Source organism: Oncorhynchus gorbuscha, linkage group LG13 (genome assembly GCF_021184085.1).
Source record: "Oncorhynchus gorbuscha isolate QuinsamMale2020 ecotype Even-year linkage group LG13, OgorEven_v1.0, whole genome shotgun sequence".
NCBI lineage: Eukaryota > Metazoa > Chordata > Actinopteri > Salmoniformes > Salmonidae > Oncorhynchus > Oncorhynchus gorbuscha.
The window spans coordinates 83,765,838-84,018,337 of record NC_060185.1 but is presented as its reverse complement, the minus strand read 5'-3'; the positions used below and the strand labels follow the sequence as shown (position 1 = coordinate 84,018,337).

General features: G+C 43.9%; 15 protein-coding genes and 3 long non-coding RNA genes across 23 annotated transcripts in view; 10 read left to right on the top strand and 8 right to left on the bottom strand.

The window, feature by feature from the left end:
* Positions 1 to 22,059, top strand: part of LOC123992378 (coagulation factor VIII-like) — a 25,280-nt gene extending 3,221 nt beyond the window's left edge. Inside the window, exons 5-27 of the mRNA XM_046293521.1 lie at positions 511 to 687; positions 813 to 916; positions 1,331 to 1,451; positions 1,674 to 1,935; positions 4,785 to 4,950; positions 5,058 to 5,145; positions 5,466 to 5,683; positions 5,942 to 6,092; positions 7,381 to 7,590; positions 7,814 to 8,355; positions 8,587 to 9,362; positions 9,960 to 10,125; positions 10,442 to 10,690; positions 10,869 to 11,097; positions 11,264 to 11,446; positions 11,656 to 11,772; positions 12,431 to 12,502; positions 12,890 to 12,975; positions 13,182 to 13,343; positions 17,600 to 17,744; positions 18,117 to 18,265; positions 20,991 to 21,173; positions 21,431 to 22,059. Of these exons, the coding sequence (XP_046149477.1) occupies positions 511 to 687; positions 813 to 916; positions 1,331 to 1,451; positions 1,674 to 1,935; positions 4,785 to 4,950; positions 5,058 to 5,145; positions 5,466 to 5,683; positions 5,942 to 6,092; positions 7,381 to 7,590; positions 7,814 to 8,355; positions 8,587 to 9,362; positions 9,960 to 10,125; positions 10,442 to 10,690; positions 10,869 to 11,097; positions 11,264 to 11,446; positions 11,656 to 11,772; positions 12,431 to 12,502; positions 12,890 to 12,975; positions 13,182 to 13,343; positions 17,600 to 17,744; positions 18,117 to 18,265; positions 20,991 to 21,173; positions 21,431 to 21,586 (4,712 nt within the window). The 3' untranslated portion in view covers positions 21,587 to 22,059. The remainder of the gene's footprint in view (positions 1 to 510; positions 688 to 812; positions 917 to 1,330; positions 1,452 to 1,673; positions 1,936 to 4,784; positions 4,951 to 5,057; positions 5,146 to 5,465; positions 5,684 to 5,941; positions 6,093 to 7,380; positions 7,591 to 7,813; positions 8,356 to 8,586; positions 9,363 to 9,959; positions 10,126 to 10,441; positions 10,691 to 10,868; positions 11,098 to 11,263; positions 11,447 to 11,655; positions 11,773 to 12,430; positions 12,503 to 12,889; positions 12,976 to 13,181; positions 13,344 to 17,599; positions 17,745 to 18,116; positions 18,266 to 20,990; positions 21,174 to 21,430) is intronic.
* Positions 22,060 to 34,536: 12,477 nt separating this feature from the next.
* LOC123993628 (monocarboxylate transporter 8-like) lies at positions 34,537 to 65,219 on the bottom strand. Its single transcript, XM_046295976.1, has 8 exons — positions 64,235 to 65,219; positions 47,119 to 47,263; positions 42,757 to 42,994; positions 42,360 to 42,614; positions 38,855 to 38,998; positions 38,150 to 38,378; positions 36,020 to 36,286; positions 34,537 to 35,753 (listed from the first exon to the last, which is right to left on the bottom strand). The coding sequence occupies exons 1-7, from the start codon at positions 64,728 to 64,730 to the stop codon at positions 36,036 to 36,038; spliced, it is 1,758 nt and encodes a 585-aa protein (XP_046151932.1). The 5' UTR covers positions 64,731 to 65,219; the 3' UTR covers positions 34,537 to 35,753; positions 36,020 to 36,035.
* A 12,613-nt stretch (positions 65,220 to 77,832) lies between these two features.
* On the top strand, positions 77,833 to 80,127 carry LOC123994161 (leucine-rich repeat neuronal protein 4-like). Its single transcript, XM_046296681.1, has 2 exons — positions 77,833 to 78,038; positions 78,892 to 80,127. The coding sequence occupies exon 2, from the start codon at positions 78,894 to 78,896 to the stop codon at positions 79,695 to 79,697; it is 804 nt and encodes a 267-aa protein (XP_046152637.1). The 5' UTR covers positions 77,833 to 78,038; positions 78,892 to 78,893; the 3' UTR covers positions 79,698 to 80,127.
* Positions 80,128 to 82,200: 2,073 nt separating this feature from the next.
* Positions 82,201 to 83,602, top strand: LOC123993627 (thiosulfate:glutathione sulfurtransferase-like). Its single transcript, XM_046295975.1, has 4 exons — positions 82,201 to 82,347; positions 82,736 to 82,864; positions 83,099 to 83,261; positions 83,358 to 83,602. Exons 1-4 carry the CDS (start codon positions 82,284 to 82,286, stop codon positions 83,407 to 83,409), a joined length of 408 nt encoding a protein of 135 aa, XP_046151931.1. The 5' UTR covers positions 82,201 to 82,283; the 3' UTR covers positions 83,410 to 83,602.
* Positions 83,603 to 89,456: 5,854 nt separating this feature from the next.
* zgc:195212 (DUF4554 domain-containing protein) lies at positions 89,457 to 94,562 on the top strand. Its single transcript, XM_046296680.1, has 13 exons — positions 89,457 to 89,585; positions 89,785 to 89,926; positions 90,025 to 90,078; positions 90,446 to 90,552; positions 90,761 to 90,900; positions 90,997 to 91,065; positions 91,194 to 91,389; positions 91,575 to 91,710; positions 92,232 to 92,384; positions 92,893 to 93,014; positions 93,338 to 93,448; positions 93,695 to 93,793; positions 94,262 to 94,562. Exons 1-13 carry the CDS (start codon positions 89,565 to 89,567, stop codon positions 94,316 to 94,318), a joined length of 1,407 nt encoding a protein of 468 aa, XP_046152636.1. The 5' UTR covers positions 89,457 to 89,564; the 3' UTR covers positions 94,319 to 94,562.
* Positions 94,563 to 94,575: 13 nt separating this feature from the next.
* On the top strand, positions 94,576 to 100,561 carry pola2 (polymerase (DNA directed), alpha 2). Its single transcript, XM_046296679.1, has 18 exons — positions 94,576 to 94,702; positions 94,939 to 95,060; positions 95,180 to 95,304; positions 95,387 to 95,478; positions 95,635 to 95,692; positions 95,833 to 95,942; positions 97,168 to 97,367; positions 97,558 to 97,646; positions 97,761 to 97,976; positions 98,135 to 98,198; positions 98,364 to 98,488; positions 98,601 to 98,639; positions 98,755 to 98,828; positions 98,967 to 99,075; positions 99,228 to 99,334; positions 99,463 to 99,519; positions 99,882 to 100,008; positions 100,128 to 100,561. Exons 2-18 carry the CDS (start codon positions 94,979 to 94,981, stop codon positions 100,278 to 100,280), a joined length of 1,827 nt encoding a protein of 608 aa, XP_046152635.1. The 5' UTR covers positions 94,576 to 94,702; positions 94,939 to 94,978; the 3' UTR covers positions 100,281 to 100,561.
* A 122-nt stretch (positions 100,562 to 100,683) lies between these two features.
* LOC123993626 (zinc finger protein ubi-d4-like) lies at positions 100,684 to 104,956 on the top strand. The gene is made up of 10 exons (XM_046295974.1): positions 100,684 to 100,775; positions 101,379 to 101,539; positions 101,627 to 101,734; positions 101,860 to 102,053; positions 102,221 to 102,398; positions 102,476 to 102,610; positions 102,956 to 103,087; positions 103,410 to 103,522; positions 103,599 to 103,680; positions 103,792 to 104,956. Exons 1-10 carry the CDS (start codon positions 100,744 to 100,746, stop codon positions 103,878 to 103,880), a joined length of 1,224 nt encoding a protein of 407 aa, XP_046151930.1. The 5' UTR covers positions 100,684 to 100,743; the 3' UTR covers positions 103,881 to 104,956.
* A 786-nt stretch (positions 104,957 to 105,742) lies between these two features.
* Positions 105,743 to 119,022, bottom strand: slc24a6a (solute carrier family 24 member 6a). Its single transcript, XM_046293520.1, has 17 exons — positions 118,498 to 119,022; positions 118,113 to 118,226; positions 112,831 to 112,907; positions 112,567 to 112,641; positions 112,083 to 112,167; positions 111,704 to 111,807; positions 111,508 to 111,608; positions 111,355 to 111,408; positions 110,739 to 110,878; positions 110,319 to 110,482; positions 108,437 to 108,499; positions 108,214 to 108,364; positions 107,708 to 107,874; positions 107,450 to 107,564; positions 107,045 to 107,157; positions 106,834 to 106,899; positions 105,743 to 106,699 (listed from the first exon to the last, which is right to left on the bottom strand). The coding sequence occupies exons 1-17, from the start codon at positions 118,604 to 118,606 to the stop codon at positions 106,589 to 106,591; spliced, it is 1,809 nt and encodes a 602-aa protein (XP_046149476.1). The 5' UTR covers positions 118,607 to 119,022; the 3' UTR covers positions 105,743 to 106,588.
* Positions 119,023 to 123,844: 4,822 nt separating this feature from the next.
* LOC123993172 lies at positions 123,845 to 125,602 on the bottom strand. The gene is made up of 4 exons (XR_006831388.1): positions 125,380 to 125,602; positions 124,554 to 125,222; positions 124,384 to 124,432; positions 123,845 to 124,167 (listed from the first exon to the last, which is right to left on the bottom strand). It is a non-coding gene; the product is annotated as an uncharacterized LOC123993172 (long non-coding RNA).
* A 4,337-nt stretch (positions 125,603 to 129,939) lies between these two features.
* Positions 129,940 to 133,554, bottom strand: zdhhc24 (zinc finger DHHC-type containing 24). Its single transcript, XM_046295971.1, has 3 exons — positions 132,283 to 133,554; positions 131,761 to 132,038; positions 129,940 to 131,561 (listed from the first exon to the last, which is right to left on the bottom strand). The coding sequence occupies exons 1-3, from the start codon at positions 132,591 to 132,593 to the stop codon at positions 131,257 to 131,259; spliced, it is 894 nt and encodes a 297-aa protein (XP_046151927.1). The 5' UTR covers positions 132,594 to 133,554; the 3' UTR covers positions 129,940 to 131,256.
* Positions 132,979 to 138,467, top strand: LOC123993619 (spore wall protein 2-like). Of its 3 annotated transcripts, none has more exons than XM_046295966.1 (10): positions 132,979 to 133,365; positions 133,912 to 133,971; positions 134,841 to 134,997; positions 135,185 to 135,268; positions 135,387 to 135,492; positions 135,568 to 136,200; positions 136,368 to 137,790; positions 137,897 to 138,091; positions 138,183 to 138,225; positions 138,328 to 138,467. In XM_046295966.1, exons 1-10 carry the CDS (start codon positions 133,283 to 133,285, stop codon positions 138,361 to 138,363), a joined length of 2,820 nt encoding a protein of 939 aa, XP_046151922.1. In that variant the 5' UTR covers positions 132,979 to 133,282; the 3' UTR covers positions 138,364 to 138,467. The 3 variants fall into 3 exon arrangements, with proteins under 3 accessions (XP_046151922.1, XP_046151921.1, XP_046151923.1); XM_046295965.1 differs by having other exon boundaries at positions 132,980 to 133,365; positions 138,179 to 138,225; XM_046295967.1 differs by having other exon boundaries at positions 132,980 to 133,365; positions 133,883 to 133,971; positions 138,179 to 138,225.
* Positions 135,834 to 139,100, bottom strand: LOC123993624. Its single transcript, XR_006831479.1, has 3 exons — positions 138,974 to 139,100; positions 138,658 to 138,871; positions 135,834 to 136,119 (listed from the first exon to the last, which is right to left on the bottom strand). It is a non-coding gene; the product is annotated as an uncharacterized LOC123993624 (long non-coding RNA).
* rnaseh2c (ribonuclease H2, subunit C) lies at positions 138,681 to 141,790 on the top strand. The gene is made up of 5 exons (XM_046295972.1): positions 138,681 to 138,821; positions 139,943 to 140,097; positions 140,243 to 140,355; positions 140,695 to 140,814; positions 141,497 to 141,790. Exons 2-5 carry the CDS (start codon positions 139,944 to 139,946, stop codon positions 141,518 to 141,520), a joined length of 411 nt encoding a protein of 136 aa, XP_046151928.1. The 5' UTR covers positions 138,681 to 138,821; position 139,943; the 3' UTR covers positions 141,521 to 141,790.
* A 372-nt stretch (positions 141,791 to 142,162) lies between these two features.
* LOC123993621 (zinc finger and BTB domain-containing protein 3-like) lies at positions 142,163 to 145,620 on the bottom strand. Of its 2 annotated transcripts, none has more exons than XM_046295969.1 (2): positions 145,559 to 145,620; positions 142,163 to 144,401 (listed from the first exon to the last, which is right to left on the bottom strand). In XM_046295969.1, exon 2 carries the CDS (start codon positions 144,397 to 144,399, stop codon positions 142,621 to 142,623), a length of 1,779 nt encoding a protein of 592 aa, XP_046151925.1. In that variant the 5' UTR covers positions 144,400 to 144,401; positions 145,559 to 145,620; the 3' UTR covers positions 142,163 to 142,620. The 2 variants fall into 2 exon arrangements, with proteins under 2 accessions (XP_046151925.1, XP_046151926.1); XM_046295970.1 differs by lacking the exon at positions 145,559 to 145,620 and adding an exon at positions 144,582 to 145,513.
* LOC123993625 lies at positions 145,606 to 148,685 on the top strand. The gene is made up of 3 exons (XR_006831480.1): positions 145,606 to 145,968; positions 148,087 to 148,184; positions 148,290 to 148,685. It is a non-coding gene; the product is annotated as an uncharacterized LOC123993625 (long non-coding RNA).
* A 233-nt stretch (positions 148,686 to 148,918) lies between these two features.
* On the bottom strand, positions 148,919 to 159,496 carry LOC123993620 (fermitin family homolog 3-like). Its single transcript, XM_046295968.1, has 15 exons — positions 159,336 to 159,496; positions 158,147 to 158,271; positions 157,595 to 157,828; positions 157,294 to 157,410; positions 154,488 to 154,656; positions 154,281 to 154,383; positions 153,272 to 153,379; positions 152,904 to 153,038; positions 152,375 to 152,421; positions 152,061 to 152,185; positions 151,725 to 151,831; positions 151,345 to 151,557; positions 150,599 to 150,723; positions 149,562 to 149,703; positions 148,919 to 149,387 (listed from the first exon to the last, which is right to left on the bottom strand). The coding sequence occupies exons 2-15, from the start codon at positions 158,268 to 158,270 to the stop codon at positions 149,208 to 149,210; spliced, it is 1,929 nt and encodes a 642-aa protein (XP_046151924.1). The 5' UTR covers position 158,271; positions 159,336 to 159,496; the 3' UTR covers positions 148,919 to 149,207.
* Positions 159,497 to 165,658: 6,162 nt separating this feature from the next.
* The window catches only part of macrod1 (mono-ADP ribosylhydrolase 1), a 119,445-nt gene continuing 32,603 nt past the window's right edge, over positions 165,659 to 252,500 (top strand). The window contains exons 1-5 of one of the 2 annotated variants that reach the window (XM_046295963.1): positions 165,659 to 166,547; positions 166,855 to 166,965; positions 167,349 to 167,459; positions 223,376 to 223,405; positions 247,439 to 247,555. In XM_046295963.1, coding sequence (XP_046151919.1) covers positions 166,073 to 166,547; positions 166,855 to 166,965; positions 167,349 to 167,459; positions 223,376 to 223,405; positions 247,439 to 247,555 — 844 coding nt within the window. In that variant the 5' untranslated portion in view covers positions 165,659 to 166,072. The remainder of the gene's footprint in view (positions 166,548 to 166,854; positions 166,966 to 167,348; positions 167,460 to 223,375; positions 223,406 to 247,438; positions 247,556 to 252,500) is intronic. The other variant, XM_046295962.1, reaches the window with a different exon arrangement.
* On the bottom strand, positions 188,973 to 217,975 carry LOC123993617 (leucine-rich repeat transmembrane protein FLRT1-like). Of its 2 annotated transcripts, none has more exons than XM_046295960.1 (4): positions 217,761 to 217,975; positions 196,635 to 197,317; positions 191,587 to 192,474; positions 188,973 to 190,716 (listed from the first exon to the last, which is right to left on the bottom strand). In XM_046295960.1, exons 3-4 carry the CDS (start codon positions 192,461 to 192,463, stop codon positions 189,494 to 189,496), a joined length of 2,100 nt encoding a protein of 699 aa, XP_046151916.1. In that variant the 5' UTR covers positions 192,464 to 192,474; positions 196,635 to 197,317; positions 217,761 to 217,975; the 3' UTR covers positions 188,973 to 189,493. The 2 variants fall into 2 exon arrangements, with proteins under 2 accessions (XP_046151916.1, XP_046151917.1); XM_046295961.1 differs by having other exon boundaries at positions 196,635 to 197,044.

Here is a 252,500-nt window from a genome sequence, read left to right as displayed (position 1 = left end):
CCTTACAGTCAGATACTCCACAACTTTGTTCCTGCTATGTTACTCCCACACACCCTCCACAATTTTCTCTCTACGTATCACACTTCCCTTACAGTACAGTCAGACCCACTGTGACATATATTTGCCTAGTAAAGGAGGAAATTAATGTGGCTGCTGGACTTATAGCTGACTGGGACTTATAATGTGCTCTGCTCTCAGTCATCCAGTGATCATGTCCTACCAAATGGAAGGTTTTGTGAATAGAAGGAGGTCTGAATCACATAATCACCTTACTAAGTAGGGATTGTCAATAGTTTACTGCACATGATGAAGCTTAACACCCAGACTGCCACATCGCCTGATTATTTAAAAAATGAGCAATTGGACCAAACTAGTAATTTCACCACATGAGTCATTTCACCAAATGCCTCAATTCACTAAATGCGTAAGTTCACCAAATGTACCCTGTGATATTCAGAGTTATCAACTAATGTGTTATCTGTATTCTCTGCTTCCCTTGGGTTCTCACAGCTGCATTTACAGATAATGGAGTTCGGAAAAGCAGAGAGTTTATTCTGCTCTTTGCTGTTTTCGATGAGAGTAAGAGCTGGTACGGAGAGGTGGGGAGTTTCCGGGAAAGATTTAAGAAGGCCAGTGCAAGAAAACTGTACCACACTATCAATGGATACGTCAACTCAACTTTACCAGGTCAGGAGATAGTTTAGCATGTTACTGTATAGAATCAACAGAACAGAGTCCTGTTGTCAACTATGCTGTAGTAGAAGACTCAAAAATATGTTTTTGTGTGGGTTGGTTGTTTGGTATGTTTGTAGGTCTGACGATGTGCCAGGGACGAGACCATGTGTTCTGGCATCTCATTGGAATGGAAACGTCTCCAGAGATCCACTCTATACAGTTTCAGGATCACACTCTGCAGGTACATCAGATAATTCAAGTTTAAATCAGGGTTCACTTAAAGTTGTCAACCAATCATAATTAACGGTCATATGTGACAATCACCCAAGATTTTCCTTTGATAATTTTGCCAGTTCAGTTGTTATAAGTCAGCAGGTAGGGGTGGCAGGTAGCCTAGTGCTTAGAGTGTTGGGCCAGTAACTGAAAGGTTGCTAGTTCGAATCCCCAAACCGACAAGGTAAAAACCGTTCTGCACCTGAACAAGGCATTTAACCCACTGACAATCAACCAAGATTAGGCCGTCATTGTCATTGTAAAATAAGAATTTGTTCTTAACTGACTTGCCTGGCTAAATAAAAAATAAGTTGTTTGTGAGAATGTGTAATCAGTTCAGCAGCATTTCAGTCTGAGCCTCACTCTACCCGTGTCATTCCAGGTGATGGCCCACCGTAAGGTTACTGTGGAGATGACCCCGATGACCTTTACCACGGCGGAGATGAAGCCCAGCACTCAGGGGAAGTTCCTCATCAGCTGTCAGATCCAAGAACACCGCCACGGTAAGAGTATGTTCTCTCAAAGTTGTGAAATAAAGTTTTGATCAATTTCAAAGTTCCCAATTTGATTTGACACTCCTGTGTAAGGTAACCGAGTACATTTGTACATTTGAGCCAGAGTAGCATGAATTATTATGTGGTTGAGAATGTGCTATAAGGTGTTCATATTGCATCTATAAGGTGTCTTGTGAGTTGCTATAAGGTCTCTGTATGTTTTTGTTCCAGCGGGTATGAGTGCATTCTTTAAGGTAGAGGACTGCCCAGAGCCTGTGACGGTGCCCGGTCCTGACGTGCGTCAGGTCCAGCAGTCTGAGGATAAGGAGGACTATGAATATGGAGATGACATGTTTGAGACTTTTGTGTTTAAGCCTGGGAAATATCAGGCTGTGGGGCGCTCCCGAGGGGGGAAGATCAAAATCTGGGTCCATTACATCGCTGCTGAGGAGATCATCTGGGATTATGCACCCCACCTCAGCCAGGGAGACAGGTAGGAAACCCCACCTCAGTGAGGGAGACAGGTAGGAAACCCCACCTCAGCCAGGGAGACAGGTACGAAACCCCACCTCAGCCAGGGAGACAGGTAGGAAACCCCACCTCAGTGAGGGAGACAGGTACGGAGACAGGTACGAAACCCCACCTCAGCCAGGGAGAAAGGTACGAAACCCCACCTCAGTGAGGGAGACAGGTACGAAACCCCACCTCAGTGAGGGAGACAGGTACAGAGACAGGTACGAAACCCCACCTCAGCCAGGGAGACAGGTCGGAAACCCCACCTCAGTGAGGGAGACAGGTACGGAGACAGGTACGAAACCCCACCTCAGCCAGGGAGAAAGGTACGAAACCCCACCTCAGCCAGGGAGACAGGTAGGAAACCCCACCTCAGCCAGGGAGACAGGTAGGAAACCCCACCTCAGTGAGGGAGACAGGTACGAAACCTCACCTCAGCCAGGGAGACAGGTAGGAAACCCCACCTCAGCCAGGGAGACAGGTAGGAAACCCCACCTCAGCCAGGGAGACAGGTAGGATACCCCACCTCAGCCAGGGAGACAGGTACGAAACCCCACCTCAGCCAGGGAGACAGGTAGGAAACCCCACCTCAGTGAGGGAGACAGGTACGGAGACAGGTACGAAACCCCACCTCAGCCAGGGAGAAAGGTACGAAACCCCACCTCAGTGAGGGAGACAGGTACGAAACCCCACCTCAGCCAGGGAGACAGGTAAGAAACCCCACCTCAGCCAGGGAGACAGGTAGGAAACCCCACCTCAGTGAGGGAGACAGGTACAAAACCTCACCTCAGCCAGGGAGACAGGTAGGAAACCCCACCTCAGTGAGGGAGACAGGTACGAAACCTCACCTCAGCCAGGGAGACAGGTAGGAAACCCCACCTCAGTGAGGGAGACAGGTACGAAACCTCACCTCAGCCAGGGAGACAGGTAGGAAACCCCACCTCAGTGAGGGAGACAGGTACGAAACCTCACCTCAGCCAGGGAGACAGGTACGAAACCCCACCTCAGTGAGGGAGACAGGTACGAAACCCCACCTCAGCCAGGGAGAAAGGTACGAAACCCCACCTCAGCCAGGGAGACAGGTAGGAAACCCCACCTCAGCCAGGGAGACAGGTAGGAAACCCCACCTCAGTGAGGGAGACAGGTACGAAACCTCACCTCAGCCAGGGAGACAGGTAGGAAACCCCACCTCAGTGAGGGAGACAGGTACGAAACCCCACCTCAGCCAGGGAGACAGGTAGGAAACCCCACCTCAGCCAGGGAGAAAGGTAGGAAACCCCACCTCAGCCAGGGAGACAGGTAGGAAACCCCACCTCAGTGAGGGAGACAGGTACGGAGACAGGTACGAAACCCCACCTCAGCCAGGGAGAAAGGTACGAAACCCCACCTCAGTGAGGGAGACAGGTACGAAACCCCACCTCAGCCAGGGAGACAGGTAGGAAACCCCACCTCAGCCAGGGAGACAGGTAGGAAACCCCACCTCAGCCAGGGAGACAGGTAGGAAACCCCACCTCAGCCAGGGAGACAGGTAGGAAACCCCACCTCAGCCAGGGAGACAGGTACAAAACCCCACCTCAGTGAGGGAGACAGGTAGGAAACCCCACCTCAGCCAGGGAGACAGGTAGGAAATCCCACCTCAGCCAGGGAGACAGGTAGGAAACCCCACCTCAGTGAGGGAGACAGGTATGAAACCCCACCTCAGCCAGGGAGACAGGTAAGAAACCCCACCTCAGTGAGGGAGACAGGTACGGAGACAGGTACGAAACCCCACCTCAGTGAGGGAGACAGGTAGGAAACCCCACCTCAGCCAGGGAGACAGGTAGGAAACCCCACCTCAGCCAGGGAGACAGGTAGGAAACCCCATCTCAGCCAGGGAGACAGGTAGGAAACCCCACCTCAGTGAGGGAGACAGGTACAAAACCCCACCTCTGTGAGGGAGACAGGTACGAAACCCGCCTCAGCGAGGAAGACAGGTACGAAACCCCACCTCTGTGAGGGAGACAGGTACGAAACCCCACCTCTGTGAGGGCGACAGGTACGAAACCCCACCTCTGTGATGGAGACAGGTACAAAACCCCACCTCTGTGATGGAGACAGGTACAAAACCCCACCTCAGTGAGGGAGACAGGTACGAGACCCCACCTCAGCCAGGGAGACAGGTATGAAACCCCACCTTAGTGAGGGAGACAGGTACAAAACCCCACCTCTGTGATGGAGACAGGTACAAAACCCAACTCAGTGAGGGAGACAGGTACAAAACCCCACCTCAGCCAGGGAGACAGGTACGAAACCCCACCTCAGCCAGGGAGTCAGGTACGAAACCCCACCTCTGTGATGGAGACAGGTACAAAACCCCACCTCAGTGAGGGAGACAGGTAGGAGAAAGGGTAAAGGGGCGACAGGGAGGGAGGGAGGGAGGGAGGGAGGGAGGGGAGGGAGGGAGGGAGGGAGGGAGGGAGGGAGGGAGGGAGGGAGGGAGGGAGGGAGGGAGGGAGGGAGGGAGGGAGGGAGGGAGGGAGGGAGGGGGGAGAGATAAAGAGGGAGAGCGATACAGGGAGGAAAGAAGAAATAGGTGAAGGAATGGGTGGCAAAGGTGGGAGAATGGGAGTGAAAAGGAAATGGAAAGGAAGAGAGAGGGAGGGAGGGAGGACCGAGAAAGGGAGAGTGTCTGAGAGACTGTGTATAGTAAGAGTTCAGATGGGACGGAGGACCGAGAAAAGGAGATAGCCAGAAAAAGACTAGGACAGGAAAGGGACAGATAGCATTGCTCAGAGTTCATGATACTAATGATGCTGATACTACCCTCCCTCCATTGTCTCTGTGTTCCAGTCAACTGTTATCGGAATACTTTCCCAGGGGGCCTCATCAGCTGGGTCATGAATATAAGAAGGTGGTGTATGTAGAATACACTGACCAGACCTTCACCACGAGGAAATCACCTGTTAAAAGACTGCTGGGACCACTGCTCAGAGGACAGGTGGACGAACACTTCCAAGTGTGTACCACAATCAACAAAACAAACAAACAAAAAGCATGTAAACAAAAAAAATGTATCTGAATAGATAGTAAAGAAAGTAAAGGTCATTCTCATTGCTTCTTCAGATAGTGTTCAAGAACCTAGCAAGTCGTCCTTTCAACATTTATCCAAACGGCCTCACCGCGATTTCTCCACTGCGTAAAACAGGGAATGGTAAGATAAACAAAAATGTGGCATTATGATAAGATAATATTACTGGCTATGCATTTAGGTTTAAAATCATAACTAAGTCCTTCGTGGAATATGGTCATCGTATGTGGTGTGTTTATATGTTGGGGTCTGGAGAATCTCATAAAAAGTGATTTTATAGTAATTGTATTAGTCTAATAGTCATTCTATTACACTAATGTAATCTCTTAGTCTCTTAGACATTCTTGTTCTCCCCATGGTGTCTATGTGTGATTGTGTAGAGGGTGAAAAGGACTTTCGCTCACTGGCTGTTCCCCCCATGGTGTCTATGTGTGATTGTGTAGAGGGTGAAAAGGACCTTCGCTCACTGGCTGTACCCCCCAATGGGACATATGGGTACATGTGGAAACTAACAGCAGAGGACGGGCCCCTGGAGAGAGACCCACAGTGTCTGACCCGTCTGTACCAGAGTACCATCAACCCTGAGAGAGACGTGGCCACTGGCCTCGTAGGACCCCTCCTCATCTGCAAGAAGGACTCCATGGACACCAGGGGGCGGCTGGTGAGAATCGCCACTTCATATGTCCATAATGACACATCGGTTGCTTTTTCGGACACAGATTAAGTCTTGTAATAAGAATAACGTCCAATGGAGAATAGAGATGTGTCCGGGAATCTGGCCCAATATGACATATCAATGCATTATCTCGCCTGCAGCTTGCCCAAGTCATACACTGATAACTTGGATCTTGCTGTTTGTAGCAGTGTGAGAGTATGTGAGATGCTGCGGTTATCCTAATCTAAGATGTCCAACTTGCAGGTGGGCCCAGATAAAGTGAAGCAGTTGATGTTCGCTGTGTTTGATGAAAACAAGAGTTGGTACATCAATGACAACATTCAGAAGTACAGCAGAGAACCCTCCATGGTCAACCCTACAGACCCTGACTTCTACAACTCCAATGTCATCTACAGTAAGTGGGGTTTTCCTGCCTGGTAGGCTAGCTTCCCTTATTTCTTGATGAAGGTGATGATACCTCCTTCATGTCTCCTTCATGTCTCCTTCATGTCTCCGTCATGTCTCCGTCATGTCTCCTTCATGTCTGCTTCATGTCTCCTTCATGTCTCCTTCATGTCTCCTTCATGTCTGCTTCTTGTCTCCTTCATGTCTCCTTCATGTCTCCTTCATGTCTCCATCATGTCTCCTTCATGTCTCCTTCATGTCTCCTTCATGTCTCCTTCATGTCTGCTTCATGTCTCCTTCATGTCTCCTTCATGTCTGCTTCTTGTCTCCTTCATGTCTCCTTCATGTCTCCTTCATGTCTCCATCATGTCTCCTTCATGTCTCCTTCATGTCTCCTTCATGTCTGCTTCATGTCTCCTTCATGTCTCCTTCATGTCTCCTTCATGTCTGCTTCTTGTCTCCTTCATGTCTCCTTCATGTCTCCTTCTTGTCTCCTTCATGTCTCCTTCATGTCTCCTTCATGTCTCCATCATGTCTCCTTCATGTCTCCTTCATGTCTCCTTCGTGTCTCCATCGTGTCTCCTTCATGTCTCCTTCATGTCTCCTTCATGTCTGCTTCATGTCTCCTTCATGTCTCCTTCATGTCTGCTTCTTGTCTCCTTCATGTCTCCTTCATGTCTCCTTCATGTCTCCATCATGTCTCCTTCATGTCTCCTTCATGTCTCCTTCATGTCTGCTTCATGTCTCCTTCATGTCTCCTTCATGTCTCCTTCATGTCTGCTTCTTGTCTCCTTCATGTCTCCTTCATGTCTCCTTCTTGTCTCCTTCATGTCTCCTTCATGTCTCCTTCATGTCTCCATCATGTCTCCTTCATGTCTCCTTCATGTCTCCGTCATGTCTCCGTCATGTCTCCTTCATGTCTCCTTCATGTCTCCTTCATGTCTCCGTCATGTCTCCTTCATGTCTCCTTCATGTCTCCTTCATGTCTCCTTCATGTCTCCTTCATGTCTCCTTCATGTCTCCTTCATGTCTCCTTCATGTCTCCGTCATGTCTCCTTCATGTCTCCGTCATGTCTCCTTCATGTCTCCTTCATGTCTCCTTCATGTCTCCGTCATGTCTCCGTCATGTCTCCTTCATGTCTCCGTCATGTCTCCTTCATGTCTCCTTCATGTCTCCGTCATGTCTCCTTCATGTCTCCGTCATGTCTCCTTCATGTCTCCTTCATGTCTCCTTCATGTCTGCTCTGTCACCCCTCCTATGTTTTAGATTTTGATCTGGATCTCATTTTTGTTTACAGATGTGAACGGGATAATGTTCAACGGGCAGATGATCCAGCTGTGTAAGGATGACGTGACCTTCTGGCACCTGGCCAACGTGGGGACACAGAGCGACTTCCTGTCCGTCTACTTCACAGGAAACCCCTTCATGAGGGACAACGTGTATGAGTCCGTTCTCACACTCTTCCCAATGTCTGGGGAGACTGTTACCATGGAGACCGAGCTAATTGGTAAGGTCAAATGACAATGTTTGTTTGTCAGCCATTGCTGTTTTTGATGCTGCTACATTTGTGTTCAGTAGGCATAAATTGGAAGAACATTTTTGAAACAGAGAGGTGCTACAGGTCCATTAAGAACACAGGTTTCCCTATGGTGCGCCCTACTAAAACCTGACCCTGACCTGAGTGATTTATTTTCTGAAGTGTTGTGAGCTGATGTTTATTTCATCCTCAGGTGAGTGGGAGATCAGTGCTTTCGACAGTAGCCTGAAGAGCCGTGGCATGAGCGCCCGCTACTCCGTCCTGTCTTGTAACATTGACCTGCTTGTGGACAACGAGGACCTAGAGTACGGCCTGGAGGACATCCTGCCTGATTACGTAGACCAGTTTTTCAAACCGAGATCCCTCCGCCCCCGGCTACAGAACAGGACCGTAGCCGTCAGAGTCTGCAAGAAGCAACCCAGTTTAAACCAGAACACAACAACACCGAAAACAAGAAATTACACAGATAACGAAATCTCCATCGGAGAATCTGGGGACCACGGGTCTGATAACAATGTCACATTTAAGGCAGGGGACCAGAGGTCAATCTGTGAGGTCAGGTATGTGACCGTGTTGTCTGCTGACGAGGAGGGCAACCTGCTCTCCCAGGGAGGGATCCCCACAGACGTTCTGAAGCAACTGGAGAAGGACGGAGAGTGGAAGGCTTCAGAGACCCAGGAGGGAGGGGGTCTGGGTGGGGAGCAGGGGGGGAAGAGACAAAGACGCCAGGCCAGGGTAGAAGGAGGAGAGGATGGGGATGGGGAGGAGGTAGAGGAGGGAGGTCTAGGCAGGGAGCAGGGGGGGAATGGAAGACAGAGACGCCAGGCCAGGGTAGAAGGAGGAGAGGATGGGGATGGGGATGGGGAGGAGGTAGAGGAGGGAGGTCTAGGCAGGGAGCAGGGGGGGAATGGAAGACAGAAACGCCAGGCCAGGGTAGAAGGAGGAGAGGATGGGGATGGGGAGGAGGTAGAGGAGAGAGGTCTAGGCAGGGAGCAGGGGGGGGATGGAAGACAGAGACGCCAGGCCAGGGTAGAAGGAGGAGAGGATGGGGATGGGGACGAGGTAGAGGAGGGAGGTCTGGGCAGGGAGCAGGGGGGGAATGGAAGACTGAGACGCCAGGCCAGTTTGGAGGGTGGAGAGAGCAACAAGCTAGCGGAGAACTGTGAGGAGGAGGTGCTGAAGGAGTGGAAGGGTCGGGTATATGGGGAGGCACTGGAGCAGGAGCAGAGAGAAGAGCAGAAAGTGGAGGTGTTGGATCAGCAGGAGGAGCAGGGACAAAAGGGGGAGTTGGATCGAGATTCACATCCTCTAAGCACATATCACACAGATAAGGACCCTCTACTCTTGGAGTTAAATGGATGGAGGGATCTAGACCCCCTGAAAAACACTTTGGAAGCGCTCCCGGATCAGCTGAAGGTGCAGCAACAGCGGGAGGAGCAGAAAGCTGGGGAGGTGCATCCCCTAAACAACAACCCTCACACAGATCCAGACACCCCTCTACTGGATTTGTTGGATCTAGACTTCTCCAATGTCTCCAATGACAATGAGACGGCTCCCAGGAACGCAGTGTCTCTGGAGTATGATGACTATAGTGAGAAGGACACTGGGACAACCTACATGGGGACAGAGGACAACCTGGACCTGAGGACCACAGATGGACATTACCGCAGCTACTACATCGCTGCACAGGAGATCACATGGGACTATGGGATCAGGAAACCACATCAGCTCATAAAAACAAGGTAGTGTTTGGTTTTTGTAAGTATCTGGTTTCTTGGACACGTATGTTTAGTCTTTGAGCAGCACTTTCAATTGAGAATCTCGATTGAATGTGCTTTTTAGTCTAGAACTAGACTTAATCTGTGTCTGGCCCCATCTGTTTGACTATACATTTTTGTAGGTTTCTATGGGGAATCTAAATGGAATATGCCTCTTAGTCTAGAACCAGGCATAGTCTGTGTCTGGCCCTATCTGTTAATGAAAGAAATCCTGTTTCTGATTGATCAGCTCAATCTAAAAGACAAGGAAAAGCTGCTCCAAAGCAATTAATTATTTACCAATGTTCCAATGACAAGCTGTCTAGGCAAGTCAGTTAAGAACAAATTCTTATTTTCAATGACAGCCTAGGAACAGTGGGTTAACTGCCTGTTCAGGGCCAGAACGACAGATTTGTACCTTGTCAGCGCGGGGGTTTGAACTTACAACCTTCCGGTTACTAGTCCAACGCTCTAACCACTAGGCTACCCTGCCACCCCTTTTATCAGGCTATTGATCAACGGCAAGCTGTCTTTTATCAGGCTATTGATCAGCTCATCAACTCACAACTGTTCCCTCCCCAGAGAGAGGCGTAGGGGAATGAGGAAGTTCCTGACGGAATATAAGAAGGTGGTGTTCAGGGCCTACAGTGATAGAGACTTCCAGATCCCCGTCACCAGAGGAGAGCTGCAGGAACATCTTGGACTCATGGGTCCTATCATTAAAGCTGAGATCAATGACCTCCTTACCGTGAGTGGAGATCAATGATCATCTTATTAATTCACTGATGTTCAAATCAATTCATATTTTGGTGGCCGTAGCTCAACTACTAGTAACCTCGTCAAGGTGTTTCGGAGTTCTTGGTGTTATGGCTACGGTGTTGGACAGTTTCAGAAACCATGGTTTGAATCCAGATTGCATTACCCCCTGAATTCACTGCAATATTATTTTCATGGCATATTCTCAGATATCAGATTGTGTATATAATGCTGTTAAACATTCACTTGATCTTAACCTTGACCCGTTTTTATTGTCTCGATGCTGATCTTGATCTTGACCTCGACAGGTGACCTTCAAGAACATGGCGTCCAGGCCGTACTCCCTGCACCTCCATGGAGTGTATGATAAGACCCAGGGTGATGGATGGACCCAGACCCAGTGGGGGTCCTCCAGGGCTGGGGTGGCGGGGGTCCCTGGGGAGGCGGTCCAGCCTGGGGAGGTCAGGGTCTACACCTGGAGGATCACCAGGAAGCAGGGGCCCACCGCTGCAGAGTTTGACTGTAAGGCCGGGGCCTACTACTCTACACAGAATAAGGCAGGTGGCACTGTCAACATTTCCTCTACCTGTATATTAAACATAGTTAGGCCTTATAAGTGCCTTTTATTTTCGTTAGACAGCTTATCAATGTTTTGACATGATTTTCCCTGCATGCACTGGTCTGGCGTGTGTATTTGACTGTGTGGCTTTGTGTTCTGTTCTCACCCCTCAACAGGTGAAGGACCTCCACTCCGGTCTGATTGGCCCCTTAGTAATCTGTAAACCAGGCACCCTCCACCCCCAACTGAACCTACAGCCCAACCTACAGGAGTACGCCCTCCTCTTCCACACCTTCGACGAGACCAAGAGCTGGTACCTGGACGAAAACATCCGTCAGTACTGCATCCCGCCCTGCCAGGCCCGGAGAGATGACCCCTGGTTTCAGCTCAGCAACAAGTTTGCAGGTAGAGTTACTCAGACTCCCTCCTAATATCAATACTAGTTTCATAATAAATACATTTAAATAGATTTCTAATGGATTTCTCTGTTTGTTTAGGTTCATACTTATATCTGATCGATTGTTTGGGTTTGAGATTAATTTCTCTGGAAAATCTTTCCTTGTTACCGTAGCGATAAACGGCTACGTGGCAGAGACACTTCCTGGTCTGATGGTTGGCCAGCACCAGCAAGTCAGGTGGCACCTGCTGAACGTAGGGGGCGATGGGGAGTATCACACCGCCCACTTCCACGGTCTGCCCTTCAGCATTCACAAGGAGCAGGAGCATCGCATGGGGGTGTACAACCTCTATCCTGGTAAGTACACACTAAAAAACACACACATATGCAAACACAACCACAGTTACAACACACACACACACACAACCACGCAAATGCACACACACACACACATACTGTACACACACACACATATATACATGCCCACACAATAAAATAATAGTCAATCATAATGAATCAATCAAGAATGTCATCTATCCCACCTTGGTCTCTGTCCCCCTCTCCAGGTGTGTTTGGCACAGTGGAGATGAGGCCGGCCACAGTGGGGACCTGGATGGTGGAGTGTACAGTAGGAGAGCACCAGCTAGCCGGCATGAGGGCTAAACTACTGGTCTACAACCCACGTAAGTAGCCTACCACATCTCCCAACCCATGTAGGTACCCCACCTCCCAACCCATGTAGGTACCACACCTCCCAACCCATGTAGGTACCACACCTCCCAACCCATGTAGGTACCACACCTCCCGACACATGTAGGTACCACACCTCACAACCCATGTAGGTACCACACCTCACAACCCATGTAGGTACCACACCCTACAACCCATGTAGGTACCACACCTCACAACCCATGTAGGTACCACACCTCACAACCCATGTAGGTACCACACCTCACAACCCATGTAAGTACCACACCTCCCAACCCATGTAGGTACCACACCCTACAACCCATGTAGGTACCACACCTCACAACCCATGTAGGTACCACACCTCCCAACCCATGTAGGTACCACACCTCACAACCCATGTAGGTACCACACCTCACAACCCATGTAGGTACCACACCTCCCAACCCATGTAGGTACCACACCTCACAACCCATGTAGGTACCACACCTCACAACCCATGTAGGTACCACACATAGTTACCTCACAACAGCTTAGACTGAGACAGAAGTGTGAAATATGTTATTTGGAATGTCTTAGAATGACATTGTTGGTTATTTTTTGTGAAATGTGGACAACACAAATAGAATGTAATTTCCTGTGATTACCTGGCAGGATGCATCCAGCCTCTGGGGTTGAGGTCAGGAAGAATAGACGATTCCCAGATCACGGCATCAGACCACATAGGTAAGCAAGTTTCAGCAATGCAAGAATGTAACCACAAGAATGTAACTACACACCTCTCCATCATGATAGCTGATGTGTGGCAAGCGTTTTGACAGAAAAAAGGCTGCTTCACATTGGTGGTGAAAGAGGTGAGTTGCTCCTTGCTATGTAAAAGCACTTTGAACACTTGATAAGTGTTATAAAAATCCAATAAATGATTATTATTAATTTATTTGATGTCAGGAAGTAGGCTCATACACAGTATATGCATAAGTTAGCCTCAAGAATGAAGAAATGTTACCATGATGAATCAGTGACATACTGTTTATAAAAACACAGTATACTCTACTCTGTGTTAGGCATGCATACAGTTAGCCAGTGGGATTGAATGCATATATGTGTTGCCAGGTAACTGGGAGGCCAGGCTGGCGAGGCTGGAGCTATCTGGTTCTGTCAACGCCTGGATGGGCACGAATCAGAAATCATGGATCCAGGTTCAACACTAAACTTCCTGTTCTTCTATGAAAGATCCTTGTAGATTGACAGGCCATCTGGTTTAGCTGCCCCTGTCTTTTGCATGGTTGTGGTCCATTCCATTTAAATTCAGTAGATCGATGTTTTCCTCAGTTCACTTCCTGAATTGACTGAATTGAAATGGACCTGGCCCCAACTCTGGTCTCCTGTTGTGTCTCCTATGTAGGTGGACCTCCAGAGACCCACTCTGCTCCATGGGATTCAGACCCAGGGTGCCAGAGCCTCTCTGGGCCTGAAGGACTACTTCATTGTGCACTTCACCCTCTCCTACAGCCTAGACCAGGAGACCTGGACTAACTACAGGGGGAACAGCACCACGCCATCTTATGTCAGTACCTTACATGTACCTTAACCATCTGTACCAGTACCTACTGGCTAGTACTGTACCCACAAAGCATGAGCTTAATTGTGTACCATACAAACCAGAAGTCAGTGAGAGCAGGTAGTGAGAGCAGGTAGTGAGAGCAGGTAGTGAGAGCAGGTAGTGAGAGCAGGTAGTGAGAGCAGGTAGTGAGAGCAGATAGTGAGAGCAGGTAGTGAGAGCAGGTAGTGAGAGCAGGTAGTGAGAGCAGGTAGTGAGAGCAGATATTGAGAGCAGGTAGTGAGAGCAAGTAGTGAGAGCAGGTAGTGAGAGCAGGTAGTGAGAGCAGATAGTGAGAGCAGGTTGTGAGAGCAGATAGTGAGAGCAGGTAGTGAGAGCAGATAGTGAGAGCAGGTAGTGAGAGCAGATAGTGAGAGCAGGTAGTGAGAGCAGGTAGTGAGAGCAGATAGTGAGAGCAGGTTGTGAGAGCAGATAGTGAGAGCAGGTTGTGAGAGCAGGTAGTGAGAGCAGGTAGTGAGAGCAGCAGATAGTGAGAGCAGAGTGAGAGCAGATAGTGAGAGCAGGTAGTGAGAGCAGGTAGTGAGAGCAGATAGTGAGAGCAGGTAGTGAGAGCAGGTAGTGAGAGCAGGTAGTGAGAGCAGGTAGTGAGAGCAGGTAGTGAGAGCAGGTGCATGTATCCTTTTGTTACTGTAAATGTCACCAATGCTTAAAATATTTCTGAGTAACTCTATGCATTACTGTGGTGCAGCTGTTCTTAGCCCCCTAAGGTTGATGTCTGCCCCCGCAAAAATATCAAATTAGCAAAAGACAAAAATCCCCATAAAAAGATATCTGTTTTTTTGCATTGGATGCGTGTCAATACATCACATCCGCCGAAGTCTCGAAACACAACTCTGCTGTCTTCAACCAGGATCTCAGCGATCACTGCCTCATTGCCTGCGTCCGTAATGGGTCTGCAGTCAAACGACCAACCCTCATCAATGTCAAACGCTCCCTAAAACACTTCAGCGAGCAGGTCTTTCTAATCGACTTGGCCCAGGTATCCTGGAAGGATATTGACCTCATCCCGTCAGTAGAGGATGCCTGATTGCTCTTTAAAAGTGCTTTCCTCACCATCTTAAATAAGCATGCCCCATTCAGAAAATGTAGAACCAGGAACAGATATAGCCCTTGGTTCACTCCAGACCTGACTGCCCTTGACCAGCACAAAAACATCCTGTGGCGTTCTGCATTAGCATCGAATAGCCCCCGCGATATGCAACATTTCAGGGAAGTTATACACAGGCAGTTAGGAAAGCAAAGGCTAGCTTTTTCAAACAGAAATTTGCATTCTGTAGCACAAACTCCAAAAAGTTAAAGTCCATGGAGAATAAGAGCACCTCCTCTCAGCTGACCACTGCACTGAGGCTAGGAAACACTGTCACCACCGATGAAGCTACGATAATCAAGAATTTCAATAAGCATTTCTCTATGGCTACCCCTACCCCGGTCAACAGCTCTGCACCCCCCCCCACAGCAACTTGCCCAAGCCTCCCCCATTTCTCCTTCACCCAAATCCAGATAGATGATGTTCTGAAAGAGCTGCAAAATCTGGACCCCTACAAATCAGCTGGGCAAGACAATCTGGACCCTCTATTTCTAAAATTATCCGCAACAATTGTTGCAACCCCTATTACCAGCCTGCTGAATCTCTCTTTCGTATCGTCTGAGATTCCCAAAGATTGGAAAGCTGCCGCAGACATCCCACTCTTCAAAGGGGGAGACACTCTAGACCCAAACTGTTACAGACCTATATCTATCCTACCCTGCCTTTCTAAGGCAGCCAAGTTAACAAACAGATCATCGACCATTTCCAATCCCACCATTCTCCGCTATGCAATCTGGTTTCCGAACTGGTCACGGGTGCACCTCAGCCACACTCAAGGTCCTAAACGACATTATAACCTCAATTGATAAAAGACAATACTGTGCAGCCGTATTCATCGACCTGGTCAAGGCTTTCGACTCTGTCAATCATCGCATTATTATTGGCAGACTCAACAGCCTTGGTTTCTCAAATGACTGCCTCGCCTGGTTCACCAACTACTTCTCAGACAGAGTTCAGTGTGTCAAACCAGAGGGCCTGTCCGGACCTCTGGCAGTCTCTATGGGGGTGCCATAGGGTTAAATTCTCAGGCCGACTCTTTTCTCTGTATACATCAATGATGTCGCTCTTGCTGCTGGTGATTCTCTGATCCACCTCTACGCAGACGACACCATTCTGTATACTTCTGGCCCTTCTTTGGACACTGTGTTAACTAACCTCCAGACGAGCTTCAATGCCATACAACACTTCTTCCGTGGCCCCCAACTGCTCTTAAATGCAAATAAAACTAAATGCATGCTCTTCAACCGATCGCTGCCCGCACCTGCCCGCCTGTCCAGCATCACTACTCTGGACGGTTCTGACTTAGGATATGTGGACAACTACAAATACCTAGGTGTCTGGTTAAACTGTAAACTCTCCTTCCAGACTCACATTAAGCATCTGCAATCCAAAATTAAATCTAGAATCAGCTTCCTATTTCTCAACAAAGCATCCTTCACTCATGCTGCCAAACATACCCTCGTAAAACTGACTATCCTATTGATCCTTGACTTCGGCGATGTAATCTACAAAATAGCCTCCAACACTCTACTCAGCAAATTGGATGCAGTCTATCACAGTGCCATCCGTTTTGTCACCAAAGCCCCATATACTACCCACCACTGCAACCTGTATGCTCTCGTTGGCTGGCCCTCGCTTCATACGCACAACAGTATCTCTACTTGCACATGAATCTTCTGTACATCTATCATTCCAGTGTTTAATTGCTAAATTGTAATTATTTTGCCACTATGGCCTATTTATTGCCTTACCTTCCTAATCTTACATCATTTGCACACACTGTATATAGACTTTTCTATTGTGTTATTGACTGTATGTTCATTTATTCCATGTGTTGTTGTTTGTGTCGCACTGCTTTGCTTTATCTTGGCCAGGTCGCAGTTGTAAATGAGGACTTGTTCTCAGCTGGCCATTAAAAAAAGATATGTAAATAAGATGCCGTCACACCCGCATCTACAGTGAAAGGTGACAGAGCTACAGCGGTGTTTGTCAGACCATGAGACATCCCGGAAATCGGTCTTCTCACACAATCATCTGTAGCATCCGAACGGTTTGGCCTGCAAACTATTATTACCCCTCTATGGAAAGATGAGAATCTCACGAACACGATGTTATTGCTCTACGAACTCCACTCGTCTGAAGTTGGTACAGTCGATCTACCAACGTCTGTCCGTAGCGTCCGAACCGTTTGGGCTACACACTAATATGTGTGCAAAGGTGATGCCTCTCTGTGGAAAGATGAAACTCTCACGAACATGTACATGTTGGTTGTTCTGCTCTAGGATGCCCACAGGCCTCATAAGACTCGTCTGAAGGTCCCCAGGTACCATTTAAAAAAATATATTGTTTAATGCCAAAAATATGTTAAATACCCCCCAAGAAAGTTTCCTGATATTTCCTATATCTCTCAGATGTAGGATAGACACTTCAGAACAAACTTAATTTCGTTTATTTTTTGGCGGGGGGGACTATCTGTTATTCAATGTAGTGAATCTGTTATTCTATGCATTTGTATGGGCTACTTCAAGGGGTCTTAAAATTCCAAATCAAATAGCTAAATGATCCTTGGTATGACCTTCTTAAAACAATTCCATATAGATTATTATAAACTGGGTGGTTCGAGCCCTGAATGCTGATTGGCTGACAGTCGTGGTATATCAGTCCATATACCACGTGTATGGCAAACATGTATTTTTACAGCTCTAATTACCAGTTTATAATTACAAAACACGGCACCTCGGGGGTTTGTGTTATATGGCCAATATACCACGGCTAAGGGCTGTGTCCAGGCATCCGCGATGCTTCATGCGTAAGAGCAGACCTTAGCCGTGGTATATTGGCCATATACTACACCCCTTCATGCCTTATTGCTTAAGTAGAACCCCTCCTCCGGCTCAGATGGGGCTTAGAATCTGATGGCTTAGTAATACTAGGGGAATCCAGTGTGAGGAATATGTGAACCCTTTATTTACATTTTGTCCTGTACTCTTAAATTGTATGTTCTGTTTCTCCCTCCTGTTAGCGCTCTTAAAGGGGCACACACTCATTTAACATGAACATCACAAATACTACAATGCTACCTCTTGTACTTACTATTGACTTCTGTTTATTTCAGATATTTAACGGTAACCTGGATGGCTCAAAGGTGAAGGAGAACCATCTGTTTCCCCCCATCCTGGGGCGCTACATCAGACTGCAGCCTGTCACCATCCAGAGGAACCCTGCTCTTCGCATGGAGCTACTGGGCTGTGACCTCAACAGTGAGTCCCTGTGTCAGTTAGGAACACCTTTGTAACAGCTTGTAACAGCTCAGATTACGTTTAGTGGTGGTGTAGGTGGTGTATGTTGAGAGGTACATCAGCAGGTAGTCCGTGGTTAGGGGCCAGGGACCGGGGGAAGGGAGGTGGTGCAGGGACGGTCAGATCTCAGGTGCTGGTGAATAGAATTCCTGAGAGAAGGAATAAGGAAAACATGAGAAGATGCCTGCAATTTCAATCTAGGATCTTTGTGTGTGTGTGTGTGTGTGTGTGTGTGTGTGTGTGTGTGTGTGTGTGTGTGTGTGTGTGTGTGTGTGTGTGTGTGTGTGTGTGTGTGTGTGTGTGTGTGTGTGTGTGTGTGTGCGTGTGCGTCAGGCTGCTCCTTCCCCCTGGGTCTCCAGAGGAGGTTGGTCCCAGACAGCAGCTTCCGAGCCTCCTCCTTCCTGCAGACCTGGAGACTCTCTTGGAGCCCCGCCCTCGCACGCCTCCGCCAGGACGGCAGCGCCAACGCATGGCGCCCCAAGGTGCACACATTCACAACACACACACACATTCACACACCACATACAATTTCCTGCCATCCCCTCCCTCTGTTACTGTATTACTGTATTATATTATCAGTTAAATACCAGATATAAGTTATATTAGCTATATTACTTTCTTCAAAAGACTAGTAGAAAGTCCACATCATATCAATCTTTTAGCAATGTGCAAATAGTTGTAGTACAAATAGTATGGGAAGATAAATAAACATATAAATATTGGTTGCATTTACAAGCTGCATCCCTGTCTCACCCCATAGCCCTTTGTAAATAAATCTGTGTGTTTATTGCCAATTTTAAATGCACGTGGATTTTATAATGTCATATGTTTTTGCCCGAACACCATTTTCCATCAATTTGTATAGCAGAATATTTTGCCAGTACTGCTGTGGAACATCCAGGTGCACTTTTGCAGACTTCAGACGTGCAGCAATGTTTTTTTTGGACAGCAGTAGCTTCTTCTGTGGTGTCCTCCCATGAACACCATTCTTGTTTAGTGTTTTACATAACAGAGATGTTAGCATGTTCCAGAGATTTCTGTAAATCTTTAGCAGACACTCTAGGATTCTTCTTAACCTCATTGAGCATTCTGCGCTGTGCTCTTGCAGTCATCTTTGCAGGACAGCCACACCTAGGGAGAGTCGCAAGAGCATGCGACAGCTTTTAGAGATACTTTTGTAACCCTTTCTAGCTTTATGCAAGTCGACAATTCTTAATCTTAGGTCTACTGAGATCTCTTTTATTCGAGGCATGGTTCACATCAGGCAATGCTTCTTGAGAATAGCAAACTCAAATTTTGTGAGTGTTTTTTATAGGGCAGGGCAGCTGTAACCAACATCTCCAATCTCGTCTCATTGATTGGACTCCAGGTTAGCTGACTCCTGACTCCAATTAGCTTTTGGAGAAGTCATTAACCTGGGGGTTCACATACTTTACTTTTCTAACCTACACTGTGAATGTTTAAATTATGTATTCAATATAGACCAAAAAAATACAATCATTTGTGTGTTATTAGTTCAAGCACACTGTTTGTCTATTGTTGTGATTTCGATGAAGATGAGATCAAATTGTATGACTAATATCTGCAGAAATCCAGGTCATTCCAAAGGGTTCACATACATTTTCTTGCCACTGTAAATGTTTTTCCTGTTTGCTCTTTGCTCTTTGTTATTGAGCCGAAAAGATGTGCTTTATCCATACATCTCCATTTCGGATAGATAGCTCTTTGTGTGTTCCAATTTTCCTAGAAGGGGTTCGATTCTATGGATTCTTGAATTACATTGAGCTGATTTCTTTGGGTATTTATGTAGGTGTAGGCTCAGGTTTTCTGGGTCTCTGTGTTTTTGGTTGGATAGGTTGCTTAATTCTTTTCTCAGGGTTTTGCATTCTTAATCAAACTATTTGCGATTGTTGTTCATTTTCTTAGCTTCTCTGCTTGACAGAGGCTGAAAGGTAAAATATACTGTTTAGGTTTTCTACTGTCAAGTTTACACCTTCACTATTACAGTGAAACATCATGTCCAGGAAGTTGCCTGAAAGGGATTGAATTTGTTGTTGCCTAATTGTTTTTTGGTAGATTTCTACACTACTTTCCTTCCATCTATAGTGTTTCTTTATAGTATGCAGTTTCCTCAGCTTTGATGTCTCATGATTGAGTATTTCCCTCTTCAAGTAAAGTGTGATTTTGCTGTGATCGGATAGGGATGTCAGTGGGCTGACTGAACGCTTTGAGAGACTCTGAGTTGAGGTCAGTGATAAACTAAGGTATGACCTGTAGGTGTACCTACCATAGAAGTCTCCTTGAAGCCTACCATTGACTATGTACAGACCCAGCGTGTGACGGAGCTGCAAGAGCTGTGACCCATTTTTGTAGGTTGTTTTGTCATAGTTGTGTCTAGGGAGGTGTATTGGGGAGGGAATGCGGTCACCTCCAAGTAGGTGTTCTCTCTCCCTCTTTTTCGTGGCCCTTCTCCATTGTTGGGGCGGCAGGTAGCCTAGTGGTTAGAGCGTTGGACTAGTAACCGAAAGGTTGCAAGGTCAGATCCCTGAGCTGACAAGGTAAAAATATGTCATTCTGCCCCTGAACAGGCAGTTAACCCACTGTTCCCAGGCCGTCATTGAAAATAAGAATTTGTTCTTAACTGACTAGCCTAGTTAAATAAAGGTTAAAAAAAATACAAATTGTCTCTCTCCTTCTTTAGCTCTCTCTGGCTTTAGCTAATCACATTTACTGCCTTCCTCTGAAAACACTGGACAATGGTGATTTTCCAACTTATCAGACTGGTGTTACTTTTAAGGGCTGGTATGTGAGCAACACTTGTAATTGGTAGATAGAGGTTTACTGTGCCAAGTGTTCTCCGAAACTGAATAGTCAAGGATAGTTGGAGAAATAATGTACAATCAGTGACCAATATCTATTGCAAGAGTGATCTTTTATGAGCTTGATGTTCTTTCCCTAGAAGACACTCTAGGAATCAATCAAGAGATACAATTGTTTGTAATGGCCACATGCTGTGGTAGAAGTGTTGTAAATGAGGGTTTTTTCTGTGTCAGTCTATTTTCTTCCGTCCTTTGTTTTAAATCTTGTTTTTAATACTTGTTGCTGCCAAAACCAGCATCTGGACCTAGACTCACTGCTGTGCACAGTGTATCTCTTAACGTTTCGCACCTGTTATAACCCACCCCCCTACCTCCCTCTCTCCTCCAGGTCAATAACCCCCATGAGTGGCTGCAGGTGGACTTCCTGGTTATGAAACGCATCACAGGGGTTGTGACTCAGGGGGCGTGGTCTATTCTGACTCAAATGATGGTGACAGAGTTCTCCGTAACCATTAGCGATGAAGGTCACTCCTGGTCCAACGTGGTTGATGAGGAATCGCAAAGAGAGAAGGTATCACACATCTCATTATCTTCAGATTTATCACAGGCTACATTTCAGTACACACACACCTTCCTTAGCATGCAGGGTCAAATGTGATTTGAAACCTCAGAGAAGTTAAGATTATTAAAGGCAAAATGCTACCAAACAGATTTACAAAACCTGATGTTGTAAAGAGTGACAAAGCTGTAACATGTTTAACTTTGAGTTTCCGAACTGTGATTTATGCAAGCCAGCTCTGTTTGACTCTGGCTCCTCCTTCCTCCCAGATGTTCTTGGGGAACAGTGAGCCAGATGAGGAGATGCTGAACCTCTTTGATCCTCCTCTGTTTGCCCGCTTCATACGGATCCACCCCAGAGGCTGGGTCAATGACATAGCCCTGCGCTTGGAGTTTGTGGGCTGTGACACCCAGCAGCGTCTCTGAGAAACAGAGACAGGGCAGGGGGCCCCACTGTGCAGCTCCACACTCAGGCCCACCTCATCGTCATCTCTTCCCTAGAGAATATTTAATGAGCATATCAGTGATGTAATGATCATGAAATAGTCATGTCATTGATGGATGAACAGAGTAAGTGAATCTAGGTAAAAGGTTTGTTTAGCTAGGTTCACGGTTATATATGATATTATTTATATGATATACTGTTGTAACTGTCTATTGATGAGCTTCAGCTGAGAACAGTTTGTTCGTCTCATTTACAATGTATACTGCTACTAACACTATGACTTCTGACATTCCAGCTGTGATCAACCACATGTAAATAGTACAATATAATTATTATTTTCTGTCTGGATGGATGTATGCACAGTATACTGTATAGTACTGTACATGCAATATATCATATGCACTGAGGGGAGAGGGATTGAGTTTATATTGTTAAATAAACAGAGGTCGCTGTTGCCTGGTTTCAGAGGTCAGTGTTGCGACACGCACACACACATCCATCCATTCTTTTTCTTCCTGTCCTGTTCACCATCTCCATGACAGCAAACAGTTCTCTCTTTGTTTTTGTTTAGTTCCTTTGCTCCAGCCCAGGGGGATACTGGCAGTGGCTCGGTGTTTCTCTATGATTAGGGAGGGTGGTTTCACCTTCCTTTACTTCGTTCCCGTCTCTCCAGACTGTTATTCAGTCTTATCCACTTGTCACAGTCTCTCAAGCCATTTGGCAAGTGTGATTGATATGACCATTGTTCCACTCGTAAAGAAAATGAAGAGTAACGATATAAAGATGACAATAAGGTTCTTCAGAAATCTCTAATCTATACTGAACAAAAATATAAACGCAACATGTAAAGTGTTGGTCCCATAATCCATGAGCTGAAATAAGATCCTAGAAATGTTCCATACGCACAAAAATATTATTTCTTTCAAATGTTGTACTCAAATTAGTTTACATCCCTGTTAGTGAGCATTTCTCCTTCGCCAAGATAATCCATCCACCTGACAGGTGTGGCATATCAAGAAGCTAATTAAACAGCATTATCATTAAAGGTACACCTTGTTCTGGGAACAATAAAAGGCCACTCTAAAATGTGCAGTTTTGTCACACAACACAATGCCACAGATATCTTAAGTTTTTAGGGAGTGCAGGAATGTCCACCAGAGCTGTTGTCAGAGAATTGAATGATAATTTATCTACCATAAACCGCCTCCAATATAATTTTAGAGAATTTGACAGTATGTCCAACCGGCCTCAAAACCACAGACTATGTGTAACCACACCAGCCCAGGACCTCCACAACCGCAGACCACGTGTAACCACGCCAGCCCAGGACCTCCACAACCGCAGACCACATGTAACCACACCAGCCCAGGACCTCCACATCCGGCTTCTTCACCTGCGGGATCGTCTGAGACCAGCCACCCGGACAGCTGATGGAACTGTGGGTTTGCACAACCGAAGGTTTTCTGCACAAACTATCAGAAACCGTCTCAGGGAAGCTCATCTGTGTGCTCATCGTCATCACCAGGGTCTTGACGTGACCGCAGTTCGGCATCATAACGGACTTCAGTGGACAAATGCTCACATTCGATGGCCACTGGCACACTGGAGTAGTGTGCTCTTCATGGATGAATCCCGGTTTCAACTGTACCGGGCAGATGGCAGACAGCGTGTATGGCGTCGTGTGGGCGAGCGGTTTGTGGATGTCAACGTTGTGAACAGAGTGCCCCATGGTGGTGGGTGGTAAGGGTATGGGCAGTCATAAGTTAGCGACAACAAACACTATTGCATTTTATCGATGGCAACTTGAATGCAGAGATACCGTGACGAGATCCATTGTCGTGCCATCACCACGTTTCAACATGTAGCAAGGATCTGTACACAATTCCTGGAAGCTGAAAATGTCCCAGTTCTTCCATGGCCTGTATACTCACCAGACATGTCACCCAAAGAGCATGTTTGGGATGCTCTGGATTGATGTTATTACAGCATGTTCCAGTTCCCGCCAATATCCAGCAACTTCGCACAGCAATTGAAGAGGAGTGGGACAACATTCCACAGGCCACAATCAACAGCCTGATCAACTCTACGAGAAGATGTGTCATGCTGCATGAGACAAATGGTCACCCCAGATACTGACTGGTTTTCTGATCCATGCCCCTACCTTCTTTTTAAGGTGTCTGTGACCATCAGCTTATCTGTATTCCCAGTCATGTGAAATCCATTGATCAGGGCCTAATTAATTAATTTCAATTAACTGATTTTCTTATATGAACTGTAACTCAGTAAAATCTTTGAAATTGTTGCGTTTATATATTTGTTCAGTAGAAAACAGGGAGAGAAATACAGCAGTGTGTGTGAGAAAGAGGACGATGTAGAGAAAGAGAGAGACCGCAGTGTGTGTGAGAAAGAGGACGATGTAGAGAAAGAGAGAGACCGCAGTGTGTGTGAGAAAGAGGACGATGTAGAGAAAGAGAGAGACCGCAGTGTGTGTGAGAAAGAGAACGATGTAGAGAAAGAGAGAGACCGCAGTGTGTGTGAGAAAGAGGACGATGTAGAGAAAGAGAGAGACCGCAGTGTGTGAGAAAGAGGACGATGTAGAGAAAGAGAGAGACCGCAGTGTGTGTGAGAAAGGGAGTACCGTGAGCAGTGTGTTTGTGGACACTGGGCACATAAATCCTCTCGTTATCAACGTCTCACTGAGGAAGTTGACCACAAAGCCGTGCTGTTTGGTTTGGATGGTGAGAACAGACAGACAACACTGCTGGACAAATGTTGGCAAAAACATACCACTGGCCACAAACTGGTTGAATTAACATGGTTTCCACATCCTTTCAACCCCAAAAATATAATGTTGACGTTGAATCAATGTGGAAAACTGATCGGATTTGAACATAACGGCATTTCCTATTTTTTTCACCTAATTTTTAACCTAAATCCAATGACATGGTGACATTTTTTGTTGATTTCACATAGAATTATTGTTCCTTGACAAGTCAACCAAATATAAATCAAAACTAGACGTTGAGCTGACGTCTGTGCCTGGTGGGATAACAGACAGACAGTAGCACAACATGTCACACTTTATCCCTGACCAAACAATAACAGAACACAATCCCTATCACAATAGGAACAATGGGTTTTTGCTCCAATAAAACCTTAATAGGTCTTAATCATACTGACGTCCTGTCCAAGGGGTGTACTTGTACATCAAGCTTCCTCATGCTACAGAAACAGGACATAGGCCCTAACTTGCCCCTATGGGCCGTTGTGGTTCAGACAAGGCTTAATTACTTTACTTAGTCATGTAAGTAATGATGACTGTTATTACTTGGCAAACCCTCCTTCCTATGGGTGTGTAAGTTAGTTTGTAACAACAATATAGATCATGTGACAAAATCAAAGGAGCTCCAGGTCCTCTAGTGTCAGATTGGTATGAGAGAGGTTTCAGAATAGGAAGGAAGTTAGTAGGTGTGACTCATACCACTGGGGACTACTATGGCCACACTCTTATCATTTCTCTTACATCTCTTCCTCCTGGAACCACAGACCCCAAGTCCACACAACAATAACTCTAAGGACCCTGAAGCGCACACACAAGTTTCTACTTTCGGTAATTTAAGTATTTACAGATGGTCTTTATGGTAAAGGAAGTAATAGGATTTCCATGTAACTGATTACTCTGCGTATTCTGGTAGTAGTTTCCACAGTACGTAAAATGAGCCAAATCCCTGAAGGTAGATTTCACAATGTGGCGAAAAATGTATGGTTATGCAATGAGATGGTTCAGTTGATCTGTGTGTGGTAATACTGTACTAAGGCATAGTGGGTTTTTATTTTATTTCTCCATGCTCCATTACATAGTGAACATGACATTTGTCAAGTTTATACGTTTTTGTGTTCAGTAGGACTACTGTGTTCTGAAGCGGAGACGGCTCCCTCATCTGGAGACGCTGTGCTGGTGCATCAGTTAGCTACTGCTGGGTCCCTACTGGCCAACCAACCTATTCTTCCAACAAGAGCCATCTACACTGAACAAAAATATAAACGCAACATGTAAAAAGTGTTGGTCCCATGTTTTATGAGCTGAAATAAAAGATCACAGAAATGTTCCTTACTCACAAAAAGCTCATTTCTTTCAAATAAATTTTGTGCACAAATTTGTTTTACATCCCTGTTAGTGAGCATGTCTCATTTGCCAAGATAATCCATCCATCTGACAGGTATGGCATATCAAGAAACTGATTAAACAGGATTATCATTACACAGGTGCACCTTGTGCTGTGGACAATAACAGGCCACTAAAATGTGCAGTTTTGTCAAACAACACAATGCCACAGATGTCAAGTTTTGAGCCAGAGTGCAATTGGCATGATGACTGCAGGAATGTCCACCAGTACTGTTGCCAGAGAATTTGATGTTCAATTATCTACCATAAACCACCTTACACGTGGTCTGCAGTTGAGGCCGGTTGTACTTTTTAAAACCACACCAGCGCAGGACCTCCACATCATGCTTCTTCACATGTGGGATCGTCAGAGACCAGCCACCCAGACAGCTGATAAACCTGAGGAGTATTTCTGAATGTAATAAAGCCCTTTTGTGGGGAAAAACTCATTCTGATTGGCTCCCCAGTGGGTGGGCCTATGCCCTCCCAGGCCCACCCATGGCTGCACCCCTGCCCAGGCATGTGAAATCCATAGATTAGGGCCTAATTAATTTATTTCAATTGACTGATTTCCTTATATGAAGTGTAACTCAGTACATTCATTGAAATTGTTGCATGTTGCGTTTATATTTTTGTTCTGTATATATATAACCCCATTCACACACACAGGAGAAAGCAACAGAAAGTCATAAAAAACATTTGTGCAGCATTTTGGCAACAACCCCGTTGTGTCTATTCACACAGTCCCCTGCTCCCCACCACTATTCTACTTAAACCCATTCACTCAAGCTATTCATCCATCTATCCATCCCAGTACAGGCCAGGCTCGGACCTGCTTTGCCTGATTGTAAGCCACCAGAGATGGGTGCAGCAGGGTAGTACAACATGCCTGGCTGCCGGTAGTTCTAAGAACTGAACAGAATTCTGGTGGTTCTTTTCTGGGGCATTCAATGAAACGTGCTTGCTAACTCATGTTTGATTGGCCGATTGGCTGTTGAGTGAGTAAAGTGGGTCAAATGGGAGAGCGGGGAGCAGAGGGAGAGAACATTGCAATCCAAATGTCACCCTACTCCCTATATAGGACACCCTATGGGTCCTGGTCAAAAGTAGTGCACTATAAAGGAATAGGGTGCAATTTGGGCCACAGACAACAGCTTGACGCCTGGCTGCATTGAGCCGTGTTCATATGGAAATATATGGCAGTCAGGGGTCGGATAACATAGGCATCATTTAATTTCCCGAGTCATATTGAGAACGAGCTAAAACAACATCACATAACACATTTTTTAAATGTATTTTTTACTAGGCAAGTCAGTTAAGAACAAATTCTTATTTTCAATGACGGCCTAGGAACAGTGGGTTAACTGCCTGTTCAGGGGCAGAACGACAGATTTGTACCTTGTCAGCTCGGGGGTTTGAACTTGCAACCTTCCGGTTACTAGCCCAACGCTCTAACCACCAGGCTACCCTGCCGCCCCATTTATGGTAATAGCTACTGTCGGACCTAACTAAACCATGTGAATATGAGAATATAGCAGTTAGTCATAAGGCTGGCATATACACTGTTTCCCAATTAGTCAGAGCGAACGTAATATCACATCCTTTATGCAAACACAGCAATTAGTCAGGGGGTGGCTAAAATACACCATGATGCTCAGCCTCAGTGAATTTCGCAATGAGTCCCACACACATACACACGTGTTACAGGCAGTATGTTCTATCCAGAGGCATACAGTATAATGCAGTGGATGGCTTTACTCAGCTGGCCAAAGAAAACTCATGCAGTTCTCATCATATTAAACATTTATTGTTGGTTTAATACAAAACAATAACAAATTGTGTTTTACTACAGATCCAAAATAACTTCACCAAATTTTTTTTACATTTATCGAGCAGCATAAGTCTTAATTTCAAACCTTGTGATTCCTATTGTTATAACATTTCTTGAAAAAATACAACTAAAAATATATATCTGAAAAGTTGAGGTTCAGGAACAGATTGCTGACAGTTGGTAGAGAATCTGAGGTGAGAGTTGTGATGGAAATTTAGGCAGAAACATGTGCAAAAGAAAACAGAGGGAGAGATTAGTTAAAAGATTAAACAAGAGCAGCAGTCAGGGGGATGTAGTCTACAGGTGATACAGTCAGGGTGATGTACAGTCTACAGGTGATACAGTCAGGGTGATGTAGTCTACAGGTGATACAGTCAGGGTGATGTACAGTCTACAGGTGATACAGTCAGCAGTCAGGGTGATGTACAGTCTACAGGTGATACAGTCAGGGTGATGTACAGTCTACAGGTGATACAGTCAGCAGTCAGGGGGATGTAGAGTCTACAGGTGATACAGTCAGGGGGATGTACAGTCTACAGGTGATACAGTCAGGGTGATGTACAGTCTACAGGTGATACAGTCAGGGTGATGTACAGTCTACAGGTGATACAGTCAGCAGTCAGGGTGATGTACAGTCTACAGGTGATACAGTCAGCAGTCAGGGTGATGTACAGTCTACAGGTGATACAGTCAGGGGGATGTAGAGTCTACAGGTGATACAGTCAGGGTGATGTACAGTCTACAGGTGATACAGTCAGGGGGATGTACAGTCTACAGGTGATACAGTCAGGGGGATGTACAGTCTACAGGTGATACAGCCAGGGTGATGTACAGTCTACAGGTGATACAGCCAGGGGGATGTACAGTCTACAGGTGATACAGTCAGGGTGATGTACAGTCTACAGGTGATACAGCCAGGGGGATGTACAGTCTACAGGTGATACAGCCAGGGTGATGTACAGTCTACAGGTGATACAGCCAGGGGGATGTACAGTCTACAGGTGATACAGTCAGGGTGATGTACAGTCTACAGGTGATACAGTCAGGGGGATGTACAGTCTACAGGTGATACAGCCAGGGGGATGTACAGTCTACAGGTGATACAGTCAGGGGGATGTAGAGTCTACAGGTGATACAGTCAGGGGGATGTACAGTCTACAGGTGATACAGTCAGCAGTCAGGGGGATGTACAGTCTACAGGTGATACAGTCAGGGGGATGTACAGTCTACAGGTGATACAGTCAGGGGGATGTACAGTCTACAGGTGATACAGTCAGGGTGATGTACAGTCTACAGGTGATACAGTCAGGGGGATGTACAGTCTACAGGTGATACAGCCAGGGGGATGTACAATCTACAGGTGATACAGTCAGGGGGATGTAGAGTCTACAGGTGATACAGTCAGGGGGATGTAGAGTCTACAGGTGATACAGTCAGGGTGATGTAGAGTCTACAGGTGATACAGTCAGGGTGATGTACAGTCTACAGGTGATACAGTCAGGGTGATGTACAGTCTACAGGTGATACAGTCAGGGTGATGTACAGTCTACAGGTGATACAGTCAGGGTGATTTACAGTCTACAGGTGATACAGTCAAGGTGATGTACAGTCTACAGGTGATACAGCCAGGGGGATGTACAGTCTACAGGTGATACAGCCAGGGGGATGTACAGTCTACAGGTGATACAGTCAGGGGGATGTACAGTCTACAGGTGATACAGTCAGGGGGATGTAGAGTCTACAGGTGATACAGTCAGGGGGATGTAGAGTCTACAGGTGATACAGTCAGGGGGATGTACAGTCTACAGGTGATACAGTCAGCAGTCAGGGTGATGTACAGTCTACAGGTGATACAGTCAGGGGGATGTACAGTCTACAGGTGATAAAGTCAGGGTGATGTACAGTCTACAGGTGATACAGTCAGGGGGATGTACAGTCTACAGGTGATACAGTCAGTGGGATGTACAGTCTACAGGTGATACAGTCAGGGGGATGCACAGTCTACAGGTGATACAGTCAGGGTGATGTACAGTCTACAGGTGATACAGTCAGGGGGATGTACAGTCTACAGGTGATACCGTCAGGGGGATGTACAGTCTACAGGTGATACAGTCAGGGGGATGTACAGTCTACAAGTGATACAGCCAGGGTGATGTACAGTCTACAGGTGATACAGCCAGGGTGATGTACAGTCTACAGGTGACACAGTCAGGGGGATGTACAGTCTACAAGTGATACAGTCAGGGTGATGTAGTCTACAGGTGATACAGTCAGGGTGATGTAGTCTACAGGTGATACAGCCAGGGTGATGTAGTCTACGGGTGATACAGTCAGGGTGATGTAGTCTACGGGTGATACAGCCAGGGTGATGTAGTCTACGGGTGATACAGTCAGGGTGATGTACAGTTGAAGTCGGAAGTTTACATACACTTAGGTTGGAGTCATTAAAACTCGTTTTTCAACCACTCCACAAATTTCTCGCTAACAAACTATTGTTTTGCCAAGTCGGTTAGAGATTAATGTACTTTGGTGTGAAAAGTGCAAATCAATCCCAGAAAAACCTTGTGAAGATGCTTGAGGAAACCGGTACAGAAGTATCTATATCCACAGTAAAACAAGTCCTATATTGACATAACCTGAAAGGCCGCTCAGCAAGGAAGAAGCCACTGCTCCAAAACCGCCATAAAAAAGCCAGACTACGGTTTGCAACTGCACATGGGGACAAAGATCATACTTTTTGGAGAAATGTCCTCTGGTCTGATTAAACAAAAATAGAACTGTTTGGCCATAATGACCATCGTCATGTTTGGAGAAAAAAGGGAGAGTCTTGCAAGCCGAAGAACATAATCCCAACTGTGAAGCACAGGGGTGGCAGCATCATGTTGTGGGGGTGCTTTTCTGCAGGGGGGACTGGTGCACTTCACAAAATAGATGGCTCATGAGGAAGGAAAACTATGTGGATATATTGAAGCAACATCTCAAGATGTTAGTCGGGAAGTTAAAGCTTGGTCGCAAATGGGTCTTCCAAATGGACAATGATTTAAGCATACTTCCCAAGTTGTGGCAAAATGTCTTAAGGACAACAAAGTCAAGGTATTTGAGTGGCCATCACAAAGGCCTGACCTCAATCCCATAGAAAATGTGTGGGCAGAACTGAAAAAGCATGTGCGAGCAAGGAGGCCTACAAACATGACTCAGTTACACCAGCTCTGTCAGGAGGAATGGGCCTTGTGGACCTTGTGGAAGGCTACCCAAAAAGTTTGACCCAAGTCAAACAATTTAAAAGCTCTAGTCGGCTGGCCCTCGCTACATATTCGTCGCCAGACCCACTGGCTCCAGGTCATCTACAAGGCCATGCTAGGTAAAGCTCCGCCTTATCTCAGTTCACTGGTCACGATGGCAACACCCATCCGTAGCACCCGCTCCAGCAGGTGTATCTCACTGATCTCACTGATCCCTAAAGCCAACACCTCATTCGGCCGCCTTTCGTTCCAGTACTCTGCTGCCTGTGACTGGAACGAATTGCAAAAATCGCTGAAGTTGGAGACTTATCTCCCTCACCATCTTCAAACATCAGCTATCTGAGCAGCTAACCGATCGCTGCAGCTGTACATAGTCTATTGGTAAATAGCCCACCCCATTTTCACCTACCTCATCCCCACAGTTTTTATTTATTTACTTTTCTGCTCTTTTGCACACCAATATCTCTACCTGTACATGATCATCTGATCATTTATCACTCCAGTGTTAATCTGCAATATTGTAATATTCGCCTACGTCCTCATGCCTTTTGCACACATTGTATATAGACTCCCCTTTTTTTCTACTGTGTTATTGACTTGTTAATTGTTTACTCCATGTGTAACTCTGTGTTGTCTGTTCACACTGCTATGCTTTATCTTGGCCAGGTCGCAGTTGCAAATGAGAACTTGTTCTCAACTAGCCTACCTGGTTAAATAAAGGTGAAATAAAAAATAAAAAAATGTAAAAAAAATGCTACCAAATACTAATTGGGTGTATGTAAACTTCTGTCCCACTGGGAATGTGATGAAAGAAATTAAAGCTGAAATAAAATCATTCTCTCTACTATTATTCTGACATTTCACATTCTCAAAATAAATGGTGATCCTAACTGACCTAAGACAGGGAATTTTTACTAGGATTAAATGTCAGGAATTGTGAAAAACTGAGTTTAAATGTATTTGGCTAAGGTGTATGTAAACTTCCGACTTCAACTGTACAGGCTACGGGTGATGCAGCTAGGGTGATGCTCATTCTAAGGTTGATACAGTCAGCGTGATGTACAGTCTACAGGTGATACAATCAGGGTGATGTACAGTCTATGGGTGATACAGTCAGGGTGATGTGCAGTCTACACGTGATACAGTCAGGGTGATGTACAGTCTATGGGTGATACAGTCAGGGTGATGTGCAGTCTACACGTGATACAGTCAGGGTGATGACCAGTCTACGAGCGACACAGTCAGGGTGGTGTACAGTCTATGGGTGATACAGCAAAAGCTATAGAAGAAGAGACTGTAGGTAGGGTAGATAAGTGGGGTCAGAAGTATAAAGACAAGGGATACGTCCAAAATGGCACCCTATTCCCTATATAGTGTATATAAAAAAAATACCAAGGTCTATAGGGCTCTGGTCAAATGTAGTCCGCTATTTAGGGAATAGGGTCCCATTTGGGACACAGACATGGTGTACACCAGCCCAATGATGTAATAAAAAGAGGACTGCATCTGACCTTATCTGACAGCCCTGTCTCACACACACTGGGCTGGATTGGACAAAAAAATTACATCTTGACAAAGGAAAATGGGAGAAAACTCCCAAAAGATCACTCGGGTTCAGAATGCTATGGCTGCTATAGGGTGAGATACAATTAAAAAATCAACAATATTAGGAAACATACAATTAAAAAATGTAGTTATTTAAGCTGTGTAAATATGTAGATTTATGATGAGATTCTACTCTCATAGTGTACATGTAAGCCTATGTGACCCTATCTGTGACCGTTCCTTGAACTGGTACTGGGGCTAGACATTTAGGGTGCAATCTGCACTAGTGCCCACTCAGAAAACACTGTCCCCGCTGGGCCACCAAGGCTGCAAAGACAACAGGACTTTGAATAGCCAAACATTGGTTAAGCAAACAACACCATGAAGGCTGCATGTTTCACTATCAGTCATTAACCACTCCTGTCCAAATATGTTTCTATCTCAGTAGTTAAAAATCAAATATCTCAATAGCCCATCTCATCAAAACACAAACAGAACAATGACACGTGCCAAACTAAACAAGAGAATGATCAAAAGCACATCTTGTAGTAGTGTTTGCTTACAATCAAACAGAACAGTTAACTCTGCATCTCTACAGTATTAGGATGCTTGGTGAGACAGGAGCATAGCTTGGTAGACCAGACTGAATGCTGCACTCACAATGGTTGAATCTGGTTTAACCAGGCTAGAGCCAGCAAGTTCTCTTAGGAGAACGATCAAAATGAATTATCAAAAAGTACATTTTGTATTACAGCTTGCTGATCAAACAAGGTTTCCTCTTTCCATCTATAGCCTAAGGATGATAAAGCATGGTGAGCTAGAGGGCTCTCAGAACAGCTGTAGGAGATATAGGAGCAGCATGGCGGTGAGATCAACAGAAGAGAGAAGAGACAGAGGAACTTAATGAGGTAACAGTCAGAGTTGTCCACTCAGACTGCAGCCTCAAAGGAGGCAAGGACCATAATGATCATATCTATATTATATGGCAGGGACTGAACTGTCAGAGGGAATGACATTTAGAGCAGCAGGAAGGAAAAATAAAGAGTTTAAAAAGTATGGATCACAGCCACATGTGGGAGAGAGAAGGCACATCTCAGAAATCTGAGTGCACAAACACACAGACACACACACACATAGACACACACACACACACATAGACACACACACACACACATAGACACACACACACATAGACACACACACACATAGACACACACACACATAGACACACACAGTGAACGCACAGACAGACACACACACAGGTGAAGTGAAGCATTGTAGTTTGAGAATAGGGTTTTTGGCAGTATGTTCAGCTCCGTGGCGCTGAAGCTAACAGCTGTAGTAAAATAAAATAGCAACCTGTTCATTTCACTTGGAAGTATGGTGTCATGATTTGAAGAATGCCAACATATTTAACTAGATTACTGAGGTATTGACGTCTTTGTCCTCTCTCTGTTTCCCTCTCTGTCCTCCATTAGGCCTAGTCTGTGACCCAAATGGCATTCTACTCCCTTAATAGTGCAGTACTTTTGACCAGTGACCATAGAGCACTATATAGGGAAAAGGGTGCCATTTGGGACATGCCTATTCAACCACTCTGTCATGCGGAAAATGTAATCTCAAGGAGGTAAGTGGTCCGCTTAACATTTAAAAAACATAACATCAACTGCAATTTAATGAATTTCTCTACTAGAGTGAGAATCTCCATGAGGCAGTATCTGGTTATTACCGTGACGACACATGAACCCAACAAACAGTATGCTGTCATCTGAAGATAAGAAGCAGCAAACTCATCAACAAAGATGTTTGATGTGGACCAGGCTGAAAAAAGGATATAGCCAATGAGTGCATGTATGTAATGGCAATCATTCTGTGGTCTGTGGCCCAATGCCCTAACTAACACACACACACAGCAAAAACGATGGCCTTTCAATTCAAAATTAAGCTCAATGCCCTTAATATAGATTTTGATTGTTCGCAAAAAATCTGGCAGACTAAAGGTTATTTCTCTTTCTAATAAACTGCCAGTGTCTTATTTCTCAACAACTGTATATCAGTGGATAATTCATTATCATTATTAGCACCACTAGATTTCAGACCACGGACCATCGAGATCTATGGCTCAATTCTTGACTGACAATGGGGAGAATCCTAACTTTCATTTATTAAGTAAAACTTTCACTTAAGTAGAGTTTTCACATAGTCATACATTGACGTCAACGGGATTCTCAAAGTGGAAGTCAGGATTCACCCCCATCTGAATAACAGGATCACAATGCCGTTGTAAGAAACAGACGGTAAAAACTAATGAAAAACAGTAGAAACTTAAAAACAATAAAAACAAATCTGCAAGAGTAAATAAAAATTTGGCAAAACATCTCAGAGAGGTGTATTTAGTTTCAATTCAAATTTGATTGACTTAAAGTCTTAGAAATATAACTGTTAAAAAACTAGATTTAAGACTACAAAGTGTGAAGCCGGTATATAATCTGTTGTGTCTGGCGCTCTCCATCTGTAGCTCCATCTGTAGCTCCATTTGTAGCTCCATCATGGCACGGGTTACATATGGAAAAACTGCATAAGGACGTATGTGGTTGAGGTGACTGTTTTAGTGGCTTTTCCAAGGGGGAATCACCATGGAGACCTATCGTATAATTCACAACTGAAACAGATATGTGTTCTTCCTTGGTCTATCATAAACAAAATAAACTGAGACTTGTAAAATGTAACTGCAATAAGTCGTCATAATAACTGAAATCTTTCCTATGTCCTATATTATGAAACACCTAGAGACAAAAGGAACATATGAAATAAAGTATGAGATGCTTGTGGTCTAGACAGAGTAGAACAAAGTACTCCATTCAATTACTCTACTACTATTTATCTTTCTGAATAATCTGTCATTTAAAAACCTACTGAAGCATATTAAATAATTGACATACTCTGACTCCAGATGCTATAGGATTTTTAAAATGATTTTTTCCTGGTGCCCAGCTCTGAATGGTACACACCTATTGTGTGCATTCCCATTTTAGATGAGCTTAAAGCCACAGGGAAAGATAACACTGTTTTGGATTGTGTGACGCCCAGATCCTATGATAATGCCAATTGTCTCTTCGTTCAAGGTTGGTCAGCGATGTGTTCCTCCTTTGCTTCAGAGGGCAAAAAACCTTCTCCCCCTCTCTCCTTAGACCACAGGGATCCCTATAAGGAACTAATGGCATTCAGAGAGGAGGGGGCTTCCTATAGACAGGAGGAGGGTTCCTATAGAAACTGTGTCAGAGGTTGAGAGGTACATCAGCAGGTAGTCCGTGGTTAGGGGCCAGGGGAAGGAAAGAGGTGCAGGGACGGTCAGATCTCAGGTGCTGGTGAATAGAATTCCGGAGAGAAGGAAGGACAACATTAGAAGATGACCATAATTTCAATCTAGGATCTTTGTGTGTATGTGTCTGTGTGTGTGTGTGCATGCATGCCTACACACACACACACACACACACACACACACACACACACACACACACACACACACACACACACACACACACACACACACACACACACACACACACACACACACACACACACACACACACACACACACACACACACACACACACCTCCCTTCTCATACCTTAGTGTAGTGCTACTCAAATGTGTGTCTCCACGTCGGTGTATCCAGGCAGCATTTCTCCATTAGAGCAGCCCTTGGGGCCTCCTGCCGGGGGCAGCATGTGATCTGTGCTGGGGTCCTCCGGCCCCCCACCCTGGCCCTCAAGGGCTCTCTGCTGCCGTCGGTGTATCAGGGGCACAAAGAACAGCACCATGCCCCCCACGATGGGAGGGCCCCCTGCCAGGTAGAAGGCCATATTGTAATCACCACAGTAGTCATGCAGGAGTCCTGGGGGACAAGGGAGGGAGAGGTTTCAGATGTAGTGTATGGAACCACTACTCGTTATTCAAGAGAGAATCACTGAGCGTATCAATTGTATTTCCTTGATTCCTTGTGTCCACTCTCAACACATCTTTCTCAAAATTCATTGGTGGAGAAGATCTGAGGGGAGGCGCTTTAGATCTTTAGCTCCAATGTGCCATGAGATTCACCCACTATCTTGGTGATTCAAGTTGTTTTACCGGTTTGTCTTTTCTTCTTCCAGGAACTAGCTCAGAACTAATAATTAGCGGTCATAAACATCTCTAAGAAGTTAAGTCATAGTTTATTAGTCTCAAGGGCTGTCAGGTGGTACAGCATCATTATCTCTAATAAGTGTGTGAGTTTGTTCAAGTCAGTTTAGTGGTTTGCCTGTTCTTCCAAGAAACAATACAGTGCAGTCCTAAATGCTGCTCTGTGTCTGTGAGGAGTGAATGTGGACTAAGAAGTTCCAGTCAGACGCTTTATTATTATAGGGTAACCATGAGTACCACTAGATTGGGGAACATTTTGTAAAAGAAAACCCTCAGTAAAGTGTATCTAATGTGTGTCCAGGGTGATGGGGAACACTGGCCAAAATACTCAGTAAGGAGCTAGCTAAGTGGCCCTGCCATAAACAAGAGCTGGAAACGAGGTAGATAACTCATCCAACATCTGGCACTAAGCAGAGAGAGAGATTCAGCCAGGCCTCACAGGACGTAATGTCAATACAGAACACTGAGGCTCTGAGAAGGAGGACGAGCCGGGAGACAGACCTGGGTTCAAATATTATTAAAAATCTTTCAAATACTTTATCCGTGCTTGATTGAGCTTGCTTGGCGTGATTTAACCAAAGGAATAGTTCACTAAAGTGCAGCATGCAAACTCCGCACATCTGTCACTCAGGGCAGACTCAAGCAAAGCTCAAAGTATTATTATTATTTTTAATGTTGCACATAGAAATATAATGTATGAAATGACTCCTATTCAACATTACTGATGATATTTGTTCCACGTAATACATTTCTATCAGAATCATTGCATCACTCTGAACAGCACCCTGGTGGTCTGAACAGGAATGTGGGGACTGGTGGTGGAGCCTGAAGGGTGGCAGTGGAGAGTGGCAGAGTCCCAGACAATGCAGCCATAGTGTCAACAACACATCGCTAAACTATGCTCTATCCGAGACTACTACTCCAACTATATCTTATTCCCTCTGTAACAAATCACCAGCCCTGTAACATCTCAAATTTCACCCTATTCCCTACATAGTGCACTACTTTTGACCAGAGCTCTATGGGCCCTTGTGAAAAAGAGTGCACTGAATAGGGACTAGGGTTCCATTTGGGATGCAGACTCATTCTATTTACTCTGTAGACCAGCTCCATTCAGAGCCAAGACCAATGATGTACATAAACACACTGAATATATGTATGTATATGGCTGAGACATGTCAGCTCAACGGCATGATAAACACAAAATACATTATCCTAATCCTACCCTGTTTAGAAATCCCTATGGAATGTGGGTATCCTCAAAGGACTTATATGGAAACACTATGCTAGCTACAGAATTGACTTTTCTCGATTGGAAGGAATAGGTTCCTGTCGAAGAGAAAGCAACCATCTCTTTATCACCTTGGCTTCCACTCCAAAGTTGAGGTGATGCTCAGCAGCGATTGCCTGTCAGATAGCAGTTAACCATCTCTTTATCACCTTGGCTTGCACTCCTAAGTTTTGAGGTGATACTCAGCAGCGATTGCCTGTCAGATAGCAGTTAACCATCTCTTTATCACCTGCCATTTAAAATCTTTGATGTCAGTGTTTAGTAAACTGAGGAACCGATAGTACTCACCAGCGATGGGGGGTCCTGCAGTCATGGGCAGGGCCATGAGTCCCAGTAGGTATCCTATAGCCTGGGAGGCCTGCATGGGGCCCACCAGCTCAAAGGCTATGGGAGCCATGATGGTGATGAAGCAGCCGTCACACAGCCCCAGGAACACACACACCACAATCAGCCCCTCGAACACAGTGCACTGGGGGATCATCATGGACATCAGCCCCAGCACCATGAACGACACCGACTAGGGGAGAGAAGAGCAGAGACAATATAATAAACACATAATAATGAATGCCATTTAGCAGACAATTTTATCCAAAGTAACTCACTCTCATTGTGTAACGTGTCAGAGAGTCTTAGGTTAATGTTGTCCAATACATCTCTCCTGACTAATACCTTGTCCCTTATAAACTCTTCCACTTTATACAGAAACTACAAAGTAACCAACCAAGATGGCAATATGGCAACCAACGGGTCAAATCCATATCATAAACTTTCAACCAATTCTATTGGTTCCATTTTACCGGGTAAACTAAATGAAGCTCAACAAGTATTTGACCAATGGATTTGACCAGAAATAGTAATAGATTTGAAGTTGTTAATTGCCATCACCATTCATGGAAAAAACTAAGGGGATGTGGCTGATGTGCTAACCCATATTTAAAATCTGAATTTGTTCAAATTAAGCTGACAATGAGATGCTGAAGAAGGTTACCTCACCTGCATCCAGATCTTCTTGGCTCCGGGAATGAGGTCTCCTACTTTCCCGAAGAGGAGGCGCCCCACGCCAGATGAGGCTCCTATACACACCAACAAGATCCACTCTTTCTGGGTCTCCTTGAACTGCTCTTTTACAAAGTTCATCTGGTGGAAAAGAACAAGCGGAATACTTTCATGTCCATTTTTTCAGATTTGTATTTATGATGGATCCCCATTATCTGATGCCAAGGCAGCAGCTACACTGCCTACAGTCCAGCAAAATGAAGGCAGTTATACATGTAAAAAACATTACAACACATTCATAACAGATTTCACAACATATTAAGTGTGTGCCCTCAGGCCTCTACTCTAGTACCACATATCTATAAGAGAACATACATGTGTACATGTGTGTAAAGTGCGTATGTTATCGTGTGTGTGTGTGTATGCATGTGTCTGTGTTGCTTCACAGTCTCCACTGTTCCATAAGGTGTATTTTTAGCTGTTTAAAAAAAAAATCTGATTCTACTTCTTGCATCAGTTATTTGATGTGGAATAGAGTTTCATGTAGTCATGGATCTATGTTGTACTGTGCCCCTCCCAAAGTCTGTTCTGGACTTGGGGACTGTGAAGAGATCTCCGGTGGCCTCTCTTGTATGGTATGCATGGGTGTCTGAGCTGTGTGCCAGTAGTTCAAAACGGACAGCTCAGTGCATCCAACATGTCAATATCTCCCATAAATACAAGTAGTGATGAAGTCAATCTCTCCTCCACTTTGAGTCAGGAGAGATTGACATGCATATTATTAATGTTAGATCTATGTGAACATTCAAGGGCCAGCCGTGCTGCCCTGTTCTGAGCCAATTGCAATTTTCCTAAGTTCCTCTTTGTGGAACCTGACCACAAGACTGAACAGTAGTCCAGGTGTGACAAAACTAGGGCCTGTAGGACCTGCCTTGTCGATAGTGCTGTTAAGTTAGAGCAGCGCTTTATTATCGACAGACCTCTCCCGATCTTAGCTACTGTTGTATCAATATATTCTGATCATGACAGTTGACAACTTGCTCAATTTCCACATTATTCATTATAAGATTAAGCTGAACTTTAAGGTTTAGTGAATGATTTGTCCCAAATACAATACTTTAAGATTTTTTAATATTTAGGACTAACTTATTCCTTGCCACCCATTCTGAAACTAACTGCAGCTCTTTGTTAAGTGTTGCTGTCATTTCAGTCACTGTGGTAGCTGAGTATATAGTGTTGAGTCATCCGCATACATAGACACATTGGTTTTACTCAAAGCCAGTGGCATGTTGTTAGTAAAGATTGAAAAAAGTAAAGGGGCCTAGACAGCTGCCTTGGGGAATTCCTGATTCTACCTGGATTTTGTTGGAGAGGCTTCCATTAAAGAAAACCATCTGTGTTCTGTTAAACAAGTAACTCTTTATCCACAATATAGAAGGGTGTGTAAAGCCATAACACATATGTTTTTATAGCAATAGACTATGATCGATGATGTCAAAAGCCACACTGAAGACTAACAAAACAGCACCCACAATATTTTTACCATCAATTTCTCTCAGCCAATCATCAGTCATTTGTGTAAGTGCTGTGCTTGTTGAATGTCCTTCCCAGTACGCGTGCTGAAAGTCTGTTGACAATTTGTTTACTGTTAAAAAGCATTGTTTCTGGTTAAACACATTTTTTTGAACAAATGTTTACTAAGGGTTGGTAACTGATTGGTTGGCTATTTGAGCCAGTTAAAGGGGCTTTACTATTCTTAGGTAGGTGAATTACTTTTGCTTCCCTCCAGGCCAAAGGGCACACACTTTCTAGTAGGCTTAAATTCAAGATGACGGAAAGGTGTCTTGTTGCTTTCAAACCAAAACCCCTGGAAACATACAAACACTGAGGGGTTGGAAGCAGCCAAACAAAACAGTAAAAAAAAAAGAATTACGCCTCAAAGGTGCATGTGATCATGGATTCTTTCATGTGTGTTATTCCCATGTTGAAATCATCATACATCAAGGACATTGATTGCAATCTTGGTGAAGGGATTTCAGTGGAGAAACTGTCACACCCTTAACTGTTTGATCCGTTGTGTGCTCATCTCCACCCCCCACCAGGTGTCTCCCATTTACCCCCATTATCCTGTGTACTTATACCTGCTTTTTCTGTTGGTCTGTTGCCAGTTCATCTTGTCTTGTCAAATCTTACCAGCGTGCTTTCCCGTATCTCTAGTGTCTGTTTTCTAGTCCTCCCGTTTCTGACCATTCTGCCTGGCCTGACCCTGAGCCTGCCTGCCGTTCTGTCCCCGATTGATGCTGCCTTGGATTACTGACCTCTGCCTGCCCTGGACCTTCTGTTTGTCTGCCCCCTGTTTTGTAATAAACATCTGAGATTCAAACGGTCTGCCTCCTGTGTCTGCATTTGGGTCTCATCCCGAGTCGTGTTAGAAACTGGAATTTGTTCTCCTTTATAACATTCCAAACTTCCATAACCATTCTTTGGAATAACAAATGTTTTCATCCACGTCCTCCTCTCAGAAGACCCTTAAACAGTGAAGCAGGAAGGGGCGGAGCTATAGGTGAATAATTTCCCTTCTCTCCTCTCCACCCAACACCTGAATCTGATCCAAAACACAAAACCCTCTGAAGTCCTTTCCTGACCAGAAGCTTCTCTCCCCTATCAAGTTCATGTGAAATGTTTCCTCTGCTTTGATACTGCACTACATGGCACCAGAATAACATCAAGGGCCATAGGATACCCATGTTTAGGGCTGACCTAAAGCAAAGAGCTTCCGGAGTCAGTTTAGCAGCATGGGCGCTCACACAACAAAAGCCGGTGGCTTTGTTTACATCTGGGACTGGCTCTGGGGCCTGAGAAAACAGGACAGGCAGTGGGGAGGCTGCCTAAACATCTAAGATGTAGCGGAACGTCACACTAGACATCTACCGCCCCCTTCTCTTCCCCCCCATCTCTCTCCCTTTTTCTACTTCTTCCCTCCCTCCTTTTTTCCTTCTGTCCTCCTTCCTCATCCCTCCAGGAGTTTTCATAAACATACTGCTGTGACAAGGTGTCTCCTTGATAGTCCTTACATCACCATGCAACAATGTCACTATTTTAGATAAGTGGGTTTGTCTGACACAATATGACAACCTAACCCAACACACAATGTAACCTAACATACACAACAATATTACAGATTTCCTCTGAAGTTGACTTGAACTTTTGGTTGGAAAGTTTAGTTTTCCAACATAGAGTAACATGGCAATCAAGGTGACACTAAAATCAGTAAGGGCGACATTATTTCCCCTCGCAAAAACAGCAACATTCTAAATGGAAATGGAAAGGATACACATCATAAATTGTGCTGCAGATTATTATAATTCTATCATTATAATTTCACTCACAGCACAGGTGTCTCTGAAAACGGTGCCCTAAATACAACACAACGAGATGGGAACATGGTAAAGAACATGGTAAAATCTTCAAGAAATTATATTGATGGTCCCTGAGCCCTTACCAAGTGGATGTAGGGCACAAAGTAACCCAGCACGGCCGTAGCAACCCCGAACGCCCACACCCGGTAGGTGACGATGTGGAACACCTTCAGGTTAAAGGCCTTCCTGACCTGGATCAGCGCCCTGCTCCAGCGGCTGCCTCGGGCAGTGGCTCCTTGCTGAGGCGTTGACCCGACAGGGCCCCCTGGTCCTAGTGGTCCCATTGGAACTCTCTGGGGCAGCAGGGGTCTGAAGGTCAGGGCCAGCAGGGCCTGGACCTGTTTTGTTGATGAGATTGAAAATGAACACTTGTTCAAAGTCGAATTTAACCTTTACTTCAACGAGTTACATCATTCAAAAAAAAATCTGTAAGATGTAAACAAAAAGGCAGTGTCATGGATGATCACATCACAACAGTACCAGCATGAAGAGGCTGAGGATCTGGAAGGTTCTTCTGAGGCCCAGCGGCTCTGCCACCTTGGTGAGCAGCACTGGGAGGCCCATGGAGAACAGGCTGCTGCCAGCCGTCACCACGCCGTTGGCCAGGCCAAGCCGCCGCCGGAAGTAGTGGCCCAGGATCACCAGGGAGGGCTGGAAGGCAAAGGACGAGCCACATCCAAACAGGATCCCATAGGTGAAATACCGCAGGCTGAGGGACCTGGGCGGGCAGGAGTAGAGGTACAGTTGAAGTCGGAAGTTTACATACACCTTAGCCAAATACATTTGAACACAGGTTTTCCCAATTCCTGACATTTATTCCTAGTAAAAATTCCCTGTCTTCGGTCAGTTAGGATCACCACTTTATTTTGAGAATGTGAAATGTCAGAAAAATAGTAGAGAGAATGATTTATTTCAGCTTTAATTTCTTTCATCACATTCCCAGTGGGTCAGAAGTTTACATGCACTCAATTAGTATTTGGTAGCATTGCCTTTAAATTGTTTAACTTGGGTCAAACATTTCAGGTAGCCTTCCAAAAGCTTCCCACAATAAGTTGGGTGAATTTTGTCCCATTCCTCCTGACAAAGCTGGTGTAACTGAGTCAGGTTTGTAGGCCTCCTTGCTCGCACACGCTTTTTCAGTTTTGCACACAAATGTTTTATATGATTGAGGTCAGGGCTTTGTGACGGCCACTCCAATACCTTGACTTTGTTGTTCTTAAGCCATTTTGCCACAACTTTGGAAGAATGTCCATCATTGCCCATTGTCCATCCACCCAACACCTGACCAAGCTTTAACTTCCTGACTCAAATCTTGAAATGTTGCTTCAATATATCCACATAGTTTTCCTGCCTCATGATGCCATCTATTTTGTGAAGTGCACCAGTCCCTCCTGCAGCAAAGCACCACCACAACATGATGCTGCCACCCCCGTGCTTCACAGTTGTGATGGTGTTCTTCGGCTTGCAAACATCCCCCTTTATCCTCCAAACATAACGATGGTCATTATGGCCAAACAGTTCTATTTTTGTTTCATCAGACCAGAGGACATTTCTCCAAAAAGTATGATCTTTGTCCCCATGTGCAGTTGCAAAGCGTAGTCTGGGTTTTTTACTGTGGATATAGATACTTTTGTACCTGTTTCCTCCAGCATCTTCACAAGGACCTTCGCTGTTGTTCTGGGAATTATTTGCACTTTTCACACCAAAGTACGATTATCTCGAGGAGTCAGAACTCGTCACCTTCCTGAGTGGTATGATGGCTGTGTGGTCCCATGGTGTTTATACTTGTGCACTATTGTTTATACAGATGGACGTGGTACCTTCAGGCATTTGGAAATTGCTCCCAAGGATGAACCAGACTTGTGGAGGTCTACAATTTGTTTTCTGAGGTCTTGGCTGATTTCTTTTGATTTTCCCATGATGTCAAGCAAAGAGGCACTGCGTTTGAAGGTAGGCCTTGAAATCCATCCACAGGTACACCTTCAATTGACTCAAATGATGTCAATTAGCCTATCAGAAGTTCTAAAGCCATGACATTTTCTGGAATTTTCCAAGCTATTTAAAGGCACAGGCAACTTGGTGTATGTAAACTTCTGACCCACTGGAATTGTGATACAGTGAATTATAAGTGAAATAATCTGTCTGTAAACAATTGTTGGAAAAATGACTTGTGTCATGCACAAAGTAGATGTCCTAACCGACTTGTCAAAACTATAGATTGTCAACAATACATTTGTGGAGTGGTTGAAAAACGAGTTTTAATGACTCCAACCTAAGTGTATGTAAACTTCCTACTTGAACTGTAAGTAAACAATGCAAAACTAGTTTTAATTATAATGGGTGAAGAGGTAGCATTCTCAGTACTGTGCGATGTTCCACACTACCCACACTAGCATAACATAGCACCTAGAATATATATAAAATAAATCACTTTCTTATAAGCAGTAAGTTAGTGTCAATATGGAACAGAGCCTGTGACACCTTAGCATGAATGTGTCATTCTCAGGTCACTGAGGGCAGGACGTGTAAATGATATGAGAGGCAAAAGGATTGGCAAAACATTCAAGGAGAGTTGAAGGGTTCTAGAAGGGCTCTAGAGGAGATGGGTTATACAGTGCCTTGCGAAAGTATTCGGCCCCCTTGAACTTTGCGACCGTTTGCCACATTTCAGGCTTCAAACAAAGATATAAAACTATATTTTTTTGTGAAGAATCAACAACAAGTGGGACACAATCATGAAGTGGAACGACATTTATTGGATGTTTCTAACTTTTTTAACAAATCAAAAACGGAAAAATTGGGCGTGCAAAATTTTTCAGCCCCCTTAAGTTAATACTTTGTAGCGCCACCTTTTGCTGCGATTACAGCTGTAAGTCGCTTGGGGTATTGTCTCTATCAGTTTTGCACATTGAGAGACTGAAATTTTTTTCCATTCCTCCTTGCAAAACAGCTCGAGCTCAGTGAGGTTGGATGGAGAGCATTTGTGAACAGCAGTTTTCAGTTTTTTCCACAGATTCTTGATTGGATTCAGGTCTGGACTTTGACTTGGCCATTCCAACACCTGGATATTTTTTATTTTTGAACCATTCCATTGTAGATTTTGCTTTATGTTTTGGATCATTGTCTTGTTGGAAGACAAATCTCCGTCCCAGTCTCAGGTCTTTTGCAGACTCCATCAGGTTTTACATTTACATTACATTTAAGTCATTTAGCAGACGCTCTTATCCAGAGCGACTTACAAATTGGTGCATTCACCTTATGACATCCAGTGGAACAGTCACTTTACAATAGTGCATCTAAATCTTAAAGGGGGGGGGAGAGGGAATACTTATCCTATCCTAGGTATTCCTTAAAGAGGTGGGGTTTCAGGTGTCTCCGGAAGGTGGTGATTGACTCCGCTGTCCTGGCGTCGTGAGGGAGTTTGTTCCACCATTGGGGGGCCAGAGCAGCGAACAGTTTTGACTGGGCTGAGCGGGAGCTGTACTTCCTCAGTGGTAGGGAGGCGAGCAGGCCAGAGGTGGATGAACGCAGTGCCCTTGTTTGGGTGTAGGGCCTGATCAGAGCCTGGAGGTACTGAGGTGCCGTTCCCCTCACAGCTCCGTAGGCAAGCACCATGGTCTTGTAGCGGATGCGAGCTTCAACTGGAAGCCAGTGGAGAGAACGGAGGAGCGGGGTGACGTGAGAGAACTTGGGAAGGTTGAACACCTTGTATTTGGCTCCATCCATCCATCTTCCCATCAATTTTAACCATCTTCCCTGTCCCTGCTGAAGAAAAGCAGGCCCAAACCATGATGCTGCCACCACCACGTTTGACAGTGGGGATGGTGTGTTCAGGGTGATGGTCTGTGTTGCTTTTATGCCAAACATAACGTTTTGCATTGTTGCCAAAAAGTTCAATTTTGGTTTCATCTGACCAGAGCACCTTCTTCCACATGTTTGGTGTGTCTCCCAGGTGGCTTTTGGCAAACTTTAAACAACACTTTTTATGGATATCTTTAAGAAATGGCTTTCTTCTTGCCACTCTTCCATAAAGGCCAGATTTGTGCAATACACGACTGATTGTTGTCCTATGGACAGAGTCTCCCACCTCAGCTGTAGATCTCTGCAGTTCATCCAGAGTGATCATGGGCCTCTTGGCTGCATCTCTGATCAGTCTTCTCCTTGTATGAGCTGAAAGTTTAGAGGGACGGCCAGGTCTTGGTAGATTTGCAGTGGTCTGATACTCCTTCCATTTAAATATTATCGCTTGCACAGTGCTCCTTGGGACATTTAAAGCTTGGGAAATATTTTGGTATCCAAATCCGGCTTTAAACTTCTTCACAACAGTATCTCGGACCTGCCTGGTGTGTTCCTTGTTCTTCATGATGCTCTCTGCGCTTTTAATGGACCTCTGAGACTATCACAGTGCAGGTGCATTTATACGGAGACTTGATTACACACAGGTGGATTGCATTTATTATCATTAGTCATTTAGGTCAACATTGGATCATTCAGAGATCCTCACTGAACTTCTGGAGAGAGTTTGCAGCACTGAAAGTAAAGGGGCTGAATAATTTTGCACGCCCAATTTTTCAGTTTTTGATTTGTTAAAAAAGTTTGAAATATCCAATAAATGTCATTCCACTTCATGATTGTGTCCCACTTGTTGTTGATTCTTCACAAAAAAATACAGTTTTATATCTTTATGTTTGAAGCCTGAAATGTGGCAAAAGGTCGCAAAGTTCAAGGGGGCCGAATACTTTCGCAAGGCACTGTAATAGTTATAGAAGGTGTGGAGTGTTCTAATGATTCTAGAAAGTTTGGAGGGTTCCAGAAGGGCTCTAGAACAGAAGGTTGTCTTACTTTGCGAAGGCAGTGCTGAGGAGTCCGATGAAGGCCACGGTGGCCCCGCCCACAGCTGTCTTCCTGCAGCCGAAGTGATCTGTGAACATGGAGACCACCGGGGAACAGAAGAAGATCATGCCCATCGCCAGGGCCCCCACCCAGGCTGGAGGGAGGTAGGAGAGGGAGGGGGGGAGGTAGAGACAGGTCAGGAAGAGGTAGGGGTGGAGGTAGGGTGGCAGGGAGGGAGGGAGATTGAAGGTTGTGTGAGATGGGACAGGTAAGAAAAAGAGGAGGGCAGGTGGAGAGGGGATGGGGACAGAGAAAATGGTTAATATAATCCACACATGAATACATGGTTATTTTCAACATTGACACGCTCAAAAGGTGCGTTTGGAAAATATTCAGACCTCTTGACTTTTTCCAATTATTTCTAAAGATTGGAAAGCTGCCGTGGTCATCCCCCTCTTCAAAGGGGTGACACTCTATACCCAAACTGTTACAGATCTAAATCCATTCTGCCCTGCCTTTCTAAAGTCTTTGAAAGCCAAGTTAATAAACAGATCACTGACCATTTTGAATCCCAAAGTACCTTCTCTGCTGTACAATCCGGCTTCCGAGCTGGTCATGGGTGGACCTCAGCCACGCTCATGGTACTAAAAGATATCATAACCACCATCGATAAAAGACAGTACCGTGCAGCCGTCTTCATCGACCTTTCGACTCTGTCAATCCCCGCATTATTATTGGCAGACTCAACAGCCTTGGTTTCTCAAATGACTGCCTCGCCTGGTTCACCAACTACTTCTCAGACAGAGTTCAGTTTGTCAAATCTGAGGGCCTCTTGTCCGGACCTCTGGCAGTCGTGATGGGGGTGCCACAGGATTCAAATCCTCGGGCCGACTCTTTTCTCTGTATACATCAATGATGTCGCTCTTGCTGAGGGTTATTCCTTGATCCACCTCTATGCAGACAACACCATTCTGTATACATCTGGCCCTTCTTTGGACACTGTGTTAACTAACCTCCAAACGAGATTCAATGCCATACAACACTTCTTCCGTGGCCTCCAACTGCTCTTAAATGTGAGTAAAACTAAATGCATGCACTTCAACCGATCGCTGCCCGCACCTGCCCGCTCGTCTAGCATCACTACTCTGGACGGTTCTGACTTAGGATATGTGGACAACTACAAATACCTAGGTGTCTGGTTAAACTGTAAACTCTCCTTCCAGACTCACATTAAGCATCTGCAATCCAAAATTAAATCTAGAATCAGCTTCCTATTTCTCAACAAAGCATCCTTCACTCATGCTGCCAAACATGCCCTCGTAAAACTGACTATCCTATTGATCCTAGACTTCGCCGATGTCATCTACAAAATAGCGTCCAACACTCTACTCAGCAAACTGGATGCAGTCTATCACAGTGCCATCCTTTGTCACCAAAGCCCCATATACTACCCACCACTGCGACCTGTATGTTCTCATCGGCTGGCCCTCGTCGGCTGGCCCTCACTGGCTCCAGGTCATCTATAAGTCTATGCTAGGTAAAGCTCCGCCTTATCTCAGCTCACTGGTCACCATAATAACATCCACCCGTGGCATGTGCTCCAGTAGGTATATCTCACTGGTCATCCCCAAAGTGAACACTTCCTTTGGCCGCCTTTCCTTCCAGTTCTTTGCTGCCAATGACTGGAACGAATTGCAAAAATCGCTGAAGTTGGAGACTTACATCTGCCTCGGTAACTTTAAGCATCAGCAATCTGAGAAGCTTACAGATCGCTGCAGCTGTACACAGCCCATCTGTAAATAGCCCATCCAACTACCCATCTCATCCCCATATTGTTTTTATTTACTCCTTACTCCATTTGCACACACTATATATAGATTTTTCTATTGTGTTATTGACTGTACTTTTGTTTATCCCATGTGTAACTCTGTGTTGTTGTTTTTTGTCGCACTGCTTTGCTTTATCTTGGCCAGGTCGCAGTTGTAAAGGAGAACTTGTTTTCAGCTGGCCTTCCTGGCTAAATAAAGGTGAAATAACATTTTTTATGGTGGTGGTAGCATCATGCTGTGGAGATGTTTTTCAGCAGCAGGGACTGGGAGACTAGTCAGGATCAAGCGAAAGATTAACAGAGCAAAGTACAGAGAGATCCTTAATGAAACCTGCTCCAGAGGGCTCAGGACCTCAGACTGGGGTGAAGGTTCAGCTTCCAACAGGACAACAACCCTAAGCACACAGCCAAGACAATGCAGGAGAAGGCTTCGGGACAAGTCTCTGAATGTCCTTGAGTGGCTGAGCCAGAATCTGATCGAACATCTCTGGAGAGACCTGAAAATAGCTGTGCAGCAATGCTCCCCATCCATCCTGACAGAGCTTGAGAGGATCTGCAGAGAAGAATGGGAGAAACTCCCCAGCTTGTAGCGTCATACCCAAGAAGGCTCAATGCTGTAATCCCTGCCAAGGTTCTTCAACAAAGTACTCTTTGGGTCTGAATACAGTTTTTATATGCATTTTCAAAAATTAATAAAACATGTTTTTTGCTTTGTGATTATGGGGTATTGTGTGTAGATTGATGAGGGGAAAACACATCTAATCTATTTTAGAATAAGGCTGTAACATAACAAAATGTGGGAAAGGTCAAGGGGTCTGAATACTTTCTGAAGGTCTGTGATTCCTGGACAGTCTATCTAAAGTACAACATGTCTGTTACCTGTCTATGCCCTGTCCGCAACATATTTACAACCTGTGTACAACCTCAAACTTTCACAAGGAACCCGTTGACAACCTCCAGAAGCCCACGTGTGTGTCCTGCAGAAGAACACGTCAGCACGATCTAACCTGTTCATTTCGAAATGGTGCTCATAACCACAGCAGTAAGGTTCACCTATTTATACACATGCTGTAACTGATATCCTGTAGAAAACAGTAAGGTTCACCTATTTATACACATGCTGTAACTGATATCCTGTAGAAAACCTGCAGTAGGCTTCTCAATAAGGCTCATCTGCATGTAGAAAAATGCTGTACCCTCATTATACAACCTATAGAATAACCATTGATCTATAATAATAGCAAGCTGTACCCTCATTATATAACCTATAGAATAACCATTGATCTATAATAATATCATGCTGTGCCCTCATTATATAACCTATAGAATAACCATTGATCTATAATAATAGCAAGCTGTACCCTCATTATATAACCTATAGAATAACCATTGATCTATAATAATAGCAAGCTGTACCCTCATTATATAACCTATAGAATAACCATTGATCTATAATAATATCATGCTGTACCCTCATTATATAACCTATAGAATAACCATTGATCTATAATAATAGCAAGCTGTACCCTCATTATATAACCTATAGAATAACCATTGATCTATAATAATATCATACTGTACCCTCATTATATAACCTATAGAATAACCATTGATCTATAATAATATCATGCTGTACCCTCATTATATAACCTATAGAATAACCATTGATCTATAATAATATCATGCTGTACATTTGTGCACAGTAGGGTTAACCTGCACTGCATAGAAACATGCAGAATCCTTAGTTGACCTGTATAAAACACGCAGTAGGCTTCTCAATATGACTTATCTGCATGTAGAAACATGCTGTACCCACCTTATGTAACCCGTTTAATAACCACTGATCTGGGATCATATAAAATAACATGCTGTACCCACCTTATGTAACCTGTTTAATAACCACTGATCTGGGATAATATAAAATAACATGCTGTACCCACCTTATGTAACCTGTTTAATAACCACTGATCTGGGATAATATAAAATAACATGCTGTACCCACCTTCTGTAACCTGTTTAATAACCACTGTTCTGGGATAATATAAAATAACATGCTGTACCCACCTTCTGTAACCTTTTTAATAACCACTGATCTGGGATAATAATAAAATAACATGCTGTACCCACCTTCTGTAACCTGTTTAATAACCACTGATCTGGGATAATAATAAAATAACATGCTGTACCCACCTTATGTAACCTGTTTAATAACCACTGATCTGGGATAATAATAAAATAGCATGCTGTACCCACCTTATGTAACCTGTTTAATACAATTATATTAAATTGTTGTGGCCATCAATTGTCCTATTAAAAATCACCAGTGGTGTAAAGTCATTTTGTCAAATTACTTTTAAAATATTACTTAAGTAGTTTTTTGTGTATCTGTAGTTTACTTTACTATTTATATTTTGTCCAACTTTTACTTCCACTACATTCCTTAAGAAAATAACATGCTTCATTTGTAAATCATATCTGAGTGTTGGTGTGTGCCCTTGGCTATCAGTAAATAAATAAACAAGAAAATGGTGCCGTCTGGTTTGCTTTATATTATAAGGATTTTTTAAATGATTTATACTTTCTTTTGATACCTAAGTATATTTGAGCAATTACATTTACTTTTGATACTTGAGTACATTTCAAATGAAATACCTTTTGACTTTTACTCAAGTAGTATTTTACTGGGTGACTCATTTTTTATTACCGTATCTTTACTTTTACTCAAGTATGACAATTGGTTACTGACAATCCCCCATATTAGCAAACTTATTTCAATTGAAACTAGATATTTCTCTTGTATAGGCTACTTATCTTAATGAACAATATCAGCAAAATGCCTGCAATAAGTGATCGGTGTCGATTATTTTCGGTTTATCATCCCAGCTCTAATAATAACCATGTTTTTTAAAGCAACTTTGAGATTCTGTTTGTAATGAAAAGCACTACATAAAATCAAATCCATTATTATTATTAGCTAAGACAGCAAACTCAGCCATGGATAGAGATCCAGGTCCATGCTGTACTACTGTACCCAGTAGGGTTAACCTGACCTGAATACAAACATGTTGTACACCACCCTCCTTATTTCACTTAGAAAAGAACAATTGGTCAATGATAATAACATACGGTGCTACTGTGCCCAGTGGGGTTAATGTGGTCAAACTACTGTGCAGAGACATGCTTTACCCTCCAGGGCAAACCATCCCTGGGTCTTAAGGGCCAAAGGTAGATTTAATATCTCCAGTCTGTTCAGGGTCCAACAGAAAGGGACTGCATCCCAAAAGGCACCCTATTCCCTATATAGTACACTACTTTTAACCAGGGCCCATTGGACTCTGGTCAGAAGTAGTCCACCATATAAGGCATAGGGTGCTATTTGGGACGTGTCCTGGGTCACTGAACATGCCCACTGGTTACACATTAGAACGGACAGTCAGAGATGATGTGAAATCTGAGCAGACTACATATTGCCCTTTGCAGCCATTCAATGTTTCTTCTTCCCCAGCCAAAGCAGTAAGCAAACATGACAGCTGGATATTTGTCAATATGACAGGTGACACTAGACCGCGACCCAGGTTAAAGTAAAATATAGATCAGTTAACTTTTTACAATGTAGGAGACTTGGAGAATGTACAGTTGATAAAAATATAAGGTTTAGACCTCTCTGGGGTTACTGATGATAGAACATGAGAAGAAAGAGACTGTTATTCATCCAACATGTTTTCCATACAACATGCTGTTTTACAATAAGACTTCCAGTTAGTTAGTGTTTGTTTTAAGACAAAGGGCTAACTGTAACTCACATCAGCCAAAAGGAAGCCAACCATGCAGAACGGACCAGTGGAGGAATAAAGACAGACTGCATCTGAAGATGCACCCTAATCACTATATAGTGTACTACTTTTGACCAAGGCCCTGGGAATAGGGTGCCAAGGGAATAGGGTGCCATTTCAGAGTCAGGCACAGAAAGCATATAGTAGAAACCCTTGTTGCTTGACCAACTCCACAGCCCTTCATTCCATCCAGCCCCTGAGCCCTATAATCTTCTCAACATCTTCACTCGCCCACCTTCCACCCCTCCATCTCATCACCCCCTCCCTCCACCTCTCTCCCCTCATCCCCCACTTCTCTCCCTCTCTCACAGCAGCTCAGGGTCTTAATAATAAAACAGCCAGAGTGCACTCATAAAGAATTAGGTATGAACGTTTCAAAACAAGAACGAAAGAGAGGGAGAGAGGGGGAGAGGAAACACACAGAGGGAGAGAGAAACACACAGAGGGAGAGAGAAACACACAGAGGGAGAGAGAAACACACAGAGGGAGAGAGAAACACACAGAGGGAGAGGGAAACACACAGAGAGAGAGGGAAACACACAGAGGGAGAGAGAAACACACAGAGGGAGAGAGAAACACACAGAGGGAGAGAGAAACACACAGAGGGAGAGGGAAACACACAGAGGGAGAGGGAAACACACAGAGGGAGAGAGAAACACACAGAGGGAGAGAGAAACACACAGAGGGAGAGAGAAACACACAGAGGGAGAGAGAAACACACAGAGGGAGAGAGAAACACACAGAGGGAGAGAGAAACACACAGAGGGAGAGAGAAACACACAGAGGGAGAGAGAAACACACAGAGGAGAGAGAAACACACAGAGGGAGAGAGAAACACACAGAGGAGAGAGAAACACTTTCTAGTTGCATGATCCAGTAGCAGTGACAGACGCATAGTGACAGGCTCTCTTTCTCTCCTTCTCTCTCTCTTCCCTCCTCTCAGGCCCCTGACTGCATGATTGTTCCTCAGATGCCAGGGGGGAGGCTGTTAGCTATTTAAAGAGACAGTGACCCCACGGAAGACACTAATTGTGTGAGATAAGTCAGTGATGACAACATTGTTTACGAGGCCTCATTAAGAGAATCACAGCGCATGTGCTCCAAATGACACTGTATTCCCCATTTAGTGCCCTACTCTTGGTATGCATCATGGGTATCTGAACAAACTCACAAAAGACAAGAGAAAACAATGATGAAAGGAAGTGGAGCAGCAAACAGCAAAACATTGTTATTGTATTAGAATCCTGTAACTAACGACTAAATAATGAACATCTCATGATATCATATTCATTATTACAACTGTGATGTAAATAATACCATTCGCAATTGTTGAATTTAAATGATCAGAGTGTTGCTGCTCGGCTAAACTGAAAAACAAAGAGTCCACTTTCTTCTTATCCTTCGTGCAACACTGTTCTCTCCCCCTCCCCTGAAAATGCAGTCCTACTAGGCTTAGCACAGTTGCAGTATAGTGTAAACAGGTTGTTCAATGTGTTGTTCAATTGGCCTTAATGCAATGTGAGGACGTAAGCTACCTTGCAGCTTCTGCTCAAGGCATTAACTGGTCCCAGCAAACCGGGAACATTCCCAGGACATTAGCTAACATTCCCAATAATTTATAGTTAGGGTTTTATCCAACATTAGGATGATAACATCAAGAGTTGGAACCAAAATTACACTACATCATCAAAAGCATGTGGACACCCCTTCAATTTAGTGGATTCGGCTTTCAGCCACACCCGTTGCTGACAGGTGTATAAAATCAAGCACACAGCCACGCAATCTCCATAGACAAACATTGTCAGTAGAATGGCCTTACTGAAGTGTTCCGTGGCTTTCAGCGTGGCACCATCATAGGATGCCACCTTTCCAACAAGTCAGTTCATCAAATTTCTGCCCCACTAGAGCTGACCAGGTCAACTGTATGTGCTTTTATTGTGAAGTAGAAACGGCTATGAGCAACAACAGCTCAGCCGCAAAGTGGTAGGCCACACAAGCTCACAGAACAGGACCGCCGAGTGCTGAAGCGCATAGCATGTAAAAATCTGTCCTCGGTTGCAACACTCACTACCGAGATCCAAACTGCCTCTGGAAGCAAAAACAGCACAAGAAATGTTTGTCGGGAGCTTTATGAAATGGGTTTCCATGGCCAAGCAGCCACACACAAGCCTAAGATCACCATGCGCAAGGCCAAGCATCGGCTGGAGTGGTGTAAAGCTTGCCACCATTGGACTCAGTGGTAAAGCGTTCTCTGGAGTGGTGAATCACACTTCACCATCTGCCAGTCCGACAGACTAAATCTGGATTTGGCAGATGCCAGGAGAATGCTACCTGCCCCAATGCATAGTGCCAACTGTAAGGTTTTGTGGAGGAGGAATAATGGTCTGTTGCTGTTTCTCATGGTTCGAGCTCGGTCCCTTAGTTCCAATGAAGGGAAATCTTAACTCTAAAGCAAAAACATTGTCATTCTAGACAATTCTGTGCTTCCAACTGTGGCAACAGTTTGGGGAAGGCCCATTCCTGTTCCAGCATGACAATGCCCACATGCACAAAGTGAGGTCCCAGCAGCAATGAACCAACATCTGGTGGAAAGCCATCCCAGAAGAGTGGAGGCTGTTATAGCAGCAAAAGCGGGACCAACTCCATATTAATGCCCATGATTTTGGAATGAGATGTTCAATGAGCAAATGTCCACATACTTTTGGTCATGTAGTGTATTTTCCAATAGTTTGTTCTTAACAGAACCCCTATTTTTTACATTCCATTCCACTGTTCTGACCAGCTAAAGAAAGGTTTGAGCCCGTTGGAAACAAAAAAACATGTTTATATTGTTGTTAACTTCTGTTCCTTTTTTAACCTTTGAAATCAAGTTATTTTTATTTTTATTTTTGACATTAAGCTCAATAAATGACTTCACCAATCAGTGTGGATAGAGCAGGCAGATAGTTAAAAATATGTCAAACCTTTTTGTAGTTAATAAATCCAACGTGAAACGTGATCACTAGGCCTATAGTACCCTTAACTAGCATTGAAAAGTTTATCCATTCTTCTCTAGCTAATTAAAAATCTCTCCCCCCATTTTCTGAATCAAGCTTGTAACGTCAGTACAGTAGCCTACTGTATCTTCGGAATGGGGAGGAGCCTAAACACACAGGCAAAGATTTTCAGCTTGCAGGCAGAAACTGGAATACGTTTCTGAATGACGGAGTGAGGGCTTTGCATAGGTGCTTTGTTGTGTTATTTTGTGGGACTAGAAAAATATGCCTGGAATATAAAATTGTGTTATTAACCTGTTGCCATGCTTTTAAAATAATGGTTCTGTTTTGGAACAGTATGGATCACTTTCGGTCCCGGTTCCAATTCTGTTCCTTGAAAATTGACGTTATTTTCCAGTTTTCAGTTCTGTTTCTGGAACCAGTTCTGTTCCCTGAACCGGTTCTAACCCCTGGATTACATCCCAAAAACATTTTTGTTTTTTTATTAAATATCATTGAAATGTTCTCCTAACATTTACTCAAATGTTGTGCACAACCACCACAGAATATTCTCCTAAGGTTCTTATTAGATTTCCAGGTAATGTAATAACAGAATGTTTTCTGGGAATATTCTTGCAACATCAGACACATTTATACAAAACATTTATACAAAATAATTATACAAAAATGGTATAATCTTCAGCACAACTGGACACTTTTGTGTTTTATAACTTTTTGGACAACCTAATGAATGTTCTGGGAATGCTCACAGAAACAATTTTGGTTTGCTGGGTATACACTATTTTCTGTGTGCATGAGTAGGCTATATGCACAGCTGCACACTGAAGTGTGCTTTTTAAACAAATTGCTCAATGGGTCTAATCTGTTATTTTAGCTTAGCTTCAACACAAAAAAAATCAGTCCTCGGCCTGGAGTATAAGGACAGTTACAGTATAGTGAACACAGAAACACGTTGTTCAATGGGCCTAAATACACTATGAGGAGTGAAACTACCTTGCAGCTTCTGTGCACAATTAAGAGGCCTAAAGCACAGACACAACAAGTATTTGATTGGGTCTAAAATGTGTAGGAAGTGGAGGGAGTGGACTGGACAAAGGGCCCTGATCCGATTGAGATCTATTCTATTCCACAGCCAAACACACTACATTATTCCTTAAGCTGCAAGTTGTTAGGATTTATAATGTAGCTGGTCGCTGCTCTAGTCTAGAGAGACTACAGAGAGGGTAATGTATTGGAACATGCTAATTACTCATGGGTAAATGATCAGGCATGGTAATGATAATGTATTGTCTTACAAAGTGAGTAGTCTTGACCGAGCCAGAATGGGCCTCAAGGCCTGTTATTTTTATTTTTATTTTGCTAGCATGAGGCAGCTTGATGTATAGCTATAAACCCCCTAGCGTCCTGCTAGTCTATCGAACAGTACTGTAATAACAGTATCTTGTTCAATAATGGAAACAAATGATAACTATACATGAAAAATGGAGATTAAATCTGAAATCGAATTTCCTTTAAGTGGAACATGTTTTTCAGATCCCAATGAACAAAAACTCATAAACAGAACCTTCAAACGGGTTCAAAAGGGGCCTCGAGTGGAATATTTCTACGGCCTAGAAGGATTAGAGAGAGACCGCATTCAGATGGCCGTTGAATAGATATAGTTTTGAAATGATGGACCAACTGCCAATTTTAGGGATAGTTCCACTACTGGATACAACTGTATTCTATTCCTATTTAACTGACCATAATATTGTACTGTAGTGCAGTGGTTCACAACCTTTTTTGGTTACTGAACCATCAACTGAATGTTGCTCCCTGAAGCTCCTTGAGTACCCCTGAAGTACCCCTGAAGCTCCCTGAGTACCCCTGAAGTACCCCTGAAGCTCCCTGAGTACCCCTGAAGTACCCCTGAGTACCCCTGAAGTACCCCTGAAGTACCCCTGAAGCTCCCTGAGTACCCCTGAAGCTCCCTGAGTACCCCTGAAGCTCCCTGAGTACCCCTGAAGCTCCCTGAGTACCCCTGAAGTACCCCTGAAGCTCCCTGAGTACCCCTGAAGTACCCTGAGTACCCCTGAAGCTCCCTGAGTACCCCTGAAGTACCCCTGAAGTACCCTGAGTACCCCTGAAGCTCCCCGAGTACCCCTGAAGTACCCCTGAAGCTCCCCGAGTACCCCTGAAGTACCCCCTCACGTGCATTTTACCACTAACCCTATGGACTCAGGAGTCTTTTCAAGTACCCCCTGTGGGTAGGCCAAGGTCCTAGTACCCCTGGTTGGGAACCACTGCTGTAGTGTACTGTACGCAGGAATATTATGTACAAACTAGTGTCGATATTTTAAGCATTAAGTTTTTAAATCTTGGTCAACATGCGCAAGATATCTGAGGCATTTTAAACGTTTCCCTCCGTCTGTAAATCAGGTGAGCTATTTCTTTTTCATGGCAAATAAAATGTAGTAAAATGCGCTGAGCCAGCAGGTCCGGACAGATGGAGTAAGAGGATTCTTGTTTGTTTTTCTGTAAATGAATGGCGCCAGACTGTCATGTTTGCTCTCTATTCATGTTTCAGGCCGTAGGACATCTCGAGGGCATCAACTCCCCAAATACAGCCAACATAAAATGCATTTCCGGTGGTTGAATAAAGACATGCTTGCTAACAGTAAACAACCCTTATGAGCATGGCCATAACAGTTCTTATAGAATCCAGAAAGCTACAATAACAGGACACACAACCCCTCAATAAATCCCTGACTCTCTACTGGAACCCATAGCCATTCTAAGCCTTGTGAGTCACAAGTCTGTATCTCTTTTAACAACTCCCTGACCTGGGATCACATACCCCATACTGTATGTCCATCACCCTCTCAATCTCTTTCCTCCCCTCACTCCCCTTTCCTTCCTTCTCTCCTAACCCTTCCTTCTCCCTTTCAGGTAATTAATCACTGGTCAGTTTACGATTTGATAAGTGAAAGCAAAGTTTACACCCTTCTGCATTCACCAAGACAACGCTCTCAGATTTACAGTGGGTACGTCCCAAATGAAACACTATTCCCTATTCAGTGCCCTACATTTGACTTGAGCCCTATTAGTCCTGGTCTAAAGTAGTGTATCACAAAGGTAATATGGTGCCATTTGGGATGCATATTGATATAAATTGGCATTAATCTTGCCCTGGAAACAGAAATGAGCCATTTCTGCTAGATGGTCCAGCTGCAAATTCAAAATGTGATATATGGTAAAAATTAAACAAAAAATGTGCTTTTTGGTCTTAATTTGAGGTTAGGATTAGCTATGTGGGTAGGGTTTGGTTTAAAATCAGATTTTATGACTTTGTGGCTGTGCCAACTAGTGAACACTCTTCAGAGCTGCCTCCAGGGCAAGATTCATGACAATAAATGCCAACCTGCATTTGGGACGCAACCGGTGTTAACTTCAAGGAACTGAATGTTCCCTCACTCCTTCCACCCCTCGTTCTCTTTTCTTACATGTCCCTCCCTCACTCCCTTCGCTTCACCGTGGTACCTCCATAACTCGCCGCCTCAGGCACTCCTTTGTTGATTCCCCTCTCACCCATCTGGTTCAGATCATGAAACTATTGTTTTGTTGAAAGGATTTCTTCCATCATGACATGTGGATCCTTCTACACACTTAACCTGTTGTTGATACCCCCAGATAATCTCAGGCCATTATTTGTACCTGTCTAATTACATAGTAATAATCTAAACATGACGCCTGTTTTGTAGAGATCCGGACTCATTGATCAAAACAAGCACCCCTGGGAAGTGATTGGTACCTCATTTCCCTCCTCATAGCTCTTATGAGCAGAACTAGTGTGTCTTAGTGTAGATATTTTTTTTAACTGGGCCTGGGATCTAACAGGGCAATGGGCACGGATTTCACAGAGTTCACATCAATGTAAATTCTCCTTCATGTCTCACTCTAGAGAAGTATTTGGAGTGGGTACTGGCCTGGGCACTGCACTCAGGGTGGGCTCAGCTGAGAGATGTGATTCTGTGCCAGGCAGTCAATAAGCCCCACAGGAGGTTGGTGGCACCTTAATTGGGGAGGACGGGCATGTGTTAATGGCTGGAGTAGAATAGGTGGAATGGTATCAACAACATCAAACACACGGTTTCTTTGTGTTTGATGCCATTCCATGTGCTCCGTTCCAGACATTATTATGAGCCGTCCTCCCCTCAGAAGCCCCTTTCTGCACCGTACTCTTTCCCAGGGCGAGCTAGTGGAGCTGGGGGATCTGACTACAGCTCACTAGTCTAATTCCTTTTGATATGAGAACAGTGGACGCCTTTTTCAAGATTAGAAATCAGGTTACTGACTGGACCCAAACATTTAAAAAGTCTTAACGAAGGGAAAATAAGAGAGGGAGATGTCTTGACACTCGTCATCCAATTAAACTGTGGTCGTTGTTTTGGGAGGGAGGAAAGACCTCTCCCCTGGATGATGGCCTAAAAGTTTCAGTTGAAAACCAGAGAACGTGTACACTTCCATAGCAAGAATGTATACAGAGGTAAACATATCTCGTCCTAAAAATGAACCTAGGCCATCGTCAGACCCTTTCTGAGAATTGAGAGAGCATTAGAGAAAAGACAATTGGATTTATTTTTAGCCACAAACATGCTCCACCCTAAAGCCACAAACATGTTCCACCCTAAAGCCACAAACATGTTCCACCCTAAAGCCACAAACATGTTCCACCCTAAAGCCATAAACATGTTCCACCCTAAAGCCACAAACATGTTCCACCCTAAAGCCACAAACATGTTCCACCCTAAAGCCACAAACATGTTCCACCCTAAAGCCACAAACATGTTCCACCCTAAAGCCACAAACATGTTCCACCCTAAAGCCATAAACATGTTCCACCCTAAAGCCACAAACATGTTCCACCCTAAAGCCATAAACATGTTCCACCCTAAAGCCACAAACATGTTCCACCCTAAAGCCACAAACATGTTCCACCCTAAAGCCATAAACATGGTTCACCCTAAAGCCATAAACATGTTTCACCCTAAAGCCACAAACATGTTCCACCCTAAAGCCATAAACATGTTCCACCCTAAAGCCACAAACATGTTCCACCCTAAAGCCACAAACATGTTCCACCCTAAAGCCACAAACATGTTCCACCCTAAAGCCACAAACATGTTCCACCCTAAAGCCATAAACATGGTTCACCCTAAAGCCACAAACATGTTCCACCCTAAAGCCACAAACATGTTCCACCCTAAAGCCACAAACATGTTCCACCCTAAAGCCATAAACATGTTCCACCCTAAAGCCACAAACATGTTCCACCCTAAAGCCATAAACATGGTTCACCCTAAAGCCATAAACATGTTTCACCCTAAAGCCACAAACATTAAATCATAACAATATAAGTGGTTGAGACAACTCAAGTAGAGGTCGACCGATTAATCAGAATTGCCTATTAATTAGGGCCAATTTCAAGTTTTCATAACAATCAGAAATCTGTATTTTTGGGCACCGATTTGGCCCAATTTTTTTTTTACTACACCTTTATTTAATCATTATTTAACTAGGCAAGTCAGTTAAGAACACATTCTTATTTTCAATGACGGCCTAGGAACGGTGGGTTAACTGCCTCGTTCAGGGCAGAACGACAGATTTTCACCTTGTCAGCTCGGGGGAACCAATCTTGCAAATTTACAGTTAACTGGTCCAACGTTAGAACGACCTGCCTCTCTCTCGTTGCACTCCACAAGGAGACTGCCTGTTACGCGAATGCAGTAAGCCAAGGTAAGTTGCTAGCTAGCATTAAACTTATTTACATTTACATTTAAGTCATTTAGCAGACGCTCTTATCCAGAGCGACTTACTTATCTTATAAAAACAATCAATCATAATCACTAGTTAACTACACATGGTTGATGATATTACTAGATATTATCTAGCGTGTCCTGTGTTGCATACACGTATCTAACTGAGCGGTGGTAGGCAGAAGCAGGCGCATAAACATTCATTCAAACAGCACTTTCGTGCGTTTTGCCAGCAGCTCTACGTTGTGCATCAAGCATTGCACTGTTTATGACTTCAAGCCTATCAACTCCCGAGATTAGGCTGGTGTAACCGAAGTGAAATGGCTAGCTAGTTAGCGCGCGCTAATAGCGTTTCAAACGTCACTCGCTCTGAGCCTTGGAGTGGTTGATTTTCTTGCTCTGCATGAGTAACGCTGCTTCGAGGGTGTCATTGTGTTCCTGGTTCGAGCCCATGGAGGAGCGAGGAGAGGGACGGAAGTTATACTGTTACACTGGCAATAGTAAAGTGCCTATAAGAACATCCAATAGTCAAAGGTTAATGAAATACAAATGGTATAGAGGGAAATAGTCCTATAATTCCTATAATAACTACAACCTAAAACTTCTTACCTGGGAATATTGAAGACTCACGTTAAAATGAACCACCAGCTTTCCTATGTTCTCATGTTCTGAGCAAGCAACTTAAACGTTAGCTTTCTTACATGGCACAAATTGCACTTTTACTTTCTTCTCCAACACTTTGTTTTAACATTATTTAAACCAAATTGAACATGTTTCACTATTTATTTGAGGCTAAATTTATTTTATTGATGTACTATATTAAGTTAAAATAAGTTTCATTCAGTATTGTTGTAATTGTCATTATTACAAATAAAATTACAATTATTTTTTATTTTATAAAATCGGCCGATTAATCGGTATCGGCTTTTTTGGTCCCCCAATAATCGGTATCGGCGTTGAAAAATCATAATCAGTTGACCTTCAAACTCAAGGTCTCACGATGCGTGTCTGTGGTGGCACCTAAGCTGTTAAACATTGAAACACTAACTGAGCTGCAGCTCAATGATAACTGAGCCGTGGACAGACTATAGCCTCACCTATACCACAATGCCTGTCCCTCATCCCTCACCCACTGTGAAACATTTATAGTAGTGCAAACTAACCGCACGTAAATGGCCTACATCAGGGCCTGTATACACTAACAGCCTCAGTTTTCCCTTAAATATCATAATGAATTAGATCACATGAACAGGATGGGACCTGATCCTAGATCAGCACTCCTACTCTGACACGCTTTGTGACGGCCTTGATGTAGTGAGGCTAAAGAGCGGTGTGTGTGTGTGTGTTATAAAAGAAAAGCCTGATAGTAATCCTAAACAGATTGGGGGTGAAGATTGAGGCCACAATATAGTGGCACACACTAGTGCCTTTGTCACATGGAAAATAAATTAACAACATGAGCGGAGAACATAAGGACGCATGTTATCCAGCAGTAGGAATGAATTAGAGCCGTGACCAGAAAGTTAATGTAAGGCAACTCTGGTGCTATATGGCCTGGGTATAGTCTATACATTAACTTGAAGTAGGCTGAAGTAGACTGAAGTAGGCTGAAGTAGACTGAAGTAGGCTGAAGTAGGCTGAAGTAGACTGAAGTAGGCTGAAGAGTCTTCAGACACGTGATGCTGAGACTGAAGTAGTAGCCTAAATTCTCTGACACATCTGAAGAGCAAAGACGGATTTGATCAATAATCAAAAATGTCATTCATGTTTAACTTTAATATCTTCTTGAGACAATGCTGGGCATTCTTCTATACTGAACAAAAATATAAACACAACATGTACAGTGTTGGCCCCATGTTCCATGAGCTGAAATAAAAGATCCAAGAAATGTTCCATATGCACAAAATGTATCTCAAATTGAGCACAAATTTGTTTACATCCCTGTTAGTGAGCATTTCTCCTTCGCTAAAATAATTCATCCAGCTGACAGGTGTGGCATATCAAGAAGCTGTGCTGTGCTGGGGACAATAAAACGGCACTCTAAAATGTGCAGTTGTCACACAATACAGTGCCACAGATGTCTCAAATTTTGAGGGAGCATGCAATGGGCATGCTGATGGCAGGAATGTCCACCAGAGCTGTTGCCAGATAATTTAATGTTCATTTCTCTACCATAAGCCACCTCCAAAGTAATTTCAGAGAATTTGGCAGTATGTCCAACCAGCCCCCGAAACCACACCAGCACAGGACCTCCACATTCGGCTTCTTCACCAGCGGGATCATCTGAGACCAGACAGCTGATGAAACTGAGGAGTATTTGTCTGTAATAAAGCCCTTTAGTGTGGAAAAACTCATTCTGATTAGCTGGGCCTGGCTCCCCAGTGGGTGGGCCTGGCTTCCAAGTGGGTGAGCCTATGCCCTCCCTGGCCCACCCTTGGCTGCGCCCCGGCCCAGTAATGCGAAATCCAAAGATTAGGGCCTAATAAATGTATTTCAACCGACTGATTTCCTTATTGGAACTGTAACTCAGTAAAATTGCTGAAATTGTTGCATTTATATTTTTGTTCAGTATAGTTCTGGGTCAATTTGACCCTTCTCGCTTACCTTCAACAGTAAGTCACCATCAGTAGGCTAACTTTATTAACAGGTGCAACAGTTACAGGACAGACTCACCTACTTTAAACTGCGACGTATTGTCATTGGGGTCTGCGTGGTCTTTCACCAGCATCATGTGGAGGATACCGAAGGAGTTCTGTATCCCGAAGATGGATCCATTACACCAGGTAGCAGCGAAAACAACTAACCAGCCGAACCCGCCCTCGGGTGGGACGAACCCGGGGCACTGCCCTGGCATCGGTGCCGGGGACTGAGAATCCGGGGACACACCGGGTTTACAATCGAGACATCCAGCCTCGATGAGCTGGATAGTACTGTCCTCATGTGGAATCTTGCATTCGCTATCTCCCAGGTTCTTCTGTGCTTGCTGGTTCTCTCGGTCTTGGGGAGAACCACCGTTCTGCTCAATTTCAGAGTCAGCAGTAGCCTCATCACAGTTTTCGGTCGGCGGCTCGCCGCTCGATACTTCCTCCTCGGTCCGATTTTCTCCTTTCCCGTTGACCCCCATTTTATCCTGTCCAGTAGAGGGGTTACTGTTGTGTTCTGGGTGCATCGCTCATGCATCAGACAGCGACAGTAGCCTATTGATTGACAAGGTCGGTCTATAGAAAATAAAAAGTAGGATTCTTTGTGCTCTGTTCTTCCAGTAATTGTAGGCAAAGTCAAGTCGCAGCACCAAGTTCAGTATCCGAAGTGCTGAAGTGCTGCTCTAAAATCGGTTGTATAGTGAAAGGACAGGCACGTTTTATTTATTTATCATGATTTAAAGCAGGTGTCCACGAAGCCTATTTACAGGGGAAATGATGACGCCGGAAAATATTTCACTTTTGCTTTCCTGCTCCGTGAAAAATTTAAATCAACCTGTGAAAACGTCTGCTGCTCGCCAACCTCAACTCAATCTCGTCCTCGCGCTGCAGAGTCACCGCTGTCCACATCGTGTAGCCTAATCTGTAAACAAACGAGTGTCGGCTCCTCCTCTTTCATGGATTTAATGTTACATTGGAATATGTGAATCTCTCGAACCGGGGTTTTCTGTGCAAACACAGAAAATAACCTTCATTCAACAATTGCCCCCGCCTCCACGATCTCCGTCACCAATGACCGAGCTCAGGGATGGATTAAAAATTCCTGCAGTACGAGATTACGGAAAAACTCGAATGTCGCCCCACCCCTTCTGCTGTCTCTGCCATACACTACACGAACTACATTGGAAGGCGCAGCCGCAACTGAATGAATGATGTTGATGGAATGGGCCAGCATTCTCCATCAAAATATAGCAACGTTGGTCTATTGATACAATGTTGCAATTGTCGAAGGATACAGTTTCCCGCGAAAAAAGTGTCAATGTAACAAATTTGTATCGGGTGTATCGCAACTGATTTAACTTCACTCAGCCATGATGCAGCCTATTTGATCAAATTTCAAGTTTTAATGTCACACGCACAAGTACAATGAAATGCCTTTCTTGCAAACTCAAAGCCCCAAAATGCAATAAACAATAGCATTGTATTACTAGAAAAAAACGAGAAATAACAATAAGAAATATGAAATACACAATAGTAAGTAAGTAAGCAAGCATTCTATATACAGGAAATATTGAATAAGTCAGTTCCAATACCATATTTACATGTGCAGGGATACTGGGGTGACGGAGGTAGATATGTATAGGGGTAAGGAGACTAGGCCACAGGATATAAGTGAGTGGGTGTGTAGAGTCAGTATAAATGTATGTGTATATTATGTGTGAGTGAGCAAATTATGGAGTGTGTGTGTGTGTGTGTGTGTGTGTGTGTGTGTGTGTGTGTGTGTGTGTGTGTGTGTGTGTGTGTGTGTGTGTGTGTGTGTGTGTGTGTGTGTGTGTGTGTGTGTGTGTGTGTGTGTGTGTGTGTGTGTGTGTGTGTGTGTGTGTGTGTTGGAGTGACAATGTGTGTGAGTGTGTAGGGCCCTATGAGTGTACATAAGGCCTACACATAGAGACAGTGCAAATACTGAAATAAAAGGTCAATAAGATTTTTACATTACATTTACATTTAAGTCATTTAGCAGACGCTCTTATCCAGAGCGACTTACAAATTGGTGCATTCACCTTATGACATCGAGTGGAACAGTCACTTTACAATAGTGCATCTAAATCTTAAAGGGGGGGTGAGAGGGATTACTTATCCTATCCTAGGTATTCCTTAAAGAGGTGGGGTTTCAGGTGTCTCCGGAAGGTGGTGATTGACTCACCCCACCCCCTAAGCTGTCCTGGACTGTCCCACGTGAGGGAGTTTGTTCCACCATTGGGGGCCAGAGCAGCGAACAGTTTTGACTGGGCTGAGCAGGAGCTGTACTTCCTCAGTGGTAGGGAGGCGAGCAGTAGGGAGGCGAGCAGGCCAGAGGTGGATGAACGCAGTGCCCTTGTTTGGGTGTAGGGCCTGATCAGAGCCTGGAGGTACTGAGGTGCCGTTCCCCTCACAGCTCCATAGGCAAGCACCATGGTCTTGTAGCGGATGCGAGCTTCAACTGGAAGCCAGTGGAGAGAACGGAGGAGCGGGGTGACGTGAGAGAACTTGGGAAGGTTGAACACCAGACGTTCTGGATGAGTTGAACGGGTTTAATGGCACAGGCAGGGAGCCCAGCCAACAGCGAGTTGCAGTAATCCAGATGGGAGATGACAAGTGCCTGGATTAGGACCTGCGCCGCTTCCTGTGTGAGGCAGGGTCGTACTCTGCGGATGTTGTAGAGCATGAACCTACAGGAACGGGCCACCGCCTTGATGTTGGTTGAGAACGACAGGGTGTTGTCCAGGATCACGCCAAGGTTCTTAGCGCTCTGGGAGGAGGACACAATGGAGTTGTCAACCGTGATGGCGAGATCATGGAACGGGCAGTCCTTCCCCGGGAGGAAGAGCAGCTCCATCTTGCCGAGGTTCAGCTTGAGGTGGTGATCCGTCATCCACACTGATATGTCTGCCAGACATGCAGAGATGCGATTCGCCACCTGGTCATCAGAAGGGGGAAAGGAGAAGATTAATTGTGTGTCGTCTGCATAGCAATGATAGGAGAGACCATGTGAGGTTATGACAGAGCCAAGTGACTTGGTGTATAGCGAGAATAGGAGAGGGCCTAGAACAGAGCCCTGGGAGACACCAGTGGTGAGAGCGCGTGGTGAGGAGACAGATTCTCGCCACGCCACCTGGTAGGAACGACCTGTCAGGTAGGACGCAATCCAAGCGTGGGCCGCGCCGGAGATGCCCAACTCGGAGAGGGTGGAGAGGAGGATCTGATGGTTCACAGTATCGAAGGCAGCCGATAGATCTAGAAGGATGAGAGCAGAGGAGAGAGAGTTAGCTTTAGCAGTGCGGAGCGCCTCCGTGATACAGAGGAGAGCAGTCTCAGTTGAATGACTAGTCTTGAAACCTGACTGATTTGGATCAAGAAGGTCATTCAGAGAGAGATAGCGGGAGAGCTGGCCAAGGACGGCACGTTCAAGAGTTTTGGAGAGAAAAGAAAGAAGGGATACTGGTCTGTAATTGTTGACATCGGAGGGATCGAGTGTAGGTTTTTTCAGAAGGGGTGCAACTCTCGCTCTCTTGAAGACGGAAGGGACGTAGCCAGCGGTCAGGGATGAGTTGATGAGCGAGGTGAGGTAAGGGAGAAGGTCTCCGGAAATGGTCTGGAGAAGAGAGGAGGGATAGGGTCAAGCGGGCAGGTTGTTGGGCGGCCGGCCGTCACAAGACGCGAGATTTCATCTGGAGAGAGAGGGGAGAAAGAGGTCAGAGCACAGGGTAGGGCAGTGTGAGCAGAACCAGCGGTGTCGTTTGACTTAGCAAACGAGGATCGGATGTCGTCGACCTTCTTTTCAAAATGGTTGACGAAGTCATCTGCAGAGAGGGAGGAAGGGGAGGAGGGGGAGGAGGATTCAGGAGGGAGGAGAAGGTGGCAAAGAGCTTCCTAGGGTTAGAGGCAGATGCTTGGAATTTAGAGTGGTAGAAAGTGGCTTTAGCAGCAGAGACAGAGGAGGAAAATGTAGAGAGGAGGGAGTGAAAGGATGCCAGGTCCGCAGGGAGGCGAGTTTTCCTCCATTTCCGCTCGGCTGCCTGGAGCCCTGTTCTGTGAGCTCACAATGAGTCATCGAGCCACGGAGCGGGAGGGGAGGACCGAGCCGGCCTGGAGGATAGGGGACATAGAGAGTCAAAGGATGCAGAGAGGGAGGAGAGGAGGGTTGAGGAGGCAGAATCAGGAGATAGGTTGGAGAAGGTTTGAGCAGAGGGAAGAGATGATAGGATGGAAGAGGAGAGAGTAGCGGTGGAGAGAGAGCAAAGGTTGGGACGGCGCGATACCATCCGAGTAGGGGCAGTGTGGGAGGTGTTGGATGAGAGCGAAAGGGAAAAGGATACAAGGTAGTGGTCGGAGACTTGGAGGGGAGTTGCAATGAGGTTAGTGGAAGAACAGCATCTAGTAAAGATGAGGTCGAGTGTATTGCCTGCCTTGTGAGTAGGGGGAAGGTGAGAGGGTGAGGTCAAAAGAGGAGAGGAGTGGAAAGAAGGAGGCAGAGAGGAATGAGTCAAAGGTAGACGTGGGGAGGTTAAAGTCGCCCAGAACTGTGAGAGGTGAGCCGTCCTCAGGAAAGGAGCTTATCAAGGCATCAAGCTCATTGATGAACTCTCCGAGGGAACCTGGAGGGCGATAAATGATAAGAATGTTAAGCTTGAAAGGGCTGGTAACTGTGACAGCATGGAATTCAAAGGAGGCGATAGACAGATGGGTAAGGGGAGAAAGAGAGAATGACCACTTGGGAGAGATGAGGATCCCGGTGCCACCACCCTGCTGACCAGAAGCTCTCGGGGTGTGCGAGAACACGTGGGCGGACGAAGAGAGAGCAGTAGGAGTAGCAGTGTTGTCTGTGGTGATCCATGTTTCCGTCAGTGCCAAGAAGTCGAGGGACTGGAGGGAGGCATAGGCTGAGATGAACTCTGCCTTGTTGGCCGCAGATCGGCAGTTCCAGAGGCTACCGGAGACCTGGAACTCCACGTGGGTCGTGCGCGCTGGGACCACCAGATTAGGGTGGTCGCGGCCACGAGGTGTGGAGCGTTTGTATGGTCTGTGCAGAGAGGAGAGAACAGGGATAGACAGACACATAGTTGACAGGCTACAGAAGAGGCTACAGAAGAGGCTACGCTAATGCAAAGGAGATTGGAATGACAAGTGGACTACAAGATACAAGGTAACTCGGTCCATGTCGCTATTTTGTTAGCTATTTATCAGTCGTATTGCTTGGGGATAGAAGCTGTACAAGAGCTTGTTGGTGTCAGACTTGATGCACCAGTACCTCTTGCCATGCCGCAGCAGAGAAAATAGTCTATGGCTTGGGTGATCGGGCCGAGTACAGGAGGGGACTGAGCACGCAACCCTGAGGGGCCCCTGTGTTGAGAATCAGCGTAGTGGATGTGTTGTTACCTACTCTTACCACCTGGGTGGCAGCCCATAAGGAAGTCCAGGATCAAGGTGCAGAGAGGTGTTTAGTCCTTGTGTCCTTAGCTTAGTGATGAGCTTTGAGGGTACTATTGGTGTTGAACGCTGAGCTGTAGTCAATGAATAGCATTCTCACATAGGTGTTCCTTTTGTCCAGGTGTGAAATGGCAGTGTGGAGTGCAATAGAGATTGCATCACCTGTGGATCTGTTGGTGTGGTATGCAAATTGGAGTGGGTCTAGGGTTTCTGGGATAATGATGTTAATGTGAGCCATGACCTGTCTTTCATTGCATTTCATGGCTACAGACATGAGTGCTGCGGGTCGGTAGTCATTTACACAGATTACCTTAGTGTTCTTGGGCACAGGGGCTATGGTGGTCTGCTTGAAACATGTTGGTATTTCAGACTCAGACAGGGAGAGGTTGAAAATGTCACTGAAGACACTTGCCAGTTGGTCAGCGCATGCTCGGAGTACACGTCCTGGTAATCCGTCTGGCTCTGCGGCCTTGTGAATGTTGGCCTGTTTAAAGGTCTTACATCGGCTGCGGAGAGCGTGATCACACAGTCGCCAGGAATAGCTGATGCTCTCATGCATGTTTCAGTGTTACTTGCCTCGCAGCGAGCATAGAAGTTCTTTAGCTCATCTGGTAGGCTCGTGTCACTGGGCAGCTCTCGGGTGTACTTCCCTTTGTAGTCTGTGATAGTTTGCAGGCCCAGCCATATCCGACAAGCATCGGAGCCGGGGTAGTATGATTCGATCTTAGTCCTGTATTGATGCTTTGCCTGTTTGATGGTCCGTTGGAGAGCATAGCGGGATTTCTTAGTTAGCCCTGCTCCTTGAAAGCGGCAGCTCTAACATTTAGCTCAGTGCGAATGTTGCCCGAATGTTGATAAAGCCAGTGACTGATGTGGTGTACTCCTCAATGACATCGGCAGAGGAATCCCGGAACATATTCCAGTCTGTGCTAACCAAACAGTCCTGTAGTTCAGCATCTGCTTCATCTGACCACGATTTTATAGACCGAGTCACTGGTGCTTCCTGCTTTAATTTTAGCTTGTAAGCAGGAATCAGGAGGATATAATTATGGTCAGATTTGTCAAATGGAGGGCGAAGGAAAGCTTTGTACGCATTTCTGCGTGTGGAGTAATGGTGGTCTAGAATTTTTTTCCCCTGACATGCTGATAGAAATTATGTAAGCTTCTCTGCATTAAAGTTCCCAGACACTAGGAGCGCCACCTCTGGATGAGCGTTTTCCTGTTTGCTTATGGCGGTATACAGCTCGGTTTTAGTGCCAGAATCGGTCTGTGGTAGTATGTAGACAGCTACGAAAAACACAGATGAAAACTCTCTAGGTAGATAGTGTGGTCTACAGTTTATCATGAGATACTCTACCTCAGGTGAGCAAAACCTTGAGACTTCCTTAGATATCGTGCACCAGCTGTTGTTTACATATATGCATAGGCCCCCGCCCAGTGACTTACCAGAGGCTGCTGTTCTGTCTTGCCGATAGAGTGTATAACCCACCAGCTGTATGTTCTTAATGTTGTCGTTCAGCCACGACTCGGTGAAACATAAGATATTACAATTTTTAATGTCCCGTTGGTAGGATAAACTTGCTTTCGGTTCATCCCATTTATTTTCCAGCGATTGAACGTTAGCTAGCAGGACAGAAGGCATGGACAGATTAGCCACTTGTCGTATAATCCTCACAAGGCACCCTGATCTCTTTCCGCAAAATCTGAGTTTCCTTCACCAGCGAATAACGGGGATCTGGGCCTGGTCGGGTGTCTGTATTATATCCCTCCCGTCTGACTCATTGAAGAAGAACTCTTCGTCCAGTTTGAGGAGAGAAATCGCAGACCTGATGTTCAGAAGCTCTTTTCAGTCAAAAGAGATGGTTGCAGCAACATTATGTACAAAGCAAGATACGAACAAAGCGTAAAAACTAACAAAATAGCATGGTTGGTTAAGAGCCGATAAGACGGCAGCCTTCCCCTCCGGCGCCATCACAACAAAATTTCCGGGCCCATGACTGACTTTTTCAATCTCCCGAGGGGGAAGAGGCACTGCCGTGCCTTCTTCATGACTGTGCGTGTGTGTTTTAATCATTTTAAGTCTTTAGTGATTTGGACACTGAGGAACATGAAGCTGTCTACCTGCTCCACTGCCACCCCGTCGATGTAGATGGAGGCGTGCTTGCCCCCCTGTTTCCTGTAGTCCATGATCAGCTCCTTGGTCTTACTGACGTTGAGGGAGAGGTTGATGCTCTGGCACCACACTGTCAGGTCACTGACCTCCTCCCTGTAGGCTGACTCATCGTTGGCGATGAGTGATGATCAGGTGATGATCAGGCCTATCACCATTGTGTCGTCAGAGAACTTGATAATGGTGTTGGAGTCGTGCGTGGGCACACAGTCGTGGTGAACAGGGTGTACAGGAGGGGATTAAACACACAACCCTGTGCGGTCTCTGTGTTAAGGGAAATATGCACAGTATCCATCACATCCCATACATTTGCATTTTAGACCAGAATAAAATGTTGTTAAAACGTGCGATTTACGTCTAGTGACAGAAATTGAGGCTTGTAAAGCAGGCTTCTTCTATGACTGCATTTAAAGAGGTAGCCCCTGTCTACTTCCATAGTTGGTTTCATTGACTCTTCCATTTAAGTGGGCAATTAGCAGTTGCTATATCCATTTTTGGACTAATAAATAAATGATAAGTACCCAAAATTCTTCAAGAATATAATTTAGAAATGTCTCATGAGCTTAGTTCAAAGGTCATACACCATCAGAATCCAAAATAAGCTTGTTTTTTCAAAGTAAATGTAAACAAACATTATACAGCCTCAAAACATGGTTAAAAGTAAACTATAATTTTGAAATCATGGATGGTCCGTCCTTGCGTCCATAGCTATCTATGAATTTGAGAGTGGTTACATTTCTCCAGCCCTATCCTCAGCTTTTTACTGAAACAGGTGAGGGGAGTACGCTTTGTTATTGTTTCTACTGCTCATTGCGGCTCTAAACTTCCCCTATTTGACACATTTTTAGCTACAATTTCCAAGTCCATTGGAGAGGATCAGCTTGAGCAAAGAGAGGTGTAGAATCAGTGATCTACAAATGGTATTCCCTACCAAATAATAGGCTTTGTGCAATTAAAATTATTAGAGCTACATCTCCCCACCAAATGCTCACACAACCAGACATTGATTGATTGATTGATTGAAGACAGCTTGTGTCAATTGCAAATAATTTCCTAGGATTTTCTACCTGCAGCAAACCTAGTGGACAATGCTGAAAATAACAGTTAAAAAAAACACAAAAAAACAACTGGCCATAATCATAGGCCACAGCTGTGACGCAATAGCTAACTTTCACCATTGGATGGGGCCAACATGCAACAGTTGACCTATCTCGGTGTATGGCTATAGATAAGTGTCCTTTGTCTCTCCTGATCTTACAGTCCCTCTGGCTCGATGCACTGATGGCTTTCTTTTATAATCATAGATGCCTATATTATAGAATTTGTCTCTGTGGGAGCATCATCCCACTCCTTAATGAGGCCTATAAATAGATGATTGAGGAGTTCTGTTTCTAGAACTTTCCGGCAGTTCACACATGTAATGGGTCAAAGGTCTTTAATTTCCCTGAGAGGTGGAGGCTGGGGTCGGGTGGTCTCCCAGCAAAGAAAAGACGGAGACGTCAGCAGTGCTGAATGATGCATGCTGTCTGGATCAGACTGGAACTGATTGAGAAAGGGTGGGAGAGGGTGAGTGGGTGACAGAGGGGGTAACTGGCAGAGAGAGGGGGTGAGTAGGAGATAGAGGGTGAGAGGGTGGGTGAGTGGGAAAGAGAGAGAGGGTGAGTGGGATAGAGGGTGAGTGGGATAGAGGGAGGGTAAGAAAGAGAGGTTGAGTGAGTGTGTGAGAGAGAGAGAGAGAGAGAGAGAGAGAGAGAGAGAGAGAGAGAGAGAGAGAGAGAGGTAATGTAAGTAGTGTTCAGCATGCCTGAACATGCAGCAGCCAGCGAGGGGTTAGGTGGTGCTGGCAGAACCATTATCACACTGCTGTGACTCACATCACATTCTTTTCCCTCAGGGTTCTGAAAGTTACAGTTTGTTCTATGTGATTCAATTCACTGGTTTATGCATGTCAGTGGAACAAAAACAAATCAAGAGTCCCTGTCTGTATTCCATAGCTGATGTCTGTGATCCTGGTGTAGTTTGCATTGGAAGCAAACTTCTTCTATTGAAAGGTGACACCCTCACCCTCATACCTGTAGTCATTGGCACACAGTGACAGTGGGGAAAATACTTTCAGACAAAACAATATTTTGTGTGACACACTGTGCTAGACAGTCTCCTGAAGGGACATGCATGGTTTCATCTCAGGGTACGTGACCAGACAGCATCTAGCAATGACTGTCCCTGACAGTCTAGACTCATGGAAATGTACATGATAAATTATCCACTTAAAAGTACTTGTTGGCTATTCATCAATGTGAAAACAAATGGACTGAATAGGTGTTTATATTTTTAAGGAAGTGTTCAAGGCCTGCTACATTAGCAGTACCAACATGCACATATCCAGTGATCCCTGCTGGTAGATATTGTCTGACATGTGCCACGTTTCTGACTGCGCTCCTGTTTACATCTGCCTCCTGTTTTCATCTGGGTCCCTGTTTCCATCTGGGCCCGTTTCCATCTGCTCTCCTGTTTCCATTTAGGCCCATGTTTCCATCTGCTCTGTTTCCATCTCACTCCCTGTTTCCATCTGGGACCCTGTTTCCATCTGACCCCCTGTTTCCATCTGGTTGGAACCAGACTCAGGTAGAAGTTAACAACAAAACAAACATGAGGAAATGCTGAAGGTAAAGTATGTTTGTGTATGTTGTCAGTGTTCTTATTGTCAGTGAGAGATGTCATGTTAGCATGATTTATGTGATGTCATGTTAGCATGATTTATGTGATGCCATGTTAGCATGATTTATGTGATGTCATGTTAGCATCATTTATGTGATGTCATGTTAGCATGATTTATGTGATGTCATGTTAGCATGATTTATGTGATGCCATGTTAGCATGATTTATGTGATGCCATGTTAGCATGATTTATGTGATGTCATGTTAGTATGATTTATGTCATGTCATGTTAGTACCTATAGTCTCACTTCATGATATTTACATTCCATTGGCGATCAGTGCTGTTTAAGATTTTTTTTCATAAGTATGACCTTATTTCTATTACAGCATGTTGGATGACTCATTCATATTCCATTCTCCCAGTTCAATGTAACATCAATAGGTTTAAGCTACTACATGATACTCAAATTTTCCCTATACCCATCATGAGATTGCTACAACCTAGGCTATGAATGAAAGTTTACAAAATAGGTGCATACAGATTGAGAGACAAATTTGAGGTGACAGACAATGACATTCAATACCGCCACTCTTGCCTGCTTCTAGCTGTAATCATCAGTCCAATAGTTGCAAACAAGAGTTTCTATTGGACAAATTCAGGTATGTTTATCCCCATTTTGTTCCATTTGCTTTAGTTTAAGAAACATTTTTCAACAGAATCAGGGAATGAATACAGCCCTGATCACGCGTCAAAACAGTTCACTCTCATAACAGCCACGTTGTATTCCTTCTCTTCCCTTCACTTGTGGACTTCAATGCACAACACATCAGCTGTATGTGACCAGGTGAAAAAAACTTTCCAAGCCAAACCACTACACACAGCCTACATCGTTGTCACCATATTAGCTTAACGTCATAGTCAGCATAGCTAATAGAACTAACGCGTTAGTTAAACTCGCTATAATCATGCAGTAACATTAGTGTACAGTCAGTAAGCTGTTACACCAGCGGGACCCGGTGGCAATAAGTGAGTAATACCAAAAGCTTACCTTGACTTGGAAGAGTTCCAGTGCTGTTTTGGAAAATCAAAGCCAGCTAGCTAACATAGCTTCCCTCTGTTTGAGCAGGGTGTTTCAGTAGGCTAAACTAGATCGCTGCATTTGCTAGCTAAGCAAGTGAAACTGAAAGTGGAAAAAAAAGACAAAATCTCTCTCTTTCTCTCTTTCTGTCTTGCTTCTCCTTCATTTTGGAAGAAATTAATTTGTTCAAAACTGTTCAACTATTGTCTTTCTCTCTCTTTGAGTCACCTACTCACCACATTTTATACACTGCAGTGCTAGCTTTGCTTTCAGTACTAAATTAATTCTCTGATCCTTTGATTGGGTGGACAACATGTCAGTTCATGCTGCAAGAGCTCTGATGGAGGACGTCCTCCGGAAGTTGTCATAATTACTTTGTATGTCTTTGGAAGGGGGTGAGAACCATGAGCCTCCTAGGTTTTGTATTGAATTCAATGTACCCAGAGGAGAACTGAAGCTAGCAGTCCTTCGGCTACACCATGGTGCTACCCTACAGAGTGCTGTACAGGCTACTGTAGACCTTCTTTGGTGACATGTGATTATATTTTTTATCGTTTTATGTAAAAAGTATAATTTTTTTAATGTTTTAAGATTTACATTTTTATGAAATGAACTGAGGAGGGTGGTCCTCTCTTTCCTTCTCTGAGGAGCCTCCACTGATACATAATTTCTTCATACATCAATTATTTACTTAAATTTCAGATAAGCCCCTGCATAACGCCCACTAATAAAGTTACAACTTGTAATATTTTGGGCTTAAGGTAACATGTTGGGGTAGTTTTAGGTAACTACAACGTATAGTCAAGATGAAGTGTCATGTTGTGGATTGTAGTAGTACTAGATAACAATAGCACTTCAGGGTATGGGAGGTGTTGTGTAGCAGTAGTATTTGGGGTGTAGTACAAGACAAAGGGGAAGTATTGTGTTTTGGGGTGTAGGACAAGACAAAGGGCAGGTATTGTGTTTTGGGGTGTAGGACAAGACAAAGGGGAAGTATTGTGTTTTGGGGTGTAGGACAAGACAAATGGGAAGTATTGTGTTTTGGGGTGTAGGACAAGACAAATGGGAAGTATTGTGTTTTGGGGTGTAGGACAAGACAAATGGGAAGTATTGTGTTTTGGGGTGTAGGACAAGACAAATGGGAAGTATTGTGTTTTGGGGTGTAGGACAAGACAAATGGGAAGTATTGTGTTTTGGGGTGTAGGACAAGACAAATGGGAAGTATTGTGTTTTGGGGTGTAGGACAAGACAAATGGGAAGTATTGTGTTTTGGGGTGTAGGACAAGACAAAGGCGAAGTATTGTGTTTTGGGGTGTAGGACAAGACAAAGGGCAGGTATTGTGTTTTGGGGTGTAGGACAAGACAAAGGGGAAGTATTGTGTTTTGGGGTGTAGGACAAGACAAATGGGAAGTATTGTGTTTTGGGGTGTAGGACAAGACAAAGGCGAAGTATTGTGTTTTGGGGTGTAGGACAAGACAAAGGGGAAGTATTGTGTTTTGGGGTGTAGGACAAGACAAAGTGGAAGTATTGTGTTTTGGCGTGTAGGACAAGACAAAGGGGAAGCTAGGTGATCCCAGCTCTGATTCTGGTTTCCTGTCTCGCTCTCTGTCTTTCTCAATCAGATGCTATTACTTCTATCATGTCCCAGCTTGTCAACCTTGCAAGCTCTCCTCCATATAAGGACTGGAGTCAAATCTCTGTCCTCCTCCTCCTCTCCTTCAGGTCCGCAACAATGCACACCATGGGGATTGTGACAATGAACATGCATGCTCAAACATTCAGTCCTCTCTCTCTCTCTCTCTCTCTCTCTCTCTCTCTCTCTCTCTCTCTCTCTCTCTCTCTCTCTCTCTCTCACACACTCACTCTCACCACACACGCACGCAAGCATTCACCCTCACACACGCTGACACACTCGTACACACCTGAATGTGAGTATGTGGGTCACATGCTTTAATATGATCTGATGCCAAACTCATGTTCTATTCAAATATATTACACATAGAAATACATGGGCACTTTGTCATACAATGATGTCATGAACAGTCAACACACAATATACCTACAAACACACACACACTAACAAGCCCACTCAAGCTTACCTACTGCTACTGAAGAGTAAATTGGTATGCAAGGAGGGACACAAACAAACAGTACACCCTCCCCCCTCCTGAAGGAGCCAAGGAGACCTAGAGAGAGAGAGCGAAAGAGAGAGAAGAGAGAGAGAGAGAGAGAGAGAGAGAGAGAGAGAGAGAGAGAGAGAGAGAGAGAGAGAGAGAGAGAGAGAGAAAGGGGAACAGAGGGGAGAAAATTAGGGTGTGTTAAAAAGGAGGGGAAAGTTTGGTGAGAATAAAAGAAGACGCTGATGTGGAGAGAAAGAGAGCGAGAATGTGAGTTAAGAAAAGCACAAAGAAGAGTGAAGAGCAGAAAGAGACATTAGATATCTTATTATTCTTCAATTCAGGTATAGTAAAAGATCACTACTCGCATTCGTTTGTTTTAGTTTCCTTTCAATTGGTTGCTATGGTGATACATTTGAGAGCATGACTGTTCTAATCTTTCTCACAACAATTGATTAACATAACAATTGATTAACATAGTCAACGTCAACTCAGATAAAGTCATCCAACAACTTTAATCATTTAGATTGATGATGTGTTATTCTGTGGATGAAAGTATGTGGAAGCTAAAAGGGGGACTACCATATGTTGAGAGTACAGTTTGGGTTCCCACAGATTTTTCTGGCACCCTGCCAACTGAGAAGAAAGCACTAGCTGGTGGATACTTTTTTTTTACTCCTTGAGAATCAGCCTTATTAGTTTATCTCTCTGTGATCCGGTTGTCCTACAGTACATTATCTCTCTGTGAACCGATTGTCCTACAGTACATTATCTCTCTGTGGACCGATTGTCCTATTGTACATTATCTCTCTGTGAACAGATTGCCGTACGGTACATTATCTCTCTGTGAACCAGTTGTCTTCACAGTACATTATCTCTCTGTAAACCGGTTGTCTTACAGTACATTATCTCTCTGTGGACCGATTGTCCTATTGTACATTATCTCTCTGTGAACAGATTGCTGTACGGTACATTATCTCTCTGTGAACCAGTTGTCTTTACAGTACATTATCTCTCTGTAAACCGGTTGTCTTAGAGTACATTATCTCTCTGTGAACCAATTGTCCTACAGTAAATTATTGTTCTGTATCTTTCTGTCTGTTGTATCCTGTGTCTGCTCCTGTATGGGTTCACACGGTAATAATGTGGTAGCTAATTCCTACTTGTGGTTATAATCTTTCCATTTCTGTCCCACAGAGATGATATCATTCTGCTGGAATTGGGCAGCTCTGCTCCTTCTACTAGTACTGACCCCTGACCTGCTTCCCACCCACCTCATCAACACCCAACCCCTCCTCACACACGCCATTCCCACCTCCCCAACGGTCACACACCCCAAGATCCAATATGTTACCGGTGTGGGCTTTGACTACGATGAAGATGACTACACTGAAGAGAATGCTTCCCATTCCCCTCCCAATTACAGCAAAACCTCATCAGCTTCTACTCTGGTTCCGATGCAGCCCAAGCCCTGTGACTACCACCCCTGCCAGGACAACCAGATGCCCTGCTCCCAGCTCTCTGCCCAGACCAGGTGCCTCTGCCCTGGGCTAAGCGGGGAAGACGAGCCCCCTCACGCGCCACACCTCCAGAAGCTAGTGCCAGGCACTGATGGAGGGGCAGAGGTACGGTGGTGCGCTCCAGCCTCTGTGGTATCTGGATACCGGGTCGTGATTGAAGATCGAAAGGGAGCGCCTCTCCAGTTCAGGGGTGATTCTCGGAGCGGGGTGCTGGGGGAACTAGAGGCAGGTGTCAAGGTGTGTGTGGAGGCGGTGAACATAGCGGGAACCAGCGCCCCCTCGGAGCTCTCCTGCCTGCGCTACGACCCCCCTGAGGCCACCAACCTGGCCCTAAGGGTGGGGGTCATCGGAGGGGGGCTGGGATTTCTCCTGCTCCTCTCCTTGGTCGCCCTGGTCCTCTGGAGGCGACAGACGTGTAAAACAGGGCAAAACTCTGCCGAGGGGCTGGGGAACCCCTCCTACAGCACGGAGGGAACGCTGTGATACAATTCTGTGTAGCAGAGAATGTAAGAGTAAAGTAACTGGGATGGGACAGAGACAACATGGCTTCCCTCACCACCACAGTGATTAGGTTGTTCAGAATTCTGCGCTTAGGAAAATGGAAATTAATGATAACTTTTGACTTTAGTGGACTAAATAACCCTAACAAAAGCTTAAGAAGCTTTGTGACTAAAGAGACTGCAGGTTGTTTGCTGGCAAATTAACTTGTGTACAGTGGTGATTTTAACATGTAAATCTTGGTGGGGCAAAAAAATGGGATGTGCATGCCTGCAAAGCCATTACACTACACGACACAACACAACACTAAACAATACATTAATTGCACTATAACGGTGACAAACGGTACCCATAAACTGTTAGGGCCTACATAAAGCTGTCCCAACAGCAGTCCCAACGTCTCACCACTGCTACACCTGGCTATCAGCGGAGCCTTGTCTGGCAGTGAAACAGTTCATTCAGCCTCATTTACTGACTTTAAAAAAACATAGCTGATATAGCTGACTTGCTTAAACAAATGCGGTTTCTAATGACAATTGAGATGTACAAACTATGGCACAAGGGGATGACAAGAGGATAAGAGGCTATCCGTAATTTCGATTAAGACATTAATGAGCAAGCTAGGATGGACATAGTTAATATAACTCTTTGTTTAGCACTTTTGAAATGTACAGCGACAGAATTCAGAACATAGGCTGTTCTTACAGTGTTCTCCCTGTACACCAAGTCAGAACCATAGGATAAATGAAGGGGGAATATAAGCAGACAGTGAAAGCTCTTACAATATTCAATGATTACATTTCTCTAAAATAGGTTATAAGCTACATGTGCATCACCAGAACAGTAGGCGTAATTAAGAGGTGTAAATAGACCAAATTATTAGGATGAGGCACATGGGCTACTAACATCTTACTACACAACATACACTTAGTATTACTTTCTTATCTACAGTATACATATCTCCCTGGCATATTACATAATTTATGCAGCAGCATACAATACATTTTTGTATGCTGTGCTCAACTGAACAGGAAGGTGGCGCAGCGGTCCTTCGTGGGCAAATTTGGCTATCAAAGTCTGGCATTCTCTGGATTTATGGTGCTTTCAAAACAACTGGGAACACTGAAAAAAAAGGTTGAATCATGATGACGTCATTGATCTTCAAGTCGTAGCTCATGAAAGATGACAGATTTACAATCCCGAGTTGGATGACCATTCAAAATGTATTTTCCCAGTCGGAGCTTGTTTATTCCCGACTTCCCAGTTGTCTTGATTTTACTGAAGTCACATTTTCGCAGTTCCAAGTTAACAGACGTTTTGAGCGCGGCACAAATTATTCTTCATTGACAGCATAGCCAATGTTGAATGTTTATCATTTTAAACTTGGAAAAGAGCCCCTTAATCCCAGATTTCATTGACAGCATGGCCAATGTTGAATGTTTATCATTTTATCATAGCCACTCTACTGAATAGCAGGCTAGTGATTGCTTTGTAATGCTTGCAGTTAGCCACTATCACTGATTCCTTCCAAACCATTCATTGTTGAATTTGTGATTTCCAACTTGTTGTGTAATGTTTATGTCCAATGGCCAATGGCCGATGAGTAGATTATCAACTTGATTCATGATGATGACTGCTAGCTAAGATTTTGAAAGTATGATGTTGACATGATCAGGCCAATCAAAGCTACTGTACATATAACGTGATTTGACTTCATTTTAAGGGGATGACTTTGGCCAATGACTGTGGCCAATGACCTTGAGCCTTCATGGATGAGCACTTCTAATGTAGCTCTATAGCAGCACCTAAGGAGCTAGAATTTTCTAACTCTACCCTTAGACATGGTGGTGACGTAGTGTCCCCATGAGTGACAGAACACTGAGCCAATCATGGCGCAACGCTCCGTATTTTACGCTGGCTTGCCCCAGCACCACAGAAAGCACTGAGCTAGGCTGAAACACCTGCATTTTGGAGCTGCCTTACTCAAGAAAACAAAAAAAAGACCATGTTTGTATGCAGGTTTATTAACTCAATCCTAGATCTTTTTTTTTACAGTGTTTGCAGACTGATATGTGACACGTATTAATTAATTAAAATAACATGCAAAACAGGAGTCCATTTTTTTCTAAAAATGTGGGGTTCAAAACAGGTGGAGCTCCTGCCCTGAATGACCGGTAGCCACTGCTTGTGTACCATTCGATCATGACAGGGAAGTGTTATGGCAGTCGGATTCATGTGTAGAATAAATAAAACTGACTTATGAATAACAAAAGCAATTGTTTTTAGAATAAAAGTGTTTACATAATTTTGCCTGAGTTTGTGTGACTGATTGTTTTTAATGGAAGGAACATAATATGTTGATGAAACTCAATGAATATTGCTGGAAGTAATAAAGTGATGTCCTATAACAATAATGCAACTTTTATTTTGAAACTTGAGTAAGATGAACCGTTGAAGATGAAGAATCGGTCTGATTGGCTATAGCTACAATACTGTCATAAGTCCCTCCTTTTTAAGAATTTCGTCCAATGGTTACCGCTCAAAAATCTTCTTGGAACGAATGAGGAAATAATGTGGTACTTGACAATCAATATTCCATTCAAATACGCACCAGTAAACAAGATGGCAAACTCAGGTAAGTGCAAATGCCACGATTGTATTCTGCATATACCTTCTTTGTGTAGTTCGCAGTGCTACTAGATCGTTACTGATCATCTGTCTTTGTGAGCCATAATACGACAATATACATTGGATCAAATGTCAATCGTTGATTTTTGTCAAGTGTAACGCCAGGTTGATTTGATAGGCTATGTGGGGTTTGAAAGTGGCTGGGCATGGTATCGTACCGTACAGAGTGACTCAGCACTTTTCTACTGTAATATTTTGGTGCAACTTCTGCATTCTCACTGTCTGACTCTGTAGTAGAATACATGTTATTTTCTTACAAGTTTGTTTCCTCAAAGAGAGGTTATGGTTAGTACCAGGAAGCAACATGAAGTTAGCTGTGAATCACCTCTCCACAGATAAGGATATCTCCTACTCTGACCTTAAGGCCCTGCTGACCAAGAGCAACAAGGGTCTTCTGGTGGTTGATGTAAGGACAAAAGAGGAGGTAGACAGAGGACACATTCCAGGATCAATCCATATTCCAGGTGAGCTTCAGTCGGAGTCCTGTAGTAAAATTACACTCTCTGGTTCAATTGCAATTTGCTGTCCAGAGTCCAAAACTTTGGAAGCATAATAAACCCCAATTTATATGGGTGTAATTCAGCCAAATATGAGCAATAAAGGTTTGATTTACTGTTGTCATTGAGCTACTTATTTAGGTATATTTATTGCGTTCTAAATGGAGTCGAATTGCAAACTTCCTGTGTCTCCTCTCCCAGTTGATACAGTGGAGAGTGCCCTAGCGCTGGACCCTGCTGAGTTCCAGGCCAAGTACGGGGTGCCCAAACCCCCCCTGGATACCCCCGAGCTGGTGTTTCACTGTCAGATGGGCCGGCGAGGAGGCGTGGCCACAGACAAGGCACGAGGCCTTGGATTCCAAAAGTATGAGTGTACATTTTGACAATACTGCTCTGTATACTGTGTTTGATGCCTTGGGATACTTTTGTAAATGATGACATCTTCCTACTCTCGTTTCAGGGCCGTCAACTATGCCGGAGGATACCAGGAGTGGTCTGAGAAAGAGGGGTGATAAGTTGCACGATTAGCCTGCATTATGAAAGCAGAGCATAAAAACGCACAAATGATGCTCACATTCTGCTGAAACATAAAATTACTAGTATATTTGTTATAACATTTTTCATCACTTGCCTTTTTGTAGCTTTTATTTGTTATTACAGATGTGTTCTGTTTTAAAATAAAGAATGTATTATTATTATTTTGAACCGTGTTTTCCCATAGAGCTCCACTTTTCCCATCTTCTACCTCTACCATGGCTGTAGGCTTGCACTTCTTATTACCTTCAGTAAGAGTTTCTTCAAACCCGTACTGCTGAAGCTGCACTGTGGCACATAGGGCTTATCCAGGTGATGCACATCTACATCCCATAGACATAGAGGGGAAACCCCCGGGTTTGCCTGATGGTTGAAATGAGTCCGTTATCGTACATGTTGTGTACCGTAGACTGGTGTGTGCCTTTCCAATTCGTGTGTGTGTGTGTGTGTGTGTGTGTGTGTGTGTGTGTGTGCATGATGGTGAAATGCCTTTGTTATCAAATCCCTGAGTGGGTATTCTCCATTATTAACTTCTCCACTAATTTAGCGTAAAGGGGCACCGTAAAAGATCCTCGTCTGAGACTGATTGGTTAACATAGTGGAATTTAGTGATCGTTGCATCTATTGGCTTGGCAATTGAAAAATATGAAATATCAGTATGATGTTGATTAACGTACAGTACATTTTGTAGGTAGAGGAATAGCCTCAGAAACACACAGCAAGTTCCTCATACTTGTCTTATATACAGTGATGGAGGTTTGGTTTTGATTTGCACACAGACGCTAGCATATGTGCTCAAGACAGGAAGTCAAGTATATCCCAACATAAAAGCCTGCTATCTATTCTCACTGTTTTTTTTTAATCAAAAGGCATTTTATATAATTGAAAGAATAGAGAAATTGAAAGAACACATTTTGGTTTTACAGTTTTATCTCCCAAGTTGTATACAGACTTCTGAACATAACTACTATGTCCCCAATGCTGACTTGCTCTATTGGTAAATATAAAACTTATCCAAAGTTAAAGTAATAATGCCTGTATGGTTAGTTGTGTTTGCATGTTGTATTTGAACATCATTTCAGTACGTTGAAACAGTAGTATGCTCTCTGAGGGACATATACTGCAGTCCTCTCTTTTACGGTGTGGCAGACATAATACTAAAAGGCATGGAGGACCCAACATGACATCAAGCTGTAAATGAATACATATTTCTCCAGTTCAGTGTTGTCCTCTAACATCGTTATCACTCACAGGATGGATCAAATCTCTCTGTTTGACCTGACAATTTATTAATCTTGTTAAAAATCATTCAAATTGGTTTCTTTAGTTGGATCAATGTGTATTATGTAAATATTTGCTTAAAATCCACAGTACTTCCTATTGTTCTCCCAGTTTATTTTGATTTTGTTGGAATCAAATACATCAAAAGCGAAAACACACATAGTACATGGATGTCTGAATATGAGGGATAAAATGCTTTAATAACAGTGCTTGTGGTAACAACTTTAAAGGCCCTTAACAAACAAACCAAGGCCTGTTGCTATGCAGCTATGTTGTCGCTATGCTGTCGCTATGCAGCTATGCTGTTACTATGTAAGTGCCCTCTTCAGTCAAGAGGACTCAATTCCCTGAAGGTCCTCTATAGTCACCTGCACCACCTACACACGTAAGTCATGAAGAAGAGTGTTTATACTCAGAAAACAATAGAGCACTTTTAGAAGCCAGAAGCAGAATTCTATAATGTATAATAACATTTAAATAGTAAAAGCAATCATTACTGATATAACCCATTATAAACTTTGTGTGAATATCAACCCAAGTCAAGAGCAGAACCAATAGCAAAGGTGTTTGCTTCAAATACATATTTGACCTTTAACCTCTGTGTCTGACCTGTGCATGGCATGGGTCAGGGTAGTCACAGACGTCCTCTGGGAACACAGCGCGCATCAACTGCTTCAGCTCTGATGGGTAGACATAAGTGGGATGGCCACCGTCACCCTTCTGGCAGCCCACCCCATGGTGATACTGTACGGGGTAAAGGGGAGAAGTATGGGAGAGATACAATTGGCCTACAGTCAAGTGCAGTGCTCACTGGTCAAACATCCCTGTCCTCAATGCATCATTCATTCACACTAACTCACACACACACATTTATATTTTAGTCAGTTAGCAGACGCTCTTATCTAGAGTGACTTACAGTTAGTGCATTCATCTTAAGATATGTGATTGTGCAACCGAACTCTCAGTCATAGTACGTACATTTTTCCTCAATAAAGTAGTTATCAGCAAAGTCAGTGATAGTGAGGAGAAAGAAGTCAAGTGTGAGTGTTAGTTCATGTGGAGGGGGGGCTGTGGGATGCTCTTTAAAGAGGAAAGGTTTCAGATGTTTTTGGAAGTTGGGCAGGGACTCTGCTGTCCTAACTTCAGGGGAAGCTGGTTCCACAATTGGGGTGCCGGGACAGAGAAGAGCTTTGACTGGGCTGAGTGGAAGCTTCCCTCCTGTAAGGGTGGGAGAGCCAAGAGACCAAAGATGGCAGAACAGAGTACTCAGGTTGGGGTGAAGGGTTTGAGCATTGCCTGAAGGTAGGGAGAGGCCATTCCTCTTGCTGCTCTGTAGGCAAGTACCATGGTTTTGTGGATGTGAGCTTCGACTGGAAGCCAGTGGAGTGTGCCTGGATTAGGACCTGTGCCGCTTCCTGTGTGAGGTAGGGTCGTACTCGCCACCTCTGGTCTCTACTGATGTTGTGGAGCATGAACCTGCAGGAGCGATATTTGCAGAGAATAACAGGGTGTTGTCCAGGGTCATGCCAAGGTTCTTTGCACTCTGGGAGGGGGACACTGTGGATTTGTCAACCGTGATGGAGAGGTCTTGGAGCGGGCAGGCCTTCCCCAGGAGGAAGAGCAGTTCCATCTTGCCGAGGTTGAGCTTGAGGTGGTGTGACGATATACACACTGAGATATCTGCCAGGCAAGCAGAGATGCGTTTCGCCACCCAGGTGTCAGAAGGGTAAAAGGAGAAAAGTAGTTGAGTGTCATCCACATACAGTGCATTCGGAAAGTATTCAGACCCCTTGTCTTTTTCCACATTTTGTTACGTTACAGACTTATACTGAAATTGATTAAATTAATTGTTTTCCTTATCAATCTACAAGTCTTCTTGGGTTTTAGAAATTTTTGCAAATGTATATATATATATAAAAAAAACGGAAATACCTTATTTACATAAGTTTTCAGATCCTTTTCTATGAGACCCATAATTGAGCTCAGGTGCAGCCTGTTTCCATTGATCATCCTTGAGATGTTTCTACGACTTGATTGGAGTCCACCTGTGGTAAATTCAATTGATTGGACATGATTTAGAAAGGTACACACCTGTCTATATAAGGTCCCACAGTTGACAGAGCAAAAACCAAGCCATGAGGTTGAAGGAATTGTCCATAGAGCTCCGAGACAGGATTGTTTTGGGGCACATATCTGGGGAAGGGTACCAAAACATTTCTGCAGCATTGAATGTCCCCAAGAACAGAGTAGCCTCCATCATTCTTAAATGGAAGAAGTCTGGCACCACCAAGACTTTTCCAAGAGCTATCCGCCCGGCCAAACTGAGCAATCGGGGGAGAAGGGCCTTGGTCAGGGGGGTCACCAAGAACCTGATGGTCACTCTGACAGACCTCCAGAGTTCCTCTGTGGAGATAGGAGAACATTCCAGGAGAACAACCATCTCTGCAGCACTCCACCAATCAGGTCTTTATGGTAGAGTGGCCAGACCGGAGCCACTCCTCAATAAAAGGCACAAGACAGCCCGCTTGGAGTTTGCCAAAAGGACTCTCAGACCATGAGAAACAAGATTCTATGGTCTGATGAAACCAAGATGGAATTTTGGCCTGAAAGCCAAGTGTCACGTCTGGAGGAAACCTGGCACAATCCCTACGGTGAAGCATGGTGGTGGCAGCATCATGCTGTGGGGATGTTTTTCAGCAACAGGGACTGGAAGACTAGCCAGGATTGAGGAAAATATCCTTGATGAAAACCTGCTCCAGAGCGCTTAGGACCTCAGAGTGGGGAGAAGGTTCACCTTCCAACAGGACAATGACCCTAAACACACAGCCAATACAACGCAGGTGTGGCTTCTGTTTGAGTATCTGAATAACTTTGAGTGGCCTAGCCAGAGCCTGAACTTGAACCCGATCGAACATCTCCGGAGACCTGAAAATAGCAATGCAGAGAAAGAATTGGAGAAACTCCCCAAATACAGCTGTGCCAAGCTTGTAGCGTCATACCCAAGAAGACTTGAGCCTGTAATCGCTGCCAAAGGTGCTTCAACAAAATACTGAGTAAAGGGTCTGAATACTTATGTAAATGTAATTTCTATGTTTTATTATTATACATTTGCACAAATTTCTACCAATGTGTTTTGCTTTGTCGTTATGGGGTATTGTGTGTAGATTGATGAGGAAAAATAATTATTTAATCAATTTTAGAATAAGGCTGTAACTTAACAAAATGTGGAAAAAGTCAAGGGGTCTGAATACATTCCAAATGCACTGTAGCAATGATAGGAGAACATTCAATGTATAATCAAGCCGAGTGACTTGGTGTATAGAAAGAAGAGGAGAGGGCCTAGAACCGAACCCTGGGGGAGACCAATAGTGTGAGTATGTGGTGCAGACAGAGATCCTCTCCATGTCACCTAGTAGGAGCAGCCTGCCAGGTATGATGCTATCCAAGAGTGTGCAGTGACTGAGACACCCAGTCCTGTAGAGCCTGACACCTCAATCACACCGACAATGTCATTGCATTTTGGCACACCAGAAACACCTTCATTTTCAATGGAATGCTGCATTTGCCTTGCAGCATTGCGTTGCAGACAGTGCGTTATGTGTGGTCCATAGATTTGATTAATCAAAGTATGCGTCAAACTATATGTGTAGACAGCTTGATAGAAATGGTAGCAGAAGGTGAATGTTGCATTTTTGTTGCACACATGTCAAGATGATGCTGCGTACCATTTTACGCAATGACGCTGTAGGCGTACAGCTATTGTATGCAGTAATCATGTGCCAGTGAACCCGAGTCATACTGTTAGCACTGAGGCGGTTTGCCCTAGTAGGAAGTCCATTTGTGTGCAGCTCAACCTGTGCTATCAGCTCAAACATAAATATCACTGGCATGTCTACCTCTGATAAACTTCCAAGTAAAACAATAAAAACAATCAAATCCCAGAAAACCTTTTAAAAATATGCCCAGATTAACATATGTAGCCTAAGAAACAAGGTTCATGAAATCGGTAACTTGCTAGTTACAGATAACATCCATATACTGAAACTCACTTAGATAATACCAACAGGGGTAGCAGTTAGCCGTGCGTTGTCACACATGTACACAGAGATTTAGGGTTATAGATGTGTGGTAGTAGAGTAGTGGCCTGAGGGCTTACTCCATCATAAATACAAATACACACAATTAACGCTGTGATACGATCAGCATCTCCCTCACCAGTTTCCGCTGAATACATTTGTAGGCCTTTTTTCGCCGTGCGTGGTCACTCCTAGGGCGCGAAGCAGCGCGGAGCAGTGGTGCCACCCACAGAGGTATTCTGCAGGGAGTAAAGGAGAGAAGCAGTTAAGGATGGAAATTAGAGGTGTAAATTAGACTACACAATACACATGGACAGACCAGAGTTGCAGGAGTTGGCCTATAATGAAAGCAAATCACCATTCGGTAGTATATCAAGTTTTACCCAAATGTCTGGCAGTGAGTCATGTAGGTGTCCATGGTTGTCACGGAGTAAGCGTGACTAATTTAATTTAAAAGCATGTTATTGTCCCTTGACCCTTTGATGACCCACACAAATGATAGGGCTGATTTAAAAAATGGATGAAATCACCCCTGAACACAAAGTGTCATATACTAAATTAAATTATTCTTGTTTTAAATAAACTCGGGATATGTCATTTGAAAATATTGCAGCACGAGATTTGAGGCACGTGCCTCAAACCGAAGCTCATCAATTTGTGGCGCGAGATTTTAATCCGAAAGGATCAAAGGCGCGGTGCAAATGTTTTGAAATCTGTCAATCCGCATTCACGCACACCTGTCTCATCTCTGCTAGGGACGGGAACTCTCCGCGAAGATGATGAAACATATACAACAGGTGCATTTAAAAAAATAAATAAACCGAAATTGACCGATTTCTCTTGTCTAGTTAGCTAACTAGCCACAGTTTTCACTTCCATGCGGCTAGCTAGCTAGCTACCGCCACACAACTAATCTCTAGCACGGGTTATTTTCTTCAGCTATCACAATGTGTCTTTGAGTTGATTTATCCCAAATGATAGTTTGTTTTGTGTTAGGTTTTACAATCACTGATGTTACTTGCCCGTTGGGGGAGAAAACGGCTAGAAAAGTCCTTAGTCGTAGATGGAGGTGGACTACTGGTCCTGTTGTGGGCCGCGCCGGGCCAGCCACCCAGCAGCCAGGTGGTCAACTGCACAGGTATGGACAGGTCTGAATTACCTAGTAGCTTTTATAAATCATTAAAAAAACATCAGGTTAGACTAGCCGTGGGTCTAGCTAATGTGTTATTTGTACAGTTGCAGTTGCAGGACCCTGGTGCTCAGGAGTCACAGTGGAAGAAGTCCAACAAGGTGGGTTCTGAACTAGGAAGGGTATGAATAATATAGACACATGGTAGTACTTGTAGTACACAGAAGGTTAAGGTAAGTTGTTCCTGTGTTGGGTTGACTTAGGGTCACACACACACACACACACACACACACACACACACACACACACACACACACACACACACACACACACACACACACACACACACACACACACACACACACACACACACACACACACACACAATCAACTCACAACTGCCCACAGCTTTGTGCATAGGCTCTTTAGCTATATGTGAGAAGTCATGCCCTTTAATGTGTCTTGGCTTTCTGTCTGTTTTCCAACTGAGTTCCTGTGTTTATCTTCCTCTCTAATGGATTGTGTTAGAGTTCTGGAGGAGACTGGGCCCCTCCCCCTGCCCTGCCCCTGACCCAGAGGAACTATGTGCCTTCACCGAAATCTATGGCCCTCTCCACTTCCTTCTGTCCTTTCAGGTGGGTGAACTACAGTACCCACCAGGCTTAGCCACACGTACACCTGTTAGTCAGCATGTCAGTTGACAATAGACAAGAGAGTATCTCCACAAAATAGTGTACTGCACAATTTTAATTTTAGCCACCACACAGAGCACAGTGGGCAAACTAAAGTAACTAAATGGAAAGGTGTGACACTTGAGTCGGGTATGTGTCCTTTATTCTCCAGATCAGTGAGGTGAAACTGGACAGGTGTAAGGTGTGGTCACACACAGAGGGCTTCTTGCACAAGCTGAGCCTGACTAACGCAGGGGTGAAAATTCACCTCAAATTGAAATTGGAAGGAGAAACATATCAGAGAATTTTTAGGTATATTCTATTATTACTGCCACTGAATATATTTCATGTGTGTGTATTGTGGAATAATATTATGTTATTCATGTGTTTTACTCTGGTTTTTCTTAGTGGGAAGGCAGAGAGACTCACCCTGAAGGACCAGACTGTGATCATGGATGTTGCTTCTTCTATCACGCAGTCAGCATTACTCCCATGTCTCTTGTCATCGTATAGGTTGGAGAAACAGTTGACATCTTTTACTCACTGTACATCATATTGTAATTATGTGCATGCGGTGTGTGTGTGTCTGTATGTTGGTCCTGCAGGCCTCCCATGTCAGTAGGAGCAGGCCCGTGGTGCCAGCGAGTCCACCCTGTATTAGGAGGTGGGTTACCTCTACTTATCCCGCCTGAGGCCATGGAGAGAGGCCTGTATGGGGAGCTGCACCTCCTACCAGTCACTGTTCTCACCCCCTGTGTGTTGCAGTACCCCAACCTGGCAACCAGAGTCACACGCATACAGATATCCTTTATCTATCTATCACACACACCTTCACTCTTATTCCTGTGTTATGTCCTGTGTGTTATGTATTCATATCCCCTTGCCTTTGGGGCTAGTTGTTTAGATAAGGCCGTTTGAAAGATGTCTGAGTAGTGACAGTAGACCCTTATTCCTACTGAACCATCAGTCTTTAACCCCAGTGGTACGTGCTGCTGTACAGCCCCAGTAACCTTCCCCTGCTGGGGCCCTCAGCCTTCCTACAGCAACTGCCTTCCTGTCTGGCCCTGGAGGGGCTGGGTCTCTCTGGGCTTACCTGTACCTCAACACACTCCACCACCACAGGTACTGCGATAAGCAAAATATTAAATAATATATCACATTTGATTTGTTTATCTAGTAATGATAAAGTGTTTTATATATATATATTTTTTAAATCTAAGTATATTGTTATAACATAGAACCAATGTAAAACATGTCCTGATACACAGGTTAAATACCTAGTCCTTGCAGTGTCAGGTTTGGACAATTGTTTTGCAAATACTGTTCATTTGCATTCACCAATGACTATATGGGGCATGAACTACATTTCCATAATTTAGCATTGAGTAGGCGTGACTATGCAAAGACGTGTTTGGTGCATGTTGCCTATTATTATCATCAGCATGACCTAAATATTTAGAAATGATGACATCCAGTCCACTGAACACAGCTTGTTATGTATGCAGTATTATGTTCCGACTAGGGCCTTGCTGACAAACTCATTTACTGTGTGATGACGCTAACAATCCATCTGCTAATTTCAAACAGCCATTCTTTCAACACTGTCTTACATTAACATTTACTTTGCTACCACCTCTCAACAGATCCACTCTGCAGTGACACTGTGTACAGTATAGACAGAGCACAGTGTCAGGAAACTGAGCCAGAATGGATCCCCGCTGTGGATCAGAACCTCTCTCTGTTCCTGTTCCTCCAGCACAGTGACCCCTTCCACTCCCAACTCTCTGACTTCATGGGTGAGGAAATAAACTCAACAAACAAAAGCTCTGATTTAAGTACCCTGACTGATGAAGCGGTGGTTCACTCAAGGAGAAAATGAGTCTGTCTTACCACAGGCTTGTTTCACTCAGTGTCAACACAATATGATTTAACAGACAGTTAGCTCACTGTGCTCAGGAGGTAGGAAGCAGACCACAGTCAAACTCCTGTTTGTCTCTTAGTTTAAAAGATTGGAGTGGAGTTTAAATTTAAAACCCAATGTTGCATTATAGTGTTCTGATGTTAGAAGTAGTCAAAAGAACAACACCGTTGGAGTGGCATATTTGTGATTACCCATAAACCACATGCATGACCTGTCAGCACCCTTTCTTTAGAAGACCAATTCAGTGACCTCATTGTTATTTTAATTGTGCATTCTGACATTCGAAGCAATTGTGGATCACTCCAGGATGACATTGAAATATCAATTTACATTGTCTCATCTGACCACAGTGGTTTGGCTGAAAGTTTCATGTCTTCCTGCAGCCAGCGAGGAGCTGTTAGAGCTCCACCTGGAGGATGTGTTGAGGTACAACAGGGAGGCGGTGACAGCAGCCCTGAACACACTGCTGCAGAGCACACTGAAAGACCAGCAGCTGAGAGACAAGGCAAGTGCTCTGAACTTGGAGTCTATACACACTCACTCACTTACCTATGCAGACACACACACACACACACACATACACAAAGTAAAACACTATGTACTCTGACTATACACATTGCACAAAATTCACTATCAGAGATTCTCTTCTAATCATTATGTGTATGGCATTTCCCAAACACGACTTTCTGTCTCTCTGCATGTCTCTCTGCCTACCTGTCTGTCTCTCTGTCGATATGTCTGTCTCTGTGTGTCGGTCTGCCCGCCTACCTGTTGGTCTGCCTATCTCTCGGTCGGTCTTCCTGTCTGTCGATCCGATCTGTCTGTCAGGCTCAGGAGAAGATGTGCTCTGCCCTGGGGGTGATGCTGAGATCTATAGGCTGTGTGGTGAGCAGCAGCACCAACATGGAGTTCAGAGCAGCCTGTCTGGACCGCATGATGGTAGCTACATAACTACAACAATAACTGTACTGTGAAAGAGTCTAAACAATACATTTTGATCGATTTCTCAGTATATGACTGGTGACTCACTGTGTGTGTGTGTGTGTGTGTGTGTGTGTGTGTGTGTGTGTGTGTGTGTGTGTGTGTGTGTGTGTGTGTGTGTGTGTGTGTGTGTGTGTGTGTGTGTGTGTGTGTGTGTGTGTGTGTGTGTGTGTGTGTGTGTGTGTGTGTGTGTGTGTGTGTTAGGTGCAGGACACTTATGAGCTGTCAGCCTCTCTCCATGAGTCTCTACAGAGAGTCACAGCTGGCCGTGTAGTGCCTAGTGGCAGGTGTTACTGGGGACAGGTCAGTGGGATGTGAATCCAGGGTGTTGAGTTGAGTCCAGTGTATTATACTAGGGCCCTGTGTTTTGCACAATCATGTGACATAGCAAGATTTTATCCTGTATTCTAAGCCTTATGCAGAAATTTGAATTACACCAAAAAATAAAGTAATTGTCTGAGGATGGTGCTGGACCATCTGACATACAAAGAAAAGGGGACAGTGATGAACAAGGTTTAAATAAAGGTTCAAATCCAGGCATGCCACTTATGATACAGTATTTGTGGAAGTCCACTAATAAATTATGCCATGTAAACATTTTATAATATGATATGTTGTGTTGTGATAAGTGGCCAAGTCTAACACTATGGCGGTGTTGCTGCTTTGAAATGTGCTGGACTTGAGTTCAGTATTATAAATACCCTTGTAGCCGTGGCTAGAGTATGTGAGCATATGATTTACTAGTCCTGTGTTTACCACTGTGTTTCTTAGGCGGACACGCTCACCTGCAGCAGACCTAAGAACTTTCCAAGTGGGAAGGAAATCTGAACATGCTGATGTTTCGTTCTCTTGTACTATAACAGTCAATTCATTGTATTTGTTTTGTATTATATATTGTGATATTTATTAAGTGCGATATAAATATGTATGTTTCTATGATGTGAATGTAAATTAAAACTGGAAGACACAGCGAGATAATTTTTTATATTTCTGTTTTCCTCTGTATTCATGTATTTAATGTATTTTATATTATTATTATAATGTATTTAAACATTAAGCGTCACTATCAAAATAAACAGTAGATGGCAGTGCAGCTTGGCAAATACACCGAGCTCCTCGTTTTGTAGCTCTAGGGTTTGATCTGTGACGTCTAATCCGGCCGCCAACATCTGCGACGAAATTTCGCGGCAAAATCGATGAGTGTACGGAAAGGTAATGGTAGTTTCCCAACTGCTATTATTATTAATCAAGTTATTGTTGTTTTTCGTATAACTGTTAGCTAGTCAACTTTTAGTTGGTTGTTCGAGTATTTGGGGATCATAATGATGTCGGAAGTGGTAGCAAGGCTGTGAAAATAGCTAGCAGGCTTATTAACTATCACAACATTGTTCTTGGCAGTAGTTGGCTGGTTTATCTAGTTTTATTTGTAGTTTTTTTCCCCCTATCAGATATTCCACACGTTAATTGGCTCAATTAATTTGTAAAACGATGGCATTAGTAAATGCAGATAGAATCAAATCGGAGCTGAGCACGTTCGACATTGTTTGTGGAGACGACATATTGGACAAGCGTAAGTGCAATTTTCTTCCCTCGGTCTTATCCCATTAAGCTAACAAACGAACTTGCTTTGCTAATGTTTTGTTAGTCAAATGACCAGTGATCTTGGCATACTTACTACTTATTTTCCAGTGTTGGAGCAGTGTCTGTGCAACAGGTTGCAGGGGGATGATATAGTCCTGGAGTGGGTGGCTTTCAGCACCACCAAGGGAGGCTTGAAACTCAGTTTGAACACACTGGAGCAGTTTGAGCATGAGGTGGGAGAGACACATATGACCCCTTTCTCACTCTCACACACTCGCTTGGTGTTCATTGTTGAATGATCTTGTGCTGCTGCAGGTTCTAAACAAGAAATACAAGGCCAAGCCGGCCATCGCAAAGCGAGAGGAATCACACAACAGAACCAGGGATATCAACTCGCTGCATGACCTGTATCCTCTACAGTTTATACACACACAATCTCTATCTTAGTGTTAAATGTTTTGCTTAGGATTGCTTAAGAAATATTTTAGTGTGTGTTTATATGTTTGACAGTTTGAACAATACAGGACTCTATCTGGTGCTGTCCCTTAACTTTGCCTTTCCAGAATCAAAGCAGAAGAAGAAGAGGAGAGTCTTCTGGACTCCTATTCCACCCCAGCTAAGGTATTTTACACACACTCACTGGACAGTTTATTAAGTATACCCATCTAGTAACTGGTTGGACATCCCCTTCACTGTCTGTTGAGTGTTTGTCTCTGTTGATATGTGTTGTACAAAGCATTATCTCTGCTCGGTGTTTTTAGGGTTCTCAGAAGCGTGCCCTGACCACCCCAGAACACCCCCAGTCTAAGAGGAGTGCAGCTCTTATAGCCAGCCCTGGCCTGCTGCTGTGCTCAGCCAGCTTCTCCCCCAGGTACACCACACACAACTACATACACTATATATACAAAACTATGTTGACATCCCTTCAAATTAGTGAATTCTGCTATTTCAGCCACACCTGTTGCTGACAGGTGTAAAACAATCGAGCACACAGTCATGCAATCTCCATAGACAAACATTGTCAGTAGAATGCCCCCACTGAAGCTCTTACTTTCAAAGTGGCACTGTCATAGGATGCCACCTTTCCAACAAGTCAGTTCGTACAAATGTTGCCCCATTCAACTGTAAGTGCTGTTATTGTGAAGTGGAAATGTCTAGGAGCAGAAACTGCTCAGCCGTGAAGTGGTAGGCACACAAGCTCACAGAACAGGACCTCTGAGTGCTGAAGCGTGTGGCTCGTAAAAATTGTCTGTCCTCTGTTGCAACACTCACTACTCAGTTCCAAACTGCTTCTGGAAGCAACTTCAGCACATTAACTGTTAGTCTCGATATTCATAATTCAAAAGGCACTTCCACATCTGAGATGTTTTTTTTTGCAGGTGCATAGTAACAGTTCAATAAAATGAGAAAAAATAAGAAACGTGCACAAGACTTTTGATAGTATCACTGCTCTTTAATAAGCTTTTTTTTAGGCTGATACGTAAAGCTTATTAAAGAGCACTGATACTATCAAGAGCAGTGTGCACGTTTCTTATTTTTTCTCATCTGGAAATTCCTGAAATGGGTTTCCATGGCTGAGCAGCTGCGCACAAGCCTAAGATCACTATGCGCAATGCCAAGCTTCAGCTGGAGTGGTGTAAAGCTTGCCACTATTGGACTCGTGGAGTGGAGGAGGAATAATGGTCTGGGGCTGTTTTTCATGGTTCTGGTGCGGCCCCTTAGTTCCAGTGAGGGGAAATCTTAACGCTACAGCATACAATGACATTCAAACGCTTCTGTGCTTCCAACCTGACTGCAAGCCTGGCCTAATTGCCCGACCTCACTAATGCTCTTGTGGCTGAATGGAAGCAAGCCCCCAGAGCAATGTTACAACATCTAGTGGAAAGCCTTCACAGAAGAGTGGAGACTGTTATTGCAGCAAAGGGGGGGACAAACTCTATATTGTTGCCTGTGACTTTGGAATGAGATGTTTGATTAGCAGGTGTCCACATACTTTAGGTCATGTAGTGTACATGGATACACCGCTACAATCATCTGTGAATACACACACACATTCACCCTTGCCTTATCCCCAAATGTGTCCTCCTCCTCTGCAGTGTGACCCCTTCTCAGAAGTACAGTCAGCGTGGAGGTCGGGGGGAGGTGGTGTCTACATTTGGGGCCGTCCAGGGCACACGTTGGGCAGGGAGGAAAGGGCAGACGAACGGGGTTCAGCTGGAGCTCCTAGAGGGATCAGAGGACTCTTTGATTAACAACTACAAGTACATGTTCCAAAGGCTGAGGGATGTCCGCAACGGTAGGCAACAAAACTACAACTGCAATAGTTATTTTAAACATCCTACTATTGGATTATAGTAGGATTGTGATGACACAGCTACTTCCTTATTCCTCATCTTTAATTCATCTTGACTGTTAGATCACTAGTGTTGTTTTTGGACTTTCTATTTCATTTTTTTATGTGCCGACGTGAATTTTGTCTTTGCCAGTGTTGACCGAGAAGATTGAGGAGCTGGGAGAGGAACTGAGGATAAACTTTAACATAGAAGAGTTCTCACCTGTGTCTCTTCCTGCTCAGGTACTTACAGGCAGCTCACTGCCTCAAGTCACTCTCACACAGTATGTTCCCGCTGTTACTTTCACTGCTGTGTAGGGATGTGTGTTAATTTCTCTTCTCTCTTTCTGTCTGTAGGACAGTGTGACTGTCCTGGGACAGGTGTGCTGTGACAGTAATGGGAAGCTTAACTCTCAATCAGTGCTGTTGGAGGCAGGGCCTGATCAGGGTGAGCGGCAGGTGCCAGTAGACCTGTCTGAACTCAGAGACTACTCACTCTTCCCTGGACAGGTGGTCGTCATGGAGGGGATGAATACTTCAGGGAGGAAGTTTGTGGCATCTAAACTCTTTGAGGTCAGTGGGATTCTTCTAAAACACCTTTGTTTGATTTCCTAGGTCCTGATCAAGCCCATTCCAGGACTAAAAGCTCTGTTGGAGATTCTCAAGCTGACCAGTATGACATTTAAGTTCTTGTTTCTTTGTTTAATTGTTTGATATTTTCAATATCTTAGGGTGTCCCCCTCCCATTCTACTCTACTCCCATCAAACAGGAAATGGACATGGACATTCCTGATGGTAAGGAAGGGAACTGAGTATGCACCACACACACACTTACACACCCTAACGTCTCTGCTCTAACACAGTACCAGAGCAGCTGATGGTAGTGGTGGCCTGTGGCCCCTACACCCCCTCTGACAGCTCTCTTAGACCCCCCTCCCTAACGTCCCTGCTGTCGCGCAGTTCCAGAGCAGCTTTTGGTGATGGTGGCCTGTGGTCCCTACACCCCCTCTGACGGCCTGACCTTTGACCCCCTGGTGGACCTCATCAACGTCATCGCCAGGGACCGCCCTGACGTTTGCATACTGGTCAGTAAAATTTACATATTTTCACGAGGTCACACTCACTCACTGACACACTTTTCTGCTCTTTGGCTGAAGTTTGTATGTTTGTCCCTCACATCTCCTCTCTAACCCACAGCTGGGACCCTTTGTGGACTCCAAACATGAGCAGATAGAGGTACCTTTTCATTCTCTTTGTCTTGGCTACTGACTCAAGTTATTTTTCAATATCTAGTATGTTGACTTGCATTTTCTATCAGAAGTTGATTGTTTTTTCTTTCTTTGTGTGACAGAAATCTCTGGTGACGGAAACGTTTGATGCCATCTTCTCCAGATGTGTGGGAAGCATTGTGGAAGGAACCAAAGGGTAAATATGACTTTATATTTACCTATTTACCACACTGTTACTACACCCACACTGCTTCATTTGACCCCCCCACATACCAACCGCATTAGCTCAAACTCTTCCCTTGCTGTTGTAAACACAGTTCTGCTTCCTCCTCAGAGTTGGATGTCGGTTGGTATTTGTTCCCTCCCAGAGAGATGTCCACCATCACTTCATTTACCCACAACCCCCTTTCATCCTGCCGGACCTCAGCAAGGATGACGCAAAGGTGAAATGGCCTGCATGATGTCATTCAGAACTGAGACACCTGCTGTCACTCAGAATCTAGAATGTTTTATCATGCTGTTTTTCTATTCGGTCATAGAAAAACAGCATGCCTTACTTCAATGTTACATTTGTTTCTTTTCATTGGCTCTTCAGCGTATGACCCTGGTGCCTGACCCCTGCACCCTGCTCATCGATGGCGTGACCTTTGGCCTGACCTCTACAGACATCCTTTTCCACATGGGAGCAGAGGAGATCAGCTGGTGAGTGCATGTGTGTTCAGTTCCAAACCTCTACATTGTATCTCGTTGGTGTTCACAGATGTATGTTGCTTAACATGACTGCTCCTTCGATCAAAGTGTTTATGAGGTCCTACTGTTCTTTGTTTCAGTGCCTCTGGCTCGGACAGATTCTCACGCATCTTGAAGCATATGTTGACCCAGAGAAAGTGAGTGAGCGCAGGGACAGAGGGGTCTAAGGGATTGATTGATTGATTTCATTTTTTTTTTTACAATTTAAAAACACAATACAACCACAAATGTGGACACAATGCATAACATGTTTTGTCTAGGATAACACAAACTTATTTCCATTATGTTCAAAAATATCAAACATGTTACACATTAGGAGATAAAAGCTGAATTGTATGTGACAACACATGGCCAAAATAATGGGGGGAGTGTTTAGCTTAAAGGGCATAGATTCCACACACTACTACACAGTAGTTATGTCACTTTCTGGCTATTGTTCATGAACTCGTTTGAGGGCAAGAATAATTCATTTCTTCCCTGTTCTGTGTTCAATATATAGCTACTACCCCTTGTACCCGCCTGTGGAGGAGGTGAACATGGACTATGAGAAGTTCCAGTGTTACGGCCAGATGCCCCTCACTCCTGATGTGCTCATCGTCCCCTCCGAGCTACGCTTCTTCATCAAGGTGAACAACATAGCTGGTTCACACAGTGGAAACACTCTCTCTTTGCTTCTTGTTCTCTCTCTCTCACACACAAATATTTACAATGAAGCTAAAACATATATATATATTTTTTTTCACAGGATGTGATTGGCTGCGTGTGTGTCAATCCTGGACGCCTGACCAAGGGCCAGGTGGGAGGGACTTATGGCAGGCTGCTCATCCAGAGGAGCGCCCCATCGATAGATGGAAAGAGAGTCAGTCCCTGTGTGGCTGGCCAAGTGGTCAAGATCTAATCTGATTGAAGACTGACTGAAGATTGATTTCTCTCCCCATCGCTCTCATCTTCATATTACAAAACTATCTATTTTACAATGACTATTAATGTAGCTAGCTGCTTACTGTAACTTAATTTGATAATTTGCTCAGTCCTGTATGTGTTTGGTATTCTACTGAATCACTCCTTATTTTACAGTGGAGTTTTCCAAAGACATGATATTGGGCACTTCAATGATTATCAGTCATCCTTTCTGATTCTCACACTATTCTTGTCAATAAATAATTATTTCTCAATCTGCTTATTGTTGTATTTATTTTCAGTTGCCATTGTTCAAACAATTATTTTTCCACTGCAATGTGTTCAAGTTTACATGAGAATGCTCAAAAGGGGACCTTCTATTTTGATAAGGTGGAAACGTATCTTGAACCCAGCTACACGCGCAGGCGCAGTGGATATTTTGACATCTGCACTGAGCAAACATGGCGGCGGCCGTAGATAGTGTTGTGAAAGTGTAAGTTGTACTTTATTTTTTAAACGAGTAGGTGCATTTTACTCGTTAAGAGATTTATGTCCCGACGTAGGAGTTTACAATGTATTGGAAACTATGTAGAACATGACTTTTCCCAATCTTTACAGCAAAGCGTTGGCTACACGTAACTAGCCAAATAGCTATAGCTATTGTTTCTCTTGCTAACTAGCTAGCAAGTTTAGCTAGCTTATGTTAGACAGCGTTTCAATTGAACACGATTGTCATTTTAAGTTAGTGTAATCTGTTTGATTACAAGACGGAAGTTCATAAACGGTCTACGAAGATTATGGTGTAAATATAAATTGCACCTAACGTTAACTAATAGCTACGTAACTGGCTTTATAGATAGGCCCATCTTTCACTGAGACCAGCGTAGCTAGCTTGCCAACCATTGAAGCGCAGCCTGTCTGCGGTTCTTGTCTACCTGCCGTCTCTGTATTGTTCGCTATAGTAGCCAAGTGTTATCCTGTAATATTACAGTGACCGGGTGGGTCCTGTACAACTATACAGGATTATTCGTTTTGAAATGGTTAGAATAACGACTGATCATTTCTAGTCTAGCATGAGTGTGTTTTCTTGTTTCAGGCTCGGGGAGCAGTACTACAAGGATGCTATGGAACAGTGCCACAGCTACAATGCTCGTCTGTGTGCGGAAAGGAGCATCCTTATGCCTTTCATCGACTCTCAGACGGGTGTTGCTCAAAGCAACTGCTACATCTGGATGGAGAAGAGACACCGGAGTGCAGGTCTGTAGCAAAGACGTGTGCACACACATTCACTCCCTCAAAAGCACACTTTAATGATAAACATTTATTCATCTATGTTTTGTTCAGGCATGGCTCCTGGGCAGCTGTATAGCTATCCTTCTCGACGCTGGAGGAAGAGACGGCGGTCCCACCCTCCTGAGGACCCCCGTTTGGCCTTCCCACCTATCAAATCGGGTACATTTCCTCATCCAATGGGTTTTTATCTGTTCTTTATATGCCAGAGGGCGTAGTGCTGCCTGTTAGTCTTCTGCCTCCTCAGTTTTGAATAAGCCTCTCGGTCTCTCTCTCTCTGTGTGTAGCGGACCTGGAGCTAGGTCTGAAACGGGATGTTGTGGGAACGGTGGATGGCAGCAGCCTGGAGGCACTGCTGAAGGGGGAGCCCCTGGAGAGGAGGGGCCCGCCAGACACCCGTGCCCCGGAGGACAACCCAGCCACACCTGAACCCGTGGCCGCCACAGTCTCCAGCCACACCTCCTCTGGACGCATCCGCAAGGTTAGATGGGACCTCTGACCTCCCTAGATCAATGAACCAAAGTTTTTTTTTTTTTAAGTACATTTTTACATACGAGGCTCCAGATTCCTAATACCCTTTACAAAAAGGTTTGCATTGCTCCCAATGCTCTGTCAGTGCACCTGTCTTATCTTGAACTCTGCTTTCAGAGGGTGCTGGACCACGATGACTACCTGGATGATCTGGATGATGAGGACTTTGAGGATGAGACCCCCAAGAGACGAGGGAAGGGCAAGTCCAAGGGTCGTGGAGTGGGAAATGGAAAGAAGAAAATGGAGGCAGCTGCTGCAGCCTTGGAGGAGCAGGACAAACCATACGCCTGTGACAGTGAGTACATTTTATTTCATGTAAATTCTGTTGTGTGTGTGTGATGACTTACTCCATAATGCTGTGTGTGTTTGCAGTCTGTGGGAAGCGCTATAAGAACCGTCCGGGCCTGAGCTACCACTACACACACTCCCATCTGGCGGAGGAAGAGGGGGAGGACAGAGAGGAGATAGAGTCCCCTCCCCCCCGGCGCCAGCCTGAGGAACACAAGAGTGAGTCATTGTCTGGAATGATAGCAGCTGGAATCATGAGTCACAGTCTACTATAGAGCTGGTCACATTTCTATTATAGATCTAGAATCACTCCTGCTTATCTCATGATACCAGACCTGAGTCAAATGCATGTCTTAACAGTTTACTACTTCATTTACAACAATGGAATCAATAGAATAGTCCCAAAAGTGCATACCCAAAGCTAAATGAAGCACACCTCAAGAGCGAGTCAAACTATTACAAAGTTAGTCTCGCTACTGTAGTTTCAGTGGGATGTTGGTCTTGTAGGGCAGGTTGAGTGTATTGTCTTTCATTCATTGTTCTACGTTTCCTCTCTTATCCCAGCTCCTAAGAAAGGCCCTAACGGTCTGGCCCTGCCCAACGACTACTGCGACTTCTGTCTGGGAGACTCTGCCCACAACCAGAAGACCGGCCAGTCAGAGGAGCTGGTGTCCTGCTCAGACTGCGGACGCTCGGGTAGGAACCTCCCACCAATGTCCCACATTTCCATTAAAGGGATAGTTCAGGCAAAATCTATATTTGGGTGGAATTACCCTTAACTTAAGGTATCTGAAGGCCCATGGTGACAGAATCAACAATAATCCATCATTTATTTCTGCCACAGCCAGGAGTTAGCATCGTCAAAATTCATGAATGTTAACAACCGAACTGATGTTAGTAGTGCTGCACTGTAACTCTTTAGTCTGGCTCTGTTTCAGTGTTCTGTGGATGTATTTCAACCTTTATTTACCCAGGTTGGTAAGTAATTGATAACAGACCTGTGACTGTCACCCTTCAGGTCACCCGTCCTGCCTGCAGTTTACAGATGTGATGATGGCAGCTGTGAAGACGTACCGCTGGCAGTGTATCGAGTGCAAGTGCTGCAACGTCTGTGGTACCTCAGAGAACGACGTGAGTGCTGCTCCACCTCTGCCTTTTCATACTTCTCCTTTGTGTTGTCTCCTCACACTCTGTTTCTGTCTGTCAGGACCAGCTGCTGTTCTGTGATGACTGTGATCGAGGATACCACATGTACTGCCTCAAGCCTCCTATGACTGAGCCCCCAGAAGGTATGATAGTTTAACCACAACTCCTCTATGACTTCAATGAAGCCCACATTTACTATGATGATGTTGTACTTGTGAGTTTACCTGTATTAATCTCTCTGTCTCTGTTTCCAGGGAGTTGGAGTTGTCACCTTTGCCTGGCGCTGCTGAAGGACAAGGCATCCATATACAAGCAGCAGAGCCCCACCACAGAGGATGAATAGTGGTTAGTTATCAGTGTCTTTGGGGCCACCCCAGAGTAACCCACCCTGCCCTCAGCCAGGGGACCCCACCTTACCACCTCATTCAACAACAGTAGCCCTCACCCCCACCAAATACCAGGAGGTAGGGTCTGGTTGGGGACTGGAGAGGAGGGAGTCCACTCACGACCCTTGCTGTCTTTCCTTCTATCACGGCTGTAAACTCACCTGGACTGTTACACACTCTGCAGAGACCACCATAACCCTGGTAACCACTCTACAGAGTTCACATTAGAAAAAAAGGATTCTCTCGCTAACTATTCCCCAGCTCAACTTCCCCCGTCTCCTTTATATGGTGTGGACTGCGAAGACGGGCAGGGCAGTGTGCTTAATTTGTTGCCAAATTATCTATTTTTACTTCAGTGTATGGATTTAAGGATTTCAAAATATGATCACTTTGAGGGATATTAATAGTGGAGTTTTGTCTGTGTACTTCTTTTGGATGTTTTAACATTTATCTCAAAGGTTCTGCAACGACAAAACATTTTAAGGAACCTCTGGTGCCAAGGTCCATATGATGTCCCAAATGACACCCTATCCGCTTTACTGTGCACTTCCTTTGACCAGGGTCCAATAGGGTGCCTTTTGAGAGGTAACCATAGTCATTCTATCGTGACTGAATCACATCTTACTGCCGGGTTTGATTTTCAACCTAACATTATTGAACATTTGTCAGCTATCATCTTTATGGTTTATGTAGCTGTTCATATCTGTGCCACAATGAGCGAAGGCACATTGCATGCAGACTTGCACCTGTACTTGAGTACGACTGCACACACTCACACAATTCTTTACTTTTTTATAATCACTTAATATTCCATGGGGCAGGGGATTTTTTTTCTAGTTTAATTTTGTAAAGTACCGGTATATATTACTCAATTCCAGTACTGTATGACTTTTTCTATTTGTTTTTAGTGACATTGATTTCTTCTTTTGTGATGTTCTCCATAGTGTTTTATGGTAAATGTATTTTTTATTTACATTTTTTGTATTGAAACTGCTTTTGCCCTATTAAAATGTCCATGTATCTGCTAACAGTGTCTTAGGGAAGTGGACATTCCCAAGCTTCTGTTCATACTTCAGCAATAGGTACCTCCATAACTTACAAGAAACTCAGGGAGGGGTACATTTAAAGGAGGGAGACTGCAAAAGGAATTATTGCACAGACTGTGGTATTTATTGCACTCACTCATTCTCTAAACAGAAACAATGCTCTGAAGTATTTACAGCAATGAAAACAGTGCAATTATCAGTCCAACAGTGAGTGAATAAAACATGCTAAACACAAATGCAACATGCAACAATTTCAAAGATTTTACTGGGTTAGTTCATATGAGGAAACTAGTCAATTTAAATAAATTAGGCCGTGATCTATGGACTTCACGTGACCGGAAATAGACATGTATCTGCTGGTCACAGATGCCTTTAAAAAAAAAATGGGCCTCAATGGGATTTAGGATCTCATCACGGTATTTTTATGCATTCAAATTGTCCGTAGCTCATGTCTGCCCATACCATAACCCCACTGCCACCACAGCGCACTGTTCACAACATTGACATCAGCAAAATACCTTAGTGTGGTTTTGAGGCCTGACTGATATACTGACAAATTCTCTAAAATGACGGAGACTGCTTGTAGTAGAGAAATGAACATCCAATTCTCTGGGCATTCAACATGCCAATTGCACTCCATCAAAACTAGAGACATCTGTGGCATTGTGTTGTGACAACTGCACATTTTAGTGGCCTTGTGTTTAATCAGCTTCTTGATGTGCCACACTTGTCAGGTGGATGGATTATCTTGGCTAAAATGCTCACTAACAGGGATAAACAATTTGAGAGAAATAAGCTTTTTGTGCATATGGAACATTACTGGGCTCTTATTTCAGCTCGTGAAACATGGAACCAACACTTTACATGTGTTTATATTTTTGTTCAGTCTACATACATGAGTCATCCTACAAGCATACAATTATATATGATTAGCAGAGTATGGTTACTGCTGTGGCACTCCTACAAGCAATACAATATTGGGTCTTAAAAGGTCCAATGCATTGTTTTTATCTCAATATCAAATCATTTCTGGGTAACAATTAAGTACCTTAATGATTTTCATTTAAAACAATGGTCAAAAATAGGTTTGGAACTCTTTGTAATAGGTCTTAAGTAATTTACCAGGCAGGCCAAAACTCCATCCCACTGTCTTTTCAAACACCTCTTACACTAAAAAGGGCATTATCATACTGTTGAAATGTATTATTCCAAACGCAGTGTAAAAATATATATAAAAACAGGAAAATCAAGTTTGACTGCACTGGGCCTTTTAACACTTTCACTCTAAAGAATATGATTAATCATTGTCATCAAGTAACTAAACTGTAGATAGAAATTCAATACATTATAAATTCATTGTTTGAAGTGGATGTTCTCGACTGATCATCTTCGGATATCACACGTTGCTCTGTATAAAACTATGTAAAAGATCCAGTTTGAAACATTATTCAAAGATAAAATGTGAGGTTTCCCATCAATAACAATATTCATAAATGTCAAATGCAAATGAACCGTAACTAAATACCCGTACACATACAACTGATAAATAATGTCAACAAGTGAAAACATCACATCAAATAGTATCATAATAATCATACTAAAATGTCTGGGAACCTGGCCTACAGTCGCTGGAAGCCGACCGAGCAGAGTAGGAAGATGACATAGAGCATCATGAGACAGAGACCCAGTCTGCGGTCCAACCACCAACGGTTCAGATGAACACTCAGGACCTGCAGAGAGAGTGATAGAGAGAAATGGAGAAAGAAGTGAGAGGTGGACAGAAGATTAGAGCAGCAGAAAAGTACTATATACAGTCAGATATGGTTATGCACATAACTTTAAAAGATATTACAGTGATACTCACAGTGAGGAACACTGAACCCAACAGCAGAACAACTGAATAGACCAGGCCTTTACTGTTGATATACACCTGCCAACCATAAAAACACATCCTCTTTATGTAGATGCACATCTGGAAACCTCAAAGACACAATACCTAGCTTTTTGGTTGATGAACATTTGTCAACCAGAGCCACACAGAAACGAATCAACACACAAAAAAATTCTGTCCCTACCACTGATCCGTAGTCGACCACCAGAGTGCGCAGGAACCAAGGGAACCCAAGTCCCAGAAGCACATCGAAGATATTACTGCCAATGGAGTTAGAGACAGCCATATCCCCCATACCTACAATACACACACACACGTCAAAACAAGGCCTACTGTTAGAGAGCCATACCTACAACACACACACACACACACACACACACACACACACACACACACACACACACACACACACACACACACACACACACACACACACACACACACACACACACACACACACACACACACACACACACACACACCAGTCAAAACCAGGCCTACTGTTAGAAAGGCATGTCCTTCATACCGTACAAAACAAACAAAAAAGGTTAACGTCACAACACACACAGATTAATTAGAATTTGACTACCTTGTCGTGCGACGATCAGGCTGGCCATACAGTCCGGTACGCTGGTGCCAGCTGCCAGGAAGGTGATGCCCATCACCACCTCAGGGATGCCCAGCGTGTAACTGATAATGGTCACCTGGGAGCATAGAGGGCATTTGGTGACAGGGTTATTATAAAGCTGTTACATTCTTATCAACATGATCAAATCCCATTTGTAGGTGTAGGAACATGTGTTTGTTTTTATGTGTGAGCTTGTGTATGTGTGATCTGTAGTCATACCATCCAGACCATGAGGTAGGAGAAGACTGCGATCCAGAGTGTGGAGGCCAGGAAGGTCAGGAGGTACCAGCGGCTCCAGCGAGGCAGGACACAGTTTGGTACAGTGCAGCAGAGCAGCAGGCACAGAGGCCATGACACCAGCCAGCGCACACGCTCACAGTGCCCTCCTGAGGATGGAGGGAGCAGCACCTTGGTTTTTAAATCATCAATCACAAAGTGCAAGAGTAGTCACAAAGAGCTTTACAGTAACCTGACCTCAATCTACGAAGAGCTTTACAGTAACCTGACCTCAATCTACGAAGAGCTTTACAGTAACCTGACCTCAATCTACGAAGAGCTTTACAGTAACCTGACCTCAATCTATGAAGAGCTTTACAGTAACCTGACCTCGATCTACAAAGAGCAAAAAGCAGCAGCAAGAAACCTTGAGAGGAACCAGGCGCAATATCATCAGAATATAGCAACAGGTTCCTTGTTTGTAAATGTGTTTGTAAGGTTACGCTCACCTGGCACTATGAAGGGACTGAAGGAGACCTCCTCTTCTTCCTCTAGCTCCTCCTCTTCAGGCTGTAACCCCTCTGTGTTCCCCTCCGTCCCCCCATCCCTGTCTCCGTCCCCCTCCAGTGGCTGCCTTTCACTGTCCCCCGCTCCACCGTTCTCTATTGCCCATGATGCCCCCCCATCTCCCCTCTCCTCCACTGCCCCACTGTCCCCTATTCCCCATGTGGCCCCATCTCCCCCCTCCTCCCCATCGTTCTCCTCCTGGCCCCGAACCCGGCTCAACCTCTGTCTCTGTGAGTGAGAAGGTAAGAGACAAACTTTATACATTTACAGTTTTTATTTGTTAGAGTATGTCACAACTCGAGCAGGAAAACATCCAGCAGTACAATGTTGGCTTTCAGCATTCAGCCAGAACAGAATAAAAGGGATGAAACAAGCATAGTGGGTCTGTGTTTGTGCTTTGTAATCGTGCATCCGGCAAAAGCAAAGGCATGGGAGAGTTAGGAAATATGCAATGCATGTGTGTAGGAGGGCTGTGGCGGTGATGGTCAAGCAAATAAGTGTCAGTCTCATGGTAATTTACAGTTAATTAACATAAACACATTTAGCATCTCCTGGCTTCCACATATAGCCTACAAGCCACTGATGCAGACCTTTGGAACATCTACATTTTAAAAGTCTAATAAATCCATGGAATATAGCCAACACCATAACAATAAATCCATTATTTATTTTAGACAGGTCTAAAGAAACATGATATGAAGAAAATGTAGTCTATTTCAGAAGAACAGAATAACATACTCTGAGTTGTCCTTATGTTAGGTCCTGATGTTGCTATGGCATATGGCTGTGGGCTACACTAGTTCATTTAGCAGACAAAATTTGCCTGGAATTCTGTGTCATTATTTTATAGTATGAAGAATACAATAGAACAAAGCTGAATAAAATAGAAAGGATATTTTATCCAAATGATTTGAGGGAATGTGCACATGCAGCTATTATGTGTTGAGCGGTTAACAAAGAAATAGGTCCTCCGATATGCTTCATTTAGTCTCTCATTCACAATGAATGTTCCATTAGTGGAAAACACCATTATCAAAAGTGACCACAAATGTGATTATGCATGTAATGCTTTTAGAAAGGTGCATTTTTATGGTGAAAATGATCTTCTTGAAACTCAGGCCATGTGTACAGTATGTGTGCCAGTTAGGCTTTACACCCTTTGTAAAGTGGATTAATGTGCTTAATGTTAAATGTGTTTTTGGCCACTTTAGTTGTGATACAAATCTTATCAAAACATATAGACCTATGGGCTAGGCTACATGAGGTGTGTGACTGACTCAATAAAGGCATTTTTTCTTGCCTTAAGATGGGCATCACAAGTGATATGTAATTGACAAGTGATAAGCTAATATGGTCACCCATCAGACTATCATTGATATTATTTTTGTCTTTACATATACGTGTACGAATGGACCATTATCATGCACCTGTCTCGTAACAGGGGCAGCGGAAAAATACATGTCATCTCTGCACTTAAATAGCAAATAGAGGACACTTTTCCTGATATTCATTTTCATGCCAGCAGGTAGGCTATACTTCTGTTGTAAAGAGAACCAATGTGCTTAATATTAGCTAAATATTAGGAAAGTTGAGAAATAAATATAGTAGACCTAGCCTATAGAAAGCAGATGGGATCCTCCTCTTTTTAATAGAGGCCATCACTCTGTTTTCTCACCTATAAAAATGATGTGCAACATGAGCTCATGAAGTGTTTAATTATATTTTTGATTATATTCGCATTGATGTCAGAGTGATTAGAGGGACAAGAGAGTGCTGAGTACCAGGCAGTTAGCAAGTTTGGTAGGCTACTAATGACCAGCAGAGCTTGGAAAAGCCTAATTACCGTGACTAAACGGTCACATGGAATTTGACAGCCTTCATTACTCGTGACCGCTGGTGTGGCGGTAATACGGACACCGCAACAGCCCTACATGTGTGTGTTCTTTGCACTTCTATAATAACTTTTATAATAACCATGCATCTTTCCATGCTAAGGTGTGGAGACATACTGCTGTGTGTGTGGTGTGTGCTCATGTGTCCTGTGTACCTCATTGATGACCATGCGTCCTGCCATGCGGAGGCGTGTGTAGGGGGGGAAATGTGGGGTGATCAGGAGATGGAGGCTTGCCTCAGAGAAGCTCAGCTGGTGAGGGTGCAGACTCATCAACTCATCCACCATCACTACTGCAGTCTCCTGCCCTGCACACGAATCTGAGAGAGAGATGATGGAGGAGGAGGTGGAGAAGAGGGAGGAGGAGATAGGGAGAAGAGAGAGAGGAGGAGAAAGGAGAGAGGGAAGAGGTGAGCAAAAGTAGGTTTTCAACTGAGAGCTACTTTATGTCTGTCTATTTTAGAATCATGATCCAAGGGGATATGTTCCATTTGATTGAAAACAATTTGAAGCAATGTGGATATAAGTGTGTGTGTACACACACACAAACAATCAGTGGTAGAGACACAAACCGACCTCTCTTCAGCAGCACCATGTCTGTGTCACAGTCGACTCCCCCATGCCCCACTGCAGTGGTCCGTCTCAAGGTACTGAAGCAGGGCTGGCCCCCTCGACCACAGTGCCTCTCCACCCAGCCTGACAGGGGTCTGTTGAACCTACACAAAACACACACACAGTATAGCAACTAACATCTGTCCTGAATAGATACCTTGCTTGTGCTTATCTGAAGTAAAATGTTGTGGGGTAAGAAGGGGAACTGAACAAATAGTAAACTATAAGAGGCACAGACAAAGTCAGTAACCTACCCCATTATGATAATGTAGTCAGTAACCTACCCCATTATGATAATGTAGTCAGTAACCTACCCCATGATGATAATGTAGTCAGTAACCTACCCCATGATGATAATGTAGTCAGTAACCTACCCCACAACAATAATGTAGTCAGTTACTCACTTCATGATAATAATGTAGTCAGTAACTCAGCTCATGGTGATAATGCAGCCAGTAACTCCCTTCATGGTGATAATGTAGCCAGTTACTCACTCCACGATGATAATGTAGCCAGTTACTTCATGGTGATAACATAGTCAGTAACCTACCCTATGATGATAATGTAGTCAGTTACTCACTTCATGATGATAATGTAGACTAGATACATGGAGATCAGTATGATGGTCTCCCACCTACAACAGAGAAAAACTGTTTAAAAGCACAATCTATATCTATCACTGAGTTATAAATATGTAGAGAACCCAGTCTTGTTAATTGTCCAATGTCCTTACCAAATCACTTTGTCATCATAGATCACCACAATCAGCATCAATATAGACAGGATGTAGTAGAGAGAATCCCGAAGCAGCGGCCACCAGCTCAGCGAGATAGGCTGAGAGAGAACACAACATACTACTGAACAACACTGCCTGTCTAAATCGAAATCCTACCATATTGCTTTCACCTGTCTTAAAAAAGTTGAGTAACCTGTCCGGCAAAGATCCCACAAATGCCGATGATGACGAGGATGTTGAAGACAGCCGATCCCACAATGGTGCCTACCCCCAGGTCACCTTTCGTGATAAAGACACCTGGGAGAACAAGAGGAGGTCAACAGCAGTGCATATTGATCCAATCAGTCCAATTGGTATGCATTTGCAGGCCCCTTCTGGTGACCTGGGCTATGTTCAGAACAAAAACGTTGTGGAACTTTGCAGATAGATATCCCATGACTAGAGCTGACATGATTCCTTATTCTATATACCAGAGAAGTATGTTTGTTCTACATCATATATTTCTATCTGAACGTTGGCCAACGGTTTGTCCTGCTGAACGCGGCCCAGGATCAAGGATGTAGAATACTGACCAATTAAAGAGGTGAAGAGCTCAGGGGCGGAGCTCCCAGCCGCCATGAATGTTGCCCCGGCAACATCCTCACTGAGTTGAAGATTCTAGAAAAGAGGTTAATGGATAAACAAAGAGGCTTTTTAATTAAAACAAATGTCAAACAGTGAAGAGGCAATCAAAAAGTAACGAGGGAAACAAACTGCAGGCTGGCATTTATTGAGATAACATATACTAGATGTAGCCATGCAGAGTGGTCACGAGCTGGCACAGCCACAAAGTCATTAAACCTAACCCAACACTTGACCCTAACCTTAAACACACTGCTAACCCGAACCTTAAAATAAGACCAAAAAGCAAATATTTTTACAATATAGCCCATTTTGACTTTGCAGTTGGCCCATCTAGCAGAAATGGTTCAGTTCTGCCTCTAGGGCAAGACTCATGACAATAAATGTCAACCTGCAAAGAAACCAACAGAAGTGGGAAGGTGTTTTTATTGTCACCTCTGATATCTTCTCCAGTGATGGAACAAAATAGACATCACAGACTATAGCCAGGGCATAGAACATGTAGATCGCCTAGAAAACACAGGAGAAGAAACAGCCTGTCTGTGGACTGAGTTGGATGACATGGTGATTGTTGGGGTACTGTTACAGTAGAATGGTGTACTATGAAAGCATTGTTAAACAACGCAGTAAGCTACATAGAGATCCTGTTAAATGACTCTATATGCATTCTAATTTCTAATTACATGGTGGGCCACTTACACAGACTGCATGGAGAAGAACTGCTCCTTTTCTCCTTTGCTCTGGAGAGAAAATATCTGCTGGAAACTCGTGGATTGCTGAAAGAGAGGGAGAGAGGGGATTGAGTGTGTTTTCTGAAGAAGGGTTCCAAATCAAGGAAATAAGACAGTTTGTTGCGCTCCAAAACTCTAGCAGTTCTTGAGATTTGAGATCATGTGACCATGTGAGTGTTCCATATCATCCCCTAGCAACAGCCACACAGTTCCTGGTTTAAGTGGACTCTTTAGGATATACAGTGCATTCGGAAAGTTCAGACCCCTTGACTTTTTCCACATTTTGTGACGTTACAGCCTTATTCTAAAATGGATTAAATTATTTTTTGTCCTCATCAATCTACACACAATACCCCATAATGACAAAGCAAAAACAGGTTTTTAGAAATGTTTGTAAATGTATTAAAAATGTAAAACAGAAATACCTTATTTACATAAGTATTCAGACCTTTTGCTATGAGAACCGAAATTGAGCTCAGGTGCATCCTGTTTCCATTGATCATCCTTGAGATGGTTCTACAACTTGGAGTTCACCTGTGGTAAATTCAATTGATTGGACATGATTTGGAAAGGCACACACCTGTCTATGTAAGGTCCCAGAGTTGAAAGTGCATGTCAGAACAAAATCCAAGCCATGAGGTCGAAGGAATAGTCCGTAGAGCTCAGAGACAGGATTGTGTCGAGACACAGATCTGGGGAAGGGTACCAAAACAGCATTTAAGGTCTCCAAGAACACAGTGGCCTCCTTCATTCTTAAATGAAAGAAGTTTGTAACCATCAAGACTCTTCCTAGAGCTGGCCACCCGGCCAAACTGAGCAAACGGGGGAGAAGATGACCAAGAACCTGATGGTCACTCTGACAGAGCTCCAGAGTTCCTCTTTGTAGATGGGGGTAACTTCCATAAGGACCACCATCTCTGCAGCCCTCCACCAATCAGGCCTTTATGGTAGAGTGGCGAGAAGGAAGCCACTCTTCAGTAAAAGGCACATGACAGACTGCTCGGAGTTTGCCCCTGAGCTCTTCACCTCCTTAATTGGTGAGTATTCTACGACCTTGATCCTAGGCAGCGTTCAGCAGGACAAAACGTTGGCCAATGCTCAGATAGATTTCCATGATGTAGAACTAAAATACTTCTCTGGTGTATAGAATAAGGAATCACGTCAGTAGCCATATCTAGGAAAACCAAAGTTCCAGAGGCTGGGCCCAATATCGTGTATAAGAATTTATACAAAGGGCACCTAAAGAATCTCAAACCATGATAAACAAGATTATCTGGTCTGATTAAACCAAGATTCAACTCTTTGGCCTGAATGCCAAGTTTCACGTCTGGAGAAAACCTGGCACCATCCCTACGGTGAATCATGGTGGTGGCAGTATCATGCTGTGGGGATGCTTTTCAGCGGTAGGGACTGGGAGACTAGTCAGGATTGAGGGAAAGATGAACAGAGCAAAGTACAGAGACCCTTGATGAAAACCTGCTACAGAGCGCTCAGGTCCTCAGACTGGGGGGGGTTCACCTTCCAACAGGACAATGAGCCTAAGCACACAGCCAATACAACGCAAGAGTGGCTTCGGGACAAGTCTGTCAATGTCCTTGAGTGGCCCAGCCAGAGCTCGGACTTGAGTTCAATCAAACATCTCTAGAGAGACCTGAAAATAGCTGTGCAGCGACGTTCCCCATCCAACCTGACAGAGCTTGAGAGGGTCTGCAGAGAAGAATGGGAGAAACTCTCCAAATACAGATGTGCCAAGCTTGTAGCATCATACCCAAACAAGCCTCGAGGCTGTAATCGCTGCCAAATGTGCTTCAGCAAATTACTGAGTAAAGGGTCTGAATACTTGTGTAAATATGGGGGGGGGGTTGACAGTATGGGGGTATTGTCTGTAGATTGAGGGGGTAAAAACCATTTAATACATTTTAGAATCAGGCTGTAACATAACAACATGTGGAAAAAGTCAAGGGGTCTGAATACTTTCCCAAATGCACTGTATGCAACCTACCTCAGACCCCTTGGCCTGGACCCTAAACTCATTCACATTGGCCTACGCACATGCTACACACACACTAACTTAAGCACGCACACACACACACACCAGACGTGACAAGAAAAGTGGGCGATACTAACAGGGCAGCATTTAAAAAAAGCTCAGAATACACTCTGCTAACAGTTCTAGAATTTAGCATTTAGTTGCCTAGCAACACGGACCTCAAAGGCGTATTAATGAGGGTTTAGGCATCAGTTTGAACCCCAGTAAACCCCAGCCAGACTCAGTAAGTATAATTTACGTCATTTGTGATTATGAAATATCAAACTGTCGGGGAGTCAAAACAAACCCAGGCAAAACATAATTCTCAAGCGGCCACTGGGCAAGCCATCCGTTGATCTGTCAGTATCAGACAGCTGGTGTTCTCGTTTGCTTGTAGCCTACAAGCATGTAGGTTACTCTACTGCACAACAAATACAAATCTTCAAGTTGAGTCAGCTATGAACGTTACAGCAGTAAAATGACATTTTAATTTACATAAACAAGTTCAACAACATAGGCCGCCTAATGCGGAGCAACATTAGCGGTGTTATCTGGGCTCCCGAGTAACGCAGCGGTCTAAGGCACTGCATTACTACAGTCCCTGGTTTGAATTCAGGCTGTATCACATCCGGCCGAGTCCCATAAAGCTCAGCGTCGTCCGGGTTTGGCCGTCATTATAAATAAAAAATGTGTTCTTAACTGACTTGCCAAGTTAAATGTAAAAAATCTGCTTGACCCATAGCAACTATAGGGTTGCAATAGTAAACCCCACATCCAAGAAGAAAAAAAAACAATTAGCCAACTAGCAACTGCATGAACATTTATTTGGCTGGAGACTAATCACCCACCCGTAAGCTATGCACATTTGCAAGCAAAACGTGGGTGTATCTATCCATTTGCTAGTCAGCTAAATTAGCTAGCTGACTTGCTTCACTTACCAGTAGGCAGAGCTGGCATTAGTGATTAGTGTCCAGCATTCTGCTAGCATTGCTCGTGCTGAGAAGTCTGAAATATGTTCCAACTAGCAAGTGTTGCACTAGGAAAATATTCTCAATCCCTCGATGAATGAAAATCGGCAACAATTCCAGTTCATTCAAACTCAAACTAGCAACATCAAAGTAACTTTGTAATGACAGACCGACCAGTGTTTTCAAATCTGCGGTATTGCATATCATCAACTGTAGCACAGACGGACTGACAGCCAGGAGCCAATAATATTAACCGTTACAACATGCATTTTTCTGCTAAATTACACGTTGATTCTGTATCACTCAACTCTCTTTTATGAGTCTCGTTTGTATTAAGAGAGACATACACTATGTGGACATAGTGGTCCTTCTGTAGCTCTGTTGGTAGAGCATGGCGCTTGTAACGCCGGGGTAGTGGGTTCGATCCCCGGGACCACCCATACGTAGAATGTATGCACACATGACTGTAAGTCGCTTTGGATAAAAGCGTCTGCTAAATGGCATATATTATATTATTATACATCCTTTCAAATGAGTGGATTCGGCTATGTCAGCAACAGGTGTATAAAATCAAACACACGGCCATGAAATCTCCATAGACAAACACTGGCAGTAGAATGGCCTTACAGAAGCTCAGAACCTTTCAACGTCATAGGATGCCACCTTTTCAACAGGTCAGTTGATCAAATTTCTGCCCAGCTAGTGCTGCCACGGTCAACTGTAAATGCTGTTATTGTGAAGAGAAAACATCTAGGAGCTTTCTAACCTTTATTTACCTAGGCAAGTCAATTAAGAACAAATTCTTATTTACATTGACAGCCTATGGGACTCCCAATCTCAGCCAGACGTGATACAGCCTGGATTCAAACCAGGTACTGTAGTGACACCAATTGCACTGAGATGCAGTGCCTTGGGCCACTGCGCCACTCGGGAGCTACAATAGCTCACCCGAGAAGTGGTTGAATGCCGAGTGCTGAAGCATGTAGCGTGTAAAAATAGTATGTCCTCGGTTGTAACACTCACTACTGCATTCCAAACTTCCTCTGGAAGCAAAATCAGCACAATAACTGTTCGTCAGGAGCTTCATGAAAGGGTTTCCATGGCTGAACAGCTGCACAGAAGCCTAATTGTCGGCTGGGGTGGTGTAAAGCTCTGGAGCAGTGGAAATGCATTCTCTGGAGTGATGAATCACGCTTCACCATCTGGCAGTCCAATGGACGATTCTGAGTTTGGCGAATGCCAGAAGAATGCTAACTGTCCCAATGCATAGCGCCAACTGTAAAGTTTGGTGGAGGAGGAATAATGGTCTGGTGCTACTTTTCATGGTTCAGGCTAGGCCCTTTAGTTCCAGTGAATCTTAACGTTACAGCATACAATGACATTCTAGACGATTCTATGCTTCTAACTTTGTCACAACAGTTTGGGGAAGGCCCTTTCCTGTTTCAGCATGACAATGTCGCTGTGCACAAAGCGAGGTCCATGCAGAAATGGTTTGTCGAGATCGGTGTGAAAGAACTTGACTGGCATGCACAGAGCCCTGACCTCAACTCCATCGAACACCTATGGAATGAATTGGAACGGCGACTGTGAGCCAGGCCTAATTGCCCAATATCAGTACCCGACCTCACTAATGCTCTTGTGGTTAAATAGAAGCAAGTCCACGCAGCAATGTTCCAACATCTAGTGGAAAGCCTTCCCAGAAGAGTGGAGGCTGTTATAACTACAAAGGTGTCCCCCATTTGTATTAACACCTGTGATTTTGGAAAGAGATGTTCGACAAGCAGGTGTCCACATACTTTTGGTCATGTAGTGTAGCTAGATATTTAGTGTTGATGTGTTGCTGTAGTCGTGGTGGGATCAGAGAGACATTTAGAACATGTGCGATAGAAATTATCACTAGGCCTATGCCTATGCCAGATTTCCTGGAGAAATCTGACCTGCAATTTGTTAATAAAACTGCTGGAGTTATAATTCGTAAAACCTTCATTTGTGTCACTTTGAAGTGATCCAAATGGCAAATTCATCTTTCATCAATACATTTCAAGATATATTAAACCTGAAGAAAAAAACAAACATTTTATTTGCGACTTACTGAGTCTGGCTTTAAAGAAATTATGAGAGACCGCCAGAGAGATTGACAGATAGGCTAGAAACACTGGATGAGTGAATGGGAAGCAGAAGAGTCATGCACAGGTAGAAAGACAAGTCACTAATGATCCAAGAGTATAGGAACAAACAAAAACACTTGTGCACCAGCTCTGGGTGTTGTAGGAGTGTAAGAGGTGTGGTTCTCCTCTTCTCTCTCCTGCATTAGTTTTCTCTTGGACCACGGGAAGTCACCAACAACATCACTGGGGCTTGGAGAGTCTGTTAGGATGGAGCAGCATAAATTATTTCCTAAAATATATTAGCCTATTTTAATATTATGTGTTTATAAAAAGCGATCACATTGTTTTTAGGGGAGGCCGGGGTAGGCCGTCATTGTAAATAAGCATTTGTTCTTTAACTGTCTTGCCTAGTTAAATAAAACATTTTAAAATAATAAGAATTTAATAATGAAACAGGTGTGATAATTGAATAAACCACTGATATTTTATGTATGAATGAAATAAATAACGCGACTCTGGGGGAAACGCACCTGTTACGTCTAGGAGCTGCATGAGCCAGGTGGCGGTGATCATCCCGACTCCACAGACACCGAGTCGCCAGAAAAGCCGCATGCGCTTAGGTCTCACCGCCGCCTTCATCTCGCCGCTGTTCCCTCAGCTCAGAACATGTCGGTCACCATCGCAGCGTCGGTTCTCCGCTTTATATCAGATGATCAGGTGGAATGCACTCTCAGGGAAAGCTAGTTCTTCACGTGCAGCTATGGATTTGTATTGTCAGCATCCCTGCACCCATTCTTTCCCACTCTCTGTCTTCAGAAGCGCAGCATCTTCAGCGGGCATCCGTCCGTTCCTCCACTGAACCGAGGAAACAGGCGATGGGCTTTTTGATAAATAATTCGTCTCGCACACACTAGCTTATGGTTTTAAGCGTCACATCGTCGCAAGTCTGTGCTATTTCCAGAATTTCACACTCCTCCCATCATGTCTCCTTCGCTCCCAGTCTGTTCCAGTATCTTCATGACTCCGTCACGAGGGGTGTTTACCGTGAGCTTTTGGTGCCACCATCAGTGAGCACGACAATTGGGTGGGGCGCACCAACGAGCGAGCTCCAGTCTCAGGGACTAAATATGTATTTATCAACATGAGGCATGTTATGTTACGCCATTATGTCATCAATAATATAATATAAGACACACAACACAGACACAATTCCAATAAATAAATAATTATTTTATGTTTCTGAAAATGCATCCACATATACGAGCACAAAATAATTGTTGCAGGAGTAGCACTGACCAATAGGGTACTAGGGGGTAACTGGCTCCCTAGGCAAGACAAAAAAAACTACAATAGTCCCAGTAAGCAAAATTAAGTTGAAATTAGGTTTAATTTAGGTTCTGAATGAAAGGTCTAAATACTTTTCTGGAAGTTGAAATCAAGTACATTTTCGGTTCTAGGTGAAAATTGAGAATATATCATTCATAGATGTCTGTTTGGGCCAAAATTTGGTCCTGACCAAAAACAAACGTTTGTGGACGTGGAAATCAAAGCTGGTCCAGACTGCACCAAAAAAAGACCTCCAGTCTGGACATCACCAAAAAAAGACCTCCAGTCTGGACATCACCAAAAAAAGACCTCCAGTCTGGACATCACCAAAAAAAGACCTCCAGTCTGGACATCACCAAAAAAAGACCTCCAGTCTGGACATCACCAAAAAAAGATGTCCAAAAGGCATCAGTGTCGTTCTGTGCTTATTGTGGTATAGCCTACAGTGTAGCTGGAAATGTCATTTTAGGAATGTCCATCTACGTGGTAGGCCTACCGTTTGTAAAATACACAAAAAAAGACGTCTGTCCTAACGGGACTGAAAAGAGCTCCAAAAGACATTGGCGTCGGTCCGTGCTTAATGGGGTGCAGCCTACCATGTCAGCCTGCAATGGCATTTTAGGATTGCCCATCCATTTGTAAAACAGGCAGTTGTATTGGCTTTATTCATCCTGATTCCTGTGACTCAATTTTGGCAATTTAAGCTCTGAATAATAGCTACCCAGTCACGACCTGTCATTCAGGGCAGGTGGGGCCAAAAAATAAGGCTTGCCTGTTTTGCATGTTATTTTGTCATTAATACATGTCATATATCAGTTTGCAAAGAATCTAACAATTATATATATTTTGAGTTAATAACATGGTCTCTTTTTTTGGTTTCTTGAGTAAAGTAGCTCCAAAATTCAAGTTTTTCAGCCTAGCTCAGTGCTTTCTGTGCTGGTGAGGCAAGCCAGCAGGAAATACGGAGTGTTGCGGCATGATTGGCTCAGTGATCTGTCACTCATGGAGACACTACGTCACCAACAAGTCTAACACAGAACACAAACTGGCTGCGCGCGTGCACCAACATGCATACATTTATTTTGTCCCCCCACACCAAACGTGATCACGACACGCAGGTTAAAATATCAAAACAAACTCTGAACTAATTATATTAATTTGGGGACAGGTCGAAAAGCATTAAACATTTATAGCAATTTAGATAGTTAGCTTACACTTGCTAGCTAATTTGTCCTATTTAGCTAGCTTGCTGTTGCTAGCTAATTTGTCCTGGGATATAAACATTGTTTAGAGTTGTTATTTTACCTGAAATGCACAAGGTCCTCAACTTCGGCAATTAATCCACACATAAAATGGTCAACTAAGTAGTTTCAAGTAATCTCTCTTCCTTCCAGGCTTTTTCTTCTCTTGACTCTATAATGCGATTGGCAACTTTCATAAATTAGGTGCATTACCACCATTGACCTCGTTCGTCTTTCAGTCACCCATGTGGGTATAACCAATGAGGAGATGGCACGTGGGTACCTGCTTCTATAAACCAATGAGGATATGGGAGAGGCAGGACTTGCAGCACGATCTGCGTCAGAAATAGAACTGATATCTATTTTAGCTCTTGGCAACGCAGAAGTTCGTCGGCGCACGGGAACAGTGTGGGTGCAATAATTCAGTAACATAGATTTCTAAATGTATTTTGCAACACTCGCGCATGCGACGTGAGTGGTGTGGTCAGACTGTAAATGTAGAGCTCAAACATTCAAGCCCCTTGGGTGCTGCCTTAGAGTTACTTTAGAAGTGCCCATCCAAGAAGGCTCAAGGTCATTGGCCACAGATAAAAGGACATAAAATCACGTTATATCTACAGTAGCTTTGATTGGACTGATCATGTGAAAATCAAACTTTCAAAATCTAAGCTAGCCGTCTGCATTCTGTTGCTGTACATTTCAAAAGTTGGTTCACCAACTACTTCTCTGATAGAGTTCAGTGTGTCAAATCGGAGGGCCTGTTGTCCGGACGTCTGGCAGTCTCTATGGGGGGGCCACAGGGTTCAATTCTTGGGCCGACTCTCTTCTCTGTATACATCAATGATGTCGCTCTTGCTGCGGGTGATTCTCTGATCCACTTCTATGCAGACGACACTATTCTTTTATACCTCTGACCCTTCTTTGGAGACTGTGTTAACTAACCTCCAGACAAGCTTTAATGCCATACAACACTCCTTCTGTGGCCTCCAACTGCTCTTAAATGCAAGTAAAACTAAATGCATGCTCTTCAACCGATCGCTGCCCACACCTGCCCGCCCGTCCAGCATCACTACTCTGGACAGTTCTGACTTAGAATATGTGGACAACTACAAGGTGTCTGGTTAGACTGTAAACTCTCCTTCCAGACTCACATTAAGCATCTCCAATCCAAAATTAAATCTAGAATCGGCTTCATATTTCGCAACAAAGCATCTTTCACTCATGCTGCCAAACATACCCTGTAAAACTGACCAACCTAACGATCCTCGACTTTGGCGATGTCATTTACAAAATAGCCTCCAACGCTCTACTCAACCAATTGGATGCAGTCTATCACAGTGCCATCCGTTTTGTCACCAAAGCCCCATGTACTATCCACCACTGCGACCTATACGCTCTTGTTGGCTGGCCCTTGCTTCATACTCGTCGCCAAACCCACTGGCTCCAGGTCATCTACAAGTCTCTGCTAGGTAAAGCCCCGCCTTATCTCAGCTCACTGGTCACCATAGCAGCCCCCACCCGTAGCATGCTCTCCAGCAGGTATATCTCACTGGTCACCCCCAAAGCCAATTCTTCCTTTGGCCGCCTCTCCTTCCAGTTCTCTGCTGCCAATGACTGGAACGAACTGCAAAAATCCCTGAAGCTGGAGACTCATATCTCCCTCACTAGCTTTAAGCACCAGCTGTCAGAGCAGCTCACAGATCACTGCATGTGTACAGAGCCGATCTGTAAATAGCCCATCCAACTACCTCATCCCCATACTATATTTGTTTATTTATCTTGCTCCTTTGCACCCCAGTATCTCTACTTGCACATTCATCTTCTGCACATCTACCATTCCAGTGTTTAATTGCTAAATTGTAATTACTTCGCCACCATGGCCTATTTATTGCCGTACCTCCTTTATCCTACATCATTTGCACACACTGTATATAGACTTTTTCTACTATATTATTGACTGTATGTTTGTTTATTCCATGTGTAACTCTATGATGTTGTATGTCGAACTACTTTGCTTTATCTTGGCCAGGTCGCAGTTGTAAATGAGAACTAGTTCTCATCTAGCCTACCTGGTTAAATAAAGGTGAAATAAAAAATAAAATAATGGTGTAGCGGTGGTAAGGATTCATTCCATGGTGCTGAAAAGAAAGCTCTGCTGTTGGGACAGCTTTATGTAGGCCCTAACAGTTTGTGGGCACCGCTATTCACCGTTATGGTGCAAGTAATGTATTGTTTAGTGTTGTGTTGTGTAGTGTCTTTGATGGCATGCATCTAAAAAAATGGGTGAGTTTTCCCCACCAAGATTTACATGCTAAAATCGCCACTGCAGATAGCCTATAACCTGTTTTTGAGAAATGTAATCATCTAATATCGGAAGAGCTTTCATTGTCTGCTTATAAGCCCCATTTATTTATTCTACGGTTCTGACTTGGTGTACAGGAAACACACTGTAAGAACGGCCCATGTTCTGAATTCTGTCGCTGTACATTTCAAAAGGGCTGAACAAATAGTTATGACTACGTCCATCTTAGCTTGCTCATTAATGTCTTAATCGAAATTACGGATTGCCTCTTATCCACTTGTCATCCCTTTATGCCATAGTTTGTACATCTCAATTGTCAGTAGAAACCACATTTGCAAGTTGTATATACATGTAGTTATTACCATGCATGAGATCCCCACATTGTAGTCTGTACATTTAATATATTCACTGATCAAGTAAGTACTCTACATTTGCAAATAAAGGTGCAGTTCAGGTATGAATGTCTGAGATTCGTTTTCAGTCATATCCAATACCAGGAGTATCAAACTCCAGTCTTTGAATGATGCTGTGTCTGCATGTATGTATTACAATTATACACTTCAACAGTGTTTACCAATCCCGGTACATCAATGGGTAATCACTAGCCACTTTAACTATGCCACTTTGTTTACTTTGTCTACACACTCATCTCATATGTATATACTGTACTCGATACCATCTACTGTATGCTGCTCTGTACCATCACTCATTCATATATCCTTATGTACATGTTCCTTATCCCCTTACACTGTGTATAAGACAGTAGTTTTGGAATTGTTAGTTAGATTACTTGTTGGTTATCACTGCATTGTCGGAACTAGAAGCACAAGCATTTCGCTACACTCGCATTAACATCTGCTAACCATGTGTATGTGACAAATAAAATTTGATTTGATTTGATTTGATTTACACATTGTAACTATGCAATAGACTAGAAACATGATTTAATTAGTTAAAGAAGTTCATTATGCAAGTGTTATAAATACATAATACTTGCATTATAAATATTATAATTGTAATATTATATTTATACATACAAGTATAATCTGCACTTAAATGCACATCTGGTGTGCATTATAAAAACAGAGGAAGAAAGAGGTGGCGAGAAAGGTATAAAAGACAAAAAGGGAACAGAGTAGCAGGTTAGACCGTATATGATTAATGAATCACAGTGTTACCCTAATATTCTTTGTTCATCACAATTACATAATAGTGTCTCTAGCTTAGTCTCCTAACCAGCCTTAGGCCCCCAGTCGGCCCGAAGGTTATCTTAAGAGCGGGTGAGGTGGCGATGTCGGGACTGGGGGTTGGCATCTCACATCAAAACATACCTGCAGACGAGAGACAGATGGAGAAAGAGAGAGCATGTTTAAGCCTTGTGTTTTTTTCTTTATTCTAACACTGTCAGTCATCATAATCATCAGGAGGTGAAATGCATAACTGGCCTTGGATCATTCATTCTGGGACTACTACATCTCTATCTGTATTTCAATGTAAAGCATATCTATAATAATACTTCCTGTTGACCCGACCAAGTGACCTCTCACCTCTGATCATGTTGTGCCCTCTATGTAGCCTGTTCACATCTGATATAACCTAGAGGATTCAGGGAGAAGGGGAGATAGGGATAAAGTGAAGTACTTTATGCTGAAAAACACGCACAGACATACAAGGACAAATAATATAGCGTAGTTATAGAAATAATGAAGTGTCTTACTATTCTCCATGGTTGGCCCTCATGCCTATTTGAAGTTGGAAGGAGCCACAGTTATACACCTGAGCCTGCTTACTGCACAACACAATCCATCAATCAGATTGATACGCGAGTGTGTAGGTGTGGGTTATAGGGTGTCTAACTGTTAAAATAGCCTGTTTTGTTTTTGTATAGACATCACACCTTTACCTAAACAGCATCCTCAACTGAGAAGTAGAAATCAAATGGAGAGAAACTGGGAATTGAATAACTGCAGTTGACATAGCTAAGTAAATTGAAGAATACTCTTATTGCAATGTGGATGGCTCTTAAAATAGCCTTTGATTGTGCATAGTATAGTCTATGGTTTTGCCAGGAGACAGCACCCTCTTTGAAGAAGTAGGAGGTGAAGATCTCCCGCACACGGATTGCCTCTCTTGCTGCGTTGTTGGACCTCATCCTTGAAACATTGTGCAGAGCAGCAGACTTCTCTTCTGGCACACAACGGCAAGCTGCAGATCCCCTCCTGGTCCTCGTGTCCATCCTCATGAAGTTGTGCAGGACACAGGTAGCCTTCACATGCCTGAATTCCCCCAGGAGGCAGTCCGAGATGGTCATGGTCACCCAACCTTGCAGTGCCCTACACGGTAACTGTAGGCAATCGTTTTGAAGCAATCTCCAGTTACAAGGTATCTGTAGGAATATGAACGATAATGTCATTAGTAATCATTATCACTTATAACATCATGATAACATTGGATAGATGCAGGTGCACACACATGTGCATGTGTAGCTTGTGACAATAGCAGGATAATATCAAGGATGGCATCACAAATGAATAAATAAATACCACTTGAAGCTTGATGATGACTTGATCATTTGAATCAGCTGTGTAGTGCTAAGGCAAAAACGTGCACCCCTTTGAGTTCCCAGGACCAGGACAGAGAACCACCATGCTTCATTGGGACCTCTTCATCTGCAGACAGGCATTCACAGCTCTCTGTATCAGAGGACGGAAAACCTCACAAGAAACAGATTTCATTACACTCAAATTAGACAGGCACTGAATATTATGTTACTATTACCTCCGTCCTCACTTCTGGGGACTGGAACTACACAAAAGTACCTGCCCTATCCAAAATAGTCTACTCCCTCACTTTGACAGTTGGGGCTGCTATCCTTTCACCCTCCTCCATGGCTTTTAGCTAGCTACCTACAAATGCATTTGGAGTTTGTTTTTTACAGTGATAAATACATTGATAGCTAGATAATATGAAGTTAGCTAGCTAAGTGAATTAAACATCACCATATGCCTATGTAAAGTTGACTAGATCGCTAGCTACGTTAGCAGCTCATTTGAGTTAGCCTGCACTATAGCTAGTTAGCTAATAATACATCTGTTCTTTTACATTTTCAAAATGTATATACTTACTTGAATAGGTTCTTCCCAGCCATGTGGACGATTGGAAACAGGGCAGAAAAGTTTGTCACCAGTGTTTTAGAGCATATTACTATTTACCTGTGAATAAATTCATGAAATGGAGAATGGATTAAACTATTGACCCATATAATAACCAGACCTTCAGACAAACTTGCTGCGCTGAATTCTTGACGCACAATCGAACGTGCTGCCACATGCTGCCAGAAGAGAGCCACTGGGCGGCCTAAGCAGCACATGGTAATTTACCGCATGCTAGTGTACACGAGCTGTCCTGCCTAATAAGCAGGCTGACCCTGGCGCCTGGCACCTACTACCATACCCTGTTCAAAGGCACTTACATATTTTGTCTTGCGCATTCACCCTCTGAATGGCACATATACACAATCCATGTCTGGATTGTCTCAAGCATTAAAAATCCTCATTTAACCTGTCTCCTCCCCTTCATCTACACTGATTGAAGTTAACAAGTGACATCAATAAGGGATCATAGCTTTCTCCTGGATTCAGTTGGTCAGTCTATGTCATGGAAAGAGCAGGTGTTCTTAATGTTTGTACACTCAGTGTATAAAACCATTTCTAGAGTGTTGAATGTTTCCAAGAGCACAGTGGTCTCCATCATTGGGAAATTGAAAAAAAATGGAACTACCCAGACTCTGCCTAGAGCTGGCCATCTGACCAAACTGAGCAACCGGGCAAGAAGGACCTTGGTCAGGGAGGTAACCAATAACCCAATGACCACTCTGACAGAACTACAATGTTCCTTGGCTGAGATGGGAGTACCTGCCAGAAGGACAACAGTCTCTACAGCCATTCACCAATCTGGCCATTTTGAGAGAGTGGCCAGACGGAAGCCACTCCTAAGAAAAAGGCGGCATACCTGGAAGCATGTGAAAGATTGAGATCATAAGGCAAAAGATTATGTGGTCTGATGAGACAAAAAATGTAACTCTTAGGGCCTCCCGGGTGGCGCAGTGGTCTAGGGCACTGCATCGCAGGTCTAGCTGTGCCACCCACCAGAGACTCTGGGTTTGCACCCAGGCTCTGTCGCAGCCGGCTGCGACCGGGAGGTCCGTGGGGCGACGCACAATTGGCCTAGCGTCTTCGGGGTTAGGGAGGGTTTGGCCAGTAGGGATATCCTTGTCTCATCGTGCAACAGCGACTCGTGTGGCGGGCCGGGCGCAGTGCGCGCTAACCAAGGTCGCCAGGTGCACGGTGTTTCTTCTGACCCATTTGTGTGGCTGGCTTCCGGGTTGGATGCGCACTGTGTTAAGAAGCAGTGCGGCTTGGTTGGGTTGTTTCAGAGGACACATGGCTTTCAACCTTCGTCTCTCCAGAGCCCATACGGGAGTTGTAGCGATTAGACAAGATAGTAATTACTAACAATTGGATACCATGATGAAGGAGGTAAAACATATATTTTTTTAAATAAAATACAAATGTAACTCTTTGGCCCATGTTTGGAGAAAAGCAGGCACAGCACATCACCGTCTAACACCATCCCTACCGTGAAGCATGGTAGTGGCAGCATCATGCTATGGGGATGCTATTCAGGGACTGGGAGACTGGTAATGATAGAGGGAACAATGAATGGAGCCAAATACAGGAAAATTATAGATTAGAAACGGCTTCAGAGAACCAACAACCTTAGACTGGGGCGAAGATTTACATTCCAACAAGACAATGACCCCAAGCATACAGCCAAAAGAACGCTGGAATGGCTTCAGAACAAAAAATGTGAAAGTCCTTGAGGGGCCAAGCCAAAGTCTATTTAAAATCTGTGGAAAGACTTGAAGGTTGCTGTTCCCTACCACTTCCCATCTAATTCAACAGAGCTTGAGAAAATCTGCAAGGAGGAATGGGAGAAAATCCCCAAATCCAGATGTGCAAAATGGATACAGCCGACTGTAATCGCCACCAAATGTGCTTCTACAAAGTATTGACTCAGGGGTGTGAATGCTTACATTATGTACATTAGATATTTCTGTAACATGTTGTTTTCACCTTGTCATTATGGTGTATTGTGTGTAGATGCGTGAGAAAAATATAAACTGAACAAAAATATAAACGCAACATGTAAAGTGTTGGTCCCATGTTTCATGAGCTGAAATAAAGATCCCAGAAATTTGTTGACAAATTTGTTTACATTCCTGTTAGTGAACATTTCTCATTTGCCAAGATAATCCATCCACCTGACAGGTGTGGCATATCAAGAAACTGATTAAACAGCATGATCATTACACAGGTGCACCTTGTGCCGGGGACAATAAAAGGCCACTCTAAAATGTGCAGTTTTGTCACACAACAAACACAATGCCACAGATGTCTCAATTTTGAGCGAGCATGCAATTGGCATGATGACTGCAGGAATGTCCACCAGTGCTCTTTTCCAGAGAATGTAATGTTAATTTATGTACCATAAGCTGCCTCCAATGTCGTTTTAGAGAATTTGGCAGTATGTCCATCCGGCTTCACAACCTCAGACCATGTGTAACCATGCCATCCCGGGTCTTCCACATCTGGCTTCTTCACCTGCAGGATCGTCAGACTAGCCACCCTGACAGCTGATGAAACTGAGGAGTATTTATGTTTGTAATAAAGCCCTTTTTGGGGAAAGACTCATTCTGATTGGCTGAGCCTGGCTCCACAGTGGGTGAGCCATGCTCTGAAGTGGGTGGGCCTGTCCTCCCAGGCCCACCGATAGCTGCGCCGCTGCCCAGTCATGTGAAATCCATAGATTAGGCCCTATTTAATTTATTTCAATTGATTGATTACCTTATATGAACTGTACGTCAGTAGAAATCGTTGAATTTGTTGCATGTTGCATTTATATTTTAGTTACGTATATACAACTCTTTAATGGTCTTAAAATCCCCAATGGCCTCATGGAAACATCCCTGAGCAGTTTCCTTCCTGTCCTGCAGCTCAGTTCAGAAGGATGACAATATCTTTGATGTGTCTGGGTGGTTTAATATATCATCCACTGCATAATTATTCACCTAACCATCCTTAAAGAGATATTCAATGTCTGATTTGTTATTGTTAACCTTCTAGCAATTACTGCCCTTTTGTTTACAAGGCTTTTCTCTGGTAGTTTTTAATCTGTGCTTGAAATTCAATACTTAACTGACGGACCTTACAAATGTTGTATGGGGGACAGAGGAAGGGTTAGTCATAAACAATCATGTCAACCCATTTATTTCATACAGAGTCCATTTAACTTTTGATGTGATTTGTTTAGCCACATTTTACTCCTGAACTAATTTAGGCTTGCCTAAACAAAGGTACTGAATACTTATGCAACAACTGACTATAGTTATTTCATTTTGTATTAATCTTACAAAAAACATATCATTTTTCACTTTGACATTACAGAATATTTTGTGTATATTGTTGACAAAAAAAATGACAATTACATATATTTGAATCCCACTTGAAGAACAATCAAATGTGAAGAAATCCAAGGGTTCTGAATCCTTTTCAAGGCACTGTATTTCCACACTATGAGGTTGGAATGATACTGTGAGAATGCTGAAAACACCCTTTCAGGTTAAGAGCTGTTTGAATGGACCGCCTGAAATGTCAGCATGTATTGGCTGAATGGAGTTTTGGCCAGTCTGGTGACATCACCAGGTGGTAAATTAGTTAATAGACCAATAATAAAGAGAGTTCCAAACATCTCTGCCAATAAAAGCACATTTTCTGTTTTCCATCTCAGGCCACTCCTAGACAGTCTGAGCAAAATTATTGCTTGAGAAATTGCTCTTGGCAAAGTAACTATTTTTGACCATGTTAAATGAAAACAATCACAGTAAGGTACTTAATTGATATTGAGCTAAAAATGGCTGCATTGGCCCTTTAGACATCCCTCTCAAACTTGAAAAACATACCATGCTGCAATTAACAATAAATCTCTATATGTCTGCAGCTGAGGTAAAAACACAATCAATAGGCCTTCAATTAAACTCAACATAAAGTGAAAACATACTCAATTGCCAGTTTATTAGGTACACCCATCTAGTAAATAAAGGTTAAATAAAAATGTCAGGTACCAGGTCAGACACCCTTTTGCCCATTCCATCTTATCCCAAAGATACTGTATAGAGTTGAGGTCTGGGGACTGTGCAGGCCACTCAAGTAAACTGAAATCGCTGTCATGTTCCAGGTGATATTTTTCCACACCTAAATTGTCCCGTGTTGGTAATCGAATGCCCACTGGAGCCGCTTCTTGTTGTTTTTAGCTGATAGCAGTGGAACACGGTGTGGTCGTCTGCTGTAGTAGCCCAATCCATGACAAGGATCTCTGGGTTGTGCCTTCCGAGTTGCCGTTCTGCGCTCCACTGATGTACTGCGCTGTTATTGGTTTGTTTGTGGCCTTCCTGTTAGCTTCCACGATTCTTGCCATTCTCCTTCGACCTCCTCCACCACCGAGCTGTTTTCATCCACAGAATTGCTGCTTACTAGAAACTCCTTGTTTGTCACACCATTCTCGAGAAACCCTAGACACTGTCGTGCATGAAAATCCCAGGAGGGCAGACGTTTCTGAGATACTGGCGCCGACGATCATAACACACTGAAAGTCGCTTAGGTCACTCGTTTAGCCCAAATAGAACAGTAACTGAATGCCTCGATGCCTGCTTTATATAGCAAGCCCTGGCCACGTGACTCATTGTCTGTAGGGGCGATCCACTTTCGTGAACAGGGTGGTGTACTTAATAAACTGTACGCCAAGTGTACATGTGTGGTTTGGCAAGGCAGGTTTTGTAGGTAAATAAATCAAAGGCACACTCAATCAGGACAAATAACAATGAAAAGAGTGGACATGCGTGCTTGTTCCAGCACTAGTAAGTGTGGGGGATCTCCTTCCAAATCAACAATCCTACCTTCACAGCAAACCTCAGCAAGAAATCAATACAGTACAATCAATGAACAATCAAAACATTTATAATTTCAGTGGACTCACATTTCAATGCTTATTTAATTGTTTGAACTGCTGAGGCAAGCAAACCAATAAATACATGCTTTCTCATTTAGCTGATTGAATTAGGTAATGGATCAAATAATGTTGGCACATAGACAATGGGTCAAAGTACCACAGAGCAACCTTGAGATACTGCAGCTATACCTGCCGTCACACCCACCCACTCACTGACTCAGTAAACAGGGAAAGCAGTGGGTGAAGAGGCTTTCAGATTTACAGTCAATCTTCTCCACGAAGCCACACCACCTGCCTGCACTGCAAGGTGTCACTGTCATCCTCACACACCTGTGTCCGTCACATTACCAGGGTTACCGTGAGCGGTTGGGATCCGACTCCAGTGACTCTGTGACCTGGAAATGGATGCCGTCCCCAGGCAGTGGGGAGGGGATGAGTGGGCAGAGCCAGCAGATGTACCAGCGGGTACCCAGGCTGTGCCGCAAGTTTCCCAGTAATCCCAGGTTGTAGGGCCTGCGGATGGAGTACCACTCTCTGGTGGTCTGGCCTCGCAGGAGGAGGAAAAGGTGGAAGAAGAGGAAGGCTGCCACCAGCAGGAAGCCCAACACACAGGTGTCTGCGATGAAGGCAAAGGCAAAGGCCCGCGCTGTCACTTGACCTGGAGGAGAGGAGAGAGAAGCGAGAGAGGGTCAGATAATAGTACAACGCTCACACACAAATACACCTTTCTCTGTATTGCAGACACACAACCTTTATCTCTCTCTCGCTCACACACACACCTCTCACTCGCCCGTCTCTCTATCTCTCCCTCTCTCTTTCTGTCACACACCCTCCCCCTCTCTCCCTCCCAGTCTAACCAGAGACGAGCATGATCCAGGGCATGAGGAGTAGCAGGATGCTGTGCAGCGTGACTCCTTCCTTCAGGATGATGATGAAGACCTCAGCGTTCATCACTACAGCGTACAGCAGCCCCGTCCACATGAACAGCAGACAGCTGAGGAAGTAGCGGTAGTTACGGAAGCCCACACACTGGCCGAAGAACACACAGTGGTGGTCTCGTCTCAGAACACACACCTTACAGTCATAGCAGTGGGAGCACCGCGGGGGAGTGTGGGTCTCACATGTGTAGCAGTACCTGTGGGTGGAATAGATGTGTGTTAATGTAATAACTGCAGGTATAACAGCGTCATGAACACTGGGGAAATAATATTAGAATAATGAGAACAATCTCTTGCCCCATAACATTTTTTGAATACCACCAGCCTATTGATGAGAAAATACCTCCGGTCATCATTGCATTGTCTCAAAACACATGTGATTCAACCAGTCTTAACAGTTTGTTTGTCCTAATGATGAACCATTATGTCTGTTTAGATTACCTCCAGCCTTGAGCCATGCCTTCTGAACCCAGGAACACTCCTTGAATGCTGGTGCTGGTTTTCAGAAACAGCGAGGCGTTCCATGTGATGTTGCCAAACATGAAGTACTGCACGAGGAGGTGCAGAGTCTTCCATACGGTAGACCACTGGGTCTTCTTCTGGTCCGGTTGGAGCGGCGCCTCGACCAGGACCAGGTAGCTCACCTCCGCCGTGATGGAGAACACGAGAACGGTGTTCAGAACGATTGGCAGATGGAGACACGTCTTCTCCACGCGATCCCACACCCGACCTGCGAAACTAAACCATGTCATGGTGCCTTGTCGGTCTTGTGTTCTCTATGCTTCCTTGTTGTCGCCACTGTTTTGATTTGAACTAACACGATATCTGACAGGCGACTGAAAAGTGGTGTGTGTGATCTGATGCTAACGTTAGCGATTTAGTGAGTAAAATACACTAAACTACCATTTGTTTGTTGTCATTAACATTAATCAGTGTGTGGATAAGCGCTGGTGGTATTTTCACCAAATGCGTCTTCATTAATTAAACAAATGAAGTGGAGCTGTCAGTGTATCCTGTGTTACATGAAAAACCGTCCCCCATATTTTAACATACCGCGTAAGTGATCCGTGTGAAATGACTAAAGGACTGTACTACAACAACAAATTGTCACGTGCATTTACAGTAAAATAAACTCTCCTAAATATGACCGTTGATTATTTACTATCAGACATTAAAATGTCATTACTTTCATTTTATTGAGGTTATTCATTAGTGTAACATTATTTGTCCTATATATTTTCTCACTCATAGGGAAGACAGCAAAGATACTAAGGTTTATCCAATTCATCTGTGATGACAGTAATGTCAATATACCCCATGTTCCTCCCCCTATGAGAGAGTAATCCAACTAACCCTTAATCCATGTTAATCCCAGGCGGCTGTTTGTGAGCCTTCGATTTCAAAGGTTTGTGGTTCCTGTCATGCCAGTAGTGAAAGATAAATGATGTCTACCTGGTATATGGACGGTGCCGAGGATAACCGAGGTGTTTATACAAAACAGGGACCAGAAGGACTGCTACAGAGGTGAGAGCGCAAACCAGAGAGAACCTCTCATGTATCCTTTTATTTGAGATAATACAGGGGTTGAATGATTGCTGTGACTTGATGTGACTACTGGTATGATATTAAAGTATTTTTTATTTTTTTACTTGCTTTTTTAACACTGTTGTTTTGATTTTGAGAAGTATATTTTAGTTTATTGTACAGTATGAAAAAAGACAGAATCTATCCACCACCAGGGGTCATTTTTTTAAATATATATTTTTTTAACCTTTATTTAACTAGGCAAGTCAGTTAAGAACAAATTCTTATTTTCAATGACGGCCTAGGAACAGTGGGTTAACTGCCTGTTCAGGGGCAGAACGACAGATTTGTACCTTGTCAGCTCGGGGGTTTGAACTTGCAACCTTTCGGTTACGAGTCCAACGCTCTAACCACGCTCTAACCACTAGGCTACCCTGCCGCCCCATTGTTGCCTGTATGATGGAGTAATCCATGTCGGTAAACTCTGGAAATAAAATAATTAGTACATGTTCAGTAGGTCTGTTCTGTGTGTCTTCCTCCCCACAGTGAGCGCAGGAGGATAAAGCTGCAGAGTGACCTTGTGACCTTACAGAGGGATCAGCGCCTGTGAGTGAGCAGTGTACTTTTTATTTGGGAATCAAAATATATAAGAATAAAAGACTACTGTGTGTGTGTGTGTGTGTGTGTGTGTGTGTGTGTGTGTGTGTGTGTGTGTGTGTGTGTGTGTGTGTGTGTGTGTGTGTGTGTGTGTGTGTGTGTGTGTGTGTGTGTGTGTGTGTGTGTGTGTGTGTGTGTGTGTGTGTGCGTGCCGCGTGCGTGCATGCCGTCTGTGCAGTTGTGTAAAGTACTTAAGTAAAAATAAGTACTACTTAAGTCGTTTTTGGGGGGTATCTGTACTTTACTATATATATTTTTGACTACTTTTAATTTGACTTCACTACATTCATAAAGAAAACAATGTACTTTTTACTCCATACATTTTCTCTGACACACAAAAGTGCTCGATACATTTTCAAGGCTTAGCAGGACAGGAAAATGATCCAACATACGCACTTATCAAGAGAACATCCCTGGTAATCATACTACTTCTGATCTGGCGGACTCACTAAACACACATGCTTCCTTTGTAAACGATGTCTGAGTGTTGGAGTGTGCCCTTGGCTATCTGTAAATTAAAACAACAAGGAAATAGTGCCGTCTGGTTTGCTTAATATAAGGAATTTGAAATGATTCATAATTGTATGAAACTACATACTTTGTTTTATTTTTTTACTTTTGATACTTAAGTATATTTAAAAACAAATTATTTTAGACTTTTACTCAAGTAATATTTTACTGGGTGCCTTTCACTTTTACTTGAGTCCTTTTCTATTGAGGTATTTTTTACTTTTACTCAAGTATGACAATTGGATACTTTTTCCACCACTGCGTCTGTATGTGTGTGCGTGCCTGCCTATCTGTGTGTATGTGTGCAGTAGCCGCGCTGTGTGGCTGCAGAGCCGGTGGCAGGAACTGAGTGAGAGAGAGCGTCAGGCCCAGCAGCAGAACAGGCAGCTGCTGCAGGAGTTTGACAGAGCCCAGGACACTCTGAGAGACATGGTCACCCGCAACGCCGCTATGAATACCATAAAAGTGAGGACACCAATATGAAAGAATTAAATGAACACACATGGCATGCACCACCCGCATGTGGAATGGTAGACATCCACCTACCTCCACACCTTGACAAACACAAACACTTACATACAATCTTCACCATTGTCCCTCTCTGGGCCCCCAGATGACCCTGATCCCTAACTGTGACCACTGACCCCTCTAGGTGGAGTATGAAAGGTATCTGGAGGAGAGCTTCCCTCGCTGGCAGCAGCAGCTCAAACAGAAGACACTATCTGCCCAACGCAAGGTAGGCCTACCCTGCCGAACACTATAACAACAAGTAATTTATTAGATGTTTACAGATATCATATGTGATGTGATTTGAGACACACCAGGCTAGGTTAATCCTGTACTTTCTTCCACAGCGATTGGAGCAGCACCTGAAGGAGTGCCTGAGGAGTATGGAGGAGGACAATGCTGAAGAGAGGGGCTCCAGACCCCCCATTGGAGCCCAACCTCCACTTTCTCCATGTAACACCAACACACCCTTATACAGTTCAACTTAACTCCCACCAACATAGCTCACTGTCATTTCTCTTTCTTTAGGTCATGTCCAACAGCTCCAGAATGCCGCTGCGCGTCAAGAATACCACAACCAAAATGGCCACCAGGACTACATCCAAAATGGTCACCATCATCCCAGCATCCCTTCAATTCAGTCCTCCTGGTTGATTCATGCTCGTTCCCAATGGGTTGATTCCCAAACCAGAATGCAGTCCAAACTCCAACAAAGAGACATGACTCACCAACCCGCTCACCCCCTCCACCCCTATGACCCCCAGTTCCTCTACCCCCCTCAGCCTTACCCTGTCCAGCACGCTCAGTCCCTCTACCCCCCTCAGCCTTACCCTATCCAGCCCCCTCAGTCCTACTCTAACCCCAGTAAACACCACATTGTGATCCAGCAGGAGGCACCACCGGCAGGGTTCCCCATGCAATGGGCTGCTGGAGTTGCCACGGCTGGGCTCCATTTCAGGGCCCCAGCGGGCCTTCAAACTTCCTGGACAAGCCCTGCCATGCCGGATACCCAGGGATGGAGAATAGTACAGGATGTGGCGGGGGAGGATCTGGGGAGGGTGGCCAGTGCAGCGACTAGTCCTGAAGGAGGGAGCAGTGTGGGACACAGACAGAAGAGAGAGAAGAGCAGCGATTTGGCACATGAGCTCGACATCAAACCAGGTAAGAACTGCTTCATATAATCTAAACGTGCCTAACTGTACACTAACCAACAATGAACCAGCAACTAAACCCAAGCTAACTGTCAACTCTGGCCACACTGGTCCGAGCTGACTGCTAAATGTAATTTTTGAACTCATTATAACCCAAATCTGTGTGTGCGTTTGCAGTGCGTCTGTCGAGTGGACATGGAGAGAGCAGTGAGAGTAGCAGAACCTCCAGTCAGGCCAGTAAAGACAGCGTCAGTAGCAGGGAGAGGAGGAAGAGGAAGGAGAAGAATGGAGGAAGAGCAGGACAGAGTGCAACAGACAGGTCCTTTGCAGGATCCGGGGAGGTGGTTATTCCTGAGGCTTCAGTATCTTCTGCCTCTGTGGTCCAAAGCTCAGAGAATGATGGGACATCGGTGGTAGGGAGAAACAGGAGCAGGATGAGTAGGGGACTGGCTAACCTATTCAGTGCAGAGGAGTCAGGAAGTCATAGAGACGAATCAGGGAGTGATAGGGAGTGGTCGGTGAGTCAAAAGGAGGAATCAAGTCAAATTCAAGAATCAGGGAGTCATAGGGTAGAGGCAGTGAATCAAATGGAAGAGTCAAGAAGTCATATGCAGGCGTCAATGATTAAAAAGGAGTCAGTGAGTCATAGAGAGGAAGTAGCCAGTGAGAAAGAAGTCGGAGATAATGCCATGGAGGCCACAGAGGGAGAAGAGGAGAGTCTGGTTGGACTCAGTGCGGAGGAGGGAGCAACAGGAGAAGAGGAGAGTCTGGTTGGACTCAGTGAGGAGGGGGGAGCAACAGGAGAAGAGGAGAGTCTGGTTGGACTCTGTGTGGAGGGGGGAGCAACAGGAGAAGAGGAGGAGGAAATTAAACATGACAGAGAGGAGGGGAGGGAAACAAAGGAAGAAGAGGGAATGGGAGAACATGAAGGCGAAAAAGAGCAAGGAGAAGATCAGGATGAAGGCAATGAGGCACACCAGAGAGACAGAGAAGAAGGAGAGGAGGAGGAGGAGGAAGAGGAAGAAGTCCAACCAGAGAGTGAGAGCGTTTCTATAAGGGAGCACACTGCAGAGGACGAGGAAGACAGGGAGAGGGGAGAGGAGGAAGAGGAAGAAGTCCAACCAGAGAGTGAGAGCGTTTCTATAAGGGAGCACACTGCAGAGGACGAGGAAGACAGGGAGAGGGGAGAGGAGGAAGAGGAAGAAGTCCAACCAGAGAGTGAGAGCGTTTCTATAAGGGAGCACACTGCAGAGGACGAGGAAGACAGGGAGAGGGGAGAGGAGGAAGCAGAGGAGGCACAGGACTCAGAAGGGCAGGTAGAGCGTGAGGAGGTGGAACGGGGTGATAGAGGAATGGAGGAAGAGAGCGAGAACGAAAGAGAGGAATCACACACTTCTCAGAACGAAGAGATAGAAGAGGAGGATGTGGAAGTTGGGGATGAAAGAGATGATAATGAGGAGGGGTCAGAAGGTGAAGAAGATGGTGGCGAGGAAGAGGAGCAGCGTTGTCAGGATGCTGAGGAAGACTCGGCAGCAGGGCAACCTGAGGATGAAGAGGAGAGAGACTCTGACGACAGCATCATCTCACCACCAGAACACAGGTAAAACGCACTGATGATGATGATGATAAGACAATGACGATGATGAAGATGGTGATGATGGCGATGGTGATGATGATGATGATGACTCAATTGTTATGATTCTCAGGTCATCCAAATGCCTGGCAGAGGTAGCGGAAGAGGAGGAGGAAGAAGTGATCGATGATAATGATGAAAATGATGATGGTGAAGATGATGAAGATGACAAAGTGAAAGGGTATTCATGGTCTGTGGATCCCTTTCCAGATGAGGATGATGATATTGAAACTCTTCTCGCTCCACAAGCAAAGTCTCAGGAAAAACAGTGAGTGTTGTTATTTCTTTGACAAATTACTGCTCCAAATTACTATCTCTGGACATTTTTCTAAAAAGGATCTTTGTTTCTTTTAAGAGAGAAAGAAGAAAAGAAGAAGACAGTGGTCCTTGTCAAACCCAAAGGTAAGATCACTGCAGACTGCACTTAGGTATCCATAGATACAATTTAAAAAGGTTAGCTACTCACACTATTTATAACCTAACCTGTACTATCTGTCTTTTCAGCCATATATGAAGACTTGGACAGTTTCTCTGAAGTAAAAGCACTTCACAAAAAGAAAGGGGCTAATCAGGACACAGACTCAGAAGAGTTTGATCACTTCTACGACTGACAAGCCTTGTGTTCCAGCTCACCTAAAACCTCAACAAGATATGAGTGACTGCAATTCTAATGCCAGACTTCTAAATCCACAACACTTGAACATGAAATTCACAACACTTGAACATGAAATGAACATTCCTTATCTAATGTCAAGATGCACCGAATGCAAATCATTAGCATTTTATTAAAAAGAGAATATTGAAAATGCTGTTTTGAGATTGAGATATAATTACCACTCCAGCACAGTAGGGGGCAGCACACCCCAAATGAGTTGAGACTGCACGCGCCAAAAGCATATCTTTCTGTGGTGAAGAAGAAGATCTTATCCAATCACGTCGAAGTTTACTTGCCCTCATGGAAATTGGAGGAAAACATTAGAAATCTTGACGGTTGAAAGGTAAATATTGAGATATGTAGCAGAGAAACTGTCCAAGTCTTCATATATGGCTGAAAAGACAGATAGTACAGGTTAGGTTATAAATAGTGCGAGTAGCTAACCTTTTTAAATTGTATCTATGGATACCTAAGTGCAGTCTGCAGTGATCTTACCTTTGGGTTTGACAAGGACCACTGTCTTCTTCTTTTCTTCTTTCTCTCTTAAAAGAAACAAAGATACTTTTTAGAAAAATGTACAAGTCTGCTTCTACACCTGCATTGCTTGCTGTTTGGGGTTTTAAGCTGGGTTTCTGTACAGCACTTTCAGATATCAGCTGATGTAATTAGGGCTAAATAAATACATTTGATTTTGATTTGTATTTATGGTTGAGTCGTTACTGTATAGTGTAACTGTGTTTTTCAGGCCACATACTGTATCAGTATTCTTAACCAAATGTTTGAAATGTGTTTGCGAAAGTGCCTTAGAAAATCTATCTGAATGCTGAGCAAGGGAATTAGTCCATTGTCATTGACTAGACAAGCTAGCTAGCTAACGATAAACCAACGTTTGTCCAATTATACTGTTATCATCCGGTTGATAAGGATTTATTTAAGTTTGAGAATTCGCTGCAGTGCATTCATTTTCCGTAAAGGGGTTATACTATAAAGGCAGGTCAATGACTTAGCCAGCTAACTTGCCAAAAATATTTTGAAAAGTTTATTTTATTTTATAAAGTTACGTTTGAAATTGGCAACAACCAAAGACACCTCTATATGTAGCTTTTTTAATTACCCAAAAAATAAACATTCATTTCTGGTTGTTTATCAAAGTTAGCTGGCTAACTCATTGATCTCGCTTTGTAATATTTATTTAACTAGGCAAGTCAGTTAAGAACAAATTCTTATTTACAAAGATGGCCTAACCCTCTGGTCGTGGGTCCCCATGCACTTCTTGTGTTGTGTTTTCACTTTGACCGAGGACGTAACTTTCTACAGCCGCTAAAGATAAACACTGAATTCACCCACACCATTTACTTCCATCAAAGTGTAATACCTAAGTGTCCATACAGAGAACATGTTGGTATCTATAATAGTGAATATGGGCCATATACTTTTTTTGGACATTTTGCCACTCTCTTTCAGGATGTCATCCAATTGCAGTGTGACCACATTACAGCTGGACTCAGTGAGCCAGGCAGAATGCCCCTCTGTTCACCTGCTGCCCTGTGAGATAGAGCATGATGGGCCTGCAGAGGTGTCCCAGTTCTTCACAGCCACCATCAAAGACCGAAAACATGGTACATAGAGGCAGCAGTAGCTGCATGCATTCTGTACATAGACTGTGGAAGACCAACATCTGATGTCACAGAGTGCTGTGTGTAGCCTACAGTCAATACAGATTACTTTAATATGGCTTGTGTGTCTATTCCACATTTTCCACAGAGAAAACGGTGTCGTTCAGGGGTCGTGGGTTAAAAGGTCAGGAGGTCAGCTGTCCACAGGGCTACACAGGCCTGGTGCTGAGAGAGGTCAACAAATCAGGCTCTGACCAGGAGGTAAACAGTAAACACTGCCAAAATCATCACTCTCTGGCCAACATCCACATAATCTACTGTAGCAGGTCAACAACTCACAAAGAATGCTCTCAGAATCTCCTCTAATCTATCTGTAATCACCAACCATTGTCCACAAGCTCTTGCCACTGGGCAACAACTCAAAGAAGATAGCTATAATCTGTTTTTGAGCTGTGAACCCCACACACCAACCAGGAAATATGAAACTCTTCCTTTTCCATTGTCTGCAGCAGGAACACATACTGTATAACACTATATTGCATATTTAAACTCTTCACACACTGACAGTAATTATATATGTGAGGTAATGTGTGTGTCCAGGACAGGACTGTGAAGGTGTCCTCAGTGTTCCATAAAGTCACCTACTGGAACCTCGAGACTTCGCCCAACTCTGATGACGGCATCGCCATGGCAATGGCCTGGCCGGATCTGGCAGAAGCGGTGTGTGTAATACAATAATTTGTTTTTCTCCATTAATCAAAATTGAATTGTATTTGTCACATGCGACGAATACGACCGGTTTACATTTTTACCGTGAATGCTTACTTACGAGCCCTTTCCCAACAATGCAGAGTTAAAAAGTACAAAAATTTCAAAAAGGAAATAGTAACGCAATAAAATAACAAAAACGAGGCTTTATACAAGGAGTACCGGTACCGAGTAAATGTGCAGTGGTACGAGGTAATATATAAATGTAGGTTAGGGTAAAAGTGACTAGGCAATCAGGATAGATAAACAGTAGCAGCAGCGTATGTGATGTGTAGTATGTGTGAATGTGTGGGTAGTTTACAGTGAGTGTGCATAGAGCCGGTGCAAGAGAGTCAGTGCAACTAAAAAGGGGGTCAAATGCAAATAGTCAGGATATCCATTTGACTAACTGTTCAGCAGTCTTATAGATTGGGGGTAGACGCTGTTTGGTCCCAGACTTGGCGCTCTGGTACCGCTTGCCATGCAGTAGCAGAGAGAACAGTCTATGATTTGGGTGGCTAGAGTCTTTGAAAATGTTTAAGGCCTTCCTCTGACACCGCCTGGTATAGAGGTCCTGAATGGCAGGGAGCTCGGCCCCAGTGATGTATTACCATACATGGCCCACGGGTAATAACACATTATTCATATTTGACAGATACATGGGCCGGTGGATGACTGACATGGAAGAGGCCAGAGCAAAGAAGATCAATCCCTTCTCTACCCTCCTTTTCATGCTGAAGACTGCCTCTAAACACATTTTGGTTGTGTTTTCAGTAGCCATTGCTTAGTTTGTAAAAATAGGAATAATGGACAATGGGTAGAACACTCCTCACAGTAGTGGACAGATCCATAGGGGTGAATTGTGCTTGCTGCTTCTTGTGACTAATGTTCTTTTTGTTGTTATTTTTGTTGTATTTTTCTGTCATCAATTATACACCATTGTGATACAGATCGTGTTGGAAGTCATTTATTGAGCAGTACTCCAATGGAAGTATGTTAGACTGAAGAAATGTGTTCTATTCACAGCAATGAAGTAGTAGTTTTATTTTAATTTTACCTTTATTTAACTAGGCAAGTCAGTTAAGAACAAATTCTTATTTTCAATGACGGCCTAGGAACAGTGGGTTTAACTGCCTGTTCAGGGGCAGAACGACAGATTTGCACCTTGTCAGCTCGGGGGTTTGAACTTGCAACCTTCCGGTTACTAGCCCAACGCTCTAACCACTAGGCTACCCTGCCGCCCCCGATTCAGCCAATCGTAAAAGTTGGCAACAATGGAGACTTACAGGTAGAAGTATCACAGACCATTACGCTATTAGTGTTGACAAAAAACAGTACCCTTGACAACTGCCAATTTATCTGGAATATATAACATAGTACAGTACACAAAGTATTTTGGCACTGAGGTCATAGTAAGACAACTGGTACAATATGTAAAAGACAAAAGTCCTGAAAGTCCCATTTAAAATAGCTAAAACACCACCAGCCCCTGTCCTTTAGGAATGCCAGCACCAGCTTGTTGACTGAGCACCGGGCCCACTCAGTCCCGGGAATGGGCATGTCTGAAAAGACCATCCTGGTGGAGGGAAACACGTATCTGACATATCCCAGATCATTTGGAAGTGCCCCAGATCATGGGAAGTATCCCAGATCATTTGGAAGTATCTCAGATCATTGCCATGGACATGCAAGACCAGGATGTCTGGTGTTTGAAGGGGGAAGGCATAAATAATGTGTCATTCTCCGTAGCATGGAGAAGTATACAGCTAGCTGTGTGTGTTAGCTGTGTGGAGGCTGGCCCTCCTCAGTGTCTCCTTTACTGCGTTTGGCTGGCAGGCTGGAGTCATGAGCCTTCCTAATGTGGCGGTACAGGTCACCTGACTGCGTGTAGCTACGGTAACAGTAGCGGCACTCGTATGGACGCTCACGTGTGTGCACGATGGCGTGTCGCCTCAGGGTGTACGCGCACGAGAACGTCTTTCCACAGACACTGCACGTGGGGACGTCCTCGACATAGTTCCCCATGGAATCCTGGAAGTAGACGGGCTGGTCGGAATGTTGGCCCACGGAGGGGAAGAGGGAGGAGGGGAAAGGGGGAGCATCAGAAGAAGTGGAGCTGGGTCCGGAGGGGGAGAAGGAGAAGGAGAAAGGCTCAGAGGGGTGGGAGTGGGTCATCTGGAGTGAGGCGGGGTGAGGGTGAGGAGGGATGAAGTGGGGGTTGTTTAGTTCATCTCTGTCTTTATTATCGTCGTTAAACTCATTCCTGTCCTCTACCTCCATCATCCCTCGTTCTCTACCCCCATTCATTCCTCTCCTTATCATCACTCCTTCCATCTCCTCAAACTCCTCATCTGAGATCACTATGGCCTCCACCTTGACCTTCACCCCTTCCCCCTGCTCCACCTCCTCCACTCCCACAGTCCCCATGTCAGCGTGTTCACTAGCCTCCTTGCTCTCCCTCTCTGACCCCCCATGCTGCAGCCCATCAGGCCTTGACAGGGCTGAGGTTTGGCCCTGATGGGTTACAAGGTTCAGGTTGGGAGATGAGGTGAGGAGTGAGTGTGGAGGCTGTATTCTAATCTGAGGGTGTGTGTTGATACTGAGACCATGCTGCTGGCATTGCATGCCTGGTGTGATTACTGTGCTCTTGTTAGAGACAGGGTCATGGCTGTCCTGTTCTGGGCTGGAGGAGCTGCTGTGGTCAGACTGGGTCAGTATCCCCACCATGGAGCTGGAGCCATCAGTCTGGGTCACAGGTACCACTGATGATGCACCTGCTGATGAAGAGGGCTGGCGATGGTGGCTGCTGAGATTGTATGACTCTGTGGAGCTGCAGGGGCTGCAAAGGGCCGAGCCCCCCTGAACCTCTCTCTGACCTCCCAGCCTGGGAGAGGGACCGGAGGAAAGGGTAACCAGCTCACCCACATGAAGGAGGGCGTGGTCCATGCCCGGCTGGGTGGTGTCGGCCATGTCAGGACTCAGAGGGGCGTGCGCATGAACCTCCACCCTCCTCTCTGACCTCGTATAACAGCCCAACTGGCTTCTCTGCATCGCCACAGACTGAGACACTGACATCGCCATCACTTTGGCAGCTCCTGTTGCCACCATGCCAACTCCGGGTCCACTTGCACCCACCACCGCCACTCCACTCTCCTCCGGGCGCGTGCTGTCTGCCTCAGCTGGTGGTGGTCGGTGCTGTAGCCGTCTCTTACACACCCGGACCACCTCGTTCATGTGGAGGAAGCTCGCCGCCGCCAGCACGTCCTCTGCTGGGGGAGGGGCCTCAAGCCGCAGCACACCCTCGTACATGAAGTCTAACAACAGGCCGAATGCCGCCGCCGTCACAATGTCACCGTCCAGCGTGACCGAGCTGGCCCCGGTGCCCCCTGGGGGATCAGAGTAGAACATGTGGAAGAATGGAGAGCAGGAGGCCAGGACAGCACGGTGGGCCAGGAAACGTGAGGAACTCACGAAGACGGTGCAGTCGCACAGGAACCCACGCTGACGCTGAGAACGCAGGCCTGACAGGAGCTGCAGGGCGTGCCGGGGGAACTCCATTACTGTAGAGAGAGAAGGGAGACAGAGAAAGAGCGAGGGAGTGGAGAAGAGAGAAGGGGGGTTGGGAGAGAGAAGGGGGTTGGGAGAGAGAAGGGGGAGGGAAAGTGAAGGAAGAGAGAGAGTGAATTACAAGATCTGATGGATAGGAAGACAGAGAAAGAAAGAACCAGTGAAGCACCTACTGGAATGTGACAGTGTGCTCCCTCACACTAGCAATCAGTCTGCTTCAGAGAAGTCGGGTTGGACTGCCTCCCTTGTCTCAACAGACTGTTGCCATGGTTACTCCATGGATTATCAATCTGATTGAAGTCACCCTAAAAAAACACGCAATAGTCTCTACTAGACAATGTTGAATAAAACTATATTTACATATACTTTACCAGTAGTACCTGCTGTTAGCCCTTTTGGCGGTAGGAGGATGGAAAGGGTTGTTAAACCGACTCTTGCGGCGCTGGTAGGTTGTACAAGTGTTTGTCACGTGCGAATTGCATCAGTATTTAAAATAAAAACCGGAAATACCAACCATATACTGTACAGACCAGTGTATGAAAAACTGGCTAATAACACTTCCCTGTGGCTATTTTGTCTCAGATTAATCCTACATAAAGTCAAATTAAGTGGACAACAGGTAAAGTAAATTAAAGGGGAAGTTTATTCAACATTCTGACTGTTAATAGCCTGTCCGGGAATACTGAGTTTACATAGAGACAAGTGCGTAAGTGTTTCACTCTAGGATTCTGAGGATACCGCCTCGCTAGTCCTCAGGCACTGGTTACCCTCCTTGTATGCATGATAAAGGCAAGAAAATATATCCGTAATTTTCAATAGCTACACATCAAGCACTGTTATTCATCAATAGAAAACAATACAGTTTCTTAGTAGCGAGTAAGTGCACAATAAACACAAATGATTAATGTATTTGAATATTTACCAGTTATGCGAGGTTTATAGCTATTTGATACTCGCTGGACCAATATTAGCAAGCTAACTGGTAGCTTGCTAATACTGAATTATGACCATTTTAGCCCGTACATCTCTAAATAAACATATTGTAGATCACTTGATAAAGCCTTTATCGGGACATGTACCAAAATGTAGTTGGAAACACCATTGTTATATTTAAATCTATCATTAGCCCGCTGCTACAAGATATTCTTACCTGCTAAAAACGTAGCCTCTTTTCTTTATTGACACAAAACAAAGGGACAAAGCCCATTACTGGCACCTACTGGTTGGAGTGTGAACAAAGTGCCTGCTTTTTTACATTTCGTGCAATTATTTGTAACTATATATGTCAATCTATATCTTGCCAGTGAGTTTTACCACAGTAATTTATTGTGCTTCCGTAAGAACATTCAACATTTGCGCTTTGAATGTCCAAACTTTTCTTTAGTAGGCATGGCAGTAGGCAGGCCGGGCACCATAACGTTTTAATTATTGTGGTAGCTTGCCTTGCTGTGTAACTTAATGTTATGAGAGTTGAGAGAGATCCATTCCATATTGAACCGACAGAAAGAACTGTACTGTAAATGGACAGTGGAGGAAGAGGACGTGGAAGGGGGAAGTCAGGTAATCGTGAAGAGGTGTGAGAAATTAGACTGACATTAGTCCTCTTTGGGCTGTTTCATATTTCTGTCTTTCGCTAGCCCTTCTCTAATGAAGTATTCAAATGCAAATCAGAACTAGGAAACTCGGAAATTTCCGACTTGTTAACTAGTTGTAGTTAATCACGTGCAGCGTTCAAAGAATTAGCAAGTCGTACGAGTTTCCTTGTGAACGTGACATAAGACTAACTTGAGGACGTTTATTATATTCTAGCAAGTAGCAGAGTACTGGAAGCCTCTCGTTTTGCAAGTCTATATTGAGTGGTGGTGGTATAGTTAGCTGGTGTGAGTTACCACCACAGACTCGCACATAAACAAAAATACTACATGTTTACTGTAGAATATTACAGTACTTACTATAGTGAACTGTAGTATACTGTAGAATACTATAGGCCTACCACAATTAACTCAATATACTTAAAAAGGACTAAAAACAAATTGATAATGAACCTTTATTAATACAGTTTCTCGACTGTTCAGCTCGCTAATAATCACTAGACAGTCAGGGAGCATCGGCAATTCCAATAACGATAGACAATTTATAGAAAATGTTGATGGCAAAGAAATATAAACAAACTCGTTGAAGACTGAATGCAGCCCCCGTGGGAAAATGAGTTCAATATCGCTGTACTACAGTAATGTCAAAGAAAACACTACAGTAAATACAACAGTATTGTACAGTTTGCATATAACACCACAGTAAATACTAAAGTATTCTACAATCTGCAAAAATACTACATTAATTACCATAGCATATACTACAGTTATTTTACTACAGTATTTGTACTGTAGTTCACTTTTAATACCATAGTATATTACAGTAAATACTACAGTATTCACTGTAGTGTTTTTGCAGACTTTAGTGAATACTACTAAAGAAAAGTCTGTAAAAACACAAAAGTGAATACTATAGTATTTATACCATGGTATACTGTAGTATTTTGTTTATGTGGGTAATCACAAGTGTGCATGTGTTGTCTTTCAGGACAAGGATGCCCGCCTGTCCATGTCTCTGTCCTTTGCTCTGCACTATGGAGCCAATCAGATGGAACTTCACATAAATCCTGTTATAAAAGCATCTTATTTCATCCCACTGTTCCATCATTTCACATTACTGCACTATAAACATGACATGCACCCCTACAATCTTTACTCCTCATTTACATTGAGTGCACAAAAAAGTTTGGATTGATTGATTGATTTTGTCCGGGGGAAAAAAACATACATACCACTAAAATGACCGGGATTGCACAGTAAAGTTGGGGACTTATTTCCATTGTGGTCCCTATTTTTTTTGTTACATAAATACAAAAAAAATTACATAGAGACGAAAAAATGCTGAATCTCCAGATGAGTATGATGTGGTTTTAAGTACAATTCTTACCAGTTTGTTTGGCTGGTAGCTTATTCTTTAGATGTTTGTGGCTGCTGGTGAACCATGATGTGCAGGCATAATCAAGTGACACTGGACTGGTGCACTTTCCAGAGTTTTTAGGGTGTCTATAGCTAGGTTTCCATTCAGTTGGCGACAGATTTTCCTGTGAATATTGTGGTAAACCGTGGGGTGTTGGGCTGAGCTACAGAAAAAAACACAAAACCCTCCCCTCTGTCCCCCCCAAAAACACACTACCCTCCCCTATGTCCCCCCAAAAAACGCACTACCCTCCCAAAAGAAAAAAGAAAAGGTTGGCAACCATCCCGTGTTTTGGACCACCCCTCACCCCAGTCCGATCTGTCCCTAAGCACTGTGAAATTATTTGTTGCCCAAATAAGGAGGGCTTTCTGGGAAGGCTTAATAGCCTACTCCTAGCTTTACAAGCATGCTCAATTAATGATTTCTTTAAGTGCTTTAAGTCCTGGAATATGCTAAATCTGGGTCTGGGAAACTTGCCATAGAGCCTCTCATAGATGGGCTTCCTTTGATGTCTGTATCCTCCCTTTGCTCCAGGCATGAGGAGAGACTGTGACCTGGCCATATTCACTGATGTCCCCAAAGCCTTGTCTGATAACTTAAAGTATCAGAGTGCTGTCATTGTCTAAATGCATAAGTATTTTTCTTTATGTGTTTCTGGTTTTTGTGCAGAGGCTATCCAGTTCTTCTGGCTGGAGAACAGTGTATTGCTGACACATGGGGATACTGAGTGGGAAACTACTTCCCCGCCCTAAAACTAAGACCCACATGTGAGTACCTCACACATGACACACACTCACGAAGCGGAGGATGTTAGATGGGATGGATAGAGAGGGAAGTGAATATTTACAAATTATATAAATCATCTGTTTTAGAGAGTATTCTGCCACTGGAGTAGGTGAAGAGGCTTATCTGCGCTTCGGAGGTAAAAGACATGGCTGAGTTTGTCATCAGACAGCTGTCGATTTCCAGTTCTGTTTAGACTGTTTCCATGGAAACGGATACTGTTCGGAACCAGAACCAGAAGACTGAATGAAGACTGAGTCTGAAAACACCCTCAACAACAGCTCTATTACCATACAGGCCACAGTACAGGCACAGAGACTGACGGGTGTTCCTGATAACACTGTCACATGACTGGAAGACACAAAAGGATACTATCTATCAGATGGGAAGCAGAAGGCACAAGCTGTGGTTTTGTCAACGGACAGTCTCAACTGTTCCACAGAGATAGGAAAACACACACACACACACACACACACACACACACACACACACACACACACACACACACACACACACACACACACACACACACACACACACACACACACACACACACACACACACACACACACACACACACACACACACACACACACACACACTGCATTCCTTCCTGTGGCTTCCTGTGCATTTAGCAACATTTCCGGAAACTGCCACCATACTCGAGGACATTCAACCATCAAGCCAAATGCCTCATAGGGAAATTAAAACGGTCAACTTTTTTATGTATGTCAATAAACATATTTAATTCTGGATTTCAGAATTGACAATTCATTACATTGTTAATCATTTTCTATAACTTTCTATTCATGGGTCACCTCTTCCTTGATTTATTGAATAGTCAACTGCATGTCTGTTAGGATCCCAGCGTGGACTGGTTGTCATTTCTCTTCAAGGCTGCTGCAGCCGCACCCTAAAACACTCAAACTGTCCACTGGTGTATTTGCTGTATGGATATATAGATTGCTTCTTGGGCTATAGCTGCTGTATATTACTGGGTGAGGGTGTCACAGAGCCTCGTGGCCTCCCGTCAGCTTGTGGAAGAGCTCTTCGTTGAGTGTGTCACTCTGCTCGCGGCTGCGTGTTGACATGAAGATGTAGCCTCCAATGAACTCATGGACGATCTTACAGTCAGCCGTCACACAACTGAATGCTATGTTCACGTTCCCATCGAACTCTATGGCCACCTGTGGGTTAGTAAAAAAACAAACAAACAAACAAACACAAACACACAAAAGACGAGCAAAGCTAAATGACCAGGAAAAAGGGATACAGAGTTCAGTGTGTATTTGTATTACTAAAAGAGATTGTGTGCAGAAAAATGTGAACATTTTGATTGTTTGATTGACGGGTCTGGTCACCTGTCGTATGTCCCAGTTGACGTTCCACTGCCTCATGTTGTTGTAGCGCCAGGTCTTGACCACGTCTCCCACCCCCAGGTCGATACGGATCAGGCGGTTGGGGGCGATGCCCAGCACCTCGTCCTTCCTGCTGCCCTTAAACCTGAACGGGTCAGAGACCATCCATTAGACTCAACTTTACCACAACTTATCCTTAGACCAGCCACTAGACTCAACTTTACCACAACTTATCCTTAGACCAGCCACTAGACTCAACTTCACCACAACTTATCCTTAGACCAGCCACTAGACTCATCTTCACCACAACTTATCCTTAGACCAGCCACTAGACTCAACTTTACCACAACTTATCCTTAGACCAGCCACTAGACTCAACTTTACCACAACTTTTCCTTAGACCAGCCACTAGACTCAACTTTACCACAACTTTTCCTTAGACCAGCCACTAGACTCAACTTCACCACAACTTATCCTTAGACCAGCCACTAGACTCAACTTTACCACAACTTTTCCTTAGACCAGCCACTAGACTCAACTTCACCACAACTTATCCTTAGACCAGCCACTAGACTCAACTTTACCACAACTTTTCCTTAGACCAGCCTCTAGACTCAACTTCCCCTCAACTTATCCTTAGACCAGCCACTAGACTCAACTTCACCACAACTTATCCTTAGACCAGCCACTAGACTCAACTTCACCACAACTTATCCTTAGACCAGCCACTAGACTCAACTTCACCACAACTTATCCTTAGACCAGCCACTAGACTCAACTTCACCACAACTTATCCTTAGACCAGCCACTAGACTCAACTTTACCACAACTTTTCCTTAGACCAGCCACTAGACTCAACTTCACCACAACAACTTAACCTTAGCCAGCCATTAGCCTCTCACTAGTCTTTGGTGATAGACTGTTAACATAAATGTAAATTGTGGTAACTGCCCAGCTAGTGCACGCAAGATTTGATTCTAGGTACCGAGAATAGCCTGCTGTGAAACGTGTGATACACTGGGTTGCCATATCCGCCTTACCTCACCACCACCAAGGAGATACCAAAATCAGGCAGGGCCTGCCAGATCTGGAGGAAGCGGAGGAGGGCGTCGGTCAGGGAGAGCTGAGCCACGTTCTGATATGCCTCCAGGATACGAGGGGTCAACTGGGCATGGCCAGAGTGAGAGAGAGGGTCATGGTATATTATGTGGGGTTAGAAGGAAATAAAATGTTCTCAAAAGTGACTCAACTGTGTGGTACTATGTTGGACAACTGCCAAAATAAAGCACACACTTGAGTAAATGAGGGTTCTGGCAGCTCTATTGTGAAGTGTAATTTTCCTGGCATGGGTTAGGTCCTCTCATCCCTTTAGAGGGTCAGGTAAACGCCAATACATACACAGCCATTCTGAGTGATCACCTTCAACCTATGGTAAATCATTTATATTCAGGATGACAATACCCCCATCCTCAGGGCACGAGTGATCAAAGGATGGTTTGATGAGCATGAAAATGATGTAACCCATACGCCATGGCCGTCTCAGTCATCAGCTCTCTGAGCAGTTAGGGAAGATTCTGGAGTGGCGCCTGAGACAGCGTTTTCCACCACCATCAACACAAAACTAAATTATGAAATTTAGAATGGTGTTACATCCCTCCAATAGAGTTCCTGACACTTGAAGAATCTATGCCACGGTGCATTGAAGCTGTTCTGGCTCAACGCCCCATTAAGACCCTTCATGTTGGTGTTTCCTTTATTTTGGCAGTTACCAAGCTCTACTTGGTACCTGTTTGGCCTTGTACTTCTTGCTGTAGCGTGGAGAGACCAGGCTGTGTGTGTTGATGCTCATGCTGTCATCTGTGTGTGTGTTGGGGTTGGTCTGCTGCATGGCCAGGAAGGATCGGATGCTCTGGACCTCACTCTGGAATGAGCTGTCTGCCAGACTCTTCCCTTTAGAGGCCAGACGACACGCTGCCATCCAACTGGAATACTGCTCCTCCTATAGATAGAGAGAGAGAGAGAGAGAGACTACAGTCATGGGCAAGATCTTGGACCTTATAGTGGATCTTATCTACACTTTCAACAAATATTGCAAGAAATGTAGTACTCACGTATCTCACAGTTTGTGTGTGTGTGTGTGTCTGTGTTTGTGTGTGTGTAACCCACATTTTCACAGCGCAGGTAGACCTCGTTCATGCCCTCTGGAGCTGGGATCAGAAGTTTGATGCAGAACTTTTGTCCAGCAACGTTCACATCTGGAGCAGCCTCACAGCCTGAAAAGGTGAAAGGTTATTGTACTGTGTGTATAAGGTCATTGTACTGTTAGTATAAGCAGGTGAAAGAGACTAAAGACAATTGATCTAAGGGAGAACATCAATTGCATTTCCTTGATTCCTTCTCCTATGACCTTCTCATCCAATGGGTTTTGGGAAAGAGGCCAGGAGAGAGGATGCAAGAAATCAAGGAAATGTCATTGAGATTCTCCCTCCGTCTGCTTCATACCTTTGAGGTTGATCTGTTGAATAGGTTCTCCCAGGCTCTCCTCTTTGCTCTTATAGTAGGAGATGGAGGCATCCTTAAACTTGAACCAGTACTGCTTGTATCCCTTCAGAGTCAACCTCTTGGGCCTCAAACAGAAGTACACTGTTATTACTGCTTAACATGCTGTGGGAATGACTTTGTGGGTGGGTGGGTGGGTGTGTGCATGTGCTGATAATGCATGTTTGTGTGTGTGTACAATTTTGTGTGTTCCAGTCTAAAAATAGTGCAGGGAAATGAGGAATCAGACATTTTTTCACACAAATGTCGGATCTTACCGGAATATCTTCAAATAATCATTCAGCTCTGGGGCGGTCAGGTTCTCCTGTGTGGAAGCCAAAGCAACATGCAAATTATTCATTGTTTGACATCTGCTTTTCAAATAGGCATGGGAAATAATTCTGGCATCTGTGTCGATAAAAAATATATTATAATTGAATTCTACTTCATTTAACCTTTTACTGCAGGGGGCTAAATCAGAGTCACACCGACAGTTTATTGGTGGTCTTAAACAAATCTACTTTGAAAATAAAGTACACACCTCCAACACAAGGTTATGGTCTTCAAAAAAAGAAGCATGTCAGATATTTGAGTTTGCCTCCCAATATTACACTTTATATACATCACAGAAGATAGAAACATAACCAATCCATTTGACTTAGAAACACCAGAGGGGATTTGGTCATTTGACTACAGGAAAGGGCTACGCTACTTTATTTATAATTCAAATACTTAACTGAAATACATATCATATTTTGACTCACAATACAATATATTGTGGGAAATAAAGAGTCATAATGTTCTGACCAGCATGTCTTGGGGGCTGCTGTTCGCCCCGTCTAGCTTGACCTCCAGGCACTGTAGGGCTGAGTCCAGGTCATCCATGGCCGGACTAGAAGTCATTGTCTGGGGCTCCGACAGGGACAGCTTGTTGATGTGGTACTGGGGGGGGTTGAAGATGACAAGGGAGAGGTAGTCATAGTTATACTTACAGCACATTAGAACTAGGACAACAAGGGCCAGTTACATGTCAGTACGTGTTTGTGAACATGTTATATCTGGTTTAAAATGACAGCAGCTAATTTTGACAGTTGATGCTCTCTTTTGGTGAACGCTTGATGGGGTTCAGGTATTAGAATGAAGGCACATATCTAGGAAGTATCCATTCTGTGTACCTGTATAGCTCCAAAAAGCAGCATCTCCTCCTCAGTACAGTCTATGTCCTCCAGTAGGATGGCCCAGCGAGCCTGCTCATACATCTGGGTCAGACGCACCGCATCATACTGAGAGAGGGGTTGGGGTGAGGGGGCAGAGAGAGAGAGAGGGGTGAGGGGGCAGAGAGAGAGAGAGGGGTTGGGGTGAGGGGGCAGAGAGAGGGGTGAGGGGGCAGAGAGAGAGAGAGGGGTTGGGGTGAGGGGGCAGAGAGAGAGAGAGAGAGAGAGAGAGAGAGAGAGAGAGAGAGAGAGGTAAGGGGGCAGTGAGAGAGATTAAGTGAGGGGGCAGAGAGAGAGAGAGAGGTGAGAGGGCAGAGAGAGAGAGAGAGGTGAGGGGGCAGAGAGAGAGAGGGGTGAGGGGGCAGAGAGAGGGGTGAGGGGGCAGAGAGAGAGGTGAGGGGGCAGAGAGAGAGAGAGGGGTTGGGTGAGGGAGAGAGAGAGAGAGAGGGGTTGGGTGAGGGGGGAGAGAGAGAGAGAGAGAGAGAGAGAGGAGTTGGGGTGAGGGGGCAGAGAGAGAGAGAGGGGTGAGGGGGCAGAGAGAGAGAGCGAGGGGTTGGGGTGAGGGGGCAGAGAGAGAGAGAGAAAGGTGAGGGGGCAGAGAGAAAGAGGTGAGGCGGCAGAGAAAGAAGGAGAGACAAAAGGGGAGAGAGATGAAAGAGTGAGAAAAAGATGAGAGCGAGAGGTCAGAAGAGGTCACAGAAGTGAGTCAATGAAACCCAGATGGTTAGATTCCAGAGTAGAGTTCACACTTCTATTTTAGAGCCTATTTCCAATTCAACTATCACTTTCCATTCGGTATATCACACACATACACACACACACACGCACGCACGCACGCACACACACACACACACACACACACACACACACACACACACACACACACACACACACACACACACACACACACACACACACACACACACACACGCACACGCACACGCACACGCACACACAAAAACACACACACCTTGGGCTCCAGGTCATGGAAGCAGTAGTATTTGAAGCGCAGCCAGAGTCTGTCATTCTCCTGAACTCCCTGCTCCATCAGTGAACGAGAAGAGTCCAGCCACCTGAGATAGGAGAAAGGAGAGAGAGAAAGTACTTAGAACGAAGGACGACGACAGAGTGAAGTGAAGACCGAGACAGAGAAATGTGTGTGTGTGTATATGTCTACCTGCTGTGGATGTGGGCCTTGTCTACCACACTGGCGGGGCGGTACAGCTTAGCAATGGCCTCTGGGGGGGGAGCAGGCTGGGAGACTGACAGCATCTTGTACACCTTCTCAGTCTTAGGGGAGTCAGCGAAATGGGCAGGCATTCCATTATACAAGCAGGGGCGGGACACTGGGTAGGAAGGGAAACAGGACAGGGCCAATACTGGGTCAAATAGTGAAGATATCTAGATCGTACTACTACTGCTACTAGTACTACTGTTACTGCTACTACTACTGTTACTGCGAATACTGTTACTACTACTGTTATTGTTACTACTACTACTACCACTACTACTACTACCACTACTATTACTACTACTATTACTGTTACTGCTAATACTGTTACTACTACTGTTACTGTTACTACTACTACCACTACTGTTACTACTACTGTTACTGTTACTACTACTACTACTGCTACTACTACTGTTACTGCTACTATTACTGATACTGTTACTGTTACTACTACTACTACTGTTACTACTACTGTTACTGTTACTACTACTACTACTGCTGCGACTACTACTGCTACTACTACTGTTACTGCTACTATTACTGCTACTGTTACTGTTACTACTACTACTACTGTTACTACTACTGTTACTGTTACTACTACTACTACTGCTGCTACTACTACTGCTACTACTACTGTTACTACTACTACTACTGCTGCTACTAATACTGCTACTACTACTACTGCTGCTACTACTACTGCTACTACTACTACTGCTGCTGCTACTACTACTACTGCTGCTACTACTACTGCTACTACTACTACTGCTGCTACTACTACTGCTACTACTACTATTACTCTTACTACTGCTACTACTACTGTTACTGTTACTACTATTACTCTTACTACTGCTACTATTACTACTAATACTGTTACTATTACTGTTACTACTACTGTTACTACTACTGTTACTGTTACTACTACTGCTGCTGCTGCTACTACTACTGTTACTGCTACTGTTACTACTACTGTTACTGTTACTACTACTGTTACTACTACTGTTACTGTTACTACTACTGTTACTGTTACTACTACTGTTACTACTACTGTTACTGTTACTACTACTGCTGCTGCTGCTACTACTACTGTTACTGCTACTATTACTGCTACTGTTACTGTTACTACTACTACTACTGTTACTACTACTGTTACTGTTACTACTACTACTACTACTGCTACTACTACTGCTACTACTACTGTTACTGCTACTATTACTGCTACTCTTACTGTTACTACTACTACTACTGTTACTACTACTGTTACTGTTACTACTACTACTACTGCTGCTACTACTACTGTTACTACTACTACTGCTGCTGCTACTACTACTACTGCTGCTACTACTATTACTACTACTACTACTACTCCTGCTACTACGACTGCTACTACTACTGTTACTACTACTACTACTGCTGCTACTACTACTACTATTACTCTTACGACTGTTACTATTACTGTTACTGTTACTACTACTGTTACGGTTACGGTTACTACTACTACTGTTACTGTTACTACTACCGCTACTACTACTACTGTTACTGCTAATACTGTTACTACTACTATTACTCTTACTACTACTGTTACTACTACTGTTACTACTACTGTTACTGTTACTACTACTGTTACTACTACTGTTACTACTACTGTTACTGTTACTACTACTGCTGCTGCTGCTACTACTACTGTTACTGCTACTATTACTGCTACTGTTACTGTTACTACTACTACTACTGTTACTACTACTGTTACTGTTACTACTACTACTACTACTGCTACTACTACTGCTACTACTACTGTTACTGCTACTATTACTGCTACTCTTACTGTTACTACTACTACTACTGTTACTACTACTGTTACTGTTACTACTACTACTACTGCTGCTACTACGACTGCTACTACTACTGTTACTACTACTACTACTGCTGCTACTACTACTGTTACTACTACTACTGCTGCTGCTACTACTACTACTGCTGCTACTACTATTACTACTACTACTACTACTCCTGCTACTACGACTGCTACTACTACTGTTACTACTACTACTACTGCTGCTACTACTACTACTATTACTCTTACGACTGCTACTACTACTGTTACTGTTACTACTATTACTCTTACTACTGCTACTATTACTGTTACTACTACTGTTACTGTTACTACTACTACTACTACTGCTGCTGCTACTACTACTGCTACTACTACTGTTACCGCTAATACGGTTACTATTACTACTACTACTACTACTACTACTACTACTACTGTTACCGCTAATACGGTTACTATTACTACTACTACTACTACTACTACTACTACTACTACTACTACTACTACGGTTACTACTACTACTGTTACTACTACTGTTACCGCTAATACGGTTACTATTACTGTTACTACTGCTACTACTGTTACTACTACTGTTACTGTTACTACTACTACTGCTGTTACTGCTAATACGGTTACTACTACTGTTACTATTACTGTTACTACTGTTACTACTACTGTTACTACTACTACTACTACTGTTACTGATAATACGGTTACTATTACTGTTACTGCTAATACTGTTACTGCTACTGTTACTGCTACTACTACTAATACTGCTACTATAGCAATTACTTAGTTACATAAGCTTTAAGCAAGCTTAGTTATTCTAATAACTAGTCAGACATAACGATGCAAGTTCTGCTCTTCATATTGTGATTGGTCAGCTGAGCGTCGATGGGGACATGATGATGTCATAATGTGTACCTGAGGTGAGAGGCACTTCTGTGAGGTCATACAGTTCCTCTGACAAGTCTCTAACTTTCTTCCTCTTCTTCTCCTCTACAGGTCGCAGCAGGGACAGCTCCTCTGGCCGACGGATGTCTGGAACCAGAGAGGAAGGAGAAAGAATGGAAGGATGGGTGAAAAAGTGTTTTGTGGAGTGCCAAACTTTCTTTCACTTAAAACTATAAGCAGAAATATAGTAGATTGTGGATTCCTTTGTTATGTTGATGTGAAAATAAACTTCTTGGAAAGAGAAAATAAAGTCATTGATTTCTGAACTCACTCAGCATCTTGCAGATGCCCAGCACAGTGCGGAACACAGGCCCAGAGAAGCAGACCCGGAGCCTGACGTTCAGTCCGTTGGGCAGGCCCAGCCTCAGGGGCTTGTGCTGGGGCATGAAGATGAGCCCGGCATCTGCCTGGATGCCACACTTCTCAAGTGTCCAGGCCGTTCGCAGGAGCCACTGCTGCTTCTGCTCCCACCACAGGGCATGATCCGACCAGTCACGCTTTACCTCTGCACAGGGGAGGAAACTGGTGAGCCCTCTGACACAACATGTCTGCCATGCATCACCCACACAGTCGGTGCCTTGGGATCTACTTGTGGTGGATCATATGAGTGAATATCACCTCTATACAATGCTGTGTAGGATAGGGAGATTGCTGGTCTCTACCATACAGTATGTGTGTGTGTGTGTGTGTGTGTGTGTGTGTGTGTGTGTGTGTGTGTGTGTGTGTGTGTGTGTGTGTGTGTGTGTGTGTGTGTGTGTGTGTGTGTGTGTGTGTGTGTGTGTGTGTGTGTGTGTGTGTGTGTGTGTGTGTGTGTGTGACTCACGTGACTTCTCCACCAGTTTGAGGATGACCCCACCTATGTGTAGGTCAGAGGTCACACTGACAGTGATGGGCGGAGCATCAGCTCCCAGGTCCTCCACCGCAACTGACAGGTCCCACGCTGCCATACTGAGAGAGAGAGAAATAGAAAGAGAGAGAGCGAGAGAGAAAGAGAGAGAATAGTAAGGGAGAAACAAGTGTTGGGTTGGGAAAAAGAATGAGAGAAAGAACGTGTGAAGGGGAGGACAGAAAATATGTATGTATGTCACATGAAACACACTTTCGAATCCCAACCACACATCCCACACAGACACACACCCTAGATGACCGGGTTCTTCTGACAAGTTCACTATGACAACACACACACACACACCCTAGATAACTGGGTTCTTCTGACAAGTTCACTATGACAACACACACACACACACACCCTAGATGACCGGGTTCTTCTGACAAGTTCAATATGACAACACACACACACACCCTAGATGACTGGGTTCTTCTGACAAGTTCAATATGACAACACACACCCTAGATGACCGGGTTCTTCTGACAAGTTCAATATGACAACACACACACACTTCCTATTTCTAACTTCAGCAATAATTCTGGACGCATACTTCCGCTTTCAGACCCTACCCAACCCCATCCTACCCAACCCAACCCTACCCGACTCTACCCAACCCAATCCTACCCAACCCAACACCATTAAATGTCCAACTGTGTGTGTGCACAGGAGGTTGGTGGCACTGAAATTGGGGAGGACAGGCTCGTGGTAATGGCTGGAGTGTAATCAGTAGAATGGTATCAAATACACCAGGTGTTTGATGCCAATCCATTAGCTCCGTTCCAGCCATTATTATGAGCCCTCCTCCCCTCAGCAGCCTCCACTGGTGTGTGTGTGTGTGTCATGTCAGTATGGTAATAACAACATGGTGTAAGGTTAAGCACTCTGTAACTTGACTAGTTGTCTTGTTCTACTTACAGCAAAGGAGTCAGAGTTTTGGCCCATCGATAGAATAGAAGCCTACTGCAGTCATATACTGTTCACATCCATCCCTCTGTCCCATCCTCCAACATCACAATTGACCAGAAAGACATCTCTCTATCTCTCTCTGAGACCCCGGGCGAAACACTCTCACACAAACAACACAGTCCGTCTCGCATTTGCTACACACTCTTGTGCATCTTACCTTCTCCACCGTCCAAAATGCAGGGGACTCTGGCAGCTTCTTTTAAAAAAGACCCACTACCCTTCTTCTGCTTGTTCTGTGAAACTACCCTTCTGGACTCATTTGGTGAAACCTGCCTATTCCACTTCCCCTCTCTCTCTGTTGGGTTGGGTCTTGAGTTGTGGTCTATGTATGATATGTGGTGCACATGTCAGTGCTGAAAAGGGTGTTCCTCTTTTGTCAGTTTCCGGCCACCGGAAGTGTGAGTGACAGTGACAATGAATTTAGCTCTATGTGTGTGTGTGTGTCAGTTATAATGACCGTATGTCAGTCTCATTGGTTCTGTAGCAGTCTGGGGAGGGTGGGTAGGGGAAGGAAGGGTCATGTGATCCATAAAGTAGACCAGGGTTCATCAACTAGATTCAGCCGCGGGCCGTTTTTTTTCATGGGCAGATGGTCAGAGGGCCAGATCATCTGTAGACTGCAAATTGACCGCAAGAAGCCCAAACAGATGTAATATTTGACTAAAACATACTAATTTCAAACCTGGCTTAGTGTCTCTCTATTATGAGTGGGAATACTTTGGAACAGATTTCCCAAATCTTTTAATGTCGAACAATATCAAAAATAAAAAAACTTTATAGAGCTCAGAAAACTTGGCCAAATAAAATCCCCCTGCAAGTTGGGGAACCACCTGCAGTAGGCTGTGTGTCAATTGACATGTGATGGACACACACACACAGTCTTGTACAGCTAACCTTGTGGGGACACACAATTCAGTCCCATTCAAAATCCTATTTTCCCTAACCCTAACCCGTACTATTACCCTAACCCTAACCTTAACCCTAGCTCCTAACCCTAAAACTAACCCGTAACATAATTCTAACCTTAATCCTAAACCACCTAGAAATAGCATTTGACCATGTGGGGACTAACAACATGTCTCCAGTTGGTCAAATTATTATTTGATTACTATACACCCCCCCCCCCTCAACATACACACACACATGAGTAAGGGGCACTTCTATGTAACCTTTGACACTTGGTTGACATAGTCTTGCATTAGCTTTTGAAGGATATGCCCTAACAGTTCTAAATGTTCTCTTCTCTCCTCATATTTCCTCTGGTCGCTGACCTGAAAATAAATAGTGTGTACAAGAGGAGTTGAGGAAAGAGGATTTTTTCAATAAAAAATAAAAAACTTTATAAAACTAGGCAAGACAGTTAAGAACACATCCTTATTTACAATGACCGCCTACCAAAAGGCAAAAGGACTCCTGCGGGGACGGAGGCTGGGATTGAAAAAAGAAAAAATATAGAAAAAAACACACATCACGACAAGAGAGACACCACAACACTACATAAAGAGAGACCTAAAGACAACAACATAGCATGGCAACAACACATGACAACAACACAACATGGTAGCAACACAACATGGTAGCAACACAACATGGCAGATGAGCAAAGAGGAGATCTGTTCTAAGCAACACTTGTATTGTTTTTCTTTCAGGAGGGCTAGCTCAGAACATTTGTATTGTTTTTCTTTTCAGGAGGGCTAGCTCAGAACATTTGTATTGTTTTTCTTTTCAGGAGGGCTAGCTCAGAACATTTGTATTGTTTTTCTTTTCAGGAGGGCTAGCTCAGAACATTTGTATTGTTTTTCTTTTCAGGAGGGCTAGCTCAGAACATTTGTATTGTTTTTCTTTTCAGGAGGGCTAGCTCAGAACATTTGTATTGTTTTTCTTTTCAGGAGGGCTAGCTCAGAACATTTGTATTGTTTTTCTTTTCAGGAGGGCTAGCTCAGAACATTTGTATTGTTTTTCTTTTCAGGAGGGCTAGCTCAGAACATTTGTATTGTTTTTCTTTTCAGGAGGGCTAGCTCAGAACATTTGTATTGTTTTTCTTTCAGGAGGGCTAGCTCAGAACATTTGTATTGTTTTTCTTTCAGGAGGGCTAGCTCAGAACATTTGTATTGTTTTTCTTTTCAGGAGGGCTAGCTCAGAACATTTGTATTGTTTTTCTTTTCAGGAGGGCTAGCTCAGAACATTTGAAAATGGATTTGAAAGAACTGATTTTAGCATTAAAAGACTCCAAAAAACAGCCAATCATTTCAGGTCCAGTACCATCGTTGGGCCGCGGGTGTGAAACATTCAGCAGACTGCTGGCATTACACATCTGGCAAAAATCAAATCAAAGTTTATTTGTCATGTGCGCCGAATACAACAGGTGTAGACCTTACAGTGAAATGCTTACTTACAGGCTCTAACCAATAGTGCAAAAAAAGGTGTTAGGTGAACAATGTAAAGAAATAAAACAACAGTAAAAAGACAGGCTATATTCAGTAGCGAGGCTATAAAAGTAGCGAGGCTACATACAGACACCGGTTAGTCAGGCTGATTGTGGTAGTATGCACATGTAGGTATGGTTAAAGTGACTATGCATATATGATGAACAGAGAGTAGCAGTAGCGTAAAAGAGGGGTTGGTGGGTGGTGGGTGGCAGGACACAATGTAGATAGCCCGGTTAGCCAAAGTGCGGGAGCACTGGTTGGTCGCCCCCAATTGAGGTAGTATGTACATGAATGTATAGTTAAAGTGATAAACAGAGAGTCGCAGCAGAAACCCATAATAGACTACTGTGGCTCTGCTGGTTACTTTTATAGTTAACTTTGACACCTTCTGGAAACAGAAGATACTCTACAGGAATGACGGAGTCCATCCAAATCATCTTGGCTCCCAGCCTCTGTCCACACATTTCAGGGCTGCATTGAAACAATGATCCAAGACCAGCTCAGTTAATCCCTACCACTGTGACAATGAGTCGTCATAATGCTGCATTAAATGTACATGATCCTAGTGGCAAACACAATATCAGTAATTTAATTTATGTATCCCTAATTGCACCGAATACATCTGTTTATCCTACAGCTATTGTAAGCAGTAATCATGAGCCTATAAACCAGTTACACTGTGAGCACTGAGGCAGTGTGCAATAGTAGGAAGACCACTTTATGCAGCTCACCCTGCACTATCAGCTCCAATGTAAATAACATAAGTAAGTCTACCTCTGATAAGCTTCCCAGTAAAGCATTAAAAACGATCAAGGTACCCAGAAAAGTGCTAAAAAATAGCCCATATTAACATATGTAGCCTAAGAAACAAGGTCCATGAAGTCTTGTAGCAGATGACATTCCTATTCTGACTATCTCTGAAATTCACTTGGATAATACCTTTGATGATACAGTGGTAGTGTAACAGTTTAACTTTAGTCTGTCCCCTCGCCCCTACCCGGGCTCGAACCAGGGACCCTCTACACACATAGACAATGACACCCACGAAGCATCGTTACCCATCGCTCCACAAAAGCCGAACTACTGCAAGTCTCAGAGCGAGTGACGTCACCGATCGAAACGCTATTAGCGCGCACCACAGCTAACTAGCTAGCCATTTCACATCGGTTACACTAGCATCACATGGTTATAACATCTACCGAAAAGACAGAAATGCCAATGGGGCGGTGTTGCGATCTATATTCAGAACCACATTCCTGTAAAGCTTCGAGACTATCTGATGTTAAATACTGTTGAAGTAAAATGGCTACAGGTCCATCTGCCTCACCTAAAGCCCATTTTTGTGGGAAGCTGCTATAGACCAGCAAGTGCTAACAATCAGTATCTGGATAATATGTGTGAAATGCTTGATAATGTATGTGATATCAACAGAGAAGTATATTTTCAAACTGTAACCAGTGTCTGCAACCTGGTTCAGGTTACCAGGGTATTTACACACAGCACAGGAATGAAATCATCAACATGTATTGATCACATCTTTACTAATGCTGCAGAAATGTGGTTTAAAGCAGTATCCAAATCCATAGGATGTAGTGATCACAATATAGTAGCCATATCTAGGAAAACCAAAGTTCCAAAGCCTGGGCCTAATATAGAGTAGAAGAGGTCATACAAGAAGTTTTGTAGTGATTCATAAGTTGATGATGTAAAGAATGTTTGCTGGTCTGTGGTGTGTAATGAGGAGCAACCAGATGCTGCACTTGACACATTTATGAAATTGCTTATTCCAGTTATTAATAAGCAGCACCCATTAAGAAAATGACTGTAAAAACTGTTAAATCCCCTTGGATTGATGAGGAATTGAACAATTGTATAGTTGAGAGGGATGAGGCAAAATGTATGGCAAATAAGTCTGGCAGCCCAGCTGATTGCTAAATGTACTGCAAATGAAGAAATAATGTGACAGAACTAAATAAAAATAAACTATACTATGAAACAAAGATCAATTATTTAAATAATGATAGTAAAAAGCTATCCATTGCACAGATTGAGGGAGACAATGCCATCCTGTCTGATGTTCAGACTCTGCTTGCAGATGTAAGAGAAGAAATCAGTACTGCCCTGCCCACTTCATTGTTGAGATCAACAAGGCCTATGGTGTCATCACTACCGTGTCTCGCCACCTTGGCCTGTACGAGGGCAAGGTTCTTGGCAGTCTGGCGAAGTACACTTCCAAGCAAGGGCTTTGGGATGGAGATGCAATATGGCAGTCGTGCCAACATATCTCATCAACCACCTGGTGGAAGGGACTTTGTGGATCTGAGGCTCTTTCCCCTGTTGCTTCCATCATCCTCCAAATCCCACCAACATCAGCCGCCTCAGAGCGCAACTGGTCCTTGTTTGGGAACAAACACACCAAAGGACGCAACAGGCTGACAAATACAAGGATTGAAGAATTGGTGGCCATCTGGGCAAATTTGTGGCTTTTTAAGCTTGACAACGAGACATCCTCAACAAGGTGGAAAGTGACAGTGAAGATGAGGCCTCAGTCTGATGTTCACGAGGTGGACATTGAGGAGGTCCAGGGAGAAGACATGGAAGACTGAGGGGAAGACAGACTATCATTTTACAGATGTATGTTGAAAACATTTTTGGGAGATGCGATGGATCAATATTCCCTTTCTTTTGCAGTTCAGTGAAATCATCCCATGTGAAGAGTCAACTCATTTAATTAAAGTTAAATTCGTTAGTTTAAAAATATATATATTGGAAGGATAAAATAATTTGCAATTATGTCTACTATGATAAGGTAAAAGGTTTATGTTTCTGTCTCCATATGATATGGTAAATATATCCAATGCAAAAAACTTCTACATTTAAATGGTATTAATATTAATTTGCATATATTTCCATTAATTCCCATATTTTCCTGTTAATTCCCATATATTTCCACCTCTGAATATTCCCCAAAATGTGCAACCCTCGCAGTAGCTAAGATGGGGAGAAGTCTGTCCATAATAAAGCGATGCTCTGCCTTCTTAACAACACTATACACAAGGCAGGTCCAACAGGCCCTAGTTTTGTCGCACCTCAGTCATGTGGTCAGGTGCCACAAAAAAGGACGGGAAAATTGAAATTGGCTCAGAACAGGGCAACATGGCTGGCCCTTGGATGTACACAGAGAGCTAATATTAATAATATGCATGTCAATCTCTCCTGGCTCAAAGTGGAGGAAAGATTGACATCATCATTACTTGTATTTATGAGAGGTATTGACATGTTGAATGCACCGAGCTGGCTGTCTAAACTACTGGCACAGCTCAGACGCCCATGCACACCCCACAAGACATGCCACAAGAGGTCTCTTCTCAGTCCCCAAGTCCAGAACAGACTATGGGAGGCGTACAGTACTACATAGAGCCTTGACTACATGGAACTCTATTCCACATCAAGTAACTGATGCAAGCAGTAAAATTAGATTAAAAAAACAGATTAAAAAAACACCTTATGGAACAGCGGGGACTGTGAAGCAACACAAACTTAGGCACAGATACATGCATACACACACAGGATAACATGCGCACTATACACACGGATTTAGTACTGTAGATATGCGGTGGCGGTGGAGTAGGGGCCTAAGGGCACACAGTGTGTTGTGAAATCTGAATGTATTGTAATGATTTTAAAATTGCATAAACTGCCTTAATTTTTTTCCTGGTCCCCAGGAAGAGTATATGCTGCTTTGGCAGGAGCTAATGGGTATCCATAATAAATACAAATACACTAGATATAATTAGGCTACAAATTACGTTACATAGTAAGATGTAATTCTAGCTGTTGGCCAGTAGAGGGCGGTGAATGACAGACAGAGAAACAGTCAACTCGATCAGCTCAACACAGAGCTCCTGACACGTTGGGCGACTGGCTTCCGGGCTAAGCGAGCAGTGTGTAAAAGCAGCGCGTCTTGGCGGATCGTGTTTCGGAGGACCTTCACCTCTCCCGAGCCCGTTGGGGAGTTGCAGCGATTAAACAAGATTGTAATTACCAATTAGATATCACAAAATTGGGGAGAGAAATTCACAAAATAAATTAAATAAAACACTGAACTCCTACCATACGTTATATCCACACACAGCCTTGATAATTCGAGTGAACGGTGATGGTTAATTTGTTGAATAATTAATTTGTTTACACTCAACTTGCAAGGTATTTTATAGCAACACAACAATACATACTTTCCTTATGGTCATACTCTATATAGGTCATATAGCTCCCCTCCCATTTGGTACAATCCATGCGTCATTGTTTACAACAAAATGGCCAAGTATTTATTCCCCAAAATTCAAACTGGATAAAGGCGCTTTAAATAACGAAAACGAAACTAACTACCGAACTGAAAAACACCGGACACCGACGTAACGTTAGTAGTTCTCTGTCGGATTCACTTCAGGATCACACTCGCAGCATGGCATTTCAAATGTCAACTCTCTCTTCGCGTATCAGAGCCATAGGTCCATTTTCCCGCTGTCGTAGTGGTGACTTTCATACTAGTGACATCGGTCTGTGCTCCAAATTTAGAAACATTTTTGGTGTTGCAAATCGTCAGGTTTATTCGCTGGTGCGAAGTGGGCAGAGTTCGGCGAACTCCAGCCCTGCAAAGTGCAAGGCCATTCTGAACCCAGGGGGTATTCATTTTGCAAACCGCGTGGAGAAGTTTTCAACAACTACAGCTGCGGCGAAGTCGTTTGAGTCGTTTCAGGGGCAAAACAAGGCCTCGCCCTCCGGGGGAAAGTACGGTTCGTTGTATCGGATCGCCCTCGCCGCGCTTGGGGTGACCACCGCGGTCGTGTCCCTGCACTTTAGTGCCCATCTCGCCATGGCAACGGGATTGGAGCGGCTAAACCTTGACTCAGCCAAAGGCGACTGGAACGAGGTGAAGGGTAAGTCTGCAGACAGACACAGTCTGGGTGAGAATCTATAGGTGCTCATGTTGAGAATTTGGTTTCTCAACAGGACCTGTTGCGTGTGAAAAGTAAAGTTGTCAAAGTTGTGTGGCCTAAATTGCAATAGAAAAAAAGTAGGTGCCAACTCAAAGTTTGAAGTGGCTCATCGTGGCCTTATGTGGTACTAGGTTACAACCAAGCCATTAGGGCATTGCAGCTTTTCACTATGTTGTCCCTACATTACCCACATTGATTAGTGGAATGATCATAATCATCAACTCTCTGTCCCTCTCCTCTTCCTTAGCTGCCTTGCTCCATATGAGTCAGGAGGAGAGAAGGAATCACTACAGAACTACCTACCTGTCCCTGGAGGTGGTGCCTGTGTGGACCGCCAAGTCACTCACAGTGGACAGAGGTTGGTGGCACCTTAATTGGGGAGAATGGGTTCGTGGTAAAGGCCGGAGCGGCGTCAGTGGAATGGTATCAAACGCATGGTTTCCATGCCGTTCCATCTGCTCTAAACCATTGTTGTTTCTCAACTCCCGTTCTGGGGTCCTACAACACAGGTTTTTTTACATGTGTTTGGTCCAGCCCAGCATTACACACTGTAATTTAGTTAATGCTAGGTTATTAGGTCTATCGGGCCCCAGGACTACAGCTGTGAGACACTGGAAAGCAGCATCGCTGAGCGTCCACTATAGATATTCTTGAAAGGCAACATCAACGGAAAACGCATGTTGATATTACAGTGTTCTTATTAACAGTGTTGACAGAAGCAGGTGTTCATCTGTCTCCAAGGTGATTCAGTCAAGGCGACCAAATTCAAGAGGAACGAAGCTCTGGACAAGAAGATCTCGCTGTTCAGCGGTGACATCACCAAACTGGAGATTGATGGGATTGTCAATGCAGGTGATCATATAGTAACCTAGCTAATATTAACATAACATTTTAGAAATAACATAAGTTAAAGATGGAATCTGCAGTAGGGGAAACGACGCCATTGCCTCCCCCCCACCACCACTGTTGTTGTTGTTGTTGTTGTTGTTGCTGCTGAGCGGAGGAGTGTCATGCATCATGGTAAATAAATCACAGTACTTATTGTGCTCTTCTATTGCACATGCAATGATGTCAGAGTGCAAAAAGCTGTGTTGGTTGTTTACAGTCAATTATTTGTTGTAATATCGCAAACAGACATGGCTGTTTCACCATTTAAGGATTCCAGCTTTAACTTGTAGTAATAACATTACTTAAAAATAACAGAATCACATGTAGTAATAATATTACTTAGTAATAACACAGCATTACTTAGTAATAACACAGCATTACTTAGTAATAACACAGCAGTACTTAGTAATAACATAGCATTACTTAGTAATAACATAGCATTACTTAGTAATAACATAGCATTACTTAGTAATAACATAGCATTACTTAGTAATAACATGGCATTACTTAGTAATAACATGGCATTACTTAGTAATAACATGGCATTACTTAGTAATAACATGGCATTACTTAGTAATAACATGGCATTACTTTGTAATAACATGGCATTACTTTGTAATAACATGGCATTACTTTGTAATAACATGGCATTACTTTGTAATAACATAACATGACTAGTAATAACATTTCTGAGTAATAGCATTACTAGTAATAACATAGCATTACTTATTATTAACATTACTTGGTAATAACCTAATATGACTAGTAACAACATTACTTTGTAATAGCATTAGTAGTAGTAACATAGCATTACTTAGTAATAACCTAACATGACTAGTAATAACATTATTTAGTAATAACCTAACATGACTAGTAATAACATTATTTAGTAATAACCTAACATGACTAGTAATAACATTATTTAGTAATAACCTAACATGACTAGTAATAATAAGTGACATTTCTTATAGTATAACATGAATTGTGTACCTGTCCTGAGGCCTCAGTGCTCTATATGGGACAAATCACTGTGAAATGAGAAGTATTATCGTACTGATCGCCTGTCTTGGTTAGAGTCAGAATTCTATGGCCTGGGGTTGATACATTATCCTGATCCCATCATAGATTTTTGAGTGAACTGTATCTTATTTCACGCTCCACGTCACAGTTGACCTGGTTACACACCCACATTTATAATCCCTCCATGTGGGTAAATATTGGTCTGGGAGTTTGATGAAAACCGTATCTTCTCTTTGTGTGTGTGACTCTACTGTACTGCATTCAGAGTGACACCTAGAGAGCTTATAAAGAGCTAATGCTTATGCCCTACTTCTGTTTTTGAACTTTGACCTTTACCCACCCTGAACCTGTGGTCTTCTCAGTTTCTGTTGAAATACTGCCCTGTAGGCTGTCTGCAGGGCCTCTTTGTTAAAAAAAAAACTATAGTATTAACTAATCAGAATCATATATTAATGTCTTTATTATGTGTGCTTTAGAAAGAGGTTAATATGATCCAATACACTGGTTGCTCAATGCCATTTGGGTGTAGTGTAATTCTCCACCCCCAGATGGCAGTAAAGGCAAGTGTAATCATACCATATCAGTCTGAAGTTTCTTTGATCATAGCAAGACTTTAATTAGTACTGTGTTTGGCATTGAATTGGCATTACTGTGTACAGTCCAACATCAAAAGAGCTACTTGATGATCAGGTTTTGCATAGAAAAGTATGTTTCTTCATTGGTCTTTTAGTGTTAACTGTCATAAAACAACATGGCCGCCTATGTGATGCTGTGTGAATAACTCATCTCTCATTAACTTCATGTTGGCTCCAACATCAGAGCCAGCAGCCTGTATGTTTTACAAGGCTTTTTATAGAGTCCCACTCTCAATATGCAAAGTGCCACTGAATAACAAGAGAAACAGAGCTGTAAACAACCCCTAGAAGGGACAGGCAGAGCAAGGTGAGGGAACGAGAAGGGCTGACTGAGGATGCATCTGAAACCAAATGGCACCCTATTCCCTATGTAGTGCAGTTTATAAAGAATAGGGTAGGGTTTTGGACAAAGCTAGAGTACGATAGGAGTAACAGGGAGAGGGATCAAGGGGACCTCTTGTGAGTATCTCTGTCACTATGGCAACCGCTGTGGTGACATGGAGTTTGGTGGGGGGGGCCTGCCCTACTACAATAATGATAGGTGAAGAACTGCACACACCCATTGCCACGCATTCGCATCACTTCACTCACGGCTGCTGATCGATCAGTAGGGAGGGCGAGCCGATAAGGGAGGACTGTTGATGTCGTTTTGTGTCATTCTCCATAAAGATTGGATTTACAGTAACCCCCCCACCCACCCACCCCTTCACCCCTTTACTGCTGCCGGCTCCTGCATTCTCCTATAAAACACTGCAAACATAAAAACCCACAAGCACTTAAGAGCTGTCTTAGAGATGGGGAGGAGGGCGGGTTGCAGGGTAGAACATCCTTCTCTTTACACCCCTCAATCACTCCATCCAGCCTCAACAGAGAGAGAAAGCGATTGAGAGGAGAATATATTGTGTCTGATGGGCTATTTGATTAAGACGGATTACGCAATGAAATGTGAATTGTCATTGGAGTGATGAGGTAAATGTGTGTGGGTGCGTGACTCTACACTCTTGTAAAGTTCTTCAAGTCAACAAGTTTTTAGTTCTGTTTTATCTGCATTCGATTGCATTTATTTCAATTAAACCCACAGATCAATTTACACTAGTTTCTACTGTAATAGCTTAACTACCTGCTGTCAGACAGCAAGGTATGGGCAGGGGCTAAATGTTCTGATTTATATTCCCAGGTCCCCAGCCTCTTAGGGGGTGTTAGAGATAAGAGGCCCCTGGTTGCCGTGGGGAACCCTCACTGTCACCGTTGCAGCAGTAGCTCAGATACAAGATAAGCAATCCTGTCTGTTCAGGTCAAGGCCCCACAGACAAACAGAGAGACTGGAGCAGAGCAGCTGTGTTTCAACCTCAACGCCTAAACCCACTAGTCTAGAGATAACACAGCCGCATTGACTGGCCACACGCACGCAGCGCTGACGGGTGACTGGCCCCAATGGCCACAGGGAGTTAGTGATTTCCACTGCTTCCCTCTCAGTGACGGGAGGTAATCTATAGTACAGGCCCCACAGGTACACTACCTCCATACTGATCTACACTGTACTTAGGGCTACTGTTTTAACCACTGACTGCTGTCTCTACTGGCTGGCCTAAATTTCTGACTAGGTGTTATGACCGACTGCTGTCTCTACTGGCTGGCCTAAATCTCTGACTGTAGGTGTTATGACTGACTGCTGTCTCTACTGGCTGGCCTATATCTCTGACTGTAGGTGTTATGACTGACTGCTGTCTCTACTGGAACTCTGCTGTAGTTTCTGCAGTGACTTCAGGCTATTTCTGTCAGTTTTAGTTAGTTTATCTCTAACTGTGGATACTGTACTGTAGGCCAAGTATATCTGCACTGTAGTTTGGAAGTTTGTCTGTTGACACCACACACACACACACACACACACACACACACACACACACACACACACACACACACACACACACACACACACACACACACACACACACACACACACACACACACACACACACACACACACACATTCCGGTCGGACCACCATCAGCAACCACTGCAATGCTGAAGCGCTCCAAAACGGACAGACATATTATCCCAGAATAATTTACAACGTTCTGATTTATATTTCATTTCCATGTTTGACATTGACGAGTTAACAGGAGCCCCCAGAGTCAAGCCTTAATGACTGGTAAACAAAACGGTGGAGGAAAAAACAGTGAAAGAGTTTGCAGATCGCCCATTCATCCCCCATTCATAGCAATTATTTCTCTCCTCTGTAAAAGCCCCCCCCCAATCAATCGCCACTTTAGCTCGAATGGATGAAGTGAGAGCCTCATTAGCCTGATTGGCCCAGTGCAATGTGGGAATTTCAGAGAGGAGTCGGCCTGCTCATCAGCACAGTGCTCCTCAAGCTGCGTTCATCAAGGCTGTGTGCTTTGTCTGTTCAGCTGAGCTGGGCCTATACCTTTAATTAGGCCAATAGAGTTCAATAAAGTTTTACCTTGATTAGGGATTCTGTCATTAGAGCTAGGTTGACTGTATACACCGGTAGTTGTGACCAAGCATTCAACGTGGTGTAGTGTCACTGAAAACCAGGGTTGTAGTCACTAAACCTCGAGTCAACTACCAAGTCCGCTGTGCTCGAGTCCGTGTCAACTACCAAGTCCGCTGTGCTCGAGTCCGTGTCAACTACCAAGTCCGCTGTGCTCGAGTCCGAGTCATGAGTCCCTATGGCTGAAGTTCGAGTCATGTCAGGAGACCCTCAATTTATACTAGGTGTTATTATGCAATTGTTTTTAGTCGCCACCAGATGGCAATATATGAGGGATCCAGCTGTGACACATCTCAGTGCAGTGCATCCCTCAGGGAAAGTGGACCTTTTGAAAGGAACCATATAAGGAGAAGTGGGGGTTTCGAAAGGTGCCACTCAAGACTTCGTTTGAGTTATCGGATGTTAGTCATGTTCTGCAGAGATGACAAAGTGTGAGATGTTTTTCCTAAATGTAAATGCTAGTTAATGTTAATTTTACAATGTATTATTTGTTATTGAATATTTGAAATAGTAATTGAAATATCAAGTCATGGCGGTTCTAGTAGTTCTGTAATTCCAGCGCTTCTAGTGTTGACTCCTTTGGAAACGCCTACTTCTCCTCTATATGGTTCCTTCTGCGACGCCCATTCCTTTCCACACTCCCACTTTTCCTGAGAGATGACATATCAGTAGGTGAGAACATAGAGACTCAGAGATGATGTTGCAGCTGGACCCTACTGCACTATATCGCCACTCGCTCATGAAAAACCCTAACGAATCCCTATCACTACCTCACAAGTTCTACCCAATACCTGTGTTACCATTAATTTATGTAGTAAATAAGTAAGTCAGGCTCTCAGCTACTTTTTTGTAATCACCCACTGATATATGTGTAGGTTTTATTGTCAGAACCTGGCTGTGGGATACAAGGGGAAAGTGGGAAGGCAGAGCTACAAGACAAAGACAGATTAGAACAACATGATGCTTGAAATACAGTACATCCACAGATTCACCTCCAATTGACTCAAATGATGTCATTTAACCTATCAGAAGCTTCTAAAGCCATGACATCATTTTCTGGAATTGTCCAATCTGTTTAAAGGCACAGTCAACTTAGTGTATATAAACTTCTGACCCAATGGAATTGTGATATAATGAATTATAAGTAATAATAATCTGTCTGTGAACAATTGTTGTGTCATGCACAATGTAAATGTCCTAACTGACTTGCCAAAACTATAGTTTGTTAACAAGACATTTATGGAGTGGTTGAAAAACAAGTTTTAATGACTCCAACCCAAGTGTATTTCCAACTTCAACTGTACATACATACTTTTTCCTGCCACTGTAGGTATGTATGTGAACCCTTTAGAATTACCTAGATTTCTGCATAAATTAGTAATACAATTTGATCTTCATCTTTGTCACAACAATAGACAAACACAGTGTGCTTAAACTAATAACACACTAATAATTGTATTTTTCTTGTCTATATTGAATACATCATTTAAACATTGGAAAAGGGTTGGAAAAAGTACATTATGTGAACCCCTAGGATAATGATGACTTGGAGTCAGCTAACCTGGAGTCCAATCAATGAGATGAGATTGGAGATGTTGGTTAGAGCTGCCCTGCCCTATAAAAAAACTCACAAAATTTGAGTTTGCTGTTCTCAAGAAGCATTGCCTGATGTGAACCATGCCTCGAATAAAAGAGATCTCAGGAGATGTAAGATTAAGAATTGTTGACTTGCATAAAGCTGGAAAGGGTTACAAAAGTATCTCTAAAAGCCTTGATGTTCATCAGTACAGTGAGACAAATTGTCTGTAAATGGAGAAAGTTCAGCACTGTTGGTACTCTCCCTAGAGAGAGCACAGTGCAGAATGCTCAATGAGGTTAAGAAGAATCCTAGAGTGTCAGCTAAAGACTTACAGAAACCTCTGCAACATGCTAACATCTCTGTTGACGAGTCTACGATACATAAAACACTAAATAAGAATGTTGTTCATGGGAGGACACCATGGAAGAAGACACTTCTGTCCAAAAAAAACCACTGCTGCATGTCTGAAGTTCGTAAAAGAGAACCTGGATGGTCCACAGCGCTTCTGGCAAAATATTCTGTGGGCAGAGGAAATTCCAGTTGAGTTGTTTGGAAGGAACACACAACATTATGTGCGGAGAAAAAAAAGGACCAGCACACCAACATCAAAACCTCATCCCAACTGTAAAGTATGGTGGAGGGAGCATCATGGTTTGGGACTGCTTTGCTGCCTCAAGGCCTGGACAACTTGCTATCATCGACAGAAAAATGAATTCCCAAGTTTATCAAGACATTTTTCAGGAGAATGTAAGGCTATCTGTCCGCCAACAGAAGTTGGGTGATGCAACAGTACAACAACCCAAAACACAGAAGTAAAACAACAACAGAATGGCTTCAACAGAAGAAAATATGCCTTCTGGAATGGCCCAACCCGATTTAAAATGCTGTGGCGTGACCTCGAGCAGTTCAAACCAGACATCCAAAGAACATTGCCGAACTGAAACAGTTTGTAAAGAGGAATTCCTCCTGACCGTTGTGTAGGTCTGATCCACAACTACAGAAAACGTTTGGTTGGTGTTATTGCTGCCAAAGGAGGGTCAACCAGTTATTAAAGCCAAGGGTTCACATACTTTTTCCACCCTGCACTGTGAATGTTTACACAGTGTGTTCAATAAAGACAAAAAATGTATAGTTGTTTGTGTGTTATTAGTTTAAAGCAGACTGTATGTGTCTATTGTTATGACTTAGATGAAGATCAGATCAAAGTTTGACACATTTCTGCAGAAATCCAGGTAATTCCAAAGGGTTCACATACTGTTTCTTGCCACTGTGTGTGAACAGCTCTGGACAAAAATTAGGAGACCACTGCAGAATGATCAGTTTCTCTGCTTTTACTATTTATAGGTATGTGTTTGGGTAAAATTGACATTTTTCTTTTATTCTATAAACTACTGACAACATTTCTCCCAAATTCCAACTAAAAATATTGTCATTTAGAGCATTTATTTGCAGAAAATGACAGCTGGTCAAAATAACAAAGCAGTGTTGTCAGACCTCGAATACTGCAAAGAAAATAAGTTCTTATTCATTTTTAAACAGCACAATACTAATGTTTTAATTTAGGAAGAGTTCAGAAATCAATATTTGGTGGAATAACCCTGATTTTCTATCCCAGCTTTCATGCGTCTTGGCATGTTCTCCACCAGTCTTTCACATTGATGTTGGTTGACTTTATGCAACTCCTGGTTCAAAAATTCAAGCAGCTCGGCTTTTATTATAATTTTTTTTACCCCCCTTTTTCTCCCCAATTTCGTGGTATCCAATTGTTAGTAGCTACTATCTTGTCTCATCGCTACAACTCCCGTACGGGCTCGGGAGAGACGACGGTCGAAGGTCATGCGTCCTCTGAAACACAACCCAACCAAGCCGCACTGCTTCTTAACACAGTGCGCATCCAACCCGGAAGCCAGCCGCACCAATGTGTCAGAGGAAACACTGTGCACCTGGCGACCTGGTTATTAGCGTGCACTGCGCCCGGCCCGCCACAGGAATTGCTAGTGCGGGATGAGACAAGGATATCCCTACCGGCCAAACCCTCTCTAACCCGGACGACGCTAGGCCAATTGTGCGTCGCCCCATATACCTCCCGGCTGCGACAGAGCCTGGGCTCGAACCCAGAGTCTCTGTTGGCACAGCTAGCACTGCGATGCAGTGCACTAGACCACTGCGCCACCCGGGAGGCCCCAGCTCGGCTTTTTTTGTGGCTTGTGACCATCCATCTTCCTCTTGATCCCATTCCAGAGGTTTTCAATGGGGTTCAGGTCTGGAGATTGGGCTGGCTGTGACAGGGTCTTGATCTGGTGGTCCTCCATCCACACTATGATTGACCTGGTTGTGTGGCATGGAGCATTGTCCTGCTGGAAAAACCAATACTCCACAAAATTTCACAGTGGGTGCGAGACACTGGCTTGTAGGCCTCTCCGCACCCACTGTGTAATTGTGTGAGAACAGAGTGATGGCCTCTATTAAAAAGAGGAGGATCCCATCAGCTTTCTGATGGGACCCTTCAGAGACCGGTGCATGATAATGGTTCTTTCAAAATCAAACTAATTTCACCCATATTATTTAGTATATGTAAAGACAATATTAAATCAAGACTAGTCTGATGGGTGACCATATTAGCCTACCACTTGTGAGTGATGTATTATCACTTGTGAATGAGGCAAGAAACAGCGCATGCCTTTTTCTTGCGACTCTTTCAAATCATAGTCGCACACCTCATATAGTCTAGCACATAGGCCTATATGTGTGATACGGTTTGTATCACAACTAAAGTGGCCAAATAACTTCTTAAACTGAAGCACATGAATCCGCTTATCAACCAGTGTAGCCTAACTGGCAGACATAAGCGGCGCCTGAGTTTCAAGTTTGGGGAAGATACATTCACCATTAAAATGCACCTTTTATATTAAAGTATTACTTGCACAATCACATTAGTGGTCACTTTTGAAAAGTGTTTTCCCGCTATTTGCATTTTGGAACATTCGCACTTATAACCTGCTGCCGTATGTGCGTTGCTATGCTTATAATGTGAAGAAATAGCCTAATAGTTTATCAACATTTTAAGCTAAATGTTCTGATCTGTTGCATCAGTCTCATTGCTTTTAAATATTTTTTTGATGTGATTGGTTGTAATAATTTGGGATCTATCGCATCCCAGAACTGTCCCAGAGTATGTTTGGAATATGCATTTCTTGCACAGAGGGACAAGTTGACCAATAGAATAGGTCAACTTTTGTACTGTGGGGGATAGTAGATTGACATAAGCTAGTGATTTTGCTGGTCGTTAGGCCTACTCATCTTGTTGGCTGACACAAAGTAAATGAGGACAGTTCTTCTAACATCTTCAATATGCGTCTCGGAATTGGATAAGAGGAACTAGCACAGTTGCGTCCCCGATGTGTTAGTCTTCACTTGTAGCTTACTTGTTAGCTACAAGTGAAGAGATTCTGAGATGCCTGTGAGAAGGAACCGATCACGTGATGGGCGTTGGCTAATAAGAATTGAGATATCTGAGGGAGCCATGTGAGTGAGAGGTGCTTCGGAGCATGGCAACTGGGAGAAGGGAATTTTAATTATTATATTCAGCCCAAGGGCACAACGGCCACTTTATCCGCAAAAGGCATGGATTTTTTTTTTAGGGAGCATTACGGCCACACAAGGGGTATGCCGCCATGAATTTTGAGGCCTGGTGAGAATATTATCAAGTACTTGTCAAATGGTGAATGAGAAACTGATGAAGTGTGTGCAGCCTGTGCAAGAAACAAAGCAGAGCTCATGCATTTCATGCAACTTTTTTCAAATCATCATTAGTTGCATCATGCAGCCTTAGAATGTATTACAAATCAAAACATATAGCCCAATGTTTTGTATCACAACTAGAGTTACAGAAATAGTTTTAAATGAAGCATATCGGAGGACCTGTTTCTTTGTTAACCTCTCAACACAGAACAGCTGCATGTGCACATTCCCTCAGAAATCATTTGGATAAAATATCCTTTCTATTTTATTCAGCTTTGTTCAATTGTATTCTTCATACTATAAAAAATAATGCCAAGGAATTCTAAGCATATCTTGTCTGCTAAATGAACTAGTGTAGTCCACAGCCATATGCCATAGCCACATCAGGACCTAACATAAGGACATATCTTGTCTGCTAAATGAACTAGTGTAGTCCACAGCCATATGCCATAGCCACATCAGGACCTAACATAAGGACATATCTTGTCTGCTAAATGAACTAGTGTAGTCCACAACCATATGCCATAGCCACATCAGGACCTAACATAAGGACATATCTTGTCTGCTAAATGAACTAGTGTAGCCCACAGCCATATGCCATAGCCACATCAGGACCTAACATAAGGACAACTCTTGTCTGGTAAATGAACTAGTGTAGCCCACAGCCATATGCCATAGCCACATCAGGACCTAACATAAGGACAACTCTTGTCTGCTAAATGAACTAGTGTAGCCCACAGCCATATGCCATAGCCACATCAAGACCTAACATAAGGACATATCTTGTCTGCTAAATGAACTAGTGTAGCCCACAGCCATATGCCATAGCCACATCAGGACCTAACATAAGGACATATCTTGTCTGCTAAATGAACTAGTGTAGCCCAGAGCCATATGCCATAGCCACATCAGGACCTAACACAAGGACAACTCAGAGTATGTTATTCTGTTCTTCTGAAATAGACTACATTTTCTTCATTTCATGTTTCTTTAGACTTGTCTAAAATAAATAAAAATAAATAATGGATTTATTAGTTATGTTGGTCTGCATTGGCTATATTACAAATGTGTTTGTTAATTAACAGATTTTATTAGACTTTTTACAAAAAATGTAGTGGATGTTCCTTTATCCTAAGGTCTGCATCAGTGGTCCTTGTGAGGGAGTTTGCTGGGGAGCCAGAGCAGCGAACATTATGCCTGGAAGCATGGAGATGCCAAATGTGTTTGTTAATTAACAGTCAATTGCCATGAGACCTGCAGTTATTTGCTTGACAATCACAGGCTGACAAAATGTACACAGCACTAGGTCCATTATCTTTTCAACCTATTTTATATCTGGTTATAGTCGTTCAAGTTTACACTGAAAATGTTTTACCATCCCCCAAAATAATTGTGATGTTTTATTTTAATTACATTTTTTACTGTTTGGACAAAAATCGCTGAAGTTGGAGAGTTTTATATCTCCCTCACAAACTTCAAATATCAGCTATCTGAGCAGCTAACCAATCGCTGCCGCTGTACAGAGCCCATCCAACTACCTACCTCATCCCCATATTGTTTTATTTACTTTTTCCTCTTTTGTACACCAGTATTTCTACTTGCACATCATCATCTGCACATCTATCACTCCTGTGTTAACTTGCTAAATTGTAATTACCTCGCTACTATTGGCCTATTTATTGCCTGACCTCCTCATTCCATTTGCACACACTGTATATAGACTTTTCTATTGTGTTATTGACTATGTTTGTTTATCCCATGTGTAACTCTGTGTTGTTTGTCTCGCACTGCTTTGCTTTATCTTGGCCAGGTCGCAGTTGTAAATGAGAACTTGTTCTCAACTGGTCTACCTGGTTAAATAAAGGTAAAATACAATTTGAAAAAATAGGCTGAGAGATGCTGGACTGAGGGCTTGTAGGCCTGTTGTAAGGCAGGTCCTCACCAGACATCACCGGCAACAAGGTCGCCTATGGGCACAAACCCACCGTCGCTGGACCAGACAGGACTGGCAAAAAGTGCTCTTCACTGACGTGTCGCGGTTTTGTCTCACCAGGGGTGATGGTCGGATTCGCGTTTATCGTCGAAGGAATGAGCGTTACACCGAGGCCTGTACTCTGGAGCAGGATCGATTTGGAGGTGGAGGGTCCGTCATGGTCTGGGGCGGTGTGTCACAGCATCATCAGACTGAGCTTGTTGTCATTGCAGGCAATCTCAACGCTGTGTGTTACAGGGAAGACATCCTCCTCCCTCATGTAGTACCCTTCCTGCAGGCTCATCCTGACATGACCCTCCAGCATGACAATGCCACCAGCCATACTGTTCGTTCTGTGCGTGATTTCCTGCTGACAGGAATGTCAGTGTTCTGCCATGGCCAGTGAAGAGCCTCGATCTCAATCCCACTGAGCACGTCTGGGACCTGTTGGATCGGAGGGTGAGGGGTTGGGCCATTCCCCCCAGAAATGTCCGGGAACTTTGAGGTGCCTTGGTGGAAGAGTGGGGTAACATCTCACAGCAAGAACTGGCAAATCTAGTGCAGTCCATGAGGTGGAGATGCACTGCAGTACATAATGCAGCTGGTGGCCACATCATATACTGACTGTTACTTTTGATTTTGCCCCCCCCCCCTTTGTTCAGGGACACATTATTTAATTTCTGTTAGTCATATGTCTGTGGAACTTGTTCAGTTTATGTCTGTTGTTGAATCTTATTTAAATACAAATATTTACACAAGTTAAGTTTGCTGAAAGTAAACGCAGTTTAGTGTTGACAGTGAGTGGACATTTTTCTTTGAGTGTTTTTATATACATATATACACTTCTATGCGGAAAAAACACTGCATTAAACTCAGTACTAGTATTGTTTTTCAATTTCGTTAAGCAGTTTGTGTTTCTTAACCAGGCAAAGCTAAATAGTAGGCTGGTGACTAATAGTTAAGGGGAAGCAAGAGGTTTGCTTGCATGATGTGTAGCCTATGATCAGATGCGGAGCCTGCCTGCCTGCCTGCCTGCCTGCCTGCCTGCCTGCCTCTTTGCCCACAATCATTGCATGCTCCCCTGCAGCTCACCAGCTGATGTAGGCTGCGTGTGCTGGGTGTGGTGCATCCTTCCCACTGCTAGAGAACAGAACCCTTGCTTCTCTGCCCACCCAGTGCTGCTAATAGTATGCTTATCAAATTAGCCTATCCAGTCCATGTGCAAATACAAGTCACAGAAGGGCGAGTCCGAGTTACCAAAGGTCGAGAAGGCGAGTCCAAGTCTAAGTTACTAATGGTCGAATCCAAGTTGAGTCACAAGTCATGAAAATCGGGACTCGAGTACAACAAAACCATAACCAATGTTGCCACAACCGACATGGGTAATATTGGGATCGATGCTCTCACCCCCATTTAACCCCCTCGGCATGCTCGACTTGTCTTGCACATTCTAAGCGCTAGCAAACCCTCTTCAGAGATGAGGATGAAACTCCCTTGGGAAATTCTAGAGGAACCCATTCTACAAGGTTGTATTTTTCTGTGCTCATACTTTTCCTTTTCTATTCCTGCCGTTAAGTAGGGTCGTTAAGTAGGGTCGTTAAGTAGGGTCATTGAATCTGTAAGAGGCGGAAATGATTCTGTGTTTATTCTGTAGGTCGGAGAGAGGCTGTGTTGCCTGAGAGCTCTCCTGATGCTGGAGCAGTGTGCATTCTCTCTCCTGCTACTCTACTAGGAACGTAATTAATTTGTATCAATTGAATGTCATTGCCAAAGGTTGTCAGTTTTGTACTTTACTGCGATTAGTGCTACTCAGTGAGAGGTAGTTAAATGAACAGGAAGAGCACAATCACATGGTCTAGCTAGCTCACTGAAAGGTTTCAGAGATTAGATGGCTGGTGCACACACACACACACATGCCCTTACCGTCGGGGAGATGGTATGAGGTCTGATATCAACAGACAGTTTCTATCTACAAGCCATCAGAATGCTGAACACTGGCACACGTTGTCTCTCTCTCCTCCCTACTGCAGCGAAAGGGCACCACAGCACAGCAAGTGTTTATAGTGCTGTCCCTGCTGAAGCATCATTTCAGCCATTTAGTTTGTTACTTGTTTTTGACTGAAAGGTTCTGTTGCCGAAATCCCTCAACCCTTGCTCTCTTTACATGAAACATGTAAGCATCGCATGCATGTGACCAATATCTCCTGGTTATGACAAACTCAGAACACAGTAAAACGTGTCAGCTCAATAGTGTTTGTACAAGCTACTAATGATAACATTACTTATTATAATATTGATGATTAATAATAATAGTAATAATAACAATAAGGAGATCATGAAAAAGGAGGGTATAGGAGTGAGAGCTGTGTGTATATTATGTGTGACAAACAGGTGCTGTTAGATTACAGTATCATTGTTCTGCCTGTTTGAAACAGTGTAAACAAATCTAATTATAAGTAATACCAGTCTGTTCTAATGAAAAACAAATTGTAAAGCCTTTAAAAACAGTCAAATCTGTGAAATTGCTTTATGCAACATTTTGCTGCTGCATGATGCTTGGTGCTCACATAATCAGTCATTTATTAAACACACACTCAAACAGGCAACAGAAGCAGGATCTGTCTTATTTCTGGAGATGTCTGTATGTATATGGAGGATTTATGAAGACAGGCACGTTTGACATTTAGGCTATTGATTATAGACCGAATTAAGTTTGTGTTTCCTCAATTTTCTTAGATAATTAGGGAATGTATCCTTGTCTCTGCTGCTGCGGCCTCCTCCACATTGTTTGCTATTATGCACATACAGTGGGGAGAACAGTGATCTGGTACTGGTCCTCACAATATACAGTGGGGAGAACAAGTATTTGATACACTGCCGATTTTGCAGGTTTCCCTGCTTACAAGCAAGTAGAGGTCTGTCATTTTTATCATAGGTAGACTTCAACTGTGAGACGGAATCTAAAACAAAATTCCAGAAAATCACATTGTATGATTTTTAAGTAATTTGCATTTTATTGCATGACATAAGTATTTGATCACCTACCAACCAGTAAGAATTCCGGCTCTCACAGACCTGTTAGTTTTTCTTTAAGAAGCCCTCCTGTTCTCCACTCATTACCTGTATTAACTGCACCTGTTTGAACTCGTTACCTGTATAAAACACACCTGTCCACACACTCAATCAAACAGACTCCAACCTCTCCACAATGGCCAAGACCAGAGAGCTGTGTAAGGACATCAAGGATAAAATTGTAGACCTGCGCAAGGCTGGGATGGGCTACAGGACAATAGGCAAGCAGCTTGGTGAGAAGTCAACAACTGTTGGCGCAATTATTAGAAAATGGAAGAAGTTCAATCACCCTCTGTCTTTGGCTCCATGCAAGATCTCACCTCGTGGGGCATCAATGATCATGAGGAAGGTGAGGGATCAGCCCAGAACTACACGGCAGGACCTGGTCAATGACCTGAAGAGAGCTGGGACCACAGTCTCAAAGAAAACAATGAGTAACACACTACGCCGTCATGGATTAAAATCCTGCAGCGCACGCAAGGTCCCCTGCTCAAGACAGCGCATGTCCAGGCCCGTCTGAAGTTTGCCAATGACCATCTGGATGATCCAGAGGAGGAATGGGAGAAGGTCATGTGGTCTGATGAGACACAAATAGAGCTTTTTGGTCTAAACTCCACTTGCCGTGTTTGGAGGAAGAAAAAGGATGAGTACAACCCCAAGAAAACCGTCCCAACCGTGAAGCATGGAGGTGGAAACATCATTTTTTGGGGATGCTTTTCTGCAAAGGGGACAGGACGACTGCACCGTATTGAGGGGAGGATGGATGGGGCCATGTATCGTGAGATCTTGGCCAACAACCTCCTTCCCTCAGTAAGAGCATTGATGATGGGTTGTGGCTGGGTCTTCCAGCATGACAACGACCCAAAACACACAGCCAGGGCAACTAAGGAGTATGCTCCGTAAGAAGCATCTCAAGGTCCTGGAGTGACCTAGCCAGTCTCCAGACCTGAACCCAATAGAAAATCTTGGGATGGATCTGAAAGTCCGTATTGCCCAGCGGCAGCCCCGAAACCTGAAGCATCTGGAGAAGGTCTGTATGGAGGGGTGGGCCAAAATCCCTGCTGCGGTGTGTGCTAACCTGGTCAAGAACTACAGGAAACGTATGATCTCTATAATTGCAAACAAAGGTTTCTGTACCAAATATTAAGTTCTGCTTTTCTGATGTATCAAATACTTATGTCAATCAAATAAAGTGCTAAAATTAATTACTTAAAATTCATACATGTGATTTTCTGGATTTTTGTTTTAGATTCCGTCTCTCACAGTTGAGGTGTACCTATGATAAAAATTACAGACCTCTACATGCTTTGTAAGTAGGAAACACTGCCGATTTTGCAGGTTATCAAATACTTGTTCTCCCCACTGTAGCAACATAGGGAAAGGTGCCAGTTCTACGGCGCACTGAAGATGGTTTCAGAACAGTGGACAGCGACCGTATCCAATGATGGACAAAGCACATTTGTTATAAAATAATATTAGATTTATTAGTGTTGCACCATTATTTTAACATAGTATAACCATATACAATGTCAGTATCACATGTCTTAGAGTGATGGACTGTCCCAACCCCATGGCCTCCACAATGGATTAGTCCACTCAGACTGGTGCCAATCACACAGGTGTCTTGTGCACCTTATATTTTTATTTTATTATTTTTGCCACTGCTCGACTAAAGAAATATGGGTGACAAACAGCCTATCGACCAAACAATGGACCAGTCGACTAAATGGGGCCTGTCTGCCCAATGCTATTCTACTGCGCCATTTACTTTATATTCCTATTGTTATCTTTAATTTCATATTGTTGTTGCATTGTAATAGTGTTGAGCGATTTAGTGCTTTTGGAGGTTTTGACAAAAAAATTAAATTAGCCTGGTTTTCGATTTTGGTTTTGATACTTTTTTAAAACATTAAATGCACTATGTGTTATATGGGTTGAATGCTGTGACAGCACAGAATAAAAGTATTAATAAAAGTCCCATGATGGTAGTGATTGAACATTACTTCTTATCATTTATTAACTGTCATTTACTCACATTACTTGACTTGTTGTTGTGTATATTACATTCATTTTATTTGATGACATTATTATTTTATTCCAAGTCATCATCTCCTCTCTATGCTGTCTGACAAAATCACTATTTTAGTAATTCTTCAAAGTAAATAAGGCATGCTTTTATGACTGCTGAGTACCAATTATTAATCACTTAGATCATGTATTTTCAGGTAGAGATACCTTGCGACACAACTGCTCTCAATCCCAGGTCTTCAGTCTCTTCTCTCCCTCTCTGGTCTGCAGCACACAGCCCGGACAATTAGGTGCGCAATGGATTATGGTCATTGTAGTTAATTATCACGTTTTCTGCACTAAACTATGTAGAATATTGGCCTGTTGGAAACTACAAATCCCTACCACACAGTTCAGGCTTGATTTGATTTATTTCTAGAGAAACTGAGCATTGAGGTCACAGAAAAACAACTAACGAAATGTAATTCAAATAATTGAACCAAGGTAGGTGAATTAGTTAAAAAATAACAGACATTTTGGTTAGTCACTCAGCACTACATTGTCGAGAAGGAAACTGCAAGTAAGCATTTTGTTGGACGGTGTATACTATGTGTATCCCGTATGACTAATAAAACGTATAAACACACAAACATATAGTACACATATACACACACCCGCCCTGTACTGTGTTACACAAACTGTTTGTCTGAGATAGACACTTATGCCCTCCCTGGCTTGTTATATTGATTTGTGCTTACAGCATTAGTACTCACTTAGAATGGGAGGCATGTCCTCACGTTAACATACAGACAGACAGACTATGTAGACACACACACACACACACACACACACACACACACACACACACACACACACACACACACACACACACACACACACACACACACACACACACACACACACACACACACACACACGTCTCCAGACCATATAGACTAGATACGCACGCACGCTCAAGAGCATGCTGATACAAACACACACACATCGATAGGGAGTAGCTTCCTAAGGCTACTAGTCTAGTCAGTAATAACACATCTATGTATTCAGAGAGTATATTTAATGAACATCACTCTGCCGCTTTATGTATACTGAACAAAAATATAAACGCAAAATATAAAGTGTTGGTCCCATGTTTCATGAGCTGAAATAATTTTCTATAAGCACAAAAATATTATTTCTCAAGTGTTTGTTTACTTCCCTGTTGGTGAGTGTTTCTCAAAATAATCCTGCTACCTGGCAGGTGTCGCGAGCCGTGGGGGAGCCGGGCGAGCCGAGGGGGAAGGGGAGCCGGGCGGGGCGAGCCCAGGGAGGGGGAGGAGCCGGGCGGGGCGAGCCCAGGGAGGGGGGCCAGGCGGGGCGAGCCCAGGGAGGGGAGGGTGGGCGGGGCGAGCCCAGGGAAGGGGGCGAGGGGAGCCCAGACGAGGCGGGACGCTGGAGAGCCAGGAGAAAAAACTCTGATGCTTCCAATATGTGATGTCAGCATTCTGTGAGGACTGACGATGGGAGACGAGAAGCAAGTAGAGGGAGTGAATATTTTAATAAATAACCGACATGAAACAAAATCTACCAAAGCTCTTGCCAGAGAATTGAATGTTAATTTCTCTACCATAAGCCGCCTCCAACATCGTTTTAGAGAATTTGGCAGTACATCCGACCGGCCTCACAACCGCGGACCATTTGTAGTCACTTCATTCCAGGACCTCCACATCCAACTTCTTTACCTGTGGGATCGTCGGAGACCAGCCACCCGGACAGCTGATGAAACTGAGGAGTATTTCTGATTGAAATAAAGCCCTTCTCCCTACAAAAGCTCATTCTGATTGGCTGAGCCTGGCTCCCCAGGGTTGGACCTGGCTCCCAAGTGGGTGGGCCTATGCGGGTGGGCCTAAGCCCCTGCCCAGTCATGTGACATCTGTAGATTAAGGCCTAATTTATCTATTTCAATTGACTGATTTCCTTATATGAACTGTAACCCAGTAAAATTGTCAATTGTTGCGTTTATATATCTGTTTAGTATATTGAAGTTGACTTGATTCTTCCTAATATTATGGCAGTATATTTGTACAGTATAATGTAACACAACCCACCACCACCTCTCAATAAAACACATGAAAACATTTGAAGTTTAACCAATATATTTTTTTTATTCGCATAGAAAATCAAAGAAACCAAACAAACAGTTCTCACTGTTTAGATTTATACATAAGACATTGTGAAAAGCTGAGCGTATTTAAAGGAAAGGTTTCTAAGTCCTAAATAAGGCTCTAGATCTTTTCTCTTCCCCCAGAATGCTTTTCCCACTGGAGTTTTGGATTGGAAAAAGACACATGTCTAATTAAGTTTAGCATGGTATATTTAAGCAATAAGGTACGAGGGGGTGTGGTATATGGCCAATATACCACGGCTAAGGGCTGTTCCAATGTATGACGCAACGCGGAGCGCCTGGAAAAACTCCTGTGGTATATTGGCCATATACCACAAACCCCCTCGGTGCCTTATTGCTATTATAAACCGGTTACAAATGTAATTAGAACAGGAAAAATACATGTTTTGTCATACCCGTGGCCAATCAGCACTTAGGGCTCGAACCACCCAGTTTATAATAAAAACTATAGTCTATACATAACTCACTCGAACAATCTCTTTTCTTTCTCTCCCTCCTTTTCCCATCACTCTTTTTACTCTTCTCTCCATTGTGATTCAGTTGTGATTGAGAGGCCAAAACATTGTTATAATATACGTAGAGTGACAGAAATACACTTCAGAGTGTGTGATTAGTGTGCATAGATGCACAGTGCTGCAGTTTGGTTCATCCATGATTTCTACGGACCCCCCCCCCCCCCCCCCACCTGTGACCTGACAGCCTCGCTGGATCTGAATGACTGACTGTGATGCACACAGAGCTACTAAGTACATACTAAGTCGCTGTAATGGTACGGCTATTACAGCTTGCTGTGTTCAGATGTTTGCGTGCTGAATGGGTACATCAATGTAAACACATGGTTTTTTCCCTTCATCTTTCCTGAAAGCAACCAATAGAAAATGCCTTTTACTTTGGGTTGATTTACTTCATTTGATTGCAGACATTTCTGTATGATTGTCCAGTTAACATGCCTTTGCCGTTCATGTTATGATGACATGCAATAAGCAAAAGGATATATCCTTTAATATTGGTGTTCTGTATGTTAAGGGAAATGCCAATATGTTGAATTATTTTATTCCATGGCCAAATTGAAATAACAATTTGATCTCTTTAAAGATGGGCACGTTTGATGAACACACTCTTTTCACTGTCTGCTCCTTCCTGTACTAAAATATCAACGATAGGTCAAGTAGAAATGAACTGGTCCTGTTAAGAAGTAGCAGGGTTTGGATGAGGTCCTAGCTATATTCCTACCCTTTTCACTGTTTCCCTCTGCCATTAGTTCTCCCTTTGCTCTCCCTCTTCACTCTCCCTCTTCACTCTCCCTCTTCACTCTCCCTCTTCACTCTCCCTCTTCACTCTCCCTCTTCACTCTCCCTCTTCACTCTCCCTCATCTTTTGTCTATCTCGCTCCCTACTTTTTCTCCCTCTCTCTTTATCTCTCTCGAAGGATCAGGGTCTATATTCTTCCTTTTCACCTTTTCCCTCTTTTATTACCCCCCCCTCAATTATTCTGTCTCTCTTTTTAACCTCCCTATGCTTACTCCTATCTCTCCCTCTCACTAGAGTCCCCAGGCAGACATCGCTGCAGTAGGAGCCCCTGTCCCTCAGAGCTGCTATCAGCTCTTCTCAGCTAGAACAAAGTTATCTCGCTCTCATTCTCTCTCTCTCTCTCTCTGCAGCACAAAATAAACAGAGAAATAAAATATAAAAACAGGAGGGGAAAGAGAAAAGTAGAGGTCTAAGATAGGAACATATATATTTTCTGTCAGTCAGTGATGAGTTGTTGTGACTAGTACCATCAAACCCTTACCCGTGTGTCTACTCAGCGCACACAGAAGTAGGTAATTGTATACACTACATGACCAAAGGTATGTGGACACACTCGTCAAACATCTCATTCCATAATCACGAGCATTAATATGGAGTTGGTCCCCCCTTTGCTCTTCTGGGAAGGATTTCCACAAAATTTTGGAACATTGCTGCGGGGGCTTGCTTCCATTCAGCCATGAGCATTAGTGAGGTCATGCACGGATGTTAGGCGATTAGGCCTGGCTTGCAGTCAGCATTCCAATTCATCCCAAAGGTGTTGAGGTCAGGGCTCTGTGCAGGCCAGTTGCCAGTTATGCTGTAGCGTAAAGATTTCCCTTCACTGGAACTAAGGGGACTAGCCCGAACCATGAAAAACAGCCCCACACCATCATTCCTCCTCCACCAAACTTTACAGTTGGCACTGTACATTGGGGCATGTAGTGTTCGTCTGACATCTGCCAAACCCAGATTCGTCCGTTGGACTGCCAGATGGTGAAGCGTGATCACTCTCGAGTCCACTGCTCCAGACTCCAATGGCGGTGAACTTTACACCACTCCAGCCGACACTTGGCATTGATCTTGGTGATCTTAGGCTTGTGTGCGGCTGCTTGGCCATGGAAACCCATTTAATGAAGCTCCCGGCGAACAGTTCTTGTGCTGACGTTGCTTCCAGAGACAGTTTAGAACTCTGTAGTGAGTGTTGCAACCGAGGACAGACCATTTCTACGTGCTTCAGCACTCACCGGTCCTGTTCTGTGAGCTTGTGTGGTGTACCACTTTGCTGCTGAGCCATTGTTGCTCCTAGACATTCCCACTTCACAATAACAGCTCTTACAGTTGACCGGGGCAGCTCCAGCAGGACAGAAATTTGAAGAACTGACTTGTTGGAAATGTGGCATCCTATGACGATGCCACGTTGAAAGTTACTGAGCTCTTCAGGAAGGCCATTCTACTGCCAATGTTTGTCAATGAAGATTACATGGCTGTGTGCTCGATTTTATACACCCGTCAGCAACAGGTATGGCTGAAATAGCCGAATCCACTCATTTGAACGGGTGTCCACATACTTTTGTATATATAGTGTAGCAGTCTACACAAGTGTTTCTCTCTGGAATATATTTGCCTTTTAGCGTCTGCCTACGCCTAAACATCCACCTCAAACTACTAACGGTCTTTTATGAAATAGACGGAAGAGTACAGTAGCTGTAAAGATACTGAGACCTCAAAACAATGTATAAACATGAGAAGCACTGAAACACTTCTGTCACCCAGCAAACATGTATGTGGGGTGGCCCTGTGGGGACACAGCAACCCAAGCCAGTCAGCCAGTAACAGATAAATAAGATTCAGAGCAGAAGTGAGGAGGCACAGAGGGTACTTTGGAACCAAGGAGACCAACCAACCAACCGCCTGCTGGAACCGTATCCTTAGAACGGCATCCAACCGGTGGGGGTGGGAGAAGTGTGTCTGAGATGATGTCATCACGTGTAGGAGTAGTCTATATCCGGGATCATCCCTTGCTCCCGGTAACCCTGGTTGGTCCCGTAGCCTGCCGTGTGACCCAGTTGGGTGATGATGCCGTTGTGACTCTGGTTGCTTCGGTAGGTGCCGTTACCGTGCGATGAGGGGAAGATGGTGTGCACGTAGGTCACATCTTCCCCTCCTTTGGGTTGCAGTGGCTGATGGGTCGTCATGGGCGTCATGGCGAAGCCGGGGCTCCTGATCTCCAGGATGGAGCTGTCCTTCTTAGTACCCGACTCCACGTAGTCATCGTACGGCTTCCCGACCACGCGCTGACCTCTGACCCCATAGGAGTCTGTTTCCCCGGAGACATACCCGGTGCGCTGGCCATACCAGCAGAAGATGCCGAAGATGAGTATGAGGGAGACTAGGGCTGTGGCTCCTCCAATGATCTCGGCCAGGGGGAGGGCTGCCATCTCTGTGTCCGAGTCCTCACCCCCATTTCCCCCCTCGGGGCGCAGAGCCTCCCCCGTCTCTATCTGAGAGCAGACGGGGCTCTGGTCTGTTGTGTCCTTTTCCTGTTGCTGTCCTCTCTGTGACCCTCCAGAGTGGGAGGAGGTGGAGCGCAGGGGGAGCAGGCAGATGAGATAGTGTGATCGTGGCGTGAGCTGGGTTAGTAGGTACTGCTGTCTCTCCCCGGGTACCAGCGTCTCTGTGATGGAACCCAGAGCGGCGCTGCTGCCCAGCCTCAGCCAGGACAGCCGGAAGGAGGGCGCCGGCCGCGGGCACAGCCACGTCACCTGCACACTGTCCGGCGACAGAGGCTTCACGGTGAGTTCTAAAGCGTGGTGTGAGGCATGACCCCCCGCCTCTCCTCCCGGTGGTAATGGCTTCACCAGGCCCGGCCGTATGTCTCTGAGGGTGAACAGAGAGCCCTGGGTGGGGGGAAAGGTGGTAGTTCTAGTGACACCTCCTCCTCTACCCCCCACACTGTTCACCCCTCCTGGGGGGCCTTCACACTGGTCCATGAGCCCAGTGAGGTCCCTGAGGGCCTGGCCTCGCACCGCCTCCGGTCCGTGGCAGGTCAGGCCCCGTACTGTCACCGCTGCCCCGCGGCCATACAGCCAGGCGTGGAGCCAGTGCAGGTTGCAGCCACAGTACCAGGGGTTCCCCCGGAGCAGCAACAGCTCCAGGCCGTCCGTGTCCCTCAGCAGCCCCCGGGGCAGAGTGGTCAGGTTGTTCCCTGCAGGCATGGAAGTGGACACAAGTCACTCTACGTATGGCACCTGATGTAGAATAATATGCTCATTTGCTGCTAATTTTGTGAGTAGTTCACTAAAGTTACTCTGCAATATACAGAGTATGTGTCTAGACTCAGAGCAATGTCAAATCTTAACTAGAATCCTAAGCAAACTATTTGCAGCTGTTCTCATTAGGGTTGAACAAGGAACCGGGTTACCGTGATTTACCACCCAAACCCACTCCCTTTTCCCGATTTGATAAATAACTGCGAGAAACCGGTAAATTTGAATGTTATTTTTATGAACAGCATGACTTGAAATGGAAGTGTTAAATTATATGCAATATTTAAATCTGTCTTCTCTACGGGCCATGGTCTACTCTCTGCTATCTGCATGATCAATCATTAACTCTTAGGGTGGGGACAGACAGTGCATCTCAGTATGAAGAGGAGTTCACAATGCATGTATCATCTCATCATGGCAACTTCTTTTCTTGTGGACGGTAGAAATACATTTGCTGCAGCATAACAGTAATATAAGGACTGAATGCATGTCCAACTTACACATCTCCATCTGGCTTTCGGAGGTTTCCTTATTTTTTCATTGTAAAGATGCATTTTTTAAATTGCAACTGCAGAGTTTCAAAACAGCCCATCAGTCTAATATTGTTATTTTAAATCAGTCAGCACGCAAGTGCACCCTGTCTTTCTCTCCATCAATTCTGTGGTTCTGTCGTTTGTAATGTGCAGTAGCCTGTATCATAATTATGTATTGGATAACGGCACTATTATTTAGACTTTTTTGGCCTTGGGATAATAAAATGTCTAATGTAGGGCTGATCAGGCTCAGGTATCATCAGGCTGGTTGGTTACCTGACAGATCCAGCCGCTGCAGCCTCTTCATCCCGTCCAGGGTCCCCCGGGGCACGTGAATCAGTCCGTTGTCCTGCAGGTGCAGCCTCATCAGGTGTGTGCTGGGCAGGTTGATTGGTGGGGCCTGCAGGGCATTGCGGACTAGCGACAGCTCCGTGAGGTTGGCCAGGCGGGAGAAGGTGTCGTCGGCGATGCGGGTGTTGGCCAGGAGATTCCCGTCCAGGACCAGGCGTCTCAGTGAGGCCAGGCCCCGGAAGGCGTGGGTGGGGATGGTGTTGATACGGTTGTCGTCTAACCTCAGCTCCTCTAAAGAAGCCGGGAGGCCGGCTGGGATGCTGGACAGGTGGTTCCGGGAGAGGAAGAGTAACCTCAGCCGCCGCGTACCGGAGAAGGCCCGCTCCTGAATGCTCACCGTGGAGATGGAGTTGTCGTCCAGGTGTAGCCTCTCTAGCAACGGTAACCTGGCCAACACCGTGCGTGGCAACGTCCGAATGTTGTTGTCCTGCAGGTGTAGTTCCCGTAGCGACGGCGGCAGGTGTATAGGAAACTCGTCTAGTTGGTTGGCGTAAAGGTAGACCACACGGATACTACTGCTGCGCTCCAACGACGCCGGTAGGCCGGAGTTGGCCAACCGGTTGCTCTGTAGGTAGAGAACGGTAGCTGTTAACGGTAGAGGAGGGATCATGCTCAGGCTCCGATCGTTACAGTAAACGAAGCCCTCGTCACACCGGCACACTGACGGGCACGGGAAGTCTTCCTCGCCTTCCTCCATGGCAACTGCTGCCGCCGCCAACTCCAGCATCTCGGCCAATAGAGTCAGGCACAGGAGGAGCAGAAAGAGCCAATCACGGAGCTCGGTCAGACTCTCGGCAGCCATAGTCCCGCCCTCTGTGAGTGGGAGAGAGACCAAGAGTTAATGAGTTTTGAGAGTCGTTGTGATTTAGGAAAGAGAAAGAATAAGAGTTACAGCTCATTTCTGGATTTTGAAATTCTTGTGTTGTGTAAATGTGTTGTCTTCAATTTTTAGTGATGTCTTTTGTTGGGTGTCTGAACAAAGAAAGTGTTTGAGTGTATGAATAGTCGCTGGGCCCAATGGAGTGGAGCTGTCCTGATAATATGGGTCCCTCCTACCAACCAGAAGCTGTCCTGATAATATGGGTCCCTCCTACCAACCAGAAGCTGTCCTGATAATATGGGTCCCTCCTACCAACCAGAAGCTGTCCTGATAATATGGGTCCCTCCTACCAACAAGAATCTGTCAGGATAATATGGGTCCCTCCTACCAACAAGAAGCTGTCAGGATAATATGGGTCCCTCCTACCAACCAGAAGCTGTCCTGATAATATGGGTCCCTCCTACCAACCACAAGCTGTCAGGATAATATGGGTCCCTCCTACCAACCAGAAGCTGTCAGGATAATATGGGTCCCTCCTACCAACCAGAAGAGGAAGGGACATTGGAGAGTGGGCGAGGGATGGACTTAAAAAAAAAAAATTCAAGCAATTTAATTTACCATTGGGTGGACTCCAATCAAGTTGTAGAAACATCTCAAGGATGATCAATGGAAACAGGATGCACCTGAGCTCAATTACGAGTGTTTATTTTTTAAATATTTTTTTCACCTTTATTTAACCCGGTAGGCAAGTTGAGAACAAGTTCTCATTTACAATTGCGACCTGGCCAAGATAAAGCAAAGCAGTTAGACACATACAACGACACAGAGTTACACATGGAGTAAAACAAAAATACAATCAATAATACAGTATAAACAAGTCTATATACGATGTGAGCAAATGAGGTGAGATAAGGGAGGTAAAGGCAAAAAAAGGCCATGGTGGCAAAGTAAATACAATATAGCAAGTAAAACACTGGAATGGTAGATTTGCAGTGGAAGAATGTGCAAAGTAGAAATAAAAATAATGGGGTGCAAAGGAGCAAAATAAATACAGTAGGGAAAGAGGTAGTTGTTTGGGCTAAATTATAGGTGGGCTATGTACAGGTGCAGTAATCTGTGAGCTGCTCTGACAGTTGGTGCTTAAAGCTAGTGAGGGAGATAAGTGTTTCCAGTTTCAGAGATTTTTGTAGTTCGTTCCAGTCATTGGCAGCAGAGAACTGGAAGGAGAGGCGGCCAAAGAAAGAATTGGTTTTGGGGGTGACCAGAGAGATCTACCTGCTGGAGCGCGTGCTACAGGTGGGTGATGCTATGGTGAACAGCGAGCTGAGATAAGGGGGGACTTTACCTAGCAGGGTCTTGTAGATGACATGGAGCTAGTGGGTTTGGCGACGAGTATGAATCGAGGGCCAGCCAACGAGAGTGTACAGGTCGCAGTGGTGGGTAGTATATGGCGCTTTGGTGACAAAACAGATTGCACTGTGATAGACTGCATCCATTTTGTTGAGTAGGGTATTGGAGGCTATTTTGTAAATGACATCGCCGAAGGAGAGTTGTATGGCATTGAAGCTTGCCTGGAGGGTTGTTAACACAGTGTCCAAAGAAGGGCCAGAAGTATACAGAATGGTGTCGTCTGCGTAGAGGTGGATCAGAGACTCACCCGCAGCAAGAGTGACATCATTGATGTATACAGAGAAGAGAGTCGGTCCAAGAATTGAACCCTGTGGCACCCCCATAGAGACTGCCAGAGGTCCGGACAGCACACCCTCCGATTTGACACACTGAACTCTATCAGAGAAGTAGTTGGTGAACCAGGCGAGGCAATCATTTGAGAAACCAAGGCTGTCGAGTCTGCCGATGAGGATGTGGTGATTGACAGAGTCGAAAGCCTGGGCCAGATCAATGAATACGGCTGCACAGTAATGTTTCTTATCGATGGCGGTTAAGATATTGTTTAGGACCTTGAGCGTGGCTGTGGTGCACCCATGACCAGCTCTGAAACCAGATTGCATAGCAGAGACGGTATGGTGAGATTCGAAATGGTCGGTAATCTGTTTGTTGACTTGGCTTTCAAAGACCTTAGAAAGGCAGGGTTGGATAGATATAGGTCTGTAGCAGTTTGGGTCAAGAATGCCCCCCCCCCCCCTTTGAAGAGGGGGATGACCGCAGCTGCTTTCCAATCTTCGGGAATCTCAGACGACACGAAAGAGAGGTTGAACAGGCTAGTAAATAGGGGTGGCAACAATTTCGGCAGATAATTTTTAGAAAGAAAGGGTCCAGATTGTCTAGCCCGGCTGATTTGTAGGGGTCCAGATTTTGCAGCTCTTTCAGAACATCAGCTGACTGGATTTGGGAGAAGGAGAAATGGGGAAGGCTTGGGCGAGTTGCTGTGGGGGGGTGCAGTGCTGTTGACCGGGGTAGGGGTAGCCAGGTGGAAAGCATGGATTTATCAGTGGTGACAGTGTTTCCTATCTTCAGTGCAGAGTGTCATAGCAAAGGGTCTGAATACTTATGTAAATAAGGTCTTTCTGTTTTTTGTCTTTGTCATTATGGAGTATTGTGTGTAGATCTCTGAGGAAAATTTTAATTTAATCAATTTTAAAATAAGGCTGTAACATAACAAAATGTGGATAAAGTTGAGGCGCCTGAATACTTTCCGAAGGCACTGTGTGCATGTCTGTAGTTTGTTGTACAAGTCGGAGAGGCAACGTAAATGTAAATGTAACTGGGATTTAGAAAAACCACAAACATTCACTCACAACAAACTGAGACGTACAGTATTATGCATGCTGTCTGTGTGTGTGGCTATAGTGGTTATTGTTCTCTTAAATGTGGTATAAATTATTCAGTGAAGAGCTTCTGAATTCTCAAGAAATATTTAAGTGGATGTTTTACATGTCCTTTTTTAAAAACATTTATACGTTCCTCGGTTTAAATTTCTCTGCTTGTCTTTTGGTGTTGAATATTTGAGAGTGCCATCAATTTACAATTCAGAGAAACAAAAAGGAATGTCAGTTGAGTTTTATAGCATACTGTTCATATGACAGAAAATAAAGTAATGAGATGATACGTTATTGTGTACAGTGCAGTATATTCTAGGGGTTTCAGTCTTGAACATGTGTTTTCCTGTCCTCTGAAGTGCTTGACATGATTTGACAGAACATTTGACAAACAAATGCTCTGCAGGCAAGTTTTTCCACAAGTGTGTATGTGTGTGTGTTCTCACTCTCAGGACATCATGCAAAATTGCCCCTCGGCTCCAGTCAAAAGCAAACAAGAGATGCAAAGCAAACAAGAGATGGCAACAATGAGAGGGAGGAGTAGAGCAAGAGACTGAAAGTTGAGGCTGACTCTGGCAGTGGGTTGTGAAATACTCAGAATTGAATGAATTGGTTTTAAAAGGAGAATCATTAATAATGATGTAATGCTGCTGTGTATCTAGTGATATCCTCATGTGGACGTCAGGGCCTTGTGGAGGAGTTTTGGCAGGTTGATGATAATGATTGATAAAGTTATATCCGGATTCAAGACCGGGTCTGGAGGTGTTTCAGTCTATGTATATTTAGCACAAAACGGCCGGTTTCAAAGTAGTGCAACAGCCAACGTTCACCCAACAGAGGGAGGGTGGGAGTCAGGGAGCATAAAAACATATTGGAGAGTCTCCACTATGAATAACAAATAGCATGTAGCTCTCTGTGACGCCCGCCCGCCTGCTCTCTCTCTACCCTCTTTCTCCTTTCCCTCCCCCTCTCTTTTCATCTCTCTCTCCTTGGATAATCTCTTTAATCTGTTCAGATCCTCGTCCTTTTGTTTATTCACTCACTCCATTCCTTCTGACTGAGATTGGCTCAATCAGACCCCACCCAGCTCGCTCCTCCTCCAATCCTCCTCTCCTCCCTAGTGAGTCTGTTGTCCTTTCTGTCCTTTCATTTGGATTCTGTCCTTCCTACCTCACTCACTGCTATTTTCTCTGAGGCATTTTAAAACACAAGAATTTTAAAACATCTTCTAAAATGACACAAATGAGCTGTATATCTCAGTAGAATATAGAGAACTTATGACAGGGTATGTTTTAAGACATTACAGAGCAACTTTGTAAAAATATGTTGAACCTCAAATCTCTGAAGATGATGTTTGAGAAACCTGTTTAACTTACCCTCTCAGTGCTTAGTATCTCTTTGCCTTCTGTCTTTGTCTGTTTCACAGCTGAAGGGGCTGTTTGTGTGTGTGTGTGTGTTTCCAGTTCACTCTGTCCGTAATAGTTGAGGTTCAGTCAGTCCCCTCCTAGGCACCGTACTTCCTGTGGCATTGGTGAGTGATGAAGATGACGGTGACGATAATGATGTTTGTAGCCCGTAGGTCTCCTGGAAGCAGCATGAGAGAGGAGGAAGGCACAGGGAGCAGCATGGCCTAGCTAGCCTAACAGCCTACAGCCTCCAGCCCCATCCAGAGTAGCATCTGGCAGCTCAGTCAGTATCCAGGAGAGTCCGTCTTCAAGGCTGGTTGGTTTATGTTGTCTTCGTGTTGATTTACATAGGTCCAGATGGTCATCCAGTCAGTCTGTGTCTGTATAGATTGAACCAGCCGGGGGGAATGGAGAACGTTACACAGTTTAGAGGTTAGAGGAAAGGTGAAGGAGGAGGTGGTGGGATGAGAGGTCACAGGAGTCTGGGCCACTTGTTATCCTTCACTTTGAGGTTTAGAATGAATCATCTCTGGCTCTTAAGGCCTATAGTGACACTGGCACTTTTTCTCTCCTCGAATTTGCAGGGATTTGCGGCTAAAGATGATATTCCTCCCGCTGTCTGTGACACTTGGGCCAGAGACACTGCACCCCCCCTGTGGGGAGAACAGAGAGGGCAGTTAGCTAGGACTCCTCACTCATATACACACACACACACATTACATAATAGTGGATTATGGCATTAAAAAGCAGGCACCCTAGGGCTCTGGTCTAAAGCAGTGCACTATATAGGGAATAGGGTGCCATTTGGGTCATTCACATTCACTACTTTATCAATGAGTCAACTGTATACCAGCAGGGAAGGTTTCAGAATAAACATTATAATTTTTTTGCTTAATACGAATGCTCAAGTCTAACCATGTTCAAGTTAATCTTCAAAGGACAGACACTCCAGCTTCAGTGACTAGACAGTTATGTGTGGCAAGGTGACGAGTCTAGGATTAAAGCACTGTTCTTCAGTCCAGCCCAGTACTAACACACCCAATGCAGTTATTCAACTTCACATCAAGACTTTTGATTTGTTGAATCAGTTGTGTTGGTGCTGGTCTGGAACAAAAAGTGTAGCATGGTGTGGTGAAGGTGTGGTGAAGGTGTGGTGAAGGTAGTGTAGCGAGGTAGCGTAGCATAGTGTAGTGAGGTAGTGTAGCATAGTGTAGTGAGGTAGTGTAGCATAGTGTGGTGAGGTAGTGTAGCGTGATGTGGTGAGGTAGCGTAGTGTGGTGAGGTAGTGTAGCGTAATGTGGTGAGGTAGTGTAGCGTAATGTGGTGAGGTAGTGTGGTGAGGTAGCGTAATGTGTTGAGGTAGCGTAGTGTGGTGAGCTAGCGTGGTGTGGTAGTGTAATGTGCTGAGATAGTGTAGCTTAGTGTGCTGAGGTAGTGTAGCTTACTGTGCTGAGGTAGTGTAGCTTAGTCTGCTGAGATAGTATAGCTTAGTGTGCTGAGGTAGTGTAGCTTAGTGTGCTGAGGTAGTGTAGCTTAGTGTGCTGAGGTAGTGTAGCTTAGTGTGCTGAGGTAGTGTAGCTTAGTGTGCTGAGGTAGTGTAGCTTAGTGTGCTGAGGTAGTGTAGCTTAGTGTGCTGAGGTAGTGTAGCGTAGTGTAGTAATGTCAGTGTAGTGTATTTTGGTGTGGTGGTTGTGTTTCTGTGCTCCTCCCTCCCCATGCTGACACAGCCTATATCCAGCCATGGATAGCTAGTACTGTAGCAGTAGAATAGAATATAGACTAGAATGGTTCCTCTGGGTATCATTGGCTGACAGCTCTATTGTCCTGACCTCTGCTGAATGTCTGTTCTGCAGCACAACACTTAGAACAGCAGTTACACTGTACTACTGGAGATGGACTGGGTCTTTTACAGCAATATGGACTGGGTCTTTTACAGTATTATGGACTGGGTCTTTTACAGTATTATGGACTGGGTCTTTTACAGCATTATGGACTGGGTCTTTTACAGTATTATGGACTGGGTCTTACAGCATTATGGACAGGGTCTTACAGCATTATGGACTGGGTCTTACAGCATTATGGACTGGGTCTTTTACAGTATTATGGACTGGGTCTTACAGCATTATGGACAGGGTCTTACAGCATTATGGACAGGGTCTTACAGCATTATGGACTGGGTCTTACAGCATTATGGACTGGGTCTTACAGCATTATGGACTGGGTCTTACAGAATTATTGACTGGCTCTTTCACAGAATTATGGACTGGGTCTTTTACAGCAATATGGACTGGGTCTTACAGCATTATGGATTGGGTCTTACAGCATTATGGACTGGGTCTTACAGCATTATGGACTGGGTCTTACAGCATTATGGACTGGGTCTTTTACAGCATTATGGACTGGGTCTTACAGCATTAAGGACTGGGTCTTTTACAGCATTATGGACTGGGTCTTACAGCATTATGGACTGGGTCTTTCACAGCATTATGGACAGGGTCTTTTACAGCATTAAGGACAGGGTCTTTTACAGCATTATGGACTGGGTCTTTTACAGCATTATGGATTGGGTCTTACAGCATTATGGACAGGGTCTTACAGCATTATGGACTGGGTCTTTCACAGAATTATTGACTGGGTCTTACAGCATTATGGACAGGGTCTTACAGCATTATGGACTGGGTCTTTCACAGAATTATTGACTGGGTCTTTCACAGAATTATGGACTGGGTCTTTTACAGCATTATGGACTGGGTCTTTTACAGCATTATGGACTGGGTCTTTTACAATATTATGGACTGGGTCTTTTACAGCATTATGGACTGGGTCTTACAGCAGTATGGACTGGGTCTTTTACAGCATTATGGACTGGGTCTTTTACAGCATTATGGACTGGGTCTTTTACAGCATTATGGACTGGGTCTTTTACAGCATTATGGACTGGGTCTTTTACAGCATTATGGACTGGGTCTTACAGCATTATGGACAGGGTCTTGTTTGGCAGTACCACAGATGAACTGGGTCTTGTACGGCAGTACCACAGATGGACTGGGTCTTGTACGGCAGTACCACAGATGGAATGGGTCTTGTACGGCAGTACCACAGATGGACTGGGTCTTGTACAGTAGTACCACAGATGGAATGGGTCTTGAACAGAACTATGTACTGGGTCTTGTACGGCAGTACCACAGATGGACTGGGTCTTGTACGGCAGTACCACAGATGGACTGGGTCTTGTGCGGCAGTACCACAGATGTACTGGGTCTTGTGCGGCAGTACCACAGATGGACTGGGTCTTGTACAGAATTATGTACTGGGTCTTGTACGGCAGTACCACAGATGGACTGGGTCTTGTGCGGCAGTACCACAGATGGACTGGGTCTTGTACAGAATTATGTACTGGGTCTTGTACATAATTATGAACTGGGTCTTGTACGGCAGTACCACAGATGGACTGGGTCTTGTGCAACAGTACCACAGATGGACTGGGTCTTGTGCGGCAGTACCACAGATGGACTGGGTCTTGTACATAATTATGTACTGGGTCTTGTGCGGCAGTAACACAGATGGACTGGGTCTTGTACAGAATTATAGACTGGGTCTTGTACAGAATTATAGACTGGGTCTTGTACATAATTATGAACTGGGTCTTGTACGGCAGTACCACAGATGGACTGGGTCTTGTGCAACAGTACCACAGATGGACTGGATCTTGTACGGCAGTACCACAGATGATGGAATGTACTGGGTCTTGTGCGGCAGTAACACAGATGGACTGGGTCTTGTACAGAATTATAGACTGGGTCTTGTACAGAATTATAGACTTGGTCTTGTACATAATTATGAACTGGGTCTTGTACATAATTATGAACTGGGTCTAGTACGGCAGTACCACAGATGGACTGGATCTTGTACGGCAGTACCACTGATGGAATGGGTCTTGTACGGCAGTACCACAGATGTACTGGGTCTTGAACAGAATTATGTACTGGGTCTTGTGCGGCAGTACCACAGATGTACTGGGTCTTGTACGGCAGTACCACTGATGGAATGGGTCTTGTGCGGCAGTACCACAGATGTACTGGGTCTTGAACAGAATTATGTACTGGGTCTTGTGAGGCAGTACCACTGATGGACTGGGTCTTGTGCGGCAGTACCACAGATGGACTGGGTCTTGTACAGAATTATGTACTGGGTCTTGTACGGCAGTAACACAGATGGACTGGGTCTTGTACAGCAGTAACACAGATGGACTGGGTCTTGTACGGCAGTAACACAGATGGACTGGGTCTTGTACAGCAGTAACACAGATGGACTGGTTCTTGTACAGCAGTAACACAGATGGACTGGGTGTGTTCTAGTAATCTTTTATGGTCCTCTATATTACCAGAACACTCGCAGCGCAGCAGTATAGGAGATGCATGGTACTCTGGGGTGTGTTCTGGTAATATTTAGCCCCATAAAGAGGTTTCTCCAGAGGACACTTCTATCTACCTACCACCAATGAGGAGAAAAGCATTATTCATATTTTAGACTAGAGCGCCAATGTGTGCTGTGCAACGAACATTCATTAAAACCTGTGTGTGTGTGTGGAAGAATGCAAATGATGTGCATGTGCTATGGTGAGCACAACATCTAATTGTTTGTCTGTGTTAAAGCATGAGTCTCCACTCGTGTGTGTGTGTGTGTGTGTGTGTGTGTTAACTGTTTAACCAACAACTCACGTAACCCCCCACTCCCCTCCTATTTCTCATTTACTGAGGGAGAGCTGGGAAGAGGGAGGAAGAGTGGGTGATAGGAGAGAGGGGGAAAGCCGGAGCGAGCGAGGCAGGGAGGGGGCAGATTTATGAACCCATTGGAATGTAATTTGGAGGCAGAAATTACTGTCAGCCTGAGCAAGGTTTAAACTCACTGAAGCCTGAATCAACATCCACTGATGTGAGTGAGTGAGTACAGGAACGCAGGCATGTTTTATAGTAAATAGAAGTGGTTGGTAAATGTGATGGGGAGTATATATATGCAGAGGGAGTATAACATGGCATGGTTTGATATAGATGTATAATAGCACAGATATGCAGATGGGGAGTATAACACCACAGAGCATGGGGAGTATAATAGCACAGAGCATGGTTTGATATAGATGGGGAGTATAATACCACAGAGCATGGTTTGATATAGGACCACAGAGCATGGATTGTATAGATGTAGTGTAACACACAGAGCATGGTTTGATATAGATGGGGAGTATAATACCACAGAGCATGGTTTGATATAGATGGGGAGTATAATACCACAGAGCATGGTTTGATAAGATGGGGAGTATAACATCACAGAGCATGGTATTGATATAGATGGGGAGTTAACACCACAGAGCATGGTTTGATATAGATGGGGAGTATAATACCACAGAGCATGGTTTGATATAGATGGGGAGTATAATACCACAGAGCATGGTTTGATATGCAGATGGGGAGTATAACACCACAGAGCATGGTTTGATATAGATGGGGAGTATAATAGCACAGAGCATGGTTTGATATAGATGGGGAGTATAATACCATGGTTTGATATAGATGGGGAGCACAGAGCATGGTTTGATATAGATGGGGAGTATAACATCACAGAGCATGGATTGATATAGATGGGGAGTATAACACCACAGCATGGTTTGATAGCATGGTTTGATATATATTGGGGAGTATAACACCACAGAGCATGGTTTGATATAGATGGGGAGTATAACACCACAGAGCATGGTTTGATATAGATGGGGAGTATAACACCACAGAGCATGGTTTGATATAGATGGGGAGTATAATACCACAGAGCATGGTTTGATATAGATGGGGAGTATAACACCACAGAGCATGGTTTGATATAGATGGGGAGTATAACACCACAGAGCATGGTTTGATATAGATGGGGAGTATAACACCACAGAGCATGGTTTGATATAGATGGGAGTATAACACCACAGAGCATGGTTTTTGTATAACACCACAGCATGGTTTGATATAGATATAACACCACAGAGCATGGTTTGATATAGATGGGGAGTATAACACCACAGAGCATGGTTTGATATAGATGGGGAGTATAACACCACAGAGCATGGTTTGATATAGATGGGGAGTATAACACCACAGAGCATGGTTTGATATAGATGGGGAGTATAACACCACAGAGCATGGTTTGATATAGATGGGGAGTATAACACCACAGAGCATGGTTTGATATAGATGGGGAGTATAACACCACAGAGCATGGTTTGATATAGATGGGGAGTATAATACCACAGAGCATGGTTTGATATAGATGGGGAGTATAATACCACAGAGCATGGTTTGATATGCAGATGGGGAGTATAACACCACAGAGCATGGTTTGATATAGATGGGGAGTATAACACCACAGAGCATGGTTTGATATAGATGGGGAGTATAATACCACAGAGCATGGTTTGATATGCACATGAGGAGTATAACACCACAGAGCATGGTTTCATATAGATGGGGAGTATAACACCACAGAGCATGGTTTGATATAGATGGGGAGTATAACACCACAGAGCATGGTTTGATATAATTGGGGAGTATAACACCACAGAGCATGGTTTGATATAGATGGGGAGTATAACACCACAGAGCATGGTTTGATATAGATGGGGAGTATAACACCACAGAGCATGGTTTGATATAGATGGGGAGTATAACACCACAGAGCATGGTTTGATATAGATGGGGAGTATAACACCACAGAGCATGGTTTGATATAGATGGGGAGTATAACACCACAGAGCATGGTTTGATATAATTGGGGAGTATAACACCACAGAGCATGGTTTGATATAGATGGGGAGTATAACACCACAGAGCATGGTTTGATATAGATGGGGAGTATAACACCACAGAGCATGGTTTGATATAGATGGGGAGTATAACACCACAGAGCATGGTTTGATATAGATGGGGAGTATAACACCACAGAGCATGGTTTGATATAGATGGGGAGTATAACACCACAGAGCATGGTTTGATATAGATGGGGAGTATAATACCACAGAGCATGGTTTGATATGCACATGAGGAGTATAACACCACAGAGCATGGTTTGATATAGATGGGGAGTATAACACCACAGAGCATGGTTTGATATAGATGGGGAGTATAATACCACAGAGCATGGTTTGATATGCACATGAGGAGTATAACACCACAGAGCATGGTTTGATATGCACATGAGGAGTATAACACCACAGAGCATGGTTTGATATAGATGGGGAGTATAACACCACAGAGCATGGTTTGATATAGATGGGGAGTATAACACCACAGAGCATGGTTTGATATAGATGGGGAGTATAATACCACAGAGCATGGTTTGATATGCACATGAGGAGTATAACACCACAGAGCATGGTTTGATATGCTACTCTACCACTCCACGTATGAGTGTCACAACTGCACAATATCTGGAGATGTAATACAGAATTCATATTTAAAAGTTCATATTCCTTACTGTGTTTCACTGACTGCTCTGACCTGACTTCATGACATTACACACACTGAGGCCTGACTGACTGCAGAGGCCATGACACCGGCGAGATCAGCCAAGGCTGTCCATCCATACAGAGAGGGAGGGAGGGAGGAGCGAGAGACGGATTGATGAAAAGAGAAAGGGAAGGGGAAAACCAGGAGAGAGAGAATAAGAGGGTGTAAAAGCGAGAGAGAGGGATGTGACTAGCTTTTTAAAACAGTGACACACAGCAGCCATTTTAGTGTGAAAGAGAGAGAGAGAGGCTGGGGGAAATGCAGGCAGCCTGACAGAGAGTGATGAGGGAGGGAGCAGGGCTAAACAAGACAAAAGATGGAGGGAGGATAGGAGGAGAGGAGAAGACACCATACTGTATTTTCTTATCACCTTTCCTCCCTCTCTGACCCGCTTTCCCTTTCTCTCACTCTCTCTCACTCACTCTCTCTCTCACTCTCTCTCTCTCTCTCTCTCTCTCTCTCTCTCTCACTCACTCACTCACTCACTCACTCACTCACTCACTCACTCACTCACTCACTCACTCACTCACTCACTCACTCACTCACTCACTCACTCACTCACTCACTCACTCACTCACTCACTCACTCACTCACCCCTCACCCATGAATATACACTCTTAACAGCAGTCATTTACTCAATGATAATGATATCACCATATGCAAACCTCTTTTACTCTGTAAAGCAGTTCAGCCCCTGTAAAAAGTAGAGAACCACTTCCCTTCCTGTTCCTCTACTTCTCCATTGATGCCAGCCAGCCATCAGTAAGGAGCTGTACCTTCACTACCCTCCCTCATCCCTGTCTTCCTAGCATCTGTTCTCTTCTTCTCCTCCCTCTCCATTCCTTCATCTCGCCATCTCCCTGCCTAGAGATCTCTGTTCTGTCACTCATTTGGGTAAACATCATTCTGCACATAAAAAAACAAAAAAAAATGTAATTTGTTATATTATTTTAGACTGAACCACTTGGCTATAAATGGACCAGCCCCTCCCTCTCCACTGATGCCATCAGGGCTTTGGGTCATTTAAGTGGTTTTCTGTACTAATGCTGTGTTACTCCCTTCCTCCCTAGACCTCTCCTCTTAAATATGAGAGAGATAGACAGACACATACACACGCACACCCACACACACACCCCACACACACGCACGCGCACACGCACACGCACACACACACACACACACACAGAGAGACAGACACGCATAGACAGACACACACACAGAGAGAGAGACACACACACACACACAGAGACACAGAGACACACACAGAGAGAGACACGTGCACACAGAGCTATACACGCACACAGAGCTACACACGCACAGAGAGAGACACGCACACAGAGACAGACACACACAGAGACAGACACACACAGAGACAGACACACACAGAGACAGACGCACACGCAGAGAGACAGACGCACACGCAGAGAGACAGACGCACACGCAGAGAGACACGCACACGCAGAGAGACACGCACACGCAGAGAGACAGGCACACGCAGAGAGACAGACGCACACGCAGAGAGACAGACGCACACGCAGAGAGACACGCACACGCAGAGAGACACGCACACGCAGAGAGACACGCACACGCAGAGAGACACGCACACGCAGAGAGACACGCACACGCAGAGAGACACGCACACGCAGCAAGACACGCACACACAGAGAGACACACACAGAGACACACCGAGAGAGACCCACAAGCACACACACACACACAGACAGAGAGAGACAGAGACACACAGAGACACACACACACACACACACACACACACACACACACACACACACACACACACACACACACACACACACACACACACACACACACACACACACACACACACACACACACACACACACACACACACACACACACACACACACACACACACACACACACACACAGAGAGACAGAGACACACAGAGACACAGACACACACACACACACACACACACAGAGAGACACACACACACAGAGACACACACACACACACACACACACACACACACACACACACACACACACACACACACACACACACACACACACACACACACACACACACACACACACACACACACACACACACACACAGAGAGAGACAGAGAGAGACAGAGACACACACACACACACACACACACACACACACGCACGCACGCACGCACACACACACACACACACACACACACACACACACACACACACACACAGACACACGCACACACACAGACACACGCGCACACATATACACACACGCACACACAGACACACGCGCACACACATACACACACGCACACACACGCACACACAGACACACGCGCACACACAGACACACGCACACATATACACATACACACACAGAGACACACAAACAGACACACAGACGTACACACACACACACACACCGAGATACACACACATACACACACACTGAGAGACAGACACACACAGAGAGACACACACAACTGATTGACTCAAACATATTAAGAAGGAAAGAAATTCCACAATTAGCTTTTAACAAGGCACACCTGTTAATTGAAAAGCATTCCAGGTGACTACCTCATATAGCTGGTTGACAGAATGCCAAGTGTGCAAAGCTGTAATCAAGGCAAAGGGTGGCTCCTTTGAAGAATCTAAAATATATAAAATATATTTTGATTTCTTAACACTTTTGTTTACTGCAGATTCCTTATATGTTATTTCATAGTTTTGATGTCTTCACTATTTTTCTACAATGTAGAAAATAGTAAAATAAAGAAAAACCCTTGAATTAGTGTGTCCAAACCTTTGACTTTATATTGAAAGCAGGTGCTTCCACACAGGTGTGGTTCTTTAGTTAATTAAGCAATTAACATCCCATCATGCTTAGGGTCATGTATAAAATGCTGAGCAGGCCATTATTTTGTCTGCCATGGCTATGCCCCCATAGGATAACTATCCCCCATCCACAGGGCACGAGTGGTCACTGAATGGTTTGAAGAGCATGAAAACTATGTAAGCCATATGCCATGACCTTCTCAGTCACCAGATCTCAACCAATATTTTTTTATACTGTATAGATTAGTGGTTCCCAAACTATTTATAGCCGCGTACCCCTTCAAACATTCAACCTCCAGCTGCGTACCCCCTCTAGCAGGGTCAGCGGACTCTCAAATGTAGTTTTGTGCCATCATTGTAAGCCTGCCACACACACACACTATACAATACATATATTAAACATAAGAATGAGTGTGAGTTTTTGTCACAACCTGGCTCGTGGGAAGTGACAAAGACCTCTTATAGGACCAGGGCACAAACTATAATATAATAATGATCAATAAGTTTGCTCTTTATTTAGCCATCTTACATATAAAACCTTATTTGTTCATGAAATGTGAATAACTCACCACAGGTTATTGAGAAGGGTGAGCTTGAAAGGATGCACATAACTCTGCAATGTTGGGTTGTATTGGAGAGTTTGTCTTAAATCATTTTGCACACACAGTCTGTGCCTGTATTTAGATTTCATGCTAGTGAGGGCCGAGAATCCACTCTCACATAGGTACCTGGTTGCAAAGGGCATCAGTGTCTTAACAGCGCGATTTACTAAGGCAGGAAACTCTGAGCGCAGCCCTATCCAGAAATCTGTCAGAGGCTTCGGATTAAATTCAATTTTCACAGAACTGCTTGTTGCAAGGGCATGAAAGGGATAACGAATCCAGTTGTTTGTCATCTATTTCAGGAAAGTACCTGCGTAATTGCGCACCCAGCTTACTCAGGTGCTTCGCTATATCACATTTGACATTGTCCGTAAGCTTGAGATCATCTGCACACAAAAAATCATACAATGATGGAAAGACCTGTGTGTTAATGCAGACAGAGAAGAGCTCCAACTTCTTAATCATAGCCTCAATCTTGTCTCGCACATTGAATATAGTTGCAGAGAGTCCCTGTAATCCTAGATTCAGATCATTCAGGCGAGAAAAAAACATCACCCAGAGAGGCCAGTCGTGTGAGAAACTCGTCATCATGCAAGCAGTCAGACAAGTGACTATTATGGTCAGTAAAGAAAACTTTAAGCTCGTCTCTCAATTCAAAACAATGTGTTGAACCTTGGCCCCTTGATAACCAGTGCACCTCTGTATGTTGTAGAAGTGTTCCATGGTCGCTGCCCATATCATTGTGTAGTGCAGAAAATACATGAGACGTGACACTTGTCATTCAGGCCAAAGAGTTCAGTCTTGATTTCATCATACCAGAGAGTCTTGTTTCTCCTGGTCTGAGTCCTTTAAGTGTCTTTTGGCAAACTCCAAGTGGGCTGTCATGTTCTTTTTACTGAGGAGTGGCTTCCGTCTTGCCACTCTACCATAAAAGCCTGATTGGTGGAGTGCTGAATTTGTGAATATACCAGAGGTGGACTCCAATCAAGTTGTAGAAACATCTCAAGGATGATCAATGGAAACAGGATGCACCTGAGTTCAATTTCTAGTCTCATTGCAAAGGGTCTGAATACTTACGTATTGTTTTTACAAATATCTGTTTTCGTTTTGTCATTATGTGGTATTGTGTGTAGACTGATGAGGGAACATTTTTATTTAATGAAGTTTAGAAAAAGGCTGTAATTTATCAATGTGGAAAAAGTGAAGGGGTCTGAATACTTTCCGAATGCACTGCATTTCTCAGATATAAGACAGACACTTCAGAACAAACTTACTTCAGATGTTTATCTGTTGTTCCATGTAGTGAATCTGTTATTCAATGTGTTTGTATGGGCTAATAGCAGTAAGGACTATCTGTTGTTCCATGTAGTGAATCTGTTATTCAATGTGTTTGTATGGGCTACTAGCAGGACTACCTGTTGTTCCATGTAGTGAATCTGTTATTCAATGTGTTTGTATGGGCTACTAGCAGTAAGGACTACCTGTTGTTCCATGTAGTGAATCTGTTATTCAATGTGTTTGTATGGGCTAATAGCAGTAAGGACTACCTGTTGTTCCATGTAGTGAATCTGTTATTCAATGTGTTTGTATGGGCTAATAGCAGTAAGGACTATCTGTTATTCAATGTGTTTGTATGGGCTAATAGCAGTAAGGACTATCTGTTATTCAATGTGTTTGTATGGGCTACTAGCAGTAAGGACTACCTGTTGTTCCATGTAGTGAATCTGTTATTCAATTCAATGACTATCTGTTATTCAATGTGTTTGTATGGGCTAATAGCAGTAAGGACTACCTGTTGTTCCATGTAGTGAATCTGTTATTCAATGTGTTTGTATGGGCTAATAGCAGTAAGGACTATCTGTTATTCAATGTGTTTGTATGGGCTAATAGCAGTAAGGACTACCTGTTGTTCCATGTAGTGAATCTGTTATTCAATGTGTTTGTATGGGCTAATAGCAGTAAGGACTACCTGTTGTTCCATGTAGTGAATCTGTTATTCAATTTGTTTGTATGGGCTAATAGCAGTAAGGACTACCTGTTGTTCCATGTAGTGAATCTGTTATTCAATGTGTTTGTATGGGCTACTAGCAGTAAGGACTACCTGTTGTTCCATGTAGTGAATCTGTTATTCAACGTGTATGTATGGGCTACTAGCAGTAAGGACTACCTGTTGTTCCATGTAGTGAATCTGTTATTCAATGTGTTTGTATGGGATAATAGCAGTAAGGACTACCTGTTGTTCCATGTAGTGAATCTGTTATTCAATTTGTTTGTATGGGCTAATAGCAGTAAGGACTACCTGTTGTTCCATGTAGTGAATCTGTTATTCAATGTGTTTGTATGGGCTATTAAGGACTACCTGTTGTTCCATGTAGTGAATCTGTTATTCAATGTGTTTGTATGGGCTAATAGCAGTAAGGACTACCTGTTGTTCCATGTAGTGAATCTGTTATTCAATGTGTTTGTATGGGCTAATAGCAGTAAGGACTACCTGTTGTTCCATGTAGTGAATCTGTTATTCAATGTGTTTGTATGGGCTAATAGCAGTAAGGACTACCTGTTGTTCCATGTAGTGAATCTGTTATTCAACGTGTATGTATGGGCTACTAGCAGTAAGGACTACCTGTTGTTCCATGTAGTGAATCTGTTATTCAATGTGTTTGTATGGGCTAATAGCAGTAAGGACTACCTGTTGTTCCATGTAGTGAATCTGTTATTCAATGTGTTTGTATGGGCTAATAGCAGTAAGGACTACCTGTTGTTCCATGTAGTGAATCTGTTATTCAATGTGTTTGTATGGGCTAATAGCAGTAAGGACTACCTGTTGTTCCATGTAGTGAATCTGTTATTCAATGTGTTTGTATGGGCTACTAGCAGTAAGGACTACCTGTTGTTCCATGTAGTGAATCTGTTATTCAATGTGTTTGTATGGGCTACTAGCAGTAAGGACTACCTGTTGTTCCATGTAGTGAATCTGTTATTCAATGTGTTTGTATGGGCTACTAGCAGTAAGGACTACCTGTTATTCCATGTAGTGAATCTGTTATTCAATGTGTTTGTATGGGCTACTAGCAGTAAGGACTACCTGTTGTTCCATGTAGTGAATCTGTTATTCAATGTGTTCAATGTGTTTGTATGGGCTACTAGCAGTAAGGACTACCTGTTATTCCATGTAGTGAATCTGTTATTCAATGTGTTTGTATGGGCTATAGCAGTAAGGACTACCTGTTGTTCCATGTAGTGAATCTGTTATTCAATGTGTTTGTATGGGCTAATAGCAGTAAGGACTACCTGTTATTCCATGTAGTGAATCTGTTATTCAATGTGTTTGTATGGGCTAATAGCAGTAAGGACTACCTGCTGTTCCATGTAGTGAATCTGTTATTCAATGTGTTTGTATGGGCTTAGCAGTAAGGACTACCTGTTATTCCATGTAGTGAATCTGTTATTCAATGTGTTTGTATGGGCTACTAGCAGTAAGGACTACCTGTTGTTCCATGTAGTGAATCTGTTATTCAATGTGTTTGTATGGGCTACTAGCAGTAAGGACTACCTGTTATTCCATGTAGTGAATCTGTTATTCAATGTGTTTGTATGGGCTAATAGCAGTAAGGACTATCTGTTATTCCATGTAGTGAATCTGTTATTCAATGTGTTTGTATGGGCTACTAGCAGTAAGGACTACCTGTTGTTCCATGTAGTGAATCTGTTATTCAATGTGTTTGTATGGGCTAATAGCAGTAAGGACTATCTGTTATTCCATGTAGTGAATCTGTTATTCAATGTGTTTGTATGGGCTAATAGCAGTAAGGACTACCTGTTGTTCCATGTAGTGAATCTGTTATTCAATGTGTTTGTATGGGCTAATAGCAGTAAGGACTACCTGTTGTTCCATGTAGTGAATCTGTTATTCAATGTGTTTGTATGGGCTAATAGCAGTAAGTACTACCTGTTGTTCCATGTAGTGAATCTGTTATTCAATGTGTTTGTATGGGCTAATAGCAGTAAGGACTACCTGTTATTCCATGTAGTGAATCTGTTATTCAATGTGTTTGTATGGGCTAATAGCAGTAAGGACTACCTGTTGTTCCATGTAGTGAATCTGTTATTCAATGTGTTTGTATGGGCTAATAGCAGTAAGGACTACCTGTTGTTCCATGTAGTGAATCTGTTATTCAATGTGTTTGTATGGGCTAATAGCAGTAAGGACTACCTGTTGTTCCATGTAGTGAATCTGTTATTCAATGTGTTTGTATGGGCTAATAGCAGTAAGGACTACCTGTTGTTCCATGTAGTGAATCTGTTATTCAATGTGTTTGTATGGGCTAATACCAAAAATATTTTTTCATCCAATCATTGTTTTATATCTTTTTTTTATACTTCAAGGGGTCTTAAAATTATGAATCAAATGACTAAATGATCCTTGGTATGACCTTCTTAAAACAATTCCATATAGCTTAGTAGAATCGCCTCCCCGGGGTTAGACAGGGCTTAGATTCTAAAGGGCCTTAATGTGTACCTTCTTATTCTATTATGTGAGCATATACATATAAAAAAGTATATCAAAACATTTTATTTAAAGTAATATTTTTCAAAATTATTAATGTTACTGTCTCCACTACAACAACAAAATACTTAAATACATGTATTTTGTCCATTTAAATTAAACACTGTAGAATTCCATTCGTTCCTATGGTGGACTGCTTTTCAGAGGAGTGCCAATATGCCGACCGGTGGCTTCAAAGCCTCTCGTTGGCCAGTACATAGCATCAGCAACCCAGAGTTTATATACATCATTTATCGAAACCCAATTGAACACTTATGGGAGATTCTGGGGCAACAACACCAAATGATGGAATTTCTTGTGGAAGAATGGTGTCGCATCCCAGACACGTAGAATCTGTGCCGCGGTGCATTGAAGCTGTTCTGGCTCGTGGTCCATTGAAGCTGTTCTGGCTCGTGGTCCATTGAAGCTGTTCTGGCTCATGGTGCCCAAAGCCCTATTAAGACACTTTATGTTGGTGTTTCTTTTATTTGGGCAGTTACCTGTACAGTTTGGTTTATTTGGGATTCCTTACAACAAGCACCATTTTGTATTATGTTGGTACCTGGTAGTAATGGAATTGTTAGGAGTGTTGAATTATTTTGAAGGAACTACCGTTGTTGCATCAATGAAATATCATGTAAACGAACACTAACTACACTGTTTGTTAACTTAAGCTCTCATAGAGTTTTGTTCACACGCAATGGCAACACAGCACACACAAAAAAATGTGCACATTACTGTACACACGCTAGAGACGTAACAAATGGATAATTTTGCTTAACATTTAAACAACGATAAATAAATAAATAAAGTTTTTTCCGTTAAAATGATAACAAAAAATAATAATACAATTCCACTCAATTCACAATGTAGAATAATGGTCCTATGAAGTTCTGTCTAGCGCCACCCTTTACAGACAGAACGCAGCTACAGTCACATTTCAATAGTACAGAAGTCCAGAGAGGACATATGAATAAAACAATTATTCCCTTATGTCCAGATCACAAATGATTTATCTCATGATCACTACATAACAAGAGTTGTTTTGTCCAGATCACAAGATAATCAGAAGTACCAGGTATTACCCATTCATTTGTCCAGATCACAAGATAATCAGAAGTACCAGGTATTACCCATTCATTTGTCCAGATCACAAGATAATCAGAAGTACCAGGTATTACCCATTCATTTGTACAGATCACAAGATAATCAGAAGTACCAGGTATTACCCATTCATTTGTCCAGATCACAAGATAATCAGAAGTACCAGGTATTACCCATTCATTTGTCCAGATCACAAGATAATCAGAAGTACCAGGTATTACCCATTCATTTGTCCAGATCACAAGATAATCAGAAGTACCAGGTATTACCCATTCATTTGTACAGATGCGCGGTAACAACCTCATCAATGAGCCCTGTGGCTGCGTTGATCAAAATCGCTCTCGTGGGGCATTTAAGCCTTGAACAATGCCTGACAGGCAGCACTGTCTCCCAGGCTGAATGCCGCCCCCAAGTCCACAGCCAATGGCATGCAAGGAACAAGGAACTTTTAGCTTTCTAACCTAAAAACTGATAGAGCTCCAAAACATGAAATGTTAGCAGGACATGTACCATCCCTTAGTGTAGCAATTAATAAAAACGTATGCGCTGATCCACCGTGGGCTCTGCTGCCTCAGCCATACTGTCAATTTGTCATCAATACGTCCACACTCCTACAAAACAACAACACTCGACAACGACACTTATCTTGATAAATAAGTTGTGATCTCGACATAATGAAGGATTTATTTTGTTAATATGTCCTTTCTGGACTTCCGAACAATAGCAACAATTGATAACTTTTCAGACAATTAAAAGAGTGCCGCATCAAGAGTCTGTGGGTGTGTTTGTAAATTCAATCTGCCGTGCCAGAGTGCGCTCAGAGTTCATAGCATTGTCAGATTGTCCATTTGTAAATACAGAGCGTTTCGCTCTCGGAGAGTTCAGAGCCACACTGGATGCTCTGGTCGAGAAGTAGGGTTGATCTGAACGTTCTGTCCTCACAATGGCAGTCAAGCACTCAAGCTAACTGGCTAACGTTGGCTAGCTTGCTAGCTACTTCCAGACGCAAATGAGAGAACACCTCACTCTGACCATTTTACTCTCCCTAGCAGAGCTGGTTAGGCTATTTTGATGTTATCCAGAGCGTTGTTGACTGTAAATGTGCTGCTGGCAACAATTTAATTACGCTTTTTTGCCGACGTTTACCGACACCGGCCATATTCAACGGGTGTTGAGTGTTCGTAAATTCATCAGTTATTCTGCACTCTGGCACACTCAGACGAGAGTGCTCTGAAATTCAATAACCAGAGCGAATTTACGAATGCACCTTGTATCTTTTCAGACAGTAGAATTCTGCTCCGACTTATAATGTTCTATTGTTTCCCTGACAACAATAAAGGTCGCTGATTGATGTGCTGCTTTGTTGTTAATGCTGTTTTTATGGTAGGATAGCTAGATGTACTTTATTTCTACTAAATGTCTTCAAAATCACAGTATTTAAAGAACTTTAAAGTACCTTTTTAGGAGAGAGTGGTCAGCGTGCAGCCAGCAGGCTGAGTGGAGCGGAGCAGCTCAAGATTATTTGCTTGACAGTTTTGGTCGCATAGTGATGGAAATTAGTCCTGCTTCAGAAGCAGCATTACTTTAGACATGTAAACGGCCGTAGTGTAGCCTACCCTAACAGACGAGGTGACACATTATTATATAATAATAATAATAATATATGCCATTTAGCAGACGCTTTTATCCAAAGCGACTTACAGTCATGTGTGCATACATTCTACGTATGGGTGGTCCCGGGGATCGAACCCACTACCCTGGCGTTACAAGCGCCATGCTCTACCAACTGAGCTACAGAAAAGGGTCATTGATACAGGCTACGGTAGCCTACTGTAATTTCAAAATACGAGACAAAAACACGCCTACCCACTCTGCAACAAAGAGCACCCCGGGCTCAAGACTGGCCCAAAGATACATGACATCAGTCCCATGAATAAACTAGGATATTCTACAGACCGAAGACTGAACACACACTGGCATCATTAGCGAGGGAGAGTGAGGGGCAGCCAGAACCGTGCTCATATGTCTTGCTAATCTGCATCTTACCATCTCTTGTCTTGCATGCCTCACAAATTCACCCAAGTAGCCTAAGCTTTGCATCTTCCTCTCTGGTTTGATTTAAAATACACAACTTTCCCCAGGCTGTTATAGCCTATCGTCTAGTTAGGCTAGAACACGGACAACTGTTTTGTGGCAACTGCACTGTGATTTTAATTATGTGGGGATAACATTGTTAGGGAATTTTCCTAACGTTAAGAATCCCAACTTAGTTTTAACATTTAAACGTTCACACACCTAACACTCGCACACAGTCACACAGACCGACACACACTCACACAGACCGACACACAGTCACACAGACCGACACACACTCACACAGACCGACACACACTCACACAGACCGACACACACTCACACAGACCGACACAAACACAGTGAATATGTTTTGCATAAATCGGTTGCGTATTCCAAGCTGAAGGCTCCTTTTAAACTGAGTAGGGAATAATTATCCCAGTCAGATTCTCATCCCCATACTGTATGCGTACACAAAGTACTCACTGTATACACACACACTGTATACACACACACTGTATACACACACTGTATACACACACACTGTATACACACACACTGTATACAAACACACTGTATACACACACACTGTATACACACACACGGTATACAAACACACTGTATACACACACACTGTATACACACACACTGTATACACACACACTGTATACACACACAGCTTCATCTCCCTGTCAAACACGTAGCAAGCATGATCACAGTCTACTGTATAAATGCAGCCTATTTGATGCAGCTCCAATAATTTCTCTCTTCATGTCTTTCTCTCACTCTCTCTCTTTCCTCGCTATCTCTGAATGATGCAGACCCTGAGAATAAACAGGCAATTTAAGTGCTGGACACCACTGCTCATACACACACGCCACCACACACACATGCCACCGCACACACACGCCACCGCACACACACGCCACCACACACACACGACTCACTCCAGAGGCCCAAATATTTAACAATACGCACACCTCACACACCCCTCCCAAGGCCCACACACATACACACCTCATCAGAGAGACACACATAAACATTCAGAGTGGATATAGTGAGGGAGTAAAGGTTACAGTCTATATTCTGTAGAAATGAATTCAGTCCCTGAACTTCACTCTGTGACTCCTACTGCAGCAGTTTGGGTCTGGTGTATTGTGATATTGTAGTCCTGCGCCAATAACTAGGGCTGCAAAACACTGCTCTTTAATGCCATAATCCACTATTATGTAATGTGTGTGTGTGTGTACTCAGATGGACCATGAATTTCCCCTCACTGTAATGCATCCCTCTAATATCTTAATTTAGAATGTAATCTATGCCATCTCCAGAATGTCTCCTAGAGGTTGGGGCCTTGGTTTTAAATAGACCCCTACACAAAGGTTTCGTATTAACGATGTATAAAAACAAAAGCAACATCAGCCAATATTGTGTAAAATGATACCAGACCAGTTAGGTAAAATAATATTGCATGGTCTAACCATGACGATGTTGTGTATTTTGAATTGTTTGATTTTGACTGAATTCTGTAACTGAATTGAAGTTGAAATCACAGTTCTCTGAAATGATTGGACTAGTAGAGCCTAAATTACTCAAGTGCTGGGACTGGAACTTGGTTTTACAATTGTCTTTGTTGTATTTTCTGGGCATTCTCTCCTCATCATGTTGCCAATGTGCAGTGTTTCTCTCTCCATCTCTCTCCCTGTCTTTAATCTGATGTTCTGTAACATTTCGGCACTGAGAATTTCCTTCTAATCTCAATATGGCCCTGTTTGCTCTGTAATAATCCTGTGTGTGTGTGTGTGTGTGTGTGTGTGTGTGTGTGTGTGTGTGTGTGTGTGTGTGTGTGTGTGTGTGTGTGTGTGTGTGTGTGTGTGTGTGTGTGTGTGTGTGTGTGTGTGTGTGTGTGTGTGTGTGTGTGTGTGCATGACTAACGCATATTGTTGTTTTTAATTCATGCCCAGTGAAACTGTAAGACAACTGATCTCTATGCACTCTAAACCCTGTTGTGTTTGTATGCTTAAATTACTTCTGATTGTCATATTTTCCTGGTTATTGTGCTTGAGATGCTGTGCTGCACAATATGTTGCGTTTGTGTAAACAACTAAGTGTGGGTGTGAAAACACACATAAAAAACTTTAAATCCTATGCTGACCTGTAGTCCTTTGTGCTTTGCCTGAGTAGTATATACACACACATCCAGAGTGACACAGGATTAATTGTTTATCCAAACAATACGAAACAATATGCACCACACAAATACTAAGCGTGTAAGAGTGCCCTTTCTGTCCTATTCCCCCTCTTATAAACCTGTTGTATTCAGATATAATGTATCCTAAAATGAACCATGTAAAGTCTCATTTGAGGCTGTTTTTATGTACTTTAGCATATAGAATGATACTACCTTTTTTATTCTAGTCTTCCCTCGCCGATCTCAGGCTTGTCGAGTCGATCGTTTTCTCTCTCTTCTATGTACAGCGGTTAAAAACTGCCTCCAAAATGCTTCATCGCTGTGGAAACCGCCTTCGCACGGCTGTTACATCTCCATCCCAGTGTGTCGCTCTCTCTCTCTGTGTGTGTGTGTGAGGGAAAGAGTCACTAACCTATTAAATAAGCGTTGCGCTCCGTTTCCCTAGCTCCCTGCATCGCTTTGTTTGGGAGCTCGGAGTCTGTGCCTAACAATAGAAGTGCACTGTAGCCTATAACTTCACCCTGAACTAATGTTAAAATAGGTGTCACATCTGCTTAACATTTGCTTTAGTGTGTCTATGGTTACGCATTTTAACTAACTTTTCCATACAGCCTTATGGATCTATAGCCTATAGGCTATATAATGTCATTGTCTCTTTTTTTATCCGTTTGGTAAAGGGCGCCCAGGCTGTGATCCCCGCGCGTGAAGCTCACGGTCTTCTGTCTGTTCAGCAGGTCGTTGTGGTTCAGTCACACTCGCATTGCCATGAAAACCAGAAAGTATTTCAAGTCCACCATGTGCAACACAAGCAGCTCTTTTTATATTGTCCTTTTAATTCATTCAGTTAATCATTCAGTTTGACCCACACCTGTTGGCTTTGTGCAGTGGTGGAAAAAGTCATACATTTTCATACTTGAGTAAAAGTAAAGATACCTTAATAGAAAATGAAAGTAAAAGTGGAAGTCATCCAGTAAAATCCTACTTGAGTAAAAGTATTTGGTTTTACATATACTTAAGTGTCAAAAGTAAATGTAATTTCTAAAATATACTTAAGTATCAAAAGTATAAATCATTTTAAATTCCTTATATATAAAGCAAACCAGAGGGCACAATTTATTTATTTTAATTTTATTTCCAGATAGCCAGGAGCAGACTGCAACACCAAGACATCATTTACAAACAAAGTATTAGTGTTTAGTGAGTCCACTAGATCAGAGGCAGGAGGGATGACCAGGGTTGTTCTCTGTTTAGTGAGTCCACTAGATCAGAGGCAGGAGGGATGACCAGGGTTGTTCTCTGTTTAGTGAGTCCACCAGATCAGAGGCAGGAGGGATGATCAGGGTTGTTCTCTGTTTAGTGAGTCCACTAGATCAGAGGCAGGAGGGATGACCAGGGATGTTCTCTGTTTAGTGAGTCCACTAGATCAGAGGCAGGAGGGATGACCAGGGTTGTTCTCTGTTTAGTGAGTCCACTAGATCAGAGGCAGGAGGGATGACCAGGGTTGTTCTCTGTTTAGTGAGTCCACTAGATCAGAGGCAGGAGGGATGACCAGGGTTGTTCTCTGTTTAGTGAGTCCACTAGATCAGAGGCAGGAGGGATGACCAGGGTTGTTCTCTGTTTAGTGAGTCCACTAGATCAGAGGCAGGAGGGATGACCAGGGTTGTTCTCTGTTTAGTGAGTCCACCAGATCAGAGGCAGGAGGGATGACCAGGGTTGTTCTCTGTTTAGTGAGTCCACCAGATCAGAGGCAGGAGGGATGACCAGGGTTGTTCTCTGTTTAGTGAGTCCACCAGATCAGAGGCAGGAGGGATGACCAGGGTTGTTCTCTGTTTAGTGAGTCCACTAGATCAGAGGCAGGAGGGATGACCAGGGTTGTTCTCTGTTTAGTGAGTCCACTAGATCAGAGGCAGGAGGGATGACCAGGGTTGTTCTCTGTTTAGTGAGTCCACTAGATCAGAGGCAGGAGGGATGACCAGGGTTGTTCTCTGTTTAGTGAGTCCACTAGATCAGAGGCAGGAGGGATGACCAGGGTTGTTCTCTGTTTAGTGAGTCCACTAGATCAGAGGCAGGAGGGATGACCAGGGTTGTTCTCTGTTTAGTGAGTCCACTAGATCAGAGGCAGGAGGGATGACCAGGGTTGTTCTCTGTTTAGTGAGTCCACTAGATCAGAGGCAGGAGGGATGACCAGGGTTGTTCTCTTGATAAGTGTGTGAATTGGACCATTTTCCTGTCCTGCTAAGCATTCAAAATGTAACTAGTACTTTTGGGTGTCAGGGAAAATGTATAGAGTAAAAAGTACATCATTTCCTTTAGGAACGTAGTGATGTAAAAAAATATAATTAGTAAAGTACAGATACCCCTAAAAACTACTTCAGTACTTTACACCTCTGACCTTGTGCATAAATTACAACTGTGCATAAAATAACTCAAACTATTTTGTTAGAAAAATATGCTTTCCCTGAAAAGAGATATAGCCTTGGTTTATTCTACTAGATAAGTGGTTATTTTAGGCTACAACAGGCCTGTGACTTTTCAGCTGCGTGTGTTCACAGATTCAGAAGGATGTTATTTAGACACTGTAGAGCAGTCTCTAATTACGATTCGCCACTTTTGTTTTTTTTGACCAAGGAAAGTACAATCAAATGTACAAAATCCAAATCAACGAGGGGAAGAGAGGTTTGGTTGGAGAAAGAGGGGAATAAGAGGTGAAAGGGCAGAGAGAGAACAACACACAAACATGTTGCTCACGGAATGAAAGAGAGGAGATGAGCTGATGGATTATAGAGCAATATATATTCTGGATACATTGTACAGAACTGTTGTTTTTATCAGCAGCAACATCATAAGAATCATCAGCATCACTGTTCAGTTATGAAACCAGGACAGGATTCAGTCTTACAGTATATTCCCGAGCGTCCCTAAATACACCACAACAGTAGAAACACACACACACACACACACACACACACACACACACACACACACACACACACACACACACACACACACACACACACACACACACACACACACACACACACACACACACACACACACACACACACACACACACACACACACACACACACACACAGCCTTAACACACTGGCACCTTAGTTGGGGAGAATGGGCTCGTGGTAATTGCTGGAGCGGAATCAGTGGAATGGTATCAAATATATCAAACACATGTTTGATGCCATTCCATTAACTCTGTTCCAGCCATTATTTTGAGCCGTCCTCCCCTCAGCAGCCTCCACTGATTTTCACTCACTCTCTCATTGTCAGTCACAGCAAGATTTTCTTTCCATCTTTTCTTTCAATTGATATATTTTCACCCTTGCTCTGTCCATCCTTTCAGTGCTGAAAGCAGTCTGGTACACATCACCTATTCCCCTCCATTCCGTGCCCTTTCTCTCTCTCTGTCTGTCTCTGTGTGTTTCTCTGTGTGTTTCTCTGTGTGTGTCTGTCCAGTCATAATTGAATGACTTCCCTTTCCAGGAGAAGGTAGGCTACGCTCCATCTTTTTAGTTTCTCTCTCTCTCTCTCTCTCTCTCTCTCTCTCTCTCTCTCTCTCTCTCTCTCTCTCTCTCTCTCTCTCTCTCTCTCTCTCTCTCTCTCTCTCTCATAGCATAAGTTGATATAGTGTTTGTTTACACACATTGGAGTAAAACAAGGTTATATTTGTGGTTCTGATGTGGTATGACAGTTGAACTAAGCTCATGAGGCATTTAGAAGTTACATTCTTCAAGAATCAGTGGGTACATATCATTCAATTATAAGTCCATAAATTGATGTAGCGACTAAGGATTCTAGCTTTAACTGAAACATGTATTGAGTTTATCATCATTTACAGATGTAGGATCTTAATTTGATCACCCTGTTGCAGGAGACATTTTGTGCTATGCAGGATATTTAAAACGTAGTGTATTTGAGGTTTAAAGGCTTCTGAAGTTTGTAACATGCCATTTGAAATTTCAGACATGATTTACCCTTACGAAAAATGTATCAACCCCTTCAAAAAATGTCCATGAAATATAATCCTCATAATAATTCACATTCTATCTCAAGGCCATCAGACTGTTAAACAGCCATCACTGACACAGAGAGGCTGCTGCCTACATACAGACTTGAAATCATTGGCCACTTTAATGAATGGATCACGAGTCACTTTAATAATGCCATGTAATAATGTTTATAATGTTTGCACATCTTGCATTTCTCATCTCAAATGTATATGTTGTATTTTATACCATCTATTGCACCTTGCCTATGCCACTCAGTCATTGTTCATCATTCATGTATATATTCTTATTCCTTTACTTAGATTTGTGTGTATTAGGTAGTTGTTATGGAATTGTTAGATATTGCTGCACTGTTGAAGCACAAGCATTTCGTGACACTCGCAATAACATCTGCATGTGACCAACCAAATTTAATTTGATTTGCAGGATTATTTTTTATTCTGTAGCAAACTGGCTCAAATTATGATCCTACATCTGTACAACACTTGGAAAGAGTCTAATTTACAGCGATATACAGTATATTAGGATTTATATTCAGTTTCTCTATTTCTCTCTCTCTTTCACTCACTCACTCACACCTCTTTCTCTAGGGTGAAGGATACATAGGGGTTTAACAGATGTTAAACCTCTCTCCCTGGGGTAACAGCGGTACACCCCTCTGTCTGTCTCCCCAGTCTCTCTTTCTCTTTGTCGCACTTTTTTTTCTCTGCCCATCCACCTGTCTCACTTTCTTCTCTCTGTTCTCACACATTCATCCTTTAACTGACAGAAGTGGGAGAGGCACCTCTACAGGCTAAGTACTTATTTCACCTCTTTCTGACACCATCTCTCTATCTCTCTCCCTCTCGCGCTCTTTCCACCCATCTCTCGCTCTCTCCACCCCTCTCTATCCCTCTTTCTCGCTCTTTCCACCTCTCTCTCTCTCTCTCTCTCTCTCTCTCTCTCTCTCTCTCTCTCTCTCTCTCTCTCTCTCTCTCTCTCTAATTAACTAGGTTTTAGTAACAAACCTTTGGGCTTTGGGAGTTTCCATGGTTACACCAACATCCAATCTTGTCGGTCCACGTCTGTGTGTGTGTGTGAGATATGTGTGTGTGTGCGTGGTTGTGCATGCACATGGACATGTTTTGGCTATGCATGCACTGGGCTCTGTTTTTAATGCTTTTGTCTTCCAGAGGGACAGACAGATGTTGCCATTCTGCTGCCTCCTCTCGCTCCTCTCCTCTCGCTCCTCTTTTCTCCTCTCGGCCGCTCCTCTCGCTCCCGTCCTCTCTTGAGACCATGTGAATAGAGGCTCCTGGATAGGCGGGATGTGTCTAAAATCTCCCTCTCTCTCCTCTGCTCTGTATTTCCCTGTCTGAATGGCTGTCCAGAAGAGTTACACACTGAACCAGTGTCCAGTGCTGTATCTGGCTGGTGTGGTGCTGTGGTGTTCTCATATCGACCAGCCTGTCAGGTTAAAGTTGCTCTGTATTGGATCATGACTCCTGGTGGCAGGGCAGGAACCGAAATAACTGAATTTTATTCCAGCCCGCCTTCAAATCAATTGAGTGATGAAGGCTGATGATGGAGCTTGTGACATCATTGAGATCAAAGGTCATAAGTCAGAGGCAGCGCTGATGACACAATGCACCAATCCCAGAGCTATATATATATATATATATATATGGCTCAGCCATACTGCTGTTTATTTCCAGGAAGGTTGGAGTAAGACCTTGAAGGGCTATACAATCCTGCCAGCTAGAAGGTATATTTACATTATAAAGAATGTTTTCTCATGATGTTTCTCTTTTCTGTTTTATCTTTCAGCCAACAAGACTCTGCTGGGGGGAGGAGGAGGTGAGTCATTCTGTCGTTCTTTACTCTGTTATTTCTGTTCCCTTGTTCCTGGAGAGAAAGAATACAGACCTCTGTGTGTGTGTGTGTGTGTGTGTGTGTGTGTGTGTGTGTGTGTGTGTGTGTGTGTGTGTGTGTGTGTGTGTGTGTGTGTGTGTGTGTGTGTGTGTGTGTGTGTGTGTGTGTGTGTGTGTGTGTGTGTGTGTGTGTGTGTGTGTGTGTGTGTGTGTTAGACCTGGGATAACTATAGTTAACTATACTTCATCGAAAGTAAAATAAAAATTGGGGTTTACCTACTTTGGAGGTGACTACAACTATTTGTAGTCAAATCCCAAAAACAGATCCCCAAAAAATGACAACTTTCTAAAACGATTTGAATACAGATCTGAGAAAGCAACTACTTTCCAAAAATATGTCAATACAGATCTCATGAAGTGACTACTTTTCAGAAACAATTGGATTGGCTGCCTTCAACTAATGGCAGGGCTGTATCTGGAACTGCATGTTGATGATAACAATAGAATGAATAGAGCACAAACAATCTTCTATACTATTCCAGACTATCTGACAGTCTACACAATACATTTCTATCTGAACATTCTGTAAATATTCATTCTGAATGTCCATTGACGCAGGTGTACATAATCAAACCAATTAACCAATAATATGTTGTACAGATAATTATAGATACGTTTTGACTCTCAACAACCATATGACTCTTTCAACATGCCAATGAAAAGGTTGAAAGCTGCAATTCATTTAATGATACCCGAAAATACTGCAGGGAAATTCTAAGCCATTTGCGAACATTGCAAATAGCAAGTTGGATGCTTAGCAAAAACAACTCTGAACCTCTGTCCATTTGAGGGTAAGTGTTCTTGTTTCAAACACACACTATAAGATCTTTAAAGGGATAGTTTGCTCAGAATACAAACTAACATGATTTTCCACCTACCTTGTCTATAGTTGATTCAAGTTTTTGGATATTTCATTTCCTTTCTACAGTTAATAGACGTTGTTACTGTCGGCATTCTCAAAAACACTTAACATTAAACCGTTATTGTTCCTGTGTAATACAACTGTAGTTACTTTTGGAACATTTTGTTAGCATGTTATATAATACTTTAATAATTTCATTTGAATTGCATAGCAATGAGCTTAGAGCTTTTGTAGCTACTGTACACGAGGAATAGTGACTGTTTCTTATTCTACTGGAATAACTCCATTATTATGCAACTATATATCAACGTCCTATGTAACAACAATGTTGTTATTGTAATAATCACTAAGTTGCTAAACATGTATAAGAACTGGATGTTACTGCATTACCTTTTGTCACTCATTATCAAAATCATTTATTAGTCATTTTGAAGCTGCAAAAGTGGTTTACTCTAATGTTGAGGCGATTCAATGTCAAATCAAATGTTATCTGTCACATACACATGGTTAGCAGAAGTTAATGCGAGTTTAGCGAAATGCTTGTGCTTCTAGTTCCGACAATGCAGTAATATCCAATGAGTAATCTAACCTAACAATTTCACAACAATTACCTTACACTTGTGTGTATAAAGGAATGAATAAGAATCTGTACATAAAAAAATATCTGAATGAGTGATGGTATAGAATGGCATAGGCAAGATGCAGTAGATGGTATAGAGTACAGTATATATATATGAGATGAGTAATGTAGGGTATGTAAACAAGATGCAGTAGATGGTATAGAGTACAGTATATACGTATGAGATGAGTAATGTAGGGTATGTAAACAAGATGCAGTAGATGGTATAGAGTACAGTATATACATATGGGATGAGTAATGTAGGGTATGTAAACAAGATGCAGTAGATGGTATAGAGTACAGTATATACATATGAGATGAGTAATGTAGGGTATGTAAACAAGATGCAGTAGATGGTATAGAGTACAGTATATATATATGAGATGAGTAATGTAGGGTATGTAAACAAGATGCAGTAGATGGTATAGAGTACAGTATATACATATGAGATGAGTAATGTAGGGTATGTAAACAAGATGCAGTAGATGGTATAGAGTACAGTATATACATATGAGATGAGTAATGTAGGGTATGTAAACAAGATGCAGTAGATGGTATAGAGTACAGTATATACATATGAGATGAGTAATGTAGGGTATGTAAACAAGATGCAGTAGATGGTATAGAGTACAGTATATACATATGAGATGAGTAATGTAGGGTATGTAAACAAGATGCAGTAGATGGTATAGAGTACAGTATATATATATGAGATGAGTAATGTAGGGTATGTAAACAAGATGCAGTAGATGGTATAGAGTACAGTATATACATATGAGATGAGTAATGTAGGATATGTAAACAAGATGCAGTAGATGGTATAGAGTACAGTATATACATATGAGATGAGTAATGTAGGATATGTAAACAAGATGCAGTAGATGGTATAGAGTACAGTATATACATATGAGATGAGTAATGTAGGGTATGTAAACAAGATGCAGTAGATGGTATAGAGTACAGTATATACATATGAGATGAGTAATGTAGGGTATGTAAACAAGATGCAGTAGATGGTATAGAGTACAGTATAAACATATGAGATGAGTAATGTAGGATATGTAAACAAGATGCAGTAGATGGTATAGAGTACAGTATATACATATGAGATGAGTAATGTAGGGTATGTAAACAAGATGCAGTAGATGGTATAGAGTACAGTATAAACATATGAGATGAGTAATGTAGGGTATGTAAACATTATATTAAGTGGCATTGTTTAAAGTGGCTAGTGATACATTACATCAAGATGGCAAGATGCAGTAGATGGTATAGAGTACAGTATAAACATATGAGATGAGTAATGTAGGATATGTAAACAAGATGCAGTAGATGGTATAGAGCACAGTATAAACATATGAGATGAGTAATGTAGGATATGTAAACAAGATGCAGTAGATGGTATAGAGTACAGTATAAACATATGAGATGAGTAATGTAGGGTATGTAAACATTATATTAAGTGGCATTGTTTAAAGTGGCTAGTGATACATTACATCAAGATGGCAAGATGCAGTAGATGGTATAGAGCACAGTATAAACATATGAGATGAGTAATGTAGGGTATGTAAACATTATATTAAGTGGCATTGTTTAAAGTGGCTAGTGATACATTACATCAAGATGGCAAGATGCAGTAGATGGTATAGAGCACAGTATAAACATATGAGATGAGTAATGTAGGGTATGTAAACATTATATTAAGTGGCATTGTTTAAAGTGGCTAGTGATACATTACATCAAGATGGCAAGATGCAGTAGATGGTATAGAGCACAGTATAAACATATGAGATGAGTAATGTAGGGTATGTAAACATTATATTAAGTGGCATTGTTTAAAGTGGCTAGTGATACATTACATCAAGATGGCAAGATGCAGTAGATGGTATAGAGCACAGTATAAACATATGAGATGAGTAATGTAGGGTATGTAAACATTATATTAAGTGGCATTGTTTAAAGTGGCTAGTGATACATTACATCAAGATGGCAAGATGCAGTAGATGGTATAGAGTACAGTATATACATATGAGATGAGTAATGTAGGATATGTAAACAAGATGCAGTAGATGGTATAGAGTACAGTATATACATATGAGATGAGTAATGTAGGGTATGTAAACATTATATTAAGTGGCATTGTTTAAAGTGGCTAGTGATACATTACATCAAGATGGCAAGATGCAGTAGATGGTATAGAGCACAGTATAAACATATGAGATGAGTAATGTAGGGTATGTAAACATTATATTAAGTGGCATTGTTTAAAGTGGCTAGTGATACATTACATCAAGATGGCAAGATGCAGTAGATGGTATAGAGCACAGTATAAACATATGAGATGAGTAATGTAGGGTATGTAAACATTATATTAAGTGGCATTGTTTAAAGTGGCTAGTGATACATTACATCAAGATGGCAAGATGCAGTAGATGGTATAGAGTACAGTATATACATATGAGATGAGTAATGTAGGTTAAGTAAACATTATATGAAGTGGCATTGTTTAAAGTGGCTAGTGATACATTTATTACATCAATTTTTCCATTATTAAAGTGGCTGGAGTTCAGTCAGTATGTTGGCAGCAGCCACTCAATGTTAGTGATGGCTGTTTTTCAGTCTCTCGGTCCCAGCATTGATGCACCTGTACTGACCTCACCTTCTGGATGATGGCGGGGTGAACAGGCAGTGGCTCGGGTGATTGTTGTCCTTGATGATCTTTTTGACCTTCCTGTGATATTGGGTGGTGTAGGTGTCCTGGAGGGCAGGTAGTTTGCCCCCGGTGATGCGTTGTGCAGACCTCACTACCCTTTGGAGAGCCTTTTTTATTTTACCTTTATTTTATCTTTATTTGACTAGGCAAGTCAGTTAAGAACACATTTTTATTTTCAATGAAGGCCTAGGAACAGTGGGTTAACTGCCTTACGGTTATGGGCGAAGCAGTTGCCGTACCAGGCGGTGATACAGCTCGACAGGATGCTCTCGATTGCGCATCTGTAAAAGTTTGTGAGGGGTTTTGGTGACAAGCCAAATTTCTTCAGCCTCCTGAGGTTGAAGAGGCGCTACTGCGCCTTCTTCACCACGCTGTCTGTGTGGTTGGACCATTTAAGTTTGTCCGTGATGTGTATGCCAAGGAACTTAAAACTTTCTACCCTCTCCACTACTGTCCCGTCGATGTGGATAGGGTGGTGCTCCCTCTGCTGTTTCCTGAAGTCCACGATCATCTCCTTTGTTTTGTTGATGTTGAGTGTGAGGTTATTTTCCTGACACCACACTCCGAGGGCCCTCACCTCCTCCCTGTAGGCCATATCGTCGTAATCAAGCCTACCACTGTAGTGTCGTTTGCAAACTTGATGATTGAGTTGGAGCGTGCATGGCCACACAGTCGTGGGTGAACAGGGAGTACAGGAGAGGGCTGAGAACGCACCCTTGTGGAGCCCCAGTGTTGCGGATCAGCGGGGTGGAAATGTTGTTACCCACCCTCACCACCAGGTGGTGGCCCGTCAGGAAGTCCAGGACCCAGTTGCACAGGGCGGTGTTGGGACCCAGGGTCTCGAGCTTGATGATGATTTTGGAGGGTACTATGTTGTTAAATGCTGAGCTGTAGTCGATGAACAGCATTCTTACATAGGTATTCCTCTTGTCCAGATGTGTTAGGGCAGTGTGATTGCGATTGCGTCGTCTGTGGACCTATTGGGGCGGTAAGCAAATTGGAGTGGGTCTAGGTGTCAAGTAGGGTGGAGGTGATATGGTCCTTGACTAGTCTCTCAAAGCCCTTCATGATGACGGAAGTGAGTGCTTTCTTGGGAACAGGGACAATGGTGGCCCCCTTGAAGCATGTGGGGACAGCAGACTGGGATAAGGATTGATTGAATATGTCCGTAAACACACCAGCCAGCTGGTCTGCGCATGCTCTGAGGACGCGGCTGGGGATGCCGTCTGGGCCTGCAGCCTTGCAAAGGTTGACACGTTTAAATGTTTGCTCACGTCGGCTGCAGTGAAGGAGAGCCCGCAGGTTTTGGTAGCGGGCTGTGTCAGTGGCACTGTATTGTCCTCAAAGCGAGCAAAGAAGTTGTTTAGTCTGTCTGGGAGCAAGACATCCTGGTCCGTGACGGGGCTGGTTTTCCTTTTATAGTCCGTGATTGACTGTAGACCCTGCCACATACCTCTCCTGTCTGAGCTGTTGAATTGCGACTCTACTTTGTCTTTATACTGACGCTTAGCTTGTTTGATTGCCTTGCGGGGGGAATAGCTGTCAGGATTTGGCCAGGGTTGTTCCGGTTTTTGGTCACTAGATGCCCCCATTGTGCCTTTTGACCTTTTGTTTTCCCTTGATCCCCATTATTATTTGCACCTGTGCCTCGTTTCCCCTGATTGTATTTAAACCCTTTGTTTTACTCAGTTCTTTGCTCTGTGTTTGTATGTTAGCACCCAGCCCTAGTACTCTGTGAGCTCTTGTTGATCCCGGTGGACTCTCTTGTGGAATTCTGTTTTTTTGTTCTTGTTTGTTTGTTTTTGAGTATCTTTTGTGGCTTTTTGTGCTGTGCCTTCCACCTTGTGGATTTGCCTTTTTGTCTTGGAGGATTGCCTTTGTTCTTGTGGAATTCCTTTTGAGGTTGTGGAGTTACATGTTTTCCTGAAGAACTTCACTTTTTACTTCATTAAATACACCGTCTCATGTACTGCTGTGTCTGCCTCATCTTCTGGGTTCTGCTGACTATTCGTGGCTCAGTTGGTTTAGTGACTGTTTCTCACTCCGGAGACCTGGGTTCGTAACCGGGTCCTGACAATAGCTACACTGATTGTATTCAGTCATGTTACCTGTCACCTTGCCCTGATTAAAAGCAGTGGTTTACGCTTTCAGTTTTGCGTGAATGCTGCCATCAACCCACAGTTTCTGGTTGGGGAATGTTTTAATAGACGCTGTGGGTATGACATTGCCGATGCACTTGCTAATAAACCTGCTCACCGAATCAGCGTATTCATCAATGTTGTTGTTCGCCGCAATGCGGAACATATCCCAGTCCACGTGATCGAAGCAATCTTGAAGCGTGGATTCCGATTGGTCGGACCAGTGTTGAACAGACCTGAGCGTGGGAGCTTCCTGTTTTAGTTTTGGTCTATAGGCTGGAAGTAACGAAATGGAGTCGTGGTCAGCTTTTCCGAAAGGAGGGTGGGGGAGGGCCTTATATGCGTCGCGGAAGTTAGAATAGCAATGATCTAGGGTTCTGCCAGCCCTGGTTGCGCAATCGATATGCTGATAGAATTTAGGGAGCCTTGTTTTCAGATTAGCCTTGTTAAAATCCCCATAAATGCAGCCTCAGTATATAGATACTTTTGTACATGTTTCCTCCAGTATCTTCACAAGGTCCTCTGCTGTTGTTCTGGGAATGATTTGCGCTTTTCACACCAAAGTACGTTCATCTCTAGGAGACAGAATGCGTCTCCTTCCTGAGCGGTATGATGGATGCATGGTCCCATGGTATTTATACTTGTGTACTATTGTTTGTACAGATGAACATGGTACCTTCAGGCATTTGGAAATTGCTCCAAAGGATGACCAGACTTGTGGTGGTCTACAATTGTTTTTCTGAGGTCTTCGATGATTTCTTTTGATCTTCCCATGATGTCAATCAAAGAGGCACTGAGTTTGAAGGTAGGCTTTGAAATACATACACACCTCCAATTGACTCAGAAGCCTCTAAAGCCATGACATCATTTTCTGGAATTTTCCAAGCTGTTTAAAGGCACAGTCAACTTAGTGTATGACCCACTGGAATTGTGTTACAGTGAATTATTTTTAATTTTTTATTTTACCTTTATTTTACTAGGCAAGTCAGTTAAGAACAAATTCTTATTTTCAATGACGTCCTAGGAACAGTGGGTTAACTACTGCTACTGAACTATAGTTTGTTAACAAGAAATTTGTGGAATGGTTGAAAAACCTCCGACCAGTCAAAAGTTTGGACACACTAATTCACTAATTCTTTATTTTACTATTTTCTACATTGTAGAATAATAGTGAAGACATCAAAACTATGGAATCCTGTAGTAACCAAAAAAGTCTTAAACCAATGAAAATATATTTGAGGTTTGAGATTCTTCAAAGTAGCCACCCTTTGCCTTGATGATAGCTTTACACACTCTTGGCATTCTATTAACCAGCTTCACCTGGAATGCTTTTCTAACAGTCTTGTGCACATATGCTGAACACTTGTTGGCTGCTTTTCCTTCACCCTGCAGTCCAACTCAATTGGGTTGAGGTCGGGTGATTGTGGAGGCCAGGTCATCTGATGCAGCAATCCATCACTCTCCTTCTTGGTCAAATAGCCGTTACACAACCTGGAGGTGTGTTGGTCATTGTCCTATTAAAACAAATGATAGTCCCACTAAGTGCAAAACAGATGGGATGGCGTATCGCTGCAGAATGCTTAGGTAGCCGTGCTGGTTTAGTGTGCCTTGAATTCAAAATAAATCACGACAGTGACAACATCCAAGCACTCCCACACATCACACCTCCTCCTCCATGCTTCACAGTGGGAACCACACATGCGGAGATAATCCGTTCACTTATTCAGCGTCTCACAAAGACATGGCGGTTGGAACCAGAATCTCAAATTTTAACTTATCAGACCAAAGGACAGATTTCTACTGGTCTAACGTCCATTGCTCATGTTTCTTGGCCCAACCAAGTCTCTTCTTATTGGTGACTTAGTAGTGATTTATTTGCAGCAATTCGTGAAGGCAATGAAGGCCTGATTCACACAATCTCTTCTGAACAGTTGATGTTGAGATATATCTGTTTCTTGAACAGTTATCTGACTTCATGAGTGTGAGAGAGAGAGGAAATGTTTTTGCAAGTGTGTGTGTGTGGTGTGTGTTTCCATCCAGCTTCCTAGTTAGTATATTATGTGAGACTGCTGGTAAGAAGTCATTAGTACAGTGCATTTGAAAGTATTCAGACCCCTACATTTTGTTACGTTACAGCCTTATTCTAAAATGTATTAAATAGTTTTTCCCCCTCATCAAACTACACACAATACCCCATAACGATGAAGCAAAAACAGTTACTTAAGTTTTCAGACCCTTTACTCAGTACTTTGATAAAGCACTTTGGCAGTGATTACAGCCTTGAGTCTTCTTTGGTATGACACTGCCAGCTTGGCACACCTGTATTTGGGGGGTTTCTAAAGTTTTTCTTCACAAGCTCTGTCAGGTAGGATGGGGAGCGTCGCTGTAGAGCTATTTTCAGATCTCTCCAGAGATGTTCGATCGGGCTCAATTCCGGGCTCTGGCTGGACCACTCAAGGATATTCAGAGACTTGTCCCGAGGCCAACCCTGCGTTGTCTTGGCTGTGGGCTTAGGGTCGTTGTTCTGTTGGAAGGTGAACCTTCTCCCCAGTCTGAGGTCCTGAGCTCTCTGGAGCAGGTTTTCATCAAGGATCTCACTGTACTTTACTCCATTCATCTTTGCCTCGATCCTGACTAGACTCCCGGTCCATGCCACTGAAAAACATCCCCACAGCATGATGCTGCCGCCACCATGCTTCACTGTAGGAATGGTGACAGATGTCCTCTAGATGTGATGCTTGGTATTCAGGCCAAAGAGTTCAATCTTGGTTTCATCAGAACAGAAAATCTTGTTTCTCATGATCTGAGAGTCCTTTAGCCCAAGCGGGCTGTCATCTGCCCTCTAAGTGAGGAGTGGCTTCCATCCGGCCACTCTGCCATAAAGGCCTGATTGGTGGAGTGCTGCAGAGATGGTTGTCCTTCTGGAAGGTTCATCCATCTTCACAGCGGAACTCTGGAGCTCTGTCAGAGTGACCATCGGGTTCTTGGTGACCTCCCTGACCAAGGCCGTTCCCCCCCGATTGCTCAGTTGGGTCGAGCAGCCAGCTCTAGGACGAGTCTTGGTGGTTCCAAACTTCTTCCATTTAAGAATGATTGAGGCCACTGTGTTCTTGGGGACCTTCAATGCTGCATAAATGTTTTGGTACCCTTCCCCAGATCTGTGCCTCGACACATTCCTGTCTCTGAGCTCTACGGACAATTATTTTGACCTCATGGCTTGGTTTCTGCTCTGACTGTTAACTGTGGGACCTTGTATAGACAGGTGTGTGCCTTTCAAATCATCTCCAATCAATTTAATTTACCACATGTGGACTCCAATCAAGTTGTAGAAACATCTCAAGGATGATATTTGGAAACAGGCTGCACCTGAGCTCAATTTCGAGTCCGATAGCAATGGGTCTGAATTCTAAAGTAAATTTAGTAATTTGTTTGTTATTTATACATTTGCAAACATTTAAAAAATGAAAAATAAACTATTTTTGCTTATCATTGTACGGTATTGTGTGTAGGTTGAGGAACAGTTTTTATTGAATCCGTTTTAGATTAAGGCTGTAACGTAACAAAATGTGTGAAAAGGGAAGCGTCCTGAATCCTTTCTGAATGCACTGTATATCCCCTCTTCAAAGGGGGAGACACCCTGGACCCAAACTGTTACAGACCTATATCCATCCTGCCCTGCCTATCTAAGGTCATCGAAAGCCAAGTCAACAAACAGGTCACTGACCATCTCGAGTCCCACCGTACCTTCTCCGCTGTGCAATCTGGTTTCCGAGCCGGTCACGGGTGCACCTCAGCCACGCTCAAGGTACTAAACGATATCATAACCGCCATCGATAAAAGACAGTACTGTGCAGCCGTCTTCATCGACCTTGCCAAGGCTTTCGACTCGGTCAATCACCATATTCTTATCGGCAGACTCAGTAGCCTCGGTTTTTCGGATGACTGCCTTGCCTGGTTCACCAATTACTTTGCAGACAGAGTTCAGTGTGTCAAATCGGAGGGCATGCTGTCCGGTCCTCTGGAAGTCTCTATGGGGGTGCCACAGGGTTCAATCCTCGGGCCAACTCTTTTTTCTCTATAATATCAATGATGTTGCTCTTGCTGCGGCGATTCCCTGATCCACCTCTACGCAGACAACACCATTCTATATACTTCCGGCCCGTCCTTGGACACTGTGCTATCTAACCTCCAAACGAGCTTCAATGCCATACAACACTCCTTCCGTGGCCTCCAACTGCTCTTAAACGCTAGTAAAACCAAATGCATGCTTTTCAACCGTTCGCTGCCTGCACCCGCACGCATGACCAGCATCACAACCCTGGATGGTTCCAAACTTGAATATGTGGACATCTATAAGTACCTAGGTGTCTGGCTAGACTGTAAACTCTCCTTCCAGACTCACATCAAACATCTCCAATCGAAAATCAAATCAAGAGTCGGCTTTCTATTCCGCAACAAAGCCTCCTTCACTCACGCCGCCAAACTTACCCTAGTAAAACTGACTATCCTACCGATCCTCAACTTCGGCGATGTCATCTACAAAATTGCTTCCAACACTCTACTCAGCAAACTGGATGCAGTTTATCACTGTGCCATTCGTTTTGTCACTAAAGCACCTTATACCACCCACCACTGCGACTTGTACGCTCTAGTCGGCTGGCCCTCGCTACATATTCGTTCGACCCACTGGCTCCAGGTCATCTACAAGTCCATGCTAGGTAAAACTCCGCCTTATCTCAGTTCACTGGTCACGATGGCAACACCCATCCGTAGCACGCGCTCCAGCAGGTGTATCTCACTGATCATCCCTAAAGCCAACACCGCATTTGGCCGCCTTTCGTTCCAGTTCTCTGCTGCCTGTGACTGGAACGAATTGCAAAAATCGCTGAAGTTGGAGACTTTTATCTCCCTCACCAAATTCAAACATCTGCTATCTGAGCAGCTAACCGATCGCTGCAGCTGTACATAGTCTATCGGCAAATAGCCCACCCATTTTTACCTACCTCATCCCCATACTGTTTTTATTTATTTACTTTTCTGCTCTTTTGCACACCATTATCTCTACCTGTACATGATCATCTGATCATTTATCACTCCAGTGTTAATCTGCAAAATTGTAATTATTCGCCTACCTCCTCATGCCTTTTGCACACAATGTATATAGACTCCACTTTTTTTTCCTATTGTGTTATTGACTTGTTAATTGTTTACTCCATGTGTAACTCTGTGTTGTCTGCTCACACTGCTATGCTTTATCTTGGCCAGGTCGCAGTTGTAAATGAGAACTTGTTCTCAACTAGCCTACCTGGTTAAATAAAGGTGAAATAAAAAAAATGTAAAGAAGAATTTATTACTATGGGGTTCTGTGTATATAAACAGTAATTTCTCAGTCTGTTGTTAAGTCAGTGCTTTGCGGCGTGTGTGTGGTGTTGAGAGACTGTGGAGGTAATCGATACCAGTGATAAATCTGTACTACTAGTGGTCAGTCACTCAGACCCCCCCCACTCCCCCAGCTGAGGGTGTGACCATGTGAGTGCGACCGTGTGTATGAGTCCGTGCCAAAGTGTGTTTGTGTGTGTGTTATTCACCCAGAAGGCCAGCTGTGTTTGGTCTATCCCAGGCAGTCTTCCTGTCGCTGCATGTCCATGGCAGTGTCTCAGGTTACTACGCAGGGCAATTCTTCCTGCCTGTTTGGAGGGAAATAGTAGTGGTGGACCACAAATGGGAATTAGCTATATTTAGCTACTGTAACTTATTTTGTGCATTACTTAGAGTATGTTATGCATGGTCCCTGGCTGCTGAATAAACAAATAAATAAATGAATATATATTCATTGGTTTAATATATTCAGAAACAAAGCTAAGACCTATGTAGAACTGACAATCTCTAAGGAGGATTCTACCACCAAATATACTACATGGTAGATATACCAGAAGTATGTGGACACCCCTTCAAATTAGTGGATTCTGCTATTTCAGCCACACCGGTTGCTGACATAGTAACTAGACTGGGCACGCGCGTGTGTCCGCGCTTGTGTCCGCGCTTGTGTCCGCGCTTGTTGATTTTGTCCAGACACGATCAGGACACGCAGGTTGAAATATCAAAACTAACCCTGAACCAACTACATTCATTTGGGGACAGGTCGAAACACATAAAACAATTATGGCCATTTCAGCTAGCTAGCTAATTTGTCCTGGGATATAAACATTGGGTTGTTATTTTACCTGAAATGTACAAGGTCCTTTTTAAAATAAAATGTCATCTTTGTAGAATTTTGAGTCACACAAAATTGTGTGTTCTCAACTCCGACAATTAATCCACAGATAAAAGGGGAAACCTAGTTAGTTTCTAATAATCTCTCCTCGTTCAGTCTTTTACTTCTGTGGATTTTACATGGCGCTCTGCAACCAACTTTAAGATGCATTAGTCTCTCCTGCAGCAAAGCACCCCCACAACATGATGCTGCCACCCCCGTGCTTCACAGTTGGGATGGTGTTCTTCGACTTGCAAGCCTCCCCCTTTTCCTCCAAACATAACGATGGTGATTATGGCCAAACAGTTATATTTTTGTTCCATCAGACCAGAGGATATTTCTCCAAAAAGTATGATCTTTGTCACCATGTGCAGATGCAAACTGTAGTCTGGCTTTTTTTATGGCAGTTTTGGAGCAGTGGTTTCTTCCTTGCTGAGTGGCCTTTCAGGTTATGTCAATATATGACTCATTTTACTGTGGATATAGATACTTTTGTACCTGTTTCCTCCAGCATCTTCACAAGGTCCTCTGCTGTTGTCCTGGGATTGATTTGCACTTTTCACACCAAAGTACGTTCATCTCTAGGCGACAGAATGCGTCTCCTTCCTGAGTGGTATGATGGCTGCGTGGTCCCATGGTGTTCATACTTGTGTATTATTGTTTGTAGCGTCAACCTATTGTTTGTATCTTCAGGCATTTGGAAATTGCTCCCAAGGATAAACCAGACTTGTGGAGGTCTACAATTGTTTTTCTGATATCTTCGCTGATTTCTTTTGATTTTCCCATGATGTCAAGCAAAGAGTCACTGAGTTTGAAGGTAGGCCTTGAAATACATCCACAGGTACACCTCCAATTGACTCAAATTATGTCAATTAGCCTATCAGAAGCTTCTAAAGCCATGACATAATTTTCTGGAATTTTCCAAGCTGTTTAAAGGCACAGTCAACTTAGTGTATGTAAACTTCTGACCCACTGGAATTGTGTTACAGTGAATTATAAGTTAAATAATCTGTCTGTAAACAAATGTTGGAAAAATTATTTTTCTTTTTTCTTGCCAAAACTATAGTTTGTTAAAACCTCTTTGGGCTGAGATCCCGCTAACGGGATCGATTTGACAGCAGCCAGTGAAAGTGTAGGGCGCCAAATTCAAAATAACAGAAATCCCATATTTAAAATTCCTCAAACCTACAAGTATTTTACACCATTTTAAAGATAGATTTTTTTAAAATATACATTGGGGCAAAAAAGTATTTAAGTCAGCCACCAATTGTGCAAGTTCTCCCACTTAAAAAGATGAGAGAGGCCTGTAATTTTCATCATAGGTACACTTCAACTATGACAGACAAAATGAGAGAAAAAAAATCCAGTAAATCACATTGTAGGATTTTTAATTAATTTATTTGCAAATTATGGTGGAAAATAAGTATTTGGTCACCTACAAAGATTTCTGGCTCTCACAGAACTGTAACTTCTTCTTTAAGAGGCTCCTCTGTCCTCCACTCGTTACCTTTATTAATGGCACCTGTTTGAACTTGTTATCAGTATAAAAGACACCTGTCCACAACCTTAAACAGTCACACTCCAAACTCCACTATGTCCAAGACCAAAGAGCTGTCAAAGGACACCAGAAACAAAATTGTAGACCTGCACCAGACTGGGAAGACTGAATCTGCAAAAAAGTATTTAGTCAGCCACCAATTGTGCAAGTTCTCCTACTTAAAAAGATGAGAGAGGCCTGTAATTTTCATCATAGGTACACTTCAACTATGACAGACAAAATGAGAAAAAATATCCAGAAAATCACATTGTAGGATTTTTAATGAATTTATTTGCAAATTATGGTGGAATATAAGTATTTGGTCAATAACAAAAGTTTATCTCAATACTTTGTTATATATCCTTTGTTGGCAATGACAGAGGTCAAACGTTTTCTGTAAGTCTTCACAAGGTTTTCACACACTGTTGCTGGTATTTTGGCCCATGCTTGTTTGTAGGTGACCAGATACTTATTTTCTACCATAATTTGCAAATAAATGAATAAAAAATCCTACAATGTGATTTTCAGGATTTTTTTTTCTCATTTTGTCTGTCATAGTTGAAGTGTACCTATGATGAAAATTACAGGCCTCTCTCATCTTTTTAAGTGGAAGAACTTGCACAATTGGTGGCTGACTAAATACTTTTTTGCCCCACTGTATGTTAGGTCAGAGTCGAGTCACAGAAAAAAACAGCCATTTTTCCAGCCAAAGAGAGGAGTCGCAAAAAGCAGAAATAATCACCCAACATCAGCGCCGACCTCACGATGCTCTTGTGGCTGAATGGAAGAAAGTCCCCACAGCAATGTTCCAACGTCTTGTGGAAAGCCTTCCCAGAAGAGCAGAGGCTGTTATAGCAGCAAAGTGGGGACCAACTTTATTAATAAACCTGATTTTGGAATTAGACACCATGTAGTGTATCTGGTTCCGTACTCAGCTTCTCTGTCAGGAGGATTATACCACCAGATATCTGGTTCCGTACTCAGCTTCTCTGTCAGGAGGATTATACCACCAGATATCTGGTTCCGTACTCAGCTTCTCTCTCAGGAGGATTATACCACCAGATATCTGGTTCCGTACTCAGCTTCTCTCTCAGGAGGATTATACCACCAGATATCTGGTTCCGTACTCAGCTTCTCTGTCAGGAGGATTATACCACCAGATATCTGGTTCCGTACTCAGCTTCTCTGTCAGGAGGATTATACTACCTGATATCTGGTTCTGTACTCATCTTCTTTCTAAGGAGGATTATACCACCAGATATCTGGTTCTATACGCTCTCCTCTCACTGTATATCAACTCTAGATATCTGGTTCTATACGCTCTCCTCTCACTGTATATCAACTCTAGATATCTGGTTCTATACGCTCTCCTCTCACCGTGTATCAGCTCTAGATATCTGGATCTATACGCTCTCCTCTCACTGTATATCAACTCTAGATATCTGGTTCTATACGCTCTCCTCTCACCGTGTATCAGCTCTAGATATCTGGTTCTATACGCTCTCCTCTCACTCTATATCAACTCTAGATATCTGGTTCTATACGCTCTCCTCTCACTGTATATCAGCTCTAGATATCTGGTTCTATACGCTCTCCTCTCACCGTGTATCAACTCTAGATATCTGGTTCTATACGCTCTCCTCTCACCGTGTATCAACTCTAGATATCTGGTTCTATACGCTCTCCTCTCACCGTGTATCAGCTCTAGATATCTGGTTCTATACGCTCTCCTCTCACTGTATATCAGCTCTAGATATCTGGTTCTATACGCTCTCCTCTCACCTAGATGTATCAACTCTAGATATCTGGTTCTATACGCTCTCCTCTCACTGTATATCAGCTCTAGATATCTGGTTCTATACGCTAGATATCCTCTCACCGTGTATCAACTCTAGATATCTGGTTCTATACGCTCTCCTCTCACTGTATATCAGCTCTAGATATCTGGTTCTATACGCTCTCCTCTCACCGTGTATCAGCTCTAGATATCTGGTTCTATACGCTCTCCTCTCACTGTATATCAGCTCTAGATATCTGGTTCTATACGCTCTCCTCTCACCGTGTATCAACTCTAGATATCTGGTTCTATACGCTCTCCTCTCACTGTATATCAGCTCTAGATATCTGGTTCTATACGCTCTCCTCTCACTGTATATCAGCTCTAGATATCTGGTTCTATACGCTCTCCTCTCACTGTATATCAGCTCTAGATATCTGGTTCTATACGCTCTCCTCTCACCGTGTATCAACTCTAGATATCTGGTTCTATACGCTCTCCTCTCACTGTATATCAGCTCTAGATATCTGGTTCTATACGCTCTCCTCTCACCGTGTATCAACTCTAGATATCTGGTTCTATACGCTCTCCTCTCACCGTGTATCAACTCTAGATATCTGGTTCTATACGCTCTCCTCTCACCGTGTATCAACTCTAGATATCTGGTTCTATACGCTCTCCTCTCACCTAGTGTATCTGTATATCAGCTCTAGATATCTGGTTCTATACGCTCTCCTCTCACTGTGTATCAGCTCTAGATATCTGGTTCTATACGCTCTCCCTCTGTATATCACCGTGTATCACGCTCTCCTCTAGATATCTGGTTCTATACGCTCTCCTCTCACTCTATATCAACTCTAGATATCTGGTTCTATACGCTCTCCTCTCACCGTGTATCAGCTCTAGATATCTGGTTCTATACGCTCTCCTCTCACTGTATATCAACTCTAGATATCTGGTTCTATACGCTCTCCTCTCACCGTGTATCAACTCTAGATATCTGGTTCTATACGCTCTCCTCTCACTGTATATCAACTCTAGATATCTGGTTCTATACGCTCTCCTCTCACCGTGTATCAGCTCTAGATATCTGGTTCTATACGCTCTCCTCTCACTGTATATCAACTCTAGATATCTGGTTCTATACGCTCTCCTCTCACCGTGTATCAACTCTAGATATCTGGTTCTATACGCTCTCCTCTCACTGTATATCAGCTCTAGATATCTGGTTCTATACGCTCTCCTGTCACCGTGTATCAACTCTAGATATCTGGTTCTATACGCTCTCCTCTCACTGTATATCAGCTCTAGATATCTGGTTCTATACGCTCTCCTCTCACCGTGTATCAACTCTAGATATCTGGTTCTATACGCTCTCCTCTCACCGTGTATCAACTCTAGATATCTGGTTCTATACGCTCTCCTCTCACTGTATATCAGCTCTAGATATCTGGTTCTATACGCTCTCCTCTCACCGTGTATCAACTCTAGATATCTGGTTCTATCAACTCTAGATATCTGGTTCTCCTCTCACTCTATATCAACTCTAGATATCTGGTTCTATACGCTCTCCTCTCACCGTGTATCAGCTCTAGATATCTGGTTCTAGATATCTGGTTCTATCTCCTCTCACTGTATATCAACTCTAGATATCTGGTTCTATACGCTCTCCTCTCACTGTGTATCAACTCTAGATATCTGGTTCTATACGCTCTCCTCTCACTGTATATCAGCTCTAGATATCTGGTTCTATACGCTCTCCTCTCACCGTGTATCAACTCTAGATATCTGGTTCTATACGCTCTCCTCTCACTGTATATCAACTCTAGATATCTGGTTCTATACGCTCTCCTCTCACCGTGTATCAACTCTAGATCAACAGTGGATATGTTTTTTCTCCCATCTTCTCTATCACTGGCAATCTCACTTTCTCTTTATGGCAGAGTAAAGGGAGATGCTAATTAGGCAGGTACAGACTGGTCAGACCTTTAAAGAGAGGGGGAGACAGAGATAAACATGTAGGCAGGTACAGACTGGTCAGACCTTTTTAAAGAGAGGGGGAGACAGAGATAAACAAGGGGAAATGTTTGAAAGACAGTGAGGGAGGGACATAAAGGCAGTGAGCAGGAGCTCAGTGGGTGATGAAGTTGATAGATTAGGATTTGAAGAGAGAAGGGAAACGCTTTGTCCTGCATACATCACATTCACAATAGGCCAGTGTTTTTCAACTGTTCAACTGTGTGTCTCACAGTGGCTAACAGGAGGCAGGCAGGCAGAGTGGGTAGCAGAGATGAGCTGTACTGTGATGTGTGTGTTCTGTGGGCTGCTGGGGAACAGCATAGAATGAGCTCCATGTCAAAACACCTACACATACATAATAATGCAGCATTCACTTATAGTCAATTCACAGATCTGCTAAAGTCTCTTAAGAAAACAAGATCAGTTAAAAATAAGTGTTGTTCTTGTCAATGCCAGTCAGTACTCTATATACCAGTGGTCACCAACCGGTGTATATCCAAAGCATTCCTCGTCGATCATCAAACATTTCTGTAAAAAAAACAAGGATAAGGCCTTCCTATTTTCTTTATGTATTTGTGCTGTTGGTGCCCTTGATCCAGCAGCCATAGCACCAGGAAGGCAGTGTTCCCATTTTCAACCATTTCATGTGTCTAAAGGTAGAACTCCACCTACCCGGCAGGTCTAGACATTAAGTCAAGAGTGCCTATCGCTGGCCAATCAGATCGCTCAGATCAATGTGTCTGCACAGTTTCCACGAGCCATAGACTGTAAAAAGAAACCTCGAGCTCATAGCAAAGTTGATACTGTGAGATTTCAAAACTTTTAAAGCCATGACGAGAGAGACTGTCAACGAATACAGCAAAGAGCTGCTGTTTTTATGACTGACTTCATGTTTCAGTTGTTATTCAGCCCTGTCAACACTTTAAGCCATGAAATGTGCGTTCTCCCTACTTCCACCCACGCTACAACCAGCACTGCAGCTGAATTGAAGGAGTACAGCAAAGTGTTCCGATAAGCTAGCGTTGGTATTATTAGCTGCTTGTGTCTTTTTTAATATCAAGGAATATTCCACTTTCTCTGGTCATAGGAGTAACAACATGAATTGGTGCATGAGGCAGAAATAATGCCATCTCCATCAGCTGGAAGACTATGTCCCCTTTTCTCAGCGGAGGGAGGGAGGAGGGACGCTGCTCCGGGTTAGGGGAGGGCTTGACCGGCCGGGATTTCCTTGTCCCATCGCGCTCTAGCGACTCCTTGTGGTGGGCCGGGACCCTGCATGCTGACTTCGGTCACCAGCTGGACGGGGTTTCCTCTGACACATTGGTGTGTCTGGCTTCTGGGTTAAACGAGCAGTGTGTCAAGAAGCAGTGCAGCTTGGCAGGGTGGTGTTTCGGAGGACTCTCGACCTTCGCCTTTCCAGAGTCGGTCGGGGAGTTGCAACGATGGGACAAGACTGATACCAATTAGATTTCATGAAAAGGGGGTAAAAGTACAACAACAAAATATATACATATATTTGCCAATTATTATGCTAACTCCGCTGTGCCTCACAAGTGACACAACAAATGATAAATTACCAGTGTGATAAAATATACATACATACATACACACAAAAATATATATATAATTTGAAAATGGTCTGAGAAGAACATGCAGTGATAATGCATTGGGCCTATAGTCAAATGCACAAACCTCATCACTACAGAACTGGTTTTAATTGGTTCATGTTGCATAGGCGTACGTTTTCAGTCTGGTTTTTATTTTATTTTAAATGAGCGGTAGATCTCAGACTACATTTTGACTCAGAAAAGGTTGGTGACCACTGCTATATACACTGTCCATATACAGTCAGCATAAGATAAATGAATCACTTCCCCCAACAGGATCTGGGTTCAAATACTATGTAAAATATCTATATTACTAAGTAGGTGAATATTTGAATTTATTTGAAAATACTGAAATACACTGACTCAAATGCATTTAACCCAGATATTTGAAAATAGTATTTGAAATAAGTAGTTGAAAATACTTTCAAAATAAGAAGTTGATTGGGGCCACATTATTAGAAATACTCAAATACACAGATAACAAGTATTTAATATCAAATACTCAAATACACAGAAAACAAGTATTTAAATATCAAAAAATCAAATACACGTGTTTCTGAACCCAGTTTTTCCCCCAAAACATACACTATACTGCTGATGTTGTCTTTGAGCTTTGTGTTGGCCGGACTGTACGGTGTCCACCACCAGACCATCCTAAATATTGCCATGGCAACCAGGCTGAAATAAATGATTGGCCCTCTCGCTGGGGGACTCTGGGAAAGGCAATAGTTCCACCCCATTAGTTCAACAGACAGGCTCTGGACCTATCACCGGTCAGCTGGCAAGGTTATCTGCTGCGACTTAGTATTCCATATGTACAGCAAGTAAGAGTGTGATTTTGCGTGTTGTGTGTCTGTGAGTGTAGTGGTTTTGTGTGTATCTATGTGTTTGTGTGCATGCGTGTGTGTGTGTGTGTGTGTGTGCGTCTCTGAGTGTGTTTTGCTGAGAAAAGCAGCCTCCCAGCCAGGTAAGCATAGAGCCAATTATCACCTCCTTCTCCTCTAGCTGACAGTGTTTAATGATAAGGGAGGTTGTAGGGAGATGACAGTAAGACTGAAACACTGTCCTGGCAGGTCCCTGAAGCCAACACTCACCCCTCCTCTCTTCTGCTCCTCCTGCACCCCTCCTCTCTTCTGCTCCTCCTGCACCCCTCCTCTCTTCTGCTCCTCCTGCACCCCTCCTCTCTTCTGCTCCGCCTGCACCCCTCCTCTCTTCTGCTCGTCCTGCACCCCTCCTCTCTTCTGCTCCTCCTGCACCCCTCCTCTCTTCTGCTCCTCCTGCACCCCTCCTCTCTTCTGCTCCGCCTGCACCCCTCCTCTCTTCTGCTCCGCCTGCACCCCTCCTCTCTTCTGCTCCTCCTGCACCCCTCCTCTCTTCTGCTCCTCCTGCACCCCTCCTCTCTTCTGCTCCGCCTGCACCCCTCCTCTCTTCTGCTCCTCCTGCACCCCTCCTCTCTTCTGCTCCGCCTGCACCCCTCTTGTCTTCTGCTCCTCCTGCACCCCTCCTCTCTTCTGCTCCTCCTGCACCCCTCCTCTTTTCTGCTCCGCCTGCACCCCTCTTGTCTTCTGCTCCTCCTGCACCCCTCCTCTCTTCTGCTCCGCCTGCACCCCTCCTCTCTTCTACTCCTCCTGCACCCCTCCTCTCTTCTGCTCCTCCTGCACCCCTCCTCTCTTCTGCTCCTCCTGCACCCCTCCTCTCTTCTTCCCCTCCTGCACCCCTCCTCTCTTCTTCTCCTCCTGCACCTCCTCTTTCCCCTTGTTTCCTCTCATCACCTGTTGTTTCTTCTACTTAACTCTATTCTTCTTCAACCCTCCTCTCTTTTCTCTTTATTCTCCCTCTTTAATGACTGCCCCTCTCTGAGTTTTCTTTATTTCTCTCATCACTTTCTTTAAAAAAATCTCTGTCCTCAAATCTCTCCTGTCATGCTCTCTACCATTCTCCTCTCCTTTCATTTCTCATGTCTCTTTATTATTTCCTCTTTTCCTCTCCTCAAGAAGAACAAAAAAGGATGGAGAAGAATATGAATATGTAGACTCACAAATTTCCTTCAGTGTTCTCATGAGTTAGGGGTTGAATTGTACATTTATAGATTCAGAATCCATTTTCTCATAAGTGAACTTGTTAGTATTCCCACTTGTCACATTGAATGACTACAGTCTTTCTACAGCTGTGAGAGATATTGTCTTTGTATCTTTGTTGTTTTTGTGTCGTCACATCGTCTTTGTAGGTCTGCGACTTGAAACAGTCATGTGTCTGTTCTCTGTAGTCTGATAAATGCAGGTTTGTGAGTAGTGGCAGGTATTTGGAGCTGTCTGGTATATAAGCCAGGATCATAGAGAACGCATATTTCATACACCCCCACAAATCCTTACACTGGAGGTTGTGACACACACACACACACACACACAAACACACACCACAGACACACACACACCACAGACACAAACCACACGCGCACACTCACATCAGGTAACTCTGTCAAATACAAGGTCAAACATAAGGAACCTGAAATTAAAAATGACCTTGCTATGATCTTCTTCCTCTCCCATCTCTCTCCCTTTTCTCTCTCCTATTCTCTAACTATCTCTGTATGTCTCTTCTATCAAACTATTTATACATCTATCGCTCTTTCCCTCCATCTCCCATCTCTCCTCCATCCCTCCCTCTCTCCTTTCTCCTCTCTTGGTCTTGTTATAACACTTGTTCTCTATTTCAGTGAGTGAGAGTGTGTGTCGGTGGGGGTGACTAGCTGTCTGGTGCGCGTCACCTCCAGTTCTATTCACACAGCAGCACTGTAACTAAATGCTGCTTCTCTACCCCCCAGGGGACCTAGACAGTTAGTCTGTGTGTTTCTTTCTCAGACAGTCAGTCAGCCATCGTACCCTGCCTTCCACCCTTAGTCACAGGGCAATAATGTATCACACAGTGGCAGTGCAGGGTGATAATGTATGACACATTGGCAGGGCAGGACAATAATGTATCACACAGTGGCAGTGGATGGTGATAATGTATGACACAGTGGCAGGGCATGGTGATAATGTATAACACAGTGGCAGGGCAGGGTGATAATGTATGCCACAGTGGCAGGGCCAGTGGCAGTGGCAGGGCCGGGTGATAATGTATGCCACAGTGTCAGGGCAGGGTGCTAATGTATGACGCAGTGGCAGGGCGGGTGATAATGTATGACGCAGTGGCAGGGCAGGGTGATAATGTATGACACGGTGGCAGGGCATGGTGATAATATATGACGCAGGGCAGGGTGATAATGTATGACACAGTGGCAGAGCAGGGTGATAATGTATGACACAGTGGCAGGGCAGGGTGATAATGTATGACACAGTGGCAGGGCAGGGTGATAATGTATGACACAGTGGCAGAGCATGGTGATAATGTATGACACAGTGACATGGCATGGTGATAATGTATGACACAGTGGCAGGGCAGGGTGATAATGTATGACACAGTGGCAGAGCATGGTGATAATGTATGACACAGTGGCAGGGCATGGTGATAATGTATGACACAGTGGCAGGGCAGGGTGATAATGTATGACACAGTGGCATGGCATGGTGATAATGTATGACACAGTGGCAGAGCGGGGTGATAATGTATGACACAGTGGCAGAGCAGGGTAATAATGTATGACACAGTGGCAGGGCATGGTGATAATGTATGACACAGTGGCATGGCATGGTGATAATGTATGACACAGTGGCAGGGCAGGGTGATAATGTATGACACAGTGGCAGAGCATGGTGATAATGTATGACACAGTGGCAGGGCAGGGTGATAATGTATGACACAGTGGCAGAGCATGGTGATAATGTATGACACAGTGGCAGGGCAGGGTGATAATGTATGACACAGTGGCAGAGCATGGTGATAATGTATGACACAGTGGCAGAGCAGGGTGATAATTAATGACACAGTGGCAGAGCAGGGTGATAATGTATGACACAGTGGCAGGGCAGGGCGATAATAAGTGATGTTCCAGGAAGGATCCAACCCAACACACTGAACTCACACACCCCCCACTCTCAGTCCCGTGTGGAGCTGTCAAGTTGTTAGAGCTGGAGTCAGGGGTGCTGTGCACTAATGATTGTTAGTTCAATGATCATGGGAAGGAGATAAAGTGTCTCCCAAATCAAATAATAATTTCCCTCGATTTAGATAACGTCAACTGATATTGCTCATCAATGTGAAGGGTTCCACAGTGGGAGCTGGTGTGTGTGTGTGTGTGTGTGTGTGCGTGCGTGCGTGCGTGCGTGCGTGCGTGTGTTATATCTCTCACCCCTCCTCTCACATTAACAATGCACAGGCAATTGTCAATTCACTTCATACCTCATTTACATTTTTTGTTGTTGACAGTTTATACAAATTGTACAAATATTCATCCTCACTTCCCTCTCTTCTCTCTCTTCCCTCTCTCCTCAGTGGATGGTGCAATCCACCGCACGGCCGGCCCCCTCCTGAGGTCTGAGTGTGCTGAGCTTCAAGGGTGTGAGACGGGAGAGGCTAAGATTACAGGGGGCTACGGCCTGCCTGCCAAGTGTGAGTCCATGAGGAGATGATATCCCAGCTATACTATACATCTCTATCACACAGCAATGATATCCCACCTATACATCTCTATCACACCGCGATGATATCCCACCTATACATCTCTATCACACAGCGATGATATCCCACCTATACATCTCTATCACACAGCGATGATATCCCACCTATACATCTCTATCACACAGTGATGATATCCCACCTATACATCTCTATCACACAGCGATGATATCCCACCTATACATCTCTATCACACAGCGATGATATCCCACCTATACATCTCTATCACACAGCGATGATATCCCACCTATACATCTCTATCACACAGCGATGATATCCCACCTATACATCTCTATCACACAGCGATGATATCCCACCTATACATCTCTATCACACCGCGATGATATCCCACCTATACATCTCTATCACACAGCGATGATATCCCACCTATACATCTCTATCACACAGCGATGATATCCCACCTATACATCTCTATCACACAGCGATGATATCCCACCTATACATCTCTATCACACAGTGATGATATCCCACCTATACATCTCTATCACACAGCGATGATATCCCACCTATACATCTCTATCACACAGCGATGATATCCCACCTACACATCTATCACACCGCGATGATATCCCACCTATACATCTCTATCACACAGCGATGATATCCCACCTATACATCTCTATCACACAGCGATGATATCCCACCTACACATCTCTATCACACAGCGATGATATCCCACCTATACATCTCTATCACACCGCGATGATATCCCTCCTATACATCTCTATCACACAGCGATGATATCCCACCTATACATCTCTATCACACAGCGATGATATCCCACCTATACATCTCTATCACACAGCGATGATATCCCACCTATACATCTCTATCACTCAGCGATGATATCCCACCTATACATCTCTATCACACAGCGATGATATCCCACCTATACATCTCTATCACACAGCGATGATATCCCACCTATACATCTCTATCACTCAGCGATGATATCCCACCTATACATCTCTATCACACAGTGATGATATCCCACCTATACATCTCTATCACACAGCGATTATATCCCACCTATACATCTCTATCACACAGTGATGATATCCCACCTACACATCTCTATCACACAGCGATGATATCCCACCTATACATCTCTATCACTCAGCGATGATATCCCACCTATACATCTCTATCACACAGCGATGATATCCCACCTATACATCTCTATCACACAGTGATGATATCCCACCTATACATCTCTATCACACAGCGATGATATCCCACCTATACATCTCTATCACTCAGCGATGATATCCCACCTATACATCTCTATCACACAGCGATGATATCCCACCTATACATCTCTATCACACAGGGTGGTCTTATAAAATGTTGGAGGCTATACGACCTGTAACAAACAGAGTGAATTATAACACCACCATGCCTTTGGACATTATTCCAACCAACAAAGATAATTGATACATGTTATATCACACAGAGTGAATTATAACATATTCACTGCATATGGTATTATACATCCCTACCCTCCTTCTCTCCCTCTTTCGTCATTCACTTCCTTCTTCCTTGTTCTCCCTTTCTCTCCTCCGTTCTCCTCCCTCCCTCCCTCTCTCTCCTCCCTCCCCCTCTCTCATCCCTTCCCCTCTCTCTTCCCTCCCCCTCTCTCTTCCCTCCCCCTCTCTTCCCTCCCCCTCTCTCTTCGCTCCCCCTCTCTCCTCCCTCCCCCTCTCTCTTCGCTCCCCCTCTCTCCTCCCTCCCCTCTCTCTTCACTCTCTCTTCCCTCCCCTCTCTCCTCCCTCCTCCTCTCTCCTCCCTCCCCCTCTCTCTTCCCTCTCTCTTTCCTCCCCTCTCTCCTCCATCCTCCTCTCTCTTTCTTCCCCCTCTCTTCTCTCCCCCTCTCTCCTCCCTCACCCTCTCTCTTCCCTCTCTCTTTCCTCCCCTCTCTCTTCCCTCCCCCTCTCTCTTCCCTCCCCCTCTCTCTTCCCTCCCCTCTCTCTTCCCTCCCCTCTCTCTTCCCTCCCCCTCTCTCTTCCCTTCCCCTCTCTCCTCTCTCCCCCTCTCTCTTCCCTCCCCCTCTCTCCTCCCTCCCCTTCTCTCTACCCTCCCCCTCTCTCCTCCCTCCCCCTCTCTCTATCCTCTCTCTTCCCTCCCCTCTCTCTTCCCTCCCCCTCTCTCCTCCCTCCCCCTCTCTCTTCCCTCCCCCTCTCTCTTCCCTCCCCCTCTCTCCTCCCACCCCTCTCTCTTCCCTCTCTCTTCCCTCCCCCTCTCTCCTCTCTTCCCTCTCTCTTCCCTCCCCCTCTCTCTTCCCTCCGCCTCTCTCCTCCCTTCCCCTCTCTCTTCCCTTCCCCTCTCTCCTCCCTCCGCCTCTCTCCTCCCTTCCCCTCTCTCTTCCCTCCCACTCTCTCTTCCCTCTCTCTTCCCTCTCTCCTCCCTTCCCCTCTCTCCTCCCTCCCCCTCTCTCCTCCCACCCCCTCTCTCTTCCCTCTCTCTTCCCTCCCCTCTCTCCTCTCTTCCCTCTCTCTTCCCTCCCCCTCTCTCTTCCCTCCCCTCTCTCTTCCCTCCCCCTCTCTCTTCCCTCCCCCTCTCTCTTCCCTTCCCCTCTCTCCTCTCTCCCCCTCTCTCTTCCCTCCCCTCTCTCCTCCCTCCCCCTCTCTCTACCCTCCCCCCTCTCTCCTCCCTCCCCCTCTCTCTATCCCCCTCTCTCTTCCCTCCCCTCTCTCTTCCCTCCCCCTCTCTCTTCCCTCCCCCTCTCTCCTCCCTCCCCCTCTCTCTTCCCTCCCCCTCTCTCCTCCCACCCCCTCTCTCTTCCCTCCCCCCTCTCCTCTCTTCCCTCTCTCTTCCCTCCCCCTCTCTCTTCCCTCCCCCTCTCTCTTCCCTCCCCCTCTCTCCTCCCTCCCCCTCTCTCTTCCCTCCCCTCTCTCCTCCCACCCCCTCTCTCTTCCCTCTCTCTTCCCTCCCCCTCTCTCCTCTCTTCCCTCTCTCTTCCCTCCCCCTCTCTCTTCCCTCCGCCTCTCTCCTCCCTTCCCCTCTCTCTTCCCTCCCACTCTCTCCTCCCTCCCCCTCTCTCTTCCCTCCCCCTCTCTCTTCCCTCCCCCTCTCTCTTCCCTCCGCCTCTCTCCTCCCTTCCCCTCTCTCTTCCCTCCCACTCTCTCCTCCCTCCCCCTCTCTCTTCCCTCCCCCTCTCTCCTCTCTTCCCTCTCTCTTCCCTCTCCCTCTCTCTTCCCTCCGCCTCTCTCCTCCCTTCCCCTCTCTCTTCCCTCCCACTCTCTCCTCCCTTCCCCTCTCTCTTCCCTCCCACTCTCTCCTCCCTCCCCTCTCTCTTCCCTCCCCCTCTCTCCTCCCTCCCCCTCTCGCTTCCCTCCCCATCTCTCTTCCCTCCCCCTCTCTCCTCCAACCTTCCTCCCGTGTCCTGGTGTGGATGCAGTAATTATGTGGTTGGTCTGACTGTGTTTAGAGATTCATACACTCTTTAATGTATTCACTCAGCTATGATGTCCTCCGTTATTTGTGTTTGTGTGTGTCTTTATCTCTCTGCTTGTGGTTGTCCTTGTTTGGATGTATGTAGGCGTGTGTGTGTATGTGTGTGTCTTTGTCTCTCTGCTTGTGGTTGTCCTTGGTTGTGTGTGTGTGTGTGTGTGTGTGTGTGTGTGTGTGTGTGTGTGTGTGTGTGTGTGTGTGTGTGTGTGTGTGTGTGTGTGTGTGTGTGTGTGTGTGTGTGTGTGTGTGTGTGTGTGTGTGTGTGTGTGTGTGTGTGTGTGTGTGTGTGTGAGTGTTAAAAGCATGGTGGTAAACTGTTGGATACCAGCTTTTTGTCATTGTTGAGTTAAACTTCACAGTGGGAGAAAGAGTACATGAGAAGACCAATAGACAGAGAGGGGAGAAAGAGAGGATGAGAGGAGGGTGGGAGGAAGGAGTTAGTGAAAATGGAGGGTGGGAGGAAGGAGTTAGTGAAAATGGAGGGTGGGAGGAAGGAGTTAGTGAAAATGGAGGGTGGGAGGAAGGAGTTAGTGAAAATGGACGGTGGGAGGAAGGAGTTAGTGAAAATGGACGGTGGGAGGAAGGAGTTAGTGAAAATGGACGGTGGGAGGAAGGAGTTAGTGAAAATGGACGGAGGGAGGAAGGAGTTAGTGAAAATGGACGGTGGGAGGAAGGAGTTAGTGAAAATGGACCGTGGGAGGAAGGAGTTAGTGAAAATGGACGGTGGGAGGAAGGAGTTAGTGAAAATGGAAGGTGGGAGGAAGGAGTTAGTGAAAATGGAGGGTGGGAGGAAGGAGTTAGTGAAAATGGAGGGTGGGAGGAAGGAGTTAGTGAAAATGGAGGTTGGGAGGAAGGAGTTAGTGAAAATGGAGGGTGGGAGGAAGGAGTTAGTGAAAATGGAGGGTGGGAGGAAGGGGTTAGTGAAAATGGAGGGTGGGAGGGTTGATGACTGTAGGGAATTAAAATGAGATGAGCTGTTGTCACAGTGCCTCGTTTTCTCACTATATCATTCTGTGTGTGTAGATGGTGTGAGTTTATGTGTTTGGTGGTGACAAGGACAGTGTCTCAGCCTGTCAACAGCTCAGTTCTACTTCATTCTCGCCCACAGAGATGATCTGTCATTGTGCGACATCAGACAGTTCAGACAATGATCACAGGCCTGTTGAAACACACTTATATTGCTTCCCAAATGGCACCCTATTCCCTATGCAGTGCACTACTTTTTATTTTACCATAGCCCATACGACTCTGGTCAAAGTAGTGCACAATATAGTGGACAGGGTGCCATTTGGGACACAGTCAGTGTCCCTGTGGTACAGGCCTCCTGGGGTGTGTCACTGTGTAGTGCACACAGCCTGCAGAGCACAGCATGTTCAACCAACAGAGAGATACTAAACACAGCCATCCA

What these genes read in the sequence shown, in the direction of transcription:
- LOC123994161 (XM_046296681.1), top strand. Translation starts at nt 78,894, where the DNA reads ATGATATCATTCTGCTGGAATTGGGCAGCTCTGCTCCTTCTACTAGTA.
- zgc:195212 (XM_046296680.1), top strand. Translation starts at nt 89,565, where the DNA reads ATGATGAAACATATACAACAG. An exon ending in CCAGGTGGTCAACTGCACAG is followed by an intron (nt 89,927 to 90,024) that starts GTATGGACAGGT and finishes TTATTTGTACAG; the next exon opens with TTGCAGTTGCAGGACCCTGG. An exon ending in AGTGGAAGAAGTCCAACAAG is followed by an intron (nt 90,079 to 90,445) that starts GTGGGTTCTGAA and finishes GGATTGTGTTAG; the next exon opens with AGTTCTGGAGGAGACTGGGC.
- slc24a6a (XM_046293520.1), bottom strand. Translation starts at nt 118,606, where the DNA reads ATGAAGGCGGCGGTGAGACCTAAGCGCATGCGGCTTTTCTGGCGACTC. An exon ending in TTCTTCTCCATGCAGTCTGT is followed by an intron (nt 112,642 to 112,830) that starts GTAAGTGGCCCA and finishes TGTGTTTTCTAG; the next exon opens with GCGATCTACATGTTCTATGC. An exon ending in GCTCTTCACCTCTTTAATTG is followed by an intron (nt 111,808 to 112,082) that starts GTCAGTATTCTA and finishes TTGTTCTCCCAG; the next exon opens with GTGTCTTTATCACGAAAGGT.
- LOC123993617 (XM_046295960.1), bottom strand. Translation starts at nt 192,463, where the DNA reads ATGGCTGCCGAGAGTCTGACCGAGCTCCGTGATTGGCTCTTTCTGCTC. An exon ending in GCAGCGGCTGGATCTGTCAG is followed by an intron (nt 190,717 to 191,586) that starts GTAACCAACCAG and finishes CCATGCCTGCAG; the next exon opens with GGAACAACCTGACCACTCTG.
- LOC123993628 (XM_046295976.1), bottom strand. Translation starts at nt 64,730, where the DNA reads ATGCACCCAGAACACAACAGTAACCCCTCTACTGGACAGGATAAAATG. An exon ending in CTCAGCACTGCCTTCGCAAA is followed by an intron (nt 42,995 to 47,118) that starts GTAAGACAACCT and finishes CTGCCCGCCCAG; the next exon opens with GTCCCTCAGCCTGCGGTATT. An exon ending in CCAAGAAGATCTGGATGCAG is followed by an intron (nt 38,379 to 38,854) that starts GTGAGGTAACCT and finishes TCTCTCCCCTAG; the next exon opens with TCGGTGTCGTTCATGGTGCT.
- LOC123993620 (XM_046295968.1), bottom strand. Translation starts at nt 158,270, where the DNA reads ATGGCAGCGTGGGACCTGTCAGTTGCGGTGGAGGACCTGGGAGCTGAT. An exon ending in GGGCATCTGCAAGATGCTGA is followed by an intron (nt 157,411 to 157,594) that starts GTGAGTTCAGAA and finishes CTCTGGTTCCAG; the next exon opens with ACATCCGTCGGCCAGAGGAG. An exon ending in AAGGCCCACATCCACAGCAG is followed by an intron (nt 154,384 to 154,487) that starts GTAGACATATAC and finishes CTCCTATCTCAG; the next exon opens with GTGGCTGGACTCTTCTCGTT.
- LOC123993626 (XM_046295974.1), top strand. Translation starts at nt 100,744, where the DNA reads ATGGCGGCGGCCGTAGATAGTGTTGTGAAAGT. An exon ending in CCAGCCTGAGGAACACAAGA is followed by an intron (nt 102,611 to 102,955) that starts GTGAGTCATTGT and finishes CTCTTATCCCAG; the next exon opens with CTCCTAAGAAAGGCCCTAAC. An exon ending in TATGACTGAGCCCCCAGAAG is followed by an intron (nt 103,681 to 103,791) that starts GTATGATAGTTT and finishes CTCTGTTTCCAG; the next exon opens with GGAGTTGGAGTTGTCACCTT.
- rnaseh2c (XM_046295972.1), top strand. Translation starts at nt 139,944, where the DNA reads ATGTCATCCAATTGCAGTGTGACCACATTACAGCTGGACTCAGTGAGC. An exon ending in CATCAAAGACCGAAAACATG is followed by an intron (nt 140,098 to 140,242) that starts GTACATAGAGGC and finishes CATTTTCCACAG; the next exon opens with AGAAAACGGTGTCGTTCAGG. An exon ending in GGCCGGATCTGGCAGAAGCG is followed by an intron (nt 140,815 to 141,496) that starts GTGTGTGTAATA and finishes CATATTTGACAG; the next exon opens with ATACATGGGCCGGTGGATGA.
- LOC123993619 (XM_046295965.1), top strand. Translation starts at nt 133,283, where the DNA reads ATGATGTCTACCTGGTATATGGACGGTGCCGAGGATAACCGAGGTGTT. An exon ending in CACTATCTGCCCAACGCAAG is followed by an intron (nt 135,269 to 135,386) that starts GTAGGCCTACCC and finishes TTTCTTCCACAG; the next exon opens with CGATTGGAGCAGCACCTGAA. An exon ending in GGTCCTTGTCAAACCCAAAG is followed by an intron (nt 138,226 to 138,327) that starts GTAAGATCACTG and finishes CTGTCTTTTCAG; the next exon opens with CCATATATGAAGACTTGGAC.
- pola2 (XM_046296679.1), top strand. Translation starts at nt 94,979, where the DNA reads ATGGCATTAGTAAATGCAGATAGAATCAAATCGGAGCTGAGCACGTTC. An exon ending in TGGAGCAGTTTGAGCATGAG is followed by an intron (nt 95,305 to 95,386) that starts GTGGGAGAGACA and finishes GTGCTGCTGCAG; the next exon opens with GTTCTAAACAAGAAATACAA. An exon ending in CCTATTCCACCCCAGCTAAG is followed by an intron (nt 95,693 to 95,832) that starts GTATTTTACACA and finishes CGGTGTTTTTAG; the next exon opens with GGTTCTCAGAAGCGTGCCCT.
- LOC123993627 (XM_046295975.1), top strand. Translation starts at nt 82,284, where the DNA reads ATGTGGTACTTGACAATCAATATTCCATTCAAATACGCACCAGTAAAC. An exon ending in AAACAAGATGGCAAACTCAG is followed by an intron (nt 82,348 to 82,735) that starts GTAAGTGCAAAT and finishes ACCTCTCCACAG; the next exon opens with ATAAGGATATCTCCTACTCT. An exon ending in AGGATCAATCCATATTCCAG is followed by an intron (nt 82,865 to 83,098) that starts GTGAGCTTCAGT and finishes CTCCTCTCCCAG; the next exon opens with TTGATACAGTGGAGAGTGCC.
- LOC123993621 (XM_046295969.1), bottom strand. Translation starts at nt 144,399, where the DNA reads ATGGAGTTCCCCCGGCACGCCCTGCAGCTCCTGTCAGGCCTGCGTTCT.
- zdhhc24 (XM_046295971.1), bottom strand. Translation starts at nt 132,593, where the DNA reads ATGACATGGTTTAGTTTCGCAGGTCGGGTGTGGGATCGCGTGGAGAAG. An exon ending in GGCATGGCTCAAGGCTGGAG is followed by an intron (nt 132,039 to 132,282) that starts GTAATCTAAACA and finishes TTCCACCCACAG; the next exon opens with GTACTGCTACACATGTGAGA. An exon ending in CTGGATCATGCTCGTCTCTG is followed by an intron (nt 131,562 to 131,760) that starts GTTAGACTGGGA and finishes CCTCTCCTCCAG; the next exon opens with GTCAAGTGACAGCGCGGGCC.